The 277,059-nt window shown below is 42.0% G+C and overlaps 9 protein-coding genes and 1 pseudogene across 21 annotated transcripts; 1 reads left to right on the top strand and 9 right to left on the bottom strand.

Moving 5' to 3' along the window:
• Window positions 1–10,413: 10,413 nt before the first annotated feature.
• On the bottom strand, window positions 10,414–24,230 carry LOC124092078 (zinc finger protein OZF-like). Its single transcript, XM_046443384.2, is given in 5 exon segments — window positions 10,414–12,075; window positions 12,077–13,468; window positions 14,034–14,094; window positions 14,274–14,400; window positions 24,072–24,230. Coding segments are annotated over 5 exon segments (1,677 nt in total). The 5' UTR covers window positions 24,075–24,230; the 3' UTR covers window positions 10,414–11,981.
• A 16,526-nt stretch (window positions 24,231–40,756) lies between these two features.
• On the bottom strand, window positions 40,757–125,114 carry LOC124092077 (zinc finger protein 709-like). Of its 4 annotated transcripts, none has more exons than XM_058579049.1 (5): window positions 124,986–125,114; window positions 78,279–78,370; window positions 44,079–44,205; window positions 43,833–43,893; window positions 40,757–43,264 (listed from the first exon to the last, which is right to left on the bottom strand). In XM_058579049.1, exons 2-5 carry the CDS (start codon window positions 78,279–78,281, stop codon window positions 41,431–41,433), a joined length of 2,025 nt encoding a protein of 674 aa, XP_058435032.1. In that variant the 5' UTR covers window positions 78,282–78,370; window positions 124,986–125,114; the 3' UTR covers window positions 40,757–41,430. The 4 variants fall into 4 exon arrangements, with proteins under 4 accessions (XP_058435032.1, XP_046299335.1, XP_046299336.1 ...); XM_046443379.2 differs by lacking the exon at window positions 124,986–125,114 and adding an exon at window positions 86,428–87,055; XM_046443380.2 differs by lacking the exons at window positions 78,279–78,370; window positions 124,986–125,114 and adding an exon at window positions 86,428–87,055.
• On the bottom strand, window positions 67,151–76,797 carry LOC131423167 (zinc finger protein 709-like). The gene is given in 2 exon segments (XM_058579050.1): window positions 67,151–68,571; window positions 74,965–76,797. A coding segment is annotated over 1 exon segment (1,128 nt). The 5' UTR covers window positions 68,328–68,571; window positions 74,965–76,797; the 3' UTR covers window positions 67,151–67,199.
• LOC124092079 (zinc finger protein 709-like) lies at window positions 109,368–256,936 on the bottom strand. Of its 4 annotated transcripts, XM_058579043.1 has the most exons (6): window positions 256,799–256,936; window positions 246,074–246,124; window positions 126,174–126,213; window positions 124,986–125,534; window positions 113,445–113,505; window positions 109,368–112,804 (listed from the first exon to the last, which is right to left on the bottom strand). In XM_058579043.1, exons 4-6 carry the CDS (start codon window positions 125,266–125,268, stop codon window positions 109,495–109,497), a joined length of 3,654 nt encoding a protein of 1,217 aa, XP_058435026.1. In that variant the 5' UTR covers window positions 125,269–125,534; window positions 126,174–126,213; window positions 246,074–246,124; window positions 256,799–256,936; the 3' UTR covers window positions 109,368–109,494. The 4 variants fall into 4 exon arrangements, with proteins under 4 accessions (XP_058435026.1, XP_058435025.1, XP_058435028.1 ...); XM_058579042.1 differs by lacking the exons at window positions 124,986–125,534; window positions 126,174–126,213; window positions 246,074–246,124; window positions 256,799–256,936 and adding exons at window positions 113,675–113,801; window positions 144,542–144,697; XM_058579045.1 differs by lacking the exons at window positions 126,174–126,213; window positions 246,074–246,124; window positions 256,799–256,936 and adding an exon at window positions 113,675–113,801 and having other exon boundaries at window positions 124,986–125,126.
• LOC124092076 (mediator of RNA polymerase II transcription subunit 31-like) lies at window positions 130,401–144,677 on the bottom strand. The gene is made up of 2 exons (XM_058579051.1): window positions 144,542–144,677; window positions 130,401–134,418 (listed from the first exon to the last, which is right to left on the bottom strand). The coding sequence occupies exon 2, from the start codon at window positions 133,676–133,678 to the stop codon at window positions 133,283–133,285; it is 396 nt and encodes a 131-aa protein (XP_058435034.1). The 5' UTR covers window positions 133,679–134,418; window positions 144,542–144,677; the 3' UTR covers window positions 130,401–133,282.
• On the bottom strand, window positions 144,894–256,958 carry LOC124092073 (zinc finger protein 14). Of its 6 annotated transcripts, none has more exons than XM_058579046.1 (4): window positions 256,799–256,958; window positions 148,807–148,933; window positions 148,578–148,638; window positions 144,894–147,932 (listed from the first exon to the last, which is right to left on the bottom strand). In XM_058579046.1, the coding sequence occupies exons 1-4, from the start codon at window positions 256,952–256,954 to the stop codon at window positions 144,896–144,898; spliced, it is 3,381 nt and encodes a 1,126-aa protein (XP_058435029.1). In that variant the 5' UTR covers window positions 256,955–256,958; the 3' UTR covers window positions 144,894–144,895. The 6 variants fall into 6 exon arrangements, with proteins under 6 accessions (XP_058435029.1, XP_046299326.1, XP_058435030.1 ...); XM_046443370.2 differs by lacking the exon at window positions 256,799–256,958 and adding an exon at window positions 160,136–160,268; XM_058579047.1 differs by lacking the exon at window positions 256,799–256,958 and adding an exon at window positions 160,024–160,153.
• On the bottom strand, window positions 187,613–216,526 carry LOC124092072 (zinc finger protein 91). Its single transcript, XM_046443363.2, has 4 exons — window positions 216,287–216,526; window positions 193,079–193,205; window positions 192,842–192,902; window positions 187,613–192,168 (listed from the first exon to the last, which is right to left on the bottom strand). Exons 1-4 carry the CDS (start codon window positions 216,509–216,511, stop codon window positions 188,574–188,576), a joined length of 4,008 nt encoding a protein of 1,335 aa, XP_046299319.1. The 5' UTR covers window positions 216,512–216,526; the 3' UTR covers window positions 187,613–188,573.
• LOC124092039 (F-box only protein 46-like) lies at window positions 199,733–200,795 on the top strand (annotated as a pseudogene).
• LOC124092075 (zinc finger protein 433-like) lies at window positions 223,295–236,465 on the bottom strand. Its single transcript, XM_046443377.2, has 4 exons — window positions 236,321–236,465; window positions 226,840–226,966; window positions 226,601–226,661; window positions 223,295–226,032 (listed from the first exon to the last, which is right to left on the bottom strand). Exons 1-4 carry the CDS (start codon window positions 236,426–236,428, stop codon window positions 224,955–224,957), a joined length of 1,374 nt encoding a protein of 457 aa, XP_046299333.1. The 5' UTR covers window positions 236,429–236,465; the 3' UTR covers window positions 223,295–224,954.
• Window positions 256,959–256,966: 8 nt separating the features above from the next.
• On the bottom strand, window positions 256,967–272,851 carry LOC124092074 (zinc finger protein 709). 2 transcript variants are annotated; one of them, XM_046443375.2, is made up of 4 exons: window positions 272,555–272,693; window positions 260,799–260,925; window positions 260,557–260,618; window positions 256,969–259,874 (listed from the first exon to the last, which is right to left on the bottom strand). In XM_046443375.2, exons 3-4 carry the CDS (start codon window positions 260,604–260,606, stop codon window positions 257,153–257,155), a joined length of 2,772 nt encoding a protein of 923 aa, XP_046299331.1. In that variant the 5' UTR covers window positions 260,607–260,618; window positions 260,799–260,925; window positions 272,555–272,693; the 3' UTR covers window positions 256,969–257,152. The 2 variants fall into 2 exon arrangements, with proteins under 2 accessions (XP_046299329.2, XP_046299331.1); XM_046443373.2 differs by lacking the exon at window positions 260,799–260,925 and having other exon boundaries at window positions 256,967–259,874; window positions 272,555–272,851.
• Window positions 272,852–277,059: the final 4,208 nt, after the last annotated feature.

Raw genomic sequence — 277,059 nt, 5'->3', positions numbered from 1 at the left:
CCAAATATGGTTAGATATCAGTCCTCTGGGATTGACTCCAAGATTAACTTGTGGTAAAAAGGTCACACAATTTTGACATTGTTTTATTATTTGTCTAGCTTGTTCCTTAGATATTTTACAACACTTTTGTAAAGTATTAGCATTGACATGGAACTTTTTATGAAATTTATAGCTTCTTCTAGTGTAGAGAAAATATGTATGTCACGTGTAGTTTTATCTGCTAAATTATTGCCTAAACTAAGGGCTCCAGGCAATCCTGTATGTGCCCTGATATGTCCTATAAAGAATGGATCTTTTCTGTCCCAGATTAGACTTTGTATAGTGGAAAACAAAGAGAAAACAGTAGAGGAAGGGGAAATTCTACCATCATCTTCAAGGGATACTATAGCATTAACTATATACTGACTATCGGAAAATAAATTAAATACAGAATCTTTAAACATCACAAAAGCTTGTAATACTGCATTAAGCTCTACCTTTTGAGCTGATTGTTTGGGTACTAAAAATGTAAAATTCGATCAGGTGTAACTATTGCTGCTGTACCATTATTTTACCCATCAGTGAATATATCTGGAGCATTCATGATAGGTTTTTTCTTGTCATTTTTGGAAAAATTACAGGATGCGATGACCAAAAAGACAATAAAGGATTAGATGGTAAGTGGTTATCAAATGAAACATTAGATTTGCACATGATTATTGCCCAAGTATTTAACTCATTAGCTAACACATCAATTTGATCCATGGTATGTATATGGAGTAATAATTTTATTGGGAGAAATTCCAAACACTCCCTTTGCTGCTTTTATTCCTTTGAGTATTAATTGTCCTACAGCCTCAGGATACCTAGTAAGAATAGTGTTAGGAGAATAAGATAACTGTATCCATAACAATGGATCTTCTTGCAAAAATACTCCTGTAGGAATATTTTTTGTTGGTAGTACAATAAATAATAAAGGCAAACTTATATCAATTCTATCCAAATGCATATTTTTCCATATATGTTTCAATGATTTTTAATGCCTTTCTTGCTTTAGGCATTAACATTTGGGGTGAATTTGGATCTGATGGACCTTTTAGGATATAAAATAAAGGTCCCAACTCTCCTGTTTGTATTCCTAGGTAAGGCCTTATCCAATTTATGTCTCCTAATAACTTTTGAAAGTCGTTAAGTGATTTGAGTTGATCTACTCGTATTTGAATTTTTGGTGGATGGACCATGGTTGAGGATAATAGAACTCTTAAATAATTAATTGGAAAATTTAATTGTACTTTATTTATTGCTATCTCTAGATTATAATTTTTAATAAGTTTGTAAGTTTGTGGCATAACATTTTAGCAATGTGTTTTTATCTTTTTGTGCTAATAATACATCATCCATATAGTGAAATGTCTGTAGTTCAGGATTTTGATTTCTAAGTGGCTGGATTACTTTGTTAACATAAATTTGACACATAGTTGAGCTGTTAGCCATCCCTTGAGGGAGTACTTTCCATGCATATCTCTGATGAGGACCTTCATGATTCAGTGTAGGGATAGTAAATGCAAAACGTGGACTATCCTCAGGATGAATAGGAATTGAAAAAAAAAACAATCTTTAATATCTATAACTAAAACATACCATTTTTTTGCAAAGCAGACAATTGGGGAATCTCTGATTGAGCAGGTCCCATAATAACCATCTCATTATTAATGGCTCTTAAATCTTGCAATAATCTCCATTTACCAGATTTCTTTTTGATGACAAAAATAGGAGTATTATGGGGAGATACAGAAGGTTGTATATGTCCCTCCACTAATTGTTGTTTGACCAAGTCATGGCTGCTTGTAACTTTTCTTTAGTCAGGGGCCACTGAGGAACCCATACTGGTCTTTCTGATTTCCAAGTAATTTTTATTGTCTCAGTGACCCCTCCTGAAAACCCAATCCTTGTCTATCTATTTCTTGATCTATTTGTATTGGTGCCACTATACTTTGTCCTTTTTCTTCCAATACTTTTCCTTTCCTAAAACCTTGTCTAGCCATAATAGTGGACACATTTGAATTGATGTTATTTGTTAATGTTAGTCCTAATTGATGAAGGACATCTCATCCCCATAAATTTATAGGAAGATGATCCAATACATATGGCTGTATAGTTCCCTTACATCCTTCAGGATCCTTCCAATCTAATACCATCACACTTCTATGGGGATTATTCGCCACTCCTAGGCCTCGAAGCATTTGAGGGGCTTGTTGTAATGGCCAATGTTTTGGCCATTCTTGATGAGAGATCATGCTAAGATCTGCACCTGTATCCAGTAGACCATTAAATTCATGTCCTTGAATATTTAGTTTTATCATGGGGCGAGAATCTAAATTTAAAGAAAGTATAGCCCAATCTATACCTGTGGAGCCTAATCCCCTGGAACCTCTTTCTATAGTACAACTGGAAAATTTATCATGTAGTCTGGGTATTATTAATAAATGTGCTATTCTGTCTCCTGGTGAAATTACTGATATACCCTTGGAGAACTGGCTATAATTTTTATTTCACCTTCATAATTGGGATCAATTACCCAAGGACTTATCATAAGTCCTTTTGGAGTAGAAGAGCAGCGTCCCAATAATAAGCCTACTGTTTCTTAGGGAAGAGGTCCTTTTACCCCCGTGGGAATGATTTGAACTCCCATCTCTGGAGTTAGTACTGTTCTGGTGGAGGTGCAGATGTCCAATCCTGCACTTCCTCTGGTTTGTCTAATGAGGGATCTAATGGATAATGTGTCCTGGGCACTACCCTGATAGTGTTGCTGGGTTCCTCCAGTGCCCCATATATTTGTGGTCATGGGCCCCAGAGCATTGGGCCCCCATGTCCGTTTTCTGGCAATGGAGCCTGATGCCTTTCTCCATGATATCTTGGCTAGACACCTGGTCCTTGTTCGTTTTTTGATAATGGAGTACCCTCTATGGTGGTTTGAGAACGGCATTCATTAGCCCTATGTCTCCCTCTATGGAATTGTGGGCAAATACCCGGTATTCTACTCCTTTGAAACCTAGTTTTGTTAAACCCTCTTCCTATGGGGTAATTCCTTTTAAAATGTCCTGTTTGTTCACAATTGTAGCATGTTTTTGGCCTGGCATCTAAAACCTGTTGTACTGCAGCTGCCAAGACTTGCCCTTGTTCATTAATGTCTCTACATAATTTAATATATGTGTTTAAATCTTCATGTTTTCATGGTCTAATGACCTCTCTGCACCAATGATTTGCTTGCTCATAAGCCAGTTGTTTTATTAATGGCATTGCTTATTCTGTATTCCCAAAAACTCTGGTAGACATTTGAATAAGCCTATCTACAAATTCAGCATAAGATTCATTAGCTCCCTGTATTACCTTAGATAATTGACCTTGTAAACCTCCATGTCCTTGTAAAGTCTTCCATGCTCTAACTGCATCTACAGCAATTTGTAAGTATATGACAGGATCATATGCAATTTATTGCTGCTGATCCTCATAAGGTCCCTTTCCTAACAACATATCTAGATTTCTCTGAGGATAACTGGCTGCTGCATTTTGCCTAGCCATCTCCTTTCAAAATTCCTCATTGGCAACCTTCCATAACAGGTATTGTCCTCCATTTAGCACAGCTTTACACATACTAGTCCAATCTCCTGGTGTCATGTTCAAGTTGGTAATGGATTCGACCATGCTTACAGGGAAGGGTGCTTGAGGACCACAGGTTGTTACAGCCTCTTTTAGCTGCTTCACTGTTTTGAAATCTAAAGCATGGTGAATTTGCTGCCCTCCTGCCTGCTCAAATACAGGGCAGGCTAATATTTGAGGTCCTGTCTCAGGATCCCATCTATCAACTACAGGGTTTTGGGGCCTCCCAGCATATAAAGGTGGCGCTGTTGGTTGGACACTTACACCTTCTGGTGATAGAAAGGTGTTAGTAGCAGACTCCTGTTGTAACTTTTCCCCTGATAGCCTTTTCTGCTTTAAACTTGCTTAATCTGTCTGACTAGCTTGAGAGACCTTCTCTTTTACTTGAATTATTTCCTCTGACTTGAGAGACCTTCTCTTTTACTTGAGTCTTTTCCTCTGACTAACTTGAGAGACCTTCTTTTACTTGAATCTTTTCCTCTGTCTGACTAACTTGAGAGACCTTCTCTTTTACTTGAATCAATATGTCTTCTCCTTCCTCTACCATTGTCTGAACTTAAGGCTTTGGACTAAGCAAACAAGATACATATGTCCACAATGGCAATGTGCCAACTGGAAGAGTTCCTGGGCTTTTCTTTTCTATTCTTTTTAAATCTTCACCATGATGGTTCCATTGTGATATATTTAACAACTCCTCCTTAAAAAGCCAGGGGCTTCATTTTTGTGTTGTATCAAAGTATGCCCTGACTGCTCTTGATTTTACTGGGATGCCTCCTTCCTCTAACAATTTACTTAACACTCTTTTGGTTTGTTTTTTACTAATTTCTGATCCCATATTTCTACTATAACTATAATACAACCCAACAAGATAACGCCAAACAAAACCGAAACAGAATGCAACAAAAATGGAACAACAAAAAATCATTATATCAGCCTTTCTATCCTCCTGAAATGTCCATCCCTCCTTTCTCCCTATCTGTTCCTCATATGCAAATAGTTTTTCCTCAGATGTCAGCAGTTTTTCTTCTGTCTCACCCATCTCCAGGGACAGGCAACTTAAAAAGAAAGAGAAACAAAAGGAAAGAAGAATCTTAAAATGGCTATGATCCTCTCACCCTGCCCTCAGGGGTGAGCAGTTTACCTTATCACTTACCTTCAGTCGTTCCCCATATGGGCCACCAAGTGCCGCAGTCTGGCTGGGCACAAATCACCAGCCACTTATCAAGAAGACATGAAAGTTATTTTTAGAACACACCCTGCACCACAGGAGCTCTTCAGGAATTCCCTCAGAGCCCAACTGCCACCACCGGCTTCCCACGAGCCTCTCAATTCCCCACTCCTCCTGCTCTTGAGGCCAATTGGCTGGGTCGTGTGGGTGGAGCCAAAAGAGTCCCCCAATGAGCAGCTCCGTGGTCTGAAAGGGCGGAGAAACAGCCCAATGAGCATCACCACAGAGGAGCCAATCAGCTGGCAGCTGGAAGTTTGCTGGGGCTGCTGTGAGCCAATCAGCGGAAAGTTTGCTAGGGCTGCTGTAAGCCAATCAGCTTGAAGTTTGCTGGGGCCCCTTTGGCTGTGGCTCTCAACAGTGATGCTATTACCATTTTGCTGGAGTCATATTGTTTCATCCTAACTCTCCCAAGTCTTGATAATTAAGTGAGAAATAAACATTCATCCAGCTGAGGCTTAAATGTGAGTCCATGTGAAGTGAGGCCTCCTAGATATGAAAAGGAAGGGATGCCCTCAGCTCATGTCTGTCTAAAACCTGATGTGGATTCAGTCCTTTGTCAACAAAAGTAAAAATAATAATGCTTACCTTGAAACAGGTAGCAAGTCTGGGGATGCAGCTCAGTGGTAATGCACCCAATCCCCAGTACTGCAATAAATAAACAGATGCATAAAAAGGCAGTTGTTGTGGTGCAAATCCTATAATGCAGGAGATGCAGGAGCCTGAGTCAGGAGGATCTTTAGTTTGAGGTCAGCCTCAGCAATTTAGTGAAATCCTATCTCAAAAAAGCAAAAGGACCAGGTTCAGTGGCATGAACCTGTAATCACATTGGCTCAAGAGGCAGAGACAGGAGGATTGTGGGGTCAAATCAAGCCTCAGGAATTTACAGATGGCCTAAGCAATTCAGTGAGACCCCGATTCTAAATAAAATGTAACAGAGGTTCTGGGGATGTGGTTTGTGGTTAACAACCCAGTGTACTAAAAAGAGAGTGATAGAAAGAAAATAGAAAGACAAATCAGAAGGCAGGTTGTATCCACACAATTCCAACAAGTTTCTCATGGGCCGACACTCATTACCAAGTACTTAGGGTCTGAGTGATATACATACATCTATGAAAATTTGAAAAAAAATATTATTTCTTATGACCTAGAGACATAAAAAAGGGACTTGCAAATTTCTACCAGCCCTGGTAGAATGGGTTTGGAAACAATAGTCACAAACTATAGAATTTCAAAGTGACATTACTTTAACTTAACCACTTCAACTGAGTTCCTTGCAAATGTGACTGCCTTTGGGGTAAAGGTTCAGAGATCACATTGCTCCGGTTTTAGATGAGTATGAGGTTAACCTGGGCAACAGAGTCCACCACTGCCTCAAGAAAGTAAAAAAGAAGGGGAGACTTTGTGGGGATGTAGCTCAGTGGTAAAGCAGACTTGGGTTGAATCCCCTGTGGAGACTAGTGACAATGACTTGGAGACAAGTGTCTGAGATTGAGGTCTCTGATTACTTCATGGTAGTCGCATGCTATGTGACTGGGAAAGTTTCTATGCAAAAGTATAGGATGCCTGGTTGCTATGGCAATGCTCTCCATGGAACACACTCTGTTGTGAGAGTCTTTTCAGCTTTGACCTTATTCTTAGGCACACAGCTCCTGGGAGTAAAGGAACTTCCTGGCTAAGACAACCACAATGTTTCACCAGTTCTGCTGCTCCTGAATCTGCCCAGAAATTAGTAACTTTAAACAATAGATTTTCTTGAGAGCTCCACAGTGCTCTCAACATTGTGCATTGCAACTGTAGAATGTAACTGAGGAAATAGCTGCATACTGTTGCTAACTGTGTAACTTTTATAAATACAAAGAGTAATGCTTGCATAGTCTTTAACCTGATCAATAAAACATACAATAAAGATTGCTGGTGTAATACTTTAGACCTGCTGCTCCATCAGAGAGCAGAGCTCCACCTGATCCCAGCTGTTCATTTTCAAGTTCTGCGTGTGTTACTCTTTATTTCTTCCAATCTCCCATCAGCCTTGCCAGAACCTGCTTATTTGGCCACAATGGTCGCAGCAATACACAATAGCAAAAATAAATAAATAAAGTAAACACCACTGATCTCAAATTAAATTACTTCATATTGTTTGATATTAAAACAAGGTGTATGGAAACTAAAATTTCCAATAAAATGTGACGTGCTTCTCAGAACATTTAATAGTCTAATATTTTCTAATTTGTTAAATATGGAAAAAATCAGAACTATATCTGGGCATCCTGAAATCTTTAAACACAGTCACTGGTAATCACAGAGAAATAATGAAATACAAACTACAGAAACACAGATATTCTCTATCTCAACTTTTGCCTGGGGTAGATTACTGCTAATTTGATGATGTGACTCCATGTATAAGTGTCCATACCCAATACCAAGTATAATAAAAGTTGCTAGTCTTATCTAATTAACAACTGGTATATATTTTGTCCTCAGATTTGGCTAATATTTTCTGTTTTCTCTATTTCAATAGCATTCTAATGCAATTGTCCTTATCACCAACAGGACCAAATAAATTTTCAGACTACTCATCAGCTTTTCACAAATGACCTGAGCAGAGACTCACAGCATCATGTTTCTGCAGGAGCACATCCTAAATTGCTGACTTCCACCTCCAAGGGTTCTTGATACACTCCTTAAAGACAAGAAAGTCTGACACCTTTTAGGCTGCACTGGACCATGTGACAATGTGTTCTTCACTTATCAGTTTTACTTCATCTCCCCAATGACATTATCTATAAATCAGAGACCTCCTTATGGAATTCCTCCAAAAAAAGGCTCTGAAAAGACAGGCACTTTTAGAATCTTCAGAGACTCCTACACAATATAAGCTTTCATGAACTCTTTATGATAAGCACATTATGGCCATTTGTGATGACTATCAATTACTGAGGGTTCCCAGAGCAGGAAGCTGCCCCTCATGGACCTTGCTATATTATTATTTTTTAAAACCATACACTTGCTTTTTATTGAATTGGTAAATTTAACAGAGTTCCTGAATTAGTAAACCATGCCTGAGAATCCAAAGAAGAAAAAAGTATAATGGAGAAGCCCATCCACCCATCATACAGTTTATTAAAACTTGGTTCCTAATGCATTTTTCTTGGGATTACTGGGAATTGAACTCAGGGGAACTCAACCACTGAGCCACCTCCCAGCCTTTTTAAAAATTTATTAATTGAGTTATGTTTTAGAGACATGGTCTCATGGAGTTCTTTAATCTTTGTCATCCAGGTAAGCCACCATACAAATCAAAACCCTTGGGTGAAGGTTGTGGCTCAGTAGTTGACAACATGCCCAGCATGTGTGAGGCACTGGGTTTAATTTTTAGGGCCACATATAAATAAATAAATAAATGTCCACCGACAAATAAAAAATAATTTTTTAAAAAAATGAAAAGATGGGCTAGGGATGTGGCTCAAATGGTAACATGCTCAACTGGCATGCATGGGGCACTGGGTTCGATACTCAACACCACATAAAAATAAAATAAAGATGTTGTGTCCACCAAAAACTACAAAATAAATAATAAAAAATTCTCTCTCTCTTTAAAAAAAATGAAAAAAAATCATAATCCTCCTACCTAAGAATCTTGAGCAACTGGGATTTCAGGTGTATGTCACAGCACCTGGGGATTCAAAAGAATTTTGAGAATTTCACAGTCTTTCATAAAATTTTAACAAGAGTAGAATTTAAGTCTGCTGCAGGTCTTTAAAACTTCTAGTACACTGTTACATTAAATAAACCTCTCCATATTCATCTCAGTTTGTTTCACATAAGCATCACACTACAAAAGTTTGTGACAAAATGCATATATGAAAGGAAAATATGTGATTCAAGGTCCAAAAGGTTAATTGTTATCGTGTTTGGCACCCAAATCATGTCTTCAGTATGACAAAGAATATTTTAATTCTCATTTAATCATTATATATTCTCACTACTTGCTCACCTAAAAACCCAAATCCATCAGAAGGTGGCCATCCACCTGCCAGCCCACTATTGAACAAAAAGGATAGGCAGATCCTGTCAGGAGATTCTGTATCCTCCTAGGAGTCTGATTCCTGCACTGATGTACTCACCAAGATTGAGTTCCTACAAAGAATGCTGGCACCTTAGGATAGTTGCATTCACTCCAGTTCCTCACACTGCCCAGGAGCAAGCCTGCAACTACTGCCTTTGGCAAATGAATTTATTACAAAGAAGTTCAGACTGCATCAAGTACTCATACACCAGTATGCAATATTTCTACTAAATCAAAGATGTAAAACTAGGAAATTGCCACACTGTCTCATTAGGTGGAAAGAAAGTTTAGAGCAATCCTGGATGGCTTAAGCTGTATTTATTAAAAACAGAAGTGCCACAGCACACTCTTTTGGCCTTCCTTTCCAAATGAACACAGAGACACAGCAAAAGGCTGGCAAGAGAGATAGCAGTGACAACCACCTCATCTTTGGCATGTTTGCTACCTTAAAAATTTGAACACAAGTATGTAAGGAACTCTTAGCAATGATCACACAAGATCTATGATTCCTGAAAAGGTTGTGGGTGAGGTTTTGCTCAGGATGCTTTGAATCCTTAGGACAGGTTATTGAATTTTTTAGCCTGAGCAGAAACAGCCCTCTCCACATCATGTAATGCACAATATCACCTGGTTGGAGGCTGTAGCTCCATTAGTGATGTAGGGCACATGAGTCTAGACACCCAAGGAATGTTCCAGGAGCAGATTATTAGATGCAGAGTTCTGAGGGGTATCACTGAGAGGTTTATATTTTTTTGTAGGGGTATACATAAAGGTGTTTTTTGTTTTGTTCTGTTTAGTTAACAGAAAGTGCTTTGTGTACAAATTGTAAGATTGGTCAGAGGTCTTCTAAGCTTTAACACAAAAAAGGAAGTCTGTGTTATAACCCACATTGAGATATTTGCAAAATTTTTTTCCTGATATTCTGTTGAAAGAAGATTATGGAGAAGGTCTCTCGAGAAGCTTATTTAAGATTCTTTGGTGGAGAAGGTAGTGCCACTATATTAGGACATGAGACTGGGATCCTACTTACCAAGTCTTTGGTCATGTAGTGTGTATTAAGAAAACCATCACACTATTTTCCCAGGGCTCCTCACGAACTCTAACACAGAGAGAAAAAAAGCCTGGGTTTTCTGGAATATTCCAACTAAGTACTATTCATGGGGAGAAATGCTAAGTTGGATGTAGTTTTTGTAAAAAAAATTCACTGATAAAAAGACCTTTCAGAAGAAAGAGACCATCTGCAATTGTGGGGGAAACACCTGCAGAGCTGCATCTGCTGATGTGGTCATCAGTGGGGTCCACACACATAGCAGCAGCAAACTCACTACCTGAGCTATGGGAGTGCTCGCTGCTAGAATGTCTAGCATGCACAAGGCAGGATTGGGTCCCCAGAACTGGGAAAAGAAAAGAGAAAGAACTCAAATATAGGGCAAAATATATTTTGAGAAAGTGCCTCTACAAATAATATACACAAATGACATTATTTTTCAATGCTCTTTAATGTGTCTACATACAATGCAACACATGAGACTTAGGACAAGCATAAGTGACAAGAGTGGGGTCTCAGAGTCATCAACAGATAAATAAGCAATCAAGGACAAGAAAGAGGCCAGCTGCAGGGTACACAAACACATCACTATGTTTCCAGCTCCCAGCCTCACCCCATTTCAAAAAATAACAATTAAAAAGACTGTGGAGAAACTCTGTGGTAGAGCACTCCTGGGTGAAATGTGAACAAAGAAAGAAGGAAAAAAGTTCAGAAGAGACATTTCATCAATCTGTACCAAAGGCTGGAGTGGAGAGGCTTAAACTAACATTCACAATATGTAATGAAACATTAGACAGAAAAGACTTAAAACACATGAAAATGGAATCTAACAATAAGAGAGATTTAACCCAGAAAAACATGTTGCTTTCAAATCTTCATGCTGATGCAATGTTCCTCTCCATCCCAGGGTGCATTTTTGTTACCTCTGAATAGGTAAAAAAAGGACTAAGGCACATACCTTTTCACACACCTACAGTGGTTTTCTCAAAAGAAATAAATAAAATGAAATAAAATAAAAATTTCCTCAAGTCTGAACAAGTTCAAATGGATCTGAAACAAGCAAAGGTCCTACCACATTTCTATATACAGGGCTTTTGTCTAGTGTGATTTCTTAAATGCTGTTCAAAGGGACCTGGAAAGTTGAAAGCCTTACTACAATTTTTAAAGAGAGAAAAAGGATCTTCCCAGATATGAAGTCTTTACACCTTTGAAGAAAACTCTGAAAGTTGAATACTGCCCCACATGGCTTATCCTCAGCATTTTCTACAGTATGAGTCCTTTCATACAACTGAACAAAACTAGAACAGCTGAAACCTTTATATTTCTTATTTGCATAGGATTTATTCTTTTTATTCCAAAAGAATCTTCCCAGTCCTTAGTAAAATACTTAGAAAACTAGATTTCCCACATTTCTCACACTCATAGGGCTTCTCTCTGTGAGTGTTTTCATATATGAGAAGGAAAACAGGGATGAATGGGAAGCTGGCAGGAGGTAGCAAATCTCCCACATTCAGAGGGTTTGTTTTTCAACCTGAGTGAAATGGCTTTGAAGGTAACAGGGAAAATGGAATGATTTGTGATATTTTTCACATTTAAAGAGTTATTGAGTCCAATGTGCTGGTGTATGCCTTTAATCCCTGAGACTTGAGAGGCTGATTCTGAAGGATCAACGTTGGAGGCTAGCCTTAGCACCTTAGGAAGACCCTAAGAAATGCAGGAAGTCCCTGTCTCAAAATAAAATGTAATAAAGAACTGGAATGTAGCTCAGTGGTAGAGCAACATCAGAAAATCCCCAGTCTCTCTCTCTCTCTCTCTCTCTCACACACACACACACACACACACACACACAAACACATTTTCAGAAGTGTGAGCCATTTCTTGTGTTTGAGGATAACATGAAATATTGATTTATATGATTTCATATTCAAAGGATTTTTCTCCAGTAACTTCCTACATGTATATGAGTGAAAAGTAATAACGGAAGAGTTTACCAATTGTTTTCATGCATACGATTTCTCTGCAGTATGTGTACTTTCACGTGTGTGAAACAGACAGGATGTGGCAAAGTCTTTTCCACATTGTTGACATTCATAGGGTATGTATTCTTCCATGTTTGTGAAGCTGATGGGATGAAGCAAAGGCTTTGCCACACTGCTTACATTCATAGGGCTTCTCTCCAGTATGAGTTTTTTCATGTGAGTGTAGCTGACTAGACTGAGCAAACGCTTTGCCACACTGCTTACATTCATAGGGCTTCTCTCCAGTATGAGTTCTGCCGTGTATGTGAAGGTCACTGGATCTAGCAAAGGCTTTGCCACAATGTTTACACTCATAGGGCTTCTCTCCAGTATGTGTTCTTCCATGCATTTGAAGGTCACTGGACCTAGCAAAGCCTTTGCCACACTGTTTACATGCATAGGGCTTCTGTCCAGTATGAATTTGTTCATGGGAGTGAAGGTGAGAGGACTGAGTGAAAGCTTTGCCACACTGCTTACACTCATAGGGCTTCTCTCCAGTATGAGTACGTTCATGTCTGTGAAGGTCACCAGATTTAGCAAAGGCTTTGCCACACTGCTGACATTTATAGGGCTTCTCTCCAGTATGTACTCTTCCATGAATCTGAAGGTTACTGGACATAGCAAAGGCTTTGCCACACTGCTTACATTCATAGGGCTTCTCTCCAGTATGAGTTTGTTCATGTGAGTGAAGGTGAGATGACTGAGTGAAGGCTTTCCCACACTGCTTACATTCATAGGGCTTCTCTCCAGTATGAGTTCGTTCGTGTATCTTAAGGCAAGAGGCAGTAGTGAAGGCTTTTCCACATTGTTGACATTCATAGGGCTTTTCTCTGGTATGTATACTTCCGTGGTTATAAAGCTGATGGGAAGTAGCAAAGGCTTTCCCACACTGCTTACATTCATAGGGCTTCCCTCCAGTATGTGTTCTCTGATGTATTCTAAATAAACTGGGATAAGCACAGTCTTTCCCACATACCTTACATTTGAAACGTGCATTCCCCGTGTGTGTGATCTTGTGCCTTTGAAGACTTGTGTGTGAAATAAAGGTTTGACCACCTTGTTTACATTCACAGAGTTTCTCTCCAGAATAAGTTCTTTCATGCTTTCTAAATAAAGAGGAGAAATGAAAGGCTTTCCCACATACCTCACACTGAAAATGTTTACATTCACTGTGTGTTCTCCTGTGTCTTTGAACACCTATGAGAAAAGAAGAGGCTTCACCATATTGTTGACATTCATCAGGTTGCCACCCAGTATGAGTATCTTCATGTCTTTGAATGTCACTGGAACAACTGATGACTTTCCCATGTACTATACTTTCATATGGTCCATCTCCAGTTTGTGTTAACATTTTTGTGTGAACACTTTTGGGAGAAACCAGAGATTTCCAAAATATTTTAAATTCACATGGCTTCTCTTCACATTCCTCGTGCTTGTAGTATTTGTGTCCAGAGTGAGATGTGATGTGCCTGTTAAGGAATGAAGGACATATGAACTCTGTGGCACATATAATGAAGTCACATGGATTTACTCTATTAAAATTTTTCTTTGTTCAATTAAGAATTGGAATCGATTTGAAGGTTTCCCCACACTATTTTGTGCCTTTGAAGTTTATCATATAACTTCTTTGAAGAAGAAGTGACCAGCACATAATCAATGCTTGATTCATTCACAATTTGCTATTTATTTATAGATCCTTACATTACTACCAACATCAGGTAAAGGCTAGGTTTTCTGACTTGCTCAACTTCCCTGAAAATAAAGAGATTGAAAGGAAACAATCCTTTGCAATACAGCTTCTCTATGGCTATTATCCAAATAGTGATATTCACATATGCAATTTCATAGTATGGTTTGAATGTCAAATACTTTGAAAAGACTGAATATCTGTTACAGTTAAGTATATATTTCTGGTAAAAACATTATAAGAATAAATACTTCTCAAATTATGCATACTTCATTGGTTGATTTGCTTTAAATATTATATGACAGTTCTCAGATTCCCTCACGAATTCCTCTTGTGAGTACAGTTACCTTATATTGCTCCCAGAGTTTTCAATCTGATCTTCAGTGATCTTGTCTTCCCACTTGTTTCCTTAAACGGAAGAACAGAACAATCTTTATGAATATTTAGGAGCTAGAAATGCTTTGCCAAATCATACGTGCCATTTATGCTGCAATAATTCACCAACTGATTCCCTTTTAACCTTCTACATAAATGAACAAAATAACATGAGTTCTCTATTTGACTAATTTTAGAAACGTCATTATTACCTATAGAAGCCAGGTTTCTGAGGACTTCCAACATCACATCTCTGTAAAGGTTCTTCTGGGAAGGATCCAGCAAAGCCCACTCCTCCTGGGTGAAGTTCACAGCCACATCCTCAAAGGTCACTGAGATCTAAAATATCCCCCCAAATGTATAGTGGAGGCCAGGAGAGATTGACAGCATGAGAAATCTATACTCAACATGCATGATGTTCACATGATTCCCTGGCCTCTCGATTAATTCCATGATTTGGTCCATCAAATCTTTACTGCACTCAACTTCTTCCAACCATTCCAACACTAGAAATTCGCTACTCAAAAGGCAAACATCATAGTGATTTATACCCTTTCTTTTGTGAGTTCCCAGGAAGTAAGACAGGCTCCCAGATCACTCCTAACTTCTTTATTGGTTGCACCTCTATTACGTTTCCTAGAAATGTCCTGTGTGGTACAGAGCTAATATAAGGACTTCTGATAGTACTTATCTTAAGAAAAGAAAGGTGATGAGAAGGAAATTGCAGAAATCATGAAACTAGGCATTTGAGAGAGATTCTGCCAACTACATTGGCTCCCTGTACCTACAAAGTTAATACAGACAACATGGTGATACTGATGTCTTGTTTCCTCTGAAAGTCTATTGTTCCATACTTAAAGAAATGCCTAGAACCAGCCCTAACCCACACCCTCTGGGCATGGGGTCACTAAGGACATTCCTTCCTAGACAACATTTAGACAACCTTTCACACAGGTTGTCTCAATGCATTAGCTGAAGATAGAGCTCATCCTGTGTGATTACACTGAGAACAACTAGAAGTTTGTAGGTGCTTTACTCCAGAACAAATTTAGTCAACTAGCTTATTATTAAATGACCAAAACAAACATGAGTTCTCTATTTGATTAATTTATTTATTAATAAACACAATAATTTTATAATTTCCTGTGGTTACTGTCAAACCAGAATGGGGTAAGTGAAAGATGGCACATGTCTGACCCAAAAATGTCACCTTGTCCAAACAACAGCCTTACAATAACTCTCAAAACAATCTTCTTAATAAACAGCAGGCACTACTTTTCTAAGTCTCATGGGAACAATGAATGTCTAAAGACTGTCAAACTCTTCTTAACAGCAGCCAATTCACTACCACAATGTACAGTCATGAGAGACATACAAATGTTCTGCTCAAGGACATTTTGATCAACATTGGGCCACATGTGCAATGGTTGTCTGTTGTGAAAGAGATTCATCGTGCCTGCAGCAATGGTGGTGCAAACAAACCTAAGGCAGAAGCTCTTCCAGAGTGTGGTCAAGCAACAAGTTTGTAGCCCAGATTCCTGAACTATCCCACACAGTCTGGGTGTGAAACAGGCCACCATTCACATCTATAAGCATGCTATGATGTCTGCACAGTGATGGAACAGGCAAAAAGAAAATGTCCCTGCCACTGACACAGAACCATACTCAAGGACTGAAAACATACAGAACCACCCAAAACAAGGAAGAATCCACAATTACACTCAGAGACATCAGCCCAACTCTGTCAGGACAATGATGCAGGCAGGAGGGCTTCATGGGCCTTTAACTGAAGGGGAACCACATTGAGGTCTCAGGGTCACAGCAACACTGCACAGGACATAAACCACACCCCTACAAGTGCACCACCAGTGAAATGCCATGTATGCTCAAAGAACATGAGAGCTAAAGCACGAATCAGATCAGAAGCAGCTGAAAAGCCTCCAGGGAAGGGGACATGAAACACAAGACTCTAAACAGACACAGGACAAAGAGGTGACTCAAGAGAAAAGGTGACCATTTTGAAGGAAAAAAATGTAAAAGTCCATCATAGGAAATTCATAGAGAATACCAGAGGTGGTGCTGTATTGGTATCTAAGTCATCCAACACACATTTCAGAAAAGGAGCTAAAAGCAATCATTGAAACTGCTGCTTCACAAAAACAGAGAAAGAAGAGTAAGGTAAACCTAAATTAACCACAGGAAAGTAACAGAAAAGGTGTTGATGAAACCACAATCAGGACATTCGCAGACTGCGAATGCACCACCATTGCTGCAGGCACGATGAATCTCTTTCACAACAGACAACCATTGCACATGTGGCCCAATGTTGATCAAAATGTCCTTGAGCAGAACATTTGTATGTCTCTCATGACTGTACATTGTGGTAGTGAATCGGCTGCTGTTAAGAAGAGTTTGACAGTCTTTAGACATTCATTGTTCCCATGAGACTTAGAAAAGTAGTGCCTGCTGTTTATTAAGAAGATTGTTTTGAGAGTTATTGTAAGGCTGTTGTTTGGACAAAAAATCAAGTTTTTCATGAACATCACCATCTAACACATTTAAAAATGTCATCATCAATAATGCATTGGGACTTCAAGATTATCATAAACGTGCTTGATACAAATTAGAAACTTGCAGAAACTGGACCATTTCTTTGAGAGAGATTACACAAAACAGATGAGCCCATGGCGGCTCAAAAAAACAGACTCAATAACTAATTACTATCCAAAAAGGCAAGGCAAGGCTCTGACATCTCAAACAGGCTTCCATGAGACACTTAAGAACTGCCACCAATTTTCTACATTTTTTTCCAGAACATAGAAGCTGAGTTAACACCTCCTAATTCCTTCTGAGGCATACGTTACTATATTATCCAAATTAAGTAGATAAAGAAAAGTATTAAATAGAAAAGAAAACTATAAATGATGCTCATAATCATAAATGCAAAATTTAATCATAAATGCAAAAAACTGTACAATCAAGCCATCACACTCCAGGTGTCTATGCAAATTATGTGAAAATTATGGGCACAGGAACCCTCACTGCAGTGACTACAGCAGCCATATCCAGAACTCCCCAAAGCTGGAAGCAAGGAAGATGCACCTTTCAATACTGAATGGACAGGTGCAGTTTATCCACATCAAAGAACATCACCCAGAAAATGAGCTCTGCAGCCTGGAAAGATACAGCACCCTTAAAGGCAGACTGGTAAGTGAGAGAAGCCAGACTGAAATGGCCATGTGCAGTAAGATTCCAACTCAAGAACATTCCTTAAGAGACAACATTATAGATGCAGTAGCAGAACTGATGGGTACCAGGGACTTAGGGAGCAGAGAGGGATGGAGGAATGAGGAGGAGCGATGAAGAGGGGGAACACAGGATTCCCAGAGCAGTAAAACTCTTCTGTATGACATTATCTTTTAAACTTCGTGACAAACACAATCACATCACACAGAGAAGGATCCCTAAGGTAAAGGATGAACTTTGGCTTATCATAACGTGTTGCTTCATCCATTTTCTTTATCAAATGTTCAACCCTGGTTTAGTAACTAACAAACACCCTACAACAATGCAATATGTTGAAAACAGTGGAGACTTATGGCTGGAGAGAAGGGGTATTCGAGACTATGAGTAATGGCACATTTAATTGTCAGCTTGATTGGATTAAAGACACTGATGATTAATGAGCTTTGGGGTGTGTCCTTGAGGGTGTGTCTACAAATGATTGGCATGTGGAACAGTGAACCAAACTAAACTGGAGAACCTCCTTAAGCTAGGCAGCACCATCCAATAGGATGGTGTCTTGGGTGGAACAAAAGTTGGAAGAAGAAGGAAGCAGCAGCAGAGCAAGCTCCTTTATTCTCAATGGGTTCTTAAATGCTACTGCAATGGCCTGAGGATATCAGAGTCTGCCTTCTTCATTCTCCCAAAGTGGACTCTGCCAGTGATTCTCCAGGGAGTTTCCAGAATCTCTGGTCTGGAGTAGGGCAGCACCATTGATCCCTCTTGTTCTGAGGCCTCAGCCTCTTGAATTCTGTAGCTACTACTTCTAAAGCTCTCCAGCTGCAGACGGCCACTGTAGACATCCAGCTTCATGTCAAGTAGGCCAATCTAATGAATCCCCTTTGATAATCATACTTCCTCTTAATACTGTTCCTCTAGAGAACACTGACTAATAAACTATGTAAGCCTAAAATTGCTCATAAAAACAAAGTTTATCTAATAAAGAAGTAAATAATCTACCAAGCCATGAAGTTTTACAAATATATACATGAAAAATAATAATATATGCTAAATACCATTTTCATAATAATGTAAAAATAAAGCAAAGAGGAAGAGTCATAGGTACAAATTTCAAAACTATGGAAGGAAACTGATTTTCAATACTATTTCCATCTGGAAATAAATTGGATGATAAGTCTTCAAAAGTCATTCCAGGGGCTGGGGTTGTGGCTCATCGGTAGAGCACTCGACTTGCACGTGAAGACCCTGGGTTCAATCCTCAGATCCACATAAAAATGAATAACTAAAATAAAGGTATTGTGTCCAACTAAAAATAAAAAATAAATTTTTTTTAAAAAGTCATTCCAACTGCTGGTGGGGTGGTGTGCACCTGTAATTTCAGCCACCAGGGAGGTCAAGGCAGGGAAATGGCAAGTTGGAGGCCACTCTCAGCAATGTAGCAAGATACTCAGAAATCTAGTGAGACTGGACTTCATCAAAAATTAAAAGGGGGTCTGGGATTGTAGTTGAGGGGCAGAGCACTTGCTAGCATGTTTGAGGTACTGGATATGATCCTCAGCACCACAGAAAAATAAACAAACAAAATAAATGTATTCTATCCATCTCCAACTATACAAAATATTAAAAAAGAAAAGAAAAAGAAATAATAAATAAATAAGAAGAAGGGCTGAGAATGTGCTCAGTGGTCAAGTGCCTGTAGGTTTACTCCCCAGTAAAACATTTGCCCACCTCCAGAACACTGCTCACTAATAGAAATTCATTTCTGGAGGATAACTAAGCATGAGCAAGTCCATGGCATCAATCCCCAGCACTCAATAAGTAAGCAAATAAATAAACAACAGTCTACAATACTAATTCTCTTGGACTGAAGAGTAGCTCGGTAGTAGAAAACTTGCCAAGCATGTATGTGGCCCTCCCTTGGATCAATCTCCAGTGGTCCACACACACACACACACACACAAAAAAAATACATGTAATGAGAAATAAAAATTATTATAATACAAAAGGTACACAATTAGAGGCATAAAATGCAACAAAATAAATGGAAAGACAACACACTTTCTCACAAAGGGGATTGAATGTTCCCATGATCGGCATTCTCTGAAAAAGCACTGAGAATTTCAGAAAATTCTGTGAAATTTAGGGCAAAGTTTACTGTATTTTGGGGGTAAACTTAAGAAAAACTACATCTAAAAATGGAAATAGTAGGGTTGGGATTCTGGCTCAGCAGTAGAGTGCTTGCCTAGCACATGAGAGGCCCTAGGTTTGATCCTCAGCACCACATAAAAATAAATAAATAGGTATTGTGTTTAACTACAGCAACAACAAAAAATACTTTTCAAAATATTGGAAATAGTAGACTGTATCTAAGACCAGCCAAAATGTTGTACAGGACAGAGTAGAGAGAGCATTTATGTTGCACCCAAATTTCATAAGCTAAAAGGCCAGCCCCAAAGGGGTGGCCCTAGCAGGAGGCACTTAGGAGGGAACAGGAATCAGGTGACATAGTGGAAGTGCTCTTGAAGGGATCAGCACCCTTATTTAGAGAGACATATGGCTCCTTTCCAGAAAACAAGTGTCATTTACTATTTCACTGAAATTCAGTGATTAAATGATCATAACTGGGTATTTCAGATATTGCCAAAATTGTCCTTAAAATTTACAATGAAGACGGGATTGATGGTGCACACCTGTAACCCAGCGGTTCAGGAGTCTGAGGCCCCCGGCTATGTAGTAAGACTCTGTCTCAAAACAAAGAATCTAAAAGGGGCTGGTGGTTAAGCACCTCTGGGCTCTATTCCTGATACCAAAAAAACCACACAGTTAACATGAACCAGCCAAGTCCAGACAACAACAGTGAAAAACTGTCATCCTTTGTCAAATTCATCACATTGTGAAGGACAGATACTAGTTTTCATGAAATCACATTCTTAAATTTATCCACAATTTTTATAGAATTCTACTCAAATTCTGCAGCAATAATGCAAAACAGAGTTTCTCTGTATCTTACGTGGCATTTTGGAATCTAGGGTTGGAGTTCAATTTGAAATCACTGAAAAGACAAGATTGAATCTTACAGAATTTCTATACATACTCAGGGGTAGAAAAAGGTAAATTAGTTAATTAGGACTTTTCTTTCTCTTTTCTTTCTTTTTTTTGGGGGGGTTTGGTACCCCAAGATTAAACCCAGAGACATTTTACTACTAAGCCACATCCCCAGTCATCCAGTCATTTGTATATTTTATTTTGAGATGCAGTCTCACCAGGTTGCATAAGGCCTGGATATGTTGCTAAGGCTGTCCTCAAATTTGCAACACTCCTGTCTCAGCCCCTGGAGCAGGAAGAATCACAGGTGAACACCAGTGTACCTGGCTGTAAGTTGGGATTTGTAACAATGGAAATGTAACTAGACTTTTTAAAATCCACTTCTTTCTTGCCTCTTTAATAATAGTCCATCCCATGTGGCTCTGAATAAATAAACCTGGGCCTCAGATAAGTGAGCACATCATTTCAAAGTGATGCACAGAAAGCTTTGGTGCTGAGGGAGCACACATGTGTCAGGCACAAGGTGCAGGGAAGGTCCCTGACAGCAGGGACATACTCCCTCCTGGTCTTGCTCCCTGAAAGCATCCAGGATCACTGTCCCAGGGACCTGGACAATGACTCCAGTCTATGAGGCTTTTCAGTTTGCACAGCTCTGCACCGGGGTGGGTAGTCCTTATACTCTGGGAGAGGTTTTGCTCCTTCACACTGTGAGAGACTAAAACAGCCAGAGTTACTGCTGACCTGGCCCCTCAGCACCAGCATCCACAGGCTGACTGTCCACTTGTCTCCAAGGAATGGGAACAGAGCTTGGGGTAAACAAGGTCCCACAGAAGTGGCTGTCTAGATGAGGCCTGTTCCAGAAGATTCCTCAGCTCAGAGCCTCCAGCAGCTTCCCTGAGAGGCTGCACCCTACATCTCAGGCTGTCCCCTAGGAGGAGCTGACCCAGGGCCTGAAGTTCTGTTCACCCTGCAGGGACCAGGGCAGCTGTGGGCACTTTGTGGCAGCTCCAGGAGAGGATAGTGGCTGAGGACTTGGCACCCTGTGAAATGTCCAAAGGGAAACTCTGCCCAAGAAATCTGATATGATGTCTACACCTAAGGAAGATAAAAGGAGAAGCACAAGATTTTTACAGCTGTGAACTCAAGTTGTCTATACATTGCATCTACATCAAAGAACCTTCAGAGTACTTCACTTTAGCTAACTAGATCACCATGAGGGTAGAAAGTCAGGGTTCTGTATAGAGAACAAAAATTATCTTGTGCTATCTTAAGCCCTTCAATAGCCAATCATCTTAATTTCTGTAACAGACCACAATATCAAAATTTCACAGAATATATCACTAACCTTACCAGATGTCTCCAAAATCTACCAAAGCTCAGAATGCAATAACAGACATACAGAAGAAATTTTCTTTATTTTTGTCTGTACCCCAACAATCTGATGTTCCTACAAATGCAATAGGTTAATGCAGTGATACACAGTTGATTGCTATATTTAAAGTCAGCCTCAGCAACTTAGTGAGACCATAAGGAACTTGGTGAGATCACATCTGAAAATACAATATAAAAAGGGCTGGGGATGTGGGTCAGTGTTTAAGTGTCCCTGCATTCTATCCCTGATATATTAAAAAAAAGAAAGAAAGAACAAAAGAAAGAAAGAAAGAAGAAAATAAGAAAGAAAGAAAGAAAGAAAGAACGAACGAAAGAAAGAAAGAAATGATGAAATCATGTAATCTCTTCCAGGGAGGGACACACACATCATTCAGGGTAACTTGAATCCATGTTCCTTAGTATAGTCATTAATATACGGGTTTAAATGAACTATTTTCTGTAGCTGGGGTGGTCAGTGCCTTTAATCTCATCCGCTTTGGAAGCTGAGGCAGGAGGAGCACAACTTTCAGGCCAGGATGGGAAAAATACCCAGATTTTTTCTGAAAATCATATTGAAAAGAGCTGGGGATGAAGGACAGTAAATGAATCACACATTATTGTAGTGGCATCCTCTTTTTTCACAGAAAATTTTAAGTGGGTTTCTCCAGAAATCTTCGCCATGGCTAATTTTAGGACTGTCAACAAAAGAGTGTCCACAAAAAAGTTCAGTGTAGACAAACTTCCTATTTTTGTGTTGCCCTATTTTCTGGGCCACTAGTCTGAGAAATTAGCACTCCAAATGCGGGACTCAAACTTCCCTTACTAGTTTTTTACACACTTGTATCCAGTATAGTAGTTTGTAGAAATATGCAAAAAAGGCATCTGGCCTTGAGCTGGGCTTCACAGAGAACTTACCAACTAGGCTCCATAATAACAGCTGGTAGAGGAGGAAAAAAAAAGGGGAGAAGAAGCTCTCCCCTTCTCAGGTGCTGTCCTTGAAGGCTTAACTTGGTCAGAACAGAGAAAGAAAAAAAGCTGATTTTATGTGTGTGATGTGACAACTTGACTATGGTGACTTCATTTTGTGAACTTAGCCATGACACACAAAAATGTCATGACTGGAGCAGTTTGCATTCTTTTATTCATGAAAATCCCCCAAGAACACAGAATGATCTATGGTGCCAACTGGAGACTGACTGACTGCAACTTTCAGCCTTGTTTGCATTGCCTGAACCCCAAATGTCCCTTTTGTGGTTTTTGTGCTTAAATATGGAGCCAACTGAAGGCAGGGGCACCACTCCGACCATCTCACTCTTTTGAGAGCAGAGTGTCTGCCAAGAGCCAGCAATAAAGGCTTAACTGGAATGAGACTGTGTGGTCTGACAGTTATTTGAGGGTCTCAGTATTACAATGTGAACTTCTGAGCCCCTCCTCTTACATGATGAGTATAAAATCCTAAACCCACCTGAACTCAGGGTTCAGGGGATTGATTGATTGATTACAGCAAAAGCTGTGCCCTCTGAGACTGGCTGCAGCCAGATAAAACTGTTTCTGGCTATCTTCAGTGCCTAGCCTCCTTTGTCCCTACATCAGTATTACCCTGTGTGCTTACGTGACTACACGACTGGGGTGACTCTACATCATGGACTATCAGAAAAGGGAGCAGTTATACTCTATTGATGAAGCCCAGGACTCCATATCCCTGGGATCTATAAACAACCTCCTTACTCCCTTTAAAGCAGTTATTTTGACCAAACACAAGGAAGTGTTAAGTGATTATTCTTTCCCCTCAAGTATAATATTCACAAATAGAAAACAAATGCTTTCAAAAGTGTTCTTCTTGCCAGGGACAGTGGCACAGGACTGTAATCCCAGATATAGGGGAGGCTGAAGTAGGAGGATCACAAGTTATGGCTGGGGAGGGAGGGAGGAAGATTATTTCAAATATTTCACTAGATGAAAAGTGACAATTAGCGGACGGTGTCCATTTGTACGGAGTGGGAAGAACGAACGTCAGGCCGAGCTGTGAGGTGGAGGGAAGGTGGGGTTTAGAAGGCAGGAGGCGCCTGCAATTTGGGGGACCTACAGCAGCCTCCGGAGGAGCTCCCCTGGGAGAAGGAGGGTGCATTTGTGGCCCTGCTTCCTCCACGTTGGGAAGAGTGGGTGTGGGCCACCAGTAGGGAGCAAAGGGGACTCCAGGGACCTGAGCCGCCCTTCCAAACCCAGGGAACCAGGGGACAGGGCCCAGGGCCACCCTCCAGCGGGGACTCTACCGTGCTCCACAGCTCACCTGCGCGCAAGCCCCAAGGAAGGTGCTGACTGTGCACCTTCAGCCCTGGTTGCAAACTCACCATTGTTGGCTTCCGTGGTGAACCGGGGTCCTCTGAGGAACCTCCAGTCACCCGAGATCGCGAGGTTCACAGGGAGCGAGAGTCACCTGGGGTCCCTGAGGAGAGAACTCAGGTGCCAGAGAAGGAGTAGCCCAGTCGCTGAGGGAGAAAAGCCCGCGAGATTGCGGAAGCCCGCCCTCCCCCTTCCTCTGCGCACCGATTGGACAGTTCCTCCCAGCGTCCTTGATGGATGGCCTCCAGGCCCGCCTCTGCATCGTGACTGACAGCTAACATCATCCAATCACTCCCTGAAATTGGGTTAGTGACAGATTCCTGGCTCTAGCCCTTTTCAGGCGGAGCTTCCCCACTGTGCTGAGAACTAATCCAGGTGGGAAGCCTTGGCTTAGCTTCTGGTAAAGAGGTGACACCTGGCGCTGAGTTAGGCTTCAGCCACAGAGTGCTTTCCGAGCATGGCGAGCCCCTGGGTTTAACCTCAACACAAAAACAAAGCACAGCTTCTCAGGGAGGGTGAGGCTGGAGGAGCCCAAGGTCAGTGAGACCTTGTCTTAAAATAAAATGAAAAGGGTGAGGATGTAGCTCAGAGGTCCAGGTCAAGCCCCACTGGGTTTATTCCCCAGTACCTCAAAGAAAAACAAAGAACTATATAACATATATATTGTTTTTTTCAGCTGATGCGACCTCAAGCAACTTAGAAAGACACAGTCTCCACAGTTTTGAAACACTATTTAAAGATATCATATGTATGACCCATACATAATATCTAAAAATGAGAACAATTTGAAAACTATTTTAGTAATTCTCTTCACCTCCTGGCCTCTGTTGCTTTGAGAAGGCAGCCTGAGCTATGAAAGGAAGCAATTGGGGTTAGCTCTGATGCTCAGTGTTCCATCCCCAGCAGAGAGGGTGGGGGAGGAAGGAAGGCAATCCTTTAGGGCAGCAATGTGTGGTGGAAATAAAATGGGTGCCTTGTGCTTAGTGTAGATGTTCTACTTGGACTGTTAGGAAGTCTTATGCAGAGACCTGACTCTGGGGATCCTACAGGTCTGGTCAGGTGTATGCCCCAGTATCAAACAAAGGTCATGATCCAAGCAGGAAAGAAACTTTGACCAATGCAGCTACACCAGGAAGACAAGGAAACCCTGTCTTTTGCTGTCTTCAGGTGCTGACAAGGACTTTGAGATTTTATAGAAGGATAATCATAGGCATGTAAATAAAGTGAAAAGTGTATGTAGGATTTAGTATTATCTGTAGGATTTAGGCTTCAGGCATCTGTGGGTCTCATGTCTGTGAGCTCACACTCACTTGCCCCATTGACACATGACACTCTACTGCACAGACTGACCTCATTTTATCTCTCAGGAGGAAGTCCCCCTTCAGTGTATTGTTTCCATGTCAAGGTTTCAGATGCACCAACATTTTCAAGCAAAGCCACAAGCCCTAGAAAGAACATACCCCCAGAAACTGACCCAGGGTCTCAGCTTGGGAAGGCGAGTATCCGAGGCCCTAAGGTGGCGTCGCAGGCGCAGTTTCTGCAGCTCTACCCAGTTCCCCCTTCTGCTCAGCCTGGATCCCCTCCTCCTGCTTGGCCCCCCATCTTTGTCTGCGCCCCACCCCAGCGCTGCTCTCCAGGCTAGGGAGAGAAGGCACCCAGGGTTGGGTTTCGGTGACTCTGGGTCTCAGGACACCACCGCTTCATCCCCAGGGGCCGTCGTTAGACCCCTCCCCAGGCCTGAGTGGGGCCTGAGTTGCCGAGCACCCCTCTGCTCTGGGGATCCCAAGGCTGCGGTTGGCGCAGCTGCAGGATCTTATCCCTGGACCAGGGTCCGCAATCCACCCCCACTTCTGCTGGCATCTCCGCCCTGCCGGCTAAATCCAATTAACCTGCAAACTCTGGCCTGGGTGGTGCCCTTGGGGACAGGTTCTCCTATCTGGCTGCCCAGTGAGTTTGTGGCTTCTGGAGCTTTTTAACCAGGTGGGGCCTGAGTACTGTGGGGGGGTGTCCATTTTTTATTCCCACTGTTATACCAGATTCCTGGGACCCCATAGACCTCCAGGAGCCAAATCTGATGCAATCACACAGGAGTCTTTACTGCAAGCTCCAGCCTGGACTCACAACCCTTTCCAAGACAGAGGTCCCGGGAGTGAGTCCTGATTTTTTGTTCAGTGAGATTTTGTAGGTTTTGGGAGAGATACTCTACATGTCACAACATCACACACACAGAATTTCACACCATGGGAAAATCAAACAACAACTCTTAACATTGATTAGCACATTCCCTGGTGGGAACAAGTTGAGCAGGGGGAATTGGGTGAGTTCAAGAGGTGGGGCCAAGAGAAGTTGCAAGAGTGTGCAGCGCCAAACTACATGGTTTCCTTACATGTTATGGATCACTGAGACTACTGGGGGAGGGGGGTCACCTGGCATCCAGTTATTTTCCCTGTCTTTAGCTGATTGGTGGTTGCTAGTGGGTTGCTATGGGTTTCAGGGTCAAGGTGTAGGCCACAAACACGGTTTGGTCTTTCCAGAAAGTAGCATTGCTGAGTCAGAGACACCTGGCACTACAGATCTCTGTTATTTATAGACAAACAACTCAGCACATAGCTCGGTCTGTGCCTAGGAATGCTCTGTGGATTTTCCAAGATCAAAAGTCACCCCTCCCTTGGACAGGTCCTGCTCTGAGGTAGAGGCTATTTTTTAAAAAATGAAGTCACATCAGTTTCTCACTACCAAGAGTCTTGGGATAGCATAACCCGCCTCAGAGAATCAGTGAGTGTTCATCTCCACCAGGCTCTGCTTTTGGAAGCACTAGGGTGCTGGACTCCAGGCTCCATGGATGCACTCAGGGCCTGGGGTATCTGCATGCTAAGCCAAAGGGACCCGAGGCCAAGTGTCTTCTTACTGGGGACCTGTGTGATGGTGCTCTCGGCAGGACCCTGGTTCTTCTGCTGTGACAGATAATCTGTTTTCACTATTGCAAATCAGTTCTGTATTTTTACCAAAGAAAACTAGAGCTTCCTGTATTGCCAGGCTTGCCTAAACCCTTGAGGAGTAAGTATTGATTGAAAATGCATGCAGGAGGCTCACCCCCCTCAACTCAGAGTTGGAATCACCAGAGGGTGCTGGAGGTGGAGAAAAGGTCTTTGTTTTAATTTGGAAATTTGAATATTCACGTTTCCATAGGTGCCAGACTTACAGATGGGGTTACATCCAGAAATCCCAAATACTGTACATTCAGAATGCATTTCACAAATCTCACTTGCGAACATCCTAGATTAACAGCCCAGTGCATTGTATGGGTTGTTTCCACTTCATTTTTATTTAATTTATTTTATTTATTTGTGTTTTTTGGTACTAGAGATTCAACGCAGTGTGCTAAACCACTGAGTAACATGCCCAGCCTTTTTAATATCTTACATAGAGACAAGGTTTTGCTGAGTTGCTCAGAACCTCACTAAGTTGCTGAGACTGGCCTCCAAATTGCAATCTGCCTGCCACAGCCTCCCAAGCAGCTGGGATTCCAGGCATACACCACTGCGGCAGACAAGACTATGTTTATTAAGGAGACCTTGGGTACTGGGAGCAGAGATGTCATAGAACCTCAGAAAGTAAGTATGTTGGGTGCTGCTAGGTAGACTATCAAATGTACTGAATATGATCCTGGGTTACAAATGCTCTAGGGTCAGAGGGAGCTGCTTCCCTGTGGAGAGATAATTGAGGGAGGTTGCTTAGATAGGAGAAGGTGAGAAAGTTCAAAACAGCACATAACAGAGAATATTGTTATCTAATAACAGTTAAATCATAATGCAATAAAACATAAGCTCTACATTATGATTTCCAGCCTATTTTAATGCACAATGTCAATAATCATGTAAGAGTCAGGTGTAGTGGTGCACACCGATAATTCTAGTGACTCACGAGGCTGAAGAAAGAGGATTGCAACTTGGGAGTCAGGCTCAGCAACTTAGCAAGGCCCTAAACAACTCAGAGTCTGTCTCAAACTAAAATCTAAAAATGGGTATGCAGCTCAGTGCTAAAGAACCCTGGGTTCAATCTCTGGTACCACTACCTCTATTATTATTATTATTATTATTATTATTATTATTATTATTAATATAATTTTGTTGATACATTTGCTGAATTGATAGCTTGACACTTATGGGATAAGAACTTGGAGCCTCTGTGGGGACTTGGACTACAAAGCCAACAGTGTCAAGTGTGTGGTTGGGCCTGGAGGGGATGACCCAGCCCAGAGGATGCTGAAAATCTCATAAGTGATGATATGGGCTGGTGACAGGGGAAAGAGCTGCCCCTCCACATCAAAGGCACAGCTGATCAGATCCCAGCCCTTTCTGTCTCCTGGCCAACCCCAAGTCTCTTTAGCTCACATCTTCTTCCTTCACTATTCTCTTTTTAGAGAAACACAGCTTATTTTAAAAAGATTCTTAGAGATCAAAATTAGTTTAAAATTTTCTTTCACTCCAGTCAAAATGGCAGATTTTAAGAACACAAAACACATTATGTGTTGGCAAGGATCTGGGGAAAATGGGACACTCATACATTGCTGGAGGGAGAGCAGGTTGGTGCAACCAAAATGGATAACTCTATGGAGATTCCTTGGAAAACTGGGAACGGAGCCACCATTTGACCCAGCTATCCCACTCCTAGGTTTATACTTAAATGATTTTAAAATATTATATTAGAGTGACACAGCCATATCAATGTATATAGCAACAAAATTTATAAGAGCTAATTTGTGAAAGCAGCCTAGATGCTCTTCAATAGATGACTGGATTAAGAAACTGTGGTATATATACACAATGGAGTATTATTCAGCATAAAAAGAGAATAAAATTAGGACTTTTGCAGATAGACGGGTGCAGATGGAGAATATTATGCTAAATGAAATAAGCCAATTTCCCAGAAAAACAAAAGTCAGATTTTTTTTTTTTATGTAAGGATGCTGATCCACAATGGGGATGGGGGAGAGCATGGGAGGAATGGCAGAACTTTAGATAGGGCAAAGGGGTTACATGGAAAGGGAGGGGGCATCAGGGTAAGAAAGATGGTGAAATGAGATGGGCATCATTACCCTAAGGACATGTATAAAGACACAAATGGTGTGACACTACTTTATGTACAACCACAGTCATAAATAATTGTACTCTATGTGTACTAGGAACTCAAATACATTCCTCTGTGATATATAACAAAGCAGAATGAAGAAATAATTTTTAAAAATGTCCTAGGAACTTAAACTTGGAGGCTTTAAAAATATTTATTTTAGGCTCTGTGTAAATGACATTCTAGTTAGCTTCAATATTCTATTTTGAAAATTACCTATTCCTTCCAGTTTATTGGTGATTAACTGAAATCCACAGTATCTCTGGTTCTTTAGCTTCTCGACAGTACCCCTGGTCCTTTAGCATCTCAACAATCTCATGAACAAATTTTCTTTCCTTGCATATTATGAATAGTAAAATATCTTGACAACCTTGCCATGGTCTCAGAACTCCTTTAATGTTGTCATGCCTGACTTCAGATGGTAAACACTTTCAACTGATTCCATTAATAATTTATTTCCTCTGTTTTCTACTAATATTATTGTTCAGTGTTCAATCTCCTGTATCAATTTCTCTTTTACTTTCACTTTTTTTCCGATTGTAGATTGTGGGTTTGGATATTTCCTCACTGTGATGATTTAGCCCTTCTCTTTGGATTATAGGTTTCTTTGTCTGCTACAGAGATACAAATGAGCAGAGTAGGTTTGGAAATGATGGTATTCCAGGTTACAGTCACCTCCTGGATGGTTAACTCAGGGTCAATGAGGTTGGAGTTATTAGAGAAAGATCTTAGGTAAAACCCCTTCCCAATTAGCCACAGCAAAAAGGGGCAGTCTAGTGACCGGGCCCAATTTACCTGGGCCATGGCACTGTGGATGGTTAGTGTTGTGCATAAAAGTAGAAAAAAACTTGCCCAGGAGAAATAGAACCAAGAACCTGGCTATCTTCAATATTTTTGGACTGTTGAATTTGCCCTTTTACATCCCCTCATGTGATCCTGTGACAGGTCTCTCTTTGGGGTCCTCATGCCCTCTTGCGTTTTTGCTTCCTCTCTTCTTGTATTGTGCAGCAGGCAATCATGTCAGGTAGGCATCCAGGGTCAGACATGCCAGGCTGGGATCCAGATGAGCTTTGGATTTTTCCTGGGAAGACACAAGCAAATCCCCTAGCTAACTTCACCATGAGTGGTGAAGGCTCCTACCACTGATTGGTAAAGTAGTCTTTATATTGTACTAAGGGTTAATGAGATGGCCCAATCAAGGGGCCAATGTTTGAAGCTAGGTGTGCAGTCATCACCTTTAGGCACTGTTAAGAATTTCAGAGTAAAAATGATAGTCTTAAGAATACCATAGGGAGACGATGAGAAGGTGCTGTATCACCCCTTTTGTTCTCTAATGGCAGCCTTCAGCTCTTTGTGGGCTCTTTTAACTATTACTTGCCACAGAGGGCTGTAAGGAATGCCAGTGGTATGTTTAATATTCCACTCTGCACAGAAATCCTTAAAGGCCTTGCTGGTAAACGTGAGCCATTATCTGTTTTTATTTGGGAAGATCCTCCCTTGGGTGTAAAACAGTGCAAGAGGTGAGAACAGACTTGTGAGAAGCTGGTTTTCTCTCTTGTTCCTCAACAAGAGTTTGTATTTAAATTTATGTCCAAGTGTATATCTTAGTGGTGGGAAACTTGCCTCATAGGTGACGTCTCTGGTTTGGATACTCAATACTGCCAAGTATCAATGTGTGTGTGTGTGTGTGTATGTGTGTTTGTGTGTGTGTTTCTTCTTTTTGAAGTTGAAAAACCTGGATGATATGAATTTCATTTATAGCAAGAATTACATATTATTAGAACATAAATAACTTTTGGAGAATTGTGAATTTTGTATAATAAAATTCTTATTTTTCAATGATTCATCAGAAATTTATACCAAATGTTTTCCAGTTAGAAATACTCTAGAAAACCTTAGTAAAATAATCTATTTTTTCTCAAACTATATATTTTTAAGATCATCTTGTAATATGTGCTAAATATGACTGAAAATCTTTGTGTCTAAGTGCTCACTTTCCATCATTCATTTCAGTAAATGTATGAGATGTGGCAGGTAGAACGTAAAGCGTCATTTGGCATACAGTGTGGATGTGCAAGGAGCAGTTGCTATGTGGAATGTAACTGGATTGTGTTCTGAGCATGAGAAGGATGGTAGAAGGCCCTCCATGTACCTAATGTGGCTCATCAGACTGAACTCTGGCCTGTCCATATTATATCACACCTGTCCTCACCCTTGACCTCTGCTGGCACCTCTGAGTCCTCATTGATGTGCATTCCCTTACTAAAAAAGCATTAGTTTGACATGTGACATCAAAAATGAAGAGTTCAATATTTCTAACGAGTTCTCTGCTGAATTTGGTAATGATTTCTATAAATTGAAAGAAAGACAATTAATAATGGTTAAATGTATACAATGAGGGGAAGAAAATATAAAACTTACTCCTTTTGATTAGATCCATTACTCAACAAAATTGCTTTTCCTGTTTTGGATGTACATAAATAATAAATTAACAATATTAGAAGATAAATTGAATATACTGAAATTGTTATGCTGAATGCCAATCCAGGTAGACAATTTCTAATCTTGTTTCAGCAAGAGCAAGAAAAAAATCTTCTCATTGATACTTCATTAACAGAAAATACACACATTTATATTAAGTGGACAAGACACAATTAAAGTCTTATTTCAAATTACACATGTTTATAAGACAATTTTGTACAGACCTGAAAAGTGTATATTTTCATTTACTATGCATGGTTGAATGGACTTATAGCTAAGTCCCAGGGAAAGAGGCAGAAATTTTATCTACATTACATACAACAGACCCTCTGGGTCCATCTGCTCAGGGCCACAACCCCTCTTTGTTCCTAAGGTTGTAGAAGATGGAGTTGAGCATTGGGGTGAGGTGGTAGAGAAGACAGCCAGAACCTTGTCCTCTGCTGAAGACCAGAGGGATCTTGGCTGTGGGTAAGTGTAAGCAAAGGGTGCACAGTGAAGTGGGGTGCTGCAGGTGGAGTAGGCCTTTTCCTCTGCCCTGAGTGCATACAGCAGAGAGCAAGAAAGACTTGACCACAAGAAGTGATTCCAATTAATGCAAACGTAAGGAAAAGGTGGTGCTCACACAGTGTTCTCCTGGACCCAGATGTTCATGCAAACCAGGGCCAAAATGATGGGGACATCACAGAAAAAAATGATTGATGGCCCTAAATCAGCAGTAAGAGATAGATACGGAGTGTATATGTGATGGGAGCACAGGAGTTGATAAAGCCCTTTTTAAAGACCTATTATCACAGGGCACCATGGCACATGCTGTAATCTCTGTAATCCCTAAGGAGGCTGAGACAGGAGTATCACAAGTTCACAGCCAGGCTCAGCAAAAGTGAGCACTTAAAAACTCACGGAGACTCTGTCTCTCATTAAAAGATAAAATTGGGCAGGGGATGTGGCTCAGGGGACGAGTGACCTTGAGTTCAATCCTGAGTACAAAAACAAACAAACAAACAAATAACACAGATATAAGGAATAGTGTATCTCCACTTATTAAAGAAAGGAGAAACTCTGAATTTCACATTCACTGAACTAGGAAAGCACACGCCATCTTAGGAACACATGTGGAGATGTAACTTACATCAATGAGGGACAGCCAACTAAGCAGGGAATAGAGGAACGTGTGCAGGAGGATATCCAGGAGGGTGAGAAGGATCATGGACAGGTTGTCAATTAGAGCCATTAGGAAGATGAGAGCAATGCAAATGAAGAGGAAAGACTAAATCCATTTTTATATTTTTATTATTTGGTACTGGGGATTAAGCCCAGGGGTGCACAACCACTGAGCAACATCCCCAGAACTTTTAATTTTTATTTTGACACTGGGACTTGCTATGTTGTTTAAGGCCTCACTAAGGTGATGAGGAAAAGTTTGGCATCATCCTCCCTCAGCCTCCTGGTCCACTGGAATTCGAAGTGTGTGACACTGTGCCCAAAAAGACTAACTCTATGATGGAAACAATTCCAACAAGATAAAATCAATGGACACTTGATCATAATTTGCCCCAAAGCTTTATTAGGGTTCACCTTGGTATGACAAACAAGAATCAGTATGTTGAGTAATGATTATTAAGTCAATTTGGAAAATTTCTTTCTGCAATCAGGATGTGTGTTATTCATTAAATATGTGCATCTTAAATTATGCACCAGTTTTTTTGTATTTGTCAAAAAGAAATCTCATGTTCTTCTTTAAAAATTAATATTTTCTGAGACTAATTATGACTAAAATGTTTTCTGAGAAACTTGGAAATTTAGTGAACCATAACATTTGTTACAACTTCAGTAGGAGATGAATGTCTTATATCCACTAATGCATTTACAAATTAGTATAAGGAATTATTTTTCCAGGATATAGGCATAGAAAATTCCTTTAAATTCATCCAATAGAGGTCCATATTACAAAATGTTTTTAAATCATCACAGCATCATTTATTTCTTCCATATTTATTTTTTAAGGCTTACTTCCAAAATTTCTTTGTTTTATTATTTACTGTAAGAAAATATGTTTTTTTTCCCCTCTTCTTGAATGTTCTTTGTAAAACATTCCCAGGTGCAGCATATCTTAAGTCAGGGAACATCATTTTTTTTTCTGCTCTAAAATTCACAGTGGGGCTGGGGATATGGCTCAAGTAGTAGCGCACTTGCCTGGCATGCGTGAGGCACTGGGTTCGATCCTCAGCACCACATAAAAAAAAAAATAAAAAAGATAAAAAGATATTGTGTCCACCTAAAACAAATAAATAAATATTTTTAAAAAATAAAATCCACAGTGAATTCTTATTGCCAAGACCTCATATACGAAGTCATAGAAATTCATACTCTAAATTTTCACTGTTCACCTCCACCAAGTCTCTTTTGGGTCTTCATGCAATCTCCATAGTTCAGTAAAAGGTCATTCCCATATCTGACATCTATGCCTATGTTCACTGCAGCTTCCCAGCTGTGCCCAAACTCTTCACAAACAGCGTTTGTGGCATGTCTCTGTGTTTCTGGAATGGTTTGCACCAAACTCATAGCTTTATGAACCCTTCAAAAAATGAATGTGAACACAAGATCTGTCATTTGGATCTTGTGGAAGTGGAAAGAGGAGCTGTCATGCTGAGAATATGCAGATCATAGGAGTATAGAAGAGTCCAGTCTTGATGAAGTTCATCATTGGACAATTTTGAGAAGGACCACCAATAATTCTGTGCTTTTTAGGCTTATATATTATATTAGAGCCAAAGTTCACTAGACTTGAGGAAAGCTCACATCATGAAACATTAAGACTCACACAAGTGCTATTGTGTGTGCACACGTGAATGAGAAAGAGCAACTAGAAAATGTACAAAGAACTTGAAGGCTAAATTTCTCCAAAGAGGATGTCCAAATGGATAATAAACACCTTTAAACATGCCCTGCACCCATACTCCTCAGGGAAATGAGGATCAAAACCACAATGAGAAGCCATTTCACATCCGCAAGAAAAAAACTTATTCAAAAATAAATGACAAAATGTGTGTAGAACTTGAAGCTTTGGGTTTTTTGGAAATTTGAAAGAGTGATGCCAATGTGTTAAGCAGTACAGTGACTCCTCAAGACAATTATCCTTGAGTTAATAAATGATCCAGTATTTTCACCAGTGGGGTGCGTGTATACACACCCACACACAAACACACACACACACACACGCACAAATAGTAATAATAAATAAATAAAGGTAAAACAGCTATCTGTGTGCCATATCCATCCTCAGGTGAATGACAAAATGTGATACATATACACAATGATAAACTAACTTTGGAGGCAAAAAAGTACATAGAGACCTAGACCACAATAACAATGAACATTGAAGAGATTATACATCATGAGAGAAGCCAGTCATGAACTGGTGACAGGAATTGGAGTGAAGGTTGCCTGGGACTAAGGGAAGGGGAGAGAGGTTTTTATGAGTTTTACTTTGGACATATTAAAAACCTCTGAAGATGCATGGCAGTGATGGTCGTACATCAATGTGAATGTTCTTAATAGCACAAAATTGTGCACTTAAAAATGGTTGAAAAATTTTACTATATATATATATCTTTACCTTAATGTAAAATCCAAAACTTTTAAATAAACATCAGTTATTTTAAATTTGGATGGACAATTGAATTGTAAAATAATTTAGGTAGAATTCTGAGTATTTATAAAACAATTGATATTTAATGATGACATGAATTTTGACAATTAGTAAAAGAAAAAAAATTGAAAAAAGTAAATTATTTTTAAAATATCATTTGAAATCAACATGAAAAAAAGATGAGATTAATAACCTCATGTATCATGATGCTTCAGTAATTTAGTTATTAACAAGTAAAAACACACTATTTACAACCAAATAATACTACAATAATATCTATCATTTTTATTTTCTGTAGGACTGTCCATGACTCACCTACCATGAGATGGACATAATTATTCTGATTTAAAATTTTGGAAAAAGAGAGGAAAGAGAGATTATGAATGACACATAAATTGGATATGTTTTCTTGGGTGTCAAAAAAGCCATCAGAGCATCTGCTTTATTACCTGTGTTCCAGTCTATTAACATTGTAACACCTATCTATAATGTTATATTAATAAAACAGAGTCTGCACCTCACAAGGAAGCAGCCTTAACCATCATGAATTTGTTTCAATAATGGGAGGGTCTTTTTTCTTATGTAAAAATGCATCAAATTGAGATCAATGGTCCAATTTCATTTTTATCCATTGAATCAGCTGAAAGTACCTTTCCGGAAGCCCATGTCACAATGGTTTCACTTGCTTTGCTTTTCTTATATTCCCTCCAAATCATGCAGTCTCCATTTCAGCAGCACTTACAATATCAAGAAATATGCTCTCCAAGAAAAAAAAAAATTCTGTTCCAACCCATTGTCCCATTTGGTCAACTCAATTTTGGCTGAATGAAATTTGTGTTTACCTCAGACTACAAGTAAAAACAAAGTATAAATCACAGCCAGTCACAGATGACACAAACACAGTTCTAAATGGGGGCATGTTCCAGGGAGCATAATACATCCAGGGAGCCCTGCAGTCTTCCCCTGGGTGGGCACAGGACAGGTCAATGGAGGTCCTTAAATCACACTATCACAGCAGATCAGAACCCAAGTTCTCTGCTGGAGGCCGTCTCTCCTCCTGGCAGGGTACCCAGGGTATGGGCAGAGTATACCAGGTTTCCACAGGACAGGGGTAATTGTCCACCCTGTGGCACAGACCAGGTTGGCCCTGGGGCCCAGTGTACCAAGACTCCACAGCAGGGGGAGATGCCAAACCTGTGGCATACACCATGCTGACCTGTGCAGAGAGGGGTCTGGCAGGAGCCCATGAGGCTAACAGGGGATATGTTCCCTGGTGCACACCAAGGTCATCAGGAAAGAGGAATGTGAGTGTGGAGAACTGAGGGGACTCTGAGCTCAGGCAGTGCAGGGAAGAAGGCAACAGTGAAGAGGAGATCCAGGCACAACTGGGTGGTGGTGGCCCAGTAAGTTCATCAGACCCAGGAGTAAATGGGCATCCATGCAAGTGCCTCCTGCTCCACAGTCATTAATAGACCCCAGGACCAGCAGTGTCCAGGCCTCTTCAGCACAATGACCCCAGCAGAGCACAGCAAGGACACCCAGAAGTATATATCAACATGCAAAATCCTTTGCAGTACAGGGCAAGCACTGGAAAGCAGGATCCTGGAAATTTATTGGCTGCAAGGTCAAGAGGGGTATTGCCTTCATGAAGGCTGACCACCTACAGGGTGCTACACACACTGTGGACTTCAAATGGGTCATGACTGATGGTAAGGAAGTTCTAAAGTGTCTGGGAGCCTTAAAACTAATGCTCCTGAATCCCATCAGAGACTCTGCTGTTAATGTTAAAAGAAAAATTCCTGGCTACCATGTGAAATCTTTTGCCAGTTGAGGCTCTATTAGTGATGTGGGGCAGATGAGGCTGGATACTCAGGAAAACTCCAGGAGCAGACTTATTCACAGCAGGGCTTAGAAGGGTATCACCTAAAATTTTGTGGACCTTGATGTTGTAATTTCATTATCTTTACACCCAGAGGGAGGGGGTGGAGGTTTATTTATGTATGTATGTATTTATTTATTTATTCATAGGAGTGTACAAAAAAAACATTTTTGGTTGTTCAAAGAAAGTGAACTTTTAATCATTTTTGAGATTATTCAGAGGTCTTCCAAGCTTTACCAGAAAAGAAGAATTAACATCATTAAATCTTCATTCAACACATATTGAGTTCTTTGCAAAACCTTTTCCTGATATTTGTTTTAAAGAAAATTATGGTGAGGGTCTCTGGAGAAGCTTATTTAATATTCTTAGGTGCAGAAGGGGGCACCAATACATTAGGACATAAGACTGGGGCCCTCCGTACCTAGTTTTGATTACATGCTGTGTATGAAAAAAAAAATCATCACAGGAGGTTCCCAGGGCTACTGAGGTACCCTGAACACAGAGAGATGTCCAGCCTCGGTTTTCCAGCATATTCCACCTAAGTATTAATCATGGTGAGAAAAGCTAAATTGGATGTCAGTGGTTAAAATTCCCTGCTGTCTCGGGCTGTGGATGTGGCTCAAGCGGTAGCGTGCTCGCCTGGCATGTGTGTGGCCCGGGTTCGATCCTCAGCACCACATACAAACAAAGATGTTGTGTCCGCCGAAAACTAAAAAAATATTAAAATTCTCTCTTAAAAAAAAAAATGTCGAAGGAGGTTAAACTCTATTGATGGTTGTTAACCATTCAATTGATAAAATTAAAAAAATAAATAAATATAATTCCCTGCTGTTAAATATGTTTAAGAAGAAAGGGACCAGGTGAAAACGTGGAGGAAAACCTGCAGAGCGGCATCTACCGAGGTGGTCATCAGTGGGGTCCATGCACACAGCAGCAGCAAATTCACTACCTGAGCTAGGAGAGTGCTCAGTGCTAGAGCGCCTGTCTAACAGGCACAAGGCAGGTTTGGGTCCCTGGCACCAGGGATAGATAAGAAATAGAAAGCCACTCAATTAATTAAGTACAGAGCAAAGTATATTTTGAGAAGGTGCCTCTCCAAACAATACATACAAATTACAACTTTTATAATGCCCTTAAATGTGCCTACATACAACACAACACATGAGACTTAGAAGAAACACGGGTGACAGAGTGGTAGTCCCAGAGTCATCAACAGGACATAAGGCACCAAGGAAATGGAAGAGGCCAGTTTCAGGACACAAAAGGGCTCATCTCTATGGTCCCAGATGCTAGGAGGCTGAGGCAGGGTGACCACAAGTTTGAGGCCAGCATCACCCCCATTTCAAAAAAATAATAATAAAAAGGCTAGGGGGAAGCTCAGTGGTGGAGCAATCCTGAGTGAAACCTGAAGGAAAGAAGGGAGCAAAGGAGGGAAAAAAGAGACATTTAGCCAATCTGCACAGAATGCTGGAGTGCACAGGCCTCAACTCACATACACAATGTGTAACCAAACTTTAGAAACACACAAAAGAATAAATTGAGAAGTCATGAAGTAATAATTTGAGAAAAAATAGTGGGCAGCAATGTTGTGAGAAAAGTCAAAGAAATCAAGTTGCATTACACAGTGAGGATGAAAGAACTGCACTACAGAGGGTATGTAGAGAAAAGGGTGACTTGATCCTGTACATGCGTGTGCACGTGGGTATGAGTGTGCATGTGTGGGTGGCACAACTCAGCCCTCTCAGGTGTTTGCTTTTGTAGTTTCACTTGGTGATCTAGATAACACACACATGAGCACCAGGCCACGTTCCATAGTCTCTGTGACTCTGTGAAGTTGATTATCTGGTGTCTGGTGCACAGAGGGAAATATAAAATCATTTGTTAAAAAAAAATCTGTAATAGTCTTAGTGATTACTTGCATTTCATTTTATCATAAGATCTTAATAGAAATGAATAGTTTGATTCCTTAAATAGTAAAGCAGTTCTCCCATGCTGTTTTCAACATAAATTATCTAAAGTAAACTTTTTCCAAGTGGACTTCAGTTTAGTCCAACTGGAAATATAAAAATTTGGAGTATAAGGTGTGAATTAATGTCATTGTGATGCTCAGAATCATTCTAGAATCTTAGAGCTCGAATGGCGTTAGTATACATAAACACATTAAAAAGTAATTCTTGCCTCTGTATCAACTAAGACTTGGAAACTCTACAGAAAGAAGGCACACACTGATTTACATCAAAGTTTCAAGAAACATCCAGGAGCCAGGAATGATAGCACGTCTGTAATCCTAGTGGCTATAGAACGAGAATCACAAGTTCAAACCCATCCTCACCAACATACTGAGTCCCTTTAGAATTTAAAAATCACTTCAATCAAAATTTAAAAAATAAATAATTAAAAACGGGTATGGATGGGATCAGGGCTTATACACTTTAGATATGATGATGATGGTGGTGGTGATGATGATGATGATAATTAAAATATTAATGTTTATTTTCTCTTGCCCTCAATTCTATGACCCTGGTAATTATATTGAAAACCTCTCACAATTTTTTTTTTTGTCAAAACATAAAAAGTCATAAAAATGGACAATAAAAAAGAAAATGAACTCAAGGGAAGAGAGATGAAAACTCTAAAAAAAATTAAAATGCTGCAAATACAGGTTAATACATTTTAAATACAAAGCTTGTGTACTATTCTATATCATACTTCTTCGTACAAAATCATACTACACACTAGATTTTGCCAACTCATACACAGTAAATATAGGATTATGTCATCATATGGGAGAGTTGACAACAGATGCAAAAAAATATAGAGAGAAAAATTAAATCTAACAGGAAGAGATATTTAACCAGGAGAAACATGTTGCCTTCACATCTTCATGCTGACACAATTCCTACATCCACTCCTGGGTGCATTCTAATTACCTCTGAATAGACAAAAAATAAATGAAGGCACACACCCTTTTTACTCGCCTACAGTGGTTTTCTCAAAAAAAGAAGTTTCTTGCTGAAGGGGTTGCATAACTGTAATTTCACTGGAAAAGCAGGCTGAGGCAGGGGATTACAAGTTCAACATCAACCTCAGCAACATAGTGAGGACCTAAGCAATTCAGTGAGACCATGGCTAAATATTTGAAAAAAAAAATTAAAAGAAGTAGGATGTGGCTCAGTGATCAATTGTTTCTGGGTTGAATCCCTGGTACCAAAAAAAAAAAAAAAAAAGAAAAAAAGTAAAAGAAATTAAAATAACAAAATCTCTCAAGTCTAAATAAGTCTAAATGGATCTGAAACAACTGAAGGTCTCACCACATTTTTATACACAAGGATTTTCTCCAGAGTGAGTTCTTCCATGATGTTCAAAAAGAACATGGAAAAGTGAAAGTGTCATCACATTGTTTAAAGAACAGAAGGGTTTTCCCCGATGTGAATCCCTTTATGTCTTTGAAGGAAACCATGAAAGCTGCATACTGCCCCACATGGCTTTTCCACAGGATTTTCTACAGTATGAGTCCTTTCATACAAGTGAACAAAACGGAAACACTTGAACACTTACTTGCACATGATTTATTCATTTTGGCATGAATCTTTCCAGAAGAGTCTTCCCAGACCTTATAAAAAACTGGGAAAATTAGAAGACTTCCCACATTAATCACATTCTCAGGGCTTCTCTCTGTATTGTCATATATGAGAAGGAAAGCAGGGCTGGGATGGGAAGCTGACAGAATGTACCCAATCTTCCTCATTCTGAGGGTTTGTTTTCCAGTGTGAGTGAAATGACTTTGAAGGCAACAGGAAAAATGGAATGATTTTCCAGTCTTCACATTTAAAGCTTTATTCAGTTGGATCTAGTAGTGTTTGCCTTTAATCCCAGAGACTCGGGGTCTGAGGCAGAAGGATCACAAATGTGAAGCCAAACTCAGCACATAAGCAAGGCCCTAAAGAACTCTGCAAGTCCCTCTCTCAAAATAAAAAGGAAAAAGGTTGTGGCTCAGTGATAGATGACCACCAGACTAAATCCCCAGTTATTATAGATAGATACATAGATAGATAGATAGATAGATAGATAGATACATAGATAGATAGATTTGGACATGTGAGCACTTTTTTCACTTTGACAAGAAATATTGATTTCCCACATTTCACATTCAAAGAATTTTTCTACAGAAAAATTACTACATGTTAATGAGTGAAACATTATTAACAGAAGACTTTGCCAATTGTTTTCATGAGCACGATTTCTCTGCACTATGGGTTCCTTCATGTAAGTGAAGCTGAGCAGATGTAACAAAGGCTTTTTCACATTGTTTACAACCATAGAGCTTCTCTCCGATATGTATTCTTCCATGTCTTTGAAGTTCACTGGAACTAGCAAAGGCTTTGAAACACCGCTTACACTCATAGGGCTTCTCCCCAGTATGTATTCTTCTATGAATCTGAAGGTAACTGGATGTAGAAAAGGCTTTGCCACACTGCTCACACTCATAGGGCTTTTCTCCAGTGTGAGTTTTTTCATGTTTGGCAAGGTAACTACAACTAGCAAAGAAATTACCACAATGCTTACATTCATAGGGCTTCTCCCCAGTATGTTTTCTTCTATGTCTGTAAAGGCTACTGTACACAGCAAAGGCTTTGTCACACTGCTTACATGCATAAGGCTTCTCTCCAGTATGAATTCTTTTATGTAAGTGAAGTTCAGAGGAACGAGCGAAGGCTTTGCCACACTGCTTACATGCGTAAGGCTTCTCTGCAGTATGAATTGTTTTATGTGAGTAAAGGCCAGAGAATTGAGTGAAGGCTTTTCCACACTGCTTACATTCATAGGGCTTCTCCCCAGTATGTATTCTTCTATGTCTCTGAAGGCTAATGGACCTAGCAAAGGCTTTGTCACACTGCTTACATGGATAAGGCTTCTCTCCACTATGAACTGTTTTATGTGAGTGAAGGCCAGAGGAATTAGTGAAGGCTTTTCCACACTGCTTACACTCATAGGGCTTCTCTCCAGTATGCGTTCTTCCATGAATCTGAAGGGAAGTTGACGTAGCAAAGGCTTTGCCACACTGCTTACACTCATAGGGCTTCTCTCCAGTATGCATTCTTCCATGAATCTGAAGGTAACTAGATGTAGAAAAGACTTTGCCACACTGCTTACATTCATAGGGCTTTTCTCCATTGTGAGTTTTTTCATGTGAGTAAAGGTTACTGGATGTAGCAAAGGCTTTGCCACACTGCTTACACTCATAGGGTTTCTCTCCAGTATGTGTTCTTCCATGTCTCTGAAGTTCACTGGAACTTGAAAAAACTTTTCCACACTGCTTACATTTAAAGGACTTCTCTCCAGGATGTGTTCTTCTATGTCTCTGAAACTCAGTAGAACTAGCAAAGGCTTTGCCACACTGCTTACATTCATAGGGCTTCTCTCCAGTATGTGTTCTTCCATGTATTTGAAGGTAACTGGATGTAGAAAACGCTTTTCCACACTGCTTACATTCATGGGGCTTCTCTCCAGTATGTGTTCTCTGATGTATTCTAAATAAACTGGGGTAAGCAAAGTCTTTCCCACATACCTTACATTTTAAATGTGCATTCCCCATGTGTGTGATCCTCTGCTTTTGAAGACTTGTGTGTGAAATAAAGGTTTCACAATCTTGTTTACATTCATAGAGTTTCTCTCCATAATGAGTTCTTTCATGTCTTCTAAATAAAGAAGGAAAATGAAAGGCTTTCCCACATATGTCACACTGAAAAGGTTTACCTACACTGTGTGTTCTCATGTGTCTTTGAACACATGTGGAAGAAGATGAGGCTTCACCACTTTGTTGATATTCATAGGGTTTCCACCCAGTATGAGTATCTTCATGTCTTTGAATGTCACTAGAACAACTGAAGACTTTCCCACGTACTGTACTTTTGTAAGGTCCCACTGCAGTTTGTATTAACATTTGTGTGTGAACATTTTTTAGAAAAGCCAGGGATTGCCTATAGTGTTTAAATTCACGTGGCTTCTCTTCACATTCCTCCTGGTTGTAGCGTTTGTGTCCAGAGTGAGATGTGATGTGCCTATGAAGTAATGAAGGGCATATGAAGTCTTTGGCACACATATAATAACCACATGGATTTACTCTATTAAAATTTTTCTTTGTCCAGGTAAGAACTGGAATCTCATTGAAACTTTCCCCACACTATCTTATTGGCTGTTGAAGTTTACCACATGGCTTCTTTGAAGAATGACCAGCACATTATCAATGCTTGATTCATTCATGATTTTATACTTATTTATAGGACCTAGGCTTACATTACTATCAACATCAGGTAAAGGCGAGGTTTCCTAATGTGTTCAAATTGCCTCAAAATCAAGAGATTGAAAGGAAACAATCCTTTGCAATGCACCTTCCCTATGGTGATTATCCAAATAGTGATATTCACATGCAATTTCATATACTTTTGGCATGCGAAGTAATTAGAAAAAACTGAATATCTGTTACAGTTAAGTATATATTTCTGGTAAAAAAAAATCTTATAAGAATAAATATATTTCAAATTGTGCATACTTCTTGAGTTGGTCTGTTTTAAAAATTATATGACATTCACAGATTCCCTCAAATACACCTCTTGTGGGTACAATTACCTTAGAATGCTCTCAGAATTTTTTATCTCATCTTCAATATTCTTTTCATCCAATTTGTTTTCTAAAATGAGAGACCAGAACAATCTGTATGAATTCTTAGGACACAGAACTGCTTTGCCAAATTGTAGGTGCCTTTTATGCTGCAATAATTCAACAATATATTCCCTGTTCATGTTGTATATAAATGACAAATATAAACATGAGTTCTCTATTTGATTAATTTTTTAAAAAAAAAATCATTATTACCTATAAAAGCCAGGTTTCTTAGGATTTCCAGCATCACATCTCTGTAAAGGTTCTTCTGGGAAGGATCCAGCAATGCCCACTCAGCCTGGGTGAAGTTCACAGCCACATCCTCAAAGGTCACTGAGATCTAAAATATCCCACAAATGCTTACTGGAGGTCAGGAGAGATTGACAGCAGAAGAAATATGTACTCAACATGCTTGATGTCCACAGGATTCTATGAATTTCTGATTAATTCCATGATTTGGTCCATCAAATCCTTCCTGCACTAAATTCCTCAAACATTTCAACACTAGAATTGGGCCACTCAGAAGGCAAACAACTAAGTGTTTTACTCCCTTCCATTGGTGAGTTCACAGGAAGTAAGACAGTATCATGAGTCACTTTGTTAGTAACACCTCTATTACATGTCCTAACAGCCTTCTCTGCTGTGGAGAGCTAATATTAGCATACCGATAGTACTTACCCTTAGGAAAGAAAGCTGACTGAGTATGAAATTGTTGCAATCACAGAACTCAGCAATTGAGAGAGATTCTACCAACCACAGTGGGTCACTGTGCCTACACTCTTAATATAGACAACACTGCACTCGCTGATCTCTTGATTCTTTCAGAAAGTCTATTGTTCCTTCTTTAAGGAAATGCCTAGAACAGTCCCCACCCATGACTTCTGAGCATGGATCACAAAGAAGATTCCCCTACAGACAGCATATAGACAAATTGACACTCGGGTTGCCACAATTTGTGAACTGGGGATTGTGTTCATCTTGTGGGATTACACGAAGAGAACAACTAGATATTTGCAGGTGCATTTCTCCATAACAAAATTAATAAAATAGGAAACATGCACAATGATTAACAAACACAAAAACTTAATGATTTCTCAAGGTTACTGTCAAAGCAGAATGAGGTAAGTGGAAAGATGAAACATGTCTTAGTTATAACTCAATGACCCAAAGATGTCACCTTGCCCAAAAAACAACATCGCAAGGTTTTATAAGTCTCAAAACATTTTTCTTAATGAACAGCAGACACGAATTTCCAAATCTCACAGCAACAGTGAATGTGCAAGGATTGTCAATAACCTATTGAAAAGCAATCACTTCACTACCATAAGGTCATGTTCCACATAGCCATGTTCCATTCAAGCACACTTTGGTCAAGAGTGGGCCACATGTGCACTGGTGTCTGTTGTGAAAGAATTTTCTCCTGCCTGTAATGATGGTGGTTCAAACAAACCTAAGACAGAAGCATTTCCAGGGTGTGTAAAGAAGCAGGGTTGTAACCCAGAATCCTCACCTATCTAACACAGTTTGGGTGTGAAACACGCCACTCCATGTACAATCGTAACAATACTATGATGTCTGCTCCATGATGGAACAGCCAAAAATATCACCTACCAGAAGGTGCCTCTGCCACTGACATACAACAATTCTCAAGGACTTAACACATGTGATATCCTGAGCAGCACAGTATCAGCAGAGGTGAGCAACAGACCATGAGAAAGGCTTCAGTGGGCTGGCCTTCAACAGCATGGAAAGATGAGTGACAGCAGGTGTCTTGGATACAGATCACAATGATGATCCAGGCAAACTGGAATCTGGGTGGCCAAAGGCACTATATCCTCAATTCTGTAGACAAAAATCCATTTACTATGCATTCAAATGTAAAACACTAAAACACATTTAATGAGCTTACAAGAAATTTTATTTTATTGATTTATATGGCACTTAATGACTGAGCCTCATCCCCAGCACATATGCCATTTTGACACAGTACTCAAAAACTTCCTCAGGGCCTTGTGAGAGGCTGAGGGTAGCATTTAAATTTATGATTCTTCTGCCTCATCCTCCAAGGCTGCTAGGAATACAATCGTGCACCATTGCACCTGTGGAAATTTAGTTTTGTAGAAGAACATGTTATACAATTCCCTAATGATTAGAAGAAAGAAAAAAAAATTCAACACTCAGAGGAAAATGACACAACAGGGAGCCTGGAACCATCTCACTACCGCCATGAGATAGAACAGAACTGGAAACACAAGCCAAACCATCAGAACAACAATGCCATCATGCCCCAAAGCCCTGAAAGTTTCCCACCAGCTCCGTGAAGCAGTCATATGGAAGAGTGCAGTGCAGCAACCATGGTTTGACCTTCATGATCCCTTCAGCCTGACCCTCTATGACTCCAGACTGCACACAGCACATCTTCTTCAGTTTTGGGCAATTCATACTAAAATCACCATGGAAATATATATATTTTAAATATTTTGTTTTTTAATTGTAATTGAACTCAATACCTTTATTTATTCATTTATTTATTTTTCAATGTGGTACTGAGGCTTGAACGCATGGCCTCACATGTACTAGGTGAGTGTTCTACCACTGAGCCACAACCCCAGCTCAACCATGGAAATATATTAACGCCTAAAACCAACTCTCAATCTTCTTCATCAGAAGTAATCACTATGAAAAATAGGCAGAAATTCCTTAAAAGGATTTAAGTAAACAAACAGCCTGCAAATAGCAAGAAAGCAAACTATTGTCTACCCACTCAACCATCACCTAAAATTTGACCAAGAAAGCTTCAGAGAGTTTCTTTTAAAAATCAGGTTTTAAAAACACCCAGGTCTAGGAAGCTGAGGCAGGAGGTTCTCAAGTTCAATGCCAGCCTTAGCAACTTAGTTAGGCCCTAAGCAGGTTGGTAAAATTCTGAATGAAAGATAACAAAAATAAAAGTTAAGGGGGAAGGTGCTGCGGATTTGGTTCGGTGGTTAAGCACCCGAGGATTTACTCCACAGTATGCTCCCCCAAATAAAACCACCGAGATATACTGATGAAAGAAGGAAGTTCACACAGACTAGGAGGAAACATTAAAAAGAGGACCATGACCCACATGCTCAGCACTGGTTGCTCTCCAGGTGGGAATCTGCAGAGCAAAGGCACAGCAGAGTTTTAAATAGCACCACTGTGTGTTAAAGCACAGGCCCCAGCACAACTACTCACAAAAACCAGACAAGTGAGGATTTGCTGTTTCTACTGTTATTCTCTAGTTTCTGGTATTCGGAAAAATGAGGCCAAGGGACACTGAGATCTGGCAGTAACAGTTTATTAGTTGCACTACACCCCAGAAAAATAATTCCCAAAGCGTGAGCCCACAGAACATCAGGGCTTTTGCTTTTATACATAAACAAGCTTTGAGGACATCAAGAAAGAAAATTGGGGCAATATATTGGAGAGTAAATTTTTTATTTCTTATATGGGAACAAGCTTGCCAATGGCCTAAAGACTCATACACATTTGGGACTTCTACTATGCTCAACCTGAAGAGGGATTGTTCTTTGTCTGCTACTTTGTTGGCTGCTTCTGCTACTGCATTACAGGTACCTGCAGCTGTTGCCAGCCCTCATGGTGAAATGTCAGAGAGCACAGCTGGTGGGTGTCAGTCTGCCAATCCTCAGCCTGTCAGCTTCGAAACCCCTAAAGTTTCCATTCTGTTGGATGATCTAGCATTCAGGGAAATTTTTCAAAGGAGCTAAATACAAAATAATTTGCTAAACATAGCTCAGACACCTAGTCTCTAGGCAAAGGCATGAAGCCTTCAACAAACAGAAACCACAGAATAGGACAAAAGGAAGAAACACATTTTCTTTTTTTATTTTTCAGTTGTTGATGGAACTTTTTTCAGTTGTATATGGTGTTGAGAATCAAACCCAGTGCCTCATGCAGGCTAGGCAAGCGCTCTACCACTGAGCCACAACCCCAGACCCAAGAAACATATTTCATTCACTTAAAAAAATATACAAAGAATACTGAGGAACAGCAAAACATAACTCATGAATGGAAAATAACAGACGTGAGATTGACCATGCCTGAGTAAGATAAGACTCCAGAATCCCTGGGATAAATTATGTTTCTATTCATTTATTCATTCGTTTGTTTATATTTTGTACCAAGGATTGAACCAAAGGGTGCATAACAAATAAGCCACATTCCCCACTGCCCTATTTTATTTTTAATTATTTCTATTTTGAGAGAGAATTTCTCTAAGTCATTCAGTGCCTAACTTGATGAACCTTCCTTTGAAGTTGTGATCCTCCTGTCTAAGAGTCCTGAACTGCTGGGATTAAAGGGATGTGGGGGCCCTAGGCTAAACTTTCAAGTAACTCTCTTGAATTGTTACTATGCATGCACCTGAAAAAAAGTCAAAATACATCAGGCAGAGACATACAAAACTTCCCAGGATAATGAAGAATAAACTGCTACATTGGGAGACATCACCACAACACTGCTGGGTCTGTGATCATGTAGCAGAGCAACAGACACGAGGGCTTCCCTGGCCATTAGTCAAAGTGAAACACACAGCCTTCTCAGGATCACAGTACCACCACCCAGAACAGGCCACATTCTGAGCCATAAGCCTCACCTCAACAAGTATGCAATGCCAGTGAAATCCCAAGTAGGTTCAAAGAACATGGGAGTTAAAGCAGAAATCAGATCAGAAGCAGCTGGAAAACCTTTAAGCAATGGGAAATGCAACACAGGGCTCTAAAAAGACACAGGAGGAAGAGGTGACTTAAGGGCAAATGTGACCATGTTGAGAAAAATGAAATATAAAAGTCCAAAATGGGAAAACAGCACAGATGGTGCACTGGGGGTCTCTAGAGCATCCAAAGCACATTCCAGAAAAGAAGAGATAAAAGCAATCATTGACCCCTGTACTTAAGTAAAGGAGCAAAAAAAGAGAAAGGTAAGTATAAATTAAGCACATGCGGGTAAGAGGGGGTGTTGGTGAAACAACTTAAATCAGCAGGGGCTGGTGCTGGGACTAAGCTGTATCTCACTCTCCTTGTATGTGTGAGGTACTGGGTTTCATTTCAGTGCCACATATAGCACCAGTGAGACACTGGGTTGAATCCATACCAGCACATCAAAGTAAATAAATAGAAGAAAGGTATGAGAAATACAATAACATTAAACAAATAAGAAACCCAAAGACACAGACACTACCCATTAGAGTTAAAAATAGCCACCATTACCATCCATGGGCTCTTCAACAATATCATAAACATGCACTTGACACAAATCTGATAACTTAGAGGAAGTGGCCCAATAATTTCAGAGAGACCATCTCCTACAACATACACAGAAGGACAAATACACAAAACACATGAGCCTCTGCCTACTAAAGAAACTGAATCAATAACTAATTACCATCAAAAAAGTGAAATGTAGGAGTTTTAGACATCCTACAGGCTGCCACCAGGTCCTCCAGAACTTCCACCAATTTTCTACATTTGTTTTGAGAATGAAGAAGCACAGGAAACACCTTCTAATTCCATTGGAGGCATATGTTACATTATTATCAAAATTATCTTGATAAAATGAGGAAGCTATGAATTACTCTCATGATCATAAATGCAAAATACCTCCACAAACATTACTTAACTGAATCTAGAAATTAATAAAAAGAATTGCATACCAAGTACAAGATGTTGAAAACACTGGAGACTATAAGCTAAAGAGAAGAGGTGTATGATACTACGGGAGATGGTTCACTGGAATGTTTACTTTGATGGAATTAAGAGACACTAATGATTAATAGGCTTCTGGGTGTGTCCATGAGGCTGTGTCTAGGAGTGATTGGCATGTGGGATAGCAAACTAGAAAACCTCCCTAAGTGTGGGTAACATCATCAAATAGGATGGTGGCTTGCATGGAATAAAAGTTGCAAGAACATGGTAGCAGCTGCACATGCAAGCTGGATTCTACACAGATGGGTTTTCCACTGCTGCTGTGATTGCCTGAGGATATCAACTTTTCCTTCTTTACTCTTCCAAAGCTGATTCTGCCAGTGATTCTCCAGGAAGTTTCCAGAAGCATTAGATCTCAGACTAGGATAGCACCATTGATCCCTCTTGTTCAGAGGCTTCAGCATCTTGGGCTGCACAGCTACTACTTCTCCAGCTCCCCAGCCAGCAGACTGCCACAGAGGACTCTCCAGCTTCTGGTCACCTAGGACAATCTAACAAATCCCCTTTTTGTATTCATTCTTCCTGTTGATTCTGTTCCAATGGAGAACCCTAACTAATGTACTACAGAAGACTACAATTGCTCTGAAAAATAAATTCAATAAAAAATGAATCAACTACCACACCATGGAAGATTCACAAATATATATAGAAGAAACAATATTACATACTGAATACCTTTTCCATAATAATGCAAGAGTAAAGGAAAGAGGAAGAGTTATATATACAAATTTCAAAACTATGAAGAAAAGCAAGGAAACTGATTTTCAATGCTGTTTCCATTTTGAGAGAAATGGGGTGACTCATCTCATTAAAACTCCTGGTTTGGTGGAGTCCACTTAAAATTTTTGCAACTAGAAAAGTCAGGGCAGGAAGATGACAAGACTGAAGCCAGTCTCAGCAATGGAGCAAAACCATCAGAAACACAGTCAGACTTGGTCTTAATCAAAAATTACAATCAGGAAAAGAGGCTGTCACTGAGTGACAGAGCACATTCCTAGCATGTTTGAGGCATTTGGTTTAAAACAGATCCACAAAAAAAAAAAAAAAAAAAAAAAAAATCAACACAATTAAGGTATTCTGTCCATCTCCAACTATAACAAAATTTAAAATAAATTTAAAAATAAAAAATGCTGGAGATGTGCTCAGTGGTCAAGTGCCTCTGGGTTTAATTCCCTAGGAAAACACACACCCACCATCAAAAAATGCTGTCACCACCTTGAAAGTATTTGTTGAATGACAACAAGCAGGAACAAGTCCCTGGCTTAAATCCCACCACTTAATACATAATAAATCAATAATTGTCCACTTTCTTGAGCTGGGATATAGTTCAACAGTAGAGCATTTGCCAAGCATGCATGAGGCCCTGGGTTCAATCTGAAGCAGGGCACAAACACACACACACACACACAAAAAGAAAAAACACACAATATAACTCTACTAAACTACATCACATGAATGACAAAAAATGTTTATAATCAGAAAAATACAAAATGAGAGGCATAAAATACAATGAAATTAATAGAAAGACAATATACTTTCTTACCAAGGAGATTAAGGAGACTGACCTTTCCCATGATCTACACTCTCTGAAAAACCCTGAGCATTTTAGAAAATTCTGTGAAATCCAGGGCCAGGTGTGCTGTGCTTCTTGGTGAAATTAAAAAACAAAAACAAAAACAAAACAAAAAAAACTACTTCTAATAATGAAAATAGGAGACCATATTTAAGATCAGTCAAAATCTTGTAGTGATCACAGTGAGTGTAGACAGAGTATTCATGTAACTCCCAAATTTCATAATCTAACAGCCCAGCTCCCAAAGTGGTGGCTTAAGGATAAGACACATTTTTTTTTTCTTTTTGATTCTTTCGATTGAACCCAGAGGCAGTTGACCACTGAGCTGCATCCCAAGTCTTTGAAGTCTCACCAAGTTTTATAGGGTCTAGCTAAATTGTTAAAGCTGTCCTCAAACTTTAAATCCTCCTGCCTCAGCCTCTGGAGAAGTAAGGAGTACCACTGTGCACCACTGCACCTTGCCATAAATTAGGATGTTTACTAAATGGAAATGTAAGTAGGCTTTTTTATTCCACTTCTTTTTTCACTCTTTCATCATATTTCATCATATTTAGTGCTGAATAAATAAACTTGGGCCTCAGATAAGTGAGCAGATCATTTCACAGTCATAACCACAGATGGCTGGTGCTGAGGGAGCAAACATATCAGGCTCAAGAGGCAGGGAAGGTCCCCCTGCCAGCTGGGACATCCTCACACCTGGTGTGCTCACTGAAATACTCCATGATCACTCTCCCATGAGACCTAGACCATGACTCCAGCCTATGAGGCTTTTCAGATTTTCACAGCACTGCACTGGGGGGGCTGGTCCTTATGCTCTGGAAGAGTTTTTGCTCTTCCACACTGTGAGAGAATGCAAGGGTCAGGAATCACTGGTGACCTGGCCCCTCAGCACCAGCATCCACAGGCTGACTGTCCAACTGTATCCAACGAATGGGAACAGGGCTTGGGGAAAACAAGATCCCAAGAAGTTAGTTGTCTAGATGAGACTTGTTCCAGGACATTCCTTTGCCCCAAAACCTCAGTTTATCCCCCAAGAGGCTGTACCTCACAACTTAGGCTGTCCTCTAAGAGGAGCTGACCCAGGGCCTAAAATTCCTTGAACCATACAGGACACAGGACAGCTGTGGGCACATGGTGGCAACTCAGGAAAGGATAGTGGCTGAGAACATAGGACTCTCTGAGGTATCAAAAGAAAACCAGCCTGAGAAATCTGACATGCTGTCTATACCTAAGAAAGATAAAGAGAGAAGCACAGGATTTTCACAGGTGTGAACTGAAGTTCTCTATGAACTTGCTTTATATCAATGAACCTTCAGACCACGTGACTTTGGGAAACTACACCACCATGAGGATAGTAAAATGGGGTCCTGGATGAATGGCAAAAATTCTCATCTGATATCTTTTTTTTTTTAAATTAGTTTCCTTTTTTTTTAGAGAGAGAGAGAGAGAGAGAGAGAGAGAGAGAGAGAGAGAATTTTTTAATATTTATTTTTCAGTTTTTGGCGGACACAACATCTTTGTATGTGGTGCTGAGGATCGAACCCGGGCCGCACGCATGCCAGGCGAGCGCGCTACCGCTTGAGCCACATCCCCAGCCCCATCATCTGATATCTTAAGCCCTTTAATAGCCAATTACCTTAATTTCTATATTAGTCCCAAATTCTCAAAACAAATGCACTTCTCAGAATATATTACCAACCTTACCTGACATATAACCACTATCTTCCAAAGCTAACAATGTATTTAACAGACCTACAGAAGAAATCCCCCCCTTTTTTTTCTGTAGCCACTCATCTGATGATCCTACCAATGCAATTGGTTAATATATTCATACATAACTTTCTTTTACAAATGACCTTGTCAGCCAAGCACAGTGGGGCACAACTGTAACCCCAGCAACTTGAATAGGTCAGGAGAACAGCTAAATTCAAAGCCAGCCTCAGCAACTTAGTGAGGCCCTAAGAAACTTGGTGACATCATATCTGAAAATAAAATATAAAAACAGCTGCAGATCTGGCTCAGTGCTTAAGTACCCCTGGGCTCAATCCCTGATATTTAAAAAAAAGGTAATCTCTTCCTGGTTAAAACACATACATCATTCAGGATAAGTTGAATCCACATTCCTGAGTATGGTCATTAGTATTTGGGTCAAAATAAACTATTTTCCTCAGGTATTGTGGCCAGTGCCTTTAATTCCACCACCTAGAGAAGTTGAGGCAGGAGGATCAGAAGTTCCTGTCGAGGCTGGACAACCTAGCCAGATCCACTTTGAAAACAAAATTTAAAAGGGCTGGAGATGAAGGGCAAGAGAATAAATCAGACATTTTTTCCTATTTGCATATGTGACTACATGACCAGTGTGAATGGACATTAGGTACAACCAGAAAAAGGAGAAGTTACACTCTATTTACGTATAATGTGTCAAAATTCATTTTACTGTCATGTATAAGTAATGGAAACCAAGTAAAATAAATAAATAACTTCTGCCCAAAACAAACAACAAACACAAAAGGGCTGTGGATGTAAACCAAGATCCAATATCCTTAGTACCAATAACCCACTGCCTTATTTCATTTAAAGTAGCTATTTTATCCGAACACAGCATGTGTCAAGTGACTGTTCTTTTCCCTCAAGTATGATATTCAGAAACAGAAAACAAAAGTGTTATTCTTGCCAGGGACAGTGGCACAGGCCTGTAACTCCAGGGACTCAGGAGGCTGAGGCAAGAGGATCACAAGTTGGAGGGCTGGGCTGGGGATGTGGCTCAAGTGGTAGTGCACTCTCCTGGCATGCATGCGGCCTGGGTTGGATCCTCAGCACCACATACAAATATAGATGTGTCTGCCCAAAACTAAAAAAATAAATATTAAGATTTCTCTCTCTCTGTCTCTCTTAAAAAAAAAAAAAAAAAAAACAAAGTTGGAGCGCAGTGTCCCAAGCAACTGGGATACAATCTCATTTTTTTTTTAAATTGGGGGGGGGGGTATGCCTGAGGATTTCACTGATAAAGCTTCTCTAGTTTTGATCCCCAATACAAAAACAAAATATTGTTTGAAAGTCATCAGTAGAGAAAAAGTGAAAATTAGTAGGCTGTGTCTATTTGAAACACAGGAGGAAGACCAGATATTTATGACGGGAAGTGGAAAAGATGGTGGCATTTTAGAACGCAGGAGGCAACTGCAGTTTGAAAGACCTACAGCAGCTTTCAGGGGAACTAAACTGGGGGAAGGAAAGTGGATTTGGGATCCTGCTTCCTACACCTTTGGAAGAGTGGGGGCGGGCCACCAGCAGGGAGGGGAGGGGAAGCTGGGGACCTGAGCCGCCCATTCAACAATGGAAGCCACAGGAGGGAGCCCAGGGCAACCTCCAGAGGTGACTCGGCCAGGCTCTGCAGTTCACCCGTTTGTGGGGGACCCAAGGCAGGTGCTCACCACGTACCTTCAGCCCTGGACACAAACTCACCATTTTTGTCTTTCTAGGGGACCTGGAGTTCTCTCGAGGAACCTCAAGGCAGCAGAGACCAAGGGGAACACAGCCTGCTCAGAATCACTCAGGCCTTTTGGGCAGAGCACGTGGGGAGGAGCAGAGTTGGTGAGGAAGAAAACCCCGCGAGATTGCGGAAGCCCGCCCTTCCCCTCTGTCCAGGAACCTGATTGGACAGTTCCACCCCAGCATCCTTAATGGGCCTCCTCTAGTCAGGCCTCTGCATTGTGACTGACAGCTAAGGTTATCCAATCACTAACCAAAATTGCCTAGAGTGGCAGATCCTTGGCCCCAGCCCTTTTCAGGTGGAGCTTCTTTCCTGGGCTGGGAACTAATCCAGGTGGGAAGCCTTTGCTTGAACGTGGTACAAATGATAACATCTGGGATTGAGCTCTGGCTGGGGGAGACTGCTTTCCCAGCACGGGTGATGCCCTGGGTTTTAACCTCACCACAGAAAAAAAAACAACAATTAAAAAATCAACAAAAAAACAGTTACTTAAGGAGTCTAAGGCACGAGGAGCCCAAGGTCAGGTGAGCATTGACAAATGTTAATGCTGTTTACCGTGAGGAGTCCTTGTCCTCCCCGCCAATCCTGCAGTATAACACCAGAGAAGCAGGTGGAGAGTGGAAAGTGGAAGGCTTTAATAAGAGAAAGCACAAAAGACTCCCCCCACCCCAGGAAGAAGGGGACCCAAAAGGCAGAATCCCTGGAAGGGGGAGGTCTTCTGCCTCTTAAACCTAAGGTCTTCTTTTGTCCTCCCACATTCCTGTTTTTTGTTTCCCTTTATTGTGCACATGGTAGGGGATATGGGGATATGGGTGGGAAGGACAGAGGGTGGGAAACTGGTGGACTAGTGGAGCATGGAGCAGAAACCTGGGCAGGAACAGCCTAGGATGGTTTGATTAGCATCTCCCTGTTTTACTGGGAGCTACTTCTTTAACCTTATTTGGGACCTGGCCAAGGCCATGGGGACATGTAAACTTACTCTTCAGGTGTTTTTTTGTTTTTTTTTTGGTTTCCCAGGCTCAGGTAAGATTCCATTTTTTTTATTGAACCTTATATTAGACTCCACTTACCTAGCTACACAAACTACTATCTTTCAATCTGGCTTCAAAAACAGGGAGATCCTAGCTTAAAATAAAATAAAGAGAGTTGGGGATCTAGCTCAGAGGTTGGGCCCCACAGAAATTATCCCACAGAACCTCAAAGACAAAGATACCTACATACATATAGTATCAGCTGGTGTGACCTCAGGCAACTTATCAAGACATAGTCTCAAAAGTTTTAAAACAATATTTAAAGATATTACATATATCACATATGTATGATATCTAAAAATAAAAACAGTTGCAGTAATTCTCATCACCTTCTACCACTGATCTTTTGAGGAGATAGCATGAGCTAAGAAAGGAAGCAATTGTGTTGGTGATTTCACTCAGTGTTCTCTCCCCAGCAGAAAGGGGGAAAACAGGGGAGGGGAGTCAATCCTCTTAGGCAGCAATGTGGGCTGGAAATAAAATGGATGCCTTGTGCTTAATGTCCGTGTTCTACATTCCACTATTAGGGGAGTTCTAGGAAGCGACTTGACTCTGGTGATCCCACACATCAGGTCTTCTGTTTACCCCAAAACCAAACAGAAAAGGTCATGATGAAAAGCAGGAAAGGAACTTTGATCAGTGAAGCTACACCAGCAAGACAAGGGAACCATGTCCTTAGCCCTCTCTTCAGGGGCTGTTATAGAAAGGGTAATTGAAAAGCCAGCCTCTACCTCAGAGCAAAGCCTGTCCAAGGAAGAGTGCCTGTCCTTTGTCCTCAGAACACTCCTAGGCTCATGCCCACCCTGCTGAGTTGTTTATCTACAAATAACAGGAGAGATCTGCTGTGCCAGGTGTCCCTGACTCAGTCAGTCTAGGTGGGAACCCATAGCAACACCCCCCACCCCCCTGCAGCCACCAATCAGCATGACACACTGAAATACCTGGGATATCAGATGACCCTCCCAGTAGTTTATGGTGGTTGATAACATGTTGGGAAACCATGTAGTTCAGCAAGTACCCCCTCATGGCTTAAACCATCCCCCTCTTTTACTAGCCAATCATCCTTACCCAAATTGCTCCTGCCAGTGAATGTGCTAATCATGTTTTAGAGTTGTTTTATGATTTTCCCGTGGTGTGTGATGATTTGCTAAGAGATGCTATGATGTATGTGAAGTCCCTGCCTTCCCCAGAGTGTAGAAAACTGTGGTAAACCCTGGGCTCGGGGCCTCTCAGCATAACCAGTTGCTGTGTGCACGCGGAGGACCGAGCTAGCTTGCAATAAACACCTCTTTGCTGCTTACATCGATCTTGGTCTCTGGTGGTCTTTTGGGGGTCCTTAATTCAGTCATAGGCATGCATGTAGAGGGCAAATTGTATGTATGTTTGGTGTCATCTGTGACTTTGTTACCGCTGTTGACCAGTGAGTTCTTGCTTCCCCAATGTTGAAGAATAACACCAGAGAAGCACTCCCAGGCAAGGTCATAGTGGAAAATAGAAGTTTATTAAAGGACTGCAGAAAAGACTTCTCCTGGAGGAAGAAGGAGACCCAAGAGATGAAATGGTTGTCTCCCATTTTTTATAGCTGAAATCTTCATTTAGCTTTCCCGCATTCCTGTCACATTCCTGTCCTTTGTTCTGTCAAGGGTGGGGCACAGGTGGGCCAAAGGAGTATTCTGGGCAGGAATGATTTTTGAGTAGCATCTTCAAGTGTGCTGGGGACTGTCATTAACACTTCTTTGGGATGGGCTTTGGCCTTGGGCTTCTCCAGAACTTCATTAACATTCCAAGAGTTGTTCAACTTTTCCCGGAATTCATTCTAATCATGGCCTCCATTTTGGATCTTACTCCATACCAGACCTGATTTACCTAACTACACTGACTACCTACACTGACTACCTAACTTTAAATCTGGCTTCAACTTCAGGCATCTGTGGGTCTCATAAAATGTCAGTGAGATCATGGTCACATGCCGCCTTGAGACACGTAACCCCATTGCACAGGCTGACCTGAATTGACCTCTCAGGAAGGGTCCCCTCCCATGTGTTCAGTGGTTCAGAGGCACCAACATTTTCAAGAGAAGCCACAAGCCCACCTGCTCCTGCGTGGTAAGCACCATATCCCTAGATGCTGACCCAGGGCTCTCAGCTTCCTGGGTTTCAACTGATAGTTAAACCAGAAAGAAACAATAACCCTGCTCAGCTCGGCCCATAAAGTCTGCATATGAAACCCCACTTGGGGCACATATGGCCTGTGGTGTTGATACCGCTGGTTACTGGGGAGGAGTTCTACTCCCTCACACGTTGAAGTATGAACATTAGAGAAGCAAACCCAGGCAAGCACACAAAGCAGGGTTTATTTTAAAATGAGTAACATAGACTTCTCCCCAGGAGGGAGAGGGGGGACATAGCTGGTACCCTGGCATCACCAGAAGCAAGGTGTTCAGCCTTTCTGAGTCCTAGGCTTCCTGTGTTCTCCATTCCTTTCTCCCTTATCTTTCTCCCTCCTGCCTTGGTGACTAGGCCCAGGAATGCTTGGTGAGATGGCACAAAGGTGACAAACAGGGGGGCTGAAGGGGGAAGGGCAGGATGCAGCAGCCAAGGACACATTGACACCCTTATAGCTCCCCATAGGGAGGGGCAATTCCTGAGACAGGCTACCTTAGCAACAGGAAGGAGCAAGGGCAGGTTCTTGATAAGGGTGGAGGAAGGGCTCTGAAGGAATTTACAATTTAATCCCTCAGGGGACAGTCTTCAACTTGCCAGACTCACTCAAATTTGGCCTCCTCAATCAGACCTAACTCCATTTACCTGTCTATACTGACTGCCTGTCTATTTCTGGCTTCAGTATCTACCCCTTCCTGGAAAGTAAATACAATTTTATTTTTTACTCTTAACTTGAATTGGTGAAGTCTTGAATATCTTGTGCACTCGCCCAAATTCAGTCTACTTACCAATATTGCCAATGACAATGGGGAGGGGGGCTTACATATAAACAGTCACATTCCCCCAAGTGTGGAATAGTGGCCACATAACCATTGAGGGCTGAGAACTCAACTGTAGGTGCTCCCCCTACCTCCCCCACCCCTGGGCTTTGAATCCATGGCAGGGATACAGAACCCCTGGGCTCCATCCCCAGCCCTTTTTCTATTGTGGTACAAAGAAGGTGGGTGGGAGCATAAATGTAATGGGTTTGAGAATTAAACTCTTAAACTCCTTCTAATTCCTTAAGATTGGGAGCCATCTCGTCCAAAACTCATGAAAACTAATTTCTGTTTTACTATAAGTTACTGTGTTTTCTAACCTTGCTTAGAATGCCTGCCCATCCCTTGAAGTCACCCATACCTGGCTCCTCCTGAGCAGACAACAACCCTCTCTGAAACTTCAGTGGTACCCTTATGCTCGAATTCAGGACCCTCAAATCACCACCAGAGACCAAGATCCATGTAAGCAGCAAACAGGTGTTTATGGCGAGCTAGCTGGGTCCTCTGCATGCACCCAGCAAGTGGTGACGATGAAAGTTCCTGAGCCCAGGGTTTGCAGCAGTCTTATACACTCTTTGGGGAAGGCAGGGACCCCACATACATCATAGCATCTCTTAGCAAATCATCACACACTGTGCAAAAATCATAAAACAACTCTAAAACATAATTAGCATATTCACTGGTGGGAACAACTTGGGTAAGGGTGATTGGTTAGTACAATAGGAGGATTCCATTGAACTGATTGATTTAGGCCACAAGGGGAGTATGTATTGAACTACATGGTTTCCCAACATGTTATCAACCACCTTAACTACAGGGAGGGTCATCTGGCATCCCAGGTATTTTTCCTGTCTCATGCTCATTGGTGGTTGCTAGGGGGTTGCTATGGGTCCTCACCTAGCCTGACTGAGTCAGGGACACCTGGCTCTGAAGATTTCTCCTGTTATTTGCAGACAAACAACTCAGCAGGGTGGGTATGTACCTAGGAGTGCTCTGTGGGTCTTTCCAAGGACCAGGGTTCTTTGGATAGTCTTTGCTCTGAGGTAGAGGCTCCTTGTTCAGCACCTCATGAATTTTGATGTTGGAATCTGAATTTATTCCCTACCTTGAAATATTAAGCCATGTAGTTCATTAACCTACTGTCTGCCCTTGTGTTATGCTTGCCAAAATCCTGTTATCTGTAAGTTCTCAAGACACCCCTCATTGCATATTTTGGGCTGTAAAACTGAGTTCCTAGAGAGCTGGGTTAGTGATCTCAGAATATTTAATAGTCTAATATTGTCTAGTTCATTAAATCTGGAAAAATGAGAATTATATCTGGGTATCCTGAAATATTTCAACACAGTAGCATTAATCATCACAGTGAAACAATGAAACACAGATATATTCTATCTTAACTTTTGCCTGGGGCACACTACTGCTCATTGATGATGTGGTCCCATCTGTAAGTATGAATACCCAATACCTAATATAATTTAAATTTCTAATCCTGTCTAATCAACAACTGGTATATATTTTGGCCTCAGATTTGGCTAATATTTTCTGTTTTCTCTATTTCAATAGCATTCTACTGCAAATTGTTTTTACCACTGAAAAGACCAAATAAATTTTCAGACTACTCATCAGTCTTTCACAAATGACTTTGAGCAGAGACTCACAGCATTCCCCTTTTTCCAGGAGCACAGGTTTGATCTTAAATTGCTGACATCATCCTCCAAGGGTCCCTGGCACACTCCTTAAATACAGGAAAATCTGACATCTTTTAGGCTGCACTTGACCATGTGGCAACATTTTTTTTTTTCCTTATCAGTCTCACTTGATCTCCCCAGTGACATCATCTATAAATCAGAGACCTCCATATGGATTTCCTCCACCAAAAATCTCTAAGACAGGAACTCTTAGCACCTTCAGAGACTCCTGCACAGCAGAGGATTTCACAACCACTTCATGATAAGGAGACGATGGCCGCTTGTGAGACTATGAATTACTGAGATGTCCCAGAGCAGGAAGCTTCCCGTCAAGGCCCTTGCTATATCTATATTTTTAAAACCCATAAAGCAATATAATGTATGAGCCCATCCACCCATCATACAGTTTATGAAAACTTGTTGCCTAATGAATTTTTGTGGAGAGTACCAGAAATTGAGCTTAGAGGCACTCCACCACTGAGCCACATCCCAGCCTTCTTTTCTATTTTTTTTTTTTTTTTTTTTTTTTGTAGAGACAGGGGTTCACTGAGTTGCTTAGTGCTTCTCTTTCCTGGAAGCTGGCTTTGAAATCACAATGCTCCTGCCTCAGCATCTCGAGCCACTTGGAGTACAGGTGTGTGCCATAGCACATGGTGATTCACAAGCATTTTGAGAATTTCACAGTCTTTCATAAAATTATAACAACAGTTGCAATTTCAATCTGCTGCAGGCCTTCAAAACTTCTAGTATGCTATACCATTAGTAAGCCTCTTCATATTCATCTCAGTTTATTCCACAAAAGCATCACTCTACAAAAGCTTGTGGGTAGGGCTGGGGATGTGGCTCAAGCGGTAGTGCGCTCGCCTGGCATGCATGCGGCCCAGGTTTGATCCTCAGCACCACATACAAACAAAGATGTTGTGTCCACTGAAAACTAAAAAAATAAATATTAAAAATTCTCTCTCTCTTTCTCTCTTCAGAAAAAAAAAAAAGCTTGTGGGAAAATGCATACATGAAAGAAAACATGAGACTCAAGTTCCAAGAGGTTACTTGTTAAGGTGTTTGGTGCCAAATAATATCTTCAGTATAGCAAAGAATATTTTAATTCTCATTTAAATCATTGTACATCCTCCCAACTGGCTCAGCTACACACCCAAACACATCAGAAGGTGGCCCTCCACCTGCCAGCCCACATGCCAACTCTATTGCCCAGAAGCAGTAGGCATGTCCTCTCAGGAGATTCTGTAGCCCTCTCAGCAGCCTGATTCCTGCACTAATGTACTTACCAAGGCTGAACTCCTACAGAGAATGCCCGCACCCCAGCATAGTTGCATTCACTCCAGAGCTTCATGCTGGCCAGTAACAAGCCTGTAACTCCTGCCTTTGGCAAATGATTTATTACAAAGCAGTCCAGACTGCATCAAGTGCTCACATGCCACTATGCAATATTTCTACTGAATCAAAGATGAAATATTAGAAAACTGCCAAACTGTCTCATTAGGTGGACAGAAAGTTTTCAGCAATCATGGGAGCTTCAAAAACTATCTTTTGAGACTAAATGCTGTGGGATAGCTTAAGCTGTATTTATTAAAATCAGAAGTTCCACAGCACTCTCTTTTCACCTTCCTTTCCAAATGAACACTATGAGAGACTCAGCAAATGGCTGGTAACAAAGATAACAGTGACAATCACTGATCTCTATCATGTTTGCCATCTTAAATATTTGGAGACAAGTACATAAGAAACTCTGCTCAATGACCACACAAGACCCATGACTCTTGAATATGTTGTGGGTGAGGTTTTTCTCAGGATGCGTTGAATCCTTAGGACAGGTGAGTGAATCCCTTAGCCTAAGCAGAAATAGCCCTCTCACAGCATGTACTGCAGACCCTTTTCAAATGCTATTTGGATCAATTCTAGGGATTGGCAAATTCAGGGGTTATTTTACTATTCTCATGCATATTTTAGGCACTGACAAAACAAGCAAATTGCTGTCAAAAAATTATTCCAAGTCAAAGCAAAAATAGGCCTTAATGTGGAACACCAAAGAAGGAATATTCAAACAAAAAATGATTGAGAGAAAAAAACAAAAACAAAAACACTGCATCCCCAAACCCTTTTCCCACTTGGTGGACTCATGTTTGGCTGAATGGGTTTTATAGTTACCTCAGACTATGACTAAAACCTTAAATTATAAATCACAGCCACACAGAGATGACACAGTTCTTCCTGGTGGCATGTTTCAGGAAGCAAAATACAAATAGGTACACCTGCAGAGTCTTCCCTACAGTGGCCAAGGACAGGTCAATGGAGGTCACTTAAACCACATGCTGGCAGCAGATCAGAACGCAGGTTCTTGCTGGATAAGCTCTTTCTTCTCTTGGCTGAATACTGAGATAGGGGCCAAGTATACCAGGGTTCCACAGAACAGGGGGGGATGCCCACCTGTGGCACACACCAGGTTGACCCTGGGGCCTAGTGTAACAAGGCAGCACAGCAGGGGGAGATGCCATACCTGCAGCACACACCTGGGTGACCCTGTGCAAAGAGAGGGATGGAAGGAGCCCCACGATAGGGGGCATGGTCCCTGGTGATCACCAAAGCCACCAGGAAAATGAATGTGAGTGTGGAGAATGAGGGGACTCTGAGCTCAGGCAGTGCAGGGAAGAAAGTGACAGTGAAGAGCAGATCCAGACACGACTGGGTGGTGGTGGCACAGGAAGGTCATCAGGCCAAGAGTAAATGGGCATCTGTGCAAGTGCCTCCAGATCCCAGGTCCAGTGGTTTCCAGGCCTTCTTGGTAGAATGACCACATCAGAGCATAGCAAGGACACCAAGAAGATTATGGCAACATGCAGGACCCCCTGCAGCACAGGGCAAACACTGGAAAGCAGGACTCCTGGGAATTTATTGGCTGTAGTGTTGAGAATGGTATTGCCCTCATGAGTGCTGACCAAGTCCGGGGTGCTGCACCCACTGTGGACTTCACGAGGGCCATGACCACTGGGTAAGAAGATTGCAGCTCTAAAGTGTCTGGAAACCTTGAATTCAGTGCTCCTGAATTCCCACCAGAGACCCTGTTGTATAATTTCCAAACAAGAATTCCTGGCTATGACCTGGGATATGTTTTACCAGTGGAGGTCCCATTAATGATGTGGGGCAGATGAGGCTGGACACCCAGGGAATATTCAGGGAGCCAACTTACTAGCTGCAGGACTTAGAGGGGTATTCCTAAAATTTTCTGGACCTCGAGTTTGAAATTTCATTGTTTACACCCAGTGGGAGGGGGTGGAGGTGTACATTGTTTCTAGGAGTCTATATAAAGTTTTTTTTTTCTTTTTTAGTTCACAGAAAGTGCTTTTTGTACCATTTGTGAGATTAGTCAGAGGTTTTCTAAGCATTACCAGAAAAGGAGAAGTAAGGTCATCAAGTCTGAGTTCTAACCCACTTTGAGTTCTTTGCAAAATGTTTTCCTGACATTGTGTTTAAAGAAAACTATGGTGAGAATCTCTGGAGAAGCTTATTTAAGATTCTGAGGTGGAGAAGGGAGTGCCACTACTTTAGGACATCAGACTGGGACCCTCCTTACCTTGCCTTTGGTCACACACTGTGTAGGAAAAAAATCATCACATGATATTCTCAGGGTTACTGAGGTACCCTAAACACAGAGAGAAGTCCAGCCTGGATTTTCTGGCATATTCCACCTAATATTAATCATGAGGAGAGAAGCTAAGTGGATGTCAGTTTTTAAAATTCACTGATGTCAAGAACCTTCAAGAAGAAAGGGACTAGCTGCAACTGTGAAATAAGGACTTGTAGTGCTGCATCTACTGACATGGACAGTAATGGGGTCCACACACACAGAAGCAGCAAACTCACCACCTGAGATAGGGGAGTGCTAGGTGTTAGAGCACCTGCCTATCATGCACAAGGCAGGATTGGGACCCTGGCACCAGAAAAGGGAAAGAGAAAGAAAGCAACTCAAGTATTTTGAGAAGGTGCCTTTTGAAGCAATAAATACAAATGACATTTTTTTAAATGCTCTTTAACGTGCCTATATACAACACAACACATGAGACTTAGAACAAGCAGGAGTGACACAGTGGTGGTCCCAGAGTCATCCACAGACCGAACAGGCATTAAGAAAGAGGCCAGCAGCAGGACACACAAGGGCACAATTCTATGGTCCAGCTGCAAGAAGGCTGAGGCAGGCTGAGCAAAAGTTCAGGGCCAGCCTCAACCCATCTCAGAAAACAACAAAAGAGCTATGGTGAAGCTCAGTGGTGGAGCACTCCTGGTGAAATCTGAAGGAGGGAAGGAAGCAAAGGGGAAAGGAAAAGACATTTCACCAATCTGTACTTAAGGCTGGAGTGGAGAAGCCTCAACTAACATACATAATCTGTAATAAAACTTTATAAAGACACAATTAAATTGTGAAGTCAGAAAAGAACAATTGATTTTGAGAAAAAAAAAATAGTGGGCAGCAACATTGTGAGAAACGTCAAAGAAATCAATAGTTGCATGACACAGTGAGGATGAAAGCACTGCACTAGGGAGGGTATGTACAGAAAAAGGTGACTTGATCCCGTGTATGTGTGTGCACATGGGTGTGAGTGTGCATGTGTAGGTGCCAAAACTCACCTCCCAGGTGTTTGCTTTTGTCATTTCACTTGTGCTCTAGAGAACATGAGCACCAGGCAATGTTCCATAGCCCCCGTGACTCTGCAAAGTTGTTTAGCTCATGCCTGGTGCACAGAGGGAACAATAAATTGTTTTTAAAAAATCTGATAATTACACACTGTGATTACTTAAATTTCATCCTATCATAAGGTCTTAATAGAAATAGTCTGTTCCCTTAAATATTTGAACAGACCTTCCACCCTGTTTTTAACAAAAATTATCTAAAATAAACTTTTTCCAAATGGACTTCAGTTTAGTCCAACCAGACTAATAAAAATTTAGAGTATAAGGTGTGAATTAATGTTCTGATGATGCTCAGAATCATTCTAGAATCTTAGAAATTGAATGGCATTAATATACATAAACACATTATGTATGTTAAGTAATTCTTGCTTCTTAACCAGTTAACACTTGGAAATTCTACACAAAAAGGCACATTTTGATTTACATCAGGGTTTCAAGAAACATCCAGGAGTTGGGCATGGTAGCATGTCTGTAATCCCAGTGGTTATAGAATGAGGATCGCAAGTTCAAGACCAGCCTCAGCAACATACTGAGGCCCTTGAAAAGAATTTACCAGGATCTTCAAACAAAATTAAAAAATAAAAATATCTAGGGATGTGATCAGTGCCTAAGTACTCCAGATATGATGATAATGGTGGTGGTGGTGGTGGTGATGATGATGATGATAATGTTTATTATGGCATAATATGTGAGAGATGACTACAGATGAAAAAAAAAACTTAAAATATAGAAAAATTAAATCTAACAAGAAGAGATATTTAACTGGGAGAAACATGTTGCTTTCACATCTTCATGCTGAAACAATCCCTACATCCACTCCAGGGTGCACCCTCATTACCTCTAAATAGACAAAAAAGAAATGAAGGCACACACCCTTTTTACACATACAGTGGTTTCCTGAAAAAAAAAAAAAAAATGTTCCTTGCTGAAGGGGTTGAATGACTAATTCCAGTGAAAAACCGGGCTGAGATAGGGGATCACAAGTTCAAAGTCAGCCTCCCCAACATAGTGAGGACCTAAGCAATTCAGTGAGAATATGTCTAACTATTTGAAAAAAAAATTAAAAAGAACTGGGATGTGGCTCAGTGGTTAAGTGTCTCTGAGCTGAATCCCTGGTACCAAAACAAGTAAAATAAAATAAAGTAAAAAAAATTCCCTCAAGTTTGATGAGTAAGTCTAAAACAAACTGGAACAACTGAAGGTCTCACCACATTTTTATATACAAGGCTTTTCTCCATAGTGAGTTCTCCCATGATACTCAAAAAGAACCTGGAAAGGTGAAAGTTCTACCACATTGTTTAATAGGGTTTCCCTGATGTGAATCCTTTCATGTCTTTGGAGGAAACTGTGAAAGCTGCATACTGCCCCACATGGCTTATCCACAGGATTTTCTACAGTCTGAGTCCTTTCATACAACTGAACAAAACTGGAACACCTGAGCCCTTTGTATTTCTTATTTGCATACAATTTATTCATTTTGACATGAATCTTTCAAGAAGAATCTTCCCAGTCCTTGGAAAAAAAGTGGGAAAATTAGAAGACTTCCCACATTTATCACATTCTCAGGGCGTCTCTCCATGAGTATTTTCATATAGGAGAAGGAAAGCAGGGCTGGGATGGAAGCTAACAGGATGTATCAATCCTCCACATTCTGAGGATTCCCCCCTGCCCCAGTGTGAGTGAAATGGTTTTGAAGGCACCAGGGAAAATTGAATGATTTTCCAAATTTTTTACATTTAAAGCATTATTCAGTTAGATGTGGTCATGTATGCCCTTAATCCCAGAGTCTTGGGGAGCTCAGGCAGAAGGATCACAAATGTGAAGCCAGACTCGGCAACTTAGGAAGACACTAAGGAACTCCTCAAGTCCCTGTCTCAAAATAAAAAGTAAAAGGAATCTGGCTCAGTGATGGAGGGCCCTCAGACTAAATCCCCAGTATGATTTATAGATAGATAGATAAATAGATAGATAGAGAGATTGATTCATTGTTTCTGATATGTAGTACTTTCTTCTCTTTGTGACAATACTGATTTCCCACATTTCACATTCAAAGAATTTTTCTACAGAAAACTGACTACATGTTAAAAGTGAAACTTTATTAACAGAAGACTTTGCCAATTGTTTTCATGAGTACAATTTCTCTGCATGATGTGTTCCTTCATGTAAATGAAGCTGAACAGATGTAACAAAGGCTTTTCCACATTGCTTCCAATTATAGAGCTTCTCTCCAGTATGTGTTCTTCCATATCTTTGAAGGTCACTGGAACTAGCAAAGGCTTTGCCACAAAGCTTACACTCATAGGGCTTCTATCCAGTATGAAGTTTTTCATGTGAGTAAAGGCCAGAGGACTGAGTGAAGGCTTTTCCACACTGCTGGCACTCATAGGGCTTCTCTCCAATATGTGTTCTTCCATGAATCTGAAGGTAACTGGATGTAGAAAAGGCTTTTCCACACTGCTTACATTCATAGGGCTTCTCTCCAGTATGAGTTTTTTCATGTGACTGAAGGTAACTGAATCTAGCAAAGGCTTTGCCACACTGCTTACATTCATAGGGCTTCTCTCCAGTATGTGTTCTTCCATGTCTCTGAAGGTTATTGGAATTTGCAAAAGCTTTGCCACACTGCTTACATTCATAGGGCTTGTCTCCAGTATGTGTTCTTCTATGAATCTGAAGGTAACTGGATGTAGCAAAGACTTTGCCACTCTGCTTACATTCATAGGGCTTCTCTCCAGTATGAATTTTTTCATGTGACTGAAGGTCAGAGGACTGAGTAAAGCCTTTTCCACACTGCTTACACTCACAGGGCTTCTCTCCACTATGTGTTCTTCCATGAATCTGAAGGTTACTGGATCTAGCAAAGGCTTTGCCACACTGCTTACATTTATAGGGCTTTTCTCCAGTATGAGTTTTTTCATGTGAGTGAAAGTTACTGGATCTAGCAAAGGATTTCCCACACTGCTTACATTCATAAGGCTTCTCTCCAGTATGTGTTCTCTGATGTATTCTAAGTAAACTGGGATAAGCAAAGTCTTTTCCACATACCTTACATTTGAAATGTGCATTCCCCTTGTGTGGGATCTTGTGCCTTTGAAGACTTGAGTGTGAAATAAAGGATTGACCACCTTGTTTACATTCACAGAGTTTCTCTCCAGAATAAGTTCTTTCGTGTCTTCTAAATAAAGAAGAGAAATGAAAGGTTTTTCCACATACTTCACATTGAAAAGGTTTACCTCCACTGTGTGTTCTCATGTGTCTTTGAACACCTGTGGGAGAAGATGAGGCTTCACCACATTGTTGATATTCATAGCGTTGCCACCCAGTATGAGTATCTTCATGTCTTTGAATGTCACTGGAAATGAAGACTTTCCCACGTACTGTACTTTCATATGGTCCATCTCCAGTTTTTGTTAACACTTGTTTCTGAACACTTTTGAGAGAAATCAGGGATTGCCTATACTGTTTAAATTCACATGGCTTCTGAGATGTGATCTGCCTATGAAGGAATGAAGGGCATATGAATTCTTTGGCACACATATAACAACCACAAGGATTTACTCTAGTTTTCTTTTCTTTTTTGAGAGAGAGAGAGAGAGAGAATTTTTAATATTTATTTTTTAGTTTTCGGCGGACACAAGGTCTTTGTTTTTATGTGGTGCTGAGGATCGAACCCAGGCTGCACGCATGCCAGGTGAGTGCACTACTGCTTGAGCCACATCCCCAGCCTGGATTTACTCTATTAAAAGTTTTCTTTGTCCAGTAAAGAACTGGGATCACATTGAAACTTTCCCCACACTATCTTCTTGGCCGTTGAAGTTTACCATATGGCTTCTTTGAAGAATGACCAGCACATTATCAATGCTTGATTCATTCATGATTTTATACTTATTTGTAGGTCCTAGGCTTACATTACTACCAACATCAGGTAAAGGCTAGGTTTCCTGATATGTTCAAATTGCCTGAAAATCAAGAGATTGAAAGGAAACAATCCTTTGCAATGCAGCCTCTCTATGGTGATTATCCAAATAGTGATATTCACATGCAATTTCATATATTTTTGGCATGTCAAGTACTTTGAAAAGACTGAATATCTGTTACAGCTAAGTATATATTTCTGGGAAAAATATTATAAGAATAAATACTTCTCAAATTGTGCATACTTCTTTGGTTGATCTGTTTTAAAAATTATATGCCATTCTCAGACTCCCTTAAGAATTTCTCTTGTGAGCACAATTACCTTAGAGTGCTCTCAGCCTTCACAGGAGGGAAAGATGAGTGAAAACAGGTGTCTTGGATACAGATCACATAATGATCCAGGCAAACTGAAATCCAGGTGGCCAAAGGCACTACATCCTCAATTTTGTAGACAAAAATCCATTTAGTATACAATCAAATGTGAAACACTAAAATACTTTTAATGAGCTCACAAGAAATTTCATGATATTTATTTATTTGTGGTTAGAAATATTTAGAGAAAAATAAGTAGGGATTGAACATAGGGCACTTAATGACTGAGCCACATCCCCACCACATATGCCATTTTGACACAGTACTCAATAACTTGCTCAGGACCTTGTGAGAGGCTGAGGCCAGCATTGAAATTTATGATTCTCCTGCCACAGCCTCCCCAGCTAAGGAGAATACAGTCATGCACCATTGCACCTGTGGAAACTTAGTTTTGCAAAAGAGCAAGTTATACAATTCTATACTGATGAGAATAAGGGAAAAATTAAAAACTCATAGCAAAATGACAACTGGGAGCCTGGAACCATCTCAGTACTGCCATGAAGTAGAACAGAAATGGAAACACAAGCAGAACCATCAGAACAATGTCATCATGCCCCAAAGCCCTGAAAGGTTCCCAACAGCTACATGAAGCAGACATAGAAGAATGCAGAGCAGCAAGCATGGTGTGACCTTCACTAGCCCTTCAGACTGACCCTCTCTGATGCAGGACACTGGCCTGAAATCTCAGTGTGAGAGCCTGGTCACTGGCTCCAGACCACATGCAGCACATCTTATCCAAGTTTAGGCAATTCCTACTAATATCACCATGGAAATATCTTAATGTCTTAACACCAACTCTCACTCATCTACGTCAGAAGTGATCACTGTGAAAAATCAGCAGGAATTCATTAGAAGGATTCAAGTAAACAAACAACCTGTGTCTGGCAAGAACAGCAAATTATTGTCTACCCACAACCACCACCTAAAATTTGATCAAGAAATCTTCAGAGAGTTTCTTTTAGAAACCAGGTTTCAAAAACACCCAGGTTCAGGAGGCTGAGGCAGGAGGCTGGCAAGTTCAATGCCAGTCTTAGCACTTATTTAGGCCTTTAGGAAGTTGGCAAAAGCCTGAATCAAAGTTAACAAAAAAAGTTAAGGGGAAAGGTGCTGGGGATTTTGTTCAGTGGTTAAGCACCTGAGGGTTCACTGCACAGTATGCTCCCCCAAATAAAACCACTGAGATTTCTGAGGAAAGAAGGAAGCTCACAGACTAGGAGGAAACAATTCAGAGAGGTCTATGACACTCATGCTCAGCAGTGGTTGCTCACAGGCTGGGTTCTGCAGAGCAAAGGCACAGCAGAGCTTTAGACAGCACCACTGTGTGTTAAAGCAGAGGACCCAGCACAACTACCCACAAAAACCAGACAAGTGAGGATTTGCTGTTTCTACTCTTCTTCTCTAGTTTCTGGTGTATGGAGAAATGAGGCCAGGGGACACTGAGATCTAGCAGCAATACTTTATTGGTGGCACCACAGCCCAGAAAAAAAATTTCCAAAGCCTGAGCCCTGAGTACAGCAGGACTTTTACTTTTATACATAAAAACTTTTGAGGACATCCAGGCAAGGGAGCTGGGGCAATACATTGGAGGGAGAATTTTATATTTCTTATGTGAAAATAAGCTTGTCAATGGCCTAAAGACTCAGCTCAGACATATTAGGGACTTTTACTATGCTCAACCTGAAGAGGGATTGTTCTTTCCCTGCTACTTTGTTGGCTGCATGTGCTACTGCATTACAGGTACCTGAAGCTGCTGCTAGCCTGCATGGTGAAATGTTAGAGAGCACAGCTCCTGGGTGTCAGTCTGCAAATCCAGAGCCTGCCATCTCTGAAACTGGTAAAGTTTCCATTCTGTTCAATGACCCTAGCATTCAGGGAAATCTTTCAAAAGAGCTGAACACAAAATATTTACTAAACATAGCTCATAGACATAGTCTCTATACAAAGGCATGAAGCCTTCAACAAGCAGGACCCACATTATAGGAGAAAAGAAAGAAACACATTTTTTTAAGTTGTTAATGGAACTTTATTTATTTGTATATGGTGCTGAGAATCCAACCCAGTGCCTCATGCATGCTAGGCAAACGCTCTACCACTGAGCCAGAACCCCAGCCCCAAGAAACACACTTTCATTCGCTTATCAAAAAAAAAAGTACAAAGAATACTGACATACAGGAAAACATAACTCATGAATGGAAAATAAAACATATGAAATTGACCATTCTTGAGTAAGATAAGACTCCAGAATCCCTGGGCTAAATCTCCTATTCATTTATTTGTTTATATTTTGTACCAAGGATTGAACCAAAGGTTGCTTAAAAAATAAGCCACATCGACTGCCCTATTTTAATTATTTCTATTTTGACAGAGGAACTCTCTAAGTAGTTCAGCACCTAAGTTGTTGAGGATACCTTTTAACTTGGGATCCTCCAGCCTAAGAGTCCTGAGCTGATGGGATCAAAGGGATATGCCACTGTGGTGGCCCTAGGCTAAACTTTTTTTAAGTGTCTTAATTATTAGTATGCATGCACCTAAAACAAAACCAAAATACATCAGGCAGAGACATACAAAAGTTCCCAGGACAATGAAGAATATACTGCTACATTTGGAGACATCACCACAACTCAGTCAGTCTGTGACCATGTAGCGGAGCAACAGACAGGAGGGCTTCACTGGACATTAGTCAACAGTGAAAAACACAGCCTTCTCAGAATCACAGTAAAACTCCCCAGAACCTGCCCCATTCTGAGCCATAAACCTCACCTCAACAAGTGTGCAATGCAAGTGAAATCCCAAGTATGCTCAAAGAAGATGAAAGTTCAGAAATGACATCAGAAGCAGCTGGAAAACCACTAAGAAGTGGGAGATGCAACACAGGACTCTAAACAGACACAGGAGGAAGAGGTGACTAAGGGGCAAACTTGACCATGTTGAGAAAAATAAAATGTACGAGTCCAACATGGGAAAAAAAGCATGGATGGTGCACTGGGGTCTCTGCAGCATCCAAAGCACATTCCAGAAAAGAAGAGATAAAAGCAACCATTGAACCTGGCATTTAAGGAAAGCAGAGAACGAAGAGCAAGGTAAGTGTAAATTAAGCACAGGCAGGAAACAGAGGGTGTTGGTGAAACCACAATCAAGAAATCAGCAGTCTGCAAAACCAAGTTCTTCATGAACATCAGCATCACTGACAAACTAATATGTGGCTAAGGAAACAGAGGACAGGAGTGAGGTTATGGCTCAGTGTAGAGAGCTTGCCTAGCACCAGTGAGTCAGTGGTTTCAATCCTTTCCACCACATCAAAGTAAATAAATATAACAAAGGTATGAGAAATACAATAACAATAAACAAATAAGAAAACCAAGGACAAAAAACTACACATTAGGATTAAACTAGCCAGTGTTACCATCCATGGGCTCTTCAACAATATCATGAACATGTGCTTCACACAAATCTGATAACTTAGAGGAACTGGTCCAATAATTTGAGAGAGACCACCTTCTACAACTTACACAGAGAGACAAATACACAAAACACATGAGCCCTTGCCTACTGAAGAAAATGACTCAATAAGTAATCCCATCAAAAAAGTGAAAGGTATGGCTCTTAGAAATCATACAGGCTGACACACACACTCCAGAACAGCCACCAATTTTATATTTTTTTCTAGAATGCAGAAACAGAGTAAACACTTTCTAATTTCTTTTGAGGCATATGCTACAATATTATCAAAATTATGAGGAAGCTATGAATTACTCCCATGATCATAAATGCAAAATACCTCCACAACATTATTCAACTGAATCAAAAAATAACTAAAAAGAACTATATGCCAAGTCCAAGATGTTGAAAATAATGGAGGCTATGAGCTGCAGGGAGGTGTATGATACTATGTTTAATTGCTCACTTAAACTGTCACCTTGAGGGGCTAGGGATGTGGCTCAAGTGGTAGTGCGCTCGCCTGGCATCCGTGCGGCCCGGGTTCGATCCTCAGCACCACATACAAACAAAGATGTTGTGTCCGCCGAGAACTAAAAAATAAATATTAAAAAATTATCTCCTCTCTCTCTCTCTTTAAAAAAAAATAATAAAAATAGTAAACATAATATGCAGCACTGAGAACAAGATCCATCTTAAAAAAAAAAAACTGTCACCTTGATTAGATTAGGAGATATGGATGTTTAATAGGCTTCTGGGTATGTCCTTGAGGGTGTGTCTAGGAGGGATTGGCATGTGAGATAGCAAAGTGGAGAAATAGGACACTGGCTTGGATGGAATAAAAGTTGGAAGAACAAGGCAGGAGCATCAGAGCAAGCTGGATTCTTCTCAAATGGCTCTTCCATTGCTGCTGTGATCACCTGAAAATATCAAAGTTCCCTTCTTCACTCTTTCAAAGCAGATTCTGCCAGGGATTCTCCAGGGAATTTCCAAAAGCACTGGATCACAGGCTAGGGTAGCACCATCAATCCCTCTTGTACTGCGCCTTCAGTATCTTGGACTGCACATCTGCTACTTCTCTAGCTCTCAAGTCTGCAGATGACCCAGCTTCTGGTCATGTAACACAATCTAATAAATATCCCTTTTGTAATTATACTTCCTCTCAATTCCTTTCATCTAGAGAACACTAATATACTATATAAGCCTACATTTGCTCTAAGAAATGAACTTTATTTAATAAAGAAGTGCATTAACTACCACACTGTGGAATATTCATAAATATATACATGAGAAACAATATTATATGCTGAATATCTTGTCCATAATAATGCAAGAGTAAAGGAAACAGGAAGAGTTATGTATGCAAATATCAAAACCATAAAGAAAAGCAGGGAAACTTATTTTCAATACTGTTTCCTTTTAGAGATTAATGGGTGACTTATCTTTAAAAGTCACTATAACTCCTGGTGTGGTGGTGTGCACTTCAAATTTTAGTAATTAGGGGGGTCAGGGCCAGAAGATGACAACACTGAAGCCAGTCTCAGCAACATAGCAAAGTCATCAGAAATATAGTGAGACTTGCTCTTAATCAAGAATGAAAATGGGGGAAAGAGGCTGTCACTCAGTGAAAGAGCACATGAGTAGCATGTGTGAGATACTTGGTTTGAAAATTAGAACTACAAAAAAAAAAATCAGCAAAATTAGGTAATCTGTACATCTACTACTAAAACAAAATTTAAAATATATAAATAAACAGAAATAAAAAACACTGGGGATGTGCTCAATGGTCAAATGCCTCTGGGTTTAATCCCTAGAGAAACACCCACCCACCAAGAAAATGCTTTCACAAACTTGAAACTGTTTTTTGAAGGATAACAAGAATGAGCAAGTCCCTGGATTAAATCCCAGCACTCAATACATAAGTAAATAAATCAATGATAGTCCATTGTCTTGGGCTGGGGAGTAAGCAAGAGTAGAGCATTTGATAACCATGCATGAGGTCCTGGGTTCAATGTGAAGAAGACCACAAACACACACACTCTCACACCCACAAAGAAACTATACTAAAATACATCTCATGAATGACAAAAATGATTATTATAGAAAAGGTACAAATGAGAAGCATAAAATACAATAAAATCAATAGAAACACAATATGATTTCTTACCAAGCAGATTAAAGAGACTGAACTTCCCCATGATCTGCAATCTCTGAAAAAAAAACCCTGAGCATGCTGTGAAATCCAGGGCCAGATGTGCTGTGCTTTTTGGTGAAGTTAAGAGAAACTACTTCTGAAAATGGAAATACCAGACCATATCTAAGATTAGTCAAAATCCTGTACAGATCACAATGACTGTAGACAGAGTATTTATGTAACTCCCAAATTTCATAAGCTAACAGTCCAGCTCCCAAAGGGGTGGCCCAAGGACAAGGCACTTTTTTTAATACCTGTGACTGAACCCAGAGGCAGTTTACCACTGAAATACATCCCAGTCTTTGAAGTCTCACCAAGTTGTATAAAGTCTCCATAAGTTGGTAAAGCTGTCCTCAAACTTGAAATCCTCCTCCTGCCTCAGCCTCTGAAGCAGCAAGAAGTTCAGGTGTGCACTACTGCAACTTGCCATAAATCTGGATTCTTAATAAATAGAAATGTATGTACTTTTCATAAATCTACTTCTTTCTTCCCTCTTTCATAATATTTCATCATTTGGTTTTGAATAAATAATCTTGGGCCTGAGATAAGTGAGCAGATCATTTCAAACTGACAAACGCAGAAATGGCTGATGCTGAGGGAGCAAACCTATTAGGCTCAAGGGTCAGGAAAGATCCCTGCCAGCTGGGACATTCTCACATCTGGTCATGCCCACTGAAACATTCCATGGTCACTCTCCCGGGAGACCTGGACCATGACTCCAGACTATGAGGCTTTTCAGGTTTGCACAGCACTGCATTGGGGTGTTTGGATTTTATCCTCTGTGAGTTTTTGCTCTTTCACACTGTGAGAGAATGCAAGGGTCAGGAATCACTGGTGACCTGGCCCCTCAGCACCAGCATCCACAGGCTGACTGGCCACCTGTCTCCAAGGAATGGGAACAGGGCTTGGGGAAAACAAGATCCTAAGAAGTTAGTTGTCTAGATGAAGCTTGTTCCAGGACACTCCTTAGGCCCAAGCCCACATCTGATTCCCCAAGAGGCTGTACCTCACACCTTAGGGTGTCCTCTAAGAAGAGCTGACTCAGGGCCTAAAATTCCTTGTACCATGCAGGGCACAGGACAGCTGCAGGCACATGGTGGCAGCCCGAGGAAAGGATAGTGGCTGTGAATATAGGACTCTCTGAGGTGTCCAAAGAAAACCTGGCTGAGAAAATCAGATTTGGTGTCAATACCTAAAAAAGATAAACAAGAAGCACAAGATTTTCGCAGGTGTGAACTGAAGTTCTCTATGAACTTGCTCTGTATCAATGAACCTTCAGACCACTTGACTTTGGGGAACTAGACCACTATGAGGGTATAAGACAGGGTTCTGTACGGTTGGCACAAATTATCTTGGGCTCTCTTAAGCTCTTTCAAAGCCAATTACCTTAATTTCTGTATTAGTCCAAAATTCTCCAAACAAATGAACTTCTAAGAATATACTACTAACCTTACCCAACATATAACCACCATCTCCCAAAGCTAACAATGTAATAACGGACCTACAGAAGACATTTCCCCCTTTTCACTGTAGCCACCCATCTGATGATCCTACCAATGCACTTGGTTAATGTATTCAGGCATAACTTTCTTTTACAAATGTTCTTGTCAGTCATGCACAGTGGGGCACAACTGTAATCCCAGCAGTTTGAGAGACTGGGTCAGGAGGACTGCTAAATTCAAAGCCAGCCTCAGTGACTTAGTGAGGCCCTAAGGAACTTAGGTGAGATCACATATCAAAAGAAAATATAAAAATGGATGTGGATATGGCTCAGTGTTTCATTACCCCTTGGTTCAATCCCTGGTATAAAAAAAAAAAAATGTAATCTCTTCCAGAGTAGGATACATACATCATTCAGGATAAGTTAAATCCATGTTCATGAGGATGGTCATTAATATTTGTGTCAAAATAAACTATTTTTTTCAGGTACAATGGCCAGTGCCTTTAATTCCAACAGCTTGACAAGCTGAGGCAGGAGGATCAGAAGTTCCAGGTGAGGCTGGACAACATAGCCAGATCCTGTCTGAAAATAAAATTTAAAAGGGTTGGGGATAAAGGGCAAGAGGATAAATCAGACATTATTATCCTATTTTCATAATGACAATATGACTGGTATGAATGGACATTAGGTACAACCAGAAAAAGGAGAAGTTACAGTCTATTTATATATGATGTGTCAAAATGCATTTTACTGCATTGTATAAGTAGTAAAAACCAAGTAAAATAAATAAATAACTTCTGCCAAAATCAACAAAACAAACAATCAAACAAATAAGGGCTGGGGATGTACACCAAGATTCAATATCCCTAGTACCAATAACCCACTGCCTTATTTCATTTAAAGCAGCTATTTACCCGAACACAAGATGTGCCAAGACTATTCTTTCCCCTCAAGTATGATATTCAGAAACAAAACAAGAGTGTTATTCTTGCCAGAAATAGTGGCACAGGCCTGTAATCCCAGCGACTCAGGAGGCTCAGGCAGGATGATCACAAGTTGGAGGGCAGTGTCTAAAACAAGTGGTAAAGGATCTATTTAAAAGGGGGGGGGGTTCCTGAGGATTTCACTGATAAACCTTCTCTAGTTTTGATCCCCAATACAAAGAGAAAATATTCCTTGCAATACTTCACTAGAGGAAAAGTGAAAACTAATAGACTGTTCATTTGAAACACAGAAAGAAAAACAGACATTTGAGAGTGATGGGAAGTGGAGAGGAAGATGGCATTTTAGAACGCAGGAGGCAACTGCAATTTGAAAGACCTACAGCAGCCTTCGGAGAAACTAAATTGGGGGAAGGAAAGTGGATTTGGGATCCTGCTTCCTACACATTTGGAAGAGTGGGTGCGGGCCACCAGCAGGGAGGGGAGGGGAAGCTGGAGACCTGAGCCGCCCATTCAACAATGGAAGCCACTGAACGGAGCCCAAGGCCATCTACCAGCGAGAATTGGGCCTCCTGCTCCACAGCTGAGGTCAGGGATCAGCCCACCCCTCAGGCCCAGGGAGCAGAAGCTCAGGGCCATACCCCACAGAGGACTAGACCACACCCTCTGCACCAATTTCCGGCACCCAACACCCACCTCACCCCGCGGACCAGTGGCAGAGGCTTAGGGTCAGTCACCAGGGAGGTGACTTCAAGTTTCTACCATCCAGCCCAACCCCCAGGACAAGGGGACAGAGACCCAGGGCAACCTCCAGAGGAGACTCGGCCAGGCTCTGCAGCTCACCTGTTTGCAGGGCCCCAAGGCAGGTGCTGACCCTGTACCTCCAGCCCTGGACACAAACTTACCATTTTTGTCTTCCTTGGGGACCTGGAGTTCTCTTAGGAACCTCTGAGCATGAGAGATCTCAGAGACACAGGCTGCTCAGAATCACCTAGGCCTTTTGGGAAGAGCACATAGGGCCAGGAAAGGGAAGAGCTGAGTTGGTGAGGAAGAAAAGCCCACGAGATTACAAAAGCCCACCCTTCCCCTGTGTTCAGAAACCTGATTGGACAATTCCACCCCAGCATCCCTAATGGGCTGCCTCCAGGAACACCTCTGCATTGTGACTGACAGCTAAGGTTATGCAATCACTACCTAAAATTCCCTAGAGTGACAGATCCTTGGTCCCAGCCCTTTTCAGGTGGAGTGTCTTTGCTGGGCTGGAAAAAATATCCAACTTAGAAGCCTTTGCTTGGAACTTGGTAAGGATGGGATTGACCTATGGCTTCGGAAGACTGCTTTCCCAGCATGGGTGATGCCCTGTGTGTTAACTCCACCACAGAAACAAAGAACTATTAACAAAAGAAGGTACTTGGGGAGTCTGAGGCAGGAGGATCCCAAGGTTCAGGTCAGGATCTACGGTGTTACCTGTGTTTACTGTGACAGGTCCTTGCTTCCCCAAATGCTGAAGTATAACACCAGAGAAGCACGTGGAGAGTGGAAAGTGCAAGGCTTAATTAAGGGAGAGCAGAAAAGATTCACACCCACCCCCCAGGAGGAAGGGGACTGGAAGGGAGAAATCCCTGGAAAAGGGAGGTCTTCTCCCTTTTACATCTAAGGTCATCTTTTGTCCTCCCACATTCCTGTCCTTTATTTCTCTTTATTGTGCATGTGATGGGGGCTGCAGGTGGAAGGCCAAAGGGTGGGAAACTGGTGGACTGGTGGGGCAGGGAGCAGAAACCTGGGCAGGAACAGCCTAGGGTGGTTTGATTAGCATCTCCCTGTTTTACTGGGAGCTACTTCATTAACCCTTATTTAGGACCTCCCCAGGGTCATGGGACATTAATATTTCAATTTCTCAGCTGTTTTTCTGGTTTTCCCAGGCTCAGATTACACTCCATTTTCTTTATGGTTCCAGTTGGACCACATTAACCTAGCTACATAAATTCTTTTTAAATCTGGCTTCACAAACAGGGAGATCCTAGCTAAAAATTAATTAAAGAGGGTTGGGGATGTACCTGAGAGGTCAAGCCCCTCAGGGATTATTCCACAGAACCTCAAAGAAAAAGATACCCATATACATATATAGTATCACCTGGTGCGACCTCAGGCCATAGTCTCAAAATTTTTGAAACAATATTTAAAGATATCACATATATCACACATATATGATATCTAAAAATAAAAACAGTTTGACAATTATTTCAGTAATTCTCATCACCTTCTGTCCACTGATCTTTTGAGGAGATAGCCTGAACTAAGAAAGGAAGCAATTGGTGTTGGTGATTTGGCTCAGTGTTCTCTCCCCAGCAGAATTGGGGGGGGGGGGAGTCAATTCCCTAAGGCAGCAATGTGGGGTTGAAATAGAATGAGCACCTTGTACTTAATGTCCATGTTCTACATTCCACTCTTAGGGAGTTCTAGGAAGTGACCTGACTCTGGTGATCCCACACATCAGGTCATCTGTTTACCCCAAATCCAAACAGAAAAGGTCATGATGAAAAGCAGGAAAGGAACTTTGATCAGTGAAGCTACCCCAGGAAGACAAGGGCACCATGTTCTTAGCCATCTCTTCAGGGGCTGTCTAGGACTCTCAGGTTTTATAGAAAGGGTAAACAGTCATAGGCATGTGTGTAGAGGGAAAACTGTATGTAAGCTTGGTGTCATCTGTGGCTTCAGGCATCTGTGGGTCTCATAAAATGTCTGGGAGCTCATGGTCACGTTTCCCCTTGACACACTTCACCCCATTGCACAGGCTGACTGGAATTGACCTCTCAGGAAGGGCCCCCCTCCCTTGTGTTCTTTCTTTATCAGTGGTTCAGAGGCACCAACATTTTCAAGAGAAGCCACCAGCCCACCTGCTCCTGCCTGGTAAACACCATATCCCTAGATGCTGACCCAGGGCTCTCAGCTTCCTGGGTTCCAACTGATAGTTAAACCAGAAAGAAACAATACACACATATACCCATTAAAAAAGAAAAGAAAAAAACTGAAAATATATGTAATGAGTGATAAAAGATTATAATACAAAAGATACACAATGAGAGGCAAAAAATTCAATGGAAATTCTCCTTTCTTACAAAGGAGACTGAACTTTCCCATAATCTACACTCTTGGAAAAACAAAGAGCATTTCAAGAAATTATGTGAAATTCAAGGCATGGATTATTGTGGGGTTTTTTTGGGGTGAACTTAAGGAAAACTATATCTAAAATGAAAATAGTACACTGTATCTAAGACCAGAGAAAATATTGTACAGAACAGAGAGAGAGTACAGAGAGCATTTATGTTACTCCCAAGTTTCATAAGCTAAAAGGCCAGCTCCCAAAGGGGGCCCTAAGAGGAGGCATTTAGGAGGGAACAGGAATCAGGTGACAAGGTGGGAGTGCTCATGAAGGGGATCAGCAACCTTACTTAGACATATATATCTCTCCTTTTCAGAAAACAGGTGTCATTTGTTATTTCACTGATAAAGTATACAGTGATTTTTAAATGATCACAGTTGGGTATTTTAGGTATTGCCAAAATTGTCCTTAAAACATCCAATGAAGATGGGTGTGATGGTGCACACCTGTAACCCCAGCAGTTAAGGGGGGTCAGAAGCCCAAGACGATGTAGCAAGACCCTGACTCAAAAGAAAGAATCTAAAAGGGGCCAGGGATGTGGCTCAGTGCCTAAGCACCTCTGGGTTCCATTCCTGATACCAAAAAACCACACAGCTAACATGAACCTGCCAAGTCCAGACAACAACAGCAACAACAAACTGTCATCCCCTGTCAAATTCATCACCTTGTGAAAGACTGTAACTAGTTTACATAAAATCACATTCATAAGTTTATCCACTGCAATTTTTGTAGAAATGAATTCATTTTCTGCAGCAATAATGGTAGACAGAATTTCTCTGTATCTTAAGTGGCATTCCAGAATCTAGGACATGGATTTCAATTGGAAATCATTGAAAAGACAAGATCAAATCTCACCAATTTTCTATGCATACTCAGGGGGAGCAAAAAGTAAATTAGATGTTTTGTTTGTTTATTTGTTTGTTTTTCTATTCTGTTCTTTTTCTTTGGTTTGGGACCAGAGATTAAACCCAGAGGAACTTTACTAATGAGTCACATCCCAAGACATAAGGTCTGGCTAAATTGCTAAAGCTGTCCTCAAGTTTGCAATCCTCCTGTCTCTGCCTCTGGAACAGCAAGGATCACAGGTGTGCACCACTGTACATGGCTGTAAGTTAGAATTTTTAACAATGAAAATGTAACTATACTATTTTTTTTTTGAGAGAGAGAGAGAGAGAGAGAGAGAGAGAATTTTTTAATATTTATTTTTCAGTTTTCAGTGGACACAACATCTTCATTTTATTTTTATGTGGTGCCGAGGATCAAACCCAGTGCCCCATGCATGCCAGGCGAGTGTGTTACCCTGGAGCCACATCCCCAGCCCAAAAATGTAACTAGACTTTTTTAAATCCACTTCTTTCCTGCCTCTTTAATAATAGTCCATCCCATTTGGCTCTGAATAAATAAACCTGGGCCTCAGATAAGTGAGCACATCATTCAAAGTGATACACAGAAAGCTTTGGTGCTGAGGGAGCACACATGTGTCAGGCTCAAGGGGCAGGGAAGGTCCCTGTAGCTGGGACATGCTCCCTCCTGGTCTTGCTCCCTGAGAGCCTCTAGGATCACCCTCCCAGGGACCTGGATCATGACTCCAGTCTATGAGGCTTTTCAGGTTTGCACAGCTCTGCACTGGGGTGGGTGTTTCTTATGCTCTGGGAGAGGTTTTGCTCCTTCACACTGTGAGAGATTGAAAGGGCAGGAATCACTGGTGACCTGGACCCTCAGCACCACCATCCACAGGCTGACTGGCCACCTCTCTCCAAGGAATGGGAACAGGGCTTGGGAAAAACAAGGTCCCAAGGAAGTAGCTGTCTAGATGAGGCCTGTTCCAGGAGATTCCTCAGCCCAGGGTCCCCAGCAGCTTCCCTGAGAGGCTGCACCCCACACCTCAGGTGTCCTCTAGGAGGAACTGACCCAGGGCCTGAAGTTCTGTTCACCCTGCAGGGACCAGGGCAGCTGTGGGCACCTTAGGGCAGCTCCAGGAGAGGACAGTGGCTGAGGACATGGGACCCTGTGAGGCATCCAATGGGAAACTCTGCCCAAGAAATCTGACATGGTGTATACACCTAAGGAAGATAAAAGAAGAAGCACAAGACTTTTACAGCTGTGAACTCAAGTTGTCTATACAGTTGCATCTACATCAAAGAACCTTCAGAGTACTTGACTTGGCTAACCAGACCACCATGAGGGTGAAAAGGCAGGGTTCTGTATGGAGAGCAAAAATTATCTTGGGCTATATTAAGTCCTTTAGTAGCCAATTATCTTAATTTGTGTATCAGATCAAAATTCTCAAAACTATTAAATTTCAAACAAATGTATAATATATGATATTTCAAGATCAATGTAATGTTTTGAGCAACTAATAAATTTCTGATGTTTAAAAAAAAAAAACTAATAAATTTCCCAGAATATATCATTAACCTTATGAGACATTTAGTCCCCACCACCTACCAAAGTAAGAATGTAGGGCTGGGGATGTGGCTCAAGCGGTAGCCCGGGTTCGATCCTCAGCACCACATACAAACAAAGATGTTGTGTCCGCCAAATACTAAAAAAAATAAATATTAAAAATTCTCTCTCTCTCTCCCTCTCTCTCACTGTCTCTCACTCTCTCTTTAAAAAAAAAAAAACAGAAAAACAAAGTAAGAATGTAATAACAACAAAGGAAATTTTATTTTTCTGTAGCCCACCAATCTAATGAGTCTACCAATGCATTTGGTTAACACAGTGATACACAACTTTGTTTAAGTTCACGTAGGCCAGGCACAGTGGCACACAACTGTAATCCCAGCAGCTTGAGAGGCTAAGGTAGGAGGATTGCTAAATTGAAAGTCAGCCTCAGCAACTTAGTGAGGCCATAAGGAACTTGATGAGATCAAGTCTCAAAATACTATCTAAAAAGGACTGATTGTGGCTCAGTGATTAAGTACTTCTGGGTTCAATCCTTGTCTTTCAGTGGGGGACACACACATCATTTAGGGTCACTTGAATCCATGTTCCTCAGTATAGTCATTAATATTTGGATCAAAATGAACTATTTTCCATAGCTGGGATTGCCAGTGCCTTTAATGTCAACAGCTTGAGAAACTGAAGCAGGAGGGTCAGGACTTACAGGCCAGGCTGGGCAACATAGCCAGACCCCATCTGAAAATCAAATTTAAAGAGCTGAGGATGAAGAACAGAAGAATGAATCAAACACTATTATCCTATGTGCACATATGACTACAGGACTGGTGTGAATCCACATGGAATACAACCAGAAAAAGGAGCAGTGACACTCTATTTATGTGTGCTGTGTCAAAATGCATTATAATGCCATATATAACTAATAAAAACAAATTTAAGTAAATGAATGATATATGTCAAAGTAGGGAGGGGGGCTGGGTACATAGCCCAAGATTCAATATTCCTAGCTTCTATGTAGAAATGCCTTTTTTTCCTTTTAAAGTACTTATTTTGACCAAACACAGGGAACTGTTAAGTTCCCCTGTCTTTCCCCTCAAGTGTAATAATCACAAATAGAAAACAAATGCTTTCAAAAGTGTTCTTCTTACCAGGGACACAGGCCTTGTTAGAATGGCCTTAGGCCTGAGCCTAAGCAACTCCATTTTAGAAGACCTGCAGTTTCACCAGGCACATCCACAGATCCCTCCAGTAAGGCCTCAAACAAGTTCCTTCCCCTCACCCTGATAAAGAGAGTGAAGCCTCTGGCAGGCTGTCCTTGCCTGATAAGAGGGAAAGGCAAGAAGATCAGGGTGGAGATGATCCCAGGGTAAATGATGTCACTGAGAAATAGGGTGGTAGCTGATAAGGATTGAAAGCGTAATCAAAAGCCCCCAAATGTTGTATAAATGATAGAGCTGATGAGCAGGAATTCAGCCAACAGAAACAAGGATGCACTTGAGCTGGAGAGTCTGATGAGGACCTGACATCCCATCACTTGGCATCTTTCCCGAGCCTCTGCAAGATCCTCACCATTCACAAACTCTACTGCCTCTTCTGGACCTTGGTGAGAGCTGCATCTCCTCCCTAGGACCCCCTCCTCAACTGCTCCTCTGCTCCACACCAGGAAATGCTTGCCTTGGTTCCAGACCTGGTCACCGAGGTCTGAGTGAGTGTGCATCTGCTGGACTCACAGCCTAAGACATAAGATCTTTGAACTTAGCATGCAGAGGGAATGTGTCATTAGCTTATCATAATTAAGTGTGTTTTCCAGTGCTTAGAATGAATCTGGAATTGTTTGCTCTGAATTAATTAACCTAGAATTGTTGCAGTTAGGGTGATAAACAAGTCAAGATGGCACCTGGCTTTTAGCCAAAGGAAGTAGTGGTTGAGAAGTAAGGCCAGCAAGCCATTAAGATGATAGAGATTCCTTAATGAGTGACTGCTGTGTCAAGATTACGTCAATTAATTTAAGCTGTGTGTAATCATTAAGATGATGATTCCTTATTGGTTGACTGTTATACCTAGTTTTCGTTAACTGAATACACAGCTTGTTCTTAATTATGTAGATATACCCGTACTGTCCTACAATAAACGGCTCCCACTCCTGCTGTATCCACCTTCACAAGTTGATCTTCACCCCCCAGTTAGTTTGCTGCTTCCAGGCTGTGGCACATTTTGCTGTGAATTGATTATGTCTATGGCAATGCCTAGCATTAAGGATTGTTGTTTTCTTGATTAAGAACCTATACAGTTCAACTGTATTAAGTAATTTGAGTGAATAGAGCATTGAAAGGGGCACAAGTGTGTGGACATTCTTTATTTCTCCCCTTCACTGCATAAGTCACAGTTTTGCCCCGTCCACACAGCCCTGTAATCCCAGGAACTTTGGAGGCTGAAGCAGAAGTGAAGCCAGATTTACAGATAGGTAGTTAGGTAAATTGGGTCTAATAATGTGTAAGATAAATAAAACAGAGGCCCTTATAGAGAATGGAGTCCTGGAAACCAGAGCAGCAATTGAAATGTTAATGTCCCCAAGGCAGGAATCCATTCTAAGGAACTGATAATCATAATCCAAAATCCACCCCAGGCCTTTCCTGCCCTGATTACTCCTCCAGCCCACCAATCTCCCACCTTTTGGACCTTCCCACCTGCATTCTATCACTGCAACATGATGAGAAACAAAGGGTGGGAAAGCGGAAAGAAGACTTTAGCTATAGAAGAGGGAAGACCTCCCCCTTACAGGGATTCCACCTCTTCGGTCCCCTTCTTCCTGTGGGGAGAAGTCTTTGCTGCTGTCCTTTAATAAACCTCTACTTTCCACTCTACACTTGCCTCAGCGTGCTTCTCTGGTGTTATACTTCAGCATTCGGGGAAGCAAGGACTCGTCACTGGTAAACAGCGGTCACAGAAGGATCACAGGTTGGAGACCAGCTTCCACACCAAGTGGGTGCAGATCTCAAAATTCAGTAAAAGTGGAGGCTGGGGATGTGGCTGATAAAGCTCCCCGAGTTTGGGTCCCCAATTAAAAGAAAAGGACTATTCTCTCCAATATTTCACTAGATGAGAAGTGACAATTAGCGGACGGTGTCCATTTGGACCAAGTGGGAAGAACGAACGTCTGGCCGAGCTGTGAGGTGGAGGGAAGGTGGGGTTTAGAAGGCAGGAGGCGCCTGCAATTTGGGGAACCTACAGCAGCCTCCGGAGGAGCTCCCCTGGGAGAAGGAGGGTGCATTTGTGGCCCTGCTTCCTCCACGTTGGGAAGAGTGGGTGTGGGCCACCAGTAGGGAGCAAAGGGGACACCAGGGCCCTGAGCCGCCCTTCCAAACCCAGGGGACAGAGCCCAGGGCCACCAGGCCAGCGGGGACTCAGACGCCCTCAGCAGCTCACCCACGCGTCGGGCCCCAAGGCAGGTGCTGACCACCTACCTTCAGCCCTGGTCGCAAACTCACCATTTTTGTCTTCTGTGGTGACCCAGCGTCCTCTCCAGGAACCTCCGGGCACCTGTGACAGGCTGCGCAAAATCACCTGGTTCCCTGGAGCAGAGAACTCCAGGCTTGAAGGATGAGCAGCAGAGTTGCTGAGGGAAAAAGGCCCGCGAGATTGCAGAAGACCGCCCTCCCCCTCCTTCTGTACACTGATTGGACAGTTCCCCCAGCGTCCTGCATGAATGGCCTCCAGGCCCGCCTCTGCACGTGACTGACAGCCAAGATGACCCAATCACTGGCTGAAATTGGGTAGAGTGACAGATGCTTGGCCCCAGCCCTTTTCAGGAAGAGCTTTTCAGCTGTGCTGGGAACCAATCCAGGTGGGAAGCCTTGGCTTAGCCTCTGGTGCAGAGATGACATCTGGCGCTGCGCTAGGCTTCAGCCATAGAGTGCTTTCTGAGCATGGCGAGGCCCTGGGTTTAACCTCAACACAAAAACAAAGCACAGCTTCTCAGGGAGGGTGAGGCTGGAGGAGCCCAAGGTCAGGTCAGCGTCTTCAAACAGTGAGACCCTCTCTTAAAATAAAATGAAAAGTGTGGGGATGTAGCTCAGAGGTTGGGGTCAAGCCCCATTGAGTTTATTCCCCAGTACCTCAAAGAAAAAAAAAAAAAAAAATATATATGTATATATATATATATATATATATATATATATATATATATATAATCTCAGGCAAATCACTGTTTCCAAATTTTTGAAACACTCTTTAAAGCTATCATATATCACACACACACACACACACTCATATATATATATATATATATGATATGTACTAATTAAACCAATTTGAATATTATTTTAGTAATTCTCATTACCTCCTGGCCTCTGATTTTTGAGGAGGCAGCCTGAGCTATAAAAGGAAACATTTGGGGTTGGGGCTATGGCTCAGTGTTCCATCCCCAGCAGAGAAAGGGGTGGGGTGGAGGGAGGCAGGCAACCTTCTAAAACAGCAATGTGCAGGGGAAATAAAATGGGCACCTTGTGCTCAATCTAGATGTTCTCCATTCTACTATTATGATGTCTTATGTACAGACCTGACCCTGGTGATCCCAAAAGTCAGGTCTGCTGTTTGCCGTAAAAGCAAAAAGAAAAGGTGTTGATTGAAAGCTACACCAGGAAGACAAGGGAACCTTGTCCTTACCCTATGTTCAGGTGCTGACAAGGACTTTGAGGTTTTATAGAAAGGGTAATCATAGGCATTATGTATAGGGGAAATTGTATGTGGGAGTTTGTATTGTTGTAATTAGTAATATTATTGTATTATTATTGTAATAGGTGATATGCAAATAATATGGCAATATGTAAAATTATATTAGCTTAGGCTTCAGGGATCTGTAGTCTCATAACATGTCTGTGAACTTACGCTCACTTGCCCCCTTGAAACATGTCACTCTGTTGCACAGACTGACCTCATTATTTTCTCTCAGTATAAAGTCCCCCTCTTGTGAACTATTTCCATGTCAAGGTTTCAGAGGCACCAACATTTTCAATAAAAGCCACAAGCCCATCTGCATCCTGCCTAGGAAGCAACATACCCCAGAAGATGACCCAGCACTCTCAGTTCCTAGGTTTCAACTGATCGTTAAACCAGAAAGAAATAATAACCCTGCTCAGCTCTGCCAGAAAGCCCGCATATAAAACATAACAATTTGCCACTTGGGGCCAATACAGCCTGTCATATTAACCCCAATAATGGAAAGTAAATACAATTTTAGTCTCTTCTGTTAAGTTAGACTTTGTGAAGTCTTTCACATCCTGCACAGTGTATCACATTCATTCTACCTAACAATATTGCCCATGGACAAGGGGGGCTATTGTGTAAAAAGTGTGGAAAACTGGGCACATAGCTGCCCAGGGCTGAGAATTGAATCCCAAGTGCCTTCTATGTCCCCCATGTAGAGACTGAATTGAGGGTGAGGGCACTTTAGCACTGAGCTACATCCCCAGCCCCCCATTTCATTGTGGTTCAAAGAAGGTGGGTGGGAGCATAAGTGTGATGGATCTGAGAAAATAACTCCAGATGGTGACTCCAACCTGGTATCAGTGCAATGAGGAAATAAGAAGGTTACAAACATGGTGGTGGAAGACTGTAATCCCAGCATCTCAGGAGCCTGAGGCAGGAGGATTGCTTGCTCAAGCCAGCATCAGCAAAAATAGGGTGCTAAGCAACTCAGTGAGATTTTGACTCTAAATAAAATACAAAACAGGGCTGGAGGTGTGGTGAAGTGGCCATGTGCTCCTGGATGAATGGAAGGATGGGTGAATGGGTGGGAGGATGCATGGACTGATGGGAAGATGTAAGTATGTCTGAATGGATGGCTGGATGAATGGGTAGATGGGTAGGTAAATAGACAAATCCATGATGCATTGGAGAGAAAATGGGCAGATGGGTGGAAGCAGGGATGGCTGGTACACAGACAGATGGATAGATATATAGACAGATGCATGCTGATGGATTTCCAGTACAATTCTAGTGATTTGCTAACCCTGAGAATAAAGGGCTCAGAACAGAGTGCAATTCTACAAGCCTGTATGACATCATGTACACAGTTTAGCCAAAATAAAAAAATTCCCCACACTCTCTAAGATCCTCTGGTCTTCAAAGACCTCCACTGAGACCATCTCTTTGGCCCCCATTTTGGCCCTGTCTTCCCCACACCCCACGAAGACATAATTTTTTCCCTAGTCCCCAGTCATACTGAGGATCAGGGTTTCTGTGAACACAGGATATGTTCAAATCCTTTGGGTCCGAACCCAGCAGTGGCATTGCTGGGTCATATTGTGATTTAATCTAAGCTTTTGAGAGGCCACCACATTGTTCTGCCAAGGGCCACCTGGAGCCCCAGGAGCTGGGAGAGGCAGGAAGGAGCTTCTGTGGAGCCAGTGGAGGGAGCTGGACACCATTGTAAGAGGTGGGTCCTGTCCACATCTGGCCCTTAGAACCCCTGAGTGGGATCTTGTGTGGAAACAGGGTCTCTGCAGAGGTAGTTAGTGAAAGATCCTGAGATGGGTTCCTCCTGGGTCACGTGGCACTTTTGCAATGGCAGTGTCCTCACAAGAGACAGAAGAGAGGACACAGACACAGAGATGGAGCCACATGGAGACAGAGGCAGAGACTGGAGTTATGGGCCCACCTGAAGCCCCAGGAGGTGGGAGAGGCAGGCAGGAGCCTCCGTGGATCCTGTGGAGGGAACACATCCTTGTGACCACTGGTCTCAGTCCTTTGCTGTCCAGGGCTGGGGGAGGGGGTGGTGGTTCCTGGATCACTTTTGATTTCAGTCTCTTTGTTTTTGGTTATTTACTACATCAGCCCCAGGAAAACCCTCACAAACTCAGTATCATCTCAAGTTGTTTGAGAGGGCTAAGACCCTAGCTTTACAGTTAGAAAATCATCATTTCTGGTGTTGATTTCTGCAGTACTAAGAAATTTTACTTGCACTGGTTGATTTTAAATTAAATTTTCCACTAGCTAGATACACAGCACCACCCCATCCACAAATTTCACTGTATTTCAGTGTATCGTTCCCGTAGCAACCAACATCCCCAATACTCAATTCATCAGCCAAGATTATCCTAGATTAGCAGCCCAGTAGGATGTTTGGATTGTTTTATCTTCATTTTATTTTTTCTTTTTTGGTACTGCACATTGAACGCAGTGTGCCTAACCACTGAACCACATCCCAGGCCTTTTTTATATCTTATATACAGAGTCTTGCCCATTTGCTCAGGCCCTCACTACATTGCTGAGACTGGCCCCCAAATTGCAACCCTCCTGCCTCAGCCTCCCAAGCCACTGGGATTACAGACATGCCACACCACAGCAGATAACACTATGTTTTTTGAGGCGACCTTTTGTCCTGGGAGCAGAGATCTCTAAGAACACAGGAAGCAAGCAATTGGGTGCTGCTAGGCAGATTATCAAACAGACTGAGCACAATCATGGGTTAGAAATGGTCTAGGGCCATGGGAGCTGGTTCACTGGGGAGCAGAATCTGAGGGAGGTTGTGTGGGTAAGGGCAGCTGGGTGGGTCCTGATTCTGCTGTGTCTCATTGATCCAGATAGGGAACACCCACAGAAAGTTAAAAGGAGTATGTAACATAGAATCTCATTATTTAATAATAACAGTATAATTATAATGTAATAATAGATAAGCTCTACATTATAATTTCCAAACTATGTTAATGCGCCCATGTCAATAATTGTGTTGAAGTGGAGCACACCTGTAATTCTGTGACTTGGAAAGCTGAGGCAGGAGGATTGCAAGTTGGAGACCAGCCTCAGCAACTCAGAAAGTCCCTAAGCAACTTAGAGAGAGTCTGTGTCAAAACAAAATATAAAAATAGAATTAGGGATGTAGCTCAGTGGTTAAGCACCCCAGGTTGAATCCCTAGTACCAATAGTAATAATAATAATTGAAGTAATAATTTTGTTGATACATCTGCAGAATTGAAAGCTTCACACTTAATAAGTTAAAAACATGGATCCTAGGTGGAGACTTGGGCTAGAAAGTCAATGGAGTCAAGGGTGTGGATGGCTCTAAAGAAAGTGACTCAGCCCAGAGGATGCTGCATAACTCAGAGGTGACAAGGGGGGCTGGTGACAAGGGACACAGCTGGCCCAATATGCTGGCTTTCTGTTTCATACAGCATGGGTGATGGGAAGGAAGCAGGGCTCCTAGCAATGGCCAGCTACCATCTCTTTCCTTGTCCCAAGATCCACTGGGCTGGAGATGGGTTTGGCTATCAGGCAGAGGAGGAGTTGGATTTGGGTGGTGGCCTGAGGTCATCAATGAGCAGTCAGGATTTGTGGTCTGAAGGTCCCCAGGCTGGGTGTTTTGTTACAGCAGCCCAGGAAGACTAATACAGTGACCATCAGCCCTCTGACCAGTGCAATGACCTGAGTGTGTCTGGAGCTGCCACATTGGAACTGAGGGTCCCTTAGCTCTGAGTGATGAGCATGTGGAGATGTGGCAAGCCAGCCATGGGCTGGGTGTGAACTATGAGCCTGCTGGACTCTGCCCACCACCTCGAGGAACGAGGGCTCTGAGTCAGGCATGAGGATGCGGGTCTCCCAAGGGTCTATGCAGAGCACAAAGAGCAAAGGTGGGTCAAGCTGGGCCACTGGTCCCCAAAGCATGGCAGACCCCTCCCCTTGTCAGGCTCATGTGCCCTTTGGCTCAAAGATCAGGATCAGGAAGTGCCTGTTCCACAGAGTTGCTCCTGCGGAGGGACAAGGATCACAGAGAGATGATTGAGGACAACAGCAGGACTCAGCCAGGTGTCCTCAGGAGATGAACAGCACCAGGGGCAGTGGCCCGTGTGTGGGTGTGAATAAGCTGTTCTGTCCTCTCCAGAGCAGAGAGAAGGCGGCCTCCAATTAGATCCTGCATAGACACATTCACTACAATGAGACCTGAGAGTGTGACATCCAGAGAGCAGCTACTGCCTGAGGATCTACACCTCAGACAGGAAAAGCCACCCCTCAGGATGTACCCAAGCCTGTACCAGCAGGACTGATGTTTGCCTGCTCAGCCTGCTCTGCCCTGGTGACCTCCACACCACAGGTGCAGCCCACCAGCTCCCAGCCCTGCCCGGCTGCTGGTCGACCTGAGTCTCTTTATCTCTCATTTTCTTCCTTCACTATTCTATTTTTAGAGAAACACAACTTATTTTAAAAAGACCCTTAGAAGTAAAAATTCCTCTTTCATCTCACTCCAGTGATAATGGCAGCTTCTGGGAACACAAAAACTGTGAGTGTGGTGTGGGGGGATAGGAGAAAGGTGCATATGTGCATTGCTGGTGGCTGGCAGATTGGAGCCACCAATACGGAAAGCTGTATGGAGATTCCTTCGAAAACTGGGAATGGAACCACCATTTGAACAGCTGTCCCACTGCTCAGTTTACACCCAAAGGACTTAAAATCATTAGAGGGACACAGCCACATCAATGTGTATAGCAGCAAAATGTATAATAGCTAGTTTGTGAAACCAACCTAGATGTTCTTCAGTAGGTGCATGGGTTAAAACACTGTGATATATATTATTAATCAGCATAAAAAGATAATAAATTCATGACATTTGCAAATTTGGTGAATGGATGCAGTGGAAGAATGTTATGCTCTGTGAAGTGAGCCAATCCCAAGGAAACAAATGCCGGATCTTTTCTCTCCTATGAGGATGCTGATCCATAATGGGCATGGGGGAACATGGGAGAAATGGAAGAACTTTGGATAGGGCAGAGGAAATGAAGGGGAAGAGAAGGGGCAGGGGGTAGAAAAGATGGTGAAATGAGATGGGTGTCATTACCCTAAGGACATGTATAAAGACACAAATGGTGTGACTCTACTTTGTGTACCACCACAGTCATGAAGAATTGTGCTCTATATGGTAGTAGGAATTGAAATACATTCTGCTGTCATATATAACAAAGAAGAATAAATAAATAGTTTTTAAAAAATGTTCTATAGACTTAAATTTAGCTTCTGTGTAAATGACATTTGAGTTAGCTACAATATTCCACTTTGAAAAGTCCCTGTGCATTCCAGTTTATTGGTGAGAAACTGAAAGCCATTGTATTTCTGGTGCTTTTAGGCTCTTCAGAAGCTTATAAAGATATTACTTGTCTTGCATATTTTTAAATATTTTTTATTTATAGGTGGACACATATTTTATTTTATTTTTATGTGGTGCTGAGGATTGAACATGGTGCCTCATGCATGGTAGATGAGCGCTCTACCTCTGAGTCACAACCCCAGCCCGTAGTATCTTTTTTTTTTTTAATATTTATTTTTTAGTTATCAGCAGACACAACATCTTTGTTTGTGTGTTGTGCTGAGGATCAAACCCAGGCCACACACATGCCAGGCGAGCGCGCTACCGCTTAGGCCACATCCCCAGCCCACCATAATATCTTTATATATTATTTTTTTTAATCTGGTGATGAGAATTGAACCCAGAGCCTCATGCATGCTAGGTGAGCATGCTACCACTTGAGATACAACCCCAACCCACTTTTCTTGCAAATTTTTTTTTTTAATTTTTTTTATTGGTTGTTCAAAACATTATAAAGCTCTTGACATATCATATTTCATACATTAGATTCAAGTTGGTTATGAACTTTGAAATATATTCACCACCTTGCCATGGTCTCAGAACCCCTTTAATGTTGCAATACCTGACTTCCAGATGGTAAACTCTTTCAATAATACCATTAATAATTTCTTTCTTCTATTTTCTACTATTAATATTGTTCAGTGTCCAATCTCCTATATCATTTTTTTCTCTTATTTTCATTCCTTTCTGATTCTAGGTTGCCTGTTTGAACATTTCCTCACTGTGATCATCTAGCCTCTCTATTGTTTTTTTTTTTAATTCTGAACATGTCTTTAATCAGCAAGAATGTATTCGAGTTTGGTGAGTGAGTATCTGCAAACAGTATATTGGATTTCAGCACCAGCCTCTTGAATACACCTTACAATGGTCTCCCTTAGGGTCAGTTCTCCTGCCCCCTCTGTGGGCTTCTTTCTTTTGCTTTGTTCTGCTTGGCTGTTTGCAGTTGCTATTTTGGGCTACTTTTAGGAGCACAAAATGACTCACACATCTGCTGGCCCTTGCTTTTCCACTGTCACATGCCAGGGAGCCCTCCATGGAAGTTGTGGGGAGTGACAAGACCTTTCACAGACAGCTGTACCACATGTGTTAAATGTGGATACCACTGAATTATGAAAATTTCAAAGTACTGTGTCTGGACTGTCTTACCCGAGGGCCTTGGGTCAGCCATCTCCAGTCGGCTCTGTGGGGCTCTCAGGGGCTGTCACTGTCACACTGAGGGGTGAATGAGTCTCCAACTCACGACCATCGGGACAACACTCTTCTGTGGGTGGCTGTGCATGATGGCCATGCCTGTGTCGCACAGTGAAGAGAACTCAAACTTCCAAGGAGAAGTGGGGGCTTGCACAGCACACTGTAGCTCCTCAGACCAAATGTTTTCCTGTGTTCTCCAAATAAGAGCTATAAAAGGGAAGCCATCAAAACCACCCAAATTTTATGTTGGCATAGAAGCAATTTTACAAAAACCACAACGTCCACTTTGGAGATGACCCTGGAACTGAATGTGAGTCAGAAGACAAACAGCACTGTGGGTGGCCTTGCAGAGTGGGCACCTAATATCTGCCCTTTCAAAAGAAGACCCAGCAGTGGGGGAGGACTGGGGTGAGGTCTGCAACCTGTGCTGGACACCTCGGCTGCAGGGAAGAGCGAACACAAAGGCTTATATGTCATGAATATGTGTTGTATGGTGTAAATGTATGCTGTAAAGCATAAATAAATAATATTATGAAAAAACTGACCAAAAGAAACTCTAGACACAGAGAAAACCTAGCGTAGCCCACAAGCAAAAGTGACGGCGTGTGATGCCCTCTCTTCTGCGGGTGGGAAGTGATTGCTGTGGCAGAAGCTGACCTCACGCCCTGAGCATCTCCCCTCCTCCACGCCCTTCCACCAAGGTGATGCTCTGCCCCCCCAAGACCCACCCAGGGCAGTGGCCTTGGCTGGCCCTGGACTAAGTCTCTGAAACCATGAGAACAAATTTACGTTTCCCCTCTCAGCGGTTCTCGCCAGGTACCGTCACCACAGCATCCAAAAGGGATCGCAGTAGACTCAGGGGGCCTCCAGAGTGGGGTGACATGATGTACCCAGAACACGGATGAGGGTGCTGCATGATGCAGTGAGGGACGGTGGCTGTGTGAGGACCACACAAGGGGAACAGAACTGGGCCCATGGGCTGTGCCAGAGGAGGCCTTCAGGAGCCACGGTGTTGGCCGACCCTTCCCACGTGGGTCCCTTGGAGAGAAAGAGGAATCAACCCAACCTTGAGGCTCACCACAGACCACCCTGAATTGTGACTCTAGGAGACCAAAGCAGACCCCCAATATGCCCGCTGGTTCCAAGGTTGTTCTTTGAGCTACTGTGGGCACAGCGGTGGCTCTGAAGACCCCGTGTGTGAGGGAACCTGTGCTAGTGAAGGAGTCTCAGGAAGAGGGCTGCTCCCACCAGCTCGGACACCCCGAGACCTGTCTGCACAGCAAGGCCCCCTCCTCCCACTCCCATCTCCCTTCCCTCCTGGCATCCTCTCCACCATCCTGACACCCGCTGGTTCCATTCTGTACTCCAGAGGCTCCGCAGTCTTCAAAACCTGGGCCTTTTCTGGGTCTCTACTTGAGGGAGACGCCCCTGCACATGCAAGGGACTGAGTAGCTTCTCTCCCTGAATCTCTCTTACTGCCAATTTAATCCCCAGCCAGCCTACAGGCCCTTAATGGGGACCTTTTCCTTGCCAACACCTCGCGGGACCTCTCTTTCACATCTCTGCAGTCACTCTCTGCTCTCTGGGCTGTGCTCCTGTGCAGACACTTCATCCAGTTTCCTGAGTTTACAATCCTCTCCTTGATGCAGGGGGCCTGTTTTCAACACTTGGTCGTGAGCACAGTGCCCCCTGCTGGCCGTCCTGTGTTATGACCGCTGGTTTTACAAGCCTCCTCTGTGGTGTTCAATCTTCAATCCCCACGTGCTTGTGTGTCTGGTGCACTGCTCCATGTCTGGGTCCGTGCGTTTGCTTCTGTACATTGCTTCCGGGGAAACCAGGCCTTTGTGTTTGTGTGGGCTCTGTCTCATCCAGCAACGAGGCCCACGGAACAGGGTCGAGGACAGTGTGGCTAGAGAGTCACGAATCAAGACCTCCAGACACCAAGCAGGAAGCAGGTCTGATTTTATTGCGCAGTTACCATGTGTATACACTCGGGCAGCAGCTAAGCACATTACACGCAGCCACGAATACAATTTCGGAACAACTCTAGGAGACCAAAGCAGGCCCCCCAATATTCCCTCTGGCCTACTGACGATTCCAAAGTTGTTCTGTTGAGCAACTGCTGGCACAGGAGTGACTCTGAAGAGCCACAACCAATCAAGTAGCAGGCCATGGAGCAAGTGCAGGGACTGCAACAGGTGGCCTCATGCCCAGGGAGGGGCCTACAGGGTGAGCACCCTGCAACTGACACCAATAGCTGCAGGGGAGTGGCCTGCCACTCAGGTGCCCCTCATGTATGCCACATATGCAGTTGTCCATGCACTTGTCCCCACGTCTCCCCCTCAGACTTGCCACAAGGACTTTTGCTAGCATCCCTTATTTTTGTCGGTGGCCTTCACATGCTTGCATAAGCGTCTCACAACACAAGAAAAAATTATTACTGTCACACTCAGTAGGGCCAGGGTAATAGCGTTATAAGGGTTAGTAACTTGGTTCTCAGGTTTTTCCAATGTTCAGCCAATCCCTGGAAGGAAGAGGAGGCTGTTGAGACAGACACCTTAGTCCCCTTGATTTTGACCATGGCCTTAGTGACGTCATGCAGTCGTAACACAGTGAGCATCCCAAGCGCCCTTCATGAACTGAGAAAAAGTGGAGAACTCTAAGGTTCCATTGTCAGATACAGCATATTGGGTGACGCAAATACTATGAAATTCAGGGTGACTGTGAGCCTTAGCAACATAAACAGAACACTTCGTGGCTCCTGGTGGAGGTCTGGTTCTTGCTGAATGAGGAAAATGGTGGTTCAGTTCAGTTTATTTAAGTCATTTTGAGAGGCAAAGGCTGCTGCCACAGCAGGGGACACATTGTTTCCAGTGTGCACAGTGTGGATCCTCTGAGTGAGCGCAGCAGTGGCAGTGGCTATGGTGGCGATGGCGGCCACTAGGGCAACAATCCCAGCAATGATGAGGGCAATATCACGCCTTGTCCGGTGCAGGATCTCACTCAGAAGATGCTTCCTCTGCATGTCCCATGGACTCCTCCACTCCTTGGACTGGTTCATTGGAAGCCAGGCTGCCGGGGGCATCTGAGGATAAATATATGTTCAGCTTTCATAGCCGGTGTAGACAGGTTGGGAGCCAGCAGGATGCATTGACTGCACAAGGGATCTCTGCATGAGTGATATTTACACCATCAGAGGCAGTGATTATGAGCATGGCAAGGGTGGCATGACACAATCTTGTGCACAGTGGGTATGGGTATGCTTTGGGATGAAGGTATATGTTGGGTTTAGGGCCCATTATCCACTCATTCATCCAGCCAGCTGCCACCTATTTGAAGGGTCCAGTGGCCAGCAATATTGGCCTGATATCCATCATGCCATATTGATTTCCTGCATAATGGTTGATCACAGATCATCCCAGGGAGCAGTTACTGCATTAGCCCACATGGTTTGAGGCACATGGGTTACATTCCAGGGAGCTGTGCCCAACCCGGCACTTAGGTGTTGATCTTCTCCAAAGAAATTTCTCTTACCATGGAGACAAGGTGTGGCTGCCACACATTGATTCCAGGGGTGCTATCATTATCAGAGGGGGGCTTTCTAAAGAGTGTTGTTGGGCATGTTGGCAGGAAGAGTTTCTTGCACTTGCCATGGGGAGGTAGTCTATGGCTTTTGGTAGCGTTAACTACCAAGTATCAGTGAGAGACAGCCATCATAGGACTTGTTATATTGATCTACAAAAGTTTAATTAGCAAGAGCAAAAGAGAGAGGACGGTTCTGATTGTAGGTCTCATTATCAACGACGGAGAAACCACTCGGCCGAGCAGGCGTGGTAGTGCTGGTGTTCCCCTGCACGGGTGGTCCTTGTATGGCTACCTCAGGATCAATGAGGAAGGAGTTATTAGAACAGAGCTTAGATAGGGCTCCTTCCCAATTGACCAGGCTAATTTGGTGGCCAAGGGTCCAAAGCCCAATTTACCCGGCAGGCAGTTTCACTGCAGGCACCCAGATGGGGTGAGGCTTCTGTCAACATGTACAAACCCTGGACCCAGTTTTAGGAGGGACGCTGGACCATCATGCACTTGTGATGGGATCCAGCTGGGAGATTATAGGTAAATGGGAGGGCACAGTGAAGGGGGCCTACTGTTTGTGGGTGGCTGTTTCCATGGACAATTTTGAAGTTGAAAGAAAATTTGAAGCAAACAAGATTTTGTTCAAGGCATTGTAAGGGGATTTGGTAGAGCCTTCTCCCTCCCCCTGCCCCATTTTTGTAGCATGGTCATTAATTCCTTGTGTGTTCTGTCTACAATGCATTAAACCTGAGGGTTATACGGGATCACAATGACATGATTTCTGTGCCATGTAGAGCAAAATTCCTTGAAGGCTCTGCTTGCCCAGGCTGGACCAGTGTCAGTTTTCATGGAGAAAGGAGCTGCCATGATCCCAAAGCACTTAAGTAGATGGGGATGGCCATTCCACAGCCTGAATAGGTATCAGTGACCACATACATATATTTTAATTTCCTGAAGGTACATAATGAGTGACATCTACTTGCCATAAGGCATTAGATTTTAATCTTGGGGATTTACTCCAGCAGGTTGTTAAGCGACAACAGGAAGGAAAGGGGCATATTTTTGTGGTCTTGACTAGCTGCTTGCAAGCCTCCTTGGTCAGTTCAGGAAATAATTTGCAGAGGCTCTGGGCATTCTCGCCAGAACTGTCCTGTCCCTCCACACCCCCAGCAGAGAGGCTTGAGCCCCTTCTGTCCCTGTATCCTGGGTGGCCAAATCCAGTCATCCACTGGGCTGCATTGTGCTGGCGCCTGCTGCTCTCTGTCCCTTGTTTAGTCCCTCCCTGATCACCTCCTTGGCTGGGTGGGGCTTCCCTGGCTTCTTCATGAGACACTTTTCCTTTCAAGCCTTGTTCACTCTGTCCATAAACTGTGGCAAGTCCTCAGTGGATTTTTGCCTTAGGCCCTGTGTATCCACTGTACCTCCCCCAGCTGGTTCCTTCTAGCACATTCTTAAAGCAGAGAGTGCACCAGATTGACATAACCTGGTGGGCCTGTGGCTTGCACCATGAGAAGAGTAGATCCCCTCTTCCCACAAGCACTCAGCTGGGGGGTCAACATTTGTGGTGGGGTGAGGATCCCCTTCTATTCACATTTGTCATAGAAGAAGGCCTTCCACTTCAAAAATGTTGTGGGCTCAGGAGCCGCTCTGGCTGGTCTCTGCAGTCTGCAGGGCATTAAGTTCAAGAGTGAATGATTTGAGCACTTGTTCTGCAGATGGCCCCCGGGGCCCATCCCCTGCCTACTTTACCTCCTTCAGGGCACCCAATGACTGGGGTATCAACTGGAAGGGTGCTGTGTTGGTGGCAGGCTGAATTCCTCTCCATCAACTTTCATCTCTTATCTTCCACAGACCTTCCAAAGGCTCTCTGGCTTCTTGGAGTGGGTTTCTGGAGACCATGGCTCGGGCCTGTCTGGTGGCCTGGTCATTTCCAAGCCATCAGGGCCCCATGCTGAGCAGTGCTAATTGCATTCTTAACTATACATTGCTACAAGTTTTATGGTTAGGAGGAATCATCCTTATGTTTCAGAATCTGCTCTGGCAAAAGGGTCACAAAAGTCAGGCCCTTCATACTCTCTTGGGTTCCTCTCACCCATACTAATTCCGACCTGCATTTCCATGCAGACAACAGGTGGTTTGCTGGAGAATGGGACATATCCTGTCCACTTCCTCCAGGCAGGGCTGCAGAGACATTGCTTTTTGGCAAATGAAGCATGTGGGGTCTGCCCACTGGGCCACATTTATAGTTACTCTCTTACCTTGTGTTCCCACCATTCATTTATCTGTCTCCTAACTAAGGGCAGAAAAAGTCAACATGCTTCCTTTCGAGCCTATGGGAGGGAAATACCCAGCCATGCTGAACTCAGCTTTGACGCCACCCAGGAAGACACAGTGGTTCACACCAAGAGCCCTGAGACAGCTGGGAGGATCCAGCTAAAACGCTGAGAGCATCACTGTGAACTAAAAGAAATAAACTCCATTAATAATAGGGCAAAGTATATTTTGAGTAGGTGCCTCTCCAAACAATACATACAAACTATAAGATTTTATAATGCTCTTTAACTTGCCTATGTACAACACAACAAATGAGACTTAGAAAAGAATGCGTGACACAGTGGTGGTCCCAGAGTCATCAGCAGGCCATGAAGGCATCAAGGAAAAGGAAGAGATCAGCTGCAGGGCACACAAGGGTACATGCCTATGGTCCCAGCTGTAGGAGGCTGAGGCAGGGTGACTACAAGTTCAAGGCCAGCCTCACTCTCTGAAAAAATAACAATTAACAGGGTTAGGGTGAAGCTCAGTGGTGGAGCCCTCCTGGGTAATGTCTGAAATAACAAAGGGAGAAAAGGAGGAAGGAAGAGATATTTCACTAATCTGTACACAAGGCTGGAGTGGAGAGGCCTTAACTAACACACGCAATGTGTCTGAAACTCCTGAATGACACAACACTAAATTGGGAAGTCCGGAAATAACAATTGATTTTTGAGAAGGAATAGTGGGCAGCAACATTGTGAGAAAAGTCAAAGAAATCAATAGTTGCATGACACAGTGAGGATGAAAGCACTGCACTAGGGAGGGTATGTAGAGAAAAGGGTGACTTGATCCTGTACATGTGTGTGCACGTGGGTGTGAGTGTGCATGTGCGGGTGGCACAACCCACCCCTCCCAGGTGTTTTTTAATGTGACTTGCTGCTCTCGAAAACCCTCACATGAGCACCAGGGCATTTCTGATAGCCTCTGTGACCCTGCTAAAGTGCTTTTCTGGTGCCTGGTGCATGAAAGGGAATAGTAACTAAAGTTCATTATATTATGAACTCTTCATAGAAATGAATAATTGGTTTCCTTAAATATTTAAATAGTTCTTCCACCCCTGTTTTCAACATAAATTATCTAATATACATTTTTCCAAGTCAACTCCAGTTTAGTTCAACTGAACTAATAATAATTTGGAAGGTGTGAGTTAATGTTCTTATGATGATCAGCATCATTTTAGAATCTTAGAGATTGAAGGATATTAACACACAGAAAGACATGAAGAAGCAATTCTTGCATCTGAATTGGTGACACCTGGAAACTGGACACAAACAAGGCACATTTTGATTTACATCAGGGATTCAGGAAACACCCAGGAGCTGAGCACGGTAGCATATGTCTGTGATCCCAGAAGCCATAGCAGGAGGATCACAAGCTTCAACCCAGCCTCAGCAAGAAATGGAGGCCCTTAAGAAGAACTTAGCAAGATCCTCTATGAAACAAACAAACAAAAAATTAAAAAGGACTAGGGATGGGGCTCAGTGCTTAAAGACTCCAGATATAATGATGGTAATGTTCCTTTTCTCTTCTCCATTCTCTGACCCTGGTAATTATTTATCTAAAACCTCTCACAATTTTTATTTTATCACAACATATGTAAAAGTCATACAATATTTGAGGACACAGAAAATATCAGAATTCCATATAGAAAAAGTTTTCAAATAATGAGACCCGAGTTTTAATCTGATAAAGCCTTTACTGAAAAAAATAGACACTATAAGAGAAAATGTACTTAATGGAAGGAGAGAGATAAAATCTCTAAAAAAGTATTTCAATGCTGCGACTAAAAGTTAATGCAACTAACATTTTTGCACACACAAAAATGCACAGTATATATAAGATTATGTCATAATATCAAAAGATGCAAAGAACTTAAAATACAAAAGAGATGAATCTAACAATAACAGAGATTTAACCTTGCTTTCACATCTTCACACTGATGCCATCCTTACATCCACTCTAGGGTGCATTTTTATCACCTGTGAATTGCCAGAATGAAGGCACATACACTTTTCACACTCCCACACTTGTTTTCTCAAAAGAGCATGGTTGCTGAAGGCAGTGAAGACTACATCAGGCTGAGGCAGCAGGATCACAAGTTCAAAGCCAGCCTCAGCCACTTAGGACCTAAGCAACCAAGTGAGACCATGTCTCAAAATTGGAAAAAAAAAATTAAAAAAGACTGGGATGAGTGTCAGTGGTTCAGCACCTCTGGGTTGAAAATAATAATAATAATAAATAATACAAAATATTCCCTCAAATCTGAATAAGTCTAACTAGATCTGAAACAAGGAATGTCTTATCACATTTCTACATACAAGGCTTTTCTCCAGTTTGAGTTCTTCCCTGCTGTTTAAAGAGACCTTGACAGTTGAAAGGGTACCATATCATGTCAAGACCAGAAGGGGGGACATTCAAGATGGTGGGCCAGAGACAGGCAGCATCGTGTGTTGTTCCGTGGCCTAGGTCTCACCTCATCAGAATACAGGATTTCAGAGAGCATGAAAATACACTCTAGAGTGGATTTTCACAGAAATCACCAAGCTGTAAGCCCACTGCAGAATTCAGAGCCTCAGGGTTCGAGTAAGACTCTGGACTCCAGGCCCAAAGCCCACAGCTCTAGCCCCAAGCAGCTCTTGAGTGGCTCAGCAGAAACACCTCTCAGCCCCTCTGCAGAACTCCAGGCTGCACCCCATTCCCACACAGGCAACTCAGCTGCTACCTACCCACAGCACAAGGCCATCACCCAGCTCCCCCCACATCAATGGAAGCAGACCGGCTCCATCTTGGATCACCTTTCTCCCCATATTTGATGTGGATGGCTGGCAGATGGGAACTCCCTCTGAGCCACATATCATCCTGCCAGATCCCCAGTTCATTGTCCACCACCAGACTGTAAACCTTTTTACAAAACTACTGATTATAGCTTAAATAATAATTGAATCCAACATTTCTGGACATTGAGACTAAACTGTAAATGTCTTCATAACAACAAATAGTTTATACGTGATGTATTGTTGATATTGGGATCTGTTAACATTGTCCTTCCCCACAAAGGAGGGATCTTGCAAACCTACAAGAGCACTACAAATCAATAGGGTAAAAACCATAACACCTCAGAACCACAGAGCTGGAAAGGAAGACACACAAGTAACATGAAAAGACAAGGGAAGAAAGTGCCCAAACAAATCAAGAGAACACATCATTAGAATCATTGGCAGCTACAGCAGAAAAATGGACACAGAAAGATTTCAGGATATACATGGTTAAAATGTCCTGTAAACGCCAAGAAGGTATAACAGAGCAAAGACAAGCAGTAAAAGATCACTTCGACAATGAGCTACATAAACAAATAAAAGAAGTAAAAGATCACCTCAACAGGGAGACAGAGGTTCTAAAACAAACAAACAAACAAACAGAAATCCTTGAAATGAAAGAAATAATAGGGGCTGGGGATATGGCTCAAGCGGTAGCGGGCTCACATGGCATGCGTGCGGCCCAGGTTCGATCCTCAGCACCACATTCAAAGATGTTGTGTCTGCCGAAAAACCGAACAATAAATATTAAAATTCTCTCTCTCTCTCTCTCTTAAAAAAAAAAAAAAAGAAAGAAATAACGAACTAAACTCAAAGCTCAAATGAAAGCATCACGAACAGAGAAGACCACAGGGAAGATAGGACATCAGACAATGAAGATAAAATATATAATCTTGAAAGGAACATAGACCATAGAGTGAAAATGGTAAGGAACCAGGAGCAGAACATTCAAGAAATAAGGGATAGCATAAAAAGCCAAATTTGGGAGTTATTGGGATAGAGGGAAGCATAGAGGACCAAACCAAAGGAATCAAGGATCTATTCACAGAAATAATATCAGAAAACTTTCAAAACACGAAAAATGAATTGGAAATCCAAATTGAAGAGGCTACAGGATGCCAAATGTACAAAATCAAAACAGATCCATACCAAGGCACATAATAATAAAAATGCTCACCATACAATATATGGAGAGAATTTTACAAACCATGAGAGAAAGGAATCAGATTATATATAGGGGAAAATCAGTTGGGATAATGGCAGTTTTTTTCATCATAGACCCTAAAAGCTAGAAGATCCTGGAACAACATATATCAACCTGAAAAAAAATGAGTGCCAACCAAGAATCTTGAATGCAGCAAAAGTAAGCTTTAGATTTCAAGATGAAATAAAATCCTTCCATGATAAACAAAAGTAAAAAAGAATTTATAGCTAGAAAACCAGCACTACAAAACATCCTTGGAAAAATATTCCATGAAGAGGAAAAGAAAAACAGCAATGAAAATCAAAAGAGGAAGGTAGTACCCCAAAGGAAAAACTAATGAAAGAAGAAAATCAAGTCAATTTAAATAACAAAAATAAACAAATATGGCTGGAAATACAAACCATTTCTCAATAATAACACTGAAAGTTAATGGAATAAACTCACCAATCACAAGACATAAGCTAGCAGACTGGATTAAAAACAAAACAAAACAAAAAAAAGACCCAACAAGATGCTGCCTCAAGGAGGCTCATCTGATAGAAAAAGGCATACACTGACTGAAGGTGAAAGGTTGGGAAAAACCATACCACTCACATGGACTGCACAAGTAAGCAGGGTTTTCCATATTCATATCAAATAAAGGAGACTTGAAGCCAAAGGGAATGAAAAGGGATAAAGATGGACATTATATATTGCTCAAGGGAACCATACACCAAGAAGATGTAACAACCATAAATATATATATGCCCCAAACAATGGTGGAGCTATGTTCAAACAAACTCTTCTCAAGTTCAAGAGTCAAACTGACCACAACACAATAATCTTGGGTGACTTTAACACACCTCTCTCACCACTGCACAGATCTTCCAAAAAGTTGAATGAAAACACTATAAAACTCAATAACATAATCAATAATTTAGACTTAACTGACACATAGAATATTTCAGCCTGCATCAAACAGAAACACTTTCTTCTCAGTAGCACATGGATCCTTCTCTAAAATAGACCATATACTATGCCACAAAGCAACTCTTAGCAAATATAAAAAAACTAGAGACACTACCATACATTTCATCAGATCATAATTAAATAGAATTGGGAAACAAAAAGAAAATAAAAAGTAAAAATTTCTCCATCACCTCGAGACTAAACATTAGGCTACAGAATGAACAATGCATTGCAGAAGGAATCAAGGAGGAGATTAACAATTTCTTAGGGGTAAATAAGAACATAGAAACAACCGATGGAAATCTGAGACACTATGAAAGCAGTACTAAGAGGAAAATTCATTGCATAGAGTTCATTCCTTCAAAGAAAAAAAAATTAACAAATAAATGACCTCACACTACCACTCAAAGCCCTAAAAAAAGAGGAACAAACCAGCAGCAAAAGCAGTAGAAGGCAAAAAATAATTAAAATTAGAGGTGAAATCAATAAAATTGAAACCAAAGAAACAGTTGAAAATATGGAGAAAAAAAGTTGGTTCTTTGAAAAAATAAATAAAATTGACAGACTCTTAGCCATGCTAAAAAAGAGAATGAGAGAGAGAACTCAAATTACCCATATACATGATGAAAATGATAATATTACAACAGATATGACAGAAAAACAGAGAATAGAAGACATTGAAGTTATCAACAAATTTCTTAAGTCATACGATCTGCCCAGATTGAATCAGGAAGACATACACAATTGAAACAGACCAATACCAAGTGATAAAAATAGAAAACAGAGCTTACTAAGATTGTGCAATATGATTAAGTGGGATTCATCCTAGAGAGGCAGGGTTGGTTCCACTTATGCAAATCAATAAATGTAATTTATTACATCAATAGACACAAAGATAAGAATCATATGATCATCTCAATAGATGCAGAAAAAGCATCTGACAAAATACAGCACCCCTTTATGTTCAAGACACTAGAACAACTAGGGATATCAGTAACATATCTCAACATTGTAAAGGCTATCTATGCTAAGCCTCAGGACATCATTCTAAACAGAGAAAAATTGACGGCATTTTCTCTAAAAACTGCAACAAGACAGGGCTGCCCTTTTCACCACTTCTATTCAACATAGTTCTTGAAATGCTGGCCAGAGCAATTAGACAAATGAAAGGAATCAAAGGGATATGTATAGGAAAAGAAGAACTTAAATTGGCACTATTTGCAGATGATATGATTCTATATCTAGAAGAACCAAAAAACTCCACCAGAAAAATTCTAGAACTGTTTACTGAATTAAGCAAAGTAGCAGAATATAAAATCAACACCCATAAATCAAAGGCATTTCTGTATATCAGTGGCAAAGACTCAGAGAAGGAAATGAGAAAGACTACCCAATTCACAATATCCTCAAAAAAAAAAAAATACTTGAGAATCAACTTAATGAAAGAAGTAAAAGATCTATACAATGAAAACTACAGAACCATAAAGAGAGAAATCAAAGAAGACCTCAGAAGATGAAAACATCTAACTTGCTTTTGGATAGGCAGAAATAATATGATCAAAATGACCATACTACCAAAAGCATTATACAGATATAATGCAATTCCCATCAAAATCCCCCAGGCATTCCTCATACAAATAGAAAAAGCAATCATGAAATTCATCTGGAAAAATAAGACATGAAGAATAGCTAAAACAATCCTTAGACTGATATAGGTGGCATCTGTATACCACATCTTAAACTATACTACAGAGAAATAATAACAAAAACAGCATGGTGTTGGCATCAAAAAAGACTGGTAGACCAAAGGAACAGAATAGAGGACACAGACACTAACCCAGAAAATTACAATTATCTTATATTAGACAAAGGTGCCAAAAACATGCACTGGAGAAAAAAGCATCTTCAACAAATTGTGCTAGGAAAACTGGAAATCCATAAGCAACAACATAAAATGAAATCCCTAGGTCTCACCATGCACAAAGTGCAAATCAAAATGGACCAAAAACCTAGGTATTAAACCAGAGACTCTGCATCTAATAGAAGAAAAAGTAGTCTGTAATATTCATCATGTGGGATTAGGCCCCAACTTCCTATAGCCCAAGAATTAAAACCAAGAATCAATAAATGGGATGGAATCAACCTAAAAAGTTTCTTCTCAGCAAAAGAAACAATCTGTGAGGTGAACAGAAAGCCTACACTGAAGGAACAAGTTTTTACCCCTCACACTTCAGACAGAGCACTAATCTCTATTGTATATAAAGAACTCAAAAAGCTAAGCAACAAAAAAACAAATAACCCAATCAACAAATGGGCCAAGGACATGAACAGACACTTCTGAGAAGAGAATATAAAATCAGTCAACATGTATATGAAAAAATGCTTATCCTCTCTAGCAATTAGAGAAATGCAAATCAAAACTTCTCTAATCTATCACCTCACTCCAGTCAGAATGACAGCTATTATGAAGACAAACAACAATAAGTGTTGTTGAGGATGCAGGGGAAAAGGTACCCTCTTACCTTGCTGGTGGGACTTCCAAATTGGTGCAGCCAATTTGGAAAGCGGTGTGGAGATTCCTTGGAAATCTGGGAATGAAACCACCATTTGACCCAGCAATCCCTCTCCTCAGACTTCCCCAAAGAACTTAAAAAACACCATACTACAGGGACACAGCCACATCAATGTTTATAGCAGCACAATTCACAAGAGCTAAACTGTGGAGTCAACCTAGATACCCTTCAGTGGATGAATGGATTAAAAAATGTGGCATATATACGCAATGGAACTTTAACCAGCAATAAAAAATTAAATAAAATCATGGCATCTGCAGGTAAATAGATGGCATTGGAGAAGATAACGCTAAGTGAAGTTAGCCAATCCCCCAAAAACAAATGCTGAATGTTTTCTCTGATATAAGGAGGCTGACTCATAGGGGGTACATGGGGGGAGCATGGAAGGATTAGATGAATGGTAGACAAAGCAGAGGACTGGGAGCGAAAAGGAAGGGACAGAGGATTAGCAAGGATGATGGAATGTGAAGGACATCATTATACAAAGTGCACGTATAAAGACATGAATTGGGTGTCAAAATTCTTTATATACAGATATGAGTAATTGTGGTATATATGTGTAATAAGAATTGTAATGCATTCTGCTGCAATTTCTTTATCCAAAATAAATAAATAAATAGATAAATAGCAGACGGGTTTTCCCAGATGTAAATCCTATTTTTAAAAAAATTTTAAACATATTTATTTCTTTATTTACTTTTAAGTTTTCGGCGGACACAACATCTTTGTATGTGGTGCTGAGGATCGAACCCGGGCCGCACGATTGCCAGGCGAGCACGCTACCGCTTGAGACACATCCCCAGCCCAGATGTAAAGATGTAAATCCTTTATGTATTTGAATAAAACTGTAAAAATTAAGTACAGCCCAACATGGCTTATCCACAGGATTTTCTACAATATACATATTTTTAATACAACTGAACAAAACTAAAACATCTGAACCCTTTGTATTTCTTACTTGCATAGGGTTTATTCATTTTGGCATGAATCTTTCCAAAAGAATCTTTCTAGTACTCAGAATAAACTGCAAAAATTAAAAGATTTCCCACATTTTTTCCATTCATAGGGCTTCTCTCCATGAGAATTTTCATAAAAGAGAAGAAAAATAGGTCTAGAACATGAACCTGATAGAGTACAGCAAATCGTCCCCATTCAGAGTGTTTATTTTCCAGTGAGGGAAATGGCTTTGAAGACAACAGGGAAAATGGAATGATTTGCCATATTTTTTCACATTTAAACAGTTATTCATCCAGATGTGGTGATGTATGCATTTAATCCCAGAGACTTGGGAGGCTTAGGCTGAAGGATCACAAGTTGGGGCCAGCCTCAGCATTTTAGAACAACCCTAAGGAACTCAGCAAGTCTCTGTCTCAAAATTAAAAATATAAAAAAGAATGAGGATGTGTCTCAGTGGTAGAGGGCCACCAGACCAAATCTGCAGACAAATCCTCAGTACAATATTCAGCAGAGTGAGCAGTGTGTTTGAAGGGGACAAGACATATTGATCCACCACATTTCACATTTAAAGAAATTTTCTCCAGTAAACTTCCAACATGTTGATGAGAAGAACAGTAATAACAGAAGACTTTGCCAATTGTTTTCATCAGTACAATTTCTTTGCAATATGAGTTTGTTCATGTAAGTGAAGCTGATGGTATATAACCAAGGTTTTCCCCCATTGTTGACCTTCACAGGGCTTCTCTCCAGTATGAGTCCGTTCATGTGAGCAAACATGAGAGGACTGAGTGAAGGCTTTGCCACACTGCTTACATTGATAGGGTTTCTCTTGAGTGTGAGTCCCTTCATGTCTGTGAAAGAAAAAACAAGAAAAAGACTTTTCCACATTGTTGGTATTCATTAGGCTTCTCTTCTGCATGAATACTTCCATGTACGTGAGGTTCACTGGATGTGTCAAGGGGTTCTCCACATTGTTGATATTCATAAGGCTTCTCTCCAGTATGCGTTTTTTCATGTCTGTGAAGATGATGGGATCGAACGAAGGCTTTGCCACACTGTTTACATTCATAGGGCTTCTCCCCAGTATGAGTTTTTTCATGTGAGTGAAGGTGAGTGGACCGAGTGAAGGCTTTGCCGCACTGCTTACATTCATAGGGCTTCTCTCCAGTATGCGTCCGTTCATGTCTGTGAAGGTTAGAAGAATAAGTGAAGACTTTTCCACATTGTTTGCATTCCTTAGGATTCTGTCCAGTATGTATTTGTTCATGTCTCTGAAGGTAAGACAAAGTAGGGCAGGCTTTCCCACATTGTTGACATTCATAGGGTTTCTCTCTAGTATGTGTTCTTTCATGTCTGTGAAGCTTAGAGGACATAGTGAAGGCTTTGCCACACTGCTTACATTCATAAGGCTTCTCCCCACTATGAGTCCACTCATGTATCTGAAGGTAGGAAGAAGTACTGAAGGCTTTCCCACATTGTTGACATTCATAGGGCTTCTCCCCAGTATGAGATTTTTCATGTGAGTGAAGGTGAGTGGACTGAGTGAAGGCTTTGCCACACTGCTTACATTCATAGGGCTTCTCTCCAGTATGCATCCGTTCATGTCTGTGAAGGTTAAAAGAAGTAGTGAAGACTTTTCCACATTGTTGGCATTCATTGGGCTTCTCTCCAGTATGGATTTGTTCATGTATCTGAAGGTAAGACAAAGTAGGGCAGGCTTTCCCACATTGTTGACATTCATAGGGTTTCTCTCTAGTATGTGTTCTTTCATGTCTGTGAAGCTTAGAGGATTCAGTGAAGGCTTTGCCACACTGCTTACATTCATAGGGCTTCTCCCCACTATGAGTCCGCTCATGTATCTGAAGGTAGGAAGAAGTACTGAAGGCTTTCCCACATTGTTGACATTCATAGGGCTTCTCCCCAGTATGAGTTTTTTCATGTCTGTGAAGTATAGAGGAGTTAGTGAAGGCTTTACCACACTGCTTACATTCATAGGGCTTCTCTCCAGTATGTGTTCGTTCATGTCTGTGAAGTTTAAAGGACTTAGTGAAGGCTTTGCCACACTGCTTACATTCATAGGGCTTCTCTCCAGTATGCGCTCGTTCATGTCTGTGAAGTTTAGAGGACTCAGTGAAGGCTTTGCCACACTGCTTACATTCATAGGGCTTCTCCCCACTATGAGTCCGCTCATGTATCTGAAGGTAGGGAGAAGTACTGAAGGCTTTCCCACATTGTTGACATTCATAGGGCTTCTCCACAGTATGAGTTTTTTCATGTGAGTGAAGGCGATTGGACCGAGTGAAGGCTTTGCCACACTGCTTACATTCATAGGGCTTCTCCCCAGTATGAGTTTTTTCATGTGAGTGAAGGCGATTGGACAGAGTGAAGGTTTTGCCACACAGCTTACATTCATAGGGCTTCTCCCCAGTATGAGTCCGCTCATGTATCTGAAGGTAGGAAGAAGTACTGAACGCTTTCCCACATTGTTGACATTCATAGGGGTTCTCCCCAGTATGAGTCCGCTCATGTATCTGAAGGTAGGAAGAAGTACTGAAGGCTTTCCCACATTGTTGACATTCATAGGGTTTCTTTTTCGTATGAGTTTTTTTATGTGAGTGAAGGTTAGACGATTGAGTAAAAGCTTTGCCACACTGCTTGCATTCATAGGGCTTCTCTCCAGTATGCATCCGTTCATGTCTGTGAAGGGAAGAAGAAGTAGTGAAGAATTTTCCACATTGTTGGCATTCATTGGGCTTCTCTCCAGCATGGATTTGTTCATGTATCTGAAGGTAAGATGAAGTACTGTAGGCTTTTCCACATTGTTGACATTGATAGGGCTTCTCTCCAATATGCGTTCGTTCATGTCTGTGAAGGGAAGAAGAAGTAGTGAAGACTTTTCCACATTGTTGGCATTCATTGGTATTCTCTCCAGTATGGATTTGTTCATGTATCTGAAGGTAAGACAAAGTAGTGAAGGCTTTCCCACATTGTTGACATTTATAGGGTTTCTTTTTCATATGTGTTCTTTCATGTCTGCGAAGTATAGAGGAGTTAGTGAAGGCTTTGCCACACTGCTTACATTCATAGGGCTTCTCCCCACTATGAGTGCGCTCATGTATCTGAAGGTAGGAAGAAGTACTGAAGGCTTTCCCACATTGTTGACATTCATAGGGCTTCTCCCCAGTATGAGTTTTTTCATGTCTGTGAAGTATAGAGGAGTTAGTGAAGGCTTTGCCACACTGTTCACATTCATAGGGCTTCTCTCCAGTATGCGTCCGTTCATGTCTGTGAAGGGAAGAAGAAGTAGTGAAGAATTTTCCACATTGTTGGCATTCATTGGGCTTCTCTCCAGCATGGATTTGTTCATGTATCTGAAGGTAAGATGAAGTAGTGTAGGCTTTTCCACATTGTTGACATTGATAGGGCTTCTCTCCAGTATGCGTTCGTTCATGTCTGTCAAGGGATAAAGAAGTAGTGAAGACTTTTCCACATTGTTGGCATTCTTTGGTCTTCTTGCCACTATGGATATGTTCATGCATCTGAATGTAAGACAAAGTAGTGTAGGCTTTTCCACATTGTTGACTTTCATAGGGTTTCTCTCTAGTATGTTTTCTCTGATGTATTCTAAATAAACTTCGGTAAGCAAAGTCTTTCCCACATACGTTACATTTAAAAAGTACTTTCCCACTGTGCGTGATCACGTGACTGTGAAGACTTGTGGGTGAAACCATGGTTTTACCACCTTCTTTACCTTCATGGGATTTCTCTCCAGAATGAGTTCTTTCATGTTTTCTAAATAAAGTGGGGGAATGAAAGGCTTTTCCACATACCTCACATTGAAAAGCTTTACCTCGCCTATGTGTTCTTGTGTGACTTTGAACATCTGTGGGAGAAGATGAGGCTTCATCACATTGTTGACATTCATCAGGTTGCCACCCAGTATGAGAATCTTCATGCCTCTCAATGTCATTGGAACAACTGATGACTTTCCCACATACTATACTTTCACAGGGTCCATCTCCAGTTTGTGTTAACATTTGTGTGTGAACACTTTTGAGAGAAACCAGAGATTTCCTGTATTGTTTCAATTCACATGGCTTCTCGTCACATTCTTCATGCTTGTAGCGTTCGGGTCCACAGTGAGATGTGATCTGCCTATGAGGAATGAAGGGCATATGAAGTCTTTGGCACACATAATGCAGTCACATGAATTTACTCTATTAAATTTTTTCTTTGCTTAAGAATTGGGATCTCATGACCAGCACATTATTAATACTTGATTAATTCATGATGTTGTATTTATTTAAGGTCCTAGGTTAACGTCACTTCCAACATGAGGTAAAGCCTAGGATTTTCAAACTTGTTCAAATTGCCAAGAAAATAAAGAGATTGAGAGGAAACAATGCTTTGCAACACAGCTTGCCTATGGTCATTATCCAAATAATTATACTCACATATGCAATTTCATAATAGTTTTTGCATGTCAAGCACTTTGAATAGACTGAATATCTATATATCTATATATCTATGTCTTTATATATATAATTTATTTCAGTGGACAACAGACTTTATTGATTTAAATGTGGTGCTGAGAAGAGAACCCAGTGCCTCAAGCATGCAAGGCAAGCTATCTACCACTGAGCCACAATCTCAGTCCCAGTGAAGTATATATTTCTGGTAAAAAAATCTTATAAGAATAAATACATTTAAAGTTGTGCAAATTTCTTGCATTGGTTTTTAAAATTATATGACATCCCCAGATTCCCTCAAGGATTCCTCTTGTCAGTACAATTACCTTAGATTGCTCCCAAAATTTTTAATCTGATTTTCAATGTTCTTCTCATCACATTTGTTTCCTAAAATGCCAAACAAAAACATTATAAATTTCTAGGAGCTAGAAATGCTTTTCCAAATTCATGGTGCATTTTATGCTACATTAATTCACCAACTGATTGTCTTTTCATGTTCTACATAAATTAAAAAAAAATAAACACAAATTCTATAAGTAAATACACAAATTATTACCTATAGATGCCAGGTTTCTGAGGACTTCCAGCATCACATCTCTGTAAAGGTTCTTCTGGGAAGCATCCAGCAAATCCCACTCCTCCTGCATGAAGTTCACAGCCACATCCTCAAAGGTCACTGAGATCTAAAATATCCCAAAAATGTGTAGTGGAGACCAGGGGAGATTTCACAGCATGAGAAATCTATACTCAACATGCATGATGTTCACGTGATTCCCTGGCCTCTCGATTAATTCCACAATTTGGTCATTGAAATCTTCAGTGCATTTAATTCTTCACAGCCACTCCAACACTAGATTTGGGCCCCACACAAAGTAAATAGTAGAGTGTTGTACACCCTTTCTTTGGTGAGTTCACAGGAAGTAAGAGGGGCTCCCGGGTCACCCTTATTTGTTGATTGCATCTCTATCACCTTCTTACCAACATCCTGTGCAGTAGAGAGCTAATATTAGCACTCTCCTTATTACTTACCCCTTAGAAAAGAAAGCTAACTGAGTAGGAAATTGCTGGGATCACATAACTCAGCATTTGAGAGAACCTGCCAACCACCATGACTCACTGGGCCTACACAGTTAATATAGACAACATGGTATTTACTGATCTCCTGTTTCCTTTTGAAACTCAATTGTTCCATCCTTAAAGAAGTGCCTAGAGTCAGCCCCAACCCACACCCTCAGAGTATGGAGTCACTAAAGAGTTTCCCTCATAGACAACAGTTAGACAATCTTCCACACCGGTTGTCACAATGTGTTCACTGGGGACTGAGCTCAACTTGGGTGATTACACTGAGGACAACTAGAAGTTTGCAGGTGCTTTACTCCAGAACAAATTTACCCAATTAGTAATCAAGCACAATGATTAATAAACGCAAAAATATAATAATTTCTAGTGGTTAATGTCAAAGCAGAATGGGGTGTGTCAAAAGATGGCAAGTGTCTCAGAAAGAACTCGATGACCCCAAGATGTCACCTTGTCCAAACAACAGCCTTACAAAATTATATTGGTTTGAAAAATAGTTTTCTTAACAGACAGCAGAAAATCCTTTCCCAAACCTCATGGCAACCATGAATGTCCAATGATTTTCAAACTCCTCTGAACAGCAGATGTCTCACTCAGATCATCTACAGTCATGAGACACACACCACCATTCTGCCCAAGGACACTTTGATCAAGACAGGCCACATGTACAATGGTGGTCTGTCATGAAAGAGATTCCTCATTCTTGTAGCAGAGCTGGTGAAAGGAAACCTCAGGCACAAGCACTTCCAGGGTGTGTTAAAGCAGCAGGTTTGCAGCCCAGAATCCTGAACTATCCCACGCTGACTGCGTGTGAAACAGGCCACTCCATGTGGGTCTCTAAGCAGGCTATGATTTCTGCACAGTGTGGAACAGCCCAAAGGACCACCTACCAGAACACGACCCTGCCACTCACAAAGATCCATGCTCAAGGACATAAGACAGATGACATTTGAAGCAGGACAGCATCAACAGAGGTTAATAGGAGCCTGAGAGAAAGCCTTTAGTGGGCTGTTCTTCATGGCATGGAAAAATTATGAGTGACATCAGGTGTCTTGGGGATAGATCACAATGATGGTCTAGGCCAACTGAAATCTAAATGGCAAAGGGTACATCATCCCACTATTGTGCAGAAAAATATCATTTATTATACATTTAACTGTGAAAGTCTAAAACACATTTCAAAAATTTAAGAAATATATAATTAACCCAACCCCCTCAAAAAAAAAAAGAAAGTCAAGGCTCTGACATCTCAAACAGGCTTCCATGAGACACTGAAGACCTGCCACCAATTTTCTACTGTTATTTCCAGACAACAGAAGTTGAGTTAAAACTTCCTAATTCTTTCTGTTTATATTTATTTTTTTAGTTGCAGTTGAACACAATAGCTTTATCCCATTTATTTATGTGGTGCTGAGGACTGAACCCAGGATCTTGCACATGCTAGGCAAGTTCTCGACCACTGAGCCACAACCCCAACCCACCTTCTAATTCTTTATATGGCATATTTTATCATATTATCAAAATTAAATAGATAAAGAAAAGTATTAAATAGAAAACTATGAAAGACTTTCATGATCATGAATGCAAAATTCCTCATCATACAATACTTTATTGAATCCAAAAATAAATAAAAAGAATTATAAACACAGCCAAGAGGAAATTATTACAGCTCTGTAAGACTGATGCCAAATTTAAAACTCAGTTAAAATTTAACAGGGACCAGCATACTACTGTGGGAAGTCAAGCCCAGTGGCCCAGATGCACTCACATCAGCCTCTGCAGGGCCCAGGAACACAGCACACATGCAAGGCTTATTCAGAATTAAAAAACCAATTGACATTATCCATCACAATAAAAAGCTAAATAATAAATATTGATTATATCAATAGTTAAAAAAATCAAGAATAATGAAAAAAACACTCAAGCTCAATAAAACAATGTCTTCATAGAGAGACAACATGATCCTCTATGCTACTGGAATCCACTAAAGAATCTTGAAAAACAATGATGTGACATCAGTGTTGTCATGTTAATAAATAGGACAATTATTATACTATTGACAGCAGGAAGCTGGGCATGGAGGCCATGCCTGTGGTCCTTGCCAATCAGGGGGCCGGGGCAGGATGATCCCAGGTTTGAGTCCAGCCTGGGCAATTTTGCAAGACTCTGTTTCTCAATGAAAAATTAAAAGTTTTGGGAATATAGCTCAATGGTAGAGCAGCCCTAAGTCCAACACGCAGCACCAAAATGAAAAGAAAAACAAATACACACCACTTATACAGAACCAATAAAAGAGAAATACTCATATATAAATCTAACAAAAATCTGTATGACAAAAACTGCTAACTTCTAATAAAAATATCAGAAACATGGAAAATATTTGGAGATACTTTTATGTTCACAGATGGGAAGCCTCAGTTACCATCAATTCTTACCAACTTTATTTATGGATTCAATATAATCCCAATAAAAATATTTTAAGTTATGTTTTCAGTAACAAAAGATCCAGAACAACCAACACAGTAATGAACACTCAGTTCACAGGATGAACACTACCTGAGGTTAACAGCTAATAAAAATCTACAATCATCAAGACACAGTGGTATTTGGCACAGTATAAAAATATTCAACTGATCTTTGACAAAGGAGCAGAAGAAAATCAATGGAAAATATAGTCTCTTGGACAATGTTGCCAAAGCACTGGACATGAATTAACATGTAGAGAGAGAAAACATTCTCATTTCACAAATGTCACAGAGCTCCCAGTGGAGCCTCAGTCTCAAAGTAGGACACACAGCTGGGGCTGCAGCTCTGGCAAAGCACCTGCCTGGCAATTAGGAGGCCCAGGGTTCACTTGTCAGCACCAAAAAATTGCCTATACATTGTAGTACCTAATGCAAAACTCCAAACTTCACTAAAATAACAAAGAAATACAGAGAAATCTGGGCTGGCATGACAGCTTCATATGCAACATCAAACACATGAACTGTGAGTGAAAAACTTGTAAATAGAACTTGATCAAAATGAAGTTGGTGTTTTTCAAAAGATGCCCTTGAGAGAATGAGAAGACATGCTGAAGAACTGGACAAAATGTTGTCACAACACATAATGACACTGGGTTGGTATTCAACATACATGAAGAATACTCAGTAAAAAATAAGCAACCAAGTTGGAAGTGGGAAAAAGATTTGGAAAGATACTCAATAAATAGGCACAGTTAACACATGTGTGAGAAGATGTTCACCTGTATATAATTAGGAAACTTCAAAACGAACAATGAGGTGCCACCAGGTACTCAACTGGAGTGGTGAAATGACAAACACCAAAAGCTCCAAAAGACAGTGAAAACATGAATCAGCAAGAACCCTTCCCTGGCTCATGTGAATGGAGAGAAGAACACTGTCTCTGGAAGACAGTCACACTCTTACAAAATAAACATGGTGCACTCTACAATTAATTCACCACAATCCCAGGTGTCTATGCAAATGAGGTGAAAATTATGCACAGAAAACTTCTCAGCAGTGACTACAGCAGCCATGTCCAGAACTGCCCAAAGCTAGAAGCAAGGAAGATGCACCTTTCAATGCTGAATGGACAAGGTACATTTTAACCACAGCAAAGAACATCACCCAGAAAGTGAGCTCTGCAGCCTGCAAAGATACAGCACCCTTAAAGGCAGACTGGTAAGTGAGAGAAGCCAGTCTGAAAGGCCAAGTGCAGTAAGATTCCAAGTCAAAAACATTCCAGAAGAGACAACATTATAGATGCACTGAAACTCTTCTGTATGACATTATTATGTAGAATATGTGCCACACAAAATCACACCACACAGAGGAGGAACCCTAAGGTAAAGGATGGATTTTAGCTGATGATAAAATGTTGCTTCATCCACTCTCTTAATCAAATGTAGGATATTGATTCAGTAACTAACAAGCATCCAACATCAATGCAAAATATTGAGAACAGAGTAGAGAAGGGTGTTTGATACTATATGTAATGGCTCATTTGAATTGTCAACCACATTGGATTAAGAGACACCTGTGATTAAGAGGCCTCTGGGTGTGTCCGTGAGGGTGTGTCTACAAATGATTGGCATGTGGAACAGAGAACCAAACTAGAGAACCTCCTTAGGTATAGGCAGCACCATCCAATAGGACGGTGTCTTAGGTGGAACAAAAGTTGGAAGAAGAAGGAAGCAGCAGCAGAGAAAGCCCCTTTCTTCTCCAATGGCTGCTGCAATGGCCTGAGGATATCAGACTCTGCCTTCTTCACTCTCCCAAAGTGGACTCTGCCTGTGATTCTCCAGGGAGTTTCCAGAACCTTTGGTCTGGAAAAGGGCAGCACCACTGATCTCTCATGTTCTGAGACTTCAGCCTCTTGGACTCTGTAGCCACTACTTTTCAAGCTCTCCAGCTGCAGACGGTCACTGTAGACATCCAGCTTCAGGTCAAGTAGGCCAATTTAATAAGTCCCCTTTTATAATCACACTTCGTGTTGATGCTTTTCCTCTAGAAAACATTGACTAACAAACTATAAGTCTAACATTGCTCTGAAAAACAAAATTGATTTAATAAGGAAATGAATGAACTACCATGCCATAAACTTTAACAAATATAAACATAAGAAACAATATTACATAATGAATACCTTTCCCAAATAATAATGCAAAAAATAAAGTAAAGAAGAAAAGTCATAGTTACAAATTTCAAAACTATGGACAAAAGCAACGAAACTGATTTTCAATACTATTTCCATCTGGAAAGAAACTGGATGATAATTTTTTTTTAATATATATTAATTCTTTAGTACTAGGTGGATACAATTTTTTTATTTAATATTTATGTGGTGCTGAGGATCAAACTCAAGGCCTCACGCATGCTAGGTGAGCGCTTTTTCTCTAAGCCACAATCCCAACCCCTGGATGATAAATCTAAAAGGTATTCCAACTGCTGGTGTGATGGTGTGCACCTGTAATTTCAGCCACTAGGGAGGTCAAGGCATGGAACTGGCAAGTTGGAGGCTTTCTCTGCAATTTAGAAAGACATCCAGAAATTTTGTGAAACTTGGTCTTCATCAACAATAAATGGGGGGACTGGGATTGTAGCTGAGTGGCAGAGCACTTGCTAGCATGTATGAGGCACTGGGTATGATCCTTAGCACCACAGATAAATTAACAAAAATAAGGTATTCTGCCCCTCTGCAACTATACAAAATAAAAACAAAAATAAATAGGTACATAATAAATAGGAAGGGCTGAGGAGGTGCTCAGTGGTCAAGTGCCTCTAGGTTTGTTACCCAGTGAAACACCTGCCCACCTCCAAAATGCTGCTCACACATTGAAATTCATTTTTTTGAGGACAACATAAGCATGAGCAAGTCCCTGGCTTCAATCCCAGCACTCAATACATCAGCAAATAAGTAAACCCCAGTCTACAATACGAATTTTTTTTGGGGTGGAGAGTAGCTCAGTAGTAAGAACCTGATAGCCTTTGGTTCAATCCTCAACAGTCCATGTACACACACACACAAAAAACAAACAAACAACAAAAAAAAAACCTGAAAATATATGTAATGAGTGATAAAAAAGGCAACAAAAATCAATGAAAAGACAACACATTTTCTTACAAAGGAGACTGAACTTGCCCATGATGTACACTCTTTAAAAAAACAAAGAGCATTTCAGTAAATTATGTGAAATTCAGGGCATGGATTATTGTGTTTTATGGGGTGAACTTCGAAAAACTATATCTAAAATGAAAATACTACACTGTATCTAAGACCAGTGAAAATATTGTACAGGACAGAGAGAGTAGAGAGAGCATTTATGTTACTCCCAAGTTTCATAAGCTAAAAGGCCAACTCCCAAATGGGTAGCCCTAGGAGGAGGTAATTAGGAGGGAAGAGGAATCAGGTGACATGGTGAGAGTGCTTGTGAGAAGATCAGCACCCTTACTTAGACATATATATCTCTCCTTTTCAGAAAACAGGTGTCATTTGTTATTTCACTGATAAAGTATACAGTGATTTTTAAATGATCACAGTTCGGTATTTTAGGTATTGCCAAAATTGTCCTTAAAACTTCCAATGAAGATGGGTGTGATGGTGCACATCTGTAACCCCCATGGTTCAGGGGTCAGAGGCCCAAGGTGATGTAGCAAGACCCTGACTCAAAAGGAAGAATCTAAAAGGGGCCAGGGATGTGGCTCAGTGGCTAAGCACCTCTGGGTTCCATTCCTGATACCAAAAAACACACAGCTAACATGAACCTGCCAAATCCAGACCACAACAGTAACAACAAACTGTCATTCCTGTCAAATTCATCAGCTTGTCAACGACTGTAACTAATTTACATAAAATCAAATTCATAAATTTATCCACCACAATTTTTGTAGAAATGGATTCATTTCCTGCAGCAATAATGGTAGACAGAGTATCTCTGTATCTTAAGAGGCATTCTGGAATCTAGGACATGGATTTCAATTGGAAATCATTGAAAAGACAAGATCAAATCTCACTAATTTTCTATGCATACTCAGGGGTAGCAAAAGATAAATTAGATGTGTTTTTGTTGTTGTTGTTGTTGTTTGTTTGTTTTTTTTTTTTTTGCTTGTTTTTCTGTTCTGTTCTTTTTCTTTGGTTTAGGATCAGAGATTAAACCCAGAGGAACTTTACTGATGAGTCACAACCCCAGACATAAGGCCTGGCTAAGTCGCTAAGGCTGTACTCAAGTTTACAATCCTACTGCCTAAGGCCCTGGAACAGCAAGGATCACAGGTGTGCACCACTGTACCTGGCTGTAATTGTTTTCACAATGGAAATGTAACTAGACTTTTTAAATTCCACTTCTTTCTTGCCTATTTGATAATAGTCCATCCCATTTGGCTCTGAAAAAATAGACCTGGGCCTCAAAATGTGAGCAGATCATTTCAAAGTGATACACAGTAAGCTTTGGTGCTGAGGGAGCACACATGTGTCAGGCTCAAGGGGCAGGGAAGATCCCTGACATCTGGGACATGACCTCTCCTGGTCTTGATTCCTGAAAGCCTCTGGGATTACCCTCCCAGTGACCTAGACCATGACTCCAGTCTACGAGGCTTTTCAGGTTTGCACAGCTCTGCACTGGGGTGAGTGTTTCTTATGCTCTGGGAGAGGTTTCGCTCCTTCACACTGTGAGACTGAAAGGGCAGGAATCACTGGTGACCTGGCCCCTCAGCACCAGCATCCACAGGCTGACTGTCCAACTTTCTCCAAGGAATGGGAACAGAGCTTGGGAAAAACAAGGTCCCAAGGAAGTAGCTGTCTAGATGAGGCCTGTTCCAGGAGATTCCTCAGCCCAGAGCCCCCAGCAGCTTCCCTGAGAGGCTGCACCCCACACCTCAGGTGTCCTCTAGGAGGAACTGACTCAGGGCCTGAAGTTCTGTTCACCCTGCAGGGACCAGGGCAGCTGTGGGCACCTTGTGGCAGCTCCAGGAGAGGACAGTGGCTGAGGACATGGGACCCTGTGAGGCATCCAAAGGGAACCTCTGGCCAAGAAATCTGACATGGTGTCTACACCTAAGGAAGATAAAGGGAGAAGCACAAGATTTTTACAGCTGTGAACTCAAGTTGTCTATACAGTTGCATCTACATCAAAGAACCTTCAGAGTACTTGACTTGGCTAACCAGACCACCATGAGGGTGGAAAGGCAGGGTTCTGTATGGAGAGCAAAAATTATCTTGGGCTATCTTAAGCCCTTTAATAGCCAATTATCTTAATTTCTGTATCAGACCACAATTCTCAAAACTATTAAATTTCTCAGAATATATCCCTACCCTTACCAGACATCTAGTCCCCACCATCTACCAAAGTAAGAATGTAATAACAACAGTCAGAAGAAATTTCTTTTTTCCTTCTTCCTTTCTTTCTTTCTGCAGCCCACCAATCTGATGATCCTACCATTGCAGTTGGTTAATGTAGTGATATGCAGTTTCTTTTATAAAAGTTCATGTAGGCCAGGCACAGTGCCACACAAGTGTAATCCCAGTAGCTTGAGAAGATAAGGTAGGAGGACTGCTAAATTCAAAGTCAGTCTCAGTAAGTTAGTGAGACCATAAGGAACTTGATGAGATCATGCCTCAAAATACAATCTAAAAATGACTGATTGTGGCTCAGTGATTAAGTGCCCCTGGGTTTAATCCTTGTCTTTCAGGGTGGGACACATACATCATTTAGGGTCAATTGAATCCATGTTCCTGAGTGTGCTCATTAATATTTAAATCAAAATGAACTATTTTCCATAGCTGGGATTGCCAATGCCTTTAATGTCAACACCTTGAGAAACTGAAACAGGAGGGTCAGGACTTACAGGCCAGGCTGGGCAACATAGCCAGACCCCATCTGAAAATCAAATTTAAAGAGTTGGCGATGAAGAACAGAAGAATGAATCAAACACTATTATCCTATGTGCATATATGACTACAGGACTGGTGTGAATCCACATGGAATACAACCAGAAAAATGAACAGTTACACTCTATTTATGTGTGCTGTGTCAAAATGCATTATAATGCCATGTATAACTAATAAAAACAAATTTAAGTAAATAAATGATCTATGTCAAATTGGGGCAGGGGGGATTGGAAAATAACCCAAGATTCAATATCCCTAGGTTTTGACCAAACACAGAGAACTGTGAAGTGATTATTCTTTCCCCTCAAGTATAATAATCACAAATAGAAAACAAATGCTTTCAAAAGTGTTCTTCTTACCAGGGACACAGGCCTTCTTAGAATGGCCTTAGGCCTGAGCCTAAGCAACTCCATTTTAAAAGACCTGCAGTTTCACCAGGCACATCCACAGATCCCTCCAGTAAGGCCTCAAACAAGTTCCTTCCCCTCACCCTGATAAAGAGAGTGAAGCCTCTGGCAGGCTGTCCTTGCCTGATAATAGGGAAATGCAAGAGGATCAGGGTGGAGATGATCCCAGGGTAAATGATGTCACTGAGAAATAGGGTGGTAGCTGATAAGGATTGAAAGGGGGGTAAAAAGCCCCAAAATTTAGTATAAATGATAGAGCTGATGAACAGGAATTCAGCCAGCTCAAACAAGGATGCACTTAAGCTGGAGAACCTGATGAGGACCTGACATCCCATCACTTGGAATCTTTCCTGAGTCTCTGTGTGATCCTCACTGCTCTCAAACTCTACTGCCTCCTCTGGACCTTGGTAAGAGCTGCAACTCCTCTCTACAACCTCCTCCTCAACTGGTCCTCCGCTCCACACCAGGAAAAGCCTGCCTTGGTTCCAGATCTGGTCACGGAGGTCTGAGTGAGTGTGCATCTGCTGGACTCAAAGCCTAAGACATAAGACCTTTGAACTTAGCATGCAGAGGGAATGTCTTTCATTAGCTTATCATTATTAAGTGTGTTTTCCAGTGCTTAGAATGAATCTAGAATTGTTTGCTGTGAATTGATTATGTCTATGGCAATGCCTAGCATTAAGGATTGTTGTTTTCTTGATTAAGAACCTATACAGTTCAACTGTATTGAGTAATTTGAGTGAATAGAGCATTGAAAGGGGCACAAGTGTGTGGACATTCTTTATTTCTCCCCTTGACTGCATAAGTCACAGTTTTGCCCCCTCCACACAGCCCTGTCATCCCAGGAACTTTGGAGGCTGAAGCAGAAGTGAAGCCAGATTTACAGATAGGTAGTTAGGTAAATTGGGTCTAATAATGTGTAAGATAAATAAAACAGAGGCCCTTATAGAGAATGGAGTCCTGGAAACCAGAGCAGCAATTGAAATGTTAATGTCCCCAAGGAAGGAATCCACTCTAAGGAACTGTTAATCATAATCCAAAAGTCACCCTAGACCCTTCCTGCCCACATTACTCCTCCAGCCCCCCAATCTCCCACCTTTTGGACCTTCCCACCTGCATTCTATCACTGCAACATAATGAGAAACAAAGTGTGGGAATGCAGAAAGAAGACTTTAGCTATAGAAGAGGGAAGACCTCCCCCTTACAGGGATTCCACCTCTTGGGTCCCCTTCTTCCTGCGGGGAGAAGTCTTTTCTACTGTCCTTTAATAAACCTCTACTTTCCACTCTACACTTGCCTCAGCGTGCTTCTCTGGTGTTATACTTCAGCATTCGGGGAAGCAAGGACTCGTCACTGGTAAACAGCGGTCACAGAAGGATCACAGGTTGGAGACCAGCTTCCACACCAAGTGGGTGCAGATCTCAAAATTCAGTAAAAGTGGAGGCTGGGGATGTGGCTGATAAAACTCCCCGAGTTTGGGTCCCCAATTAAAAGAAAAGAACTATTCTCTCCAATATTTCGCTAGATGAGAAGTGACAATTAGCGGACGGTGTCCATTTGAACGGAGTGGGAAGAACGAACGTCTGGCCGAGCTGTGAGGTGGAGGGAAGGTGGGGTTTAGAAGGCAGGAGGCGCCTGCAATTTGGGGAACCTACAGCAGCCTCCGGAGGAGCTCCCCTGGGAGAAGGAGGGTGCATTTGTGGCCCTGCTTCCTCCACGTTGGGAAGAGTGGGTCGGGCCACCAGTAGGGAGCAAAGGGGACACCAGGGCCCTGAGGCGCCCTTCCAAACCCAGGGAACCAGGGGACAGGCCCCAGGGCCACCCTCCAGCGGGGACTCTGCCACGCTCAGCAGCTCACCTCAAAAACCCAAAACCCAGTTCACCCCACGAGACTAAGGGACAGGGCCACGACTCCGCCGCGCTCCCCAGCTCACCCGGGCACCAGGCCCCAAGGCGGGTGGTGACGCGTGCCTTCAGCCCTGGTCGCAAACTCACCATTTTTGTGTTCTGTGGTGACCCGGCGTCCTCTCGGGGAACCTCCAGGCACCCGAGACGGGGGTGGGGGGGGACACAGGCAAAGCAGAGTCACCTCAGTCCCTGGAGCAGAGAACTCTCGGCTTGAAGGATGAGGAGGGGAGTCGCTGAGGAAGAAATGCTCGCGAGATTGCGGAAGCCCGCCCTTCCTCTCCCTCTGCGCACTGATTGGGCAGTTCCCCCAGCATCCGGGATGGACGGCCTCCAGGCCCGCCTCTACATCGTGACTGACAGCCAGCATCATCCAATCACTGGCTGAAATTGCGTAGAGTGACAGATGCTTGGCCCCAGCCCTTTTCAGGCGGAGCTTCCCGGCTGTGCTGGGAACTAATCCAGGTGGGAAGCCTTGGCTTTGCCTCTGGTACAGAGGTGACACCTGGCGCTGAGCTAGGCTTCAGCCATAGAGTGCTTTCTGAGCATGGCGAGGCCCTGGGTTTAACCTCAACACAAAAACAAAGCACAGCTTCTCAGGGAGGGTGAGGCTGGAGGAGCCCAAGGTCAGGTCAGCGTCTGCAAACACTGGGAAGCTCTCTTTTTATTTATTTATTTTTTAAGTTGTAGATAATACAATCTTTATTTATTTCTTTTTATGTGGTGCTAAGGATCGAACCCAGTGCCTCATGTGTGTGAGGCAGGCATTCTACCACTGAGGTACAACACCAGGCCCGAGAGACCCTCTCTTAAAATAAATACATATATTTAATTATTATATATTATTAATTATTATATTATAATAATTAATAATTATATATTATTTATATTATATATATATATATATATATATATATATATATATATACCTCAGGCAAATTAGAAAGACACGGTCTCCATATTTTTGAAACAGTCTTTAAAGCTATCATATATATCATACATATATATGATATCTACTAATGAAAACAATTTGAAAAATATTTTAGTAATTCTCATTACCTCCTGGCCTCTGATCTTTGAGGAGGCAGCCTAAGCTATAAAAGGAAACATTTGGGGTTGGGGCTGTGGCTCAGTGTTCCATCCCCAGCAGAGAAAGGGGTGGGGTGGGGGGAGGCAGGCAACCCTCTAAAACAGCAACGTGCATCGGAAATAAAATGGGCGCCTTGTGCTCAATGTAGATAGTCTACATTCTACAATTATCAATTCTTATGTACAGACCTGACTCTGCTGATCCCACAATTCTGCTCAGCTGTTTGCCCTAAAAGCAAAAAGAAAAGGTGTTGATTGAAAGCAAGAAAGGAAGTTTGACCAGTGCAGCTACACCAGGGAGACAAGGAAACCCTGTCCTTACCCTGTGTTCAGGTGCTGACAAGGGCTGTGAGATTTTTTAGAAAGGGAAATCATTGTCATGAATGTATAGAGGAAATTGTATATAGGAGTTAGTATTAATTGTAAAAGATTAATATTGTATTATTATTGCATTGGGTGATATGCAAGTAATATCATAATATGTAGAATTGCATTAGGTTAGGCTTCAGGCATCTGTAGTCTCATGTCTGTGAACTCAAGCTCATTTGCCTCCTTGAAACATGTCATTCTATTGCACAGACTGACCTCATTATTTTCTCTCAGTATAAAGTCCCCCTTTGTGAACTCTTTTTATGTCAAGGTTTCAGATGCACCAACATTTTCAAGAAAAGCCACAAGCACATCTACATCCTGCCTAGGAACAATGTACCCCCAGAAGCTGACCCAGTGCTCTTAGCTTCCTGGGTTCAACTGATAGTTAAACCAGGAAGAAATGATAACCCTGCTCAGCTCTGCCAAAAAGCCCGCATATAAAACATAAAAATGTGCCACTTGGGGCCAATACAGCCTGTCATATTAACCCCAATAATGGAAAGTATATACAATTTTATTCTTTTCTCTTAAGTTGGACTTTGTGAAGTCTTTCACATCCTGCATAGTGTCTCACATTCATTCTACCTAACAATATTGCCCATGGACCAGGGGAGCTCTTGTGTAAAAAGTGTGGAAACATGGGCACATAGCTGCCCAGAGCTGAGAATTGAATCCCAGGTGCCTTTATTGTCCCCCATGTAGAGATTGAATTGATGGCAGGGGCACTTTAGCACTGAGCTACATCCCCAGCCCCCCTTTTCATTGTGGTTCAAAGAAGGTGGGTGGGAGCATAACTGTGATGGATCTGAGAAAATAACCCCAGATGGTGACTCCAACCTGGTATCAGACCAATGAGGAAATAAGAAGTACAAGCATGGTGGTGCAGGACTGTAATCCCAGCCTCTCAGGAGGCTGAGACAGGAGGATTGATTGCTCAGGCCAGCATCAGCAAAAATAGGGTGCTAAGCAACTCAGTGAGATCTTGACTCTAAATAAAATACCAAACAAGGCTAGGGATGTGGTGAAGTGGCCAATTGCCCCTAGATGATTGGAAGGATGGGTGAATGGGTGGGAGGATGCATGGACTGATGGGAAGATGCATGTATGTCTGAATGGATGGCTGGATGAATGGGTAGATGGGTGGGCAAATACACAAATCCATGATGCATGGGAGAGAAAATGGGCAGATGGGTGGAAGCAGGGATGGCTGGTACATAGACAGAAGGATATATATATACACAGATGTATGCTGATGGATTTGAGTAATGATAGTGATTTGCTAATCCTGAGAATAAAGGGCTCAGAACTGAGTACACTTCTACAAGCCTGTATGACATCATGTACACAGTTTAGCCAAAATAAAAAAATTCGCCACACTCTCTAAGATCCTCTGGCCTTCAAAGTCCCCCACTCAGACTGCCTCTTTTGCCCCCATATTGGCGATGTCTCCCCCACACCCCACTAAGACATAATTTTTTCCCTAGTCCCCAGTCATACTGGGGATCAGGGTTTCTGTGAACTCAGGATATGCAAGTGTCTTTTGCACCCATAGCTTTCAAATCCTTTGGGTCCAAACCCAGCAGTGGCATTGCTGGGTCATATTGTGATTCAATCCTAAGCTTTTGAGAGGCCACCACATTGTTCTGCCAAGGGCCACCTGGAGCCCCAGGAGTTGGGAGAGGCAGGAAGGAGCTTCTGTGGAGCCAGTGGAGGGAGCTGGACACCATTGTAAGAGGTGGGTCCTGTCCACATCTGGCCCTTAGAACCCCTGAGTGGGATCTTGTGTGGAAACAGGGTCTCTGCAGAGGTAGTTAGTGAAAGATCTGAGATGGGTTCCTTGTGGGTCAGCGGCCCTTATGCAATGGCAGTGTCCACACAAGAGACAGAAGAGAGGACACAGACACAGAGATGGAGCCACATGGAGACAGAGGCAGAGACTGGAATTATGGGGCCACCTGAAGCCCCAGGAGGTGGGAGAGGCAGGCAGGAGCCTCCCTGGATCCTGTGGAGGGAGCTCATCCTTGTGACCACTGGTCTCAGTCCTTTGCCCTCCAGGGCTGGGGGAGGGGGTGGTAGTTTTTTATTTCCTGCGTTATGACAACTGGTTTTACAAGCCTCCTCCGTGGTGTTCAATCTGCAATCCCCACGTGCTTGTGTGTCTGGTGCACGGCTCCATGTGAGAAGCGTTTGCTTCTGTACATTGCTTCCAAGGAAACCGGGCCTTTGTGTTTATGTGGGCTCTGTCTCATCCGGCAACCAAGCATGATCAAAAGCCCCCAAATTTAGTATAAATGATAGAGCTGATGAACAGGGATTCAGCCAGCAGAAACAAGGATGCACTAGAGCTGGAGAGCCTGATGAGGACCTGACATCCCATCACTTGTCATCATTCCTGATTCTCTGCATGATCCTCACCGCTCTCAACCTTTACCGCCTCATCTGGACCTTGGTGAGAGCCCCAACTCCTCCCTATGACCCCCTCCTCAACCGGTCATCCGCTCCACGTTCCACGCTAGGGAAAGCCTACCTTGGTTCCAGACCTGATCACCACGGTCTGAGTGAGTGTGCATCTGCTGGACTCAAACCCTAGGACTTAAGACCTTTGAACTTAGCATGCAGAGGGAATGTCTGTCACTAGCCTGTCATGATTAAGTGTGTTTTGCAGTGCTTAGAATGAATCTAGAACTGTTTTCTGTGGATTGATTATGTCTATTGCAGTGCCCAGCATTAAGGATTGTGTTTTCTTGATTAAGAACCTATAGAGTGAAACTGTATGGAGTAACTTGAGTGAATAAAGCATTGGAAGGGACATTCTTTATTTCTCCCCTCGACTGCATACATCGCAATTTTGCCCCCTTGCAACCTAAAGATTTTTTGGAATCTATATTCTAGGAGTCAATGTTTGGAGGGTAAGAGGAAAAAGGAAACATTTTTCGTGGTGCGACTTGACACAGGGGATTTTCTGCTGGTAGAGAGGCAAATTGTGTTTTTCTGCTATTTTTTCAAATGTGCTCAAACAGTTTGTACTGAGCCTCTTCCCTGCATTCTTGTCCCATTGGGGTGGGAACAGCTTTAATTAACTCAGCTGCAGGACAGAGGACCAGCCCCTGCTCCCTAAAAGGTCTTAACTAGCCCCACCCAGCTGTGCTTTTGACCCTTAAGCAACCTGGCCAGGGGGCCAAAGGCAGACTGCCTTAGGGTCAGACAGTAATGCTGACCTCTGCCTTTAAATCACTGTTTTAAAGTGCCCACGCTCTGGAAAGGGAAAATGCAAAAGATGGGAGAACATGAGGGGCGAGGGGAAGACACAGGGAAACAGCCCATTAAGGAGGAGAGAGTTGACGCCTGACCTGGGGACCCAGGCAGCTGCACCAGCCACAGCCAGTTCTGGGTTGTTCCATCACCATGGTAACCAGGGGAGGCTGGGGGGCGGAGCCTGGCCTCCTTCCTCATCAGGCCTTTCCCATTTTCCAGGGCTTCCCATGGGTCCTTCCTCTGTCACCCAAGCAGGGCTTGTGGTCCCGCCTCCCAGCCACTAACCTGTGCTTCCTGCTTCACTGGTGACTGCCACTGGAGCTGCAAGGAGCCTGCATTTTAAGAATGTGCATTGAAACACTTTCAGGCACAATCTGACTCCACAGGCTTCTCTGTTGCAGCCCTAAGCCTGACTCGCTCTGAAGCTAAATAACTGTGTGTGTGTGTGTGTGTGTGTGTGTGAGTGTGTGTGTCTCAACAGCTTCCTTTACAATCCTTCCTTTTGCTCTTCAGGGTAATAGAACTAAGTAATGTTCCGTTGAGGAGAGGTCACAAACATAGGCTTCTTACAATTTTGGAGACTATGGGAATGCGTTTTGCACCCCGCACACACAAAAGCCAGCATCTGAGATCTTTTCTCACAATGTTTCTGTGATGACCAAGAAATCCTTCTTCTCGTTCCTGACCACATAATTACAATAAACAAACAAATGCATACACAGGGATTTTTTTTAACCACATCACCTGACGTCCCAAATAGAATGAGTGCACTACTCGTCCAAAGTAAAATAAATGGATCCAAATACATGATTTAATGAGGCTTATTTTAAAATTCCATGGTTGTATAATACTGTTAAACTTTTATTATGAGTGTATATCTTTCCAGTTATTTGGATCATCCAGAGTCCTTAATTCATGAAATAATTAACATATATGTCTTATTTTTTAATATATTTTTATTTGCTTCTAATCATTTTTCTTCAACAGAAAACACATAAGTTATATTTCTTATATATGCTCTTATGCTCTGCATTTTATGGTACAGATATTTAAGATAAATGTGTTTGATTATAGAATATCTATTTCAAGAGATATAACCATCAAGTAATCTCTAATTCTCAAATTTTGTACAAATTTTTATGATAAATAGATATGATTATGTCAACAGAAATGTCCAACAGCTTTAACTATATTTTCATTGAGAAACTTCTTATTAAGGTACAATAATTTGTTCAGATTCTAAGATTTATAAAAATTGTTCCAAAGTATACACAAAGAAGGATTTCTAGAGAAGGAAAAGGAGATGTTTCTACAGAGAGGAAACACACACGTTTGCTAGTATGATTATCCAGTTCTAAGTAAAAGAAAGAAAAGGATGTCTACTAGGAGGTCCTAAGAAGAAAGAAATCATCTTTGGGTCAATGAAAAGGTCTTTATCTTCTAAATTTTCATGATGAAAGGGTTTTTCTAAATAAGGATATGTTTATATAATTATCTAGACAGATGACATGGAAAGTTAAAACATTTGAAAAACAGATTTCTGTATAACTGGACTGATTATATATATTTGGACTAATCAATTGTAGGATTTTTCAGGCTACTTCCCCGATTTTATTATGCTGATGTAAGCTAAGGTGCTTCTCCACATTCTGACATGACAGAGCTCATTAAAATATTAAACTTATACCTAAAGTTTGTGCTGTTTGACCAAGAACCAATTTATAATGAATCAAATTTATACAACCTTGATCAAACAATAAGTGTTTTAAAATGCTGACTTAAATTCCAATTTTGACACTTCTCACTGGAGAGTAAATTTAATTGATTCAAAGATATCAGTAATTGCAATGATTGCTGCTGATTCTTGCATATCATTTCTGTTCATTGGATGTTTGTGGGATTTGAGAAAACATTATATTCAAAATGTTCTCCACATTAATACCATATGTGAGTTTTGAGCAATAAAACTTACAAACATTGTTAGAAATCCATTTGTATTATATACATTCTGTAACTGGACCTATAGTCCGTGAAACACTGTAAGACTTGTATACTATTCCCTACACTGGGAAGTAATTTTAATCATAATTTTATTTTATTTATTTTTTTCCTGGTTTGCTCTAGTTATAAATAATGTCTTTATTTTAGCAGTAAATAAATGATATAAAAATTTGCATTCATTTTAACAGTAAATAAATGATACGAAAATTAGCTTATGTCTAAACAATAAAGAATGCTTTTTAAAAATACTCATGAACCTTCAATTTTCTTGTAACATATAGCCATCTTAAAGATTTGAGTAAAATAAGTTCAGCAGTGGCAGTCATAGTTCAAAGGAATATATTATTGGAGGTTAAAAAAATAGACAACTTCCAAATCTCTGAAGGGATTAGGATCTTCAATTCCAGGAATTTGCAGAACAATAGATATTTTTAAAACCACTTCTTTGCTTTTGGAATGTAGAATTTAACCACTTAGAGAAAGTACAGCATGAATCTAACCCAGCTGCTTAATTCAGGCAGTTCTGTTTTATAGCTGTGTGAATGTGCTTCACTTGAGGAAGACTGGAGACCAGATAACATAGTTATAAGAACTCTGGAATGTGGGCTGGGGATGTGGCTCAAGCGGTAGCACGCTCATCTGGCATGCGTGCTGCCCGGGTTCGATCCTCAGCACCACATACAAACAAAGATGTTGTGTCAGCCAAAAACTGAAAAATAAATATTGAAATTCTCTCTCTCTCTCTAAAAAAAAAAAAAATGCTTTAAAAAAAAAAAACTCTAGAATGTGAGTCAGACACACTGATTTTAGTGCTTAATAGCTTTTTCCTCCTTTACAAATAAGGATCAATGAGAATGCAAGGCAGCATTTAAGGTGCATGTGGTTTGTAGTACTGGCCAAATATTAACTTTCCCAAATGAACACAAGCATTTGAGGCTCATCTTTGTTCAAACTTGAGGTCAAGAGTCCAAACACCAATCTTCTCCATACCTTTCACTAGGTCAGGGACATACTAACAATTCTTTCTTAAAGTTGCTATCTGGCTGCTGGGATTGTGGCTCAGCGGTAGAGCATTCACCTAGCATGCGTGGGGCATGGGGTGCATGGGGCCCTGGGTTTGATCCTCAGCACCACATAAAAGTAAATGAATGAAATAAAGGTATTGTGTCCAACTACAACTAAAAAAATCTGGCAAAGTATTTCCTTTCCTATACCATGTAAAAACCTTTATGGGATTTTTGCTTTGTGATTTAAAAAGAGGTCGTCCACTTTAGTCCTTTCTTTTAGTAGATAAGAGGGGTGGAAAAGGTGATCCAAGAGATAAAAAGATTCAAGAGAGGACTTGCCCCAGGGACTATTATAAGTCATGAAATAGGCTTAGAGTTAATTACATTTGATAGCCCAATCCCCTGCACCTAACATTTCCATTCTTTCTTGATTCTGTTAAATGTTAATAAAAATTTACAAATCCATCCGGAAATCAAAGTAGAACAAGTTTGGCTTAACAGAAGTAATGTATTAACAATAAAAAGTTAGATGGATTTAAAAGCACACTAAAGTATCCAGGTGCTACCACGATAAAGGTAGGCAGGAAGTCTCTTGTTTTGTCTTCACTGTATAATGGAAATACATTATATATAGTTTTAAGAGCCTGGTCTGTTTCCAGCTTTTCATTTTCCTGACGTGTTATTTTGCTGTTGCTGTTCTGCCAGGGCTTGTTGAAGGCGCATCCGCTTCGGAGAATAGTGTTGCCAGTGTAGAATCTGCTGTTTGTCAATGAATTTCGCACACTGAGCACTCACCAGCTCCTTTCGAAAGTGTTCATATTGGAGCAGTTCTAACATATGGAAACACTGAGGGTACTTTAGATACTTGGCATATTCTGGTTCTTTCCAGTAAAGCAAGTACTTAAGATAATTAACAAAAGCTTTGTCTTTGAAGTAACCTCTATGGGCAAGAAAATTAAGGTAATTTGGGTTGGCTAAACACTGTACAAATTCCAACTGCAACTGAAACCGAAGTCGATTTCCAGCATCATCTGTCTCCATAGCGATGGCAGTGGCCATAACAAACAGAGACACTAAATCGCCAGCAGTCTGACAGAGGAACAGCCTTAATCATAATTTTAAAAGGACAATTAAGAGACACCTATTTAAAGAATAATATTCTAAAATATAAAGATATTCTGTGTAAAGAATAATAGTAAAGAGGAGACACAGGTGTAGCAAGGCCCACAGGGACCTTGGAGACCTTCTCACCAGGTCCTTATTGTCATCCCTTGATTGAAGCTGTGACATCCCAGTTTTGTGGGAGTGGCAGCCTCAAACCTATGTGTGTCTGATGTTGAACTGTGGAGCCACCATGGGGTGAATAGGGAACCCCAGTCAGGGCACCTCTCTGCTCCGATGAGGGGTGTCTCATGTTGGGGTCCTGGTGTGGGCCTGTCTCTGGTTCACAGGGAAGCAGGATGCTAAAATCTTATTTAAATTCCACACATTCAGAAGACAATTTGGACAGACCTGAGCAGTTTATTTGAATGTAGATGGTTTTTAGTCTCCACACTCTTGGTATAAGATAATATTTTCAGTTCCTACGCAATGCTTAATGGACTTGCACCTAAGTCCCGGGGAAAGGGGCAGACCTTTTATCTATATCACAGAGAACAGACCTCTGGGTCCATCTGCTCAGGGCCTCGACGTCTCCTCCATGTTCCTCAGGTTGTAGAAGATGGAGTTGAGCATTGGGTGAGGGTGGTGTGGAAGACAGGCAGAACCTTGTTCCCTGCTGAAGACCGGAAGGATCATGGCTGGGGGTGAGAGCAAAGGGTGCTGAGTGGAAGGTCACCACAGTGAGGCGGTGCTGCAGAGGGAGAAGACATTCTTCTTCCCTGTCCCAAGGCCATAAAGCAGAGAGCAAGAAGTACTTGACCACAGAAAAAAGGGATTCCAATGAATGCAAACATAAGGAGATGTCACGCAGGTCAGTGAGGGACAGCCAGTACACCAGGAAATAGAGAGGTGTGTGGAGGCGGACATCCAGGAGGGTGAGAAGGATCAGGGACAGGTTGTGAATTAGAGCCATTAGGAAGATGAGAGCAATGCAAATGAAGAGGAAAGACTAAATCCATTTTTATATCATTATTATTTGGGGCTAGGGATTGAGCCTGGGGTGCACAACCACTGAGCAACATCCCCAGACCTTTTGATTTTTTATTGTGACACAGATCTTGCTAAGTTCCTTAGGGCCTCACTAAGTTGAGGCTGTCTAGGTTTGTGATCCCTCTCCCTCAGCCTGCTTGGCCACTGGAATTATAGCTGTGTGACGCTGTGCCCAACAACACTGGTATCATACCTTTCTTCCTTAGGTTTTTTTCGTTTCCCTATTTTTTTTGAATGGGGGGTGTCCTGTGAATTGAACTCAGGGGCCCTCAACCACTGAGCCACCTCCACAGCTATAGTTTGTACTTTATTAGAGACTGGGGCTCACTGAGTTGTTTACTGTCTCACTATGTCTGAGGCTGGCTTTGAGCTCACAGTCCTCCTGCCTCAGCCTCCTGAGCCATTGGAATGAAGGCATGAGTCATTGCACCTGGATTTGTTCTGTTTTAAAATTATTTTATTTCTTTCAGTTACTTATACGTGACTATGGAATGCATTTATGCACTTTGATATATCATACATAGATGGGATATCATCTCTCATTTTTCTGAGTGTGCATGTTGCAGAATCATATGGGTCATGCAGTCACCTATGTATGACAGTACCCTAAACACAGAGAGAAATCCAGCCTGGGTTTTCTGGCTTACTCCACCCAAGGATTAATCATGGGGAGAAAAGCTGAGTTGGATTTAAAATTCAGTGCTGTAAAAGAAGTTTAAGACAAAACGGGACAAGCTGCAAACACGAGGATACACCTGCAGAGCTGCATCTGCTGATGGGAACAGTAGTGGGTCCACACACACAGCAGCGGCAAACTCACCACCTGAGCTAGGGGAGTGCTCAGTGCTAGAGCACCTGCCTAGCATGCACAAGGCAGGATTGGGTCCCTGGCACCAGGAAAAGAAAAGAAATAAACTGCATTAATAATAGGGCAAAGTATATTTTGAGAAGGTGCCTCTCCAAATAATACATACAAACTACAAGATTTTATAATGCTCTTTAACTTGCCTATGTACAACACAACACATGAGACTTAGAAAAGAATGTGTGACACAGTGGTGGTCCCAGAGTCATCAGCAGGCCAAGAAGGCATCAAGGAAAAGGAAGAGATCAGCTGCAGGCCACACAAGGGCACATGCCTATGGTCCCAGCTGTAGGAGGCTGAGGCAGGGTGACTACAAGTTCAAGGCCAGCCTCACTCTCTTAAAAAACAACAATTAACATGGTTAGGGTGAAGCTCAGTGGTGCAGCCCTCCTGGGTAATGTCTGAAATAACAAAGGGAGAAAAGGAGGAAGGAAGAGATATTTCACTAATCTGTACACAAGGCTGGAGTGGAGAGGCCTCAACTAACACACACAATGTGTCTGAAACTTCTGAATTAAATTGGGAAGTCAGGAAATAACAATTGATTTTTGAGAAGGAATAGTGGGCAGCAACATTGTGAGAAAAGTCAAAGAAATCAATAGTTGCATGACACAGTGAGGATGAAAGCACTGCGCTAGGGAGGGTATGTAGAGAAAAGGGTGACTTGATCCTGTACATGTGTGTGCATGTGCGTGTGAGTGTGCATGTGTGGGTGGCACAACTCACACCTCCCAGGTGTTTTTTAATGTGACTTGCTGCTCTGAAAACCCTTACATGAGCACCAGGGCATTTCTGATAGCCTCTGTGCCCCTGCTAAAGTGCTTTTCTGGTGCCTGGTGCATGAAAGGGAATAGTAACTGAAGTTCATTATATCATGAGCTCTTAATAGAAATGAATAATGGGTTTCCTTAAATATTGAAATAGTTCTTCCACCCCTGTTTTCAACATAAATTATCTAATATACATTTTCCAAGTCAACTCCAGTTTAGTACAACTGAACTAATAATAATTTGGAAGGTGTGAGATAATGTTCTTATGATGATCAGCATCATTTTGGAATCTTAGAGATTGAAGGACGTTAACATACAGAAGGACATGAAGAAGTAATTCTGGCATCTGAATTGGTGACACCTGGAAACTTGACACAAACAAGGCACATTTTGATTTACATCAGGGATTCAGGAAACACCCAGGAGCTGAGCACGGTAGCATATGTCTGCGATCAGTGGCCACAGCAGGAGGATCACAAGTTTCAACCCAGCCTCAGCAAGAAATGGAGGCCCTTAAGAAGAACTTAGCAAGATCCTCTATGAAACAAACAAACAAAAAACTAAAAAGGACTAGGGATGGTGCTCAGTGCTTAAAGACTCCAGATATAATGATGGTAATGTTCCTTTTCTTTTCTCCATTCTCTGACCCTGGTAATTATTTCTCTAAAACCTCTCTCAATTTTTATTTTATCACAACATATGTAAAAGTCATACAATATTTGAGGACACAGAAAATATCAGAATTCCATATAGAAAAAGTTTTCATATTATGAGACCCGAGTTTTAAATTTGATAAAGCCTTTACTAAAAAAAAAAAAAAAATGGACACTATAAGAGAAAATGTACTTAATGGAAGGAGAGAGATAAAAACTCTAAACAAGTATTTAAATGCTGCGACTAAAAGTCAATGCAACTAATATTTTTGCACACACAAAAATGCACAGTATATAAGATTATGTCATAATATGTGAGATTTGACTACAGATGCAAAGAACTTAAAATTCAAAAAAGTTGAATCTAACAATAACAGAGATTTAACCTTGTTTTCACATCTTCACCTTGATGCCATCCTTACATCCACTCTAGGGTGCATTTTTGTCACCTGTGAATTGCCAGAATGAAGGCACATACACTTTTCACACTCCCACACTTGTTTTCTCAAAAGAGCATGGTTGCTGAAGGCAGTGAAGACTACATCAGGCGGACGCAGCAGGATCATAAGTTCAAAGCCAGCCTCAGCCACTTAGGACCTAAGCAACCAAGTGAGACCATGTCTCAAAATTGGAAAAAAATAAAAATTAAAAAAACAATGGGATGTGTCTCAGTGGTTCAGCACCTCTGGGTTGAAATAATAATAATAATAATAATAATAATAATAATAATAATAATAATACTTAATATTCCCTCAAATCTGAACAAGTCCAACTAGATCTGAAACAACCGAATGTCTTACCACATTTCTACATACAAGGCTTTTCTCCAGTTTGAGTTCTTCCCTGCTGTTTAAAGAGGCCTTGACATTTGAAAGGGTACCATATTGTGTCAAGACCAGAAGGGGGGACATTCAAGATGGTGGGCAGCACAGGCAGCATCCTGTGTTGTTCCGTGGCCTAGGTCTGACCTCATCAAAATACAGGATTTCAGAGAGCGTGAAAATACACTCTAGAGTGGATTTTCACAGAAATCACCACGCTGTAAGCCCAGTGCAGAATTCAGAGCCTCAGCGTTCGAGTAAGACTATGGGCTCTAAGCCCAAAGCCCACAGCTCTAGCCACAAGCAGCTCTTGAGCGGCTCAGCAGAAACACCTCTCAGCCCCTCTGCAGAACTCCAGGCTGCACCTCATTCCCACACAGGCCACTCAGCTGCTACCTACCCACAGCACAAGGGCATCACCCAGCTCCCCCCACATCAATGGAAGCAGACCGGCTCCATCTTGGATCACCTTTCTCCCCATATTTGGTGAGCATGGCTGGCAGATGGGAACTCCCTCTGAGCCACATATCATCCTGCCACATCCCCAGTTCATTGTCCACCACCAGAGACTGTAAACCTTTTTACAAAACTAGGATTATATTTTAAATAATAATTGAATCCAATATTTCTGGACATTGAGACTAAACTGTAAATGTCTTCATAACAACAAATTGTTCATACGTGATGTATTGTTGATATTGGGATCTGTTAACATCGTCCTTCCCCACAAAGGAGGGATCTTGCAAACCTACAAATCTATAGGGCAAAAAAAAAAAAAAAAATAACACCCCAGAACCACAGAGCTGGAAAGGAAGACACACAAGTAACATGAAAAGACAAGGGAAAAAAGTGCCCAAACAAATCAAGAGAACACATCATTAGAATCATTGGCAGTTACAGCAGAAAAATGGACGCAGAATGATTTCAGGATATACATGGTTAAAATGTCCTGTAAACGCCAAGAAGGTATAACAGAGCAAAGACAAGCAGTAAAAGATCACTTCGACAATGAGCTACATAAACAAATAAAAGAAGTAAAAGATCACCTCAACAGGGAGACAGAGGTTCTAAAACAAAAAACAAATAGAAATCCTTGAAATGAAAGAAATAATAGGGGCTGGGGATATGGCTCAAGCGGTAGCGGGCTCACATGGCATGCGTGCGGCCACGGTTCGATCCTCAGCACCACATTCAAAGATGTTGTGTCTGCCGAAAAACCGAAAAATAAATATTAAAATTCTCTCTCTTAAAAAAAAAAAAGAAAGAAATAATAAACTAAACTCAAAGCTCAAATGAAAGCATCACGAACAGAGAAGACCACAGGGAAGATAGGACATCAGACAATGAAGATAAAATATATAATCTTGAAAGGAACATAGACCATAGAGTGAAAATGGTAAGGAACCAGGAGCAGAACATTCAAGAAAATGGGATAGCATAAAAAGCCAAATTTGGGAGTTATTGGGATAGAGGAAAACATAGAGGACCAAACCAAAGGAATCAAGGATCTATTCACAGAAATAATATCAGAAAACTTTCAAAACACGAAGAATGAATTGGAAATCCAAATTGAAGAGGCTACAGGATGCCAAATGTACAAAATCAAAACAGATCCATATCAAGGCACATAATAATAAAAATGCTCACCATACAGGATATGGAGAGAATTTTACAAGCCATGAGAGAAAGGAATCAGATTATATATAGGGGAAAATCAGTTGGGATAATGGCAGATTTTTTCATCATAGACCCTAAAAGCTAGAAGATCCTGGAACAACATCTATCAAGCTGAAAGAAAATGGGTGCCAACCAAGAATCTTGAATCCAGCAAAAGTAAGCTTTAGATTTCAAGATGAAATAAAGTCCTTCCATGATAAACAAAAGTAAACAAGAATTTATAGCTAGAAAACCAGCCCTACAAAACATCCTTGGAAAAATATTCCATGAAGAGGAAAAGAAAAACAACAATGAAAATCAAAAGAGGAAGGTAGTACCCCAAAGGAAAAACAAATCAAAGAAGAAAATCAAGTCAAGTTAAATAACAAAAATAAACAAATATGGCTGGAAATACAAACCATGTCTCAATAATAACCCTGACAGCTAATGGATTAAACTCACCAATCACAAGACATAAGCTAGCAGACTGGATTAAAAAAAAAAAAAAAAAAAAAAAAAAAAAAAGACCCAACAAGATGCTGCCTCCAGGAGGCTCATCTGATAGAAAAAGACATACACTGACTGAAGGTGTAACGTTGGGAAAAACCATACCACTCACATGGACTGTACAAGTAAGCAGGGTTTTCCATACTCATATCAAATAAAGGAGACTTCAAGCCAAAAGGAATGAAACGGGATAAAGATGGACATTACATACTGCTCAAGGGAACCATACACCAAGAAGATGTAACAATCATAAATATATATGCCCCAAACAATGGTGCAGCTATGTTCAAACAAACTCTTCTCAAGTTCAAGAGTCAAATTGACCACAACACAATAATGTTGGGTGAATTTAACTACACCTCTCTCACCACTGCACAGATCTTCCAAACAAAACTTGAATGAAAAAACTATAAAACTCAATAACATAATCAATAATTTAGACTTAACTGACACATATAGAATATTTCAACCTGCATCAAACAGAAACACCTTCTTCTCAGTAGCACATGGATCCTTCTCTAAAATAGAACATATACTATGCCCCAAAGCAACTCTTAGCAAATACAGAAAAGTAGAGACACTACCATACATTTCATCAGATCATAATTAAATGGAATTGGGAATCAAAAAGAAAATAAAAAGTAAAAATTTCCCCATCACCTGGAGACTAAACGATAGGCTACTGAATGAACAATGCATTGCAAAAGGAATCAAGGAGGGGATTAACAATTTCTTAGGGGTAAATAAGAACATAGAAACAACCGATGGAAATCTGAGACACTATGAAAGCAGTACTAAGAGGAAAATTCATTGCATGGAGTTCATTCCTTCAAAGAAAAAAAGAATTAACAAATAAATGACCTCACACTACCTCTCAAAGCCCTAAAAAAATAGGAACAAACCAGCAGCAAAAGCAGTAGAAGGCAAAAAATAATTAAAATTAGAGCTGAAATCAATAAAATTGAAACCAAAGAAACAGTTGACAATATGGACAAAAAAAGTTGGTTCTTTGAAAAAATAAAAAAAATTGACAGACTCTTAGCCATGCTAAAAAAGAGAATGAGAGAGAGAGAGAGAGAACTCAAATTACTCATATACATGATGAAAATGATAATATTACAACAGATATGACAGAAATACAGAGAATGGAAGACATTGAAGCTATCAACAAATTTCTTAAGTCATACGATCTGCCCAGATTGAATCAGGAAGACATACACAATTGAAACAGACCAATATCAAGTGATAAAACAGAAAACAGAGCTTACCAAGATTGTGCAATATGATTAAGTGGGATTCATCCTAGAGATGCAAGATTGGTTCAACTTACACAAATCTATCAATGTAATTTATGACATCAATAGACCCAAAGATAAGAATCATATGATCATCTCAATAGATGCAGAAAAAACATTTGACAAAATACAGCACCCCTTTATGTTCAAGACACTAGAACAACTAGAGATAACAGTAACATATCTCAACATCGTAAAGGCTATCTATGCTAAGCCTCAAGACAACATCATTCTAAACAGAGAAAAATTGACGGCATTTTCTCTAAAAACTGGAACAAGACAGGGCTGCCCTCTTTCACCACTTCTATTCAACATAGTTCTTGAAATGCTGGCCAGAGCAATTAGACAAATGAAAGGAATCAAAGGGATATGTATAGGAAAAGAAGAACTTAAATTGGCACTATTTGCTGATGATATGATTCTATATCTAGAAGAACCAAAAAACTCCACCAGAAAAATTCTAGAACTGGTAAATGAATTAAGCAAAGTAGCAGGATATAAAATCAACACCCATAAATCAAAGGCATTTCTGTATATCAGTGACAAAGACTCAGAGAAGGAAATGAGAAAGACTACCCAATTCACAATATCCTCAAAAAAAAAAAATACTTGAGAATCAACTTAATGAAAGAAGTAAAATATCTATACAATGAAAACTACAGAACCATAAAGAGAGAAATCAAAGAAGACCTCAGAAGATGAAAACATCTAACTTGCTTTTGGATACGCAGAAATAATATGATCAAAATGACCATACTACCAAAAGCATTATACAGATATAATGCAATTCCCATCAAAATCCCCCAGGCATTCCTCATACAAATAGAAAAAGCAATCATGAAATTCATCTGGAAAAATAAGACATGCAGAATAGCTAAAACAATCCTTAGACTGATGTAGGTGGCATCTCTATACCAGATCTTAAACTATACTACAGAGAAATAGTAGCAAAAACAGCATGGTGTTGGCACCAAAAGAGACTGCTAGACCAATGGAACAGAATAGAGGACACAGACACTAACCCAGAAAATTACAATTATCTCATATTAGACAAAGGTGCCAAAAACATGCACTGGAGAAAAAAGCATCTTCAACAAATTGTGCTAGGAAAACTGGAAATCCATAAGCAACAACATAAAATGAAATCCCTAGGTCTCACCATGCACAAAGTGCAAATCAAAATGGACCAAGGACCTAGGAATTAAACCAGAGACTCTGCATCTAATAGAAGAAAAAGTAGTCTGTAATATTCATCATGTGGGATTAGGCCCCAACTTCCTATAGCCCAAGAATTAAAACCAACAATGAATAATGGAATGGAATCAACCTAAAAAGTTTCTTCTGAGCAAAAGTAACAATTTGTGAGGTGAACAGAAAGCCTCCACCCTGGGAACAAGTTTTTACCCCTCACACATCAGACAGAGCACTAATCTCTATTGTATATAAAGAACTCAAAAAGCTAAGCAACAAAAAAACAAATAACCCAATCAACAAATGGGCCAATGACATGAACAGACACTTCTCAGAAGAGAATATACAATCAATCAACATGTATAAGAAAAAAATGCTTATCCTCTGTAGCAATTAGAGAAATGCAAATCAAAACTTCTCTAACCTATCACCTCACTCCAGTCAGAATGACAGCTATTATGAAGACAAACAACAATAAGTGTTGGTGAGGATGCGGTGGGGAAAGGTACCCTCTTACCTTGCTGGTGGGACTGCAAATTGGTGCAGCCAATTTGGAAAGCAGTGTGGAGATTCCTTGGAAATCTGGGAATGAAACCACCATTTGACCCAGCAATCCCTCTCCTCAGACTATACCCAAAGAACTTAAAAAACACCATACTACAGGGACACAGCCACATCAATGTTTATAGCAGCACAATTCACAAGAGCTAAACTGTGGAGTCAACCTAGATACCCTTCAGTGGATGAATGGATTAAAAAAAGTGGCATATATACAAAATGGAATTTTAATCAGCAATAAAAAATAAAATAAAATCATGGCATCTGCAGGTAAATAGATGGCACTGGAGAAGATAATGCTAAGTGAAGTTAGTCAATCCCCAAAAAACAAATGCTGAATGTTTTCTCTGATATAAGGAGGCTGACTCATAGGGGGTACATAGGGGGAGCATGGAAGGATTAGATGAATTCTAGGTAGGGCAGAGGACTGGGAGGGAAAAGGAGGGGACAGAAGATTAGCAAGGATGGTGGAATGTGAAGGACATCATTATACAATGTACATGTATAAAGACATGAATTAGGTGTCAAAATTCTTCATACACAAACAGAGATGAATAATTGTGATATATATGTGTTATAAGAATTGTAATGCATTCTGCTGCAATTTCTTTATCCAAAATAAATAAATAAATGGATAAATAGCAGACGGGTTTTCCCAGATGTAAATCCTTTTTTAAAATTTTTTTTTAAATATTTATTTCTTTATTTATTTTTAAGTTTTCAGCGACACAACATGTTTGTATGTGGTGCTGAGGATCAAACCCAGGCCACACGCATGCCAGGCGAGCACGCTACCGCTTGAGACACATCCCCAGCCCAGATGTAAATCCTTTTATGTCTTTGAATAAAACTGTCAAAATTAAGTACTGCCCCTGGCTTATCCACAGGATTTTCTACAGTATTTTTTTTTTTTAATACAACTGAACAAAACTAAAACATCTGAACCCTGGGTATTTCTTACTTGCATAGGATTTATTCATTTTGGCATGAATCTTTCCAAAAGAATCTTTCTAGTACTCAGAGTAAACTGCAAAAATTAAAAGATTTCCCACATTTTTAACATTCATAGGGCTTCTCTCCATGAGAATTTTCATAAAAGAGAAGAAAAATAGGTGTAGAACATGAACCTGATAGAGTACAGCAAATCGTCCCCATTCAGAGTGTTTGTTTTCCAGTGAGGGAAATGGCTTTGAAGACAACAGGGAAAATGGAAAGATTTGCCATATTTTTTTCATATTTAAACACTTATTCAGCCAGATGTGGTGATGTATGCCTTTAATCCCAGAGTCTTGGGAGGCTTAGGCTGAAGGATCACAAGTTTGAGGCCAGCCTCAGCATTTTAGAACAACCCTAGGAAGCCAGCAAGTCTCTGTCTCAAAATTAAAAATATAAAAAAGAATGAGGATGTGTCTCAGTGGTAGAGGGCCACCAGACCAAATCTGCAGACAAACCTACCTCAGTACAATATTCAGCAGAGTGAGCAGTGTGTTTGAAGGGGACAAGAAATATTGATCCACCACATTTCACATTTAAAGAATTTTTCTCCAGTAAACTTCCAATATGTTGATGAGAAGAACAGTAATAACAGAAGACTTTGCCAATTGTTTTCATCAGTACAATTTCTTTGCAATATGAGTTTGTTCATGTAAGTGAAGCTGATGGGATATAGCCAAGGTTTTCCCCCATTGTTGACATTCATAGGGCTTCTCTCCAGTATGAGTTCGCTCATGTGAGCAAACATGAGAGGACTCAGTGAAGGCTTTGCCACACTGCTTACATTGATAGGGTTTCTCTTGAGTGTGAGTCCCTTCATGTCTGTGAAAGAAAAAGCAAGAAAAAGACTTTTCCACATTGTTGGTATTCATTAGGCTTCTCTTCTGCATGAATACTTCCATGTACGTGAGGTTCACTGGACGTGTCAATGGGTTCTCCACATTGTTGATATTCATAAGACTTCTCTTCAGTATGCGTTTTTGCATGTCTGTGAAGATGATGGGATTGAGCGAAGGCTTTGCCACACTGCTTACATTCATAGGGCTTCTCTCCAGTATGTGTTCTTCTATGAATCTTAAGGTGACTGGATGTAGCAAAGGCTTTTCCACATTGTTGACATTCAAAGGGCTTCTCTCCCCTATGAGTTCGTTCATGTCTGTGAAGCTGAGAAGATTCAGCAAAGGCTTTGCCACACTGTTTACATTCATAGGGCTTCCCTCCAGTATGAGTTTGTTCATGTTTGTGAAGGTGAGAAGATCTAGCAAAGGCTTTTCCACACTGCTTACACTCATAGGGCTTCACTCCAGAATGTGTTTGTTCATGGATGTGAAGGTGAGAGGCAGTACTGTAGACTTTTCCACATTGTTGACATTGATAGGGCTTTTCTCCACTATGACTCCGTTCATGTCTGCGGAGGGCAAAAGAAAGTTGGCATTCATTGGGATTCTCTCCAGTATGGATTTGTTCATGTATCTGAAGGTAAGACAAAGTAGTGCAGGCTTTTCCACACTGTTGACATTCATAGGGTTTCTCTCTAGTATGTGTTCTTTCATGTCTGTGAAGTTTAGAGGACTCAGAGAAGGCTTTGCCACATTGTTGACATTCATAGGATTTCTCGCTAGTATGTGTTCTTTCATGTCTGTGAAGTATAGAGGAGAGAGTGAAGGCTTTGCCACACTGCTTACATTCATAGGGCTTCTCCCCAGTATGAATCCGCTCATGTATCTGAAGGTAAGAAGAAGTACTGAAAGCTTTGCCACATTGTTGACATTCATAGGGTTTCTCTCTAGTATGTGTTCTTTCATGTCTGTGAAGTTTAGAGGAGTCAGTGAAGGCTTTGCCACATTGTTGACATTCATAGGGCTTTTCCCCAGTATGAGTTTTTTCATGTCTGTGAAGTTTAGAGGACTTAGTGAAGGCTTTGCCACACTGCTTACATTCATAGGCCTTCTCTCCAGTATGCGTTCGTTCATGTCTGTGAAGGTTAAAAGAAGTAGTGAAGACTTTTCCACATTGTTGACATTCATAGGGTTTCTTTTTCATATGAGTTTTTTTATGTGAGTGAAGGCTAGACGACAGAGCAAAAGCTTTGCCACACTGCTTACATTCATAAGGCTTCTCTCCAGTATGCATCCATTCATGTCGGTGAAGGGAAAAAGAAGTAGTGAAGAATTTTCCACATTGTTGGCATTCATTGGGCTTCTCTCCAGCATGGATTTGTTCATGTATCTGAAGGTAAGATGAAGTACTGTAGGCTTTTCCACATTGTTGACATTGATAGGGCTTCTCTCCAGTATGTGTTCGTTCATGTCTGTGAAGGGAAGAAGTAGTAGTGAAGACTTTTCCACATTGTTGGCATTCATTGTTATTCTCTCCAGTATGGATTTGTTCATGCATCTGAAGGTAAGACAAAGTAGTGAAGGCTTTCCCACATTGTTGACATTTATAGGGTTTCTTTTTCATATGTGTTCTTTCATGTCTGCGAAGTATAGAGGAGTTAGTGAAGGCTTTGCCACACTGCTTACATTCATAGGGCTTCTCCCCAGTATGAGTCCGCTCATGTATCTGAAGGTAGGAAGAAGTACTGAAGGCTTTCCCACATTGTTGACATTCATAGGGCTTCTCCCCAGTATGAGTTTTTTCATGTGAGTGAAGGCAATTGGACCGAGTGAAAGCTTTGCCACACTGCTCACATTCAAAGGGCTTCTCTCCAGTATGCGTCCGTTCATGTCTGTGAAGGGAAAAAGTAGTAGTGAAGACTTTTCCACATTGTGGGCATTCATTAGAATTCTCTCCATTATGGATTTGTTCATGTCTCTGAAGGTAAGACAAAGTAGGGCAGGCTTTCCCACGTTGTTGACATTCATAGGGTTTCTTTTTCATATGAGTTTTTTTATGTGAGTGAAGGTTAGATGATTGAGCAAAAGCTTTGCCACACTGCTTACATTCATAAGGCTTCTCTCCAGTATGTGTCCGTTCATGTCTGTGAAGGGAAGAAGAAGTAGTGAAGACTTTCCCACATTGTTGGCATTCATTGGGCTTCTCTCCAGCATGGATTTGTTCATGTATCTGAAGGTAAGATGAAGTAGTGTAGGCTTTTCCACATTGTTGACATTGATAGGGCTTCTCTCCAGTATGCGTTCGTTCATGTCTGTCAAGGGATAAAGAAGTAGTGAAGACTTTCTCACATTGTTGGCATTCATTTGTCCTCTCGCCAGTATGGATTTGTTCATGTATCTGAAGGTAAGATGAAGTAGTGTAGGCTTTTCCACATTGTTGACTTTCATAGGGTTTCTCTCTAGTATGTTTTCTCTGATGTATTCTAAATAAACTTTGGTAAGCAAAGTCTTTCCCACATACGTTACATTTAAAAAGTACTTTCCCAGTGTGCATGATCACGTGACTGTGAAGACTTGTGGGTGAAACCAAGGTTTTACCACCTTCTTTACCTTCATGGGATTTCTCTCCAGAATGAGTTCTTTCATGTTTTCTAAATAAAGTGGGGGAATGAAAGGCTTTCCCACATACCTCACATTGAAAAGCTTTACCTCCCCTATGTGTTCTTGTGTGTCTTTGAACATCTGTGGGAGAAGATGAGGCTTCATCACGTTGTTGACATTCATCAGGTTGCCACCCAGTATGAGAATCTTCATGCCTTTCAATGTCATTGGAACAACTGGTGACTTTCCCACATACTGTACTTTCATAGGGTCCATCTCCAGTTTCTGTTAACATTTGTGTGTGAACACTTTTGAGAGAAACCAGAGATTTCCTGTATAATTTCAATTCACATGGCTTCTCGTCACATTCTTCATGCTTGTAGCACTCGGGTTCATAGTGAGATGTGATCTGCCTATGAGGAATGAAGGGCATATGAAGTCTTTGGCACACATAATGCAGTCACATGAATTTACTCTATTAAAATTTTTCTTTGCTTAAGAATTGGTATCTCATGACTAGCACATTATTAATACTTGATTAATTCATGATGTTGTATTTATTTAAGATCCTAGGTTAACGTTACTTCCAACATGAGGTAAAGCCTTGGTTTTTCAAACTTGTTCAAATTGCCAAAAAATAAAGAGATTGAGAGGAAACAATGCTTTGCAACACAGCTTGCCTATGGTCATTATCCAAACAGTTATATTCACATACACAATTTCATAACACTTTTTGCATGTCAAGCAATTTGAATAGACTTAATATCATTTTATATATATATATACACACACACACTCACACACACACAAGTTTGTTTCAGTTGACAGTAGACTTTATTAATTTAAATGTGGTGCTAAGAAGAGAACCCAGTGCCTCAAGCATGCAAGGCAAGCTCTCTACCACTGAGCCACAACCCCAGTCCCAGTGAAGTATATATTTCTGGTAAAATCTTATAAGAATAAATACATTTAAAGTTGTGCAAATTTCTTGCATTGGTTTTAAAAATTATATGACATCCCCAGATTCCCTCAAGGATTCCTCATGTCAGTACAATTACCTTAGATTGCTTCCAAAATTTTTGATCTGATTTTCAATGTTCTTCTCATCACATTTGTTTCCTAAAATGCCAAACCAAAACATTATAAATTTCTAGGAGCTAGAAATGTTTTCCAAATTCATGGTGCATTTTATGCTACATTAATTCACCAACTGATTGTCTTTTCATGTTCTACATAAATTAAAAAAAAATAAACACAAATTCTATAAGTAAATACACAAATTATTACCTATAGATGCCAGGTTTCTGAGGACTTCCAGCATCACATCTCTGTAAAGGTTCTTCTGGGAAGCATCCAGCAAATCCCACTCCTCCTGCATGAAGTTCACAGCCACATCCTCAAAGGTCACTGAGATCTAAAATATCCCACAAATGTGTAGTGGAGGCCAGGAGAGATTTGACAGCATGAGAAATCTATACTCAACATGCATGATGTTCACATGATTCCCTGGCCTCTCGATTAATTCCACAATTTGGTCATTGAAATCTCCAGTGCATTTAATTCTTCACAGCCACTCCAACACTAGATTTGGGCCCACACAAGGTAAATAGTAGAGTGTTGTACACCCTTCCTTTGGTGAGTTCACAGGAAGTAAGAGGGGCTCCCGGGTCACCCTTATCTTATTTGTTGATTACATCTCTATCACCTTCCTACTAACATCCTGTGCAGTAGAGAGCTAATATTAGCACCCTCCTTATTACCTACCCTTAGAAAAGAAAGCTGCCTGAGTAGGAAATTCCTTGGATCACACAACTCAGCATTTGAGTGATCCTGCCAACCACAGTGGCTCACTGGGCCTACACACTTAATATAGACAACATGGTATTTACTAATCTCATGTTTCCTTCTGAAAGTCAATTGTTCCATCCTTAAAGAAATGCCTAGAATCAACCCCAACCCACACCCTCAGAGTATGGAGTCACTAAAGAGTATCCATCGTAGACAACAGTTAGACAATCTTCCACACCGGTTGTCACAATGTGTTCACTGGGGACTGAGCTCAACTTGCATGATTACACTGAGGACAACTAGAAGTTTGCAGGTGCTTTACTCCAGAACAAATTTACCCAATTAGTAGTCAACCACAATGATTAATAAACACAACAATATAATAATTTCTGGTGGTTAATGTCAAAGCAGAATGGGGTGTGTGGAATGATGGCATGTGCCTCAGAAAGAACTCAATGACCCCAAGATGTTACCTTGTCCAAACAACAGCCTTACAAAATTACATTCGTTTGAAAAATAGTTTTCATAACAGACAGCGGAAAATCCTTTCCCAAACCTCATGGCAACCATGAATGTTCAATGATTCTCAAACTCTTCTGAACGGCAGAAGTCTCACTCAGATCATGTACAGTCATGAGACACATACCACCGTTCTGCTCAAGGACACTTTGATCAAGATAGGCCACATGTACAATGGTGGTCTGTCATGAAAGAGATTCCTCGTTCCTGTAGCACAGCTGGTGAAAGGAAACCTCAGGCACAAGCACTTCCAGGGTGTATTAAAGCAGAGGGTGGAAGCCCAGAATCCTGAACTATCCCACGCTGACTGCTTCTGAAACAGGCCACACCATGTGGGTCTCTAAGCAGGCTATGATTTCTGCACAGTGTGGAACAGCCCAAAGGACCACTTACCAGAACACGACACTGCCACTCACAAAGAACCATGCTCAAGGACATAAGACACATGACATTTGAAGCAGGACAGCATCAACAGAGGTTAATAGGAGCCTGAGAGAAAGTCTTTAGTGGGCTGTCATTCGTTGCATGGACAAATTATGAGTGACAGCAGGTGTCTTAGAGACAGATCACAATGATGGTCCAGGCAAACTGAAATCTAAGTGGCAAAGGGTACTTCATCCATCTATCCTACAGACAAATATCATTTATTATACATTTAACTGTGAAAGACTAAAACACTTTTCAAAATTTTAAAAAATATATAATTACTACCCACCCCCAGAAAAAAGAAAGTCAAGGCTTTGACATTTCAAACAGGCTTCCAGGAGACACTTAAGACCTGCCACCAATTTTCTACTGTTATTTCCAGACAACAGAAGTTGAGATAAAACTTTCTAATTCTTTCTTTTTATATTTATTTTTTTACTTGCAGTTGAACACAATAGCTTTATCCTATTTATTTATGTGGTGCTGAGGATTGAACCCAGGACCTTGCACATGCTAGGCAAGTTCTCGACCACTGAGCCACAACCCCAACCCACCTTCTAATTCTTTACATGGCATATTTTATCATATTATTAAAATTAAATAGATAAAGAAAAGTATTAAATAGAAAACTATGAAAGACTCTCATGATCATGAATGCAAAATTCCTCATCAAACAATACTTTACTGAATCCAAAAATAAATAAAAAAAGAATTATAAACACAGCCAAGAGGAAATTATTACAGCTCTGTAAGACTGAGTGCAAATTAAAAACTCAGTTAACATTTTCCTGGTACCAGCATACTACTGTGGGAAGTCAAGCCCAGTGGCCCAGATCCACTCACATCGCCCTCTGCAGGGCCCAATTCAGAATTAAAAAAAACAATTAACATTATCCATCACAACAAAAAGCTAAATAATAAATATTGATTATATCAATAGTTAAAAAAATCAAGAAAAATGAAAAAACACACAAACTCAAAAAAACACAATGTCTTCATAGAGAGACAGCATGATCCTCTATGCTACTGGAATCCACTGAAGAATCATGAAAAACAATGATGTGACATCAGTGTTGTCATGTTCATAGACAGGAAAATTTTTATATTATTGACAGCAGGAAGCTGGGCATGGAGGCCATGCCTGTGGTCCTTGACAATCAGGGGGCCGGGGCAGGATGATCCCAGGTTTGAGTCAAGCCTGGGCAATTTTGCAAGACTCTGTTTCTAAGCAAAAAATTAAAAGTTTTGGGAATGTAGCTCAATGGTATAGCAGCCCTAAGTCCAACACCCAGCACCAAAATGAAAAGAAAAAAAAACACACACCACTTATACAGAACCAATAAAAGAGAAATACTCATATATAAATCTAACAAAAATCTGTATGACAAAAACTGCTAACTTCTAATAAAAATATCAGAGACATGGAAAATATTTGGAGATACTTTTATGTTCACAGATGGGAAGCCTCAGTTACCATCAATTCTTACCAATTTTATTTATGGATTCAATATAATCCCAATAAAAAATATTTTAAGTTATGTTTTCAGTAACAAAAGATCTAGAACAACCAACACAGTAATGAACACTCAGTTCACAGGATGAACACTACCTGAGGTTAACAGCTACTAAAAAGCTACAATCATCAAGACACAGTGGTATTTGGCACAATATAAAAATATTCCACTGATCTTTGACAAAGGAGCAGAAGAAAATCAATGGAAAATATAGTCTCTTGGACAATATTGCCAAAGCACTGAACATGAATTAACATGTAGAGAAAGAAAACATTCTCATTTCACAAATGTCACAGAGCTCCCAGTGGAGCCTCAGTCTCAAAGTAGGACACACAGCTGGGGCTGCAGCTCCAGCAAAGCACCTGCCTGGCAATTAGGAGGCCCAGGGTTCACTTGTCGGCAGCAAAAAAATTGCCTATACATTGTAGTACCTAATGCAAAACTCCAAACTTCACTAAAATAACAAAGAAATACAGAGAAATCTGGGCTGGAATGACAGCTTCATATGCAACATCAAACACATGAACTGTGAGTGAAAAACTTGTAAATAGAACTTCATCAAAACGAAGTTTGCGTTTTTCAAAAGATGCCCTTGAGAGAATGAGAAGACATGCTGGAGAACTGGACAAAATGTTGTCACAACACATAGTGACACTGGGTTGGTATAAAATATACATGAAGAATACTCAGTAAAAAATAAGCAACCAAGTTGGAAGTGGGAAAAAGATTTGGAAAGATACTCAATAAATAGGCACAGTTAACACATGTGTGAGAAGATGTTCACCTGCATATAATTAGGAAACTTCAAAATGAACAATGAGGTGCCACCAGGTACTCAACTGGAGTGGTGAAATGCCAAACACCAAAAGCTCCAAAAGACAGTGAAAACATGAATCAGCAAGCACCCTTCCCTTGCTCATGTGAATGGAGAGAAGAACACTGTCTCTGGAAGACAGTCACGCTCTTACAAAATAAACATGGTGCACTCTACAATTAATTCACCACACTCCCGGGTGTCTATGCAAATGAGGTGAAAATTATGCACAGAAAACTTCTCAGCAGTGACTACAGCAGCCATGTCCAGAACTGTCCAAAGCTAGAAGCAAGGAAGATGCACCTTTCAATGCTGAATGGACGAGCTGCAGTTTAACCAACCAAAGAACATCACCCAGAAAGTGAGCTCTGCAGCCTGCAAAGATACAGCACCCTTAAAGGCAGACTGGTAAGTGAGAGAAGCCAGTCTGAAAGGCCAAGTGCAGTAAGATTCCAAGTCAAGAACATTCCAGAAGAGACAACATTATAGATGCACTGAAACTCTTCTGTATGACATTATTATGTAGAATATGTGCCACACAAAATCACACCACACAGAGGAGGAACCCTAAGGTAAAGGATGGATTTCAGCTGATGATAAAGTGTTGCTTCATCCACTCTCTTAATCAAATGTAGGATACCGATTCAGTAACTAACAAGCATCCAACATCAATGCAAAATATTGAGAACAGTGTAGAGAAGAGTGTTTGATACTATATGTAATGGCTCATTAGAATTGTCAACCGCATTGCATTAAGAGATACCTGTGATTAAGAGGCCTCTGGGTGTGTCCGTGAGGGTGTGTCTACAAATGATTGGCATGTGGAATAGAGAACCAAACTAGAGAACCTCCTTAGGTATAGGCAGCACCATCCAATAGGATGGTGTCTTAGGTGGAACAAAAGTTGGAAGAAGAAGGAAGCAGCAGCAGTGAAAGGCCTTTCTTCTCCAATGGCTGCTGCAATGGCCTGAGGATATCACACTCTGCCTGTGATTCTCCAGGGAGTTTCCAGAAACTTTGGTCTGACTAGGGCAGCACCAGTGATCCCTCTTGTTCTGAGGCTTCAGCCTCTTGGACTCTGCAGCTACTACTTCTCAAGCTCTCTACTCTGCAGACAGCCACTGTGGACATCCAGCTTCAGGTCAAGTAGGCCAACCTAATAATTCCCCTTTTAGAATCACACTTTGTGTTGATGCTGTTCCTCTAGAAATCATTGATTAACAAACTATAAGTCTAAAATTGCTCTGAAAAACAAAATTGATTTAATAAGGAAGTGAATGAACTACCATGACATAAACTTTAACAAATATAAACATAAGAAAAAATATTACATAATGAATACCTTTCCCAAATAATAATGCAAAAAATAAAGTAAAGAAGAAAAGTCATAGTTACAAATTTCAAAACTATGGACAAAAGCAACGAAACTGATTTTCAATACTATTTCCATCTGGAAAGAAACTGGATGATAAAACTTTTTTTTTAATACATATTAATTCTTTAGTTCTAGGTGGGCACAATTTTTTTATTTAATATTTATGTGGTGCTGAGGATCGAACTCAAGGCCTCACGCATGCTAGGTGAGCTCTTTTTCTCTGAGCCACAATCCCAACCCCTGGATGATAAAGCTTTAAAAGGTATTCCAACTGCTGGTGTGGTGGTGTGCACCTGTAATTTCAGCCACTAGGGAGGTCAAGGCATGGAACTGGCAAGTTGGAGGCTTTCTCTGCAATTTAGCAAGACATCCAGAAATTTTGTGAAACTTGGTTTTCATCAACAATAAATGGGGGGACTGGGATTGTAGCTGAGTGGCAGAGCACTTGCTAGCATGTATGAGGCACTGGGTATGATCCTTAGCACCACAGATAAATTAACAAAAATAAGGTATTCTGCCCCTCTACAACTATACAAAATAAAAACAAAAATAAATAGGTACATAATAAACAGGAAGGGCTGAGGAGGTGCTCAGTGGTCAAGTGCCTCTAGGTTTGTTACCCAGTAAAACACCTGCCCACCTCCAAAATGCTGCTCACACATTGAAATTCATTTTTTTGAGGACAACATAAGCATGAGCAAGTCCCTGGCTTCAATCCCAGCACTCAATACATCAGCAAATAAGTAAACCCCAGTCTACAATACGAATTTTTTTGGGGTGGAGAGTAGCTCAGTAGTAAGAACTTGATAGCCCTCGGTTCAGTCCTCAACAGTCCATGTATATACACACACACAAACCCACACACACAAACAAAAAAAAACCCTGAAAATATATGTAATGAGTGATAAAAAAGGCAACAAAAATCAATGAAAATACAACACACTTTCTTACAAAGGAGACTGAACTTGCCCATGATCTACACTCTTTGAAAAAACAAAGAGCATTTCAGTAAATTATGTGAAATTCAGGGCATGGATTATTGTGTTCTATGGGGTGAAATTAGAAAAACTATATCTAAAATGAAAATAGTACACTGTATCTAAGACCAGTGAAATTACTGTACAGGACAGATAGAGTAGAGAGAGCATTTATGTTACTCCCAAGTTTCATAAGTTAAAAGGCCAGTTCCCAAATGGGTACCCCTAGGAGGAGGTAATTAGGAGGGAACAGGAATCAGGTGACATGGTGAGAGTGCTTGTGAGAAGATCAGCACCCTCACTTAGACATATATATCTCTCCTTTTCAGAAAACAGGTGTCATTTATTATTTCACTGATAAAGTATACAGTGATTTTTAAATGATCACAGTTCGGTATTTTAGGTATTGCCAAAATTGTCCTTAAAACTTCCAATGAAGATGGGTGTGATGGCGCGCATCTGTAACCCCATTGGTTCAGGGGTCAGAGGCCCAAGTTGATGTAGCAAGACCCTGACTCAAAAGGAAGAATCTAATAGGGGCCAGGGATGTGGCTCAGTGGCTAAGCACCTCTGGGTTCCATTGCTGATACCAAAAACGACACAGCTAACACGAACCTGCCAAGTCCAGACAACAACAGTAACAACAAACTGTCATTCCTGTCAAATTCATCAGCTTGTCAACAACTGTAACTAATTTACATAAAATCAAATTCATAAGTTTATCCACCACAATTTTTGTAGAAATGGATTCATTTCCTGCAGCAATAATGGTAGACAGAGTTTCTCTGTATCTTAAGTGGCATTCTGGAATCTAGGACATGGATTTCAATTGGAAATCATTGAAAAGATAAGATCAAATCTCCCCAATTTTATATGCATACTCAGGGGTAGCAAAAGATAAATTAGATGTGTGTGGTGTTTTTTTTTTTGTTGTTGTTGTTGTTGTTTGTATGTTTTTCTGTTCTGTTCTTTTTCTTTGGTTTGGGATCAGAGATTAAACCCAGAGGAACTTTACTGATAAGTCACATCCCCAGACATAAGGCCTGGCTAAGTCACTAAGGCTGTCCTCAAGTTTACAATCCTACTGCCTCAGCCTCTGGAACAGCAAGGATCACAGGTGTGCACCACTGTACCTGGCTGTAATTGTTTTCACAATGGAAATGTAACTAGACTTTTTAAAAATCCACTTCTTTCTTCCCTATTTGATAACAGTCCATCCCATTTGGCTCTGAAAAAATAGACCTGGGCCTCAAAATGTGAGCAGATCATTTCAAAGTGATACACAGAAAGCTTTGGTGCTGAGGGAGCACACATGTGTCAGGCTCAAGGGGCAGGGAAGGTCCCTGACATCTGGGACATGCTCCCTCCTGGTCTTGCTTCCTGAAAACCTCTAGGATCACCCTCCCAGGGACCTAGACCATGACGCCAGTATACGAGGCTTTTCAGGTTTGCACAGCTCTGCACTGGGGTGGGTGTTGCTTATGCTCTGGGAGAGGTTTTGCTCCTTCACACTGTGAGAGATTGAAAGGGCAGGAATCACTGGTGACCTGGCCCCTCAGCACCAGCATCCACAGGCTGACTGGCCACCTCTCTCCACGGAATGGGAACAGAGCTTGGGAAAAACAAGGTCCCAAGGAAGTAGCTGTCTAGATGAGGCCTGTTCCAGGAGATTCCTCAGCTCAGAGCCCCCAGCAGCTTCCCTGAGAGGCTGCACCCCACACCTCAGGTGTCCTCTAGGAGGAACTGACTCAGGGCCTGAAGTTCTGTTCACCCTGCAGGGACCAGGGCAGCTGTGGGCACCTTGTGGCAGCTCCAGGAAGGGACAGTGGCTGAGGACATAGGACCCTGTGAGGCGTCCAAAGGGAACCTCTGCCCAAGAAATCTGACATGGTGTCTACACCTAAGGAAGATATAAGGAGAAGCACAAGATTTTTACAGCTGTGAACTCAAGTTCTCTATAAGTTGCATCTACATCAAAGAACCTTCAGAGTACTTGACTTTGGCTAACCAGACCAACATCAGGTTAAAAAAGGCAGGGTTCTGTATGGAGAGCAAAAATTATCTTGGGCTATCTTAAGCCATTTAGTAGCCAATCATCCTAATTTCTGTATCAGACCACAATCTCAAAACTATTAAATTTCTCAGAATATATCATTACCCTTACCAGAAATCTAGTCCCCACCATCTACCAAAGTAAGAATGTGATAACAACAGACAGAAGAAATTTCTTTTTTCTTTTTTTCTGTTTTTTTTCCCTGTAACCCACCCATCTGATGATCCTACCAATGCATTTGGTTAATGTAGTGATACACAACTTTCTTTTATAAAAGTTCATGTAGGCCAGGCACAGTGGCACACAACTGTAATCCCAGCAGCTTGAGAGGCTAAGCTAGGAGGATCGCTACACTCAAAGCCACCCTCAGCTACTTAGGGAAGCCATAAAGAACGTGGTGATATCAGCCTCATAATACAATATAAAAAGGACTGATTGTGGCTCAGTGATTAAGTGCCTCTGAGTTCAATCCTTGTCTTTCAGGGTGGGACACATACATCATTTCGGTTCCCTTGAATTCATGTTCCTGAGTATGCTCATTAATGTTTGGATCAAAATGAACTATTTTCCATAGCTGGGATTGCCAATGCCTTTAATGTCAACAGCTTGAGAAACTGAAGCAGGCGGGGGAGGACTTACAGGCCAGGCTGGGCAACATAGCCAGACCCCATCTGAAAATCAAATTTAAAGAGCTGTGGATGAAGAACAGAAGAATAAATCACACACTATTATCCTATGTGCACATATGACTACAGGACTAGTGTGAATCCACATGGAGTACAACCAGAAAAAGGAGCAGTGACACTCTATTTATGTGTGCTGTGTCAAAATGCATTATAATGCCATATATAACTAATAAAAAGAAATTTAAGTAAATAAATAATATATGTCAAAGTAGGGAGGGGGGCTGTATATATAGCCCAAGATTCAATATCCCTAGCTTCTATGTAGAAATGCCTTTTTTCCTTTTAAAGTACTTTGACCAAACACAGGGAACTGTTAAGTTCCCCTTTCTTTCCCCTCAAGTATAATATTCACAAATAGAAAACAAATGCTTTCAAAAGTGTTCTTCTTGCCAGGGACAGTGGCACAGGCCTTCTTAGAATGGCCTTAGGCCTGAGCCTAAGCAACTCCATTTTAGAAGACCTGCAGTTTCACCAGGCACATCCACAGATCCCTCCAGTAAGGCGTCAAACAAGTTCCTTCCCCTCACCCTGATAAAGAGAGTGAAGCCTCTGACAGGCTGTCCTTGCCTGACAAGAGGGAAAGGGAGAAGATCAGGGTGAAGACCACCAGACTAGATGTTTCTGACGCCAGGGTAAATGACCCCACTGAGAAATAGGGTGATAGCTGATAAGGATTGAAAGGGGGGTCAAAAGCCCCCAAATTTAGTTATAAATGATAGAGCAAATGAACAGGGATTCAGCCAGCACAAACAAGGATGCACTTGAGCTAGAGAGCCTGCTGAGGACCTGACATCCCATCACTTGGCATCTTTCCTGAGTCTCTGCGTGGTCCTCACTGCTCTCAAACTTCACTGCCTCCTCTGGACCTTGGTGAGAGCTGCAACTCCTTCCTAGGACCCCCTCCTCAACTGGTCCTCTGCTCCACACCAGGAAAAGACTGCCTTGGTTACAGACCTGGTCACGGAGGTCTGAGGTCTGAGTGAATGTGCATCTGCTGGACTCAAAGCCTAAGACATAAGACCTTTAAACTCAGCATACAGAGGGAATGTCTTTCATTAGCTTATCATTATTAAGTGTGTTTTCCAGTGCTTAGAATGAATCTAGAATTGTTTGCTGTGAATTGATTATGTCTATGTCAATGCCTAGCATTAAGGATTGTTGTTTTCTTGATTAAGAACCTATACAGTTCAACTGTATTGAGTAATTTGAGTGAATAGAGCATTGAAAGGGGCACAAGTGTGTGGACATTCTTTATTTCTCCCCTTGACTGCATAAGTCACAGTTTTGCCCCCTCCACACAGCCCTGTCATTCCAGGAACTTTGGAGGCTGAAGCAGAAGTGAAGCCAGATTTACAGATAGGTAGTTAGGTAAATTGGGTCTAATAATGTGTAAGATAAATAAAACAGAGGCCCTTATAGAGAATGGAGTCCTGGAAACCAGAGCAGCAATTGAAATGTTAATGTCCCCAAGACAGGAACCCATTCTAAGGAACTGTTAATGCTAATCCAAAAACCACCCCAGGCCCTTCCTGCCCAGATTTCTTCTCCAGCCCACCAATCTGCCACCTTTTGGACCTTCCCACCTGCATTCTATCACTGCAGCATAATGAGAAACAAAGTGTGGGAAAGCAAAAAGAAGACTTTAGCTATAAAAGATGGAAGACCTCCCCCTTACAGGGATTCCACCTCTTGGGTCCCCTTCTTCCTGTGGGGAGAAGTCTTTTCTGCTGTCCTTTAATAAACCTCTACTTTCCACTCTACACTTGCCTCAGCGTGCTTCTCTGGTGTTATACTTCAGCATTCGGGGAAGCAAGGACTCGTCACTGGTAAACAGCAGTCACAGAAGGATCACAGGTTGGAGACCAGCTTCCACACCAAGTGGGTGCAGATCTCAAAATTCAGTAAAAGTGGAGGCTGGGGATGTGGCTGATAAAACTCCCAGAGTTTGGGTCCCAATTAAAAGAAAAGAACTATTCTCTCCAATATTTCGCTAGATGAGAAGTGACAATTAGCGGACGGTGTCCATTTGAACGGAGTGGGAAGAACGAACGTCTGGCCGAGCTGTGAGGTGGAGGGAAGGTGGGGTTTAGAAGGCAGGAGGCGCCTGCAATTTGGGGAACCTACAGCAGCCCCCGGAGGAGCTCCCCTGGGAGAAGGAGGGTGCATTTGTGGCCCTGCTTCCTCCACGTTGGGAAGAGTGGGTCGGGCCACCAGTAGGGAGCAAAGGGGACACCAGGGACCTGAGGCGCCCTTCCAAACCCAGGGAACCAGGGGACAGGCCCCAGGGCCACCCTCCAGCGGGGACTCTGCCACGCTCAGCAGCTCACCTCAAAAACCCAAAACCCAGCTCACCCCATGAGGCCAAGGGACAGGGCCACGACTCCGCCGCGCTCCCCAGCTCACCCGGGCACCTGGCCCCAAGGCAGGTGGCGACGTGTACCTTCAGCCCTGGTCGCAAACTCACCATTTTTGTGTTCTGTGGTGACCCGGAGTCCTCTCGAGGAACCTCCAGGCACCCGAGACGGGGGTGGGGGGGACACAGGCAAAGCAGAGTCACCTCAGTCCCTGGAGCAGAGAACTCTCGGCTTGAAGGATGAGGAGGGGAGTCGCTGAGGAAGAAACGCTCGCGAGATTCCGGAAGCCCGCCCTTCCTTTCCCTCTGCGCACTGATTGGGCAGTTCCCCCAGCATCCGGGATCGACAGCCTCCAGGCCCGCCTCTGCATCGTGATTGACATGCAACAGCATCCAATCACTGGCTGAAGTTGGGTAGAGTGACAGATGCTTGGCCCCAGCCCTTTCAGGCGGAGCTTTTCAGCTGTGCTGGGAACTAACCCAGGTGGGAAGCCTTGGCTTAGCCTCTGGTACAGAGGTGACACCTGGCGCTGAGCTAGGCTTCAGCCATAGAGTGCTTTCTGAGCATGGCGAGCCCCTGGGTTTAACCTCAACACAAAAACAAAGCACAGCTTCTCAGGGAGGTTGAGGCTGGAGGAGCCCAAGGTCAGTGAGACCCTCTCTTAAGAAAAAAGGAAAAGAGTGGGATGTAGCTCAGTGGTCCAGGTCAAGCCCCACTGGTATATATATATATATATATATATATATATATATATATATATATACACACACACACATACATACATATATATATATGAAAAAACAATATATATACCTCAGGCAAATTAGAAAGACACTGTCTCCAAATTTTTGAAACACTCTTTAAAGATATCATATATATCCACATATATGTGATATCTACTAATGAAAACAGTTTGAAAATTATTTTAGTGTTTCTCATTACCTCCTGGCCTCTGATCTTTGAGGAGGCAGCCTGACCTATAAAAGGAAACATTTGGGGTTCAGGCTGTGGCTCAATGTTCCATCCCCAGCAGAGAAAGGGGTGGGGTGGGGGGGAGGCAGGCAACCTTCTAAAACAGCAATGTGCAGCAGAAATAAAATGGGCGCCTTGTGCTCAATGTACATAGTCTACATTCTACAATTATCAATTCTTATGTACAGACCTTACTCTGCTGATCCCACAAGTCTGCTCAGCTGTTTGCCCTAAATTAAGAAAGAAAAGGTGTTGATTGAAATCAGGAAAGGAACGTTGACCAGTGCAGCTACATTAGGGAGATAAGGAAAGCCTGTCTTACCCTGTGTTTAGGTGCTGACAAGGGCTTTGATATTTTCTTGAAAGGGAAATCATTGTCATGAATGTATAGGGGAAATTGTATGTAGGAGTTAGTATTAATTGTAATAGAATAATATTGTATTATTATTGCATTAGGTGATATGCTAATAATATCATAATATGTAGAATTGTATTAGGTTAGGCTTCAGGCATCTGTAGTCTCATAACATGTCTGTGAACTCAAGCTCATTTGCCTCCTTGAAACATGTTATTCTATTGCACAGACTGACCTCATTATTTTCTCTCAGTATAAAGTCCCCCTTTGTGAACTCTTTTTATGTCAAGGTTTCAGATGCACCAACATTTTCAAGAAAAGCCACAAGCCCATCTGCATCCTGCCTAGGAAGCAATGTACCCCCAGGGGTGACCCAGTGCTCTCAGCTTCCTGGGTTCAACTGATAGTTAAACCAGGAAGAAATAATAACCCTGCTCAGCTCTGCCAGAAAGCCCGCATATAAAACATAAAAATGTGTCACTTGGGGCCAATACAGCCTGTCATATTAACCCCAATAATGGAAAGTATATACCATTTTATTTTTTTCTCTTAAATTGGACTTTGTGAAGTCTTGCACATCCTGCATAGTGTCTCACATTCATTCTACCTAACAATATTGCCCATGGACCAGGGGGGCTATTGTGTAAAAAGTGTGGAAACATGGGCACATAGCTGCCCAGAGCTGAGAATTGAATCCCAGGTGGTTTTATTGTCCCCCATATCGAGATTGAATTGAGGGTGGGGGCACTTTAGCACTGAGCTACATCCCCAGCCCCCCTTTTCATTGTGGTTCAAAGAAGGTGGGTGGGAGCATAGGTGTGATGCAGCTGAGAAAATAACCCCAGATGGTGACTCCAACCTGTTATCAGACCAATGAGGAAATAAGAAATACAAGCATGGTGGTGCAGGACTGTAATCCCAGCCTCTCAGGAGGCTGAGACAGGAGGATTGCTTGGTCAAGCCAGCATCAGCAAAAATAGGGTGCTAAGCAACTCAGTGAGATCTTGACTCTAAATAAAATACCAAACAAGGCTAGGGATGTGGTGAAGTGGCCATGTGCTCCTGGATGAATGGAAGGATGGGTGAATGGGTGGGAGGATGCATGGACTGATGGGAAGATGTAAGAATGTCTGAATGGATGCCTGGATGAATGGGTAGATGGGCGGGTAAATAGACAAAGCCATGATGCATGGGAGAGAAAATGGGCAGATGGGTGGAAGGAGGGATGGCTGGTACATAGACAGATGGATAGATATATAGACAGATGCATGCTGATGGATTTGAGTAAAGTTAGTGATTTGCTAATCCTGAGAATAAAGGGTTCAGAACAGAGTACATTTCTACAAGCCTGTATGACATCATGTACACAGTTTAGCCAAAATAAGAAAATTCCCCACACTTTCTAAGATCTTCTAGCCTTCAAAGTCCCCCACTCAGACCATCTCTTTTGCCCCATTTTGGCCCTGTCTACACCACACCCCACGAAGACATAATTTTTTCCCTATTCCCCAGTCATACTGGGGATCAGGGTTTCTGTGAACTCAGGATATGCAAGTGTCTTTTGCACCCATAGCTTTCAAATCCTTTGGGTCCAAACCCAGCAGTGGCATTGCTGGGTCATATTGTGATTCAATCCTAAGCTTTTGAGAGGCCACCACATTGTTCTGCCAAGGGCCACCTGGAGCCCCAGGAGTTGGGAGAGGCAGGAAGGAGCTTCTGTGGAGCCAGAGGAGGGAGCTGGACACCATTGTAAGAGGTGGGTCCTGTCCACACCTGGCCCTTAGAACCCCTGAGTGGGATCTTGTGTGGAAACAGGGTCTCTGCAGAGGTAGTTAGTGAAAGATCTGAGATGGGTTCCTCGTGGGTCAGGGGGCCCTTATGCAATGGCAGTGTCCACACAAGAGACAGAAGAGAGGACACAGACACAGAGATGGAGCCACATGGAGACAGAGTTAGAGAATGGAATCATGGGGCCACCTGGAACCCAGGAGGTGGGAGAGGCAGGCAGGAGCCTCCCTGGATCCTGTGGAGGGAGCTCATCCTGTGACCACTGGTCTCAGCCATCTGCCCTCCAGGGCTGGGGGAGGGGGTGGTGGTTCCTGGATCACTTTTGATTTCAGTCTCTTTGGTTTGGGTTATTAATTATAACAGCCCCAGGAAAACCCTCACAGACTCAGTATACTCTAGTTTTACAGTTGGAAAATTATCATTTCTGGAGCTGAGTTTTGCAGCACTAAGAAATTTTACTTGCACTGGTCGATTTTAAATAATTTTTTCCAATAACTAGACACACAGCACCACCCCATCCACAAAACTGCACTGTATTTCAGTGTATCATTCCCATAGCAACCAACATCCTGAATGCTCAATTCATCAGCCAAGATTATCCTAGATTAGCAGCCTAGTAGGTTGTTTTATCTTCATTTTATTTTTCGTTTTTGGTACTGCAGATTGAACCCAGTGTTTCTAACCACTGAGCCACATCTCCAGCCCTTTTTTATATCTTATATACAGAGTCTTACCCATTTGCTCAGGCCCTCACTACATTGCTGAGACTGGCCCCCAAATTCAACCCTCCCGCCTCAGCCTCCCAAGCCACTGGGATTACAGGCATGCCACACCACAGCAGATAACACTATGTTTTTTGAGGAGACCTTCCGTCCTGGGAGCAGAGATCTCTAAGAACACAGGAAGCAAGCAAGTTGGGTGCTGCTAGGCAGATTATCAAACAGACTGAGCACGATCATGGGTTAGAAATGGTCTAGGGCCATGGGAGTTGGCTTCCTGGGGAGCAGAGTTTGAGGGAGGTTGTGTGGGTAGGGGCAGCTGGGTGGGTCCTGATTCTGCTGTGCCTCATTGCTCCAGATAGGGAATACCCATAGAATGTTAAATAGACTATGTAACATCAAATTTCATTATTTAATAATAATTGTATAATTATAATGTAATAATAGATAAGCTCTACTGTCGCGACCCCTCGCCGGCAAGGGAAAACACGACACAGGATTCTTCTTTCAGCAGTTTATTCAGGCCTTGATTCAAGTATCATCTTCTAGTGACCCCCCCCCCCGCCGAGCGCCCAAGCACAGCCTAATAAAGCCTCCCGCATACCAATCACAAGCTGCCACGTGGATCTCTCTCATAAGGTGGGAAGGGATTGCGTGCCAACTCTCCAAAAAAGGAGTTGTTTATCACAGGCCACAGTGGAAGCCGGCGCCATCTTCTAATGGTGGCCACGGTCTATTAGAACGGCTCACCACACTCTACCTTATAATTTACAACCTATGTTAATGTGCCTGTGTCAATATTCATTTTGAAGTGGCACACACTGTAATTCTGTGACTTGGGAGGCTGAAGCAGGAGGATTGTAAGTTGGAGACCAGCCTCAGCAACTCAGAAAGTCCCTAAGCAACTTAGAGTCTATGTCAAAATAAAATATATATATAAAGGATTAGTGATGTAGCTCAGTGGTTAAGCACCTCAAGTTGAATCTCCAGTACCAATAGTAATAATAATAATTAAAGTAATAATTTTGTTGATACATCTGCAGAATTGAAAGCTTGATGCTTAGTAAGTTCAGAACTTGTAGCCTCTGTAGGGGCTTGGGGTACAAAGTCAATAGAGTCAAGGTGTGGCTGGGTATGAAGATGGTGACCCAGCCCAGAGGATGCTGAAGAACTCAGAGGTGTCAAGGTGGGCTGGTGACTGGGGACACAGCTGGCCCAATGTGCTGGCTTTCTGTTCCACACAGCATCGGTGGTGAGAAAGAAGCAGGGCTCCTAGTGATGTCCAGCTGCCATGTCTTTCCTTATCCCAAGATCCACTGGGCTGGAAATGGGTTTGGCCATCAGGCAGAGGTGGAGTTAGCTTGGGTGGTGGCCTGAGGTCATCAATGAAGAGTCAGGGTGTGTGGTCTGAAGGCCCCAGGCTGGGTGTTTTGTTACAGCAGCCCAGGAAGACTAATACACCAGCCCTCTGACCAGTGCAATGACCTGAGTGTGTCTGGAGCTGCCACATTGGAACTGAGGGTCCCTTAGCTCTGAGTGATGAGCATGTGGCAATGTGGTAAGCCAGCCATGGGCTGGGTGTGAACTATGAGCCTGCTGGAACCAGGGATCCGAGTCAAGCATGAGGATGTGGGTCTCCCAAGCGTCTCTGCAGAGTTCAAGGATTAAAGGTAGGTCAAGCTGGACCACTTGTCCCCAAAGCATGGTAGGCCCCTCCCCCTTGGCAGGCTTAGGCACTCTCTGGCTGGAAGAGCAGGGTCAGGAAGTGCCTGTTCCACAGAGTTGCTCCTGTGGAGGGACAAGAATCACAGAGAGATGACTGAGGACACCAGAAGGTCTCAGCCAGGTGTCCTCAGGAGGTGAATAGCACCAGGGGTGGTGGCCCGTGTGTGGGTGGGCATAAGCTGTTCTGTCCTCTCCAGAGCAGAGAGAAGGCAGCCTCCAATTAGATCCCGCACAGACACATTCACTACAATGAGACCTGAGAGTGTGACATCCAGATAGCAGCTACTGCCTGAGGATCTACACCTCAGACAGGAAAAGCCACCCAACCACCCATCAGGATGGACCCCAGCCATGACTGACGTCTGTCTGTTCAGCCTGCTCTACCCTGGCTCCCTCCAGCCACAGGCACAGCCCACCAGCTCCCAGCCCTGCCCGGCTTCTGGTCGACCTGAGTCCCTTCAGCTCTCACCTTCCTCCGTCACTATTCTCTATTTGGAGAAACAGAGCTGATTTTAAAAAGGTTCTTAGAGATCAAAATTCCTCTTTCATGTCACTCCAGGGACAATGGCAGCTTCTAGGAACACAAACAACAGTGAGTGTGGTGCAGGGGAGGGTGTTAGACCAGGACGCAAGAAAAGACCAATGGCTCCAATTAAAATCAAATTAAAGCAAGGTTATTATTTTGACCAGCCGGGCTGCCTCTCCCACCCAACACTGACCCCGGGACCTGTCTGCACAGCAAGGCCCCCTCCTCCCCCACCATCTACCTTCCCTCCTGTCATCTTCCCCAGCATCCAGACACCTGCTGGTTCCATTCTGTACTCCAGAGGCTCCGCAGTCTTCAGCAACCTGGCCCTTTTCTGGGTCTCTACTTGAGGGAGACGCCCCTGCACATGCAAGGGACTGAGTAGCTTTTGTCCCTGTTTCTCTCTTACTGCCAATTTAATCCCCAGCCAGCCTACAGGCCCTTAATGGGGACCTTTTCCTTGCCAACACCTCGCGGGACCTCTCTTTCACATCTCTGCAGTCACTCTCTGCTCTCTGGGCTGTGCTCCTGTGCAGACACTTCATCCAGTTTCCTGAGTTTACAATCCTCTCCTTGATGCAGGGGGCCTGTTTTCAACACTTGGTCGTGAGCAGAGTGCCCCCTGCTGGCCGTCCTGTGTTATGACCGCTGGTTTTACAAGCCTCCTCTGTGGTGTTCAATCTTCAGTCCCCAGGTGCTTGTGTGTCTGGTGCACTGCTCCATGTCTGGGTCCGTGCGTTTGCTTCTGTACATTGCTTCCAAGGAAACCGGGCCTTTGTGTTTGTGTGGGCTCTGTCTCATCCAGCAACGAGGCCCACGGAACAGGGTCGAGGACAGTGTGGCTAGAGAGTCACGAATCAAGACCTCCAGACACCAAGCAGGAAGCAGGTCTGATTTTATTGCGCAGTTACCATGTGTATACACTCGGGCAGCAGCTAAGCACATTACATGCAGCCACCAATACAATTTCGGAACAACTCTAGGAGACCAAAGCAGGCCCCCCAATATTCCCTCTGGACTACTGACGATTCCAAGGTTGTTCTGTTGAGCAACTGCTGGCACAGGAGTGACTCTGAAGAGCCACAACCAAACAAGTAGCAGGTCGTGGAGCAAGTGCAGGGTCTGCAACAGGTGGCCTCATGCCCAAGGAGGGGCCTACAGGGTGAGCAGCCTGCAGCTCACACTCCTAGCTGGAGGGGAGTGGCCTGCCACTCAGGTGCCCCTCATGTATGCCACATATGCAGTTGTACATGCCCTTGTCCCCACGTCTCCCCCTCAGACTTGCCACAAGGACTTTTGCTAGCATCCCTTGTTTTTGTTTGGTGGCCTTCACATGCTTGCATAAGCGTCTCACAACACAAGAAAAAAATTATTACTGTCACACTCAGTAGGGCCAGGGTAATAGCGTTATAAGGGTTAGTAACTTGGTTCTCAGGTTTTTCCAATGTTCAGCCAATCCCTGGAAGAAAGAGGAGGCTGTTGAGACAGACACCTTAGTCCCCTTGATTTTGACCATGGCCTTAGTGACGTCAGCAGGAGGGGGGCCCGGGTCGAACGGTGGAAACTGCGCTGACACGCCCCACCCCAGGGCCTCGGAGACTCGCCTCCCCACCCTGAGACCCTCGGGCCTCCGAACCCCTCCGAGACCCGCTCCCTGCCCCCTCACGGCCTCTGTCCCCCCACACCAGGTCGACACAGATGCGCTGGAGTGTCCCCCCACTAAGGCCCGCTCTGCCCCTCCCATTCGGAGCCGGGACCCCTCCCCAATTACATGCCCCTTGTCCCCCTACCCAACCAGGGCCAAGTCCCACAATCTCCATAAGGCACGTCCCCTGGCCACCCTGACACGGCTGTGACCCCCCCCCACACACACACACACACTTTTTTTAAGACACGCAGCCCGATGCCCTAAGGAATCGAAGCCCTCCGTATCCCGTCCGGGTCCTTCTCCCCAACCGCGGCCTTGAGTCCCCTCCCAAACCTTTGCCTGTCACACACACTCAGTAAAACACAACCTGCCCCTCCTCCAGGGAGACTCCAGTCCTGTCCCCTCCCCTTACGGCCGTCTCGCCCCATCACTCCCTGACAACCACCCGGCCGAGACCCGGGACCTGACTTGAGTCCCCCCGGACGCCCCGCGCCCCCTCCCTGATACTGCTGGGGAGTCCCCAGGAACAGTCTAAGCCACTGCTGTCCGCTCCCGGGCCTCTCTCCCCTCCCCCCAACAGTAGGGCCGCCACTGGACCCGGGCTCCGCCCCTTCTCCTCCTAACTCGCGCCTCAGTCCGCTCCTGGGCCCAGGTGTCCACCCTGTGGCAGCTCCGCGGTGCCCAACACTCAGGCCTGCCCCTGTCCCGCCCCCAGACGGCCAGCCCCCTACTCTACCGCACGCCCCATGCGCCACCCCCAGCAGGTCCACACCAGGACACGCCCCCTGCACCGCCCCCTGCAGTCCACTCCACCCTCCAGGACACGCCCCTTACACCGCCCACCTCCAGGCCCTGCTTCCCCCTAGACAGGTTCCGCCGGCTCCTGCCTCTTCCCCCGCCCAACCCCAAGTCCGCCGAGACCGCCATTACCAAGGCCCGCCCCTGTCCCACCCCCAGCACGTCCAGCCCCCAACACGAGAACACGCCCCGTCCTGCTCCAGGGCCCCCGAGTCCCCCGTCCCGCACCAGCGCAGCTCAGCCCGCAACAACCCCCACAGCCCGGCCTTATGCCCCCCACAATAAAAAACGCGGGTTGCAGACCCTTGACTTTCCCCCATCCCTGCCCCCCACCATGGCTGGGTCCCCCTCGCAGCGCTAGGACATGCCGATCACCCTCAGGGTCCTCCAGGCCGCCCACAGCGCCCCGCGCATCCTCGTCCCTCCAGCAGTGGGACGGGCCACTCCCACCGCGACGCCTCGTCCACTCTCCCAGAGCACACGATGTAAGGGGAGGGGCATGTAAGGGGAGGGGCTCAGAAGTTCACAGTCTGCAGAAGTTCACATAAAAGCAGCTTTTTCTTTCACTGTTCTGGACATGTTAACTCTTCAAGGACAGCAACTGAGAAGGAGAGAAATTCTTCTCCCCTTTCTTTCCTCCCCCTGCCAACTGTTACCATGGAGCCCATTTGTAACTTATCTTAAAAATGTAGACATCTCTGTGAAGCCCAGCTCAAGGCCAGAGGCCTTGTTTGCACATTTCTTCAAAGTACTATACTGGATGGGTTTGTGATAACTAGTAAGGGGGTGTCAGCACCTGGAGTGCTGGTATCTTCTCGCCAGTGGCCAAGTAAAACAGGGCGACACGAAAATAGGAAGATTATCTACATTGAACTCTTTTGCAGAGACTCTTTTGCTGACAGTCCCAAAAGCAGCCATGGTGAAGATTTCTGGAGAAACACAGTTAAGACCTTTCTGTGGAGAGAGGGGGTGCCACTACAATATAAAAAGGGCAGAACACCTCGTTTTTTGGGATACCAGGATACCAGCTATGGCCCCTTTCTCCCTCCCAGGAGAAGTCTCTGTTACCCCTTTTTAAGTAAACCCTGGTTCATATGCTTGCCTTGGAGTGCTTCTCTAATATTCAAACTTCAACATGTGGGGAAGCAGGACCCATCCACCCCTTGATCCACCCATCCACCGGATAACCAGCAGTATCATTGCGATGGGCAAAAGGGGCGACTTATGCAGTCGAGGGGAAGAAATAATGTCCACATGCTTCTGTCCTTTTCAATACTTTATTCACTCAAATAACTCAATACAATTTCACTTTATAGGTTCTTAATCAGGAAACCATCCTTGCATTCATTCATCCTTTCCCCGACTCATCTATGTATCTATCTATTCATACACCCTTCCACTAATCCAGTCCTCCATCCACCCATCCATCTACTCATCCACTGCCATCTACTCATCCACCCCTCCATCCAACCATCCAACTTCTATCCACCCATTCACCTGTTCATCCACCCATTCACCCTCCACTCCTCCATCCACCCATCCTCCCCTATATCTACCAGTCCTCCATCCACCCATCCACTCCCTCATCCACTCACCCACCCACCATCCACTTATCCATCCCTCTGTCCAATGATTCACCTATACATCCAACCATCTGCCCATCCATCCACCCATCCACCCATCTATCCATCCACCCACCCATCCATCACCCACCCATTCACTCATTCACCCATTCGTCCACCCATCCACATATCCACCTAGCCACCCACCCATCCATCCACTCATCCACCCATCCTCCCTTCCATCTACCCATCCACCCATCCGTTCAACCATCCACACCTCCATCTACTCATCCACCACCATCAACTTACCCTCCCCCAACCAACCATCCACCCATCCATCCATCCATCTTTCTATGTACCCATCCATCCATCTATCCATCCACTAATCCAGTCCTCCATCCACCCATCCTCCCCTTCCTCTACCCATCCACCTATTCTTCCAACCATCCACCCTCCATCCAACCATCCAACTATCCATCCACCCATCCACCCCTTGATCCACCCATTCGCCCATCCATCCACACATCCACCTATCCACCAACCCATCCACCCAGCCATCCACTCATTAACGTATCAGTGTCTCTCTGTCTGTCCATTTGTCCACCTATATATCTACACCTACATACTTACTAAACATAGCAGCTTTAGCTGTGGTTTCCAGATCAGGCTGGGTGTTGGCAGCAGGTCCACCCTGGCCCCTGGAGCCCCACCTCCACTAGTTTGTTCTGCATGCCAGTGTGGCCAGCTCACAAGGCCATGGCGAACTTGCGGTTTTTCTGTTCCTGCTTATCCGTCTGAGACATATGTGTCCCACGGGAATGCCTTGACCTTTTCTGGTCTGATGGACTTCTTGTTAAGGGAGGTTTCGGTACCTGACAATAACAGATGTTGAAACTAAATTTCTCCCCCCTCCCTCCTGCTTTTGGGTAGTTTTCCACTTGTGCTGCTTGGGGTATAAAAAAAGGTGTGTTAGCAATAAAGGGTATTGACTCCTGGATGAAGAACCTTGGTGTCCTGTGTGTCTTTTAACCTCGCCGTCCCTCGCCGGACTCGGCTCCCTTGGCCGGACGCGGCAGCTGGGCCCACAGGAAGTGGGACTGTCTGCAGTAGTCTCTGGAGCAGGTGGAGATGGCAGCTTCATGAGTGTGAGGCGACCTCTCTGTGACAGGCGTCCTGGAGAAGGCAGCTCTCTGCTCCCCACTGGGCTGCAGTGGGCAGAAACTGGACAGATGGCTGTGGGCTCTTGGGAAGTCCATGATCCACCCAGACTCTGCAGTGAAGCCCTCAGGGGGCCACCGTGTGCAGCTGTTGAAGTCATGTGCCTTTGTGTGGTTTTGGCAACCTGGAGGCTTCCCAAGGAGCCTCATTATCCATCTAGTTGTGGCTCAGCAGGCTGCGAAACTCCAAGGACTGCAGTTAACAGGAGCATCCAGAAAGTCCCAGGGCAATAGCTCCAGGAGGCCGAAGCCCACCAGCTCACAAGCATCTTTTGTCATTTTCCTGGTGTCCGTTTCCTCTACATTATATTTACTTTGAGATTCCAAACAACACACCTTTCGATTTTGTCATTATGTTCCAGTAACTTTTGCTTTTTCCATCAGAGGACCTTAAACACAAAAGTCAGAATCATGAATGTTGTCTTGGAGCTCTGCAAAACCATTAAGGTCAGAGAGAAGGTTTCCTGCTGATATTAAAATGATGTGGGAGAGGTTGTACTGCTGGTATCTGTGGAGTTATTGAAGCTAAGAACCCACACGAGGGATTGGGGACTCTTGTAGGATGATTGTGGTCACCGGTCATGGGTGAAGTTGCCACCATCCCCTCTCCCTCCCTCTCCCTTCCTTTCTTCTCATTTTTTGGGGGTGGGGGGTGCTGGGGATGAAACCCAGGGGAACTCAACCACTGAGCCCCATGCCCTAGCCCCTTTTCTGTTTTATTTTGAGACAAGATCTTGCTAAGTTGCTGAGGCTGGCCTCCAACTTGCAATCTTCCTGCCTCCGTCTCCCGAGTCCCTGGGAAGATAGGTGTGCATCCACCCTACCTAGCCACTTTCCTCAGGATGGATCGAAGTTATGTTTCTACAAAACTTGTGGACAACAATCCCTTGGGAATCACCACACACCCCAACTTGCAAGAAGGTTCAATATTAGGACATTGTTTTTTAATATTTTATTAGTTTTCAATGGACCTTTATTTTATTTATACATGGTGCTGAGAAGGGAACCCAAGAATCACGAGTAAACAGGTAGAGCCTCTGCTGTCTCAGTCCGGGCAACCTCAAGTGTGAGCTGCACAGATGGAGCGAGAGAGGTCTGTGTGTCCAGCACATAGGGAGGCCTCCAACGTGAAGGAGATTCCGACCCAGGAAAATGCATTGTCCCAAATAAAGTCATTACCCTGAAGAGCAGCACAAGTGGAATTTGAAAGTTCACATCACCTCGTTTTTCTTTCTCTCTCTCTCTTTTCTTTCTTTCTTTCTTTTTCTTTCTTTCTTTCTTTCTTTCATTTGGTACTGGTGATTGAACCCAGAGATGCTTAGCCATTGAGTACATTGCAGCCCTTTTTATTTTGAGTCAATGTCTGCCTTAGTTTCTCAGGGCCTCATTAAGTTGCTGAGGCTGGCTTTGAATTCTATCCTCTTGCCTCAGGCTCATGAGCCACAGGGACCACCGACAGGCACCCCCACACCCAGCACCTCGTCTTACTTTTCTGTTTCCTCTTAGCTTTTCCAATCTGTCATGTCAGGACTTGCTCTTTGTGCAGTAGAAAGACTTTCCTTTTGAGAGGAAAGCCACATCTCCAAAAGATCTCCATTAGTTAAAGCTAACACAAATCAACACCTTCACTAAAAAAATATCATTTTGTCTCACCTCTTTTGGACCTCTAGAGTTTGTATTTTTTTACAGAGTTTTTAGTTGTAGATGGACACAGTACCTTTATTTTATTAATTTATTTTTATGTGGTGCTGAGGATCCAAACCAGTGCCTCGTATGTGTGAGGCAAGCGCTCTGCCACTGAGCCACAGTCCCAGGCCTTGAGTTTGCATTTTGAGAGAAGTAAGTTTATAATTAAATATTTTCTGCTTGCACTTTATTGAATTCTTCAGAACGTTTAAAGACCAGTCTGTGCTCCGTCTGCCAGACTAAGCGACTAGGGTTTGCTGATGAGCAGAAAGGACTTCTCAGAACCCACTCAGGCTCACTCTGCACCTCCAGCCATCGTCTTTATGCTGAAATCACAAAGCCCTTCGCCCTGTGCAGCGTCCCTAGGCTACGGCTCTGTCCGCACATCTCCCTTTGCTGTCACCTTGTTGAATTGGAAACAGTGAAACCTTCCTCCCTCACTCAGGTTCTGCAAGGAAGCCAGAAGGCAGAGCGGTGCCCCTGTGTGCAGAGCCTTCCTCCAGCAAGGCTCCCAGGTCCTCCTTTTCCCTCTAATTGATCCCCAATGTCCAAGTGCACAGGGACAGAAGCCTTGGCCATTCACCTGAATTTGCTGACTTGGGAGATGAGCTCAGTTCAAACTTAGAGCACATCCACTCACCTGCTCAGGCCTGCAGCTGTGGCCTGCTGCTGCCCAAGATGTCTCAGGAGGGCGGAACCAGCTATTCCAGAACAGGATGGGGAGCTGTATCATGCCAGCTATCAGGGCTGGCGGCCCATGCTGGGCTCTCCAAATCTGACTACATCAGTAACTGAGCAAACAGCGAAAGAAGCACGCAACACCCAGAACACCTTCCACTTGCAGGAATCAGGGATGGCTCTTGACCTCAGGGGTTCATGGAAAAAAGAGAAAGCACACAAGTTGAACCCTGGTTTCATTTGGGGAGAAGCATTCAAATGAGGCAAGGGGTAGGCTTACAACTAACAAGTGGGTGTAATGCAACTCCACTGGGTGACACCACTCCTGGGTGGCACCTTGATTATATGAGTGGAGGTAAGGCCCAAGGGCATTGCAGTGTTTTTGCTCAGGGCTTAAAGGTGTATCCGCAGTGGCTCCCGACATAGTCCCCCTTTCTTAATGTTTAAAGGCAATTGGGGAATTGTCTTCCAATTGTCACTGGATTCATGGTCCAAGGTCACCATGATCTATTGAGACACAGAAGGAATTAGTAGGAAATATATCATTTCAAAAATCTACCAGGTGCAATGATCCAACATATTTTTAGGATTATATCATTCAATTAACTTCAAAAGAGCTGGGTTGACATGATTACTTTGCCAAACATTCATCAGAAGATTTTTCATCGTATCCCAATCTCATTGGGAAGCACTGTGTTTGGTTATGGCAACACAGACATATTTAGTTGGCACAGCATTTAAGACTTTCCTCCAACCACACAGCAGAGGGCTCATTGGTATTATTCATTACAGTGCCTTCTAGAATGTTCCACTTAGTTCCAATCCTTCCATCAGCCCTTATCTGACTATGAAGGAGCTTGGAAGTAATTTAAGTCAAATTATCAAGAAAATTCACATGTAGGGGCTGGGGTTGTGGCTCAGTGGCAGAGTGCTCGTCTAGCATGAGTGAGGCCCTGGGTTCGATCCTCAGCACCACATAAATGTATATAAACAAAATAAAAGCCATAGTCCCTTAAAAAAAATCCACATGTTGTAAGTGTTAAAACATAGCCACAAAGGCTGTAGTTGTAGAAACAAGGAATAAGATTTAAAGTAGTGATAAGCCCAGCCTAATTCCCTCTTCAGATTGGGAGCCATCTCACCACAAAGGCATGAAAAGTTAATTTCAGCTTTACCATAAATTACTGCTATTTTTGAACTTGCTTGGAATGCCTGCCCGTGCCTTGAACTCACCATGCCTGGCTTTCCCTGGCCAGATAGCAGCCCTCTCTGAAGCTCTAATGGGGCCTCATAAATTCTGAGATCAGGACCAGCTAAAATATCAACTAGCCTTTGTGCTATACTTATCAAAATTTTGTTATCTGTAGGTTCTCAAACCCCCTTTTGTGTAACTTTCTGTGCTACAAAGCTGTGCTCCTGGAGAGCTGCGGGGCTGTCTTCTGTTTCCATGGGTTTCGGGAGAGACAGCCCCAGCTGTTCGGAATTACCAGCTTGCTTTTATTTGATTTCAAGTGGAGTTGGTGGTCTTTGCATCGTGGTTTAACAGTAGCCACTTCAAGGATCCTGAGACCAAGAGCCTGCCTAGGCCTGGTTAGTCGGTGTGCACCTATTTTGAAGCCTGAACGTTAACTTTAGCAGACCACAGCTCTGCAATGTGAGCTGCAATAACTAGTGATGCAATAAGACAAGTTGTATTTTTCCCATTTAAGGAGTCTCTCAGGTCTGTCAGTAATGCAAAATTCTACAGGGAGAAGTTAAGCATCAAAACGTCCTTTTGAGTGCCTTCTCACTGGGGGTTAAATTTTCTAGGAGTCATGGCAACCTCATGTAATTGCTCTTGCCATTCTAGGAGACCAGCCTGAAATGTATCCACCATTTCTAGACACTTCCTGTTATACTGGCAAGACATGTGCACAACCATCCACTTAGGAAAGGTGCCAGTTTCTACTGTAGATAACACATTGGTGGATGTTTTATGTAAACAACTGGCCTAAGTAGGGAAAATCTATTTCAACAATTTTTCTATTTTGACAATTGTCCAGATAGGTGAATATAGTCTTAATCCCTAAGGACCAGCATGATTAGCTGGTTTGGGTTTCTTATATGCTTTTCTTTTTCTCAAAAGATACTTTTAGACAGCCATCATGTGTCATGGGATTAACACAGGTGGCTGAAAATGATAGTCAGTATAATTAATATAGTTATGTGGGTGAACTTTCCAGTCCACACTGCAAAACACATTAAAAGCAGACTTCAGAAATGGTCCACAGAAGTCTCTTTATAATTTTTCCTTCAGTGACAAGCTCCTGAAAGTGCATGGCTGTAAACTCTGCAGCTTGGAGATTGACCTTCGTATGCCAGGTTTTTCAGTAATTTCCATGATGACAGGTTTGGCTTCTATCCTTTGAAATCTGATTTAACTTTCTACATCATGTTCAGCAGCAGTAAGACTCTCAGTATCATAATTAAGAAAAAAAAAACTTGAAATTTTTATAAGATCTAGTGTGTGCATAGGCAGTCCAGTTTTTCCCTGTTTATTAAAAAAAATTGAGCAGAGGCCTATAAATCATAGTATCAGTAGTTTAATTATAGACACTAGAACAAATATTTAAATGGTAAAAAAAAAAAAAAAAAAAAAAAAGGTTTACCATTCTTAGTTGGTCATGAATTTTAAAAAGTTATTTAAAGGGACCATGGCAAATAGAAGTATTATCAAATGTATGATTTAATTTTTCACTTCAACAGAATTATTAAAAATGGAGAATATAATAAAAATTTATATTTTAAAATTAGCTCTAGATTAAGTCCAAATGACTGTCTTAATTTAGAATGAAGTGAGACAGAGTTTTTAATTTAGGATCTTCAGCCTTTACTAGGGGCATTTTATATTTTTATATATATATATATATATATATATATATATATATATATATATATAGAGAGAGAGAGAGAGAGAGAGAGAGAGAGAGAGATGTTTCCAGAATAGAAAATACATGTGTTTAGTAAGCATAGGAAAGATATCTTGTTCCTTACCACTAACAAAAAAGGAATTAAAAATGAATAGAATTTTATTTACCAATCTATACAAACTGTTTTTTTTTTTTATTAAACCCAATGTTGACTAAGTAGGGGGAGGTGGTATCTCAAACATTAATGGGTAAAAACAACTCAACAGTATTAAGACAGTGATCTAATTTAGAATTTTATATGACATTGATCTAGGGATGATCTTGAGGTATTTATGTCAAACAATCTTTGCATATAAAGAAACAGTTGGGCTGGGGATGTGGCTCAAGCGGTAGCGCACTCGCCTGGCAAGCGTGCGGCCTGGGTTCGATCCTCAGCACCACATACAAACAAAGATGTTCTATCCACTGAAAACTAAAAAATAAATATTAAAAATTCTCTCTCTCTCTCTCTCTCTTTAAAAAAAATAAACAAACAGTTGTATAAGCATACTTAATAACTTTACTTAGCAAAATTAGCTCTAATAACTATGTGTAATCTGTGGCTTTACCAATTCTTAAAATATCAATGCATGCAGGGCATTGCCTCATATCACTAAAGTCGAGAAAAGGTCTATCATGTTAACATTTTTTATTGCAATAAGCCATTGGCTGTTGAGCTGATTTATTTTTGTCTGTTTGATATTTTCAAAGTAACTATTTTTAGAGTGATTGTTTTTGTAATAAACTGTTGATAAGGGCTCAAATAAGGCCCTGTTTTAATGTTTTCAAGGCTTTTTTTTTAAAAAAAAAAATAACTTAAAAGGAGAGTAACATGTTTATCCAGGAAGCGTCTTCCTCCTGGAGCCAAGACTAGAATTCCAGTCCTTTTCTGTCTGTCTGTTTTTGTTTTCCCCATTTGGTCTCCATTTAAACTGTGGTGTAACATCCAACCTTGGCTAAAACTATGTTAACCTCTGTGAATCCCTTAGAATGTCTAGGGCTAACTGGATGATAATCTCATCTTTTGAAAATGGGTGTCTCCCTATAAATTTAGGGTGTTGTACTGTCCTTTTGAGTCTCTCTATGAAAATAATAGGATTTCCCCAAGGACTTACTGTAATCCCTTCGTAGGCATCCTGTTCATCTGTTGGATATTAATCTATTTGGGGAGAGATTGATTCCTATTCTGTGTTCTTGGGACATGGTTAAGATAAATCTCCTTTAAAATTGTTTTTAAGATGGCCCTCTATTTTAATGTTTAGCTAAATAATAGCATAATATGTCTGTAGATAAGATTAGAGACCTGGCATGAATTTTGAAATATTTCTATGTATGAATTTGGATCTCTTGAAAATCTCCTGGAATTTGTTTTGGTCCATATTAAGTGAGAGAGGTCCCCTTTGATCTTACCTTCCAGTAGGTAATTTTTTAAGGCCTTCTTTGATGATAGTAGTGTAGGCTAGATATGAAAATGAGATACCTTTTATTGATCATTGTCATTTTCCAACACACACACACACACACACACACACACACACAGTACTTTATCTGTTGCATCCAAGGATTAAACACTCAAGGTCACTCCAGGTGAACTGGGCTGGTGCAAAATAATCACACAGAGACAGAAACATACATTTTTCTTTGGATTCTGTGATGGTTCTTCTGACCCAGCTCCCACAAAGGAGGCAAGGCATGCAAGAAAAAGAGAGAGAGAGCAGGCCTTGAACCCAGTTTTATTGGGGAGAAGCCATTCAAATGAAGCAAGGGGTCAAGCTTCAGGGAGTTGAGTCTAGCTTCCTGATGTCTGCTGTCAGCAGATTGATTGACAACTTGGAAGGCCACGCCCATCTCATGAGCTGTGTGAGAATCCAAAGCAGAGCAAGAGAAGGGGACACACAAAGGGAGCTTCCATGGAACACTATATCCCAAGGGCAAAGGGGCAGGATTACAAAGAAATAGGTGAGTGCAATTTGACCCCAGTGGGTATGTCTTCTCCTAAAACCATGCCCTGATATCTGAGCTAGAACAATGCCCAAGTCACTATGAAATGTAGCGATTGGTCAGAGCCCCTGCAGGACTTAAAGATGTGTTCATTCAGGACAGCTCTTCACATACTCCCCACTTCTTAATAAAAAAAGGAGGGGGAATCATATCCTTCAGCCACTCTATTCTTGGTCAAACATCATTATGACCTACTATTGAGACACAAAAGAAATTAGTAGAAAATATAATTTTAATAACATACCATATAAAATATTTCAATAATTTAGGACTAAAAAATCATTTAATTAACTTTGAGAGATCCAGATTATTATTATTACCCTGCCAAACACTCATCAGAAGATTCTTAATCTTTTCCCAATTTTATTGGGAAGCATTGTGTTTAGCCAAAGTAACACAGACATATTTAATTGGCACAGCGTTTAAGCTTTTACTCAAATCACAGAGCAGAGGACTTATTGACGTTATTTATTACAGTGGCTTCTAGAGCACTTTATCTTGGTTTCAATCCTTCCATTACTACTTGCCTGACTATGAAGGATCCTGGAAGTAATTTAAATCAAATTATTAAGAAAATCCATATGTTATCAGTTTTGAAACATAGTCACAAAGGCTGTAATTGTAGAAGCAAGGAATGTTTAAACTAGTCACTTCAAGGATCATGAGACCAAGAGCTTGGTTAATTGGCATGCATCTGTTTCAAAGCCTGAATGTTAACCTCAGCATAATTAGCTGGCACTAGGTCAAAGGAAGATTGATGAGGATTGATGTCCTTTTCCTTTGCTATAACTAGTGATAAAATTAGGCAAGTTGTACCATTCAGAGGTTACAGGATATTTAATCATCTTTTTCTCTTAATTCTTACATTGAAGGAGTCTTTTATTTCGGTCAGTAATGTAAAATTCTGGAAGCAGAAGTTAAACATCAAACATCCCTTTGGATGTCACCTTCACTGAAGGTCAAGATGTTACTAACGAATCCTCCAGGGGTCATGGCAGCATAATTGTTTTTCTGTCAATCCTAGAAGACCAGTCTAAAATATACCCACCAGTCTATTTCTAGACACCTTATGTCATACTGGTAAGATATTTGCACAATCCACCCACTTCTGAAAGTTGTCAATTTCTTCTATAGAATAATTAGGAAAATAATACATTGGTGGACATTTTATGTAAATAATTGGCCTGTATAGAAAAATTCTATTTTAACAATTTTTCTATTTTGACAATTATCCAGATATATACTCTTATTATCCAAGGGCCAGCATGATTGACTGATTTATGTTTCTCATACGCTATTTTTTTTTCTCAAAAGATACTCACAGACAGCCTGTTTACCATAGGATCAATATATAGATATAACTGACCGTTAAAGTCGTACGATCAATCTGGTTTCATGGGTTGAACTTACAGTGCACACTGCAAGGCATATTAACAGTGGAAATGAGAGGGGGGCCCACAGGGGTCTCTTCATAATCATTACTTACCTGATAAGCTCATGAAGCTGCATGGCTGTAAACTCTGCAGATGAAAATTTACCTTCCTGGGTGAGGTTGTTCAGTCATATCACAATGACAGGTTTAAACTATTTTGAAATTCAGCTAATTTACTGAATCATGTTCAATAACATAAGACTGTTAATATCACAATTTAAGAAAAAAATTGAATTATTTGTAAGATCTAGTATGTGCATACAAGGTCCTTCCCCCCCCCTTTTCTATATTTAATAAAATTGAATAAAGGCTGGCATAAGCCATAATATCACTAGTTTTAAGTGATAGACAATAGTACAAGTATTTAAATAATAAGAAAGGATTCATTATCTCAAGCTGATCATAAAACCTCACAAAGGTCATCTACTAGTTATGTTAAGTTTAATATTAATAAATTGGAAAGAGACCATGTTAAATAGAAATTAGCCTTCATTAATTGAATGACATAATGTTGACTTTAATAGAATTACCAAAAATTGAAATATAACCAAAATTTATATTTTGAACTTAGCTCTAGATAAACTTTAATGATTATCTTAATTTGGAAAGAAGGGAGACAGAGTTTATAACTTAGGAGTGGTGGCCTTTACTATGGGCATGAGAAATATGTAAACATCCATCTAAAATAGGAAGTCCATAGGCTAAATTAGCCTGGAGAAGATGTTTTGTTTTTTACCATTAATAAAGAATGAAATAGATAAATGAATAGTCTTTTATCTATGAATCCATAAAAAAACTATCATTATTATTATCAAACATAATGTTAATCTAAGTAGGGGGAGTTAGTATCTCAAATATCAATGGGTTAAAAAAAGTGAACAGTATTGTTTCAGACAGTGATTTAATTAGAATTCTACATGGCATTGAACTAGTGATAACCTTTTGAAGGATCTATGTTAAAACATTCTTTGGGTAAAAAGAAACAGTTGAAAGAAAATCCTTAATAACTTTACTTAATATAAAAAATTAGATTTAATAATTACGTATAATTTGTGGCCTTACCAATTTTAATAATATCAATGTATGCAGGACAATACTCCACACTATTAAGGTTGATAAAAGGTCTATCATGTTAAATTTCTTATTGAAATAAGCTATGGGTTGTCTGTCTAATATTTTAGGGATAACTGTTCCCAGAGTTATTTTTCTCAGTGATAAATTGTTGACAGGGGCTTGAAGTAAGGCCCTGTTTTATTGTTTGGAGGTAAAATTTTATATTCTTAAATATCGTGTTTTCATAAAATGGTAAACAGATGTGATTAACCGTGTATTGAAAACAACAAGATATTTCTTATTAAAATAAAATAATTTGCCTAAATTCAGAAATTTACAAGGATTATTTCAAAAAAAATATGGGGTCAACAGATGGGAAAGCGAAATAAAAAGTTCTATTTTAATTTTTTTATTTTAATGTTCTTAAGGTTTTTCCTTAAGGACAAATGTTAATACACTGATATAAACCAAAGTTCAATCTATATGTTAAAAGACAAGGATTTCTTAAAACACTAATTTAAGAAATTAATGTTATGGGTAAATTGAAACATTAATTTACCCATAACATTGTGTTTATTAAGTTTTTTCTTTCATTCATTTTTTTTTTTTTTTGAGCAAGTAAACTTGAAGGAATTAAGAATTATACAACTATGGTTAAACAACTGTTTTTTTTTTTTTTTTGGATTATTGCAATATATTATTTCTGTAAGAGCTAAACAGAATTACTGTAAAAATATCAATGAATTGTGATGCTATTACTCTTGTCTATTAAATATGTTCATATCTTCCAGGTATACAGGTCTTAAAGGCAGAAGTTTTAAAAGAACATTATATCAAGCTGGTGTCCTTCAAACTAAAGTTGTATGGTGATTTGGGGCTCATAAAGATGATAAACCTTATTAGAAATTTATTTATATCCTTTTTATGCTCTATAACTCAACCTGTTATCAATAAGATATAAAGTTTTATGTGATATTTTACACTGTGGGATAATTTAAATATATTTTTTTAAGTTAATGAAAGCCTAAGTTATATAAAGGTTCAAATTGTGAAACACAAAATCGTTTTGTTACTTTTCCACAAAAGGTTAAACGCTCTCAGCCTTTCTCTAATTTATGCTTTACATTAACATCCTATTGTGTTAGCTAATACTCATGTAACCTCAAGCAACAATATATGTAAGCTTTGTAAAATGATATTTAAGAAACAAAGATCAGCTTCAGAACTAGAACACTTCACCGAAGGTTTGTAGGAGCTCCACCTTACTGAGATAAGGCTCAGGCTCCCTCCTTACCACATGTCAGAATGTCTTTTCTTTCCTGAGAGCTGGGCTGATCTGCAGCCTGGGTTTGGGAGAGACAGCAGCTGGCCATCATTCTATCTGTACACAACATAAGCTTGCTTTAATTTGATTTAAAATCGGAGTTGGTGGTCTTTTGTTTGCATTGCGGTTCAACACATAGCACTGTCTTTTGACCTTCCTTTCCAAATAAACACCATGAGAGACACAGCAAAAGGCTGGTAACAGAGATAGCAGTGACAATCACCCTAACTTTAGCATGTTTGCTACCTTAAATATTTGGACTCAGGTATGTAAGGAATCCTTATCAATGGCCACACAAGGCCCCAGAAGAGGGAGCATGGTCCAGGATGGCCACCAAGGCCTTGGGGAAGGAGGAACATGAGTGTGGGGAACTGAGAGGACTCTGAGCTCAGGCAGTGTGGGTAAGAAGGGGACAGAGAAGAGCAGATCCAGGTAAGACTGTGTGGTGCTGGCCCAGGAAGTTCATCAGACCCAGGAGTAAATGGGCATCCATGCAAGTGCCTGCTGCTCCACAGTCATTAATAGACCCCAGGACCAGCAATATCCAGGACTCTTGGGCACAATGACCCCAGCAGAGCACAGCAAGAACACCCAGAAGTTTATAGCAACATGCAGGACCCCCTGCAGGACAGGGCAAGCACTGGAAAGCAGGACTCCTGGGAATTTTTTGGCTATAGGATGGAGAGTACTATTGCCCTTGTGAGTGCTGACCACCTCCGGGGTGCTGCACCCACTGTGGACTTCACGTGGGCCATGACCACTGGGTAAGAAGGTTGCAGCTCTAAAGTGTCTGGAAACCTTGAATCCAGTGCTCCTGAATTTGCACCAGAGACCCTGCTGTATAATGTCCAAACAAGAATTTCTGGCTATGACCTGGGGTCTTTTACCAGTGGAGGCCCCATTAGTGATGTGGGGCAGATGAGGCTGGACACCCAGGGAAGATTCAGGGAGCCAACTTACTAGCTGCAGGGCTCACAGGGGTATCCCTAAAATTTTCTAAACCTCCAGTTTGAAATTTCATTATGTTTACCCCCAGTGGGAGGGGGTGGAGGTGCACATTTTTTGTAGGAGTCTACATAAAGTTTTTTCTCCTTTACTTTATAGAAAGTGCTTTGTGTACCATTCAGAATAAGATTAGTCAGAGGTTTTTCAAGAATTACCATAAAACCAGAAGTAAGGTCATCAGTCTGCATGGGAACCCACATTGAGTTCTTTGCAAAACCTTTTCCTGACATTCTGTTTAAAGAAAATTATGGTGAGGGTCTCTGGAGAAGCTTATTTAAAATTCTTAGGTGGAGAAGGGAGTGCCACTACATTAGGACATCAGACTGGGACTCTCCTTACCTTGCCTTTTGTTACATGAAAAAAAATCATCACATGATGTTCCCAGGGCTACTGAGGTACCCTAAACAGAGAGAGAGGTCCAGCCTAGATTTTCTGGCATATTCCACCTAAGTATTAATCATGGGGAGAGAAGCTAAGTGGATGTCAGTTTTTAAAATTCACTGATGTCAAGAACCTTCAAGAAAAAAGGGACCAGCTGCAAATGTGGGGGAAACACCTGCAGAGCTGCATCTACTCATGTGGACAGTAGTGGGGTCCACGCACACAGCAGCAGCAAACTCACCACCTGAGCTAGGGGAGGGCTTAGTCCTAGAGCACCTGTCTAGCAGGCACAAGGCAAGATTGGGTCCCTGGCACCTGGGAAAGAGAAGAAATAGAAAGGAACTCAATTAAGTACAGGGCAAAGCATATTTTGAGAAGGTGCCTCTCCAAACAATACATACAAATCACAACTTTTATAATGCCCTTTAATGTGCCTACATACAACACAACACATGAGACTTAGAAGAAACACGAGTGATAGAGTGGTGGTCCCAGAGGGTATGTACAGAAAAGGGTGACTTGATCTTGTATATGTGTGTGCACGTGCACAAGCATGTGAGAGTGCATATGTGGGTGCCAAAACTCACCCCATTTTTAATGTCACTTGGTGCTCTAGAGAACACTCACGTGAGAGCCAGGCCATTTTTGATAGTCTCTGTGACCCTGCTAAGATGCTTTTCTGGTGCCTGGTGCATGGAAGGGAAATTAATTAAAGTTCATTATATCATGAGCTCTTAATAAAAATGAATAATTGGTTTCCTTAAATATTGAAATAGTTCTTCCACCCCGTTTTCAACATAAATTATCTAATATACATTTTTTTCCAAGTCGACTCCAGTTTAGTTCAACTGAACTAATAATAATTTAGAAGGTGTGAATTAATGTTCTTATGATGATCAGCATTATCTTAGAATCTTAGAGCTTGAAGAAGAAACACATGAAGAAGTAATTCCTGCATCTGAACTGGTGACACCTGAAACTCGACACAAACAAGGCACATTTCGATTTACATCAGGGATTCAGGAAACACCCAGGAGCTGAGCACAGTAGCATATGTCTGTGATCCCAGTGGCCATAGCAGGAGGATCACAAGCTTCAATTCAGCCTCAGCAAGAAATGGAGGCCCTGAAGAAGAACTTAGCAAGATCCTCTAGGAAACAAACAAACAAACAAACAAAAAATTAAAAAGGACTAGGGATGGGGCTCAGTGCTTAAGGACTCCAGATACGATGATGATAATGTTCCTTTTCTCTTCTCCATTCTCTGAGCTTGGTAATTATATATCTAAAACCTCTCACAATTTTTATTTTGTCATAACATATGTAAAAGTCATACAATATTTGAGGACACAGAAAATATCAGAATTACATATGGAAAAAGTTTTCAAATTATGAGACCAGAGTTTTAAAATACCATTTATTTGATAAAGCCTTTAGTGGAAAAAAAAAATGGACAATATAAGAGAAAATGTACTTAATGGAAGGAGAGAGAGAAAAACTCTAAAAAAGAATTAAAATGTTGTGACTGAAAGTTAACACAACTAACTTTTTCATACACACATACATGCACAGTATATATAAGATTATGTCATAATATGTGAGTTGACTACAGATGCAGAAAACTTAAAATACAGAAAAATTGAATCTAACAATAAGAGAGATTCAACTCAGAAAAACATGCTACTTTCACATCTTCATGCTGAAACAATCCCTACATCCACTGCAGGCTGCATTTTTATGACCTCTGAAGAGACACAGGAGGAATGAAGGCACACACACTTTCCCCTCAGTGACAGTGGTTTTCTCAAAAAAGAGGTTGCTGGCTGAGGACAGTGCAGGACCATATCAGGCTGAGGCAGTGGGATCACAGGTTCAAGGCCAGCCTCAGCAACTTAGCACCATGACTAGTGAGACCATGTATCAAAATTGAAAAAAAAAAAAAATTAAAAAGGACTGGGATGTGGCTTGGTGGTTAAGCACCTTTAGGTTTAGTAGTAGTAAAAATAATAATAATATAATAACAATAATAATAATTATTATTATAATTAATATTTATTATTATAATTATTGTAAATATTATAATATTATAATTATTATTATAATTATTATTAATTATATAATTATAATAATAATTATTATTATTACAATTATTATTATTATTCAAAAAAAATTTCCTCAGGTCTGAGCAAGTCTAAGTGAATGTGAGTCAACTGAAGTCTCACCACATTTCTTCTCTGGCGCTTTCCTCCGGGGCGATCCTTCCCACTGGTCGGAGGCCTGGAGACGGAAGGTGGGGCTAGAGGAGGTGCTGCTTCTGCTGCGCCCTGGTGAAGCCCAGGAAGTAGGCAGGCTGCTTCTCCACAAGGTCTCGCCTAGACGGAACACCGCATCTCAGAGAGAGGGAGAAGCCCCCTAAGCCGTGGGTTTTCACAGAAATCACCGGCGCTGTGACCACCCGCGCAGAAACCAGAGCCCCTGGGCTCCAGGGAGTCTTCGGCCTCTGGAGCCAGGGCCCGGGTTCGAGCCCACACGCGGCTCTCCAGCGGCTCAGCAGAAGCACCTCAGCCCCTCTGCAGAGCTCCAGGCTGCGCTGCTCCCACGCAGCTCACTCGGCTGCTACCTGTCCACAGCACAAGGCCATCGGCCAGCTCCCCCGCCTCACTGGACACCCGGGTTCTGGAAGCAGAGCGACTCCATCTTGAATCACCTTCCTCGCCATTTTATGGGGGGCATAGCTCACAGATGGAATTGCCATCTCAGCAGGTACCTGATTTCCAGCCACCCCCCAGCGGTGATAATGGTCACAGTGGCCTCCCAATACAAGATCAGCTCTCAGGTGGACAGGAGTGCAGTGCGCCGCCCACCTGGAGTGAGCTGGGGCTGAGAGGCCCTGCAGTTGGGACCTGATAAATAAGAGAGGGAAGGGGACTACAATCTGGGACACAACTGAGAGATCAGGATCTGGGAAATCTCTAGGTGAGAGAGGGAGATGATACCATACTGGGGGCTCAAGTCAGATGAGTGGTCACAAAAAAGACCTGTGAGACACTTCTCAAAAGAAGATATACAATCAATCAACAAATATATGAAAAAATGCTCATCATTTCTATCAATCAGAGAAATGCGAATCAAAACTATGCTAAGATATCATCTCACTCCAGTCAGAATGGCAGCTATTATGAAGAGAAACAACAATAAGTGTTGGTAGGATGTGGGGAAAACGGTACACTCCTACACGGCTGATGGGACTGCAAATTGGTACAGACAGTATGGACATTCCTTGGAAATCTAGAAATGGAACCACCATTTGACCCAGCTATCCCTCTCTTCGGACTATACCTAAAGGGCTTAAAAACAGCATACTACAATGACACAGCCAAATCAATGTTTATAGCAGTGCAATTCACAATACCTAAACTGTGGAGCCAGCCTAGATGCCCTTCAGTGGATGAATAAATAAAAAAAAAATGTGGCATATATACACAATGAAATTTTACTCAGCAATAAAAGAGAATAAAATCATAGCATTTTCAGGTTAATAGATGGCGTTAGAGAAGACAATGCTAAGTGAAGCTAGCCAATCCCCCCCCAAAAAATGCTGAATGTTTTCTCTGATATAAGGAGGCTGACCCATAGTGGTGTGGAGAGAGAAATAGATGAATTCTAAATAGGGGACAGGGATGGGAGGGAAACAGAGGGGGCAGGGGATTAGCAAGGATGGTGGAATGTGATGGACATCATTACTCAAAGTAAATATATAAAGACACGAATTGCGTGTCAACATACTTTATATATAAAGATATGAAAACTGTGGTATATATGTGTAATAAGAATTGTAATGCAAAAACAAATCATCATCATCATCATCATCAACAACAACAAAAAAAAACAAACTACATGTATAAAGACATGAAAAAACAAGAGACCTGGAAATTTGAAAGTGTTACCACATCGTTTAAAGAGCAGTAGGGTTTTCCCTGATGTGAATCCTTTCATGTCTTTGGAGGAAACTGTGAAATCTGCATACTGCCCCACATGGCTTATCCACAGGATTTTCTACAGTCTGAGTCCTTTCATACAACTGAACAAAACTGGAACACCTGAGCCCTTTGTATTTCTTACTTACATAGGACTTATTCATTTTGGCATAAATCTTTCCAAAAGAATCTTCCCAGTCCCCAGAAGAAACAGGGAAAATTTTCATAAAAGAGAAGAAAAGTAGGTCTGGGACGTGAAGCTGATGGAATGTAGCAAATCACCCCCCCCCACCACCACCACCACCAATTCAGAGGGCTTGTTTCACAGTGTGACTGAAATGGCTTTGAAGGCAACAGAGAAAATGGAATGATTTACCATATTTTTCACATTTAGACACTTATTCAGTCACATGTGGTGGTGTACGCCTTTAATCCCAGAGACTTGGGAGGCTGAGGCTGAAGGATCACAAGTCTGAGGCCAGCCTCAACACCTTAGGAAGACCATAAGGAACTTAGATAGTCCCTGTCTGAAAAACCAAAAAGGAATGGGGATGTGTCTCAGTGGTAGAGTGCCACCAGACCAAATCTCCAGTACAATCCCCAGTACAATATTCAGCAGTGAGCCCTTTTTTGTGTTTGAAGGGGACAAGAAATATTGACCCACCACATTCCACATTTAAAGGATTTTTCTCCTATAAACTTCTAACATGTTGATGAGAGGAACAGTAATAACAGAAGACTTTACCAGTTGTGTTCAAGAGTACAATTTCTCTGCCTTATGGGTTTGCTCATGTAAGTGAAGCTGAGAGGATGTAACAAAGGATTTTTCACATTGTTGACATTCATAGGTCTTCTCTCCAGTATGACTTCGTTCATGTATCAGAAGAGAAGAGGAATTAGTGTAGGCTTTCCCACATTGTAGACATTCATAGGGCTTCTCTCCAGTATGAGTTTGCTCATGTATCACAAGGGAAGACGAAGTAGTGTAGGCTTTTCCACATTGTTTACATTCATAGGGCTTCTCTCCAGTATGCGTCCTTTCATGTCTGTGAAGCTGAGAGTAGGCAGCAAAGTCTTTTCCACATTGTTGACATTTATAGGGCTTCTCTCCAGTATGCATCCTTCCATGTGTGTGAAGGTCACTGGATCTAGCAAAGGCTCTACCACATTGTTTACATTCATAGGGCTTCTCTCCAGAATGAGTTCTTTCATGTATGTGAAGCTGAGAAGATCTAGCAAAGGCTTTGCCACACCGCTTACATTCATAGGGCTTCACTCCAGTATGAGTTTGCTCATGGGAGCGAAGGTGAGCAGACTGAATGAAGGCTTTGCCATACTGCTTACATTCATAGGGCTTCACTCCAGTATGTGTCCGTTCATGTATCTGAAGGTAAGAAGAAGTACTGAAGACTTTTCCACATTGTTGGCATTCATTGGGCTTCTCTTCTGTGTGAGTTCTTCCATGCATGTGAGGTTCACTGGATGTATCAAAGGTTTTTCCACAATGTTGACTTTCATTGGGCTTCTCTCCAGCATGGATTTGTTCATGCATCTGAAGGTAACTTGAAGTAGTGAAGCCTTTCCCACAATGTTGACATTCATAGGGTTTCTCTCTAGTATGTGTTCTTTCATGTCTGTGAAGGTTAGAGGACACAGTGAAGGCTTTTCCACACTGTTTGCATTCATAGGGCCTCTCTCCAGTATGCGTCCTTTCATGTTTGTGAAGGTGAGAGTAGGCAGCAAAGTCTTTTCCACATTGTTGACATTTATAGGGCTTCTCTCCAGTATGAGTTCGTTTATGTATGTGAAGCTGAGAAGATCTAGCAAAGGTTTTGCCACACTGCTTACATTCATAGGGCTTTTCTCTAGTATGAGTCCATTCATGTATCTGAAGGTAAGATGTACTGAAGACTTTCCCACATGGTTGGCATTCATTGGTCTTCTCTTCTGTGTGAGTTCTTCCATGCATGTGAGGTTCACTGGATGTATCAAAGGTTTTTCCACAATGTTGACTTCCATTGGGCATCTCTTCCATATGGATTTGTTCATGTTTATGAAGGTGAGTTGAAGTAGTGAAAGCTTTTCCACATTGTTGACATTCATAGGGTTTCTCTCCAGTATGCATTCTTTCATGTCTGTGAAGGTTAGAGGACACAGTGAAGGCTTTTCCACACTGTTTACATTCATAGGGCCTCTCTCCAGTATGCGTCCTTTCATGTTTGTGAAGGTGAGAGTAGGCAGCAAAGTCTTTTCCACATTGTTGACATTTATAGGGCTTCTCTCCAGTATGCATCCTTCCATGTGTGTGAAGCTCACTGGATCTAGCAAAGGCTCTACCACATTGTTTACATTCATAGGGCTTCTCTCCAGTATGAGTTCGTTCATGTATGTGAAGCTGAGAAGATCTAGCAAAGGCTTTGCCACACCACTTACATTCATAGGGCTTCACTCCAGTATGAGTTTGCTCATGGGAGTGAAGGTTAGCAGACTGAGTGAAGGCTTTGCCACACTGCTTACATTCATAGGGCTTCACTCCAGTATGTGTCCGTTCATGTATCTGAAGGTAAGAAGAAGTAGTGAAGACTTTTCCACATTGTTGGCATTCATTGGGCTTCTCTCCAGCATGGATTTTTTCATGTATCTGAAGGTAAGATGAAGTAGTGTAGGCTTTTCCACATTGTTGACATTGATAGGGCTTCTCTCCAGTATGCGTCCATTCATGTTTGTGAAGGGAAGAAGAAGTACTGAAGACTTTTCCACATTGTTGGCATTCATTGGGCTTCTCTTCTCTGTGAGTTCTTCCATGCATGTGAGGTTCACTGGATGTATCAAAGGTTTTTCCACAATGTTGACTTTCATTGGGCTTCTCTCCAGTATGGATTTGTTCATGCATCTGAAGGTAACTTGAAGTAGTGAAGCCTTTCCCACAGTGTTGACATTCATAGGGTTTCTCTCTAGTATGTGTTCTTTCATGTCTGTGAAGGTTAGAGGGGTCATTGAAGGCTTTTCCACACAGCTTACATTCATACGGCTTCTCTCCAGTATGAGTTCGTTTATGTATGTGAAGCTGAGGAGATCTAGCAAAGGCTTTTCCACACAGTTTACATACATAGGGCTTCTCTCCAGTATGAATCCGTTCATGTATCTGAAGGTTAGAAAAAGTACTGAAGACTTTTCCACATTGTTGGCATTCATAGGATTTCTCTGTCATATGAGTGTTTTCAATTGAGTGAAGGTTAGGAGACTGAGTAAAAGCTTTGCCATACTGCTTACATTCATAGGGCTTCTCCCTAGTATGAGTTCGTTCATGTCTGTGAAGGTTAGAAGAAGTAGTGAAGACTTTTCCACATTGTTGGCATTCATAGGATTTCTCTGTCATATGAGTGTTTTCAATTGAGTGAAGGTTAGAAGACTGAGTAAAAGCTTTGCCATACTGCTTACATTCATAGGGCTTCTCCCTAGTATGAGTTCGTTCATGTCTGTGAAGGTTAGAAGAAGTAGTGAAGACTTTTCCACATTGTTGGCATTCATTGGGCTTCTCTCCAGCATGGATTTTTTCATGTATCTGAAGGTAAGATGAAGTAGTGTAGGCTTTTCCACATTGTTGACATTTATAGGGCTTCTCTCCAGTATGAGTTTGCTCATGAGAGTGAAGGTGAGCAGACTGAGTGAAGGCTTTTCCACACCACTTATACTCATAGGGCTTCTCTCCTGTATGAGTCCATTCGTGTATCTGGAGGTAAGATGAAGTACTGAAGGCTTTCCCACATTGTGGACATTCATAGGGTTTCTCTCTAGTATGTGTTCTCTGATGTATTCTAAGTAAACTGGGATAAGCAAAGTCTTTTCCACATACCTTACATTTGAAATGTGCTTTCCCAGTGTGCCTGATCATGTGACATCGAAGACTTGTGAATGAAACCAAAGTTTTACCTCCTTGTTTACATTTATGGAGTTTCTCTCCAGAATGAGTTCTTTCATGTTTTCTAAATAAAGTGGGGGAATGGAAGGCTTTCCCACATACCTCACATTGAAAAAATTTACCTCCACTGTGTGTTCTCATGTGTCTTTGAACAGCTGGGAGAGAAGAAAAGGCTTCACCACATTGTTGACATTCATAGGGTTGGCACTCAGTATGAGAATCTTCATGTCTTTGAATGTCACTGGAACAACTGATGACTCTTCCACATACTGTACTTTCATATGGTCCATCTCCAGTTTGTGTTAACATTTGTGTGTGAACACTTTTGAGAGAAACCAGAGATTTTCTGTATTGTTTCAATTCACATGGCTTCTCTTCACACTCTTCATGTTTATAGCATTCATGCCCACAGTGAGATCTGAAGTGCCTGTGAGGGTATGAAGGACATATGCAGTCAGTTGCACACATAATGCCGTCATATGAATTCACTCTATTAAAATTTTTCTTTGTCTACTTAAGAACTGGAATCTCATTGAAAATTTCCCCATACTGTTCTTTGCCTTTGAAGTTTACCATAAGATTTCTTTAAAGAATGATCAGCACATGATTAATGCTTGATTCATTCATGATTTTATATTTATTTAAAGGTGCTAGGCTTACATTACTACCAACATTAGGTAAAGACTAGGTTTTCCAACTTGTTCAAATTGCCAGAAAATAAAGAGATTGAGAGGAAACAATGCTTTGCAACACAGCTTGCCTATGACTATTATCCAAACAGTGAGATTTACATATGCAATTTCATAGTACTTTTGCATGTCAAGTACTTTGAAAAGACTGAGTATATTTTACAGTTAAATACACATGTAAAATTTATTTCAGTTGTGAATAAACTTTATTGATTTAAATGTGGTGCAGAGAAGAGAACCCAGTGCCACAAGTGTGCTAGGCAAGCTCTCTACCACTGAGTCACAACCCCAGTCTCAGTTAAGCATATGTTTTTGGTAAAAAATCTTGTAAGAATAAATACATTTAAAGTTGTGCACATTTATATGACATTCTCAGATTCCCTCAAGGATTCCTCTTGTGAGTACAATTACCTTAGATTACTCCCAGAATTATTGATCTGATCTTCAATGTTCTTGTCATCCCATCTCTTTCCTAAAATGCCAAACCAAAACATTATAAATTTTTAGGAGCTAGAAATGCTTTTCCAAATTTATGGAGCATTTTATGCTACAATAATTCACCAATTGATTGTCTTTTCATGTTCTACATAAATGACCAAAATAAACACGACTTCTCTATTTGATTAAATAACTACACAACATTATTACCTATAGAAGCCAGGTTTCTGAAGACTTCCAGCATCACATCTCTGTAAAGGTTCTTCTGGGAAGCATCCAGCAAAGTCCACTCCTCCTGGGTGAAGTTCACGGCCACATCCTCAAAGGTCACTGAGATCTAAAATATCCCACAAATGTGTAGTGGAGGCCAGGAGAGATTGACAGTGTGAGAAATCTATACTCACCATGCATGATGTTCACGATTCCCTGGCCTCCCGATTAATTCCACGATTTTGTCCATGAAATCTTTAGTGTACTTAAGTCCTCACAGCCACTCCAACACTAGAATTGGGCCCCACACACAAGGTAAACAGAGAGTGTTGTACACCCTTCCTTTGGTGAACTCACTTTTGGTGAGTTCACAGGAAGTAAGAGGGGCTCTCGGGTCACCCTTAACTTATTTGTTGATTGCATCTCTATCACCATCCTACCAACATCCTGTGCAGTAGAGAGCTAATATTAGCATTCTCCATATTATTTACCCTTAGAAAAGAAAGCTGACTGAGTAGGAAATTGCTGGGATCACAAAACTCAGCATTTGAGAGATCCTGCCAACCACAGTGGCTCACTGGGCCTACACACTTAATATAGACAACATGGTATTTACTGATCTCCTGTTTCCTTCTGAAAGTCAATTGTTCCATCCTTAAAGAAGTGCCTAGAATCAGCCCCAACCCACACCCTCCGAGTATGGAGTCACTAAGGAGTTTCCCTCATAGACAACAGTTAGGCAATCTTCCACACAGATTGTCACAATGTGTTCACTGGGGACTGAGCTCAACTTGGATGATTACACTGAGGACAACTAGAAGTTTGCAGGAGCTTTACTCCAGAACAAATTTACCCATTAGTAATCAAGCACATTGATTAATACACACAACAATAATTTCTGGTGGTTAATGTCAAAGCAGAATGGGGTGTATGGAAAGATGGCATGTCTTAGGAAAAACTCGATGACCCCCAGATGTCACCTTATCGAAACAACAGCCTTACAAAGTTATATAGGTCTGAAAAACAGTTTTCTTAACAGACAGCAGAAAATCCTTTTCCAAACCTTGTGGCAACCATGAATGTCCAATGATTCTCAAGCTCTTCTGAACAGCAGATGTCTCACTCAGATCATCTACAGTCATGAGACACACACCACCGTTCTGCTCAAGGACACTTTGATCAAGATAGGCCACATGTACAATGGTGGTCTGTCATGAAAGAGATTCCTCATTCCTGTAGCACAGCTGGTGCAAGGAAACCTCAGGCACAAGCACTTCCAGGGTGTGTTAAAGCAGCAGGTTTGCAGCCCAGAATCCTGAACTATCCGATGCTGACTGCTTGTGAAACAGGCCACTCCATGTGGGTCTCTAAGCAGGCTATGATTTCTGCACAGTGTGGAACAGCCAAAAAGACCACCTACCAGAACAGGACCTTGCCACTCACAAAGAACCATGCTCAAGAACATAAGACACATGACATTTGAAGCACGACAGTATCAACAGAGGCTAGTAGGAGCCCAAGAGAAAGCCTTTAGTGGGCTGTTCTTCATGGCATGGAAAAATTATGGGTGACAGCAGGTGTCTTGGGGACAGATCACAATGATGGTCCAGTCAAATGAGAATCTACGTGGCAAGTACTTCCTCCCTCTATTCTGCAGACAAATGTGATTTATTGTACATTTAACTGTGAAAGACTAAAACCCATTTCAGAAATTTAAGAGAAATATATTTTTATTTACTTATTTATGTGTGACAAATTGAAAAACAAATAAATAAACAAAAACGCAGTGTGGATCAAATCCAGGGGAGCAGAACCACACAGGCACATCCCTGACACATTTGATATCTTGAGACAGGATCTTGTATGTTGCTCAGGGCCTCCTAAGTTGCAGAGACTAGCTTTTAAACTTATGATCCTCCTGCCCCAGCCTCCCCAGCAGCTAGGATTATAGGTACTCACCAGTATGTCTAGGAAAAATTTACTTTTATAGAAAAATAAGGTAAACAATTTTCTAAAAACGATAAGCAGAAAAGAAAAAAAGATCAAAATAGACACCAACATGACACAACTCAGATTCTGGGGCCCTCACAGTACTACCACAACATAGACCAGAACAGAGCCCAGAAAGAGACTCCCACAAATATAGTCAACGGACCGTGCAAGAAGGAAAATCATTTACATCCCAGGTGATGATGACTCCAGAGAGAGGGAATGTTCCACACACAAGCAGAACCATTAGAACAAGAACATCATCATGTGTGAAAGCCCCAAGAGGTTCTCCACAGCTCCATGAAGCAGTCTTGGAGAGCAGCAAGCAGGGTGTGACCTTCACTCACCCTTCAGAAAGCCCCTCTCTGGTGCAGGACAGGGGTGTGACCTCCCAGTATGAGACCCTAGTCATTGGCTACAGACTGCACACAGCAGATCTTTTCCAAGTTTCTTTAATTTCTATTAAATTTATCACAGAACTATGTTAACATCTTAAAGAAATTTTAAAAAGGTTCTCACTGTTCTAAGTCAGAAGAAATTACTGTGAAAAAATAGGTGGAATTCCTTAAAAAGAGTTAACTAAACCCACAGCCTGCATATAGGAATAGTAGCAAGTTATTGTTTTGCCACTCAACCACCACCTGAAGTCTAGAGAAGAAAGCTGAGGGAGAATTTCTTTTGGAAATCAGGTTTCAAAAATACCCAGGTTCAGGAGGCTCAGGCAGGAGGACTGCAAGTTCAATGCCAGCCTCAGCAACTCAGGGAGCGACTAAGCAATTGAGCAAAACCCGGTCTCAAAATTGAAAACAAAATTTAAATACAGGGGGCTGGGGATTTGGCTCATTGTTTCAAAACACTTGGGTTCACTCCACTGTATTGTGCCCCCAAATAAGAATACCTAGGTATACAGAGGAAGTAAGGAAGCCCACACAGGCCAGGAGAAACCCTTTCAGAGAAGACCAAGAGCTGCATCCATTGCATGCTCAGCACTGCTGTCTCTCCAGGCTGGGGTGGGCAGAGTGCAGGAGCAACAGAGTGTGAAGCAGCACCAGTCTGTGTTAAAGCAGAGGCCCCAGCACAGCTACCTGGAGGAGCCAGAGCACTGAGCTCTTGCTGTTTCCACTGCTCTTTCCTTGCTTCTGGGGAAGCAGCACATGAGGGCAAGACCCAGAGATCTGGCAGCAACACTTTAGTAGTGGCACCAGAGCCCAGGGGAACAACTCCGAAAGCCTGAGCCTGAGCACATCAGGGCCTTTACTTTTAAGCATAAGAAACTTTTGAGAACACTGAGGCAGGGGAGTTGGTGCCATCTATTTGCTACCCCTTACGTGGACACATGCTTGTCCCTGCCTAGGGACTCAGCTCTTAGAGGTCAGGGCCTCTGGCGGCACTCAACCTAAAGAGTTCACCTGGAGTGAGCCTGAGAGTTTTAGTGTGAGAAATGTGACAATTGGTGGCCCATATGGCCACTCCAGAGTGATGTTTATAAATTTAGTGCATTTGGAATTTCTCTTCAGAAGTTAAGCATCCTTTGGATTGCAGAGTATTGTGGGCTGAATTGTAGAAAGTAAGTGAATTAGAAGAAAACTCTGTGAGGTTAAACTTTCAAACATTTGGGAAAATTCTGTGTTTATAAAAAATAATTTTATAATTCTAGACTCTAAATAAATGTAAAGTATTATTAAGATGATTAGTGGGATATGTTAAGTTCAGTCCTCTTTCATGGGAAAAGTGCTTTTGTGGACTTTTTGGGATTGTTTTTGTGAATCTTTATATTTTGAAACATTAAGATATTTTTTGGGAGGGTTTATGTACTAGAAGTCTGTGCTGGGACAGTGAGAAAAAAGGAAGAAAATTTTTGTGCTGAGAGATGATACAAGGATTCTCTACCTGTAGAGAAGTGAATTTTATATTTTTATTGTTTTGTGAATACTCAGAAGGTTCTGAACCTCTGCTACACTCTTGTCCTATGGATCAGAAAGACTGTAACTGAGCCTAGCCGCTGCTCCCTGTGGTGTCTGTAACTAGAGCCACCACCAACAGTGCTTTGAACCCTTAAGCAACCTGGCCTGGGTGCAGAATGCCTTAAAATCTGATAGTAACACTGGTGTCTGTGGTTAACACTCACCTTTAAAGGACCCATGTGCTCCCAGGGAAAGTACAAAAGACAGGAGGACACTGTGAAGGGATCATACAGGAAAAAGTCCATGAACTGCAAGAGTGCAGTGCAGGTCTCCAGACGAGGCTTCATAGGAACAAACCAAATGCAATGCCACCCGCTGGGAAGCTCAGGGAGCCTCTTCCCTGAACTATGGGCAACGGGCTCCATGCTGTTTCCATCACCATGGTAACCACCCAAAGCCTGGCTGGCCAAGCGGACTTCCTGGTCCTGCTCCCGCATTTCCAAGGCTTCCTATTGGTCCTTCCACTGTCACTCAGACAGGACTTCTGGTCCTGCCTCCCAGCCACTAACCTTCCTTCCTGTTTCACACAGATTTGATCCTGAAACTACAGAGCCTGCACTTTTAAGAATCCCCACTTGTAAATGCTAACAAACTACATCTTTTCCAGGAAAAACCTAATTCCACAGGTTACTGTGTGGCAGCCCAAATTTAAGTTATTTTTGAGTTCCATAACCTGACTTTTCTCTATGGTTGTTACTAAATAATGTTCTATTGATTAGAGATATCAAACATATGCCTCTTTATATTTTGCTTTTAATTTTGGAGGTTATGGGAATGCATTTGCTTGTTGCAGGAACAAAAGCCGGCAATGTTCCTGTGATCAAGAAATCCTTATTCTCATTCCTATGTATTGTCAAAAAGAATAAAATATACATAAGGATCTTATTTCAGCTACATCATGTGAATCATATATAAGAATGCACTCTTAGTTAAAAATAAATTGAAATGGATCCAAATATCTTAAGAACCATGTGGTTACATAAAGTTAATACAACTACAAGTTATGCTCTTTGAATAACCTATAGTTGTTGATCCATAAAATAATTAACATATATCAAATTGTTTAATTAATATATATTTATCTAATTGTTTTTCTTCAACAGAAAACACATAATGTATATATTTCTTATACATGCATTTACCTGATGCTCTGCCTTTTAGTTACAGATATTTGAGATGAATGTATTTTACTATAAATTTACTTTCAAAACATAATCAAGAAATCTCAAATTACTGCACAAACTTTTAGAATAAACAGATATGACTTTGTCTATAAGAATATCCAAGGGCTTTAACTGTATTTTTATTCAGACATTTCTTATGAAAGTATAATTATTTGCTTAGACTCTACGGTTTTTAGAAATTGTTCCAAAGTGTAACTAGGAAAAACTCTAATAAAAGGAAAAGATGCTTCAGCAGAGAGAAAGCACACATAGGAGGTCCTAAGAAGAAGAAAGGGATCATCTTTGGGTGAAACAGGTCTTTATAATTCTAGATTTTAATGATAAAAGTAGTTGTTTAAATAGAAAGATCTTTACATCATTATCTAGACAGATGACATAGAAAGTTAAAACAATTGAGAAGAACACTTATATGTACTGGATTGGCCATAAAAATTTAACTGATTAATTCAAGGATACTTCAGGGTATTTCCCTAATTTTACTATGCTGATAAAAGCTAAAATATTTGCCCATATTTTAACAACATAAAGACCTATTAAAATGTTAAGTTTATTTTTGTTAAAGAAGGTCTTTATTGCCTAATGATTTTTTACTGCTTCAGGTAAGGATTAATTTTGGTGAATAAATTCACATCCTTGACTAAACACTAAATATATTAAACTGCTGACTTAGATTCCAATTTTGACAATTCTCCTTGGAGGACTAAAATTGACTGACTCAAATACTCTGCTAATTCCTATATATTACTTTTGTTGGATAATTGTGAGATTTGGGAGAACATTTTATTAAGATTGATGTTCTTCAAATTAAAGTCACACGTTGGTTTTGAGCAATAAAAGTTGCAAAATTGGTTGGAAATTCATTGATATAAGTTCTCTGACTAGACCTATTATCCACAAAAAAATATGGTAAGATTTATATGTTATTCCCTCCACTGGGAAGTAACCTTCATCATATTTTCTAAAAGATAATTAAGAGACACCTATTGAAAGGATAATATTCTTTAATTTTTTTTTTTTGAGAGAGAGAGAAAATTTTTTAATATTTATTTTTTTGGTTTTCAGTGGACACAATATCTTTATCTTTATGTGGTGCTGAGGATTGAACCCAGCGCCCCACACATGCCAGGTGAGCACTACCACTTGAGCCACATCCCCAGTCCTGAAAGGATAATATTCTAAAATACAGAGATATTTGGAGACCTTCTCTCAAAGAGATTGAGAGTTCTTTTTAAGTTGTTAGGATGGATCAACTAGTCTATATTGGGAAATTGCAATAATGCATAAAAGATAATTCTTTCGTAGTGTTTAAACACTTGTACTATTACCTATAACTTAAACTGGTAGTGCTATGGCTTACGCCAAGCCTTGACTCAGTTTTATTAAATAAAGACAAGGGGGGCAGGAGCTCCAAGGCCAAGCTGTCTGGAACCCACCAAAGCTCCTCCAGACCCAGGTGGCCAGGAGGGACCCCTGCTGCCGAGGGGGACCCCACTTCAGCAGGGAAGGATGTGGACTTGCTCTCTGTCATAGAGATGGTGGCCCTGGTAGAACAGAGGGGTGCCCTGGCCCTGCAGAGCTGTCCCTGCCCCACCACCCCAGCGCCTGTGGTCTTTGTGTCTGCTGAGCAAGGTGGACCACCTAAGGGGTTGGGGTCTGAAGGAGATCTGGCGGTGGTGACTGCAGTCGTGTGGCTGAAGCAGTAGGCCATTTTGAGGCCCGGTGGACAGCCCTCCGACCAAGGGCCTCCGCCAGGAGGCTCGCCAGGTCCAGGTCCTGGTGAGGTAGGCACTGCCTTCCTGTCTCCAATGGCAGGGAGCCCCAGGCAGCCTACCCAGTGGATGCGGGGCCTGGCTGGTTGTGCCTTCCCTGGCAACCCAGGTCCCTGGGGCTGGAATCAAGGACAAGATCACCTGTGACTTACACCAGCTCATCAGCCCCTCCAGGGTGCCCTTCCCAGCACCATGGAGTTCCTGCTGCCTAGGGCTGATGACGCCAGCGGGGCTGAGACCCCAAGCCCTCCAGGCCTGAGGACAGTCCCCCCGCCCCACCCCACCCCCTGCCTGGGACTTTGGAGCATGGATGTGGGGGTGACGGGTGTGGTGGATGAGTGCGTCTTTGGTAAGGATGGTGCCAAGAAAGTAAGAGAAGAGGCAGTGCCTGACTGTCCCCAGGAGCCACCCCACCCGGCCAGCTCCCTTCCTCCAGTCTCAGGGGCCAGATGGGCCACCCCCAGCTGATGTGCCAACCACATCGCCAGGCCCAGATGATGCTGAGGGCACAGCAGACACCTCCCTGTGCTGCCTTTACCGACACGTGTCACACGACTTCCTGGAGATCCGCTTCAAGATCCAGAGGCTGCTGGAGCCACCACAGTACATGCTGCTGCTGCTGCTGCTGCTGCCTGAGCACGTGCTGGTCAAGATCTTCAGCTTCCTGCCCCCAAGATGGCTTCTCAAGTGCACCTGCCACCACTTCAAGGGCATCATTTCGAGGCATTCAGCATCCGGGCCACAGACACATTGGAGCCGAAACCCCCTGTACCTCGATGACCCTTGCAAGCAGTGCCGCAAGAGATACTGAAGTGGGCACCCTCTTTCTCCACAGAAAAGCCCTCTTCACCATGGCTGATTTTGGGACTGTCAGCAAAAGAGTCTCTGCAAAAGAGTTCAATGTAGATAAACTTCCTATTTTTGTGCCACCCTGTTTACTTGGCCACTGGCTGAAAAGATACCAGCACTCCAGGTGCTGGACACCCCCTCACTAGTTATCACAAACCCATCCAGTATAGTACTTTGAAGAAATGTGCAAACGAGGCCTCTGGCCTTGAGCTGGGCTTCACAGAGATGTCTACATTTTTAAGATAAGTTACAACTAGGATCCATGGTAACAGCAGGAAGTGGGAGGAAAGAAAGGGGAGAAGCAGCTCTCCCCTTCTCAGGTGCTGTCCTTGAAGAGTTAACTTGCCCAGAACAGTGAGAGAAAAAGCTGCTTTTCTGTGAACTTCTGAGCCCCTCCCCTTACATGCTGGGTATAAAACTCTGAAACTCCCTGAACTTGGGTTCAGGGGATTGATTGATTACAGCAAAGGCTGTACCCTCTGAACCTGGCTGCAGCCAAACAAAACTGTTTCCTGCTGTCTTAGGTGCCTGCACTCGTTTGTCCCTACAACAGTATGAGATGGGTGATGAGAAGGGCGACGTGTGGCTCTGCCACTGGCACCCCAAGCCCCACCACCATGACCTGCCTTATGTTCCTACTAGATGTGTTGTCGCTGAGCTGAGCTGATGGTGAGACAGCAGGCTGCCCTGCAATGGGCTGGGTGGGGGCTGCACTGGCAGGGAGGAGGGGAGGGGAAGGGGAGGAGCCCATCATGCCCACCCCTCCCCCACCCCTGGGAGCCAGGGACCAGAACTGGGCCACCAGCCCACACCCCAGTCCAGGTAGTGTGGATCACCTACCAGAACTGAGACCAGGCTCAGGGTGACCCAGAACTCCCGGTGACCCCTGTTGGTTTTGCACTCCTCAGACCCAGGTCGTGGGCCCTCAGGTCAGGTGTTTGCACCAGCATCTCCATTTCCTCTGCATCCAGCCCCACCCCCCTCCTGCCACCCTCTACCCCCAGGGACCCACCAGCAGGGAGCTGAGGGCAGCTAATTTGGGTACCACCTAGGGCTCCCCCATGCTGGCCTGCTTCTGTGCCTTCTCTCAGCTCTTCATATCTGGAGCTGTGTTCTTTCTTTTCTTTTGTAGTTGGGGACCATCAGATCACAAGGTGGATCTGGCACTTTATCATAGCAGCCTGCCATCTCTATGTTTTCCTCATGAAAGAAAGAAAACTCAGTGTTTTCTCCTTAATCTCAAGCTACCAGTGTGTTCCCTTCCCCTACAGGGGAAGAGAGAGAGAGGAAAAAATAAAAAACGAATTATGGAAACTCTCCTTCTTCCCATTACTTAAGCTGTGGCCTTTGCTCCTAGCCCAGGAAACTTGGAAGCCCTTGACTTGCTCTTGACAGCATGGGGGTGGGGGAGCAGAGGGCAAAGGACTGTGGGTTTGAATTTCTACATGGTTTTCCCTTCAACTGTGGGTACTTGTTAAGGCATTGGGGTCTCTTGACCCCCAGCCACATGTTTCTTTAGAATCTTTTGGTCATTTGGGACCTTGATTTTCTGGCAGTTTGGTCTGGGGTGTATTTTTGTTTGTTGTTTTTTGGGGGGGATGTTTTTGTTTTTTCATAAAATCATAATTGTGGTTCTGGAAGCTTCTAGTATGTGGCAACTGACCAATTTTAAATTGGTGCTTTCTATAAAATCAATAATTATAAGGCAAAAAAGGGGGGGAACCCCAGAGGCACACTAGATCTTACAAAATATTTTAAATTTTTTTCTTAATTGTAATATTGAGAATGTCACTGCACTGAACATGACTCAGTAAGTTAAATCAGATTTCAAAGAAGAGTTTAAACCAGTCGTGATGAAAATGACTGAGAAACCTGGTAGAGGAAGGTCAATTTCCAGCTGCAGGGTTTGTAGCTATGCAGCTTCAGGAGCTTGTCAGGTCAGTAAAAATGATAGAGAGACTTCTATGGACCCATTTTTCAGGTCCATTTTTAATATACTTTACAGTGTGGACTGGAAAGTCCACCCATAACTAGATTAATTCTCCTAACTGCCATGGTCAGCTATACCCACATGTTGATCCTGTGGTAAACAGGCTGACTGGGAATATCTTTTGGAAACAGACAGCATGTAAGAAACCTAAAGCAGCCAATCATGCTGGTCCTTAGAGATTAAGACTATATTTACCTAACTGAACAATTGTCAGAAAGATTAATAGATTTTTTTTTCCTGTATAGGCCAGTTATTCTTTAAAATATCCACCAATGCATGGTTGCCCTAATCATTCTACAATTGAAACTGGCACCTAAGTATTATTCCTGAGTATTCCTAAGTATTATGCAAATGTCTGGCCAGTACAACACAAGAGGTCTAGAAATAGTGGGTACATTTTAGGCTGGTCTCCTAGAATGGACAAAAGCAATTACACAAGGATGCCTGGCACCTGGAGGTTGATTGGTAATACCCTAACCCTCAGTGAGATGGCACCCAAAAGGATGTTTGGATGTTTGTCTTCTGCCTTCAGAATATGTACATCACTGACAGACCTAATAGGCTCCTTAAATATGAGAGTTAAGAGGAAGGATGACGAATATCCTGTAGCCTGTATGAATACAACTCACCTTATGGCGTCACTAGGTATTGCCGGCTGGTATTTCAGAGCTACACTCTGCTGAAGTTAATGTTGGGGTCTGAAACAGGTGCATGCCAATGAACCAGACCTAGGCCAGCTCCCGGTCTCATGATCTTTGAAGTGATTACTTTAAATATTATTCCTTGCTTCTATGATACAGTCTTTATGGCTCTGTTTCAAACTTACAACATGTGGATTTTCTTAATGTTTGACTTAAATTACTTCCAAGATCTTTCATAGTCAGATAAATGCTGATGCAAAAATTAGAACTGAGTTAAAATGCTCTAAAAAGCCACTGTAATAAATATTGTGACTGAGCCCTCTGCTCCGTGGAAAGGCTGAAACACCATGCCAAATGAACATGTCCATGTTACCATTGCCAAGTGCAAGGCTTCCCAATAAATCAAGAAAAGATGAAGAGTCTTCTGATGAGTGTTTGGCAGAATAATAATAATAATAACCTGGATCTTCCAAGTTGGTTATGTCCCTGAGATAGTATGTTTTCTACTAATGCCTTTTGTGTTTCAATAGCAGATCATGATGACCTCGGACCAAGAATGCAGTGATGGAAGGATATAATTTCCCAATTGCCTTCAAATATTAAGGAAGAGGAAATATGTGGGGAGCCACTCTTAATGACCCCCCACCTTCCAGTCCTGAAGCAAGAGGCTCTGACAGATCACTACATTTCATGGTCAGTTGGGCACTGTCCCAGCTCAGGAAGTCAAAGGCATGTCTTCAGATGTAGGTGTCACCCCTGAGGTTGAGCTACACTCACCTATTCTTCTGTAATCCTACCCCTTTGCCCTGTTTGGGATAGAATGTTCCTTGGAAACTCCCTTTGTGTGTCCCCTGCTCTTGCTCTGCCTTTGGGTGTGGCCTTCCTAGATGTCAGTCAACCTGCTGACACAGACATCAGGAAGCTAGACTCAGCCCCCTGAAACCTGACCCCTTGCCTCATTGGAATGGTTCTTTCTCAATGAGAGGGTTCAGCAAGTGTTTTCTCTCTCTCTCTCTCTCTCTCTCTCTCTCTCTCTCTCTCTCTCTCTCCCCCCCCCTTAAGTTCAGTGGAGCCATCACAGAACCCCAAGAAAAAGGTATCTGTGTCTCTTGTGTGAATATTTCACACAGCCCAGTTCCCCTGGAGTGACCCTGAGTGTTTTAGTGTGAGGAATGCGACTCAGCAAATGCATGAAGCCTTCCCAACAGGAACAGTACCATAGGAGAAAAGGGGAGAACACATTTCCATTCACTTTTCAACAACAAAATATACAAAGAATACTCAACACCAAACAATACATGAGATTGACCAACCCTGAGAAAGATCAGGCTCCAAAATGCCTAGGTTAAATGTCCTCTTCTCTTTTCTTTTTGTACCAGAATTTGAACATAGAGGTGCTTAACCACTGAGCCACACTCCCAGCCCTTTTTAATTTTATTTATTCATTTTTGTTTTGAGATAGGATCTCTATAATTTATTCAGGGCCTCTCTAAGATGCTGAGGCTGTCTTTGTACTTAGAGTCCTCCTGCCTCCGCCTTCCTGGCCACTGTAATTACAGGCCTGTGCCCTCCCTAGGCTAAACTTTCAATTAACTGTCTGAGAGTTTTAATAAGCATGCACCTGAAACAAAGACAAAACACATCAGGCAGAGACATACAGAACTGCCCAGGACAACGAATCCACACTTCCATTGGGAGACATCAGCCCAATTCTGTCAGGACAGACATGGGGACAGAGAAGCAGACAGGAGGGCTTCATTGGCCTTCACTCAAAACTAAAGCACACCGAGTTCTCAGGGTCACAGCAACACCCCCCAGGACAAGGCACATTCTGAGCCCTAAACTACACCCGTGAGAGTGTGCAACACCAGTGAAAGCCCAGCTATGCTCAAAGAACATGGGAGTTAAAGCAGAAATCAGATCAGAAGCAGCTGGAAAGCCTCCAGGCAAAGGGAGGTGAAGCACAGGACTCAACAGATCAGGAGAAAGAGGTGAGAGAAAAGGTGATCATTTTAAAGGAAATGAAATGCAAAAGTCCACCATAGGAAATCTGTAGAGAACAGCACAGGGGATGCCTCATTGGTATCTAAGGCATCCAAAGCACCTTTCAGAAAAGAAGAGCTAAAGCAATCATTGAGACTTGCACTTCAGGAAACCAGAGAAAGAAGGGCAAGGTAAACCTAAATCAAGCACAGGAAGGTAACAGAGTGGGTGTTGATGAAACCACAATCAGGAAATCTGCAGTCTGCAAAATCAAGCCCTTCATGAACATCAGCATCACTGATAAACTGACATAAGGCCCAAAATACAAAGGACAGAGACTGAACTTGTGGCTCAGTGCAAGAGTGCTTCCCTAGCATGTGATAAACCCAGCCTAATTCTCTCTTAAGATTGGGAGCCATCTTGCCACAAAGGCATGAAAACCTAATTTCAGCTTTGCTATAAATTACTGCAAATTCTAAACTGCTTGGAAGGCCTGCCCATGCCTTGAACTCACCCATGCCTGGCTCTCTGACCAGATAGCAGTCCTCTCTGAAATTTTAGTGATGCCTCATCAATCCTGGCCTTCCCTGGCCAGATAACAATGCTCTCTGAGGCTCTAATGACCTTCATAAATTCTGGAGCTTTCTTGCAGCACAGCTTTATAGCCTAGAAAGTCACCAAAGAGGAGTTTGAGAAATTACAGATAACAAAACTCTGAGGAGCATAACACAAGGCTAGTTTACATTTTTGCTGGCCTCCACATCAGAATTTATGAAGGTAATTAGAGCCTCAGAGAGGGTCATTCTCTGGCCAGGGAAGGCCAAGATTTATGAGGCATCACTAAAATTTCAGAGAGGGCTGCTATCTGCCCAGAGAGAGCCAGGCATGGGTGAGTTCAAGGCACGGGCAGGCATTCCAAGCAAGATCAGAATTTGCAGTAATTTATAGTAAACCTGAAATTAGCTTTTCATGTCTTTGTGGCAAGATGGCTCCCAATTTTAAAGAGGGAATCAGACTGGGTTTATCAACAATCTCCTACAACTTACACACAAGGAGAAATACAAAAAAACAGGCTCAATAACTAATTACCGCCCCCCCACCACCACACACACACAAAAAGGCTCTGACATGTCAAACAGGCTTCCAGGAGACACTTAAACCTGCCACCAACTTTCTACTGTTTTTTTCCAGAACACAGAAGCTGAGTTAAAACCTCCTAATTCTTTCTGAGCTCTATGTTACCAAATTATCAAAATTAAATAGATAAAGAAAAGTATTATATAGAAAAGGAAAGTATGAATGACTCTCATGATTATGAATGCAAGATTCCTCAAACATTACTTTATTGAGTCCAAAAATAAACTTAAAAAATTATACACCACAGCCAAGAGGGAATTATTACAGCGACTCAAGGCTGATATAAAATTGGAAAACCAATTAACATTACCCATCATAACAAAAAGCTAAATAATAAATATTGATTATATAAAAAGTTAAAGAGAAAAATCAAGAATAATGAAAAACACTCAAGCTCAGAAAAACACCATGTCTTTATAGAGAGACAGCATGATCTTTACTCTATGTGGAATCCCCCAAAGAATCATAAAAAGCAACTCCGTGGTGTCAGTGTTGTCATGTTTATAAACAGGGCAATTATTATTCTGTTGACAGCAGCAAGCTGGACATGGAGGCCATGCCTCTGATCCCTGCCACTCACGGGGCCTAGGCAGGATGATCCCAGCTTGGAGGCCAGCCTGGGCAATTTAGCAAGACTCTGTCTCCAAACAAAACCATTAAAAGGACTGGTAATGTAGCTCAATGGTAGAACAGCCCTGAGTCCAACACCCAGCAACAAAACCATAAAGAAAAACAAACACACACCACTTATACAGAACCAATGAAAGAGAAATACTCATATATAAATCTGATAAAAATCTGTATGACAAAAACTGCTAACTTCCAATGAGACTATCAAAGACAAGGAAAACACATGGAGATATTTTATGTTTACACATGGGAAACCTCAGTGCTATCATCAATTCTTACCAACTTCAGTTATGGATTCAATATAATCCTAATCAAAATTCTTTTAAGTTATCAGTAATAAAAGATCTAGAACAACCAACATGGTAATGAACACTCAATTCACAGGATGAACACTACCTGAGGCTAAGAACTACTAAAAATCTACAATCATCAAGACACAGTGGTATTTGGCACAGTATAAATCTATTCCATTCATCTTTGACAAAGGAGCAAAGGAAAATCAACGGAAAATACACTGTCTTGGAAAATACTGCCAAAACACCTGGACATTAATGTACAAAGAAAGGAAGCATTCTCACCTCACAAATGTCACAGAATCAGCTCCCAGTGGAGCCTCAGTGTTAAAGTAGGACACACAGCGGGGGCTGCAGCTCTAGCAAACCACCCACCTGGCACTTAGCAGGCCCTGGGTTCACTTTCCAGCACCGAAAAACATTGCCTATACATCATAGTACTAAATGCAAACTTCAGAACTTCACTAAAATGACACAGAAGTAATTACAGAGAAATCTGGGCTGGCATGACAGCTTCATATGTAACATCAAACACATGATCTGTGAGCAAAAAACTTGTAAATAGAACTTGATCAAAACGAAGTTTGTGTTTTTCAAAGGATACACTTGAGAGAATGAGAAGACATGCTGGAGAAATGGACAAAATTTTGTCACAACGCATAGTGACACTGGGTTGGTATTCAACATACATGAAGAATACTCAGTAAAAAAATAAGCAACCAACTTGGAAGTGAGAAAAAGATTTGGAAAGACAATCACTCAATAAATAGGCACAGTTAACACATGTGTGAGAAGATGTTCACATGCATATAAATAGGAAACTTCAAAATGAACAATGAGGTGCCACCAGGTACTCAACTGGAGTGGTGAAATGACAAACACCACAAGCTCCAAAAGACAGTGAAAACTTAAATAAGCAAGCACCCTTCCCTTGCTCATGTGAATGGAGAGAAGAACACTGTCTCTGGAAGACAGTCACGCTCTTACAAAATAAACATGGTGCACTCTACAATTAATTCACCACACTCCCAGGTGTCTATGCAAATGAGGTGAAAATTATGCACAGAAATCTTCTCAGCAGTGACTACAGCAGCCATGTCCAGAACTGCCCAAAGCTAGAAGCAAGGAAGATGCACCTTTCAATGCTGAATGGACGAGCTGCAGTTTACCCACACCAAAGAACATCACCCAGAAAGTGAGCTCTGCAGCCTGCAAAGATACAGCACCCTTAAAGGCAGACTGGTAAGTGAGAGAAGCCAGTCTGAAAGGCCAAGTGCAGTAAGATTCCAAGTCAAGAACATTCCAGAAGAGACAACATTATAGATGCACTGAAACTCTTCTGTATGACATTATTATGTAGAATATGTGCCACACAAAATCACACCACACAGAGGAGGAACCCTAAGGTAAAGGATGGATTTCAGCTGATGATAAAGTGTTGCTTCATCCACTCTCTTAATCAAATGTAGGACACTGATTCAGTAACTAACAAGCATCCAACATCAATGCAAAATATTGAGAACAGTGTAGAGAAGAGTGTTTGATACTATATGTAATGGCTCATTAGAATTGTCAACCACATTGGATTAAGAGATACCTGTGATTAAGAGGCCTCTGGGTGTGTTCGTGAGGGTGTGTCTACAAATGATTGGCATGTGGAATAGAGAACCAAACTAGAGAACCTCCTTAGGTATAGGCAGCACCATCCAATAGGACGGTGTCTTAGGTGGAACAAAAGTTGGAAGAAGAAGGAAGCAGCAGCAGAGAAAGGCCTTTCTTCTCCAATGGCTGTTGCAATGGCCTGAGGATATCACACTCTGCCTTCTTCACTCTCCCAAAGTGGACTCTGCCTGTGATTCTCCAGGGAGTTTCCAGAACCTTTGGTCTGACTAGGGCAGCACCAGTGATCCCTCTTGTTCTGAGGCTTCAGCCTCTTGGACTCTGCAGCTACTACTTCTCAAGCTCTCTACTCTGCAGACAGCCACTGTGGACATCCAGCTTCAGGTCAAGTAGGCTAATCTAATAAGTCCCCTTTTAGATCACACTTCGTGTTGATGCTGATCCTCTAGAAAACATTGACTAACAAACTATAAGTCTAAAATTGCTCTGAAAAAATAAAATTGATTTAATAAGGAAGTGAATGAACTACATGCCATAAACTTTAACAAATATAAACATAAGAAACAATATTACATAATGAATACCTTTCCCAAATAATAATGCAAAAAATAAAGCAATGAAGAAAAGTCGTAGTTACAAATTTCAAAACTATGGACAAAAGCAACGAAACTGATTTTCAATACTATTTCGATCTGGAAAGAAACTGGATGATAAATCTTTTTTTTAATATATATTTATTCTTTAGTTCTAGGTGGGCACAATTCCTTTATTTAATATTTATGTGGTGCTGAGGATCAAACTCAAGGCCTCACGCATGCTAGGTGAGCGCTTTTTCTCTGAGCCACAATCCCAACCCCTGGATGATAAAGCTTTAAAAGGTATTCCAACTGCTGGTGTGGTGGTGTGCACCTGTAATTTCAGCCACTAGGGAGGTCAAGGCATGGAACTGGCAAGTTGGAGGCTCTCTCAGCAATTTAGCAAGACATCCAGAAATTTTGTGAAACTTGGTCTTCATCAACAATAAATGGGGGGACTGGGGTTGTAGCTGAGTGGCAGAGCACTTGCTAGCATGTGTGAGGCACTGGGTATGATCCTTAGCACCACAGATAAATTAACAAAAATAAGGTATTCTGCCCCTCTACAACTATACAAAATAAAAATAAAAATAAATAGGTACATAATAAATAGGAAGGGCTGAGGACGTGCTCAGTGGTCAAGTGCCTCTAGGTTTGTTACCCAGTAAAACACCTGCCCACCTCCAAAATGCTGCTCACACATTGAAATTCATTTTTTTTTTTTTTTGAGGACAACATAAGCATGAGCAAGTCCCTGGCTTCAATCCCAGCACTCAATACATCAGCAAATAAGTAAACCCCAGTCTACAATATGAATTTTCTTGGGGTGGAGAGTAGCTCAGTAGTAAGAACTTGATAGCCTTTGGTTCAATCCTCAACAGTCCATGTACACACACACACACACACACAAAAAACAAACAAACAAACAAACAAAAAAAAACAACAAACCTGAAAATATATATAATGAGTGTTAAAAAAGATTATAATACAAAAGATACACAATGAGAGGCAACAAAAATCAATGAAAAGACAGCACACTTTCTTACAAAGGAGACTGAACTTGCCCATGATCTACACTCTTTGAAAAAACAAAGAGCATTTCAGTAAATTATGTGAAATTCAGGGCATGGATTATTGTGTTTTATGGGGTGAAATTAGAAAAACTATATCTAAAATGAAAATAGTACACTGTATCTAAGACCAGTGAAATTATTGTACAGGACAGAGAGAGTAGAGAGAGCATTTATGTTACTCCCAAGTTTCATAAGTTAAAAGGCCAGCTCCCAAATGGGTAGCCCTAGGAGGAGGTAATTAGGAGGGAACAGGAATCAGGTGACATGGTGGGAGTGCTTGTGAGAGGATCAGCACCCTCACTGAGACATATATCTCTCTCCTTTTCAGAAAACAGGTGTCATTTATTATTTCACTGATAAAGTATTCAGTGATTTTTAAATGATCACAGTTGGGTATTTTAGGTATTGCCATATTGTCCTTAAAACTTCCAATGAAGATGGGTGTGATGGTGCACATCTGTAACCACAGTGGTTCAGGGGTCAGAGGCCCAAGGTGATGTAGCAAGACCCTGACTCAAAAGGAAGAATCTAAAAGGGGCCAGGGATGTGGCTCAGTGGCTAAGCACCTCTGGGTTCCATTCCTGATACCAAAAAACACACAGCTAACATGAACCCACCAAGTCCAGACAAAAACAGTAACAACAAACTGTCATTCCTGTCAAATTCATCAGCTTGTCAACGACTGTAACTAATTTACATAAAATCAAATTCATAAATTTATCCACCATAATTTTTGTAGAAATGGATTCATTTCCTGCAGCAATAATGGTAGACAGAGTTTCTCTGTATCTTAAGTGGCATTGTGGAATCTAGGACATGAATTTCAATTGGAAATCATTGAAAAGATAAGATCAAATCTCACCAATTTTCTCTGCATACTCAGGGGTAGCAAAAGATAAATTAGATGTGTTTATTTATTTATTTTTTGTTTGTTTGTTTTTCTGTTCTGTTCTTTTTCTTTGGTTTGGGATCAGAGATTAAACCCAGAGGAACTTTACTGATAAGTCACAACCCCAGACATAAGGCCTGGCTAAGTCGCTAAGGCTGAAGTTTACAATCCTACTGCCTCAGCCTCTGGAACAGCAAGGATCACAGGTGAGCACCACTGTACCTGGCTGTAATTGTTTTCACAATGGAAATGTAACTAGAGTTTTTAAAATCCACTTCTTTCTTGTCTATTTGATAATAGTCCATCCCATTTGGCTCTGAAAAAATAGACCTGGGCCTCAAAATGTGAGCACATCATTGCAAAGTGATACACAGAAAGCTTTGGTGCTGAGGGAGCACACATGTGTCAGGCTCAAGGGGCAGGGAAGGTCCCTGACATCTGGGATTGACCTCTCCTGGTCTTGCTTCCTGAAAGCCTCCAGGATCACCCTCCCAGGGACCTAGACCATGACTCCAGTCTATGAGGCTTTTCAGGTTTGCACAGCTCTGCACTGGGGTGGGTGCTGCTTATGCTCTTGGAGAGGTGTCGTTCCTTCACACTGTGAGACTGAAAGGGCAGGAATCACTGGTGACGTGGACCCTCAACACCAGCATCCACAAGCTGACTGGCCACCTCTCTCCACAGAATGGGAACAGAGCTTGGGAAAAACAAGGTCCCAAGGAAGTAGCTGTCTTGATGAGGCCTGTTCCAGGAGATTCCTCAGCCCAGAGCCCCCAGCAGCTTCCCTGAGAGGCTGCACCCCACACCTCAGGTGTCCTCTAGGAGGAACTGACCCAGGGCCTGAAGTTCTGTTCACCCTGCAGGGACCAGGGCAGCTGTGGGCACCTTGTGGCAGCTCCAGGAGAGGACAGTGGCTGAGGACATAGGACCTTGTGAGGCGTCCAAAGGGAACCTCTGCCCAAGAAATCTGACATGGTGTCTACACCTAAGGAAGATAAAGGGAGAAGCACAAGATTTTTACGGCTGTGCACTCAAGTTCTCTATACAGTTGCATTTACATCAAAGAACCTTCAGAGTATTTGACTTGGCTAACCAGACCACCATGAGGGTGGAAAGGCAGGGTTCTGTATGGAGAACAAAAATTATCCTGGTCTATCTTAAGCCCTTTAATAGCCAATTATCTTAATTTCTGTATCAGACCACAATTCTCAAAACTATTAAATTTCTCAGAATATATCCCTACCCTTACCAGACATTTAGTCCCCACCATCTACCAAAGTAAGAATGTAATAACAACAGTCAGAAGAAATTTCTTTTTTTTTCCTTCCTTTCTTTCTTTCTGCAGCCCACCAATCTGATGATCCTACCAATGAAATTGGTTAATGTAGTGATACACAGTTTCTTTTATAAAAGTTCATGTAGGCCAGACACAGTGCCACACAACTGTAATCCCAGTAGCTTTAGAGGATAAGGTAGGAGGATCGCTACACTCAAAGTCAGACTCAGCAATTTAGTGAGGGCAGAAGGAACTTGATGAGATCATGTCTCAAAATACAATCTAAAAAGGACTGATTGTGGCTCAGTGATTAAGTGCCCCTGTGTTTAATCCTTGTCTTTCAGGGTGGGACACATACATCATTTAGGGTCACTTGAATCGATGTCCCTGAGTATGGTCATTAATATTTAAATCAAAATGAACTATTTTCCATAGCTGGGATTGCCAATGCCTTTAATGTCAACAGCTTGAGAAACTGAAACAGGAGGGTCAGGACTTACAGGCCAGGCTGGGCAACATAGCCAGACCCCATCTGAAAATCAAATTTAAAGAGTTGGGGATGAAGAACAGAAGAATGAATCAAACACTATTATCCTATGTGCATATATGACTACAGGACTGGTGTGAATCCACATCAAGTACAACCAGAAAAGGGAGCAGTGACACTCTATTTATGTGTACTGTGTGAAAATGCATTCTAATGCCATGTATAACTAATAAAAACAAATTTAAGTAAATAAATGATTTATGTCAAATTGGGGCAGGGGGCTTGGAACATAACCCAAGATTCAATATCCCTAGGTTCTATGTACAAATGGCTTTTTCCTTTTAAAGTAATTATTTTGACCAAACACAGAGAAGTGTTAAGTGATTATTCTTTCCTCTCAAGTATAATAATCACAAATAGAAAACAAATGCTTTCAAAAGTGTTCTTCTTACCAGGGACACAGGCCTTGTTAGAATGGCCTTAGGCCTGAGCCTAAGCAACTCCATTTTAAAAGACCTGCAGTTTCACCAGGCACATCCACAGATCCCTCCAGTAAGGCCTCAAACAAGTTCCTTCCCCTCACCCTGATAAAGAGAGTGAAGCCTCTGGCAGTCTGTCCTTGCCTGATAAGAGGGAAAGGCAAGAAGATCAGGGTGGAGATGATCCCAGGGTAAATGATGTCACTGAGAAATAGGGTGGTAGCTGATAAGGATTGAAAGCGTGATCAAAAGCCCCCAAATGTAGTATAAATGATAGAGCTGATGAGCAGGAATTCAGCCAACAGAAACAAGGATGCACTTGAGCTGGAGAGTCTGATGAGGACCTGACATCCCATCACTTGGCATCTTTCCCGAGCCTCTGCAAGATCCTCACCATTCACAAACTCTACTGCCTCATCTGGACCTTGGTGAGAGCTGCATCTCCTCCCTAGGACCCCCTCCTCAACTGCTCCTCTGCTCCACACCAGGAAATGCTTGCCTTGGTTCCAGACCTGGTCACCGAGGTCTGAGTGAGTGTGCATCTGCTGGACTCACAGCCTAAGACATAAGATCTTTGAACTTAGCATGCAGAGGGAATGTCATTAGCTTATCATAATTAAGTGTGTTTTCCAGTGCTTAGAATGAATCTGGAATTGTTTGCTCTGAATTAATTAACCTAGAATTGTTGCAGTTAGGGTGATAAACAAGTCAAGATGGCACCTGGCTTTTAGCCAAAGGAAGTAGTGGTTGAGAAGTAAGGCCAGCAAGCCATTAAGATGATAGAGATTCCTTAATGAGTGACTGCTGTGTCTAGATTACGTCAATTAATTTAAGCTGTGTGTAATCATTAAGATGATGATTCCTTATTGGTTGACTGTTATACCTAGTTTTCGTTAACTGAATACACAGCTTGTTCTTAATTATGTAGATATACCCCTACTGTCCTACAATAAACGGCTCCCACTCCTGCTGTATCCACCTTCACAAGTTGATCTTCACCCCCCAGTTAGTTTGCTGCTTCCAGGCTGTGGCACATTTTGCTGTGAATTGATTATGTCTATGGCAATGTCTAGCATTAAGGATTGTTGTTTTCTTGATTAAGAACCTATACAGTTCAACTGTATTAAGTAATTTGAGTGAATAGAGCATTGAAAGGGGCAGAAGTGTGTGGACATTCTTTATTTCTCCCCTTCACTGCATAAGTCACAGTTTTGCCCCCTCCACACAGCCCTGTCATCCCAGGAACTTTGGAGGCTGAAGCAGAAGTGAAGCCAGATTTACAGATAGGTAGTTAGGTAAATTGGGTCTAATATTGTGTAAGATAAATAAAACAGAGGCCATTATAGAGAATGGAGTCCTGGAAACCAGAGCAGCAATTGAAATGTTAATGTCCCCAAGGCAGGAATCCATTCTAAGGAACTGATAATCATAATCCAAAATCCACCCCAGGCCTTTCCTGCCCTGATTACTCCTCCAGCCCACCAATCTCCCACCTTTTGGACCTTCCCACCTGCATTCTATCACTGCAACATAATGAGAAACAAAGTGTGGGAAAGCGGAAAGAAGACTTTAGCTATAAAAGAGGGAAGACCTCCCCCTTACAGGGATTCCACCTCTTGGGTCCCCTTCTTCCTGCGGGGAGAAGTGTTTTCTGCTGTCCTTTAATAAACCTCTACTTTCCACTCTACACTTGCCTCAGCGTGCTTCTCTGGTGTTATACTTCAGCATTCGGGGAAGCAAGGACTCGTCACTGGTAAACAGCGGTCACAGAAGGATCACAGGTTGGAGACCAGCTTCCACACCAAGTGGGTGCAGATCTCAAAATTCAGTAAAAGTGGAGGCTGGGGATGTGGCTGATAAAGCTCCCCAAGTTTGGGTCCCCAATTAAAAGAAAAGAACTATTCTCTCCAACATTTCACTAGATGAAAAGTGACAATTAGCGGACGGTGTCCATTTGAAACCAGTGGGAAGAACGAACGTCTGGCCGAGCTGTGAGTTGGAGGGAAGGTGGGGTTTAGAAGGCAGGAGGCGCCTGCAATTTGGGGAACCTACAGCAGCCTCCGGAGGAGCTCCCCTGGGAGAAGGTGCATTTGTGGCCCTGCTTCCTCCACGTTGGGAAGAGTGGGTCGGGCCACCAGTAGGGAGCAAAGGGGACACCAGGGACCTGAGCCGCCCTTCCAAACCCAGGGAACAGGGAACAGGGCCACCCTCCAGCGGGGACTCTGCCACGCTCAGCAGCTCACCTCAAAAACCCAAAACCCAGCTCACCCCACGAGGCCAAGGGACAGGGCCACGACTCCGCCGCTCTCCCCAGCTCACCCGGGCACCAGGCCCCAAGGCAGGTGGTGACGCGTGCCTTCAGCCCTGGTCGCAAACTCACCATTTTTGTGTTCTGTGGTGACCCGGCGTCCTCTCGAGGAACCTCCAGGCACCCGAGATGGGGGTTGGGGGACACAGGCAAAGCAGAGTCACCTGAGTCCCTGGAGCAGAGAACTCTTGGCTTGAAGGATAAGGAGGGGAGTCGCTGAGGAAGAAACGCTCGCGAGATTCCGGAAGCCCGCCCTTCCTCTCCCTCTGTGCATTGATTGGGCAGTTCCCCCAGCATCCGGGATCGACAGCCTCCAGGCCCGCCTCTGCATCGTGATTGACATCAAACAGCATCCAATCACTGGCTGAAATAGGGTAGAGTGACAGATGCTTGGCCCCAGCCCTTTTCAGGCGGAGCTTTTCAGCTGTGCTGGAACTAATCCAGGTGGGAAGCCTTGGCTTAGCCTCTGGTACAGAGGTGACACCTGGCGCTGCGCTAGGCTTCAGCCATAGAGTGCTTTCTGAGCATGGCGAGCCCCTGGGTTTAACCTCAACACAAAAACAAAGCACAGCTTCTCAGGGAGGGTGAGGCTGGAGGAGCCCAAGGTCAGTGAGACCCTCTCTTAAAATGAAATGAAAAGAGTGGGGATGTAGCTCAGTGGTCCAGGTCAAGCCCCACTGGTTTTAATATATATATATATATATATATATATAAAAATAAACAATATATATACCTCAGGCAAAATAGAAAGACACTGTCTCCAAATTTTTGAAACACTGTTTAAAGATATCATATATATCCACATATATGTGATTTCTACTAATGAAAACAGTTTGAAAATTATTTTAGTATTTCTCATTACCTCCTGGCCTCTGATCTTTGAGGAGGCAGCCTGAGCTATAAAAGGAAACATTTGGGGTTGGGGCTGTGGCTCAGTGTTCCATCCCCAGCAGAGAAAGGGGTCGGGTGGGGGGGAGGCAGGCAACCTTCTAAAACAGCAATGTGCAGCAGAAATAAAATGGGCGCCTTGTGCTCAATGTAGATAGTCTACATTCTAGTATTATCAATTCTTATGTACAGACCTGACTCTGCTGATCCCACAAGTCTGCTCAGCTGTTTGCCCTAAAATCAAAAAGAAAAGTTGTTGATTGAAATCAGGAAAGGAACTTTGACCAGTGCAGCTACACTAGGGAGATAAGGAAACCCTGTCTTATCCTGTGTTTAGGTGCTGACAAGGGCTTTGATATTTTCTTGAAAGGGAAATCATTGTCATGAATGTATAGGGGAAATTGTATGTAGGAGTTAGTATTAATTGTAAAAGAATAATATTGTATTATTATTGCATTAGGTGATATGCTAATAATATCATAATATGTAGAAATGCATTAGGTTAGGCTTCAGGCATCTGTAGCCTCATAACATGTCTGTGAACTCAAGCTCATTTGCCCCCTTGAAACATGTCATTCTATTGCACAGACTGACCTCATTATTTTCTCTCAATATAAAGTCCCCCTTTGTGAACTCTTTTTATGTCAAGGTTTGAGATGCACCAACATTTTCAAGAAAAGCCACAAGCCCATCTGCATCCTGCCTAGGAAGCAATGTACCCCCAGAAGCTGACCCAGGGCTCTCAGCTTCCTGGGTTTAACTATCAGAAAGAAATAATAACCCTGCTCAGCTCTGCCAGAAAGCCAGCAAGTAAAACATAAAAATTTGCCAGTTGTGTCCAAGACACCCTGACATATTAACCCCAATAATGGAAAGTATATACCATTTTATTCTCTTCTCTTAAGTTGGACTTTGTGAAGTCTTTCACATCCTGCATAGTGTCTCACATTCATTATACCTAACAATATTGCCCATGGACCAGGGGGGCTCTTGTGTAAAAAGTGTGGAAACATGGGCACATAGCTGCCCAGAGCTGAGAATTGAATCCCAGGTGCTTTTATTGTCCCCCATGTGGAGATTGAATTGAGGGTGGGGGCACTTTAGCACTGAGCTACATCCCCAGCCCCCCTTTTCATTGTGGTTCAAAGAAAGTGGGTGGGAGCATAAGTGTGATGGATCTGAGAAAATAACCCCAGATGGTGACTCCAACCTGGTATCAGACCAATGAGGAAATAAGAAGTACAAGCATGGTGGTGCAGGACTGTAATCCCAGCCTCTCAGGAGGCTGAGACAGGAGGATTGATTGCTCAAGCCACCATCAGCAAAAACAGGGTGCTAAGCAACTCAGTGAGATCTTGACTCTAAATAAAATACACAACAGGGCTAGGGATGTGGTGAAGAGTCACGGTCTGTGGTCTGAAGGCCCCAGGCTGGGTGTTTTGTTACAGCAGCCCAGGAAGACTAATACACCAGCCCTCTGACCAGTGCAATGACCTGAGTGTGTCTGGAGCTGCCACATTGGAACTGAGGGTCCCTTAGCTCTGAGTGATGAGCATGTGGCAATGTGGTAAGCCAGCCATGGGCTGGGTGTGAACTATGAGCCTGCTGGAACCAGGGATCCGAGCCAAGCATGAGGATGCGGGTCTCCCAAGGGTCTCTGCAGAGTTCAAGGATTAAAGGCAGGTCAAGCTGGACCACTTGTCCCCAAAGCATGGTAGGCCCCTCCCCCTTGGCAGGCTCAGGCACCCTCTGGCTGGAAGAGCAGGGTCAGGAAGTGCCTGTTCCACAGAGTTGCTCCTGTGGAGGGACAAGAATCACAGAGAGATGACTGAGGACACCAGAAGGTCTCAGTCAGGTGTCCTCAGGAGGTGAATAGCACCAGGGGCGGTGGCCCGTGTGTGGGTGGGCATAAGCTGTTCTGTCCTCTCCAGAGCAGAGAGAAGGTGGCCTCCAATTAGATCCTGCACAGACACATTCACTACAATGAGACCTGAGAGTGTGACATCCAGAGAGCAGCTACTGCCTGAGGATCTACACCTCAGACAGGAAAAGCCACCCATCAGGATGGACCCCAGCCATGACTGACATCTGTCTGTTCAGCCTGCTCTGTCCTGCTGCCCTCCAGCCACTGGCACAGCCCACCAGCTCCCAGCCCTGCCCGGCTTCTGGTCGACCTGAGTCCCTTCAGCTCTCACCTTCCTCCGTCACTATTCTCTATTTGGAGAAACACAGCTGATTTTAAAAAGGTTCTTAGAGATCAAAATTCCTCTTTCATCTCACTCTAGGGACAATGGCAGCTTCTAGGAACACAAACAACAGTGAGTGTGGCGCAGGGGAGGGTGTTAGACCAGGACGCAAGAAAAGACCACTGGCTCCAATTAAATCAAATTAAAGCAAGGTTATTATTTTGACCAGCCGGGCTGCCTCTCCCACCCAACACTGACCCCGGGACCTGTCTGCACAGCAAGGCCCCCTCCTCCCCCACCATCTACCTTCCCTCCTGTCATCTTCCCCAGCATCCAGACACCTGCTGGTTCCATTCTGTACTCCAGAGGCTCCGCAGTCTTCAGCAACCTGGCCCTTTTCTGGGTCTCTACTTGAGGGAGACGCCCCTGCACATGCAAGGGACTGAGTAGCTTTTGTCCCTGTTTCTCTCTTACTGCCAATTTAATCCCCAGCCAGCCTACAGGCCCTTAATGGGGACCTTTTCCTTGCCAACACCTCGCGGGACCTCTCTTTCACATCTCTGCAGTCACTCTCTGCTCTCTGGGCTGTGCTCCTGTGCAGACACTTCATCCAGTTTCCTGAGTTTACAATCCTCTCCTTGATGCAGGGGGCCTGTTTTCAACACTTGGTCGTGAGCAGAGTGCCCCCTGCTGACCGTCCTGTGTTATGACCGCTGGTTTTACAAGCCTCCTCTGTGGTGTTCAATCTTCAGTCCTCAGGTGCTTGTGTGTCTGGTGCACTGCTCCATGTCTGGGTCCGTGCGTTTGCTTCTGTACATTGCTTCCAAGGAAACCGGGCCTTTGTGTTTGTGTGGGCTCTGTCTCATCCAGCAACGAGGCCCACGGAACAGGGTCGAGGACAGTGTGGCTAGAGAGTCACGAATCAAGACCTCCAGACACCAAGCAGGAAGCAGGTCTGATTTTATTGCGCAGTTACCATGTGTATACACTCGGGCAGCAGCTAAGCACATTACACGCAGCCACCAATACAATTTCGGAACAACTCTAGGAGACCAAAGCAGGCCCCCCAATATTCCCTCTGGCCTACTGACGATTCCAAGGTTGTTCTGTTGAGCAACTGCTGGCACAGGAGTGACTCTGAAGAGCCACAACCAAACAAGTAGCAGGCCGTGGAGCAAGTGCAGGGTCTGCAACAGGTGGCCTCACGCCCAGGGAGGGGCCTACAGGGTGAGCAGCCTGCAGCTCACACTCCTAGCTGGAGGGGAGTGGCCTGCCACTCAGGTGCCCCTCATGTATGCCACATATGCAGTTGTCCATGCCCTTGTCCCCACGTCTCCCCCTCAGACTTGCCACAAGGACTTTTGCTAGCATCCCTTATTTTTGTTTGGTGGCCTTCACATGCTTGCATAAGCGTCTCCCAACACAAGAAAAAATTATTACTGTCACACTCAGTAGGGCCAGGGTAATAGCGTTATAAGGGTTAGTAACTTGGTTCTCAGGTTTTTCCAATGTTCAGCCAATCCCTGGAAGAAAGAGGAGGCTGTTGAGACAGACACCTTAGTCCCCTTGATTTTGACCATGGCCTTAGTGACGTCATGCAGTCGTAACACAGTGAGCATCCCAAGCGCCCTTCATGAACTGAGAAAAAGTGGAGAACTCTAAGGTTCCATTGTCAGATACAGCGTATTGGGTGACGCAAATACTATGAAATTCAGAGTGACTGTGAGCCTTAGCAACATAAACAGAACACTTCGTGGCTCCTGGTGGAGGTCTGGTTCTTGCTGAATGAGGAAAATAGTGGTTCAGTTCAGTTTATTTAAGTCATTTTGAGAGGCGAAGGCTGCTGCCACACAGGGGACACATTGTTTGCAGTCTGCACAGTGTGGATCCTCTGAGTGAGTGCAGCAGTGGCAGTGGCCATGGTGGCGATGGCGGCCACTAAGGCAACAATCCCAGCAATGATGAGGGCAATATCACGCCTTGTCTGGTGCAGGATCTCACTGAGAAGATGCTTCCTCTGCATGTCCCATGGACTCCTCCACTCCTTGGACTGGTTCAGTGGAAGCCAGGCTGCGGGGGGCATCTGAGGATCAATACACATTTAGCTTTCATAGCCGGTGTAGACAGGTTGTGAGCCAGCAGGATGCATTGACTGCACAAGGGATCTCTGCATGAGTGATAACTACACCATCAGAGGCAGTGATTATGAGCATGGCAAGGGTGGCGTGACACACGCTTGTGCACAGTGGGTATGGGTATACTTTGGGATGAAGGTATATGTTGGGTTTAGGGCCCATTATCCACTCATGCATCCAGCCAGATGCCACCCATTTGAAGGGTCTAGTGGCCAGCAATATTGGCCTGATATCCATCATGCCATATTGATTTCCTGCATAATGGTTGGTGACAGATCGTCCCAGGGAGCAGTTACTGCATTAGCCCACATGGTTTGAGGCACATGGGTTACATTCCAGGGAGCTGCGCCCAACCCGGCACTTAGGTGTTGATCTTCTCCAAAGAAATTTCTCTTACCAAGGAGATAAGGTGTGGCTGCCACACATGGATTCCACGGGGTGCTGTCATTATAAGAGGGGGGCTTTCTAAAGAGTGTTGTTGGGCATGTTGGCAGGAAGAGTTTCTTGCACTTGCCATGGGGAGGTAGTCTATGGCTTTTGGTAGCGTTAACTACCAACTGTCAGTGAGAGACAGCCAGCATAGGACTTGTTATATTGATCTACAAAAGTTTCATTAGCAAGAGCAAAAGAGAGAGGACGGTTCTGATTGTAGGTCTCATTATCAACGACGGAGAAACCACTCAGCCGAGCAGGAGTGGTAGTGCTGGTGTTCCCCTGCACGGGTGGTCCTTGTATGGCTACCTCAGGATCAATGAGGAAGGAATTATTAGAAAAGAGCTTAGATAGGGCTCCTTCCCAATTGACCACCGCTAATTTGGTGGCCAATGGTCCAAAGCCGAATTTACATGGCAGGCAGTTTCACTGCAGGCACCCAGATGGGGTGAGGCTTCTGTCAACATGTACAAACCCTGGACCCAGTTTTAGGAGGGACGCTGGACCATCATGCACTTGTGATGGGATCCAGCTGGGAGATTATAGGTAAATGGCAGGGCACAGTGAAGGGGGCCTACTGTTTGTGGGTGGCTGTTTCCATGGAAAATTTTGAAGTTGAAAGAAAATTTGAAGCAAACAAGATTTTGTTCAAGGCATTGTGAGGGGATTTGGTAGAGCCTTCTCCCTCCCCCTGCCCCATTTTTGTAGCCTGGTCATTAATTCCTTGCGTGTTCTGTCTACAATGCATTAAACCTGAGGGTTATAGGGGATCCCAGTGACATGATTTCTGTGCCATGTAGAGCAAAATTCCTTGAAGGCTCTGCTTGCCCAGGCTGGACCCCGTGTCCGTTTTCATGGAGAAAGGAGCTGCCATGATCCCAAAGCACTTAAGTAGATGGGGATGACCATTCCACAGCCTGAATAGGTATCAGTGACCTCATAGTTATATTTTAATTTCCTGAAGGTTCAAAATGAGTGACATCTACTTGCCATAAGGCATTAGATTTTAATCTTGGGGATTTACTCCAGCAGGTTGTTAAGCGACAACAGGAAGGAAAGGGGCATATTTTTGTGGTCTTGACTAGCTGCTTGCAAGCCTCCTTGGTCAGTTCAGGAAATAATTTGCAGAGGCTCTGGGCATTCTCGCCAGAACTGTCCTGTCCCTCCACACCCCCAGCAGAGAGGCTTGAGCCCCTTCTGTCCCTGTATCCTGGGTGGCCAAATCCAGTCATCCACTGGGCTGCATTGTGCTGGCGCCTGCTGCTCTCTGTCCCTTGTTTAGTACCTCCGTGATCACCTCCTTGGCTGGGGCTGAGCAATGGGGACAGGATCCTAAGCCCCTGGCCCCTGTGTGGAGGTTACTGCTCAGGCTTCTGACTCCCAATAGGAAACCCAGGCTCCTGGGACCCCAACGTCCTGACCCGGGACCCTCTCCACACAGTGGAGAGGACGTGACCCAGAGACACCCCAGACAAAAGGCACCCTGTGCATCGAACTTCCCCTGGAGGATGCAGGGATGTGCCCACAGGAGCATCCTGGGTCCTCAACCCTAGGGAGCCCCTCACCCTCTTCACCCAGCATCCAGATTGCTCCCTTGTCAGATGAAATATGTAAAAACCTCCCATGAAATCAAGCTAAAAAGAACACAGAAATGAGACAATTTCTGTGACAACACATTCACCATTATTTTTGCCAAAACGTCACAATTACCAACTCATGATGTAAACCATGGTCGTGGAGCTGTGCTCCATTAGGTCATGGCTCAGACTCTGAGTGGGACAACTTCAAATAACACCCACTTAAAGCCTGTGACGTGCCCACCCCAGAGCTTGGACGGGGAGAGGGGAAGAAGCAATTTTTGCTTCTGTAGACCATGGGACAGTGGGACCCTGTGAGCACTGCTGGACCCGGACACTGACTGCCTCACGTTCGTCCCACAGCTTTACCCAAGAGAAGCGATTGCCTTTGTGCTGACTGCGCAGGAGACAGCCCCCTGGGGTGCTCTGACCACCACACGCTGGGCAGCTGGCCCCGGAGTCCAATCTGAGCTGTGAATTCTGCTGTCGGGAGTCACTATAAGTCCTGTGTAGGGGAGTATGGAACAGCTGCTGTGCCCCACAACACATTGGGCCTCACCCCCATTCAGATAATGAGGTGTGGCTCCAGGAGTAGGAGTCCGCCAGTGGGGTCGAGTTACACCCTCCTGTTCCTTTGGAATCCTACTCTGTGCCCTTTTGGGATAGAATGTTCCATGGAACCTCCCCTTGTGTGTCCCCTTCCTTTGCTCTGCCCTTGATCCCCACACAGCACATGAGATGGGCGTGGCCTTCCAGGATGTCAACCTACTGGCAGCAGACATCAGGAAGACTCCACCCCCTGAATCTTGACCCTATCCTCATTTGAGTGGCTTCTCCCCCATAAAGTGGGGCTCCAGGCCTGCTCTCTCTCATTCTTACCTGCCTTGCCTCCTTTAGGGGAGCTGGGTGAGGGAGCCATCACAGAACCAAAGAAAAAGACATTTCTCTGTCTCTGTGTGACAATGTCATGCAGCCCAGTTCACCTGGAGTGACTCTGGCTGGTTTAGTCCTATGTCGGGACAAGTGGTGTCCTGTACTTGAACTTCAGTGTCAATTTTAGAAATTTAGTGAGTTTGGAATTTCTCTCCAGAAGTTAAGTGCACTTAGGATTTCAGAGTGTTGTGGGTTGAATTGTAGAAAGTAAGGGAATTAGACAGAAGAAGAAGTTGTGATGTCAAACTCATAAGATCTGGGAATTTTTCGACGATAGAAAGATAAACAAAAAATATTTTTGCAATCCTAGAAATCATAAGTAAATATAAAGAATTATGAAGGTGATTCATGGGATATGTTGCTAAGTTCGGTGCTCTCCTGAGGGAAAATTGCTTTTCTGAAAAGTTTTTGATTTACCATTTTTACATTCAAAGGATTTTTCTCCAGTAACGTCCTACATGTATATGAGTGAAACAGTAATAACAGAAAAGTTTACCAATTGTTTACATGCATACTATTTCTCTGCAGTATCTGTTCTTTCACTTGTATGAAGCAGACAGGATGTGGCAAAAGCTTTTCCACATTGTTGTTATTCATAGCGCTTTTCTCTGGTATGTATTCTTCCATGTCTGTGAAGCGTAGAGGATGTAGCAAAGGCTTTGCCACACTGCTTACATTCATTGGGCTTCTCTCCAGTGTGCATTCTTCCATGAATCTGAAGGTAACTGGATGTAGTAAAGGCTTTGCCACACTGTTGACATTCATAGGGCTTTTCTCCGGTATGTATTCTTCCATGTATATGAAGCTTAGTGGATGTAGCAAAGGCTTTGCCACACTGCTTACATGCATAGGGCTTCTCTCCAGTATGAGTTTTTTCATGTGAGTGAAGGTGAGAGGACTGAGCGAAGGCTTTCCCACACTGCTTACATTCATAGGGCTTCTCTCCAGTATGAGTTCGTTCATGTATCTGAAGGTAGGAGGCAGTAGTAAAGGCTTTTCCACACTGTTGACATTCATAGGGCTTTTCTCCGGTATGTATTCTTCCATGTATATGAAGCTTATGAGATGTAGCAAAGGCTTTGCCACACTGCTTACATTCATAGGGCTTCTCTCCAGTATGCCTTCTCTGATGTACTCTAAGTAAACTGGGATAAGCAAAGTCTTTCCCACATACCTTACAATTTAAACCTTCCTTCCCCATGTGTGTGATCCTGTGCCTTTGAAGACTTGTGTATGAAATACAGGTCTGACCACCTCGTTTACATTCATGGAGTTTCTCTCCACAATGAGTTCCTTCATGTCTTCTAAATAAAGAGGAGAAATCAAAGGCTTTCCCACATATGTCCCATTGAAAATGTTTATCTCCACTGTGTGTTGTCATGTGTCTTGGAACACTGGTGGGATAAGAAGAGGCTTCACCACATTGCTGATATATATAGGGTTGCCACCCAGTATGAGTATCTCCATGCCTTTGAATGTCACTGGAGTGACTGATGACTTTCCCATGTACTGTAGATTCATAAAGTCCATCTCCAGTTTGTATTAACATTTGTGTGTGAATATTTTGGGGAGAAACCAGAGCATTCTTACATTGTTTAAATTCACATGGCTTCTCTTCACATTCCTCATGCTTGTAGTATTTGTGTCCAGAGTATGATGTGATCTGCCTATGAAGGAATGAAGGTCATATGAAGTCTTTTGCACACATAATGAAGTGACATGGATTTACTCTATTAAAATTTTTCTTTGTTCAAGTAAGAATTGGAATCGATTTGAAGCTTCTCCCACACTATTTTGTGCCTTTGAGTTTACCATATGACTTCTTTAAGGAAGAAGAAGTGACCAGCACGTAATCAATGCTTGATTCATTCACCATTTTCTATGTATTGATAGATCTTTACATTACTACCAACATCAGGTAAAGGCTAGGTTTGCTGACTTGTTCAACTTGCCTAAAAATAAGGAGATTGAAAGCAAACAATCCTTTTCAACACAGCTTCTCTATGGCTATTATCCAAATAGTGGTATTCACATATGCAATTTCATAGTACTTTTTGAATGTCAAATACTTTGAAAAGACTGAATATCTGTTACAGCTAAGTATATATTTCTGGTAAAAAACACTATAAGAAGAAATACTTCTCAAATTATGCATACTTCTTTGGTTGGTTTCCTTTAAAAATGATATGACCGTTCTCAGACCCCATCGTGGACTCCTCTTGTGAGTACACTTACCTTACATTGCTCCCAGAGTTTTCATTAGGGTCTTCAGTGGTCTTGTCTTCCCATTTCTTTCCTAAAATGAGAACACAACAATCTTTATGAGTATTTAGGAGCCAGAAATGCTTTGCCAAATCCTAGGTGCCATTTATGCTGCAATAATTCACCAATTGATTCCCTTTTCACCTTCTGCATAAATGACCAAAATAAACATGAGTTCTCGATTTGATTAATTTTAGAAACGTCATTATTACCTATAGAAGCCAGGTTTCTGAGGACTTCCAGCATCACATCTCTGTAAAGGTTCTTCTGGGAAGGATCCAGCAAAGCCCACTCCTCCTTGGTGAAGTTCACAGCCACATCCTCAAAGGTCACTGAGATCTAAAATATCCCCCCAAATGTATAGTGGAGGCCAGGAGAGATTGACAGCATGAGAAATCTATACTCAACATGCATGATGTTCACATGATTCCCTGGCCTCTCGATTAATTCCACGATTTGGTCCATCAAATCTTTACTGTACTCAACTTCTTCCAGCCATTCCAACACTAGAAATTGGCTACTCAGAAGGCAAACATCATAGTGATTTATACCTTTTCTTTGGTGAGTTCACAGGAAGTAAGACAGGCTCCCAGATTACTCCTAACTTCTTTATTGGTTGCATCTCTATTATATGTCCTAGAAACGTGTTGTGTGGTACAGAGCTAATATAAGTACTTTTGATAGTACTTATTTAGAAAACAAAGGTGATGAGTAGGAAATTGCAGGAATCATGAAACTAAGAGATTTTGCCAATTACAGTGGCTCCCTGTACCTACAAAGTTAATATAGACAACATGGTATTTACTGATGTCTTGTTTCCTCTGAAAGTCTATTGTTCCATACTTAAAGAAATGCCTAGAACCAGCCCCCACGCACACCCTCTGGGCATGGGGTCACTAAAAAGATACCTTCACAGACAACATTTAGACAAACTTTCACACAGGTTGTCACAATGCATTAGCTGGAGATTGAGCTCATCCTGTGTGATTACACTGAGAACAACTAGAAGTTTGCAGGTACTTTACTCCAGAACAAATTTAGTTAACTAGCTTACTATTAAATGGCCAAAACAAACATGAGTTCTCTATTTGATTAATTTAATTTATTTATTAATAAACACAACAATTTGATAATTTCCTGTGGCTACTGTCAAACCAGAATGTGGGAAGTGAAAGATGGCACATGTCTTAAAAGTAACTCAATGACCCAAAAATGTCACCTGTCCAAACAACAGCCTTACAAAATTTTATAACTCTCAAAACAATCTTCTTAATAAACAGAAGGCACTACATTTCTAAGTCTCATAGCAACAAGGCATGTTCAATGATTGTCAAACTCTTCTTAACAGCAGCCGGTTCACTACCATAATGTAGTCATGAGACACATACCAATGTTCTGCTCAAGGACATTTTGATCAATGTTGGGCTTTATGTGCAATGGTTGTCTGTTGTGAAAGAGATTCATCGTGCCTGCAGCAATGGTGGTGCCAACAAACCTAAGGGAGAAGATCATCCAGAGTGTGGTCAAGCAACAAGTTTGTAGCCCAGATTCCTGAACTATCCCACACAGTCTGGGTGTGAAACAGGCCACCACTCACATCTGTAAGCATGCTATGATGTCTGCACCATGATGGAACAGGCAAAAAGAAAATGTCCCTGCCACTGACACAGAACCACACGCAAGGACTGAGAACATACAGAACCACCCAAAACAATGAAGAATGCACATTTACACTCAGAGACATCAGCCCAACTCTGTCAGGACAATGATGCAGGCAGGAGGGCTTCATGGGCCTTCAACCCTTGGGAAGCACACTGGGGACTCTGGGTCACAGAAACACTCCACAGGACATAAACCACACCCCTACAAGTGCACCACCAGTGAAATCCCATGTATGCCCAAAGATCATGAGAGCAAAAGCAGAAATCAGATCAGGAGCAGGTGAAAAGCCTCCAGGGAAGGGGACATGAAACAAGACTCTAAACAGACACAGGACAAAGTGGTGACTCAAGAGAAAATGTGACCATTTTGAAGGAAAAAAAATGTAAAAGTCCGTCACAGGAAATTCATAGAGAATACCTGAGGTGTGCTGTATTGGTATCGAAGTCATCCAACACACATTTCAGAAAAGGAGCTAAAGCAATTATTGAAGCTGTCACTTCAAAAAACCAGAGAAAGAAGAGCAAGGTAAACCTAAATTAACCACAGGAAGGTAACAGAGAAGGTGTGGATGAAACCCCAATGAGGAAACCCACAGTCCGCAAAATCAACTTCTTCATGAACATCAGCATCACTGATAAACGGACATAAGGCTAAGAGTACAGAGGACAGGGACTGGGGATGCGGCTCAGTGGAAGAGTGCTTGTCTAGTGCCTGGGAAAAACTGGGTTCAATCCTCACTGACACATAAAAAGAAAGAATTAAAAGTGTAAATTATACAATAACATTAAAGAGAAATGCAAAGAGGACTGAAAACCTACTAACAGATTTAAAATTCTCATCATCCACAATGCATTGGGACTTCAAGATTATCTTAAATGTGCTTGACACAAATTAGGCAACTTGCAAAAACTGGACCTTTTCGTTGAGAGAGACAGTCTTTTATTTTTACACACAAGGGGAAATACACAAAATAGATGAGCATATGGCTGCTGAAAAAAATAGACTCAATAACTAATTACTACTACAAAAGGTAAGGCAAGGCTCTAACATCACAAACAGGCTTCCATGAGACACATAAAAACTGCCACCAATTTTCTACATTTTTTCCAGAACATAGAAGCTCAGTTAAAATCTTCTAATTCTTTCTGAGGCATAAGTTACCATATTATCCAAATTAACTGGATCAAGAAAAGTATTAAATAGAAAACTATGAATGATGCTCATAATCACAAATGCAAAATTCAATCATGAATGCAAAAAACTGTATGATTAAGTCATCACACTTCAGGTGTCTATAAAAATGATGTGAAAATTATGGGCACAGGAACCCTCACTACAGTGACTACAGCATCCATATCCAGAACTGCCCAAAGCTAGATGCAAGGAAGATGCATCTTTCAATACTGAATGGACAAGCTGCAGTTTGGCCACCTCAAAGAAAGTGAGCTCTGCAGCCTGGGAAGATACAGCACCCTTAAAGGCAGACTGGAAAGTGAGAGAAGCCACTTTGAAATGGCCAAGTGCAGTAAGATTCCAAGTCAAGAACATTCTGGAAAAGACAACATTATAGATGCACTAGCAGAACTGATGGGTGCCAGGGACTCAGGGAGCACACAGGGAGGAAGGAATGAGAGGAGTGATGAACAGGTGGAACACAGGATTCCCAGAGCAGTGAAACTCTTCTGTACATTTTCTTGTATACTATGTGACACACAAAGTCACATCACACAGAGGAGGAACCTAAGGTAAATGGTGAACTTTGGCTTATGATAACGTTTTGCTTCATCCATTCTCTTTATCAAATGTTCAACCCTGGTTTAGTAACTAACAAACATCCTACACCAATGCAATATGTTGAAAACAGTGGAGACTATCGGCTGGAGAGAACGGGTATTCGATACTATGAGTCATGGCACATTTAATTGTCACCTTGATTGGATTAAAAGATACAGTGATTAATAAGCTTTGGGGTGTGTCCATGAGGGTGTGTCTACAAATGATTGGCATGTGGAACAGCGTATCAAATTGGAGAACCTCCTTAAGCTAGGCAGCACCATCCAATAGGATGGTGTCTTGGGAGGCACAAAAGTTGGAAGGAGGAGGAAGCAGCAGCAGAGCAAGCCCCTTTCTTCTCCAATGGCTGCTGCAATGGCCTGAGGATATCAGACTCTGCCTTCTTCACTCTCCCAACGTGGACTCTGCCAGTGATTCTCCAGGAAGTTTCCAGAACCGTTGGTCTGGACTAGGGCAGCACCATTGATCCCTCTTGTTCTGAGGCTTCAGCCTGTTGGACTCTGTAGCTACTACTTCTCAAGCTCTCCAGCGGCAGACGGCCACTGTGGACACCAGCTTCAGGTCAAGTAGGCCAATCTAATACCTCCCCTTTTATAATCATACATCATACTGATGCTGTTCCTCTAGAGAACACTGACTAATAAATTATGTAAGCCTAAATTGCTCATAAAATAAAGTTTATATAATAAAGAAGTGAATAAACTATCAAGCCATGAAGTTTTACAAATATCTACATAAGAAACAATATTGTATGCTAAATAACTTTTTCATAATAATGCAAAAATAAAGCAAAGAGGAAGAGTCATATTTACAAATTTCAAAAGTATGGACAAAAGCAAATAAACTGATTTTGAATACTATTTTCATCTGGAAACAAATTGGATGATAAGTCTTAAAAGTTATTCAACTGCTGGTATGGTGATGTGTACCTATAATTTCAGCCACTAGGGAAGTCAAGGCAGGGAAATGGCAAGTTGGAGGCCAGTCTCAGCAAATTAGCAAGACACTCAGAAATTTAGTGAGACTGGTCTTCGTCAAAAATAAAAATGGGTACTACAATTGTAGCTGAGTGTCAGAGCACTTCCTAGCATGTTTGCAGAACTCGATATGATCCTCAGCACCACAGAAAAATAAACAAACAAAATAAATGTATTCTGTCCATGTACAAGTATACAAAAAAATTAAAAAAAAATTATATATATATAAAAGAACAAGAAATAATAAGTAAATAAGAAGAAGGGCTGAGAATGGGCTTTGTGGCAAAGTGCCTGTTAGTTTATTCCCCAGTAAAACACCTGCCCACCTCCAGAACACTGCTCACAAATTGAAAATCATTTCTGGAGGATAACTAAGCATGAGCAAGTCCATGGCATCAATCTTCAGCACTCAATAAGTAAGCAAGTAAATAAACAACAGTCTACAATACTAATTCTCTTGGGCTGGAGAATAGCTTGGTTGTAGAAAACTTCCCAAGCATGTATGTGGCCCTCCAGTGGATCAATCTCCAGCAGTCCACACACACACACACACACAATAAATAAATAAATAAAATACATAAAAATGATTATAATACAAAAGGTACACAATTACAGGCATAGAATACAACAAAATCAACTAAAAGAACACACTTTCTCACAAAGGAGATTGAATGTTAGCATGATCAAAACTCTCTTAAAAAACATGGAGCATTTCAGGAAATTCTGTGAAATTTAGGGCATGGTTTACTGTATTTTGTAGGTAAACATATGGAAAACTACATCTAAAAATGGAAATAGTAGGGTTGGGATTCTGGCTCAGCAGTAGAGTGCTTACCTAGCACATGAGAGGTCCTAGGTTTGATCCTCAGCACCACATAAAAATAAATAAATAGGTATTCTGTCCACCTACAGCAAATAACAAAAAATACTTTTCAAAAAATTGAAAATAGAAGGGCTGGGGATGTGGCTCAAGCGGTAGCGTGCTCGCCTGGCATGCGTGCGGCCCGGGTTCGATCCTCAGCACCACATACAAACAAAGATGTTGTGTCCGCCAAAAACCAAAAAATAAATAAATATTAAAAAAATTCTCTAAAAAAAATTCAAAATATTAGACTGTATCCAAGACAAGTCAAAATTTTGTACAGAACAGAGACAGTAGAGAGAGCATTTATGTTGCACCCAAATTTCATAAGGTAAAAGGCCAGCTCCTAAAGGGGTGGCCCTAGGAGGAGGCACTTAGGAGGGAACAGGAATCAGGTGACATAGTGGGAGTGCTCTTGAGGGGATCATCACCCTTATTTAGGGGCATGTATTTCTCCTTTCCAGAAAACAAGTGTCATTTACTATTTCACTGATATTCAGTGGTTAAATGATCATAGTTGGGTATTTCAGGTATTGTCAAAATTGTCATTAAAATTTACAATGAATGGGGCTGGGGATGTGGCTCAAGCAGTAGGGCACTCGTCTCGCATGCGCAGGGCGCTGGGTTCGAGCCTCAGGACCATATAAAAATAAAATAAAGATGTTATATAAACGGAAAACTGAAAAATAAATTTAAAAAAAAGTACATTGGGCTGGGGATGTGGCTCAAGCAGTAGCACGCTCACCTGGCATGCGTGCGGCCCGGGTTCAATCCTCAGCACCACATACAAACAAAGATGTTGTGTCCGCTGAGAACTCTGTACCAAAACAAAGAATCTAAAAGGGGCTGGTGGCTAAGCACCTCTGGGCTCCATTCCTGATACCAAAAAAACCATGAACCTGCCAAGTCCAGACAACAACAGTGAAAAACTGTCATCCTTTGTCGAATTCATCACCTTGTGAAGGGCAGATACTAGTTTTCATGAAATCACATTCATAAATTTATCCACCACTATTTTTGTAGAATTGGACTCAAAATCTGCAGCAATAATGCAAGACAGAGTTTTTCTGTATCTTATGTGGGATTTTGGAATCTAGGACTGGATTTCAATTTGAAATCACTGAAAAGACAAGATTGAATCTTACAAACATTCTATATAAACTCAGGGGTAGCAAATGGTAAATTAAGTAATTAGGTGTGTTCTTTTTTTTTGTACCCCCAAATTAAACCCAGAGATATTTTACTACTGATCCACATCCCCAGTCATTTTTATATTTTATTTTGAGATGCAGTCTCACCAGGTTGCATAAGGCCCAGCTAAGTTGCTGAGGCTGTCCTCAAATTTGCAACACTCCTGTCTCAGCCCCTGGAGCAGCCTGGCTGTAAGTTCGGAATTTTGACAATGAAAATATAACTAGACTTTAAAATCCAATTCTTTCTTGCCTCTTTAATAATAGTCCATCCCATTTGGCTCTGAATAAATAAACCTGGCCCTCAGATACGTGAGCACATCATTTCAAAATGATACACAGAAAGCTTTGGTGCTGAGGGAGCACGCATGTGTCAGGCTCAAGGGGAAGGGAAGGTCCCTGACAGCTGGGACATGCTCCCTCCAGGTCTTGCTCACTGAAAGCCTCCAGGATCACTCTCCCATGAACCTGGACCATGATTCCAGTCTACGAGGCTTTTCAGGTTTGCACAGCTCTGCACTGGGGTGGGTGGTCCTTATGCTCTGGGAGAGGTTTTGCTCCTTCACACTGTGAGAGATTGAAAGGGCAGGAGTAACTGCTGACCTGGCCCCTCAGCACCAGCATCCACAGGCTGCCTGTCCAACTTTCTCCAAGGACTGGGAACAGGGCTTGGGAAAATCAAGGTCCCAAGAAGTTAGTTGTCTAGATGAGGCTTGATCCAGGACATTCCTTAGCCCCAAGAACTCAGCTGATCTCCCAACAGGCTGTACCTCACAATTTTGGCTGTCCTCTAAGAGGAGCTGATCTAGGGCCTGAAATTCCTTGTACCATGCAGGGGACAGGACAGCTGTGGGCACATGGTGGCAGCCCCAGGAATGGATAGTGGCTGAGAACATAGGACTCTCTGAGGTGTCCAAAGAAAACCTGGCTGAGAAAATCAGATTTGATGTCTACACCTAAGAAAGATAAAAAAGAACCCAGAATTTTTGCAGGTGTTAACTAAAGTTCTCTATGAACTTGCTCTGTATCAATGAACCTTCAGACCACCTGATTTTGGGGATCTAAACCACCAAGAGGGTATAACACAGGGTTCTGTATGGTTGGCAAGAATTATCTTGGGCTCTCTCAAGCTCTTTCAAAGCCAATTACCTTAATTTCTGTATTAGCCCAAAATTCTCCAAACAAATGACCTCAGAATATATTACCAACCTTACCCAACATATAATCACCATCTTCCAAAGCTAACAATGTAATAACAGACCTACAGAAGAAATTTCCCCTTTTTTACTGTAGCCACCCATCTGATGATCCTACCAATGCACTTGGTTAATGTATTCAGGCATAACTTTCTTTTACAAATGTTCTTGTCAGTCATGCACAGTGGGGCGCAACTGTAATCCCAGCAGCTTGAGAGACTGGGTCAGGAGGACTGCTAAATTCAAAACTAGCCTCAGCAACTAAGTGAGGCCCTAAGGAATGTAGTGAGATCATGTCTCAAAATAAAATATAAAAAGAGCTTCAGATCTGCCTCAGTGTTTCAGTACCCCTGGGTTCAATCCCTGGTCTTAAAAAAAACATGTAATATCTTCAACAATGGGACACATACATCATTGAGGATACGTTGAATCCACGTTCCTGAGGATGGTCATTAATATTTGGGTGAAAATAAACTATTTTCCTCAGGTATGGTGGCCAGTGCCTTTAATTCCAACAGCTTGAGAAGCTGAGGCAGGAGGATCACATGTTCCAGGTGAGGCTGGACAACATAGCCAGATCCTGTCTGAAAACAAAATTTAAAAGGGCTGGAGATGAACGACAAGAGAATAAATCAGACATTATTATCCTATTTGCATATGTGCCTACATGACCAGTGTGAGTGGACATTAGGTACAACCAAAAAAAAAGAGAAGCTACAGTCTATTTATGTAGGATGCATTTTACTATCATGTATAAGTAATGAAAACCAAGTAAAATAAATAAATAACTTCTGCCAAAAACAAAAAAACAAATAAAAAAGGGCTGGGGATGTAAACGAAGATTCAATATCCCTAGTACCAATAACCAACTGCCTTATTTCATTTAAAGCAGCTATTTTACCTGAACACAGGATGTGTCAAGTGACTATTGTTTTCCCTCAAGTATAATACTCAGAAACAGAAAACAGAAGTGTTATTCTTGCCAGGGACAGTAGAACAGGCCTGTAATCCCAGGGACTCAGGAGGCTGAGGCAGGAAGATCACAAGTGGGAGGACAGTGTCAAAGCCACTGGTATATCTCATGTTTTTTTTTGTTGTTGTTGTTTTGTTTTTGTTTAGTTGTTGTTGTTTTTTAATTGGTGGTGGCTGGGGCTGGGGATGTGGCTCAAGTGGTAGCGCGCTCGCCTGGCATGCGTGCGGCCCGGGTTCGATCCTCAGCACCACATACAAACAAAGATGTTGTGTCTGCCAAATACTAAAAAATAAATATTAAAAAATTCTCTCTCTCTACCTCTATCTCTCGCACTCTCTCTTTAAAAAAAAAAAGCCCTACCGAGCCAGCAGCCTGAGCCACAGTAAAAAAAAAAAAAAAAAAAAAAAAAAAAAAAAATTGGTGGTGGCTGTGCCTGAGTATTTCACTGATACAGCTTCTCTAGTTTTGATCCCCAATACAAAAACAAAATATTCCTTGCAATATATCAGTAGAGGGCTGGGGATGTGGCTCAAGCGGTAGCGCGCTCGCCTGGCATGCGTGCGGCCCGGGTTCAATCCTCAGCACCACATACAAAGATGTTGTGTCCGCCAAAAACTAAAAAGAAACACTAAAAAATAAATAAATAAATAAATAAATACAAAGCATCTGCCAGTACTTTAAAAAATACATATATATATCAGTAGAGAAAAAGTGAAAATAAGTAGACTGTGTCCATTTGAAACACATGACGAAGACCAGATATTTGAGAGTGAGGGGAAGTGGAGAGGAAGATGGCATTTTAGAATGCAGCAGGCAAATGCAAATGAAGGACCTACAGCAGCCTTCGGAGAAACTAAACTGGGGGAAGGAAAGGGGATTTGTGGCCTTGCTTCCTACCATGCAGCCCAACCCCCAGGACCAGGGGACAGAGACCCAGGGCACCCTCCAGACGCTGCTCGGCCAGGCTCTGCAGCTCACCGTTTGCGGGGCCCCAAGGGAGGTGCTGACCGCGTACCTTCAGCCCTGGACACAAACTCACCATTTTTGTCTTCCTTGGGGACTCAGTGTTCGCTGGAGAACCTCCAGACACCAGAGATCTCGGAGACACAGGCTGCTCAGAGTCACCTAGGCCTTTCTGGCAGAGCATGTGGGGCCCGGAAAGGGAGGAGCGAAGTTGGTGAGGAAGAAAAGCCCGCGACATTACGGAAGCCCGCCCTTCCCCTCTGTTTTGGAACCTGATTGGACAGTTCCACCCCAGCATGCCTAATGGGCCACGTCCAGTCAGGCCTCTGCATTGTGACTGACAGCTAAGGTTATCCAATCACTAACCAAAATTGCCTAGAGTGGCAGATCCTTGGCCCCAGCCTTTTTCAGGTGGAGCTTCTTTCCTGTGCTGGGAACTAATCCAGGTGGGAAGCCTTTGCTTGAACGTGGTACAAATGGTAACATCTGGGATTGAGCTCTGGCTGAGGGAGACTGCTTTCCCAGCACGGGTGATGCCCTGGGTTTTAACTCACCACAGAAACAAACAACAATTTAAAAAAAAAATCAAGAAAAACAATTACTTAAGGAGTCTAAGGCAGGTGGAGCCCAAGGTCAGGTGAGCATCTACAAATGCTAATGCTGTTTACCATAAGGAGTCCTTGTTCCCCCCGAATCCTGCAGTATAACACCAGAGAAGCAGGTGGAGAGTGGAAAGTGCAAGGCTTTAATAAGTGAAAGCACAAAAGACTCCCCCCACCCCAGGAAGAAGGGGACCCAAAAGGCAGAATCCCTGGAAGGGGGAGGTGTTGGGTGCAGAGCAGGCTGAACTGTGTTGTCTGCACGGCAGGCTGAACAGATGTTGGCTGCAAGATAGCCCACGCACTCAAAGCCCCCTCTATCTGGTCCTTTATCGCCTGTTTGCCTCAAGTCTGAACATTCAACCCTGCTTAAGGCTGAACACTTAACCCCCCCTTGGGCCAACAAGGCAGCTTACAGACCCAGAGGCCCCATTAGATTTGGGCTATAAAAACTCCCTCCTGCCAGGCCCCCTCTCTCTTGCTCTCTCTCTCTTGATCTTTCTCTCTTGCTCTCTCTCTCTTGGTCTTTATCTTTCTTACGTGCGCTCTCTGTCTCTCTCTTGCTCTTGCTCTCTCCCTGTTCATCTCTTCTCTTTTCTCTCTCTCTCTTTCCTTCTTTCTTTTCTCTTTGTTGCACTGCTGCAATAAAGATCTCTTGGTCACTCCGAGTGTTGTGGTCACTTTCCTTTCAGGAGGTCTTCTCCCTCTTAAACCTAAGATCTTCTTTTGTCCTCCAACATTCCTGTCCTTTGTTTCCCTTTATTGTGCACATGGTAGGGGATATGGGTGGGAAGGACAAAGGGTGGGAGACTGGTGGACTGGTGGGGCAGGTAGCAGAAACCTGGGCAGGAACAGCCTAGGGTGGTTCGATTGTCATCTCCCTGTTTCACTGGGAGCTACTTCATTAGCAATTATTTAGCACTTGCCCAAGGCCAAGGGGACATGAAAATTTCACTCCTCAGGTGTTTTTTTTTGGTTTCCCAGGCTAAGATCAGATTGAATTATTTTTTATATTGGACCTGATATTAGACCCCACTTACCTAGCTAAAGAAACTACTATCTTTCAATCTGGCTTCACAAACAGGGAGATCCTAGCTTAAAATACAATAAAGAGAGTTGGGGATCTAGCTCAGAGGTTGAGCCCACAGAAATTATCCCACAGAACCTCAAAGAAAAAGACACCTATATACATATATAGTATCAGCTGGTGTGACCTCAGGCAATTTAGCAAGACATAGTCTCAAAATTGTTGAAACAAGATTTTAAAATATCATATTTGATATGTAAAAATAAAAACAGTTTGACAATTATTTCAATAATTCTCATCACCTTCTGGACACTGATCTTTTGAGGAAACAGCCTGAGCTAAGAAAGGAAGCAATTGATGTTGGTGATTTGGCTCAGTGTTCTCTCCCCAGCAGAATCGAGGGGGAAAGCGGTGAGAGTCAATTCCCTAAGGCAGCAATGTGGGGTTGAAATAAAATGAGCACCTTGTGCTTAATGTCCATGTTCTACATTCCACTATTAGGGAGCTGTTGGAAGCAACCTGACTCTGGTGATCCCACACATCAGGTCATCTGTTTAGCCCAAATCCAAACAGAAAAGGTCATGATGAAAAGCAGGAAAGGAAGTTTGATCAGTGAAGCTACACCAGGAAGACAAGGGCACCATGTCCTTAGCCCTCTCTTCAGGGGCTTTCCAGGACTCTCAGGTTTTATCGAAAGGGTAATAAGTCATAGGCATGTGTGTAGAGGGCACACTGTATGTAGGTTTGGTGTCATCTGTGGCTTCAGGCATCTGTGGGTCTCATAAAATGTCTGTGAACTCATGGACACATGCCCCCTTGACACACTTCACCCCATTGCACAGGCTGACCTGAATTGACCTCTCAGGAAAGGCCCCCATCCCCTGTGTTCCTTCTATGTCAGTGGTTTAGAGGCACCAACATTTTCAAGAAAAGCCACAAGCCCACCTGCTCCTGCCTGGTAAGCACCATATCCCTAGATGCTGACCCAGGGCTCTCAGCTTCCTGGGTTTCAACTGATAGTTAAACCAGAAAGAAACACTAACCCTGCTCAGCTCGGCCCATAAAGCCTGCATATGAAACCCCACTAGGGGTACATATGGCCTGTGGTGTTGATACCGCTGGTTACTGGTGAGGAATTCTGCCCCCTCACACGTTGAACTTTGAACATTAGAGAAGCAAGCCCAGGCAAGCACAGAAAGCAGGGTCTACATTAGAAAGAGTAACATAGACTTCTCCCCAGGAGGGAGAAGGGGGCCATAGCTGGTATCCTGGTATTCCCAGAAGCAAAGTGTTCAGCCTTTCTATGAGTCCTAGGCTTCCTTTGTTCTCCATTCCTTTCCCCTTATCTTTCTCCTTCAGGCCTTGGTGACTAGGCCCAGGAATGCTTGGTGAGATGGCACAAAGGTGACAAACAGGGGGGCTGAAGGGAGAAGGGCAGGGTGCAGCAGCCAAGGACACATTAGCAACTTTATGGCTCACTGTAGAAAGGGGCAATACCTGGGACAGGCTACCTTAGCAACAGGAAGAAGCAAGGGCAGGTTCTTAATTAGGGTGGATCAAGGGATCTGAAGGAATTAACATTTCTATCCCTCAGGGGACAGTCTCCAACTTGCCAGACTCACTCAAAATTGGCCTTCTTGATTCTAACTGACTCCATTTACCTGTCTGTACTTAATGTGTAAGGGTAAAAGAAATTGAAGTTAAAGCGTAAAAGTTAAAGGGTAAAAGACCGGGTATTGTAAAGTTTCTAAGCTGCAAGGTCTGAGTTAAAATGTAAAGGATTAGGTATTGTTAGGTTTCTATGCTACCTGCAAAACCTGAAATACCTGTAGCTGTTAGGACAATACGGGAACTGCCCAGTAAACATTCCCACTGACTCCCTGGTTGTCCAATAACTCGGGACTCTGTGTAACTGGTCACATAGTCATTTAGGCCCTAAAACCAATCAGTTTGAATGTGTATCCCGTTTAGAAATGACTTATCACTCCAGCCTGACCTGTTCCCACTAATGAATGAACTAATCATGTTTAGGAGTTGTTGTTTGATTTTCCCGCGGTGTATATTGATTTGTTAAGAGACTGTGATGTATGTAAAATCCCCGTCCTCCCCAAAAAAGTGTACTTAAGCAGTGCTCAGCCCCTGCTCGGGGCTCTGGGCTGCTTTCCCTTCTTGAGTGGGCACGGAGCCCCAGCATGCTGGTTCAATAAATCCCCTTCTGCCAATTGCATGAGTGGTCACTTGGTGGTCTCTTTCTCCGACGCTTCGCCCGACCCTTACATTTGGTGGGTTGGCCGGGAAAATCTTATCGCCGGACAAGGAGACCTCCAACAGACTCCTTTATGGGGTAAGTAAGGCGCCTCTTCCTCTTCTTCTTCCTCCTCTTCTTCTCCTCTTTCTTCTCCTTCTTGTTTTTCCTTTGTGATCACTTAGAGCTTTTTGGTTTTTGGCTCGGTGGAGAGCGTAAGTTCTCAGAGCTTTTTGGTTCAGGTTTGGTTTTTGGCTTGGATATTTGCTTGCGTTGGCGGCATGGCTGCCAGCGGAGAGTGTAAACTCTCCCTGGCAGTGGTGACAGACGTGTGCTAATCCACAGGCCACTCCTCTTAAGGGATGCCTTGGAGGATTCGGGGGAGGGGGCGGGGAGAAAGTGTCCCCAGTTGGTAGAGGGACAAGAGTGCCCTCGTTTGTACTCAGCTGCCAACCCGTTTGGTTTTGCCGACAATTCCTTTTCTCAGGTCGAATTCACTGCCTGTCTTTAATCTTTGCTTCTAAACTTGTGTTAAACGTTTAATGTGTGTCCGTGTTTGTGTCACGTTTGTATTGTCCTGTCCCTGTCTTTGTTTGAGTAACTCCCAGTATGGGACAAAGCCATTCCATGCCTCTGTCCCTTACCCTTGATTACTGGGCGGATGTCCGCTCAAGGGCCCAGAATCTTTCTTTTTCAGTGAAACACCAGACCTAGCAGACACTATGCACTTCAGAATGGCTCACCCTCGGAGTTGAATGGCCCCCAGGAGGGTCCTTCCACCTCCCTCTAATCTGCAAAGTCAGAGACATTGTCTTTCAGCTGGGGCCGCATGGCCATCCAGACCAGCAGCCATATATTTTAACCTGGCTGGACCTCTGTGAATTTCCTCCCATATGGGTGAAGCCTTTCCTGGTTCCTGCTTTCACTCCGACCCCTTCCCCCAAGACCCTATCACTCAATCCTTCTGCTCCTCCCCCTTTTCCCTCCATTCCCCCTGAGTCACAAGATTGTAGATCTTGGGGTTGTGAATGAATGGGAGCTGCATGATGATCTTTGTGTGTCCTTTTGTCTGTGTCTCTGCTAAGTGTGATGGCATTGTTTTACTTTGGACCGATGCAGAGTCCCAAATTCCAAACGGCCTTAGATGTGTGGAAGTAACTTTAGCTAAATTTTAAACTAATGCTTCTCCTGTGAGGGACCAAAAGTCAATAGAACTGCCAGCTTTTCTGTTCTCACCTTTTACACCTCTCTTAGCTGTGTTTTAAAGAACTTTGATAAACTTTACCCCCCTTTTGTTAAGTGAGAATAGGGAAGCAGTGTTTTCTTTTCTTCCTGTAGTTGGCTTGAGCACGCCCACTGCAGAGGGAAATGCCTGGGGTCTAAAAACTTTGATATCTCGCTTAAACTTTTCTCAAACTCAAAACAACTGCAAGCAGAAGATGAACTTTTTGGGAAGCTGACTACTGAAAAGTTAGGAGATGTGAGAAATGCCTAGTGCCTGGGGTCAGACCAAGCCAGAGGAACTAATCCTATAAGTAAAAGGTGGAACTAAGGGGCTCCCAGCAGCTGCCAAAGCCATTTTGCTTTGGGGAGTTTCCTCCTTCCTTACCTGCACTTTAGGGATTACCCCACCTCTGTTTGCTTAACTAAAGGGACAATAAATGCAGTAATGTGTTGATATTATAAATTGTCTCTTGGGGATGATCTTGGCTAAATGGGTATCTAAAAGATGATTTTCTATTGTAACAATTTGGTATCTGAATGGGTTTCTAAAGCATTGCACTATCTTGCAGTTAAAAGTTGGGTTTAAGCAATTGTTTAGTTTGATTTCAGATAGTTCATGCTAGAAAACTTAAATACTTAGGATAAAAAAATTAGGAAGTTTCAATTTTGAACTGGGTAGCCTGAGAAAATTCCACTAGGTATTCCAGTGCACTAACTTGGGCAAAGATAATAAATTATGATATGATATCTGTTCCCCTCAGTGTGTAAGATTCAGGGGAAAAAAGGTGGGGGTGCTAAATTAAAACGTTGGTCTGGCTTATTAAAATGACATTAATTGGCAACAGTCTTGGAAATTTTTAAGGTTTAATTTTGGATATACATGATAAAACTTAATACTACTTTAGGAACTTCAGAAGAAAGGAAGCAGCTTAATGATCCTGAGGAAATTTCCTCTGATGGTGGCCTTTATATTATCAAGTAAGATCCTATTTTCAGTTTTGTGTGGGCAAGTGTTTCTAATGTAAAGAGATATAAAGATATAAAATTTTGAGAATTCCATCTTAAACTTGGAAATTATGACTTATAGCTAAAATGCCTTAGGCATGAGGTTTCTTCTCAGAATTCCAGTTTTCCCAGTTCCTTCCAGACCTCAGCCAGGACTTAAGCTGATATGCAAATAGAAGAAGCCTGGAACACTCAGCAGGAGACAGATTTCAGGCCCAAGGGAAAAAAAAGAGTTAAAGGGTCTTTTTACCTGAACTTAAACTAGACCCCAACCAAAAAAGTAAATTATGTGGTATTTATTAATTACTGGCCAGTCATCTTTTTTAGGACTCTTGCTTTTTCTTAGATTCTGTATTTTTTTGGACCTCATGATTTTAATCCCACAGATGGGCTAATGTTTTCTGATCAGTCCTATTTCTGATCAACTTGGAGTTTTGAAACATTGCAATGGAGATTTCACCTGAAAAAGCTACAAGGGTGTTACACTTGTGTTATGTGTTGTATGTCGGTATGTCTGTATGTGTGTATGTCCATATATCCTGCAGTGATATGACAATTGACAGATGAGGAGCGCTCATAAAAAAATTTAAAAATGGATCCAAATATCTTTGATTCAGGTGATTCAAATGGTTCGATTTAAATTGGGTAAACAGATAAAAGTAAAGATGTCTTTAAAATTAAGCTTATATGTTTTTCTAGGTGTTCAAAAAGACCGTAATAAAATGTTGATGTCTATGAAATAATCTGCCTAAATTCAGAAATTTACAGATATTGTTTTAAAGTGTGAACAGAAGGAGGTTAACAGATGAAAAAGAGAAACTAAAAGGTTCTAGATATGGATTTAATAGAGGGAAAATGTGTTTCTGGATAAGAGAGTCTATGTGATTAAGTAATTAAGAGGGTTTAAGTAAGTGATAAAAAAAGGTTTGTGTAAGTTGGTTATATGTGTAAGTTTGAGCAAATAATTTTTTTTTTGAGCAAATAATCTTAAAGAAATTAAAGATTATACAACTATGGTTAAACAACAGCTGTTATTTTTCAATACTGTAATGTTGTTTCTTTAAAAGCTAACCTCGGTTAATATAAAAACATCAATGTAATTATGGTGCTGTTAATGTGTTCATATCTTCCAGGTATACAAGTCTGTAAGGTAGAAGCTTCAAAAGAACCTTGTATCAAGCTGGTGTTTTAAAGTTGTATGGTAATTTTAGGCTTAAAAAAAAAACATATTTTCAAAGGGGGACTCCAAACTGCTTGTCCCCACACCGTCCCTTTTCAGCCTGAAGAAGCCAGAAAGATTCTCTTCACCCCCCCCCCTTCCTTACAGCAGTAAGGAGTTCCCAAATTAGAGGGGGGAATAAAGCCAGATTTAAAGTTAGGTAGTCAGTGTAGTTAGATAAATCAGGGTCTAATACCGAGTGGAATCTAAAATGGAGGCCATGCTGAAAATGATTCTAGGGAACGCAAAAGAACTCATGAAATGTGAAACCCTTCAATAATCGTGATGCATTACTTTTAAGTTTAAAAGTAGTCAGAAAAAGGACTGGGGAATGTAAGGGTAAAAAAAATTGAAGTTAAAGTGTAAAAGTTAAAGGGTAAAGGACCGGGTGTTGTAAAGTTTCTAAGCTGCAAGGTCTGAGTTAAAATGTAAAGGATTAGGTATTGTTAGGTTTCTATGCTACCTGCAAAACCTGAAATCCCTGTAGCTGTTAGGACAATACTAGAACTGCCCAGTAAATATTCCCACTGACTCCCTGGTTGTCTAATAACTCGGGACTCTGTGTAACTGGTCACGTAGTCCTTTAGGCCCTAAAACCAATCAGTTTGAATGTGTACTCCATTTAGAACTGACCTATCACTCCCACCTGACCTGTTCCGCCAATGTATGTACTAATCAAGTCTAAGAATTGTTGCTTGACTTTCCTGCGGTGTATGATGATTTGTTAAAGGTGACTGTGATGTATGTAAAATCCCCGCCCTCCCCCCAAAAAAAGTGTACTTAAGCAGTGCTCAGCCCCTGCTTGGGGCTCTGGGCTGTTCTCCCTTCTTGAGTGGGCACGGAGCCCCAGCATGCTGGTTCAATAAATCCCCTTCTGCCAATTGCATGAGTGGTCACTTGGTGGTCTCTTTCTCCGACGCTTCGCCTGACCCTTACATTAGGATGGCCTTAGGCCTGAGCCTAAGCAACTCCACTTTAAAAACTTCAGTTTAACCTGCAGTTTCACCAGGCACATCCACAGATCCCTCCAGTAAGGCCTCAAACAAGTTCCTTCCCCTCACTCTGATAAAGAGAGAGAAGCCTCTGGCAGGGTGTCCTTGCCTGATAAGAGGGAAAGGGAGAAGATCAAGGTGGAGACCACCAGACCACATGTTTCTGACCTCAGGGAAAATAACATCACTGAGAAATCCAGTGGTGGCTGGTAGGGATTGAAAGGGGGGTAAAAAGCCCCCAAATTTAGTATAAATGATAGAGCTGATGAACAGGGATTCAGCCAGCTGAAACAAGGATGCACTAGAGCTGGAGAGCCTGCTGAGGACCTGACATCCCATCACTTGGCATCATTCCTGATTCTCTGCATGATACTCACCACTCTCAAACTCTACCACCTCATCTGGACCTTGGTGAGAGCCCCAACTCCTCCCTATGACCCTCTCCTCAACCGGTCATCCGCTCCACATTCCACGCTAGGTAAAGCCTACCTTGTTTCCAGACCTGATCACCGAGGTCTGAATGAGTGTGCATCTGCTGGACTCAAAGCCTAGGACTTAAGACCTTTGAACTTAGCATGCAGAGGGAATGTCTGTCACTAGCCTGTCATGATTAAGTGTGTTTTGCAGTGCTTAGAATGAATCTAGAACTGTTTGCTGTGGATTGATTATGTCTATTGCAGTGCCCAGCATTAAGGATTGTGTTTTCTTGCTTAAGAACCTATAGAGTGAAACTGTATGGTGTAACTTGAGTGAATAAAGCATTGGAAGGGGCAGAAGCCCGTGGACATTCTTTATTTCTCCCCTCGACTGCATACATCGCAATATTGCCCCCTCGCAACCTAAAGATTTTTTGGAATCTATATTCTAGGAGTCAATGTTTGGAGGGTAAGAGGAAAAAGGAAACATTTTTCGTGGTGCGACTTGATACAGGGGATTTTCTGCTGGTAGAGAGGCAAATTGTGTTTTTCTCAAATGTGCTCAAACAATTTGTATTGAGCCTCTTCCCTGCATTCTTGTCCCATTGGGGTGGGAACAGCTTTAATTAACTCAGCTGCAGGACAGAGGACCAGCCCCTGCTCCCTAAAAGGTCTTAACTAGCCCCACCCAGCTGTGCTTTTGACCCTTAAGCAACCTGGCCAGGGGGCCAAAGGCAGACTGCCTTAGGGCCAGACAGTAATGCTGACCTCTGCCTTTAAATCACTGTTTTAAAGTGCCCACGCTCTGGAAAGGGAAAATGCAAAAGATGGGAGAACATGAGGGGCGAGGGGAAGACACAGGGAAACAGCCCATTAAGGAGGAGAGAGTTGACGCCTGACCTGGGGACCCAGGCAGCTGCAGCAGCCACAGCCAGTTCTGGGCTGTTCCATCACCATGGTAACCAGGGGAGACTGGGGGCGGAGCCTGGCCGCCTCATCAGGCCTTTCCCATTTTCCAGGGCTTCCCATGGGTCCTTCCTCTGTCACCCAGGCAGGGCTTGTGGTCCCGCCTCCCAGCCACTAACCCGTGCTTCTTGCTTACTTTTGTGGGCCACTGGAGCTGCAAGGAGCCTGCATTTTTAAGAATGTGCACCTGAAATACAAGAGATCTCTTTCAGGCAAAATCTGACTCCACAGGCTTCTCTGTTGCAGCCCTAAGCCTGACTCGCTCTGAAGCTAAATCTCTCTCTCTCTCTCTGTGTGTGTGTGTGTGTGTGTGTGTGTGTGTGTGTCAACAGCTTGCTTTACAGTGCTTCTTTTTGCTCTTCATGGTAATATTACTAAATAATGTTCCGTTGATGAGAGGTCACAAACATAGTCTTCTTACAATTTTGGAGATCTTGGGAATGCGTTTTGCACCCCTCAGACATCAAAGCCAGCATCTGAGATCTTTTCTCACAATGTTTCTGTGATGACCAAGAAATCCTTCTTCTCCTTCCTGACCACATAATTACAATAAACAAACAAATGCATACACAGGGATTTTTTAACCACATCACGTGACGTGCAAATAGAATGAGTGCACTACTAGTCCAAAGTAAAATAAATGGGCCCAAATACTTTTAAGAGCCACATGATTTAATGAGGCTCACGTTAAAATTCCGTGGTTATATAACAGTAAGTTATATTTTTATTACGAATGCATATCTTTCCAGTTATTTGGATAATCTAGAGTCCTTAATTCATAAAATAATTGACATATATGTCTGATTTTTTAAATAATATGTATCTATTTTTTCTAATCGTTTTTGAAAAGAAAACACTTCAGTTATATTTCTTATACATGCATCTATCTCATGCTCTGCATTTTATAGTACAGATATTTAAGATGAATGTATTTTATTATAAAATATCTATTTCAAGAGATATACAACCATCAAGCAATCTCTAATTATCAAATTACTGTACCAATTTTTATAAGGTGATCAATAGATGATTCTGTCAACAAAAATGTCCAACAGCTTTAACTATACTTTCACTGACACACTTCTTATCAAGGTACAATAAGTAATTTGTTTAGACTCTAAGATTTATAAAAATTGTCCCAAAGTAAAACAAAAAGAAAGATTTTTATAGAAGAAAATGAAGATGTTTCTACAGAGAGGAAACACACGTTTACTAGTATGATTATCTAGCCCTAAGTGACAGAAATAAAAGGATCTCTACTAGGAGGTCCTAAAAAGAAAGAAATCATCTTCAGATAAATGGAAAGGATTTTATATTCTAAATTTTCATGATGAAAATATTAATATAATTATCTAGACAGATGACATGGAAAGGTCAAAACAATTGAGAAACAGATTTATGTATAACTGGACTGACTATATATATTTCAACAATCAATTCTAGGATATTCTAGCCTATTTCCCTGATTTTATTATGCTGATGTAAGCTTTTTCTCCACATTCTGACATGACAGAACTTATTAAAATATTAAGCTTATACCTACAATTTGTGCTGTTTGATCAAGGACCAATTTATAATGAATCAAATTTATACAACCTTGATCAAACAATAAGTGTTTTAAAATGCTGACTTAAATTCCAATTCTGACACTTCTCATTGGAGAGTAAATTTGACTGATACAAAGATATCAGTAATTGCAATGATTGCTGCTGATTCTTGCATATCATTTCTGTTCATTGGATGTTTGTGGGATTTGAGAAAACATTATATTCAAAATGTTCTCCACATTAAAGCCATATGTGAGTTTTGAGCAATAAAACTTACATTGTTAGAAATTCATTGGTATTATATACATTCTGTAACTGGACCTATAGTCCGTGAAACATTGTAAGACTTGTATACTATTCCCTACACTGGGAAGTAATTTTAATCATAATTTTAAAAGGACAATTAAGAGACACCTATTTAAAGAATAATATCCCAAAATATAAAGATATTCTGTGTAAAGAATAATAGTGAAGAGGAGACACAGGTGTAGCAAGGCCCACAGGGACCTTGGAGACCTTCTCACCAGGTCCTTATTGTCGTCCCTTGATTGAAGCTGTGACATCCCAGTTTTGTGGGAGTGGCAGCCTCAAACCTATATGTGTCTGATGTTGAACTGTGGAGCCACCATGGGGTGAATAGGGAACCCCAGTCAGGGCACCTCTCTGCTCCGATGAGGGGTGTCTCATGTTGGGGTCCTGGTGTGGGGCTGTCTCTGGTTCACAGGGAAGCAGGATGCTAAAATCATATTTAAATTCCACACATTCAGAAGACAATTTTGTACAGACCTGAGCAGTTTATTTGATTGTAGATGGTTTTTAGTCTCCACACTCTTGGTATAAGATAATATTTTCAGTTCCTACGCAATGCTTAATGGACTTGCACCTAAGTCCCGGGGAAAGGGGCAGACCTTTTATCTATATCACACAGAACAGACCTCTGGGTCCATCTGCTCAGGGCCTCGACGTCTCCTCCATGTTCCTCAGGTTGTAGAAGATGGAGTTGAGCATTGGGTGAGGGTGGTGTGGAAGACAGGCAGAACCTTGTTCCCTGCTGAAGACCAGAAGGATCATGGCTGGGGGTGAGAGCAAAGGGTGCTGAGTGGAAGGTCACCACAGTGAGGCGGTGCTGCAGAGGGAGAAGACATTCTTCTTCCCTGTCCCAAGGCCATAAAGCAGAGAGCAAGAAGTACTTGACCACAGAAAAAAGGGATTCCAATGAATGCAAACATAAGGAGATGTCACGCAGGTCAGTGAGGGACAGCCAATACACCAGGAAATAGAGAGGTGTGTGGAGGCGGACATCCAGGAGGGTGAGAAGGATCAGGGACAGGTTGTGAATTAGAGCCATTAGGAAGATGAGAGCAATGCAAATGAAGAGGAAAGACTAAATCCATTTTTATATCGTTATTATTTGGGGCTGGGGATTGAGCCTGGGGAGCACAACCACTGAGCAACATCCCCAGACCTTTTGATTTTTTATTGTGACACAGATCTTGCTAAGTTCCTTAGGGCCTCACTAAGTTGAGGCTGTCTAGGTTTGTGATCCCTCTCCCTCAGCCTGCTTGGCCACTGGAATTATAGCTGTGTGACACTGTGCCCAACAACACTGGTATCATACCCTTCTTCCTTAGGTTTTTTTCGTTTCCCTATTTTTTTTGAATGGGGGGTGTCCTGTGAATTGAACTCAGGGGCCCTCAACCACTGGGCCACCTCCACAGCTATAGTTTGTACTTTATTAGAGACTGGGGCTCACTGAGTTGTTTACTGTCTCACTATGTCTGAGGCTGGCTTTGAGCTCACAGTCCTCCTGCCTCAGCCTCCTGAGCCATTGGAATGAAGGCATGAGCCATTGCACCTGGATTTGTTTTGTTTTATATTTATTTTATTTCTTTCAGTTACTTATACATGACTATAGAATGCATTTATGCACTTTGATATATCATACATAGATGGGATATCATCTCTCATTTTTCTGAGTGTGCATGTTGCAGAATCATATGGGTCATGCAGTCACCTATGTATGACAGTACCCTAAACACAGAGAGAAATCCAGCCTGGGTTTTCTGGCTTACTCCACCCAAGGATTAATCATGGGGAGAAAAGCTGAGTTGGATTTAAAATTCAGTGCTGTAAAAGAAGTTTAAGACAAAACGGGACAAGCTGCAAACACGAGGATACACCTGCAGAGCTGCATCTGCTGATGGGGACAGTAGTGGGTCCACACACACAGCAGCGACAAACTCACCACCTGAGCTAGGGGAGTGCTCAGTGCTAGAGCACCTGCCTAGCATGCACAAGGCAGGATTGGGTCCCTGGCACCAGGAAAAGAAAAGAAATAAACTGCATTAATAATAGGGCAAAGTATATTTTGAGAAGGTGCCTCTCCAAATAATACATACAAACTACAAGATTTTATAATGCTCTTTAACTTGCCTATGTACAACACAACACATGAGACTTAGAAAAGAATGTGTGACACAGTGGTGGTCCCAGAGTCATCAGCAGGCCAAGAAGGCATCAAGGAAAAGGAAGAGATCAGCTGCAGGGCACACAAGGGCACATGCCTATGGTCCCAGCTGTAGGAGGCTGAGGCAGGGTGACTACAAGTTCAAGGCCAGCCTCACTCTCTTAAAAAATAACAATTAACAGGGTTAGGGTGAAGCTCAGTGGTGGAGCCCTCCTGGGTAATGTCTGAAATAACAAAGGGAGAAAAGGAGGAAGGAAGAGATATGTCACTAATCTGTATACAAGGCTGGAGTGGAGAGGCCTCAACTAACACACACAATGTGTCTGAAACTTCTGAATTAAATTGGGAAGTCAGGAAATAACAATTGATTTTTGAGAAGGAATAGTGGGCAGCAACATTGTGAGAAAAGTCAAAGAAATCAATAGTTGCATGACACAGTGAGGATGAAAGCACTGCACTAGGGAGGGTATGTAGAGAAAAGGGTGACTTGATCCTGTACATGTGTGTGCATGTGCGTGGCACAACTCACACCACCCAGGTGTTTTTTAATGTGACTTGCTGCTCTGGAAAACCCTCACATGAGCACCAGGGCATTTCTGATAGCCTCTGTGCCCCTGCTAAAGTGCTTTTCTGGTGCCTGGTGCATGAAAGGGAATAGTAACTAAAGTTCATTATATCATGAGCTCTTAATAGAAATGGATAATTGGTTTCCTTAAATATTGAAATAGTTCTTCCACCCCTGTTTTCAACATAAATTATCTAATATACATTTTCCAAGTCAACTCCAGTTTAGTACAACTGAACTAATAATAATTTGGAAGGTGTGAGTTAATGTTCTTATGATGATCAGCATCATTTTGGAATCTTAGAGATTGAAGGACGTTAACATACAGAAGGACATGAAGAAGTAATTCTGGCATCTGAATTGGTGACACCTGGAAACTTGACACAAACAAGGCACATTTCGATTTACATCAGGGATTCAGGAAACACCCAGGAGCTGAGCACGGTAGCATATGTCTGTGATCAGTGGCCACAGCAGGAGGATCACAAGTTTCACCCCAGCCTCAGCAAGAAATGGAGGCCCTTAAGAAGAACTTAGCAAGATCCTCTATGAAACAAACAAACAAAAAACTAAAAAGGACTAGGGATGGTGCTCAGTGCTTAAAGACTCCAGATATAATGATGGTAATGTTCCTTTTCTTTTCTCCATTCTCTGACCCTGGTAATTATTTCTCTAAAACCTCTCTCAATTTTTATTTTATCACAACATATGTAAAAGTCATACAATATTTGAGGACACAGAAAATATCAGAATTCCATATAGAAAAAGTTTTCATATTATGAGACCCGAGTTTTAAATTTGATAAAGCCTTTACTTAAAAAAAAAAAAAAATGGACAATAGAAGAGAAAATGTACTTAATGGAAGGAGAGAGATAAAAACTCTAAACAAGTATTTAAATGCTGCGACTAAAAGTCAATGCAACTAACATTTTTGCACACACAAAAATGCACAGTATATAAGATTATGTCATAATATGTGAGATTTGACTACAGATGCAAAGAACTTAAAATTCAAAAAAGTTGAATCTAACAATAACAGAGATTTAACCTTGTTTTCACATCTTCACCTTGATGCCATCCTTACATCCACTCTAGGGTGCATTTTTGTCACCTGTGAATAGCCAGAATGAAGGCACATACACTTTTCACACTCCCACAGTTGTTTTCTCAAAAGAGCATGGTTGCTGAAGGCAGTGAAGACTACATCAGGCAGAGGCAGCAGGATCATAAGTTCAAAGCCAGCCTCAGCCACTTAGGACCTAAGCAACCAAGTGAGACCATGTCTCAAAATTGGAAAAAAATAAAAATAAAAAAAGACTGGGATGTGTTTCAGTACCTCTGGGTTGAAATAATAATAATAATGATAATAATAATAATAATAAAAATAAAAAATAATAATACTTAATATTCCCTCAAATCTGAACAAGTCCAAGAATCTTGAATCCAGCAAAAGTAAGCTTTAGATTTCAAGATGAAATAAAGTCCTTCCATGATAAACAAAAGTAAAAAAGAATTTATAGCTAGAAAACCAGCACTACAAAACATCCTTGGAAAAATATTCCATGAAGAGGAAAAGAAAAACAACAATGAAAATCAAAAGAGGAAGGTAGTACCCCAAAGGAAAAACAAATCAAAGAAGAAAATCAAGTCAAGTTAAATAACAAAAATAAACAAATATGGCTGGAAATACAAACCATGTCTCAATAATAACCCTGAAAGCTAATGGATTAAACTCACCAATCACAAGACATAAGCTAGCAGACTGGATTAAAAAAAAAAAAAAAAAAAAGACCCAACAAGATGCTGCCTCCAGGAGGCTCATCTGATAGAAAAAGACATACACTGACTGAAGGTGTAACGTTGGGAAAAACCATACCACTCACATGGACTGCACAAGTAAGCAGGGTTTTCCATACTCATATCAAATAAAGGAGACTTCAAGCCAAAGGAAATGAAAAGGGATAAAGATGGACATTACATATGGCTCAAGGGAACCATACACCAAGAAGATGTAACAATCATAAATATATATGCCCCAAACAATGGTGCAGCTATGTTCAAACAAACTCTTCTCAAGTTCAAGAGTCAAACTGACCACAACACAAAAATCTTGGGTGACTTTAACACACCTCTCTCACCACTGCACAGATCTTCCAAACAAAAGTTGAATAAAAAAACTATAAAACTCAATAACATAATCAATAATTTAGACTTAACTGACACATATAGAATATTTCAACCTGCATCAAACAGAAACACCTTCTTCTCACTAGCACATGGATCCTTCTCTAAAATAGAACATATACTATGCCCCAAAGCAACTCTTAGCAAATATAGAAAAGTAGACACACTACCATACATTTCATCAGATCATAATTAAATGGAATTGGGAATCAAAAAGAAAATAAAAAGTAAAAATTTCTCCATCACCTGGAGACTAAACGATAGGCTACTGAATGAACAATGCATTGAAAAAGGAATCAAGGAGGGGATTAACAATTTCTTAGGGGTAAATAAGAACATAGAAACAACCGATGGAAATCTGAGACACTATGAAAGCAGTACTAAGAGGAAAATTCATTGCATGGAGTTCATTCCTTCAAAGAAAAAAAGAATTAACAAATAAATGACCTCACACTACCTCTCAAAGCCCTAAAAAAATAGGAACAAACCAGCAGCAAAAGCAGTAGAAGGCAAAAAATAATTAAAATTAGAGCTGAAATCAATAAAATTGAAACCAAAGAAACAGTTGACAATATGGACAAAAAAAGTTGGTTCTTTGAAAAAATAAAAAAAATTGACAGACTCTTAGCCATGCTAAAAAAGAGAATGAGAGAGAGAGAGAGAACTCAAATTACCCATATACGTGATGAAAATGATAATATTACAACAGATATGACAGAAATACAGAGAATGGAAGACATTGAAGCTATCAACAAATTTCTTAAGTCATACGATCTGCCCAGATTGAATCAGGAAGACATACACAATTGAAACAGACCAATATCAAGTGATAAAATAGAAAACAGAGCTTACCAAGATTGTGCAATATGATTAAGTGGGATTCATCCTAGAGATGCAAGATTGGTTCAACTTACGCAAATCTATCAATGTAATTTATGACATCAATAGACCCAAAGATAAGAATCATATGATCATCTCAATAGATGCAGAAAAAACATTTGACAAAATACAGCACCCCTTTATGTTCAAGACACTAGAACAACTAGAGATAACAGTAACATATCTCAACATCGTAAAGGCTATCTATGCTAAGCCTCAAGACAACATCATTCTAAACAGAGAAAAATTGACGGCATTTTCTCTAAAAACTGGAACAAGACAGGGCTGCCCTCTTTCACCACTTCTATTCAACATAGTTCTTGAAATGCTGGCCAGAGCAATTAGACAAATGAAAGGAATCAAAGGATATGTATAGGAAAAGAAGAACTTAAATTGGCACTATTTGCTGATGATATGATTCTATATCTAGAAGAACCAAAAAACTCCACCAGAAAAATTCTAGAACTGGTAAATGAATTAAGCAAAGTAGCAGGACATAAAATCAACACCCATAAATCAAGGGCTTTTCTGTATATCAGTGACAAAGACTCTGAGAAGGAAATGAGAAAGACTACCCAATTCACAATATCCTCAAAAAAAAAAAAAAAAAAAACTTGAGAATCAACTTAATGAAAGAAGTAAAAGATCTATACAATGAAAACTACAAAACCATAAAGAGAGAAATCAAAGAAGACCTCAGAAGATGAAAACATCTAACTTGCTTTTGGATACGCAGAAATAATATGATCAAAATGACCATACTACCAAAAGCATTATACAGATATAATGCAATTCCCATCAAAATCCCCCAGGCATTCCTCATACAAATAGAAAAAGCAATCATGAAATTCATTTGGAAAAATAAGACATGAAGAATAGCTAAAACAATCCTTAGACTGAAGTAGGTGGCATCTCTATACCAGATCTTCAACTATACTACAGAGAAATAATAACAAAAACAGCATGGTGTTGGCACCAAAAGAGACTGCTAGACCAATGGAACAGAATAGAGGACACAGACACTAACCCAGAAAATTACAATTATCTTATATTAGACAAAGGTGCCAAAAACATGCACTGGAGAAAAAAGCATCTTCAACAAATTGTGCTAGGAAAACTGGAAATCCATAAGCAACAACATAAAATGAAATCCCTAGGTCTCACCATGCACAAAGTGCAAATCAAAATGGACCAAGGACCCAGGAATTAAACCAGAGACTCTGCATCTAATAGAAGAAAAAGTAGTCTGTAATATTCATCATGTGGGATTAGGCCCCAACTTCCTATAGCCCAAGAATTAAAACCAACAATGAATAATGGGATGGAATCAACCTAAAAAGTTTCTTCTGAGCAAAAGAAACAATTTGTGAGGTGAACAGAAAGCCTCCACCCTGGGAAAAAGTTTTTACCCCTCACACATCAGACAGAGCACTAATCTCTATTGTATATAAAGAACTCAAAAAGCTAAGCAACAAAAAAACAAATAACCCAATCAACAAATGGGCCAAGGACATGAACAGACACTTCTCAGAAGAGAATATACAATCAATCAACATGTATAAGAAAAAATGCTTATCCTCTCTAGCAATTAGAGAAATGCAAATCAAAACTTCTCTAACCTATCACCTCACTCCATTCAGAATGACAGCTATTATGAAGACAAACAACAATAAGTGTTGGTGAGGATGCGGGGGGGGGGGGGGGGGGGGGAAGGTACCCTCTTACCTTGCTGGTGGGACTGCAAATTGGTGCAGCCAATTTGGAAAGCAGTGTAGAGATTCCTTGGAAATCTGGGAATGAAACCACCATTTGACAGAGCAATCCCTCTCCTCAGACTATACCCAAAGAACTTAAAAACACCATACTACAGGGACACAGCCACATCAATGTTTATAGCAGCAAAATTCACAAGAGCTAAACTGTGGAGTCAACCTAGATGCCCTTCAGAGGATGAATGGATTAAAAAAAAAAGTGGCTTGTATACAAAATGGAATTTTAGTCAGCAATAAAAAAGAAAATAAAATCATGGCATCTGCAGGTAAATAGATGGCATTGGAGAAGATAATGCTAAGTGAAGTTAGTCAATCCCCAAAAAACAAATGCTGAATGTTTTATCTGATATAAGGAGGCTGACTCATAGGGGGTACATAGGGGGAGCATGGAAGGATTAGATGAATTCTAGATAGGGCAGAGGACTGGGAGGGAAAAGGAGGGGACAGAGGATTAGCAAGGATGGTGGAATGTGAAGGACATCATTATACAATGTACATGTATAAAGACATGAATTAGGTGTCAAAATTCTTCATACACAGAGATGAATAATTGTGTATATATGTGTAATAAGAATTGTAATGCATTCTGCTGCAATTTCTTTATCCAAAATAAATAAATAAATGGATAAATAGCAGACGGGTTTTCCCAGATGTAAATCCTTTTTTAAAAATTATTTTTAAATATTTATTTCTTTATTTATTTTTAAGTTTTCAGCAGACACAACATGCTTGTATGTGGTGCTGAGGATCGAACCCAGGCCACACGCATGCCAGGCGAGCACGCTACCGCTTGAGACACATCCCCAGCCCAGATGTAAATCCTTTTATGTCTTTGAATAAAACTGTCAAAATTAAGTACTGCCCCTGGCTTATCCACAGGATTTTCTACAGTATTTTTTTTTTTTAATACAACTGAACAAAACTAAAACATCTGAACCCTGGGTATTTCTTACTTGCATAGGATTTATTCATTTTGGCATGAATCTTTCCAAAAGAATCTTTCTAGTACTCAGAATAAACTGCAAAAATTAAAAGATTTCCCACATTTTTAACATTCATAGGGCTTCTCTCCATGAGAATTTTCATAAAAGAGAAGAAAAATAGGTGTAGAACATGAACCTGATAGAGTACAGCAAATCGTCCCCATTCAGAGTGTTTGTTTTCCAGTGAGGGAAATGGCTTTGAAGACAACAGGGAAAATGGAAAGATTTGCCATATTTTTTTCATATTTAAACACTTATTCAGCCAGATGTGGTGATGTATGCCTTTAATCCCAGAGTCTTGGGAGGCTTAGGCTGAAGGATCACAAGTTTGAGGCCAGCCTCAGCATTTTAGAACAACCCTAGGAAGCCAGCAAGTCTCTGTCTCAAAATTAAAAATATAAAAAAGAATGAGGATGTGTCTCAGTGGTAGAGGGCCACCAGACCAAATCTGCAGACAAACCTACCTCAGTACAATATTCAGCAGAGTGAGCAGTGTGTTTGAAGGGGACAAGAAATATTGATCCACCACATTTCACATTTAAAGAATTTTTCTCCAGTAAACTTCCAATATGTTGATGAGAAGAACAGTAATAACAGAAGACTTTGCCAATTGTTTTCATCAGTACAATTTCTTTGCAATATGAGTTTGTTCATGTAAGTGAAGCTGATGGGCTATAGCCAAGGTTTTCCCCCATTGTTGACATTCATAGGGCTTCTCTCCAGTATGAGTTCGTTCATGTGAGCAAACATGAGAGGACTGAGTGAAGGCTTTGCCACACTGCTTACATTGATAGGGTTTCTCTTGAGTGTGAGTCCCTTCATGTCTGTGAAAGAAAAAACAAGAAAAAGACTTTTCCACATTGTTGGTATTCATTAGGCTTCTCTTCTGCATGAATACTTCCATGTACGTGAGGTTCACTGGACGTGTCAATGGGTTCTCCACATTGTTGATATTCATAAGACTTCTCTTCAGTATGCGTTTTTGCATGTCTGTGAAGATGATGGGATTGAGCGAAGGCTTTGCCACACTGCTTACATTCATAGGGCTTCTCTCCAGTATGTGTTCTTCCATGAATCTTAAGGTGACTGGATGTAGCAAAGGCTTTTCCACATTGTTGACATTCAAAGGGCTTCTCTCCCCTATGAGTTCGTTCATGTCTGTGAAGCTGAGAAGATTCAGCAAAGGCTTTGCCACACTGTTTACATTCATAGGGCTTCCCTCCAGTATGAGTTTGTTCATGTTTGTGAAGCTGAGAAGATCTAGCAAAGGCTTTTCCACACTGCTTACACTCATAGGGCTTCACTCCAGAATGTGTTTGTTCATGGATGTGAAGGTAAGAGGCAGTACTGTAGACTTTTCCACATTGTTGACATTGATAGGGCTTTTCTCCACTATGAGTCCGTTCATGTCTGCAGAGGGAAAAAGAAGTAGTGAAGACTTTTCCACATTGTTGGCATTCATTGGGATTCTCTCCAGCATGGATTTGTTCATGTATCTGAAGGTAAGACAAAGTAGTGCAGGCTTTTCCACACTGTTGACATTCATAGGGTTTCTCTCTAGTATGTGTTCTTTCATGTCTGTGAAGTTTACAGGAGTCAGTGAAGGCTTTGCCACACTGCTTACATCCATAGGGCTTCTCCCCACTATGAGACCGCTCATGTATCTGAAGGTAGGAAGAAGAACTGAAGGCTTTCCCACATTGTTGGCATTCATAGGGCTTCTCCCCAGTATGAGTTTTTTCATGTCTGTGAAGTTTAGAGGACATAGTGAAGGCTTTGCCACACTGCTTACATTCATAGGGCTTCTCTCCAGTATGCATTCGTTCATGTCTGTGAAGTTTAGAGGACTTATTGAAGGCTTTGCCACACTGCTTACATTCATACGGCTTCTCTCCAGTATGCATTCGTTCATGTCTGTGAAGGTTAAAAGAAGTAGTGAAAACTTTTCCACATTGTTGACATTCATATGGTTTCTTTTTCGTATGAGTTTTTTTATGTGAGTGAAGGGTAGACGATAGAGCAAAAGATTTGCCACACTGCTTACATTCATAAGGCTTCTCTCCAGTATGCGTCCATTCATGTCGGTGAAGGGAAAAAGAAGTAGTGAAGACTTTTCCACATTGTTGGCATTCATTGGGCTTCTCTCCAGTATGGATTTGTTCATGTATCTGAAGGTAAGATGAAGTACTGTAGGCTTTTCCACATTGTTGACATTGATAGGGCTTCTCTCCGGTATGCGTACGTTCATGTCTGTGAAGGGAAGAAGAAGTAGTGAAGACTTTTCCACATTGTTGGCATTCATTGGTATTCTCTCCAGTATGGATTTGTTCATGTATCTGAAGGTAAGACAAAGTAGTGAAGGCTTTCCCACATTGTTGACATTTATAGGGTTTCTTTTTCATATGTGTTCTTTCATGTCTGCGAAGTATAGAGGAGTTAGTGAAGGCTTTGCCACACTGCTTACATTCATAGGGCTTCTCCCCACTATGAGTCCGCTCATGTATCTGAAGGTAGGAAGAAGTACTGAAGGCTTTCCCACATTGTTGACATTCATAGGGCTTCTCCCCAGTATGAGTTTTTTCATGTCTGTGAAGTATAGAGGAGTTAGTGAAGGCTTTGCCACACTGTTCACATTCATAGGGCTTCTCTCCAGTATGCGTCCGTTCATGTCTGTGAAGGGAAGAAGAAGTAGTGAAGAATTTTCCACATTGTTGGCATTCATTGGGCTTCTCTCCAGCATGGATTTGTTCATGTATCTGAAGGTAAGATGAAGTAGTGTAGGCTTTTCCACACTGTTGACATTGATAGGGCTTGTCTCCAGTATGCGTTCGTTCATGTCTGTCAAGGGATAAAGAAGTAGTGAAGACTTTTCCATATTGTTGGCATTCATTGGTCTCCTCATCAGTATGGATTTGTTCATGTATCTGAAGGTAAGACAAAGTAGTGTAGGCTTTTCCACATTGTTGACTTTCATAGGGTTTCTCTCTAGTATGTTTTCTCTGATGTATTCTAAATAAACTTCGGTAAGCAAAGTCTTTCCCACATATGTTACATTTGAAAAGTACTTTCCCAGTGTGAGTGATCACGTGACTGTGAAGACCTGTGGGTGAAACCAAGGTTTTACCACCTTCTTTACACTCATGGGATTTGTCTCCAGAATGAGTTCTTTCATGTTTTCTAAATAAAGTGGGGGAATGAAAGGCTTTCCCACATACCTCACATTGAAAAGCTTTACCTCCCCTATGTGTTTTTGTGTGACTTTGAACATCTGTGGGAGAAGATGAGGCTTCATCACATTGTTGACATTCATCAGGTTGCCACCCAGTATGAGAATCTTCATGCCTCTCAATGTCATTGGAACAACTGATGACTTTCCCACATACTGTACTTTCATAGGGTCCATCTCCAGTTTGTGTTAACATTTGTGTGTGAACACTTTTGAGAGAAACCAGAGATTTCCTGTATTGTTTCAATTCACATGGCTTCTCCTCACATTCTTCATGCTTGTAGCGTTCGGGTCCACAGTGAGATGTGATCTGCCTATGAGGAATGAAGGGCATATGAAGTCTTTGGCACACATAATGCAGTCACATGAATTTACTCTATTAAATTTTTTCTTTGCTTAAGAATTGGGATCTCATGACCAGCACATTATTAATACTTGATTAATTCATGATGGTGTATTTATTTAAGGTCCTAGGTTAACGTCACTTCCAACATGAGGTAAAGCCTAGGTTTTTCAAACTTGTTCAAATAGCCAGAAAATAAAGAGATTGAGAGGAAACAATGCTTTGCAACACAGCTTGCCTATGGTCATTATCCAAATAGTTATACTCACATATGCAATTTCATAATAGTTTTTGCATGTCAAGCACCTTGAATAGACTTAATATCATATATATATATATATATATTTATATATAAATATGTGTATATATATATATATATATATATATATATATATATATATAAATTTACTTCAGTTGACAATAGACTTTATTGATTTAAATGTGGTGCTGAGAAGAGAACCCAGTGCCTCAAGCATGCAAGGCAAGCTCTCTACCACTGAGCCACAACCCCAGTCCCAGTGAAGTATATATTTCTGGTAAAAAATCTTATAAGAATAAATACATTTAAAGTTGTGCAAATTTCTTGCATTGGTTTTAAAAATTATATGATATCCCCAGATTCCCTCAAGGATTCCTCTTGTGAGTACAATTACCTTAGATTGCTCCCAAAATTTTTGATCTGGATTTTCAATGTTCTTCTCATCACATTTGTTTCCTAAAATGCCAAACCAAAACATTATTTCTATTTCAAATTTCTAGGAGCTAGAAATGCTTTTCCAAATTCATGGTGCATTTTATGCTACATTAATTCACCAACTGATTGTCTTTTCATGTTCTACATAAATAAAAAAAATGAACACACATTCTCTAATTAAGTAAATACACAAATTATTACCTATAGATGCCAGGTTTCTGAGGACTTCCAGCATCACATCTCTGTAAAGGTTCTTCTGGGAAGCATCCAGCAAATCCCACTCCTCCCGCATGAAGTTCACAACCACATCCTCAAAGGTCACTGAGATCTAAAATATCCCACAAATGTGTAGTGGAGAACAGGAGAGATTTCACAGCATGAGAAATCTATACTCAACATGCATGATGTTCACATGATTCCCTGGCCTTTCGATTAATTCCACGATTTGGTCATTGAAATCTCCAGTGCATTTAATTCTTCACAGCCACTCCAACACTAGATTTGGGCCCCACACAAGGTAAATAGTAGAGTGTTGTACACCCTTCCTTTGGTGAGTTCATAGGAAGTAAGAGGGGTTCCCGGGTCACCCTTATCTTATTTGTTGATTGCATCTCTATCACCTTCTTACCAACATCCTGTGCAGTAGAGAGCTAATATCAGCACCCTCCTTATTACTTACCCTTAGAAAAGAAAGCTGACTGAGTTGGAAATTGCTGGGATCACAAAACTCAGCATTTGAGAGATCCTGCCAACCCCAGTGGCTCACTGGGCCTACACACTTAATATAGACATCATGGTATTTACTCATCTCCTGTTTCCTTCTGAAAGTCAATTGTTCCATCCTTAAAGAAGTGCCTAGAATCAGCCCTAACCCACACCCTGAGAGTATGGAGTCACTAAAGAGTTTCCCTTATAGACAACAGTTAGATAATCTTCCACACAGATTGTCACAATGTGTTCACTGGGGACTGAGCTCAACTTGTGTGATTACACTGAGGAAAACTAGAAGTTTGCAGGTGCTTTACTCCAGAACAAATTTACCCAATTAGTAATCAAGCACAATGATTAATAAACACAACAATATAATAATTTCTGGTTTTTAATGTCAAAGCAGAATGGGGTGTGTGGAAAGATGGCATGTGTCTCAGAAAGAACTCGATGACCCCAAGATGTTATCTTGCCCAAAAAACAGCCTTACAAAATTATATCGGTTTGAAAAATAGTTTTCATAACAGACAGCGGAAAATCCTTTCCCAAACCTCATGGCAACCATGAATGTCCAATGATTCTCAAACTCTTCTGAACAGCAGATGTCTCACTTAGATCATGTACAATCATGAGACACATACCACCGTTCTGCTCAAAGACACTTTGATCAAGACAGGCCACATGTACAATGGTGGTCTGTCATGAAAGAGATTCCTCGTTCCTGTAGCACAGCTGGTGAAAGGAAACCTCAGGCACAAGCACTTCCAGGGTGTGTTAAAGCAGCAGGTTTGCAGCCCAGAATCCTGAACTATCCCACGCTGACTGCTTCTGAAACAGGCCACTCCATGTGGGTCTCTAAGCAGGCTATGATTTTTGCACAGTGTGGAACAGCCCAAAGGACCACCTACCAGAACACGACCCTGCCACTCACAAAGATCCATGCTCAAGGACATAAGACACATGACATTTGAAGCAGGACAGTATCAACAGAGGTTAATAGGAGCCTGAGAGAAAGCCTTTAGTGGGCTGTCCTTCATTGCATGGACAAAGTATGAGTGACAGCAGGTGTCTTAGAGACAGATCACAATGATGGTCCACGCAAACTGAAATCTAAGTGGCAAAGGGTACTTCATCCATCTATTCTGCAGACAAATATCATTTATTATACATTTAACTGTGAAAGACTAAAACACATTTCAAAAATTTAAAAAATATATAATTACTACCTGCCCCCCAGAAAAAAGAAAGTCAAGGCTCTGACATCTCAAACAGGCTTCCATGAGACACTGAAGACCTGCCACCAATTTTCTACTGTTATTTCCAGACAACAGAAGTTGAGTTAAAACTTCCTAATTCTTTCTTTTTATATTTATTTTTTTACTTGCAGTTAAACACAATAGCTTTATCCCATTTATTTATGTGGTGCTGAGGACTGAACCCAGGATCTTGCACATGCTAGGCAAGTTCTCGACCACTGAGCCACAACCCCAACCCACCTTCTAATTCTTTATATGGCATATTTTAACATATTATCAAAATTAAATAGATAAAGAAAATATTAAATAGAAAAGAAAACTATGAAAGACTCTCATGATCATGAATGCAAAATTCCTCAACCAATACTTTACTGAATCCAAAAATAAATAAAAAGAATTATAAACACAGCCAAGAGGAAATTATTACAGCTCTGTAAGACTGATGCCAAATTTAAAACTCAGCTAACATTTTCCAGGGACCAGCATACTACTGTGGGAAGTCAAGCCCAGTGGCCCAGATCCACTCACATTAGCCTCTGCAGGGCCCAGGAACACAGGACACATAAAAGACTGAGACATAATTAAAAAACCAATTAACATTATCCATCACAACAAAAAGCTAAACAATAAATATTGATTATATCAATAGTTAAAAAAATCAAGAATAATGAAAAAACACTCAAGCTCAAAAGAACACAGTGTCTTCATAGAGAGACAGCATTATCCTCTATGCTACTGGAATCCACTGAAGAATCATGAAAAACAATGATGTGACATCAGTGTTGTCATTGTTAATAAATAGGACAATTATTATATTATTGACAGCAGGAAGCTGGGCATGGAGGCCATGCCTGTGGTCCTTGCCAATCAGGGGGCCAAGGCAGGATGATCCCAGATTTGAGTCCAGATTGGGCAATTTATGAAGACTCTGTTTCTAAATGAAAAATTAAAAGTTTTGGGAATGTAGCTCAATGGTAGAGCAGCCCTGAGTCCAACACCCAGCACCAAAATGAAAACAAAAACAAACACACACCACTTATACAGAACCAATAAAAGAGAAATACTCATATATAAATCTAACAAAAATCTGTATGACAAAAACTGCTAACTTCTAATAAAAATATCAGAGACATGGAAAATATTTGGAGATACTTTTATGTTCACAGATGGGAAGCCTCAGTTACCATCAATTCTTACCAATTTTATTTATGGATTCAATATAATCCCAATAAAAATATTTTGAGTTATGTTTTCAGTAACAAAAGATCCAGAACAACCAACACAGTAATGAACACTCAGTTCACAGGATGAACACTACCTGAGGTTAACAACTACTAAAAATCTACAATCATCAAGACACAGTGGTATTTGGCACAATATAAAAATATTCCACTGATCTTTGACAAAGGAGCAAAAGAAAATCAATGGAAAATATAGTCTCTTGGACAATGTTGCCAAAGCACTGGACATGAATTAACATGTAGAGAAAGAAAACATTCTCATTTCACAAATGTCACAGAGCTCCCAGTGGAGCCTCAGTCTCAAAGTAGGACACACAGCTGGGGCTGCAGCTCTAGCAAAGCACCTGCCTGGCAATTAGGAGGCCCAGGGTTCACTTGTCGGCACCAAAACATTGCTATACATTGTAGTACCTAATGCAAAACTCCAAACTTCACTAAAATAACAAAGAAATACAGAGAAATCTGGGCTGGAATGACAGCTTCATATGCAAAATCAAACACATGATCTGTGAGTGAAAAACTTGTAAATAGAACTTGATCAAAACGAAGTTTGTGTTTTTCAAAAGATGCCTTGAGAGAATGAGAAGACATGCTGGAGAACTGGACAAAATGTTGTCACAACACATAATGACACTGGGTTGGTATTCAACATACATGAAGAATACTCAGTAAAAAAATAAGCAACCAAGTTGGAAGTGGGAAGAAGATTAGGAAAGACACTCATTCAATAAAGAGGCACAGTTAATACATGTGTGAGAAGATATTCACCTGCATATAATTAGGAAACTTCAAAATGAACAATGAGGTGCCACCAGGTACTCAACTGGAGTGGTGAAATGCCAAACACTAAAAGCTCCAAAAGACAGTGAAAACTTAAATCAGCAAGAACCCTTCCCTGGCTCATGTGAATGGAGAGAAGAACACTGTCTCTGGAAGACAGTCACGCTCTTACAAAATAAACATGGTGCACTCTACAATTAATTCACCACACTCCCAGGTGTCTATGCAAATGAGGTGAAAATTATGCACAGAAATCTTCTCAGCAGTGACTACAGCAGCCATATCCAGAACTGCCCAAAGCTAGAAGCAAGGAAGATGCACCTTTCAATGCTGAATGGACGAGCTGCAGTTTACCCACACCAAAGAACATCACCCAGAAAGTGAGCTCTGCAGCCTGCAAAGATACAGCACCCTTAAAGGCAGACTGGTAAGTGAGAGAAGCCAGTCTGAAAGGCCAAGTGCAGTAAGATTCCAAGTCAAGAACATTCCAGAAGAGACAACATTATAGATGCACTGAAACTCTTCTGTATGACATTATTATGTAGAGTATGTGACACACAAAATCACACCACACAGAGGAGGAACCCTAAGGTAAAGGATGGATTTCAGCTGATGATAAAGTGTTGCTTCATCCACTCTCTTAATCAAATGTAGGCTACTGATTCAGTAACTAACAAGCATCCAACATCAATGCAAAATATTGAGAACAGTGTAGAGAAGGGTGTTTGATACTATATGTAATGGCTCATTAGAATTGTCAACCGCATTGGATTAAGAGATACCTGTGATTAAGAGGACTCTGGGTGTGTCCGTGAGGGTGTGTCTACAAATGATTGGCATGTGGAACAGAGAACCAAACTAGAGAACCTCCTTAGGTATAGGCAGCACCATCCAATAGGACGGTGTCTTAGGTGGAACAAAAGTTGGAAGGAGGAGGAAGCAGCAGCAGAGAAAGCCCCTTTCTTCTCCAATAGCTGCTGCAATGGCCTGAGGATATCAGACACTGCCTTCTTCACTCTCCCAAAGTGGACTCTGCCTGTGATTCTCCAGGGAGTTTCCAGAACCTTTGGTCTGACTAGGGCAGCACCAGTGATCCCTCTTGTTCTGAGGCTTCAGCCTCTTGGACTCTGCAGCTACTACTTCTCAAGCTCTCCAGCTGCAGATGGCCACTGTGGACATCCAGCTTCAGGTCAAGTAGGCCAATCTAATAAGTCCCCTTTTATAATCACACTTCGTGTTGATGCTGTTCCTCTAGAAATCATTGATTAACAAACTATAAGTCTAAAATTGCTCTGAAAAACAAAATTGATTTAATAAGGAAATGAATGAACTACCATGCCATAAACTTTAACAAATATAAACATAAGAAACAATATTACATAATGAATACCTTTCCCAAATAATAATGCAAAAAATAAAGCAAAGAAGAAAAGTCATCGTTACAAATTTCAAAATTATGGACAAAAGCAAGGAAATTGATTTTCAATACAATTTCCATCTGGAAAGAACCTGGATGATAAATCTATTTTTTTTAAAAAATATATATTTATTCTTTAGTTCTAGGTGGGCACAATTCCTTTATTTAATATTTATGTGGTGCTGAGGATCAAACTCAAGGCCTCACGCATACTAGGTGAGCACTTTTTCTCTGAGCCACAATCCCAACCCCTGGATGATAAATCTTTAAAAGGTATTCCAACTGCTGGTGTGGTGGTGTGCACCTGTAATTTCAGCCACTAGGGAGGTCAAGGCATGGAACTGGCAAGTTGGAGGCTTTCTCTGCAATTTAGCAAGACACCCAGAAATTTTGTGAAACTTGGTCTTCATCAACAATAAATGGGGGGACTGGGATTGTAGCTGAGTGGCAGAGCACTTGCTAGCATGTATGAGGCACTGGGTATGATCCTTAGCACCACAGATAAATTAACAAAAATAAGGTATTCTGCCCCTCTACAACTATACAAAATAAAAATAAAAATAAATAGGTACATAATAAATAGGAAGGGCTGAGGATGTGCTCAGTGGTCAAGTGCCTCTAGGTTTGTTACCCAGTAAAACACCTGCCCACCTCCAAAATGCTGCTCACACATTGAAATTCATTTTTTTTTTTTTGAGGACAACATAAGCATGAGCAAGTCCCTGGCTTCAATCCCAGCACTCAATACATCAGCAAATAAGTAAACCCCAGTCTACAATATGAATTTTCTTGGGGTGGAGAGTAGCTCAGTAGTAAGAACTTGATAGCCTTTGGTTCAATCCTCAACAGTCCATGTACACACACACACACACACACACACACACACAAAAACCCTGAAAATATATGTAATGAGTGATAAAAAAAGATTGTAATACAAAAGATACACAATGAGAGGCAACAAAAATCAATGAAAAGACAACACACTTTCTTACAAAGGAGACTGAACTTGCCCATGATCTACACTCTTTGAAAAAACAAAGAGCATTTCAGTAAATTATGTGAAATTCAGGGCATGGATTATTGTGTTTTTTGGGGTGAACTTAGAAAAACCATATCTAAAATGAAAATACTACACTGTATCTAAGACCAGTGAAAATATTGTACAGGACAGAGAGAGTAGAGAGAGCATTTATGTTACTCCCAAGTTTCATAAGCTAAAAGGCCAGCTCCCAAATGGGTAGCCCTAGGAGGAGGTAATTAGGAGGGAACAGGAATCAGGTGACATGGTGGGAGTGCTTGTGAGAAGATCAGCACCCTTACTTAGACATATATATCTCTCCTTTTCAGAAAACAGGTGTCATTTATTATTTCACTGATAAAGTATTCAGTGATTTTTAAATGATCACAGTTGGGTATTTTAGGTATTGCCAAAATTGTCCTTAAAACTTCCAATGAAGATGGGTGTGATGGTGCACATCTGTAACCCCTGTGGTTCAGGGGTCAGAGGCCCAAGGTGATGTAGCAAGACCCTGACTCAAAAGGAAGAATCTAAAAGGGGCCAGGGATGTGGCTCAGTGGCTAAGCACCTCTGGGTTCCATTCCTGATACCAAAAACGACACAGCTAACATGAACCTGCCAAATCCAGACCACAACAGTAACAACAAACTGTCATTCCTGTCAAATTCATCAGCTTGTCAACGACTGTAACTAATTTACATAAAATCAAATTCATAAATTTATCCACCACAATTTTTGTAGAAATGGATTCATTTCCTGCAGCAATAATGGTAGACAGAGTTTCTCTGTATCTTAAGTGGCATTCTGGAATCTAGGACATGGATTTCAATTGGAAATCATTGAAAAGATAAGATCAAATCTCACCAATTTTCTATGCATACTCAGGGGTAGCAAAAGATAAATTAGATGTGTTTTTGTTGTTGTTTTTTTTTTTTTTTTTTTCTGTTCTGCTCTTTTTCTTTGGTTTACGATCAGAGATTAAACCCAGAGGAACTTTACTGATGAGTCACAACCCCAGACATAAGGCCTGGCTAAGCCGCTAAGGCTGTACTCAAGTTTACAGTCCTACTGCCTAAGGCCCTGGAACAGCAAGGATCACAGGTGTGCACCACTGTACCTGGCTGTAATTGTTTTCACAATGGAAATGTAACTAGACTTTTTAAAATCCACTTCTTTCTTGCCTATTTGATAATAGTCCATCCCATTTGGCTCTGAAAAAATAGACCTGGGCCTCAAAATGTGAGCAGATCATTGCAAAGTGATACACAGAAAGCTTTGGTGCTGAGGGAGCACACATGTGTCAGGCTCAAGGGGCAGGGAAGGTCCCTGACATCTGGGACATGACCTCTCCTGGTCTTGATTCCTGAAAGCCTCTAGGATCACCCTCCCAGGGACCTAGACCATGACTCCAGTCTACGAGGCTTTTCAGGTTTGCACAGCTCTGCACTGGGGTGGGTGTTGCTTATGCTCTGGGAGAGGTTTCGCTCCTTCACACTGTGAGACTGAAAGGGCAGGAATCACTGGTGACCTGGACCCTCAGCACCAGCATCCACAGGCTGACTGTCCACCTCTCTCCAAGGAATGGGAACAGAGCTTGGGAAAAACAAGGTCCCAAGGAAGTAGCTGTCTAGATGAGGCCTGTTCCAGGAGATTCCTCAGCCCAGAGCCCCCAGCAGCTTCCCTGAGAGGCTGCACCCCACACCTCAGGTGTCCTCTAGGAGGAACTGACCCAGGGCCTGAAGTTCTGTTCACCCTGCAGGGACCAGGGCAGCTGTGGGCACCTTGTGGCAGCTCCAGGAGAGGACAGTGGCTGAGGACATGGGACCCTGTGAGGCGTCCAAAGGGAACCTCTGCCCAAGAAATCTGACATGGTGTCTACACCTAAGGAAGATAAAGGGAGAAGCACAAGATTTTTACGGCTGTGCACTCAAGTTCTCTATACAGTTGCATCTACATCAAAGAACCTTCAGAGTACTTGACTTGGCTAACCAGACCACCATGAGGGTGGAAAGGCAGGGTTCTGTATGGAGAGCAAAAATTATCTTGGGATATCTTAAGCCCTTTAATAGCCAATTATCTTAATTTCTGGATCAGACCACAATTCTCAAAACTATTAAATTTCTCAGAATATATCCCTACCCTTACCAGACATCTAGTCCCCACCATCTACCAAAGTAAGAATGTAATAACAACAGTCAGAAGAAATTTCTTTTTTCTTTTTTTCTGTTTTTTTTTTTTCCCTGTAACCCAACCATCTGATGATCCTACCAACGCATTTGGTTAATGTAGTGATACACAACTTTCTTTTATAAAAGTTCATGTAGGCCAGACACAGTGCCACACAACTGTAATCCCAGTAGCTTTAGAGGATAAGGTAGGAGGACTGCTAAATTCAAAGTCAGTCTCAGCAATTTAGTGAGGGCAGAAGGAACTTGATGAGATCATGTCTCAAAATACAATCTAAAAAGGACTGATTGTGGCTCAGTGATTAAGTGCCCCTGGGTTTAATCCTTGTCTTTCAGGGTGGGACACATACATCATTTTGGGTCACTTGAATCCATGTTCCTGAGTATGCTCATTAATATTTGAATCAAAATGAACTATTTTCCATAGCTGGGATTGCCAATGCCTTTAATGTCAACAGCTTGAGAAACTGAAGCAGGAGAGGCAGGACTTACAGGCCAGGCTGGGCAACATAGCCAGACCCCATCTGAAAATCAAATTTAAAGAGCTGAGGATGAAGAACAGAAGAATGAATCACACGCTATTATCCTATGTGCACATATGACTACAGGACTGGTGTGAATCCACATGGAGTACAACCAGAAAAAGGAACAGTGACACTCTATTTATGTGTGCTGTGTCAAAATGCATTATAATGCTATGTACAACTAATAAAAGCAAATTTAAGTAAATAAATGATCTATGTCAAATTGGGGCAGGGGGGCTTGGAACATAACCCAAGATTCAATATCCCTGGGTTCTATAAACAAATGCCTTTTTTTCCTTTTAAAGTAATTATTTTGACCAAACACAGAGAACTGTTAAGTGATTATTCTTTCCCCTCAAGTATAATAATCACAAATAGAAAACAAATGCTTTCAAAAGTGTTCTTCTTACCAGGCACACAGGCCTTGTTAGAATGGCCTTAGGCCTGAGCCTAAGCAACTCCATTTTAAAAGACCTGCAGTTTCACCAGGCACATCCACAGATCCCTCCAGTAAGGCCTCAAACAAGTTCCTTCCCCTCACCCTGATAAAGAGAGTGAAGCCTCTGGCAGGCTGTCCTTGCCTGATAAGAGGGAAAGGCAAGAAGATCAGGGTGGAGATGATCCCAGGGTAAATGATGTCACTGAGAAATAGGGTGGTAGCTGATAAGGATTGAAAGCGTAATCAAAAGCCCCCAAATGTAGTATAAATGATAGAGCTGATGAGCAGGAATTCAGCCAACAGAAACAAGGATGCACTCGAGCTGGAGAGTCTGATGAGGACCTGACATCCCATCACTTGGCATCTTTCCTGAGCCTCTGCAAGATCCTCACCATTCTCAAACTCTACTGCCTCATCTGGACCTTGGTGAGAGCTGCACCTCCTCCCTAGGACCCCCTCCTCAACTGCTCCTCTGCTCCACACCAGGAAATGCTTGCCTTGGTTCCAGACCTGGTCACCGAGGTCTGAGTGAGTGTGCATCTGCTGGACTCACAGCCTAAGACATAAGATCTTTGAACTTAGCATGCAGAGGGAATGTCTTTAGCTTATCATAATTAAGTGTTTTCCAGTGCTTAGAATGAATCTAGAATTGTTTGCTGTGAATTAATTAACCTAGAATTGTTGCAGTTAGGGTGATAAACAAGTCAAGATGGCACCTGGCTTTTAGCCAGAGGAAGTAGTGGTTGAAAAGTAAGGCCAGCAAGCCATTAAGATGATAGAGATTCCTTAATGAGTGACTGCTGTGTCTAGATTATGTCAATCAAGTTAAGCTGTGTGTAATCATTAAGATGATGATTCCTTATTGGTTGACTGTTATACCTAGTTTTCGTTAACTGAATACACAGCTTGTTCTTAATTATGTAAATATACCCCTACTGTCCTACAATAAACGGCTCCCACTCCTGCTGTATCCACCTTCACAAGTTGATCTTCACCCCCCAGTTAGTTTGCTGCTTCCAGGCTGTGGCACATTTTGCTGTGAATTGATTATGTCTATTGCACTGCCTAGCATTAAGGATTGTTGTTCTCTTGATTAAGAACCTATACAGTTCAACTGTATTAAGTAATTTGAGTGAATAGAGCATTGAAAGGGGCAGAAGTGTGTGGACATTCTTTATTTCTCCCCTTCACTGCATAAGTCACAGTTTTGCCCCCTCCACACAGCCCTGTCATCCCAGGAACTTTGGAGGCTGAAGCAGAAGTGAAGCCAGATTTACAGATAGGTAGTTAGGTAAATTGGGTCTAATATTGTGTAAGATAAATAAAACAGAGGCCCTTATAGAGAATGGAGTCCTGGAAACCAGAGCAGCAATTGAAATGTTAATGTCCCCAAGACAGGAACCCATTCTAAGGAACTGATAATCATAATCCAAAATCCACCCCAGGCCTTTCCTGCCCTGATTACTCCTCCAGCCCACCAATCTGCCACCTTTTGGACCTTCCCACCTGCATTCTATCACTGCAACATAATGAGAAACAAAGTGTGGGAAAGCGGAAAGAAGACTTTAGCTATAGAAGAGGGAAGACCTCCCCCTTACAGGGATTCCACCTCTTGGGTCCCCTTCTTCCTGCGGGGAGAAGTGTTTTCTGCTGTCCTTTAATAAACCTCTACTTTCCACTCTACACTTGCCTCAGCGTGCTTCTCTGGTGTTATACTTCAGCATTCGGGGAAGCAAGGACTCGTCACTGGTAAACAGCAGTCACAGAAGGATCACAGGTTGGAGACCAGCTTCCACACCAAGTGGGTGCAGATCTCAAAATTCAGTAAAAGTGGAGGCTGGGGATGTGGCTGATAAAGCTCCCCGAGTTTGGGTCCCCAATTAAAAGAAAAGGACTATTCTCTCCAATATTTCACTAGATGAGAAGTGACAATTAGCGGACGGTGTCCATTTGGACCAAGTGGGAAGAACGAACGTCTGGCCGAGCTGTGAGGTGGAGGGAAGGTGGGGTTTAGAAGGCAGGAGGCGCCTGCAATTTGGGGAACCTACAGCAGCCTCCGGAGGAGCTCCCCTGGGAGAAGGAAGGTGCATTTGTGGCCCTGCTTCCTCCACGTTGGGAAGAGTGGGTCGGGCCACCAGTAGGGAGCAAAGGGGACACCAGGGACCTGAGGCGCCCTTCCAAACCCAGGGAACCAGGGGACAGGCCCCAGGGCCACCCTCCAGCGGGGACTCTGCCACGCTCAGCAGCTAATCTCCAAACCCCAAAACCCAGCTCACCCCACGAGACCAAGGGACAGGGCCACGACTCCGCCGCGCTCCCCAGCTCACCCGGGCACCAGGCCCCAAGGCGGGTGGTGACGCGTGCCTTCAGCCCTGGTCGCAAACTCACCATTTTTGTCTTCTGTGGTGACCCGGCGTCCTCTCGGGGAACCTCCAGGCACCCGAGACGGGGGTGGGGGGGACACAGGCAAAGCAGAGTCACCTGAGTCCCTGGAGCAGAGAACTCTTGGCTTGAAGGATGAGGAGGGGAGTCGCTGAGGAAGAAACGCTCGCGAGATTGCGGAAGCCCGCCCTTCCTCTCGCTCTGCGCACTGATTGGGCAGTTCCCCCAGCATCCGGGATCGACAGCCTCCAGGCCCGCCTCTGCATCGTGATTGACATGCAACAGCATCCAATCACTGGCTGAAGTTGGGTAGAGTGACAGATGCTTGGCCCCAGCCCTTTTCAGGCGGAGCTTTTCAGCTGTGCTGGGAACTAATCCAGGTGGGAAGCCTTGGCTTTGCCTCTGGTACAGAGGTGACACCTGGCGCTGAGCTAGGCTTCAGCCATAGAGTGCTTTCTGAGCATGGCGAGCCCCTGGGTTTAACCTCAACACAAAAACAAAGCACAGCTTCTCAGGGAGGGTGAGGCTGGAGGAGCCCAAGGTCAGGTCAGCGTCTGCAAACAATGAGAGCCTCTCTTTTTATTTATTTATTTTTTAAGTTGTAGATAATACAATCTTTATTTATTTCTTTTTATGTGGTGCTAAGGATCGAACCCAGTGCCTCATGTGTGTGAGGCAGGCATTCTACCACTCTCTTAAAATAAAATGAAAAGGGTGGGGATGTAGCTCAGTGGTCCAGGTCAAGCCCCACTGGGTTTATATATATATATATATATATATATATATATATATATATATATATATATATATATATATATATACCTCAGGCAAATTAGAAAGACACTGTCTCCAAATTTTTGAAACACTCTTTAAAGATATCATATATATCACACATATATATTATACCTACTAATGAAAACAATTTGAAAAATATTTTAGTAATTCTCATTACCTCCTGGCCTCTGATCTTTGAGGAGGCAGCCTGACCTATAAAAGGAAACATTTGGGGTTCGGGCTGTGGCTCAGTGTTCCATCCCCAGCAGAGAAAGGGGTGGGGTGGGGGGAGGCAGGCAACCCTCTAAAACAGCAATGTGCAGCAGAAATAAAATGGGCGCCTTGTGCTCAATGTAGATAGTCTACATTCTAGTATTATCAATTCTTATGTACAGACCTGACTCTGCTGATCCCACAAGTCTGCTCAGCTGTTTGCCCTAAAAGCAAAAAGAAAAGGTGTTGATTGAAAGCAGGAAAGGAACTTTGACCAGTGCAGCTACACCAGGGAGACAAGGAAACCCTGTCCTTACCCTGTGTTTAGGTGCTGACAAGGGCTTTGAGACTTTCTAGAAAGGAAAATCATTGTCATGAATGTATAGGGGAAATTGTATGTAGGAGTTAGTATTTATTTTAAAAGAATAATATCATATTATTACTGCATTAGGTGATATGCTAATAATATCATAATATGTAGAATTGTATTAGGTTAGGCTTCAGGCATCTGTAGTCTCATAACATGTCTGTGAACTCAAGCTCATTTGCCCCCTTGAAACATGTCATTCTATTGCACAGAATGACCTCATTATTTTCTCTCAGTATAAAGTCCCCCTTTGTGAACTCTTTTTATGTGAAGGTTTCAGATGCACCAACATTTTCAAGAAAAGCCACAAGCCCATCTGCATCCTGCCTAGGAAGCAATGTACCCCCAGAAGCTGACCCAGTGCTCTCAGCTTCCTGGGTTTCAACTGATGGTTAAACCAGGAAGAAATAATAACCCTGCTCAGCTCTGCCAGAAAGCCCGCATATAAAACATAAAAATTTGCCAGTTGGGGCCAATACACCCTGTCATATTAACCCCAATAATGGAAAAAAAGGATTAGGGATGTAGCTCAGTGGTTAAGCACCCCAGGTTGAATCCCTAGTATCAATAGTAATAATAGTAATTAAAGTAATAATTTTGTTGATACATCTGCAGAATTGAAAGCTTGACACCTAAGAACTTGGAGCCTCTATGAGGACAAGGGCAACAAAGTCAATAGAGTCAAGGGTGTGGCTGGGTCTGAAGAACGTGACCCAGCCCAGAGGATGCTGAAGAACTCAGAGGTGACAAGGGGGGCTGGTGACAAGGGACACAGCAGGCCCAATGTGCTGGCTTTCTCTTCCACACAGCATGGGTGATGGGAAGGAAGCATGGCTCCTAGGGATGGCCAGCTGCCATCTCTTTCCTTATCCCAAGATCCACTGTGCTGGAGATGGGTTTGGCCATCAGGTAGAGGAGGATTTGGCTTCAGGTGGTGGCCTGAGGTCATCAATGAACAGTCAGGGTCTGTGGTCTGAAGGCCCCCAGGATGGGTGTTTTGTTACAGCAGCCCAGGAAGACTAATACAGTGATGCACCAGCCCTCTGACCAGTGCAATGACCTGAGTGTGTCTGGAGCTGACACATTGGAACTGAGGGTCCCTTAGCTCTGAGTGGCCCATGTGTGGGTGGGAAGAAGCTGTTCTGTCCTCTCCACAGCAGAGAGAAGGCGGCCTCCAACTAGATCCCGCACAGACACATTCACTATAATGAGACCTGAGAGTGTGACATCCAGAGAGCAGCTACTGCCTGAGGATCTACACCTCAGACAGGAAAAGCCACCCATCAGGATGGACGCCAGCCATGACTGATGTGTGTCTGTCCAGCCTGCTCTGCCCTGGCGCCCTCCAGCCACAGGCACAGCCCACCAGCTCCCAGCCCTGCCCGGCTGCTGGTCGACCTGAGTCCCTTCAGCTCTCACCTTCCTCCGTCACTATTCTCTATTTGGAGAAACACAGCTGATTTTAAAAAGGTTCTTAGAGATCAAAATTCCTCTTTCATGTCACTCCAGGGACAATGGCAGCTTCTAGGAACACAAACAACAGTGAGTGTGGCGCAGGGGAGGGTGTTAGACCAGGACGCAAGAAAAGACCACTGGCTCCAATTAAAATCAAATTAAAGCAAGGTTATTATTTTGACCAGCCGGGCTGCCTCTCCCACCCAACACTGACCCCGGGACCTGTCTGCACAGCAAGGCCCCCTCCTCCCCCACCATCTACCTTCCCTCCTGTCATCTTCCCCACCATCCTGACACCCGCTGGTTCCATTCTGTACTCCAGAGGCTCCGAAGTCTTCAGCAATCTGGGCCTTTTCTGGGTCTCTACTTGAGACACCCCTGCACATGCAAGCTTTTCTCCCTGTCTCTCTCTTACTGCCAATTTAATCCCCAGCCCACCTAGAGGCCCTTAATGGGGACAGTTTCTTTGCCAACATCTCCTGAGACCTCTCTTTCACGTCTCTGCAGTCACTCTCTGCTCTCTGGGCTGTGCTCCTGTGTAGAAGGCTTCAGCCAGTTTCCTGAATTTAGAATCCTGCTCTTGATGCAGGGGGGGCCTGTTTTCAACACTGCGTCATGTGCAGAGTGCCCCCTTCTGCGTTATGACCACTGATTTTACATGCCCTCCTCCGTGGTGTTCAATCTTCAATCCCCACGTAGACGTGTAAGGTCCTTCCTTATACTCTGGTGCACTGTTCCAAGTGTCTGTTGGTGCATTTGCTACTGTACATTGCTTCCAGGGAAAATGGGCCTTTTTTACTAGTTAATGTGCCTGTACGGACACAGTCCTTCCTTTACCCAATGATAATTGTAAAATATTTTCTGTAAAATACTTCTCCATAAACTTTTAAAATGGTAATAAATAATAAAGCACCAATTGTAAGTGACACTGCATCTTTCCCCTTCCAGCTGCTCAGATCTTATATGGCATATTTTCTCCACGGTCTCTGGGAGAAGGCTTTGATTTTTTTTTTTACATTATTTTCATATCTTTTACTGAGAAAAAAATATTCAATGATAGATATTAATGTGCTGTAGGAAAACCATAGACAAGGACCACTGTGCTGGGCCTCTGGACTCAGTCCTGAGAGGGAGCGCAGCACATGGCGATGGAGTGGTGCAGGGTCAGTAGAGGAAGGTGGCTAAACCAAGCATCAGCCTCAGAGAGCTCCGCTAAATTGACCTGAAGCCTGCCCAGGATGGTCAGTTACTGCCTGTGGGATGGTGAAGGACAAGGACCCTGATAAGGGATTCACCTGGGAATTTCTACAAACAAATGGATGTAGCAATGGTTCTTTGCTCTAAGTGTATTTCATAAGGATGAGTCATTAGGTTGACTAAACTTTGGCCCAGCAAACATTTATGTCACCTTCAATGGAGCTGTAACATCCGGGCTTCACATCAAAGCTGAGCCCAGGGACAGCTTCACTGGCACACCTATGATCAACCCTACTTACACAACCTTGTGGGCTTGCAGGGGAATGAAGAAAGCTAAGGAGAAGGGTACACTTCTTGAGCAGCGGTCCCCACCACTGTGTTGCTGATGACGCATCACAACTTCTAGGTCTGGTCTGCATTAGAAAAGTGAGAAGGCAAGTGGGGACACTGCAGCTACCTCCAAGTCACACCTGCAGGTGGTGGGATGAAGCGCTATCTTCCCTAC

Source organism: Marmota monax, unplaced genomic scaffold, assembly GCF_021218885.2.
Source record: "Marmota monax isolate L192 unplaced genomic scaffold, Marmota_monax_Labrador192_F-V1.1 WCK01_AAM20220418_F8-fsc00168, whole genome shotgun sequence".
Lineage (NCBI taxonomy): Eukaryota > Metazoa > Chordata > Mammalia > Rodentia > Sciuridae > Marmota > Marmota monax.
This window is presented reverse-complemented; position numbering and strand designations above follow the sequence as displayed.

What these genes read in the sequence shown, in the direction of transcription:
- LOC124092072 (XM_046443363.2), bottom strand. Translation starts at nt 216,511, where the DNA reads ATGCTGGGGGAACTGCCCAATCAATGCACAGAGGGAGAGGAAGGGCGG. An exon ending in CACCACAGAACACAAAAATG is followed by an intron (nt 193,206 to 216,286) that starts GTGAGTTTGCGA and finishes GGGATATTTTAG; the next exon opens with ATCTCAGTGACCTTTGAGGA. An exon ending in CAGAAACCTGGCTTCTATAG is followed by an intron (nt 192,903 to 193,078) that starts GTAATAATGTTG and finishes TTGGCATTTTAG; the next exon opens with GAAAGAGATGGGATGACAAG.
- LOC124092073 (XM_058579046.1), bottom strand. Translation starts at nt 256,954, where the DNA reads ATGAAAACAATTGGCAAAGTCTTCTGTTATTACTGTTCTTCTCATCAA. An exon ending in CAGAAACCTGGCATCTATAG is followed by an intron (nt 148,639 to 148,806) that starts GTAATAATTTGT and finishes TTGGCATTTTAG; the next exon opens with GAAACAAATGTGATGAGAAG. An exon ending in AATTTTGGAAGCAATCTAAG is followed by an intron (nt 147,933 to 148,577) that starts GTAATTGTACTG and finishes CATTCCTCATAG; the next exon opens with GCAGATCACATCTCACTATG.
- LOC124092074 (XM_046443373.2), bottom strand. Translation starts at nt 272,836, where the DNA reads ATGCTGTTGCATGTCAATCACGATGCAGAGGCGGGCCTGGAGGCTGTC. An exon ending in CACCACAGAAGACAAAAATG is followed by an intron (nt 260,619 to 272,554) that starts GTGAGTTTGCGA and finishes TTGGCATTTTAG; the next exon opens with GAAACAAATGTGATGAGAAG. An exon ending in AATTTTGGGAGCAATCTAAG is followed by an intron (nt 259,875 to 260,556) that starts GTAATTGTACTC and finishes CATTCCTCATAG; the next exon opens with GCAGATCACATCTCACTGTG.
- LOC124092079 (XM_058579043.1), bottom strand. Translation starts at nt 125,268, where the DNA reads ATGATGCTGGCTGTCAGTCACGATGTAGAGGCGGGCCTGGAGGCCGTC. An exon ending in CACCACAGAACACAAAAATG is followed by an intron (nt 113,506 to 124,985) that starts GTGAGTTTGCGA and finishes TTGGCATTTTAG; the next exon opens with GAAACAAATGTGATGAGAAG. An exon ending in AATTTTGGGAGCAATCTAAG is followed by an intron (nt 112,805 to 113,444) that starts GTAATTGTACTG and finishes CATTCCTCATAG; the next exon opens with GCAGATCACATCTCACTGTG.
- LOC124092076 (XM_058579051.1), bottom strand. Translation starts at nt 133,678, where the DNA reads ATGGCCACTGCCATCGCTATGGAGACAGATGATGCTGGAAATCGACTT.
- LOC124092077 (XM_058579049.1), bottom strand. An exon ending in AAGAAACCTGGCTTTTATAG is followed by an intron (nt 43,894 to 44,078) that starts GTAATAATGATT and finishes CTCTCATTTTAG; the next exon opens with AAAACAAATTGGATGAAAAG. An exon ending in AATTCTGAGAGCATTCTAAG is followed by an intron (nt 43,265 to 43,832) that starts GTAATTGTACCC and finishes ATTACTTCATAG; the next exon opens with GCACATCACATCTCACTCTG.
- LOC124092075 (XM_046443377.2), bottom strand. Translation starts at nt 236,428, where the DNA reads ATGCTCTGCCAGAAAGGCCTAGGTGACTCTGAGCAGCCTGTGTCTCCG. An exon ending in CCCCAAGGAAGACAAAAATG is followed by an intron (nt 226,967 to 236,320) that starts GTGAGTTTGTGT and finishes GGGATATTTTAG; the next exon opens with ATCTCAGTGACCTTTGAGGA. An exon ending in AACTCTGGGAGCAATGTAAG is followed by an intron (nt 226,033 to 226,600) that starts GTAAGTGTACTC and finishes ATTCCTTCATAG; the next exon opens with GCAGATCACATCATACTCTG.